Source organism: Ornithorhynchus anatinus, chromosome 2 (genome assembly GCF_004115215.2).
Source record: "Ornithorhynchus anatinus isolate Pmale09 chromosome 2, mOrnAna1.pri.v4, whole genome shotgun sequence".
Classification (NCBI taxonomy): Eukaryota; Metazoa; Chordata; class Mammalia; order Monotremata; family Ornithorhynchidae; genus Ornithorhynchus; species Ornithorhynchus anatinus.
Genome location: NC_041729.1, coordinates 19147497 through 19390479, shown reverse-complemented (window position 1 = coordinate 19390479; position 242983 = coordinate 19147497). Strand labels below are relative to the sequence as shown.

The 242983-nt window shown below is 43.5% G+C and overlaps 5 protein-coding genes and 1 long non-coding RNA gene across 20 annotated transcripts; 4 read left to right on the top strand and 2 right to left on the bottom strand.

Annotated features, from left to right (window-relative positions):
- The first annotated feature begins 25280 nt into the window (after positions 1 to 25280).
- On the top strand, positions 25281 to 33189 carry MYL2 (myosin light chain 2). Its single transcript, XM_001506105.4, has 7 exons — positions 25281 to 25373; positions 28077 to 28166; positions 29314 to 29389; positions 29690 to 29794; positions 30713 to 30791; positions 30877 to 30925; positions 32820 to 33189. The coding sequence occupies exons 1-7, from the start codon at positions 25371 to 25373 to the stop codon at positions 32916 to 32918; spliced, it is 501 nt and encodes a 166-aa protein (XP_001506155.2). The 5' UTR covers positions 25281 to 25370; the 3' UTR covers positions 32919 to 33189.
- Positions 33190 to 39349: 6160 nt separating this feature from the next.
- CCDC63 (coiled-coil domain containing 63) lies at positions 39350 to 87465 on the bottom strand. 6 transcript variants are annotated; one of them, XM_029048285.2, is made up of 15 exons: positions 87451 to 87465; positions 79892 to 80035; positions 76157 to 76321; positions 70693 to 70803; positions 63512 to 63606; positions 62294 to 62457; positions 60996 to 61185; positions 59223 to 59342; positions 56615 to 56796; positions 55407 to 55588; positions 53682 to 53899; positions 51281 to 51355; positions 48935 to 49127; positions 44671 to 44871; positions 39350 to 39552 (listed from the first exon to the last, which is right to left on the bottom strand). In XM_029048285.2, exons 5-15 carry the CDS (start codon positions 63521 to 63523, stop codon positions 39410 to 39412), a joined length of 1680 nt encoding a protein of 559 aa, XP_028904118.1. In that variant the 5' UTR covers positions 63524 to 63606; positions 70693 to 70803; positions 76157 to 76321; positions 79892 to 80035; positions 87451 to 87465; the 3' UTR covers positions 39350 to 39409. The 6 variants fall into 6 exon arrangements, with proteins under 6 accessions (XP_028904118.1, XP_028904142.1, XP_007653546.1 ...); XM_029048309.2 differs by having other exon boundaries at positions 63512 to 63603; XM_007655356.3 differs by lacking the exon at positions 87451 to 87465 and having other exon boundaries at positions 79892 to 80046.
- A 20220-nt stretch (positions 87466 to 107685) lies between these two features.
- On the top strand, positions 107686 to 109148 carry LOC114808756. The gene is made up of 3 exons (XR_003756545.2): positions 107686 to 107996; positions 108135 to 108342; positions 108950 to 109148. It is a non-coding gene; the product is annotated as an uncharacterized LOC114808756 (long non-coding RNA).
- A 4231-nt stretch (positions 109149 to 113379) lies between these two features.
- Positions 113380 to 146258, top strand: PPP1CC (protein phosphatase 1 catalytic subunit gamma). Of its 3 annotated transcripts, none has more exons than XM_007655337.4 (8): positions 113380 to 113595; positions 134891 to 135022; positions 135942 to 136172; positions 138386 to 138490; positions 139947 to 140170; positions 140413 to 140547; positions 140841 to 140901; positions 146016 to 146258. In XM_007655337.4, the coding sequence occupies exons 1-8, from the start codon at positions 113541 to 113543 to the stop codon at positions 146045 to 146047; spliced, it is 975 nt and encodes a 324-aa protein (XP_007653527.1). In that variant the 5' UTR covers positions 113380 to 113540; the 3' UTR covers positions 146048 to 146258. The 3 variants fall into 3 exon arrangements, with proteins under 3 accessions (XP_007653527.1, XP_001506012.2, XP_028912413.1); XM_001505962.6 differs by lacking the exon at positions 146016 to 146258 and adding an exon at positions 141920 to 142239 and having other exon boundaries at positions 113381 to 113595; XM_029056580.2 differs by lacking the exon at positions 146016 to 146258 and having other exon boundaries at positions 113383 to 113595; positions 140841 to 142239.
- A 13371-nt stretch (positions 146259 to 159629) lies between these two features.
- On the top strand, positions 159630 to 185631 carry HVCN1 (hydrogen voltage gated channel 1). Of its 4 annotated transcripts, none has more exons than XM_029058829.2 (7): positions 159630 to 159728; positions 162858 to 162997; positions 173895 to 174155; positions 178833 to 178937; positions 182234 to 182465; positions 184957 to 185069; positions 185161 to 185631. In XM_029058829.2, the coding sequence occupies exons 3-7, from the start codon at positions 173946 to 173948 to the stop codon at positions 185215 to 185217; spliced, it is 717 nt and encodes a 238-aa protein (XP_028914662.1). In that variant the 5' UTR covers positions 159630 to 159728; positions 162858 to 162997; positions 173895 to 173945; the 3' UTR covers positions 185218 to 185631. The 4 variants fall into 4 exon arrangements, with proteins under 4 accessions (XP_028914662.1, XP_028914663.1, XP_028914661.1 ...); XM_029058828.1 differs by lacking the exon at positions 159630 to 159728 and adding an exon at positions 161619 to 161660; XM_039910472.1 differs by lacking the exon at positions 159630 to 159728 and adding an exon at positions 162018 to 162036.
- Positions 185437 to 216537, bottom strand: TCTN1 (tectonic family member 1). 5 transcript variants are annotated; one of them, XM_029058803.2, is made up of 15 exons: positions 216132 to 216537; positions 213131 to 213251; positions 209566 to 209696; positions 206376 to 206530; positions 203455 to 203542; positions 201887 to 201996; positions 200979 to 200999; positions 198201 to 198335; positions 196405 to 196530; positions 195688 to 195773; positions 195031 to 195171; positions 191506 to 191668; positions 186926 to 187051; positions 186327 to 186471; positions 185437 to 185583 (listed from the first exon to the last, which is right to left on the bottom strand). In XM_029058803.2, the coding sequence occupies exons 1-14, from the start codon at positions 216511 to 216513 to the stop codon at positions 186328 to 186330; spliced, it is 1929 nt and encodes a 642-aa protein (XP_028914636.1). In that variant the 5' UTR covers positions 216514 to 216537; the 3' UTR covers positions 185437 to 185583; position 186327. The 5 variants fall into 5 exon arrangements, 4 of the variants coding, with proteins under 4 accessions (XP_028914636.1, XP_028914637.1, XP_016080978.1 ...); XM_029058804.2 differs by having other exon boundaries at positions 203455 to 203476; XM_016225492.3 differs by lacking the exon at positions 213131 to 213251 and having other exon boundaries at positions 216132 to 216220.
- Between the last annotated feature and the right edge of the window lie 26446 nt (positions 216538 to 242983).

Below are 242983 nucleotides of genomic sequence, written 5' to 3'. Positions count from 1 at the left end.
AGCAGGTAAATATCAGAGCTGGGGTTAGAATCCAGGTCCTCTGGCTCCCAGACCCATGTTCTTGCCACTAGGCCCTACTGCTGCTCATATTTTTATATATATTGGTCTGCTCTACTATTTAAGCACTTAGTTATCCACATATCCATTTTTCTATTCTCTTCTTGCTCTCCTCTATAAATGATTCTGTGACTGTCTCATTGTTAGGTGGTAAACTCTTTGAGGCTAGGGATTGGGTCTTCTTTTCCTACTGTACTCTCCCAAGGGTTTAGTGTACTCTCCCAAATGGTTAGTGCAGTGCAGTGCAGCACAATGTACTAAATGTTTGGGAGAATAGGTGTTTACTAAAGACTCTCGACTGACTGATTATATCTACTTCAGAGCTTAGCACTCTAAGTCGTACATAGTAAGTCCTTAATAAAAAGCAGCGTGGCTTAGTGGAAAGAGCATGGGTTTGGGAGTCAGAAGTCATGGTTTCTAATCCCGGCTCTGCCACTTGTCAGCTGGGTGACTTTGGGCAAGTCACTTTCATTTCTCTGTGCCTCAGTTACCTCACCTGTAAAATAGGGATTGAGACTGTGAACCCCATGTGGGACAACCTGAATACTTTGTATCTACCCCAGTGCTTAGAACAATGCTTGGCACCTAGTGAGTGGTTAACAAATACCATAATTATTATTGTTGTTGTTAATATTGATAATAAAAACCATAATTCCCATTTTATAAGGCATCCAAAGGAATTGGCACTAAGACTGGACTAACTCAGAAATCCTTACAATTGCAATGTTCTGGTAAAGATTTTTGAGCTAATCCAGCCTTGAGCACCTGGGCAATTGTGTTTGATTATCTGAATTTTTGTCATTAATTATTATCTGAGATAAGACCATGAGAATGTAAAAAATATCATCCCTGGGTCGGACCAGTGGTCCAGCCATGCTTCCAATATTAGCTACAGGACACTTGGAGAAAATGTGTGATGGCAGTCCTCCTTGCATCCCTACCTTTGATACTTTTCCCTCCAATAATCCATTATGAACCATTCATCTAATAATTTATCTATCTTCCCCTAGACCTACTGATATGTCCATCCTGTACAACTTTCTATACTAACAAATTCTATATGTTTATCATTTCCTAGGTATAGAAATGTTTTCTTTTGTTAGTCTTAAAATCCCTTCTTCCCTTTAAAAATCTTCAAAGGATGTCCCCTTATTCTGGGGCTGTGGGATTTGACAAAAAATCATTCTGGGTTCACCTTGCCAATCAATCATAGTAATTTATTAAGCACTAAAAGTATGGGAGGCCACACATTGAGACTGAGAAGAATAGGCTTTAGGACACAGGCTTTAGGACACAGGCTGTATACTCTGAGCATATGGATTGATTAATTAAAGTCTGGTCTAAAGGAAAAGTCCTGATTGTAAATCAGCAGCCCTGGAATTCAGTTCTAATCTTGGGTCTATCATTATAATTACTGTGGTACTGAGTAAACCCTCAATCTGTGCCAAGCCCTGAAATAGACACAAAATAATAGTCTGGACACAGTCCCTGTCCCACATGGGTGTCACAATCTGAGAGACAGGGAAAGGAGGTATTTTATCCCCATTTTTCTGATGCAAAAACTGAGAATGAGAGGCTGAATAATTTGTCCAAGGTCACACAGCAGGCCAGTGACAGAAATGGGACCAAAACTCAGGTCGCACATCTCCAAGTCCAAGGCTCCTTCCACCACTGATTATATGACATTTAACTTCCCTGTTTTTCCCTTTCTCCCTCTGTAAGATAGAGATGAAAATATCCCTACCTCTATTTCTCCCTGTCTTGGGGGGAAGTGAGGGTTATAATAATAATAATAACGTTGGTATTTGCTAAGCGCTTACTATGCGCAAAGCACTGTTCTAAGCGCTGGGGGGATACAAGGTGATCAGGTTGTCCCTCATTGGGCTCACAGTCTTCATCCCCATTTTACAGATGAGGTAACTGAGGCTCAGAGAAGGGAAATGACTTGGCCAAAGTCACACAGCTGACAACTGGCGGAGCCAGGATTCGAACCCATGACCTCTGACTCCCAAGCCCAGGCTCTTTCCACTGAGCCATGCTGAGACTCCTTGGGTGAAGGTGTTATTTAAATTTGAACATATTTATCATCATGATCTCTTCCTGATAGACAACTCTTCAAGGACAGGGACTAAATCCTGCAAACCCTGTAGCCCCCCAGGGCTAACTTGATCCATGATGATGATGCAGCTTTTGGTGTCTGACATCAAAGCTCCTTTTTTTCAAAGAAGGAGTTCAACATCAGCCTCTTCAGATGCTCCTTTTTCTGTAGGATCCATAAAGCAGGCCTCGTTGTTCCTCCTCTTGGAGGAGAGGATCACGTTCCCCAACAAGGAAGGTAGTTACGATGTACACACACATACACTCATGTATACATACACGCACACTGTACCACATTTGTTCAAACGTGTACTCCACTGTACTCTCCCAAGTGCTTAATACAGGGCTCTGCACACAGTAGGCATTCAATAAATAACACTGATTGATTGACATGAGCAGCCCCAGCTCCTCCTTGGGTCCAGATGGACACTGGGCCTAGTTTAAAACTCCTGCAGCTGGGAGCTAGGCCTGGTTGGACTAGGTCTGGCCTTGGATCTTCTCCCCTGGTAATGTTAATTAATTAATTCATTATGGTATAATAATAATAATGATGATGATGGTATTTGTTAAGCACTTACTATGCACCAAGCACTGTTCTAAGGGCTGCAGGAGATACAAGGTAATCAGGTTGTCCCAGGTGGGGCTCACAGTCTTAATCCCCATTTTATAGATGAGGTATCTGAGGCACAGAGAAGTGAAGTGATTTGCCCAAAGTCACACAGCTGACAAATGGCGGAGCTGGGATTAGAACCCATGACCTGACTCCGAAACCCATGTGCTTTCCACTAGGCCACGCTTAACTGCTTAGAAGAGTGTCCAACACTCTTCTAAATCTTGTATAGATACAGGCTAATTAGATTGGACACAGTCCCTGTTCCACATGGGGTTCACTGTCTTCATCCCCATTTTAAGATGAGGTAACTGAGTCACAGAGATGTTAAGTGACTTGCCCAAGGTCACACAGCAGACAAGCGGCAGAGCTGGCATTAGAACCCATGTCCTCTGACTCCCGTGGTGATGCTCCATGATACTGGGGCTGATTTACATCTCAAGCTAAATATTGTCCACTGAATGGATATTGGAGGCACAGAAGCATGACTCACTCAGCTGTAAGGCCTTTTTTATTTTATTTGTCAAGTGCTCACTATGTGCCAGCACTGTACTAAGCACTGGGGTAAATACAACCTCATCATGTTGGACACAATCCATGACCACATGGGGCTCACAGTCTTAATTCCCATTTTTCAGATGAGGTAACTGAGGCACGGAGAAGTGAAGTGACTTTCCCAAGGTCACTCAGCAGACAAGTGGCAGAGCTAGGACTAGAACCCAGGTCCTTCTGACTCCCAAACCCATGCTCTATTCACTGACCCTTCCTACTTCCCATCCCACTACTGTTCCAAATGAGGTCCCCATAAATTCAGTCATTTAGGATGGGCCCTTTTTCAGCAGCAGAATCCTGGGTAATTCAATGCCTTCCATTCTCCCATTCTCTTTCAGAAGCTCCATCTATCTTCCATCCCTAAAAGAGGAGAAGACAAACAAAGGAATGGCTGAGTAGGCTTCTGTGCTAGCGGGACCTTTTCATTTCAGTGGACATTCAGTGACTCAGTGGCCCACATGAGAGGGAAATTAGTATGACACTCCCGTTTGACCAACGGGGACATCTGTGCTCAGAGCAGAGAATGGGGAAGACTGGAGCCACACAGCAGGTCAGTGTTAGAGCTGGGCGTGGAGCCCAGAAAAAATTGATCCTCAGGTCTCCAGGGTAGTCAACCATGTGATGGTTATTATTTGTAATAATAATAATAGTACCAGTATTTGTTAAGGGCTTACTATGTGCCAAGCTCTGGGGTAGACATAATACAATCAAATCAGATGTGGACACTATACCACAAGGAGCTCACATTCTAAGGGAGAGGGAGAATGGGTACTGAATTGCCATTTTTTGATAATGAAATTGTGGCACAGAGAAGTTGCCAATCAATTGATAATAACTATAGTAGTATTTATTGAGTCTCTCCTATGAATCAATGCCTCACCTTGGCAGGAGAATTTGTGTACACCAATGAAGCTTAGAGCTATGTCATTGAGAGATACTTTCGCTAGGGTTACCCATAATGGAAAGGTCTAAACTGAAGCATCAGAGTTGATTCACCTGTGCTCGGCAACAGCAGCATGGGAAAGAGTAAAGATGGATGATCAAATGATCAAAATGTTGATTAAAGACCATGGCAGAGACTCAAGTTTTCACTGCGTGGAAGAAGGCAGTGGTAAACCGTTTCTGTTTATTTGCCAAGAAAACTCTATAGATACACATACCAGAACGACTACAGATATAGTGCTGGAAGATGAGTCCCTTAGGTCACAAAGCACTCAACGAGCTACTGAGGATGAGCACAGTATCGTGGGTATTTATGAAGTGGCTGGAATAAAGCCTTTGGGACCTCCGATAGCTGTTGTTGCCCTACAAGAAGTGCGTAACCGAAGCTGTAAAGATACCCTAATTATAGGAACCTGGAATGTGCAAAGTATGAACCAGGGAAAGCTGGAAATAGTCAAGAATGAAATGGACTGATTGAAAATTGACATCCTAGGAATAAGTGAACTGAAATGGACTCGTATTGGGCATTTCCAATCGAATGAGCACATCATCTACAACTCTGCTCATGCTGAAAAAAGAAGAAAAGGCATAGCGGTAATTGTGACAAAGAAAATTGCTAAGACAGTTATCGGATATAATGCTGTCAATGACCGATTGATATCTGTTAGATTCAGAGGAAAACCATTCAATATTACAGTACTTCAGGTGTACTCCCCAACAACAGATGCAGAGCAAGAAGAAATAGATAGGTTTTACGATGAAGTGCAGAGAGATTGATAAAAGCTGCAAGCAAGATGTGTGATTATCACTGGGGGTTGGAATGCAAAAGTTGGTAAAGGAATGGAGAGGAAGGTTGTTGGAAAATATGGCCTTGGAAATGGGAATCAAGCCGGGGACTGACATTGATTTCCGTGAATCAAATGACTTTCTTATTGCCATCACCTTCTTTATCCAACCTAAATGACGACTGTAGACATGGACCTCACCAGATGGACTATATATAAATCAAATAGACTATATTATTTGTAGAAAGAAATGGAGGAGTTCTATTTTGGCAGCAAAAACATGGCCTGGAGCTGATTGTGGAACAGATCATGAGCTGTTAATGTATAAACTCGGACTAAAACTTAGATCAATCATGCCTTACAGCTGCCCAAATATGACCTGATGAATATTCCCCCTGCATTTAGGGATCATGTGAAAAATAGATTTGAGGTGCTTAATCTCACAAACAAGGAACCAGAACAAATGTGGGAAATGTGGGAAATTTAAAATGTCATCACAAAAGAAAGTGACACAGTATTGCAAAAAAGTCAGGAAGCACTCTAGCCAAAATGGACATCAAATGTAACTCTAGAAGTAGCCAGTAAAAGGAAGCAAAAATCAGAGGACAAAAGAATCTAGTTAAAAAACTGAGCTGAGAATTCCAGTGTGCTCTGCCAGGAAGGACAAACAGGAATATTATAACAGCATATGTAAAGAAATGGAAGTCAATAATAAAAGTGGGCAGATTTCAGAAGATTAAGAAAATTAAGGGAACATTTCATCCTAGCATTGGCTTTATCAGAACCAAAGATGGACTGAACATAAATGATGCCAGTGGAATCAAACAGAGATGGAAGGAATACACACAGGAACTCTAATAGAAAGGTAGCAATATACAAGAAGTATTTGAAGAGGTTCCTTTTGAACTAGAGCCACTTATCATGGAAAATGAAGTTAGATCAGCTTTACACCGTCATGTCAAAAATAAGGCACCTGGCTCTGATAGGCTTCCTACTGAGGTGTTTCAGGTAGCTGGAGAGGAAATGGTTAAAGTCCTTACCAAATTATGTCAACAGGTATGGCTAACCACTCAATGGCCATCTGACTGGTAGAGATCTGTTTATATTACAATTCTGAAGAAAGGAGATATAACTAAATGCAACAATTATCATACAGTTTCCTTGATCTCACATACCAGCAAGGTATTGTTGAAAGTTATACAGCATCGAATGGAGAGCTACATGGAATGTGAATTGCCCGATGTTCAAGCAGGATTCCGGAAGGGATGAGGGATGCAAGATATTATCACTAATGTCCATTGGATAATTGAAAGGACAAGAGAATATCAAAAGGAAGTCAGCATGTGCTGTATTGATTACAGTAAGGCCTTTGACTGTGTAGATCATGAGAAACTCTGAAACAAATTAAGGAAAATGGGCATGCCGGACCATTTAATTGCATTAATATGGAACCTGTATGACAAACAGGAGGCTACAATAAGAACAGAATATGGAGTAACATGTCGGTTTCCCATTAGTAAGAGTATAAGACAAGGATATATCTAGTCACTTTATCCGTTCATCCTTTATACTGAATTCATAATGAGAGAAGCCGGATTGGATGAAGATGAAGGGAGAGTAGAGACTGGAGGAGGGAGTATAAACTAAGCTTAATTATGCTGATGATACTACTCTACGAGCAGAAAGTGAAGAAGATTTGAAGGGCTTATTATTTAAAGTTAACGAACAGAGCCAAATGATGGGACTTCATTTGAATGTCAAGAAAGCAAATATCATGACAACTGGAAGTTTTAACACGTTTGTAGTGGATGGAGAAAAGACTGAAATAGGTGACAATTCTTTTGTCTTGGGATCGATAATGAATAATAAGGAAACTAGAGTTGAAGAAAATGCCTAAGATTAATGTTATGAAGACTTGCTATGAAAAGCCTGGAAAAAGTCATGAAATGTGCTTGTAAAAATTGCCACACAAATACAAATTGTCAATCCTATGGAGTTTCCAGCGACAATGTACGGATTCGAAAACTGGACATTGAAAAAACGGTATAGAAAGAGCATGGATTCTTTTGAAATGTGTTGGAGAAGGCTTTCATGAATACCATGGACTGCCTGAAAAACAAACAAATTGATTTGGAGCAAATTAAGCCAAAGTGGTCTTTGGAAGGCCAAATGACCTGCCTTAGATTAACATATTTTGGACACATAATCAGGAGAACTGATTCTCTGGAGAAGGCATGAATGCTAGGAGAAGTCCAGGGAAAATGTGGAAGAGGCAGACCAGCAACTAGATGGGTAGAGACCATAACAATGATAACCACAGAACTGTTAGAAAGGTTACAGATTATGGTAGAAGACATGTCATTCTGGAGAAAATATATCCACAGAGTCCTGGTGAATCAGAAACGACTCAATGGCACTGGATAATAATAATTTATTGAGTACTTGCTGTGTGCAGAGCTCTGTGTTGAGCACTTGGGAAAGTACAATAGATTAATAGACACAATCCCTGCCCACAGGGAGCTTACAGTCTAGAAGGGTAAATGGACATTAAAATAAATGTCTGCTTTGACTAAGGTCATAAAGCAGGCCAGTGGCAGAGCTGGGATTAGAATCCAGGTCTCCTGATTTCCAGGCCTGTGCTTTTTCCAATAGGCCATGCTACTTCTCTGAACTGTAACCCTCATTCTGAGCTCCCTGGACCCTGAGCTAGGCTTTAGCACTCCAGGAATTTACTTAGGCTGAATGTGCTGGGAATTTTTTAAGCAGATTCCCTGGGCTTCCCTTCTGGTTTAAGTGATATTTCTCAGGTATAGCATCCTACGATTATAAGATACATCCTCTGCCACCATCCAAAACCTTGAAGGATGCCCCTCAAATTGGTCTTACAACCAGTTGGAGTTCACCTCTCTATCCCAACCTTATAGCTGAATTTAACTGCCTAACTGAACAACATTCTTCCCATCTCACCTTGGAGTAGCTATACCAAGGACGAGGAGACCAAGAACATATATTTCATTTTACATTTCTGATGGGTATGGACATTCTAATTCTAAATAGCAACTCTTTTGTAGACCTTCACCCTTAACTAGAGTTCAACAGTCCTGGTGGTTTCTAGGCTAACTTAGGCCATCCAAGGGTAGTGTAGAGCACTGCCACCATGTTTTTCTAGCTCCACACAATTTCTTCCAGTTCTTCCTGCCTGGGGTTCCTGCTGTTTCAGGAAGACATGTCCAAGAAGAAAAGTTGGAGGTGGATCCTGCCTCTTTTAATCTTCTCTCTGCTCCCAAATCCCAAATAGTGTACACAGACTCTGGAGTCAGAGGACCTGGGTTCTAATCTCAGCTCTGCCACCTGCCTATTGTGTAACTTCTTCAGGCCTTGGTTTCCTCAACTATAAAATGGGCATTTGATAGTGTTCTAATCCAGGCTCTGCCATGTTTCTGTTGTGTGACCTTGGGCAAGTCACTTAACTTCTTTTTGCCTCAGTTACCTCATCTGTAAAATGGAGATTAAGACTGTGAGCTCTATGTGGAACAAAGCCTGTGTCCAACCTGATTTGCTTTTTACACCCCAGTGCTTAGTACAATTCCTGGCACAGAGTAAGCACTTAACATACACCACAAATTTCATTATTATTATTACTGTTCTCTAGTATTTGAAATGTGAGCATGAGGAGGGACCGGGCCTGTGTCCACCCTAATTAACTTGTATTCACTCAATAGTATTTATTGAGTGCTTACTATGTGCAGAGCACTGTACTAATTGCTTGGGATGAACAAATCGGCAACAGATAGAGACAGTCCCTGCCGTTTGACGGGCTTACAGTCTAATCGGGGGAGACGGACAGACAAGAACAATGGCACTAAACAGCGTCAAGGGGAAGAACATCTCGTAAAAACAATGGCAACTAAATAGAATCAAGGCGATGTACAATTCATTAACAAAATAAATAGGGTAACGAAAATATATACAGTTGAGCGGACGAGTACAGTGCTGTGGGGATGGGAAGGGAGAGGTGGAGGAGCAGAGGGAAAAGGGGAAAATGAGGCTTTAGCTGCGGAGAGGTAAAGGGGGGATGGCAGAGGGAGTAGAGGGGGAAGAGGAGCTCAGTCTGGGAACGCCTCTTGGAGGAGGTGATTTTTAAGTAGGGTTTTGAAGAGGGAAAGAGAATCAGTTTGGCGGAGGTGAGGAGGGAGGGCGTTCCAGGACCGCGGGAGGACGTGACCCAGGGGTCGACGGCGGGATAGGCGAGACCGAGGGACGGTGAGGAGGTGGGCGGCAGAGGAGCGGAGCGTGCGGGGTGGGCGGTAGAAAGAGAGAAGGGAGGAGAGGTAGGAAGGGGCAAGGTGATGGAGAGCCTTGAAGCCTAGAGTGAGGAGTTTTTGTTTGGAGCGGAGGTCGATAGGCAACCACTGGAGTTGTTTAAGAAGGGGAGTGACATGCCCAGATCGTTTCTGCAGGAAGATGAGCCGGGCAGCGGAGTGAAGAATAGACCGGAGCGGGGCGAGAGAGGAGGAAGGGAGGTCAGAGAGAAGGCTGACACAGTAGTCTAGCCGGGATATAACGAGAGCCCGTAATAGTAAGGTAGCCGTTTGGGTGGAGAGGAAAGGGCGAATCTTGGCGATATTGTAGAGGTGAAACCGGCAGGTCTTGGTAACGGATAGGATAAGGATGACACCGAGATTGCGGGCCTGCGGGACATGAAGGATGGTCGTGCCATCCACGGTGATAGAGAAGTCTGGGAGAGGACCGGGTTTGGGAGGGAAGATGAGGAGCTCAGTCTTGCTCATGTTGAGTTTTAGGTGGCGGGCCGACATCCAGGTATCTATCCCAGGTATCTATCCCACTATTTAGTACAATGCTTGGCACATAGTGAATGCTTAATAAATACCACCATTATTATTATTATAGATGCAGGCCAGGTCTTAATGTGTGCTGGGTCTTGTTAGTGTTTAACCTGACACCTCTGGGGTTGACGGTTCAAAGTCTGGACACTTCTGGGCCTGTGTTTCATGTTGCCTATCTGAAGCTCAGCCCTGTTGTTCAGGGAGCACAACTCCCCACTTGTTACCTCTTTCATGAAAAGTTAAACACCTACTGTTTCCGGCTCTTTTGATGTTCTCCAGGTGGAAAAGTTCCCCTATGCCACACCCCATCCCAACACTTTGGGTGCCCTTGTGGTTTCCTGCTAACTGTCCCAACAGGCAGGAATTTGGAGTCTGTGGAAATTGCAAATTACTTATCCTGGGGGAGCTTGAAATTAACATATTTTTGGTTTGGAAATCAGTTCCAGTTCAAGGGAAACTTCTAAGATCACTTCAGAAATAAATTCCAACTATTACCATATATAAATTCTAGGCGAGGCATTTACACAAACAGAAATGCTAGAGGAAATGATTAGCCATTCCCAAGTTTTTCAAAAAGAGTCTTGGCTGGTCCAACACGGGCAGCCCATCAAATAAACAGAGCAGGCAGGGTAGAGCTGGCGAAAAGTGGTGCCCCTAGTCAGCTGAAACTGGGCAACAAATATGTACGTAAACCATAAGGAAGTGGAATAGTGGAAAGAAAAATTCAGTTTTTTTGCTCTTAACAGCATTTCCATAGGAAAAAGTCCACTCCTCACAAGCAGGGCTCTTTGGGCACCAGGGGACTGCACTCTTTTCTGAGCTCCCTGCCTCCCTAGGGCCATCATAGGAGAGTCTGTTCTTTCCCCATCTCCTTTGTCTTGTTCATATCTCCCCTTCTATTTAAATCCTTTCAAAGTTTTCTGGCCCCTGGCCAGAATAGCTGAAGCATTAACACCCCTCTTGCCAGGCTCTCTCTATCCCTTAGTCTCCTGTTTCTCTGTTTGAAGTGCTCCGCCTGGGGAGCCCGGGCCAAATACATTTTATCCATTTGACTTTCCCCAAAAATGAAGCACTTGGTCGGTCCTTCCATACCCTGGCTGTCTCCCTCGCTCTCAACTCTGGCAAGTCCCCTCAAGTCCAGGTGAGGATACTTGCTAACAACACTCAAGAATTCAGGACAGAGCAGAGGTCTTCATCATCTGTTTCCCCCCTCCCCTTTATTTTTATTTAAATAATCAATAGCTGTGGGAGGCAGAGGGATATAATTGAAAGAGCACTGGATTGGGAGTCAGAAGACCTGGGTTCTGGTCCAGCTCTGCCACTTACCTGCTCTGTGACCTTTGGCAAATCACTTAAACCTTCTCTGAACTTCAGCTTCCTTATCTGTAAAATGGGAATAAAATATCTATTCTCCTCCCTCTTACACTGTGATCCGTGGGTGGGATAAGTTCTCTATTTATTGCCATTGTTCTTGTCTGTCCGTCTCCCCCAATTAGACTGTAAGCCCGTCAAACGGCAGGGACTGTCTCTATCTGTTGCCGACTTGTTCATTCCAAGCGCTTAATACAGTGCTCTGCACATAGTAAGCGCTCAATAAATACTATTGAATGAATGAATGAATAAATGAATCCCATTTGATTACCTTGCTTTTACCTTAGCACTTAACACAGTGCTTGGCACATAATAACAATACTTAATCATAATTGTGGTATTTATGAAGGACTTACTATGTTCCACTAGACCACACTGCTTCTGAGTATTACCTAATTAAGGGCATATTTAAGTCATACACAAACACACACACACACACACACACACTAGTTCCCTTGTGGAAATTTGCAGTTAATCTATCAGTGGTACTTACTGAGCACTTAGTGTGTGCAGAACATTGCACTAAGCATTTGGGAGAGTACAATGCAATATGATCCCTGTCCACAAGGAGCTTACAGTTTAGAGGGGGGATACAGACATTAAAATAGTTGCTCGTACCGAAGAAAATAATTGGACATAAAGGTTTGCAGCATTAGCAGGGGACAGATTAGCTGAAAACCAGACTGTCTGGTATCAAATAATAATAAGTTGCTATTTGTTAAGTGCTTACTATATGCCAAGCATTCATTCATTCATTCATTCAATAGTATTTATTGAGCGCTTACAATGTGCAGAGCACTGTACTAAGTGCTTGGAATGTACAATTTGGCAACAGATAGAGACAATCCCTGCCCCTCGATGGGCTTACAGTCTAATCGAGCACTGTTCTAAATGCTGGGGTAGATACACCCACATGGGACTCACAGACTTCATCCCCATTATACAGATGAGGGAACTGAGGCATAGAGAAGTTAAGTGACTTGCCCAAGGTCACATAGCTGACAAGTGACAGAGCCAGGACTAGAACCCATGATCTCTGAATCCCAAACCCCGTGCTCTTTCCACTAAGCCATACTGCTTCTCAAATCCGATGCAGATACTGTACTAAGTGCTTGGGAGAGTTCAACAGAGTTGGTAGACACATTCCCTGCCCACAAGGAGCTTACAGTCTAGGCAGAGTTTACAATCCAGAGAAAATTGAGCATTATTATTATTACCACTATTATAATATCAGTTAAGGACCTATGTTTCAAGCACTGAGCTAAACACTTTGGTGGATACAAGAAAATCTGATCTGACATCAGCTGAAAAGCAGCATGGCCTAGTGGATAGAACATGAACCTGGGAGTCAGAAGGCCTGGATTCTAATCCCAGCTCTGCTACTTGTCTGCTGTGCGACCTTGGGCAAATCACTTCACTTTTCTGTACTTCAGTTCATCATCTGGAAGGGGATTATGACTGAAAGTCCCATGTGGGATATGGACTTTGTCCAACTTGATTAGCTTGTATTTACCCCAGTGCTTACTATAGTGCCTGGCCCATAGGAAGCACTTAACAAATACCATAAAAAAAATAAAAAAACACAGTCCCTGTTCCTCATGGGACTTACAGTTTAGCGGGCAGGGAATTTATGATTTCATCCTCATTTTACAGATGAGGCACAGAGAAGTTATGTGACTTGCCCAGTGCCACACAGCAGGTTGGTGGAAGAGCTGGGAATAGAACTCCCAAATCCAGTATCTTCCCACAGCATCTCTCTGATTGTAAAACAACTGCTGCTTCAAGTTCCTCTCCTTGACCTCCTCCAATCAGGCTTCTCTCCCCTCCACGCCACCGAAACCGCCCTCTCAAAAGTCACCAATGATCTCCTTCTTGCCAGATCCAACGGCCTCGACTTCATCCTAATCCTCCTTGACCTCTCAGCTGCCTTCTAAACTGTCGACCACCCTCTTCTCCTGGAAACAATATCCAACCTGGGCTTCATCGACACTGCCCTCTCCTGGTTCTCTTCTTATCTCTCTGGCTGTTCATTTTCAGTCTCCTTCATGGGCTCCTCCTCTGCCTCCCACCCCCAAACTGAATGGGGGGGTCTCTCAAGGTTCAGTTCTCGGTTTCCTTCTACTCTCCATCTACACCCACTCCTTTGGAGAACTCATTCACTCCCATGGTTTCAACTACTGCCTCTATGCAGATGATACCCAGATCTACACCACTCCCCCAATCTCTCTCCCTTTGTGCAGTCTCACATTTAATAAAAATACTTCTTGCAGTATTCATTAAACACTCTGTGCCAGGCACTGTACTAAATGCTGGGTAGATACAAGCAAATCGGATTGGGCACAATCCCTGTTTCATCTGGAGCTCACAATCTTAATCCCCATTTTACACTTAAGGTAACTGAGATAAGGGCAAGTTAAGTGACTTTCCCAGGATCACACAGCAGAAAAGTGAAGAAGCTGGGATTAGAAACCAGGTCCTTCTGAGTCCCAAGCTTGTGTTCCATCCAATAGGCCACACTGCATTTCCTCCTGCCTTCAAGACATCTCTACTTGGATGTGCCCCGATACCTCAAATTTAACATGTCCAAAACAGAACTCCTTATCTTCCCACTCAAACTCTACCCTCCCGCTGATTTTCCCCAACACCGTAGACAGCACCAACATCCTTCTGGTCCTACAAACCCACAAACATGGTGTTATTTTTGACTCCTCTCTCTCATTCAACCCAAATATTCAATCCATCACTAAATTCTGTAAATTCAACCGTCACAATCTCACTAAAATCTATCTCTTCCTCTCCATCCAAACTGCTACCATATTAAACCAAGCACTTACAAGGTATCCCATCTTGATTACCGTATCAGCCTCCTTGCTGACCTTCTGACTTCTCTCCCCACTCAAGTCCCAGCACTTAGAACAGTGCTCTGCATAGTAAGCACTTAAAACAAATACCAACATTATTACTTCACTCTGCTTCCTGGATCATTTTTCTTCAAAAACATTCAGTCCATGTTTTCTCACTCCACAAGAACCACCAGGGGTTGCCCATCTGCCTCCACATCAAACAAATATTCCTTACCATTGGCTTTAAAACACTCAATCAACCTTACCTGCTCCTATCTCACCTCACTGCTCTCCTACCCTCACACTCCGCTCCTCTGTTGCCAACCTACTCCCTGTACCTCAATCCTGTCTCTCACCACTGTCCTTCCTCTTCGTATCTGATAGACAATTACTCTCCCCACCTTCAAAGCTTTATTGAAGGCACATCTCCTCCAAGAGGCCTTCCCTGACTAAGCCCTCATTTCCTCTTTTTCTACTCCCTTCTGTGTCACCCTGATTTGCTTCCTTTGTTCACCCTTCCCTCAGCCCTAAAGATCTTATGTACGTATTCATAATTTACTTATTTGTATTCATGTCTGTTTCCCCCTCTAGACTGTAAACTCATTTTAGGCAGGGAAAGGGTCTACCAACTCTTTTGTACTCTCCCAAGTGCTTAGTAGAGTTCTCTGTAGATGGTAAGCACTCTATAAATATGATTGATTGATCGACAGATAAGAAAGCAGATGCCAACCTGATCCAAGTTGTAATCAAACAGGAGGAGAAGGCTCAGTGCCCCAAATCAGCTCCTGCCAGAGCTGTAAGACTGTAAGTTCCTTGAGGGTTTCACTGTGGAGCAGGCCAACTTAGCAAAGCCATTATATTTTCCTTTAGTCAAGAAACAATGACCCCTTATTCTGCATAGTAACCAATTCCCAAGAAAAACAGTGCAGTCTAGTGGAAAGAGCTTGGACCTGAGAGTCAGAGGAACTTTGTTCTCATCCTGGCTCTGCCACCTTTCTGCTGTGTGGCCCTGGACAAATCAACTAGTTTCTTTCTTCCTCAGTCACCTCATCTGTAAAATCTTAAGATGTAAGCCCCATGTGGACTGTGGTCTACCTGATTATCTGATATCTACCCAAGTGTTTAGAACAGTGCCTGGCACACAGTAAGCACTAAACAAAAAAGATTTTTTAAAAGGCAAGAAAAAATAGAAGGTTTGAGAGTTCTAATGAACAAGTCCTTTAGACTACTCTTCTCTCCTGGTTCCCTATAACTCCAAGTTCCTTTGTTTTCTATACCCAGGTCTACTTGTCAGTCAGTGTCAGGACCAACAATAATCACCGAGAGCCTCCAGGGTGAAGTACGCTATTCTAGTACAGTACCGTCTGCCCCCCGTCACCTGCTTCATCAGCATTCCTGGCGTCCATCAAGTCCGGTCCTGTGTCCCCTGATCTTCTTGGAAATCAGGAGGGATGGCTCAGCTCAGTCACCCCGGCCTTATTTAGAAGGAACATCTCCCTCTCCCTACCCTCCCTGTTCTGTCCCATGTACCATTGCAGGGTAAAGTGGAAGGTCACAAGTCTCCCAGGAACAAAGGAGGTCCGGCAGGAGGGTTACTTTGCTTGGGAAATAGATACTTCCTAGGGTTCAGGTACTGAGTACACCAGTAGTCTCACTTTGAATATGGATCTGAGCTCCATTCCTCAAGGAGAGACATTGAGTCCTTAGCCCTTCTGCCACTGGCCCGGGCCTTGAGGGGTGAGGTGGAGCCCCCCATTACCAACAATGACTTTACTGCTCTGCCTTGAAGTAGGAAAAAACTCCCAAATTTGGCATATTTTGCTGTCTCTGCCCCATTTGGCTCTACCAGTCACCTCAGAGTACTAGCCTAAATTCCTAGGGTTCAAATTAATCCCCCCATTCCCCATACTCCCTCCTCCCCTCCATTGCCCCCTGGGCCCAGGGAAGAAGCAGAAGTGCTGAGCCTGCTAGGATTGATTCTACTTGGCAGGATTGACTGTAGGTAGAGGGGGCTGCTTGAAAATATGCTTCAGAGAACACATTTCTGTCCTCAAGGAGCTTCCAATCTAATAGTGAGGCAAGATGGATGATTGGAGAATTAAATAGAACTTTTGGGGTCAGGGCCAGAAAGATGTTTTTGCTCTAGCTAGTCTTCTGGAAAGAAAAACCTTCAGACTCCCCTCTTTGTGCCCAGGGTTGACTTCGGACATTTGGCCACCCTGGGGTGGGGAAAGATTCATCACTGTTTCCTGTGCCATATGAAATCATTGCATTATGCCAAGTTGACACGTGGTATCCTAAAGTACATCCTTATATCACTGATTGATTTATTGGTTGATTGATGCTGTGTGTCATTGCAGGGCTTTATAATGACATCATGCAGTAACCTGGAGCACTTCTCTGTGGAGAATCCCGACCTGCCCTCCCAAAACACTGCCCCAATAGCCACTCTGTTCCCTCCTCAGGTCCCAGATCTCTGTCCATGCAGACGTCTCTTCTGACTGCAGATGCTTTTCAATTTTTAATCGCCACCACCACCACCTCACTATGGTCCCGATGTCACCTCTCTGAAGTGACAGTAGCTTTATAGCTATCCCTGGGCTTTCTACACTTTCTTTCCTCACCTAAGGAAAGTGGAAAAAAGACAAATCAAGCAGAGGCTGATGCTTATCAGGAAAAACACAGTATGCTCAACAGCAATCTGAACACATAATAATAATAATAATAATAATAATGTTGGTATTTGTTAAGCGCTTACTATGTGCCGAGCACTGTTCTAAGCGCTGGGGTAGACAAAGGGGAATCAGGTTGTCCCACGTGGGGCTCACAGTCTTAATCCCCATTTTACAGATGAGGGAACTGAGGCACAGAGAAGTTAAGTGACTTGCCCACAGTCACACAGCCGACAAGTGGCAGAGCTGGGATTCGAACTCATGAGCCCTGACTCCAAAGCCCATGCTCTTTCCACTGAGCCACGCTGCTTCTCCGTACATATGGTAACTACAAGAATGAGCTGGGAGAGAGGATTGAGTCATAGATTTGGCTGGAAGATTGAAGAACAGATGGGATTAATCAAAAAAGGCTTCTTGGAGGAGGTGGATGCTCAGTGCTATCTAAGGTAGGAGAAGAAAATAGTTTGGCCACAAGAGTCCTCTCTACCTATTCCTGTGGGGAGAAGGGTGATTTTTTCCAACTTGACTTGTCTGCATGAAGCCTGAGGATAGGGCAGAGGGTTGAGGGTATCTGGTGATTCAGCCCTCTTTATGTCCATGCTTACTTTACCTCCAAGATTAACATAGCTCATGTTAGGAAATCCTGTCACTTTTACCTTCACAATATCTTGAGAAGCCTCCCTTTCCTCTCCATCTAAATTACTACCACGCAGATCCAAGTACTCATCATTTCCCACCTTGACTACCGCATTAGCCTCCTTACTGATCAACATGCATCTCTTCTCTCCCCTTTCCAGTCCATACCTTCTTTCTACTTCCCAGATCATTTTTCTGAAAAGCAATTCAGTCCACATCTCCCCACTCCCCTAAAACCTCCTATGGTTGCCCTTTCACCTCCACATCAAACAGAAACTCTTTATCATTGACTCTAACACAATTAGCTCTCTCCTTCCTACCTTACCTCTCTGATCTCCTACTACAACCCAACTCACCCATTCCACTCCTTTAACCCCAACGTATTTTCTGTACCTCAGTTTCATCTATCCCACCCCAACCCCTTGCCTATTATTTCCCTCAGGCTTAGAACTCCTTCCCGTGTCATTTCCAACAGTCCATCACTCTTACCATCTTTAAAATACTTAGAACAGTGCTTTGCGCATAGTCAACACTTAACAAATGCCATCAGTTTTATTAAAACCCTCCTAAAATCACACCCTAAGAAGACTTTCCAGGCTAAGCTCTTTATTTACCCTATCGATCCTCCCCTCTGCAGCAACTATGCATTTGGCTGTGTCCCCTTTGAGCACTCTGATCGCATCCCAGCCCCGCAGTACTTAAATAAATATTCTTATATTCTATTTCCCCTAATCTATTTTAACTATTTCCCCTAATATTTTTTAGTTACTTACCCAATCTTCCCCTGTAGACTAATCTCCTTGTGGGAAAGGATCATATCTACCAACTCTGGTATACTGTACTTTCTCAACTGTTTAGTGCAGTGCTCTGGACACAGTAAGTGCTCAATAACTATCACACATTGGGTGATGGACTGAGGCACTCTGCCTTCAGCAACAAAATCTACTCAGTTGCTTTCCCAAACTTTCAAACCAATCAATACTTTTTATTGAGCACTCACTGTGTGAAGAATACTGAACTAAGCACTTGGAGAATACAATGCAACAGGATTAGCAGACACATTCCCTGCCCTCAACAAGTTTACAGTCTTGAGCGGGCTTCTACCTCCCGCATCCTCCAACCCATGTGTCCAGACCCCCTGTTCCTCATCAATCAATCAATCAGTGGTATTTGAGTGCTTACTGAATGCAGAGAGCTATACTAAGCATTTGGGAGAGTACAATGCAATAGACTGATCCCTCTCCTCAAATGAGCCTCATGGTTTGTCTTTGTAACCTTTGATCTTGGAGCCAACTTTCCAGCTGGGGTACCAAGAACAAGAGTCTAGGAGCCACCACCTTGCCTGTGGCAGTGGTCCTGAAAAGCCAACGTGCTAGGGGAAGAGATGTTGAAAGGCTCCTTACTCAAGTGCCTCATGTCAAATGACTAACAATCTGGGTCAGTGGCCTTTATATAGCTGCCAGATTGGAATACTTGAGAAACAAGTTCAGCTGTAACGGGCGATTTTCCTCCATAGGAAGAAGGCCTTGGAGCCTGGGGGCTCTGAAAATGGTCAGACCAGCTGAGTGGCAGCTGCAGTTCACTTCTTGGATTCAGGGAGTGGGAGGGTAAAAATTCCCACCAAACCAGGCATGCCATGAAGGCAGCTGAAATCACTGAGGGGATCTGAAGGGCATGATTAAATCCAGAGGATTCTTTGAGCTCCTTTGTCCTCCCCTTTCGGATCTCTGGGCGAGTAAGTAAGATCTAAAAATACAAAAGCAGAAAAAAGTTACCAATGAGCTGTAGAGCCCCTGAATGTCCCTCCCCCTGGGAAAGGGGGAAATTAGGTCCATGGGTTATTGGAAACCAGGGGACATGGCATCTCACTCTCTGAGAAGGAGAGGAAGCTTGGGCCGGGAATCGAATAACAATAACAACAATTGTTGCCTTTATTAAGCACTTACTATTTCCTAAGCACTGGGTTAAGCTCCAGGATAGATACTAGATAATCATATCAAACTCAGTCCCGGCCCACATCGGGTACACAGTCTAAGCAGAGAGAGAGAGAGAGATCAGGTATTTAACCCCCATTTTACAGACAAGAAAACTGAGGCACGGAGTTAAGTGATTGACCAAGGTCACACAGCCAGCAAATGGCAGAGCTGGGGTTAGAGTGCAGGACCCTTAGATTTTCAGTACTCCTTGGGACTCTAAACGAGGAGCCCAGCACTACCAATATCCAGAATGACATTGGGCCAGTCCAAGGTGATGGACTGAAGTGTCCTCATCTCTGAGCCTTATTTGCTCTTCTGTAGTATGAGATCCCAAACATGATGTAGTTCAGAGTTCCCTTCCCACCAGGAGCCCACATCCAGAGGTCACATCTCCAATAACCAAATAACAACACTCTTAAAAGCCTTTACTTCAGTGGGAACAGATTCTAGCCCAAACCAGTGCTCTTCCATTAGTGGTACATTTTTTTAATGGCATTTCTTAAGCACCTATTATGTGCCAGCCACTGTACTAGGCTCTGGGGAAGATACAAGCTTGCCAGGGTGGACACAGTTCCTGTCTCACATGGGCTCACTGTCTTATTCCCCATTTTATAGTATAGGTAACTGAGGCACATACAAGTTAAGTGTCTTGCCCAGGGTCACAAAGCAGACAGGGGCAAGAGGTCCTGATTAGAACCCACTTCCTTCTGACTCTCAGACCACTACTCTATCCCCTACACCACGGTACTGGTGATTTTCCATACTACCACAAGGCATACTCTGCCCAATCTCCTTAGTTAAACCACTGTTTACCAGGGGAAGATGGCAGTAGTGTTTTCATACTGATTGCTTTAGATAACTTTTATATCATTTTAATGAAAAAGGATCATTTATTCTTAAAGTTTGCTGTTTCACTGTGTTGTTTTGCTTCTACATTAAAGGGCTAAGGGTGTTTCCCTCATGTTCCATTTTCTTCTCAGCGTCAGTTGAGAGGAGAGGACAAGGGACTGAGATACGGTGTCAGTGGTGTCAAAAGCCCCAGGGTGGGCTGCTCATAAAGAAGTCTTGGACCTTTGACAAAAGGACCAGCTTCTAAGAAAGGTCTCTGCCCAGAGCCTCATGTCAAATCATCTTGGTTTCAGACACAAGTCACCCACAGCCAACATCTACCTTTCTCCTTGGCTCCTTTCCCCAACACCATTCCTCAGGGGTAAGTGACATTGTAGAGATAGGGGCTATCGCTTGGTGACACAGCCCAGCACCCACTGAGCTCTTTGGGCTGGCAGGAACATGACATGACATGGGCCTCTTTGCAGCGAGACCTGACCTCACCATCCTGAGCCTTAAAGGGATATTACCCACTGCCAGCCAAGAGGACCCAAACACAGAGACCTCAAAGGTTTTGGGGGAATTTTCTTAGGAAAAAATTTTGCAAGGCAGAAGTGGAAAAGTTTCTGGGTTCTTTCATTTTTTTTTTTATTGCAACTGGGTGGCCAAAATCCAGAGAGAATTTTCTCGGTCTCGAGGTATTGTCCAAGTAGAGAAATAAAAACAAAAAGCCACCAGCTGCATCAAAGTGCCTGAACTAAATTGAATCAGTGCTCACAGCTTTAGTGGTGAGGCCAAGAGGAACTCATTCTCTTATTTCACATGTGAATGGAGGGAGTGTTGGCTAATGCCTTTTGCCTCCAACCAAAAAAACCCCACAAAACAACAACCAAAAATCAACCCCAGAAAAAAGAATCACAAAATGGGATCAGAGATCCAGCGAAACCCTAGCCTAAATACTCATGGGCCTTGGACTGTGTAGAAAGAGAACATCCAGTTGGTTCAGTCAATCAATCAATTGTATTTATTGAGTACTTACTGCAAGCAGAGTACTGTACCAAGTTCTGTGAGAGTATAACACAACAGAGTTGGTGGACATGTTCCCTGCCCACAACAAGTTTTCAGTCTAGAGAGGTTCCTTTTCCTGTTCTGGTTCTTCAAGGGTTGGGGAGACGTGCCAGCTTCCAACCCACAAAAGGGAGACATTGAGGACTGGAAGGTTTTTGGAAGGAAAGTATTTCCCTCCTTTCCTCAGCCAATTAATCAATCAGTTAGTGATAGTCATTACACCTACTGAGTACAAAGCATTATACCAAGAATTGGAAGACTGTAACTGAAAGAATTCACTTGTTTCCCTGCCCTTGGGGTGCTTACACTCTAATGAAGGAACACCATTCCCTACTTAGCCAGTGTTGTTAGTGAATCATATTTAATTATGTTTGTGCAAGAATTTGAACGTTCTAGCATTGTTCGCTAAAATACAATCACAAGAAGCCATTCTGAAACCACCTCCAGGTGGGAGGATTATTTTTTTCCTTATCTGCCCACTGGCATTCTTTTTCAAATGATGGAGATTTTAAAGGGGAAATCCTGGCCACCCTGTCCTTTCTGCCTCTGTGAGAATAAGATGGATTCCTGTATTTGGTCTTCCTGGGAAACTAGGAATTGAGAAACCCTCGTCCTTGTCTCCTACTCCAGGAATTAAGGCTTTTTCCCTTAGCCTTCCCTTTACATGTTCTGAAAGAGGAGGCTGCCATGGTAACATTCAAAGGGATGGGGGGGTGGGGGGAGGGTATGCTGCTGCAGACCTGACTCAGAGGTTGACTTGACAACTGCACTTCACTGGCCAAATTTCGTACTTAGGGTGGTTACTCACAGCACTCAAAAACACTGGACATGAAGACCTTTGTGACAACACATGGTACACAGGACACACAATGTATGGCATTTTCTGGGCCTGCTCAAACCTAAATTGGGTCTCTAGGAAAGTCTTGGTACCCCCTGGCCTCTGCTCTTGGGCCTTCGCATTCCCCTCCCAGGCAGCGTAGCGTAGTGGATAGAGCACGGACCTCGGAATCAGAAGATCGTGGGTTCTAATCCCGGCTCTGCCACCTGTCTGCTGTGTGACCCTGGGCAAGTCACTTCACTTCTCTGTGCCTCAGTTACCTCATCGGTAAAATGGAGATTAAGAGTGTGAGTCCCAGGTGGAACAGGGACAGTTTCTAGCCCAATTTGCTTTTATCCACCCCAGCGCTTGGTGCAGTGTCTGGCACACAGTAAGCACTTAACAAATACCACTGTTATCATCATTATTATTATTACCTCTGACCCATACGTAGCTTCTGAGCCTTGGAAATCAGTATCAGGAGTCATGACAGAAACAGACTACAGCTATTCCAAAAAAAAACTGATATAAAAGCATCTGAAGGCATTTACATATTGGACAAGGGATAGACCAATTGCAAACTGTACTGTCCAGTCTTAAAACTGGCCACTCTAATCATGTCTGGTCTGAACAATCTTCTGATTTGATCAGTTACCAAGTAATTAGTGGGTACTTACTCAGAGGTCTTAAAGAAAATCCATGATGAGCTTATTAACCAAGGAAACTATTACTCTGATGGTATCGAAAAGCCTTAGGCAGCAAACCCACCCACTGCTATCACAAAAGCAAGGACATACCTGCAACCTGCTAAGAGTAATAGTAATGGTATTTATTGAGCACCTACTGGATGCATTGTACTTTTTCCCCTGACTTCAAAGCACTCCCCAAATCTCACCTCCTCCTACAAACCTTTCCCATTTGACCTTTAACACCACAAACTGCACAAACCCACCAGTCATATCTAGCATTTACAAATTTGTTAATACCTTTGCTTGGGGCTTATATTTATTCAACTGTACATTCAATAATTTATTTTGATTATTCCAGTTGTCAATATTTTTATATCTGCCATCACCCCCATTAAAGTGTCAGGTCCTCGGGGACAGAGAACACATAATTCTGTGTGTTGAACTTTCTCAAGTACTTAGTATAGTATATTTGAAAGAATACATTACACTACAAGAGAAGCAGTATGGCTTAGTGGAAAGAGCACACGTCTGGAAGTCAGAGGACCTGGGTCCTAATCCCAGCTCTGTCCTTTGCCTGCTGTGACCTTGGGCAAGTAGCTTAACTTCTCTGGGCCTCAGTTTCCTCATCTGTAAAATGGGGACTCAATACCCAATCCCCCTCCTACTTAAACCTTGAACCTCATGTTGGTTAAGAACTATATCTGGCGTAATTATCTTGTATCTCTATTAGTGCTTGGAACTTAACAAATGCCATTGTTATTATTGCACTTAACAAATACCACTATTACTATTATCTTGTATCTACCACAGTGCTTGGCACTTGACAAACTGTTATTATTATTACCATTATTATTATTATTATCATTGCATCCAGTGGATATGCAATAAATGCTACTACTACTAATATTAATCACTTGGGAAAATACATCATGGCTTAATGGAAAGAGCATGGGCCTGGGAGTCAGAAGGTCATGGGTTCTATTGCCGGCTCCACCGCTTGTCTGCTTTGTGACCATCACAAGTCACTTCACTTCCCTGTGACTCAGTTACCTCAACTGTAAAATGGGGATTAAGACTGTGAGCCCCATGTGGGGCAACCTGATGACCTTGTATCTAACTCAGTGCTTAGAACAGTGCTTGGCACATAGTCAGCACTTAACAAATACCATAATTATTATTATTATTATTACAAAAGAAGGAAGAGACTGGTTTCATGCCCACAAGGAGCTTACATTCTAATGAGGGAGGTAGACATAAAAAGATTTACAGAGGGAGAGTTGTCTAGAGTTAATAGAGTAATCTCCTAGAAATGGTCTCCTCCCCCCAAAGCCCAGCTTGAAGTACTTTTGGGGTCTTGAAGGATCATTTAGCCCTGAGGTTTGACCAGGAAACTCATTTATCATAACCCTTTGCCTTGTCCCTCCCCGGCTCTCAGACTGTTTGTAGGCATCAGTTGTCACAAGAGCCAAGGGAGGCTGAGGAAATTGAGGGCACGTCTGCACACTGGATGTGTCACCCACACCATAATGAATTTTTCCATCGATACAGAGATTTTCATTCAGTGTCCTCGTGAAAACCACACATCCACAGGGGAAACCCAGAGTCGATTTCGGCCAGAGCAGCTGCATATGAACATGGAGGGAATCCAGAAGAAAGGCATTTCGGGGAAAGGAACCCAAATCAAAGCGGTAGTTTCAAATGAGTCGGAAAATTGAGCCAGTATCTCCATTCAAAGTGAGAGTTTGAGGGGGAAAGCAGGTTTCAGTTTGAACAGAATTGATGGTTATTTGGGCTGGATGTGCTAGAGGGCAAAACCTTTTGGGAACAGCAGAGGCCATAAAGACTCATTTGCAGGTGTGTATTTTCTTTTGGTGAATGGTCTGTTCACACTGTGCAAGCACACACTGAATGAGGCAAAACCAATAGCCATGGTCTCAGAGCTCAGGAAGGAATGTGGCCTATGGGAAGCAGGGTGATCTAGAGGAAAAAGCATGGGCCTGGGAGTCAGAGGAGCAGGTTCTAATCCTGGTTCCACCTGACTGCCTGCTATGTGATATTGTACTCTCCCAAGCACTTAGTACAGTGCTCTGCACGCATTCAATAAATACCATTGATTGATTGATTGATTTTCAGACCCTTTTATCAGTCAGGAGGACGAGGGCTCCGTGTACAGGGAAGACTGTAGCCATTTACTGTTCTGCAGTGTTTTTGACAATAACTGACACATGTCCCTCTGCCCAAAAGTGCCCTCTCCAAGCTGCAAGAACTAGAGATTGTCAGCATCCTAATGAGAGAGGCCCCTCTGACGCAGACTGTCTCTTTAACCTTGAAAGCCTTCAGGTCTCACATGTCAGCCAGTGACAACAATCTGTTGTTATTCAAGATGAGTGACACCAGGATGGGGAGGGGAGAAAGGGGGCCTAAGGTGGGGCTTAACTTACCTATTACTGCCAAAAGTGGTCATGAGGTTATTTTTAAATTGGAGTGGGAAGTATTTATTGTTTCGGGCTGCGAAGGGCTGGGGGATTGCATTGGAAATTCTTGAAAGAAGCATTAGGACTTTGCAGATTGACCTTCCCCATGGTAAGTAGAGATCTTGTCAGATAGGAGGATAACGGTGGGGGGACAAGGGGACCACCGAGAGTAAGTTTCCTGGCTGTGCACCCCCACCCTTTAAAGCATCAGAAAGCTGGTGGAGCCAGGCTGATGCCTGGATTTTCTGCTTCCTTGGAGGAATTCCTTCACATGTCCTCTTCCTTTTCCCTTCCCATTTTTTAATGATCTTTACTCAGCGCTTACTATGTTTTAATAATGTTGGTATTTGTTAAGTGCTTACTATATGCAGAGCACTGTTCTAAGCGCTGGGGTAAACACAGGGGAATCAGGTTGTCCCACGTGGGGCTCACAGTCTTAATCCCATTTTACAGATGAGGTAACTGAGGCACAGAGAAGTTAAGTGACTTGCCCACAGTCACACAGCTGACAAGTGGCAGAGCCGGGATTTGAACCCATGACCTCTGACTCCAAGCCCATGCTCTTTCCACTGAGCCACGCTGCTTCTCATGTACCTGGAACTTTATTATGCGCTGGGGTAGATATAGGCTAATCAAGTTAGACACAGTCCATTTCCACATGGGGCTCACAGCATTAATCCCCATTTTACAGGTGAGATAATTGAGGCATAGAGAAGTTAAGTGCCCAAGGTCACACAGCAGACAAGTGATGGAGCTGGGATTAGAACCTGGATTCTTCTGACTCCCATGACCGTGCTCCCTCCACTGACATGCTGCTTCTCACAAGCTTCCCTTGATTTTTATTCCCCAGTTGTACCTCTGAGAACTAGTGATAACAACAACTGTGGTATTTATCAAGTGCTTACTATGTGCCAAGTGCCAAGCACTGTACTAAGCCCTAAAGTAGATGCAAGAAAGTCAGGTCAGTCCCTATCCCACATGAGATTCACAGTCTAAGCTGGAGGGAAAAAAGGTATTTAAACCCCATTTTACAGTTGAGGGAACTGAGACACAGAGAAGTTGAATGACTTGCACAAGGTCACACAGCAGGCAAGTGGCAGAGTCGGGTTTAGAATCCAGGTCTCCTGACTCCTAGACCCTTGCACTTTCCACTAGACCATTCTGCTTCTCTAGATATATTAGCTGTGAGGGGACAGGGAAAGGTGGTGGAGGTGGGGATTGATTTCCCCGACAACCCCCCTACCCCCCACAACCCCAACCCTGGAACCTGTGGGCATGAGGCTCTACTCTAAAGAAGTCCTTCCCTTTCCTTTTCAAAAGAGGGTGGGGACAGCCCAGTTGCAGCAGGAGGTCTACACCCCACTCTGTACCCCATTTCCCAGCACCCAATTTGTACTACTACCCCAGTTAAGCCACTGTGAGGCAAAAACTTGAGAGAAAGAGTCCAAAAACTAACCGGAAAACCCTTTTCGAAGGATCTCTGAAGACTTGATCTCTGAAGACTTCTTTAATAATTTGTGGTATCTGTTAAGCGCTTACTGTTTGTATCAAGCACTGTACTAAGTGCTGGGGTAGATACAAATAATCAGGTCCCACATGGGGCTCACAATCTAAGTGGAAGGGAGAATGGGTATTGAATCCCTATTTTGCAGATCAGGGAACTGAGGCACAGAGACGTTAAGTGACTTGCCCAAGGACATACAACAGACAAATGGTGGAGCCAGAATTGGAACCCAGGTCCTCTGATTCCCAGGCCCCTGCCCTTTCCACTAAACCACACTGCTGCTCTTTGGGAGGAGCTTTCAGCACCAGGCACACGTAGGTGTTTGGCTGCTCTGGAAATCCAGTCAATGCACCAATGAACTGCAAATAATGCTGGCTCCCAGGGAATAGCAAAAACAAAATAAAAGGAGTTGGTTTTTTTATGGGTTGTCTACTGACCTGTCTAGAAATCAATAACTCCCAGGGCTGGCAAAATGGGATTGAGCGTTTTTAAGGATCAAATTGTAATTCTTTTCTCTTGTTCAGGCAGCCGGAGGAAAGAATATTTTTTACCTTTTGAACTTGCAAATTTAAAATCTTTCTCTTCAGCTTGTGTGTTTTGTTTTCCCCAGGAGTAACGGCCACCACAATCTGTGACAGGGTGTTTGTCATAAATGTAATGAATTTGACTGCAGCAAATCCCAGGGCTGGGAGGGGGAAGAAGTTTAAGTGGCTCCAAAGGAGGAGAAATGTTTCTGTGTGGCGTTCTTTATTGGTTAAATGGAGCCCGGGGCAAAGCAGTCACCTGTGGGCTTCTGGGAGCTTCTGATCAAAGGAAGATGAGGAAATCTCTTTGGTTTTAACTCCTTAGAAATATTACTTCATCCTGAGGTACTGTTCCATTTGGGGGCCATTCCTGGGCTCTTGTTTTGGGTGGTGGTCTTGTTTGTGAATTTTTTCCAGAAGAAACGCAGCAACAGTACCTGGGCTGAGATCTGGCCTCTTCCCGACCAGGCTGAGGTGCACACAGCCAGTTCCCTGCTCTTCGGTTGTCAGGGTTTGATTTATTCATATTAGAGTTTGTCTCCCCCTTTAGACTGTGAACTCGCTATGGGCAGGGAATGTGTCTGCTAGTTCTGTTGTATTGTACTCTCCCAAGCACTTAATACAGTACTCTGCATACCATAATCACTCAATAAATATGATTGATTGATTGATTGATTGATCATCGCGAGCACTGAAAGGCTCATTTCACCAGCTATAGGTAGAAAATTCACGATTACTCCTACATCGAATCTCTGGTCACTAATCACAGGTGTCCCTTTCCCAGGCACCCAAGAAAGCAAAGAAGAGAGCGGAGGGAGCCAACTCCAATGTGTTCTCCATGTTTGAACAGACCCAAATCCAAGAATTCAAGGAGGTGAGTTTCAGGAACCAAAACTCCGGTCTTTAACACAGCAGTGGTTTCTCATCCAGGAACAGGGCAGGAATTTCTTGATTCCAGGCTGATAACCCCCTCTAGACTGTGAACTCACTGTGGGAAGGGAATGCCACTGTTCATTGTTGTATTGTACTTTCTCAAGCACTGAAAACAGTGCTCTGCACAAAGTAAGCGCTCAATAAATACGACTGAATGAATGAATGAATAACCCCTCATATGAGCCAGGAGGGGTGTCTTAATGTCTGGATCCTGGGTTTGCCTCTGTTTGAAACCAAAGTATATTCCTGGGGGGTGCGCTCACAAGAGCCATGTGTGACCCCTATCATTTCCAACTTCATGAGTCTCCAGGAGGCAAGCTAGGCATTCTGTGCCTCTCAAACCAGCAAGGATTTGTAGGATTTTCCACTGCAGATCTGTTTTCCTCTCAAAGTGAAGTCAAACTCCAGGCAGCTGCCAGGAATGCCATGAGTAAGAAACATGCTGGCCATCCTGCCAGTGCTGTTTGAACCTCTGTTCCTGGGAAGGGGGAATACTTGAGGATGAATATCATGCCTAACCCCATATTAGATAGACACTCCTCCCTGTCCCTGGACCTATTGCCCTTGGACTCAAACCCAGTTTCCAAGCTCAATTCTGAAGAGGATGAAAGCAGGATGGTGTTGGCAGGAGAGGTGGATGGCTTGAGAAAGAAATCGGAAGGAGAGGCTAAAATCCTATAAATCCTAGCAGGACTAAGAACAGGCATTTCTGCACCCATCATCCTCCCTTTTCCAAGCTCCTTCCCCACTTCTTTATCTTGATGCCCATACCCAGATCGACTATGGCAGCAGCGGCACTAGATTGGAGGGTGGGAGAGGAGGGGTTCCTTGCTCTCCTCATTCTGGGTGACTTCTCTCTGTCCTTGATAGCCCTAGTGATGGATGTGGGAAAAGCTGGCCTCACTTTCCCCAACCTTTCATTTGCCCATCCTCATCACAATGGAGGGGTCATGGGTGCTATGACTGCACACCCAGTAGGTGCATGATGATGGCAAAAACCACTTTCCATGCTCTCAGCATAGCTATGAAACCCAGAATTCCTTTCTGTTATTATCCTGTGACAAGCTTCTCTCTTCTCCCTGGGACAGGCGTTCACCATCATGGATCAGAACCGTGATGGGTTCATTGACAAGGCAGATCTGAGAGACACTTTTGCTGCCCTTGGTAAGACTCTCCTAAAGTATTCACTAAGCTCTGATTCCTGTTAGTCCCTAAACAGTGTTAAATGATACATATAAAAGACCAAAAATTATTCACATTTTTGTAGACTGCATCAAGTTTTCCCTGAAAGGAATTTGATCTTTAAAGAGACAACCCCATGCCCCCCCACCCCCCCGCCAACACACACCGAGCCTGGGAGGGAATTGTTTGGAAAACTAGAAATGCATGTGGGCATACACCTATGCCTTTAATCCCTAATTCCCTTCAAGTTATGGATCTCGGTTCCTTTGACTTCTTCCCCAGGTCGTGTGAATGTGAAAAATGAAGAAATCGATGAAATGATAAAGGAGGCTCCAGGACCAATTAACTTTACCGTATTCCTGACCATGTTTGGGGAGAAGCTCAAGGGTGAGCAGCTGCAAGACATCAGGGCTTGTGATAACTCTTTGTGTGTGGACATGTGTGGGTATGAATTAAATCAATAAATCAATCAAAGATTGATAGTGTACACAGAGCACTATACTAAGTGTTTGAATGAGTACTTAATAGAGTTGATAGACATGGTCTAGAGCATAGGTCTGGGACTCAGCAGGACCTGGGTTCTAATTCCAGTTTTGCCACTTGTCTGGAGTGTGACGTGCTTCAGTGATCTCATCTGTAAAATGAGGATTAAGACTGTGAGCCCCCTGTGGGACAGGGACTTTGTCCAACCTGGCTACCTTGAATCCATCCCAGCACTTAAAACAGTGCCTAACACATAGTAAGCACTTAACAAATACCATCATTATTATTATCTCCACCCTCATATCTTACAATCAATCTCGTGGCTTACAATTAACATGCTTAGGTACCCTGATTCTAGCATGTTATGCCTATGTCAGCAGATAGATGGTTTCAGGGAAGCAGGAGATGCCTGTCCATCTCAGCTAGGAAAGGATTCACTTACTGTACTCCAGGCCCTCTTTGAAGCAGAGGGGGCCCGGTGCCCTTAAGAGACTCCTGGGCAGCAGGAGGAGAATTTGGCCACAGGACTGTGCGGATCGCTCCAATCCAAGCTGTTCATGAGCCGAGGATCCCCAGTGTCTTACGCTCCCAGAAGGAATGCCTACTGCTTCTCAGTGGTGCTGGCTGCTCAGTAGATCAGTAACAGTATTTACGGATGCTTATTGTATGCACTGCACTGCATAAAGTGCTTTGGAAAGAGGGAGACATATTCCCTGCCCATAAGAAACTTGCAGTCTAGAGGGGGAAACAGACATTGATATAAATAAATCAACTGCCGCCAGGTTAGAACCACCAAGAGAAACTACCTGCCTTCCTTTTCAGGGGCTGATCCGGAAGAGACCATTCTCAATGCATTCAAGGTGTTTGATCCTGAAGGCAAAGGAGTGCTGAAATCAGATTAGTAAGTGCCTGCCCGTGGGGTAAGGGACCCTGTATTTTCCTCCACTTCCAATCCCCAGGGTCACTGCTGGCTCTTCTCTTTGCAGCATCCGGGAAATGCTAATGACTCAGGCAGAGCGTTTCTCCCAAGAAGAGGTAAGGCTCCATCTTCTTCCCTCTTCCCACCCACTGACCCCTGTGTCCAGGACATGCGACTCTTCAGTTGAGGAAGTAACAACTCAAACTTCTTCTTGGGTCTGCAGTCCTGACCTTTTTCTACTCCTTTGACCCAGATTGTCACCACCAAGATGCAAACTGAATGGGAGCCTCTTTCCTTTTTCCCTCCGGTTTTCTCTGGGTGGCATGAGACTAGATATTAATTGCCCAAAAAAGACTGGGCCTACAAACAACATTCTGGGATCCTACTAGTGTGATCATTAGACTGTGAGCCCGTCATTGGGCTGGGATTGTCTCTATCTGTGGCCGAATTGTACATTCCAAGTGCTTAGTACAGTGCTCTGCACATAGTAAGCGCTCAATAAATACTATCATTTTCCCCATTTTTCTTCAGGAAGACACATTTCTTCCTTCTTCTGTACTCCCCCAGTACCCTCCAATAGCTGATCATTTCCTGTCAGTTAAAAGGCCCAAAAGGGTTAATGTTTTGCAGCTCTACCTCCCAGCAATGCCTCAGTCTCTCTTACACCACCCATAGTAACCTATGGAAAAAAGTTTTCTTACTGGCATTTTTTACTAAATTTGCTTTACACCAACCCATTTTACAGATAGCCTGACACAGCTGGAAGTAGTACTAGCAAGAGCAGCCACAGTATTTATCGAGCTTCTCCTCCTGTAAAACACTGAACTAAACACTTAGGAAGTACCGAATAAAGAAGTGACACATTCCAAGCCCATTGGGAGCTTACACTCTAAGGAAGAGGAGAAGAGGAAGACAACAAAAAGTGTTAAAAGATAATCAAAGTTAATAATTGAATGCAGAGCTGAGTAAATGTGTATACAAAGCAGTGGGGCCTAGTGGAAAGAGCACAGTCCCGGAAGTCAATGGACTTTGACTCTAATCCTGGCTCTGCCAATTGCTTGCTCTGTAACCTTGGGGAAGACACTTAACTTCTCTATGCCTTTTTCCTCAACTGTAAAGTGGGGATTAAATTCTACTTCCTCCTACTTAGACTGTGAGCCCCATGTGTGACAGGGACTCTGTTCAAACTGATAAACTTGCATCTATCCCAGTGTTTAGAACTGTTCTTGGCACATAGTAAGCACTTAATAAATACAATAATTAATAATAACAATAGTAATAATATAAAGTGCACACATAAGGGTGACAGAGGGCAGGTGGTTTTGTTTGACTTGGAATTTGGGGATGTAGCTTTGATTCTGAAGGCAGCTCATGCCAGAACCAAGCCTAAAACCCAGGAAGACATGAGTGATTCCCCACTCTCTGCACAGAGCAGAAACCTTCTTTCCCTCTTCCCCCATCCCCCACCTCTCACAACCCTTTTCAGGAATAGAAGGGAGATTTAGAATGGCCTAAGACATGCCAAGATTTTCTTTAGAATGATGACTGATATTTCCAAATTATTATTAAAAATATAAGTGTTCTGCAGGTTCCCACCTCATGTACTAGAAAGGATGGAATTTATCTATTTACAGATTTACTTGCTAGATTTCCAGACACCTTTCTTCCAAAAAGCTCAGGCAATGATAAAGAGCAATACTAAGGCTTATTCAGCACTTGGCAGTGATTGATCACAAAATACATTAGAGTGGGTTATTTAATCTGGCATTTCCCAGCTTTTTCTACCCAGGAATCCTTCTGGTGACTAATTTAATTTCACAGATTCCCTTTCAATTTTCAACTTTTTCCTGTCTCCTGCCTTTCAGTAAACATTTCTTTCCCCTCATGGTGTTTCCAGGGTCTCTTTCTTTTCCCCTCTCAATTGTCAGCCTCTGCACCAGTTCCTTCTAAATAACCTCTCTTGTCCCCCCTCACCGTAGTCACCTTCTGTCTTCCTGTGATTGATTGCAGATTGATCAGATGTTTGCAGCTTTCCCTCCTGATGTCACTGGAAACCTAGACTACAAAAACCTCGTGCATATCATCACCCATGGGGAGGAGAAAGATTAGGGGCCTGGATTCCCTTTATGTGCCTAGCAGGCCTCAATTGCAGATGTCCACTCATCCTATCTCCCATTAAATGGAACTGTTAAATAAATGCCCAACCTGACTCATACCCACCATGTCTTTTCTCCAGTCCAACCCCCATCTGGCTTTCCTTTCACATCCACTCTGGCCAGCTCAGGGCATATCTGGCTTCTGTACTAACTCTGTGGTTCATTCGGCAAGAAGAAATCCAAGTGGAGGCAGCGTTGCAATAAAGGGTATTTCTCTACTTAAACTGTTGTGACTTGTTTCTATCAGAGAGCTGGGGTAGGCAGCTGGGGTATGCAAGGGGTATGCAATGCATATGGATTTGTTGAGATTGATGAGATTTGATGTTGCATAAAAGGCAGGCCATGTGGATTTAAGAAGTGGTTGTTTTAAAGGGCTACAGGGTAGTGAGAGAGAGAGAGAGAGAGAGAAGGAGGGAGGGGAAAGGGAGAGAAGAGAGGGAGGAAGAGAAGAGAGAGTGAAAGAGAAATCCCTGTAGTGGAGAATGGAGTGTAATACTGCTGCCCTCAAGTGGCAAAGATAATTTTCTTTAGGCACCAAATATTTTCAGGGTAAGGGAATAAAATTAAGACGTTTATCACGGTAAGGCACCAAATTTGATGGTTTGGACCAGTATCCTAGTTTTTCAACGACAAACTAAATATGAACATCCTATTGATTCTGGAGGGCAGCGTGATACCCCATAAGGGTCTGAAAAGAGCCCTTGCCAGAATCATACCTAAAATCCAGGAAGATCGGGCTGGTTAGAATGTAAACTTATTACAGGCAGGGTACATGACTGTTAATTCTGTTGTACAGTGCTCTGCTCATAGTGAGCCCTCAATAAATGTGATTGATTGGTTGACTGATTGGCTCTCCACTTTCCATTTGGTTTCCAGTTAATCTTGCCAGTGTAATGTTTGGTTGGACTCAGACATTAGTGTACGGTGATTTCCACTTATCTGCTCTGAGAAGAGGAACCCTTTGCCATTCTGAAACACCAACTGTTACACTCTTCTGACAGAGATCAGGGGACTGACACTGATGATGCTTTCTCCTGGAGATCACTCCAACTTTAGGAACCTGCACTGCAGCAGAGTTTGTCTCTTTCTCCTCAGCTCTCCCCTTGCTTATTTTGTAAAGAGAGGAAGAGTTTAATGGACATTTTCAGAGCAAAGCCTGGCCACCTCTTGAAGGCTTTGCTGGCTATGAAAAGGTAATATAGGAGCAACATAAGCCGTTTTGTTGAATTCTGCAGTTTTAGATTGATGTGTCAGACCCCCATGGCATCTGCACTCAGTTGACTGGAAAATTTAATGGACCGTTCAGCGGCAGAGAAACATAATTACTTCACTGACCTTCTTCCAAACTTGTGCCTGGCCCCACCCTTACCCCAGGGATGGTGCGGCTAGGCTCATTTTGTTTAACATCTTCATAAGTAGGGAAGCAGTGTGGCTCAGTAGATAGATCACATGGTTGAGAGTCAGAAGAACCAGAGTTCTAAGCCCAGCTCCATTATTTGTCTGGCTTGTGACTTTGGGCAAGTCACTTAACTTCTCTTTTTCTCAGTTTCCTCATTTGTGAAATGGGGGTTAAGACTGTGAGCCCCCTGTTGGACATGGACTGTGTCCAACCTGGTTACCTTGTATCCAACCCACCACTTAATGCTATGCCTAACACATAGTAAGTACTTAGCAAATATCATAAAAAATAATAATAATTTGGTGGGACAGTGAAATCTCAAAGTTTCCCAGTAAACTCTTGAGGGTAATAGAATGTCATGAAGATAGGGTAACCTCAGAAACCTGAGTGAGCAGTCTGAAAAACAACAGCGTGAGCAAGTGAAAGCTTTTTCATCTAGGGGAAAAATCATCCAAATTACAACTACATGAATATGGATTTGGAACAGTTATCACTTGGGAAAGAGATTTCAGAGTCATTTGTGACTGTTCTTTTAAATCCTCAGTCCAGTTCGTAGCAAATAAAAAGGCCAACCAATACTGGACATCATCAGAAAAGAGATTAAAAAAAATACACAGTTTTTCTATTTTACAGAAGTATGGTACATTGAAATGCTATTTGCCATTTTGATTTCTGCAATTTAGGAAGGAAATAATTTTTTAAAAACCTTGAATTTGTATAGGATTTTTACATAAATCGTTTCACTTACTCCTTACAATATGCTTATGAAATTGGGAGGTTTATTATTCCCATTTTACAGACAAGGAAAATGAGGCATAGAAATAATGATTATGGTGTTTGTACAGGGCAAATGACTTACCCAAGTGACCAATAGCAGAGTTGGAGTTAGAACCTAGGTCTCCTCCTTCATCAATACCAATGTCAATTGCTCCTACCAATTATTCCAGACTTTTATCTCCCCCTGAAGTCCCTGTTGCCATCACTTCCCCCCTTTCTTGCCAGTTCCTTGGCAAAATCACTTGCTCAGTTCCCTCTCACCTCCACATCTACTCTCTTAAGAGAGATCTCCCTCCTGCTTTCGGGCAGAAAATCTACCCTCTTTAATAACACCTCCAAACCCCTCCCTTTTGCCTTCTAAAAACTCTTACACTCATTCTTCTTCCCTCCCTGACCACCCCACTTAACTGCTTTCTCACCACTTTCAGCTGAAGGCAGGAGGAAATTCAATATTGCAGAAAAGGAGCAGCCAGGGCTATAGAGGTAGATTTGGGAATCATCGGGGTAGAAATGGTAGTTGAAGCTACTGGAGGAACTGAGTTCTCTGAGGGAGTGGGTTTAGACCATGTAAACCAAGAGTTCGCTCCCGTGGTTTCAAATACTTGCCTCTAGGAGGATGTTGCCCAAATCTATCTTCCTAGCCCTCACCTCTCACCTCTATGTACATATCTGTAGTTTATTTATATTGGTGTCTGTCTCCCCCTTTAGGCTGTGGGCTCACTGTGGGCAGGGAATGCATCTGTTATATTGTTATATTGTATGCTCCCAAGTGCTTAGTACACTACTCAATAAATGATTGACCGACTGAAATTTCACATTTCCTCCTGCCTCCAGATCATCTCTACAGAAGTGTCCTCCCTGCCCCTCATGCTCAGTATAAACTCATCTTCCATCCCAAATCCTCTTCTCCATCTAACTTTCCCATCATAGTTTAAAATATCACCATTCTTTCCATCTCTCAAGCCTGCAACCTGTTCATTATCTTTAATTCCTCCCTCTCCTTCAGCCCTCAGATGTATCTGTTGCTGGACAAATGCTCCAAATGCAATCCACAACATTTCTCAGATCAGTCCCTTCTCTCCATTGCAAAAGGCCAACATCCTGGCCCAGGCACTTGTCATAAACCGACTAGACTCATCATACCTATTCACTATGCCTCAATCCCATAGCCAACCTCTCATCCAGGTCCCGCCTCTGGCCCGGAACACTCTCTCTTTTCATATACAACAGACTCTCCCTACCAACTCCTCCAAAAGACCTTCCCTGACTAAGACCTCATTTCCTCTTCTCTCACTTCTTTCTGCATTTGTACCCTGGTCTGTTCCCTTTATTCATTCCTCCCTCAGTCCCACAGCACTTATGTACATCTCCATAATTTACTATTTGTCTTAATGTCTATCTCCCCTTCTAGATTGCAAATTCGTTGTGGGCAGGGAATGTGTCTGCCAACTCTGTTATATTGTTATATTGTACTCTCCCAAGCTCTTAGTACAGTACTCTGCACTCAGTAAGCACTCAATAAATATGATTGATTGATTGATTGATTAGTATATTACTACATCAGCCTCTTCACTGCTTTCCCTATTTCCAGTCTCTCCAGTCCATACTTCACTCGCGTGGCTCAGTGGAAAGAGCACGGGCTTTGGAGTCAGAGGTCATGGGTTCGAATCCCGGCTCTGCCACTTGTCAGCTGTGTGACTTTGGGCAAGTCACTTAACTTCTCGGTGCCTCAGTTACCTCATCTGTAAAATGGGGATTAAGACTGTGAGCCCCACGTGGGACGACCTGATTCCCCTGTGTCTACCCCAGCACTTAGAACAGTGCTCGGCACATAGTAAGTGCTTAACAAATACCAACATCATCATCATCACTCTGCTGCCCAGATCATTTTGCTAAATCATTCATTCTGCACACATCTCTGCATCAAGCAGAAACGTCTGTCCATCAGCTTTAAGGTATTCAATCAATTCTGCCCTTTTTACATATCCTCTCTCCTCTTCCACTACATCCCAGCTTGCGCTCTTCTCTCCTCTCAAGCTAATCTACTCACAATTATCTCCTCATCTCTACTCAGCTTGACCTCTGGCTCACGCCCTCCCTTCAGCCTGGAACTCCTTCCTTCTTAAAATCCAATTGACCACAATTCCCCCATCTTTGAAGCCCTTCTGAAATCACAGCTCCTCCAGGAGGCCTTTCCCAGGCAATGTCTTATCTTCCCACATTATATCCACCCCTCAGCTGCCGCTTAGGTACTGCTGTGCCACCTCACATATGCATATTTCTTAAGCAGTAACTCATGTACAAATTCCCTTTCCTTCTATTTTAGTGAATATCTACCTCATTCAATTGTAGACTTCTGGAGGTGGGGATCAAGTCTACTAATTCTATTGCACTCTCTCAAGCAGTTAGGACTGTGTTCTACACACTGAAGGCATTCGGTTAATACTTTGGAATGAGTGTTTGGTTGATTAATGGATAGAGCCCACTACCTTCCTACAATAAGCTGAAAAAATTAGGATTCTTTCAACCAAACAGTGCAAGATGAAAGAGTATAAATGCAGTCTACAAAAATAAAAAAGTTTGAGAATATGGTGAATCCAGATTTATTGTTCACCAAACTGTACCTCAATCTTGTCTAGCTCCCCAGTGACACCTGTCTCAAACTTCCCCTCTTGCCTGAAGCTTCCTCCCTCTTCATATCTGACAGATCACTGCTCTCCCCATCTTTAAAGCCTCACTAAAATCACATATTCTTCAAAAGACCTTCCCTGGATTACCTCTCATTTCCCTGCTCCCTTTGTTACTCACCCCACCCCCGGCCCCACAGCAAATCTTCATACTCTACTGCTTACTCTCTCAGTATTTATTTTAATGTCTGTCTTCCCTACTTGACTGTCAGCACCTTGAGGGCAGGTATCAGGTCTATCAATTCTACTGTATTGTTCTCTCCCAAGCATTTAGTATAGTGCTCTGAAACACAGTAAGCACTCAGTAAATTCCACCTATTGACTGAAATCCCACAATGACCAGTAAGAAGCTTGAATCTTCAAACTGAAGTTTGAGTTATAATAACAATTGTGATTTTTTATGGTTTTTTAACCACTTACTATGTGCCAGGCACTACTAAATGCTGGGGGTAGATACAGAATAATCAGATTAGATGTAGTTCCTATCTCAGTGGGGCTCACAATCTTAGAGGGAGGAAGAACAGATATTCAATCTCCATTTTACAGATGAGGAAACAGAGGTACAGAAAAATTAATTGACTTGTCCAAGGTCATAGCTCAGGTAAAGGTATTACTAGGATTAGAATTCAGGTCCTTTGACTCCCAGGTCTGTGAACTTTCCACTAAGGCCATCTTGCTTGCCAAAGGTGACAGGTTAAAAAAAAATGCAATCAGATTTACTGAGCACTTGCTCTGTGTAGAGAACTTAATAAAAGTTTGGGAGAGTAGAATAAACAGAATTGGCAGGCACGTTCCCTGCCCATAATGAGCTTACAGTCTAGAGGGCCCTAAAGGTAATAATTCTTCACTTAGCAGGTGTAATCATTTGATATTTTTTTCCACCAGAAACTATGCAAGCACAAAAAAATTCAATAAATCCAAGAGGAGTTTGGAAAAATTCATGGACTAGTCATCCATAATGAGTTATTAGAGAGAAAGTTAAGAATGTAAGAGGGTGTCTCTAGCTGTAGATGTCCCATCCCTAACCATTATGGTAGGCCTTATCACACAATTAATACATTGTTTCTCCCAAAATTCTGCTGGCAGCTCAATACTGGGCCAGATGGCCAATGGTTAATTCAGCAATGGCTTATTTTCTTATATTCTTATGCTTCTTCTTTCAGCCATAGCTTCTACCTAGCCCTACTTCCTTCCTGACTCAACTGCTTCCTCTGTTTTTCTCATTTCCTGTAGGCTATAAGCTCCTCTCTACACTGTAAGCTCCTGTGAGCAGGGATTATGTCTACCAATGTTCTTGCACTGTTCTTTCCCAAGAACTTAGTATGGTGCTTTGCACACAGTAAGTACTCAATAAATACTATTAATGGATTGATTGAGTCCTGGGTTACCCCCAATCTTTTGTGGGGACAGAGGATACACACATTTCAGTCCCTTCTTAACCTGACCTTTCAGTCAATCATTGAAATGACTTTGGATTGTCCATGAGTTTCTTAGGTATGAATTTTGAAGAATGAAACCTCATTATGTTAGAATACAATGTTTACTCAACCTTCTGATGGCACATATTTGATCCAGTACAGCCTATCCAATTGATGAGAATTTCTTCTTATCTTTTCCTTGTCTGAGTTCATCTGACTTCTCTAAGAAATAGTCCTTATAATGCTTGTCATTTAAATTTTCAGTCACCATATCCCGAAGAGAATCATGGTCCAAAGGTCTGTCAGCTGTTCCAAAAAGAATTAAGTTAGTATGACAAAGAGTCTAAATTCATGAAATGAACCATCTTAATAATAATAATAATTGTGGAATTTGCTAAGTGCTTTCTGTGTGCCAGGCAATGTACTAAGCACTGGGGTGGACACAAGCAAATCGGTTGGAAACAGCCCCTGTCCCATATGGGGCTTCTAGTCTTAATCTCCATTTTACAGATGAGGTAACTGAGGCTCAGATAAGTGAAGTGACTTGCCCAAGGTCACACAGCAGGTAAATGGAAGAGCAGGGATTAGAATCCAGGTCCTTCAACTGTAAAATGGGGAGTCAATACCTGCTCTCCCTCTTTCTTAGACTATGAGTCCCCTTTGAGACATGGGACTGTGCCCGACCTGATTAACTTGGATCTACCCTAGCGCTTAGAACAGAGCTACTAAGCACTTAACAAATGCCATCATTATTGGTAATGCAATCATTGTATTGTTTGGTTAGTTGAGGTCTCACATCATCAAGACTCCAAGCCACCCAACCAATCAGCAGGGAGGCTTCTCCATAAGAATGATGATGATAATGATAATGATGAAAATGAAGGTTCACTCCCTAAAACATTCCACTGAGAGTTTTACAGTTTAGAATATTTCTTAATTCCAAAGTAATATCTAAATACACATGCCTATCTTCCAGAGCCACTTGTGCAAAAAGGATTCTCTGCTTAAAAGTGACCTTAGTCGTAATCACACCAAGCTGCTTGAGCTGTAGTTATATTACATGCAGTGTAACTTTCAGAAAATTTTCTTCATCTTTCAGCTAATCTCCTGATGATAGAATTTAGCCACACTTACACTACATATCTGAGCTTTTTAACTAACATTTGATTTCTTTCCTTCCCTGCAGTATCCTCAAAGGAGATCTCCTCCCTCCTCGCAAGTGCCACCCCCTCCACCTGCGCCTCGGACCCCATTCCCTCTCACCTTATTAAAACCATCGCCCCTGCCCTCCTCCCTTCCTTAACTTCTATTTTTAACCACTCAATTGCCAATGGCTCCTTCCCCTCTGCCTTCAAACATGCCCATGTCTCCCCCATCCTAAAAAAACCCACTCTTGACCCCACTTCCCCCTCCAGTTATCGCCCTATCTCCCTACTACCCTTCCTTTCCAAAATCCTAGAACAAGTCGTCTACAATCGATGCTTAGAATTCCTTAACTCCCATTCTCTCCTAGACCCCCTCCAATCTGGCTTCCGTCCCCTCCACTCTACCGAGACTGCTCTCTCTAAGGTCACCTGTGACCTACCTCTTGCCAAATCCAATGGCTCCTACTCCATTCTAATCCTCCTTGACCTCTCTGCTGCCTTTGACACTGTCGACCATCCCCTCCTCCTCCATACCTTATCTCACCTTGGCTTCACGGACTCCGTCCTCTCCTGGTTCTCCTCTTACCTCTCTGGCCGGTCATTCTCGGTCTCCTTCGCTGGCGCCTCCTCCCCCTCCCATCCTTTAACTGTTGGAGTTCCTCAAGGGTCAGTTCTTGGCCCTCTTCTGTTCTCCATTTACACTCACTCCCTTGGTGAACTCATTCGCTCTCACGGCTTTGACTACCATCTCTACGCAGATGACACGCAGATCTACATCTCCGCCCCTGTCCTCTCCCCCTCCCTTCAGGCTCGCATCTCCTCCTGCCTCCAGGATGTCTCCACCTGGATGTTGGCCTGCCACCTAAAACTCAACATGAGCAAGACTGAGCTCCTCATCTTCCCTCCCAAACCCGGTCCTCTCCCAGACTTCCCTATCACCGTGGATGGCACGACCATCCTTCCCGTCTCTCAGGCCCGCAATCTCGGTGTCTCGTTCACCCCACACATCTGATCCGTTACCGAGACCTGCCGGTTTCACCTTTAGAATATCGCCAAGATCCACCCTTTCCTCTCCACCCAAACGGCTACCTTACTGCTACGGGCTCTCGTTATATCCCGGCTAGACTACTGTATCAGCCTTCTCTCTGACCTCCCTTCCTCTTCTCTCGCCCCGCTCCAGTCTATTCTTCACTCTGCTGCCCAGCTCATCTTCTTGAAGAAACGATCTGGGCATGTCACTCCCCTTCTTAAACAACTCCAGTGGTTGCCTATCAACCTCCACTCCAAACAAAAACTCCTCACTCTAGGCTTCAAGGCTCTACATCACCTTGCCCCTTCCTACCTCTCCTCCCTTCTCTCTTTCTACCACCCACCCCGCACGCTCCGCTCCTCCGCCGCCCACCTCCTCACCGTCCCTCGGTCTCGCCTATCCCGCCATCGACCCCTGGGCCACATCTTCCCGCGATCCTGGAACACCCTCCCTCCTCACCTCCGCCAAACTGATTCTCTTCCCCTCTTCAAAACCCTACTTAAAACTCACCCCCTCCAAGAGGCCTTCCCAGACTGAGCTCCTCTTCTCCCTCTACCACCCCCCCTTCACCTCTCCGCAGCTTAACCCTCTTTTCCCCCATTTCCCTCTGCTCCTCCCCCTCTCCCTTCCCATCCCCTCAGCACTGTACTCATCCGCTCAACTGTATATATTTTCATTACCCTATTTATTTTGTTAATGAAATGTACATCGCCTTGATTCTATTTAGTTGCCATTGTTTTTACGAGATGTTCTTCCCCTTGACTCTATTAATTACCATTGTTCTTGTCTGTCCATCTCCCCCGATTAGACTGTAAGCCCATCAAACAGCAGGGACTGTCTCTATCTGTTGCCGACTTGTTCATTCCAAGCGCTTAGTACAGTGCTCTGCACATAGTAAGCGCTCAATAAATACTATTGAATGAATGAAATATCCTTGAGTTTCATTAGATTTACATCTGACCCCACTGGTGAGGGTAAATGGTATGGATCAATATTATTTTCCTTGCTGAAAAGTCAGCCTTGAAAATAATCACTGGAGATAAGCTCCTGGTGGGTAGGCAACATATCTTGGGCTTAGTATGGCACATTGCACTCAATAGAAACTCAGTAAATGCCATTAATCCCTCCAGTATATATCTTCAGCCTGAAGATCCAGCCTCAAGAAGGTCATTATGAACTTCAGCTGGTCAGCTTTGATTTTTTTTTCTCATCCTACCTATACCCATGTCCTTTAGGCCACTGCCATCCCCTGAAAGAACAAAGGGAAGGAGAGAAGTACATGAAGGTGGCTAATGTAAAAGGGAACAAGGACCAAGAGTAGCCAAGAAAGACAAACTCTAAAGGAGGAAAAATTAAGATGGACTCCAAATATTTGCTTTCTTACTATCAAACATTTCATTTTAAATGTTCAAGAATCACCATATTCAGAAAAGTAACCTCATCAAAAATCAAAATTCAGTCATCAATTTGATCAACCGAGGTCAAACTAGAATCTGTAAGTTAAGATGTGGGTTAGAGTTAGAACCAGGTCTAAGATTTGAGCTTTTCTACAATACTTAATATTTGATGATTGGAAGAACTGATCCTTGTTGGTTTAAAGCTGTATTTTTGATGATACTTCATTAGCCCCAACTGAGGCATAAGTTTCGGTCAGGCTTGAAAAAAAAAGGCCCAAAATTAGGAGCTCCACAACTGTTTTCTACTTCATGCTCTCCTCAAATGTGACCTGCTTCTGCTTTCACCTGCCCTCACTTGTGTTTTAAGTACACTGCTGACCAGGTTTGCAAAATCGTGCTTAGATGACAGTGAGGGACATGCAGACAATAACTTCAGAATCCCTAGCCCCAGATCCCTGCATTAATAATCCAGCTGGTGTAATGAGGGGACTCAAAAAAGAATCAGAGTAGGTCATTTGCGGAAGGGAAGAGCTTAAAAATCATAAGGGGACGACTCCATTTTTGGTTTGCTGAGAGTCCTGGATAATAACAATAATAATAATAATAATGATGTTGGTATTTGTTAAGCACTTACTATGTGCAGAGCACTGTTCTAAGCGCTGGGGTAGATACAGGGTAATCAGGTTGTCCCGCGTGGGGCTCACAGTCTTAATCCCCATTTTACAGTTGAGGGAACTGAGGCCCAGAGAAGTTAAGTGACTTGCCCAAAGTCACACAGCTGACAAGCGGGATTCCACCACTGTACTCATCATCATCATCATTGCTAATTATTGAGCTCTTACTACATGTAGAGCACTGGTTTACAGTCTAGAGGGGGAGGAAATATAGATATAAACTCCAAAGCCGAGGGGGTAAAGTGGAGAGGAAGAATTTCAGTTTGGAAGCAGAGTTTGGTGGTCAAGTCCTGCAGGAGGTGGAATATTGAGGGCAGGGCTTTGAGGAGCAGGGCAGAGAGGGAGGGTAAGGAACAGAGGGAAGGGGGAAGAGAGAAGAAAACAGGCAGAGAAGGGACAGGAAAAAAGAAAAGGGTGGAAGAAGAGAGAGAAAGGTATATAAAATGAGGGGCAAGGGAGAAGGAGGAGGAAGAGGATGGAGAAGAGCAAAGGAGGAAGGTTCTTACATTCTGCCACAGTGCTGTCCCCTCCTCACCTTCTTTTTCCTCTTCCACCACCATCACTAGCCAAGCAGTAGCAGCTCAGGGCTGGCCCAGGATAAGCCAAATGAGCCGGAGTTGTTGCTGCCAGTTGGGGGCTCTGGCTGGGAAGTGGAACAGTGGTTCCACAAGCTTCATGCCACCGCAGTGGCTCCAGAGCCCAGGCCCCCACCTCATCCCCAGACTGTTGGGACTATCTGACTGGAAGGGCATCTGACTGCCCGCCTGCTCAAAAAGCTGTGTGGATGAAACTGATAGCTTTGCCCACTCAGGTTCACTCCCATAGGGGGTCTCTTTTGCTCCCATAGAGCTGGCATCCCTCTCCAAAGATTCATTCCAAAAATGAGTTGTTAGAAGCACATGTAAGGGTTTTTAAAGGCTCGAGACTGTTTCAGTTAGATTTGCCGGGGACAATTCCGTGACGAATTACAAGGGAAATTCAGGGAGTATACATCTCTAACCACAGGATGACTTTCAAGGAGAGCGATCACCATACTCTGCCTCCGAGGATACTTGGGGTCTCCTGCCAGAGACCAAATTCTGGAATGGCTGTGCCTTGGACTTTTATGCATTTTGTTTGGCTTAATGTTGCTGGTCTAAGGAACTGGTGGAGAGGAAAGAAGCAATCAAGTGACTTACAATCATCTAGCTTGTCGGTGTAAACATCACTGCTGAGAGGTGGAGGGATGACTTTAATAGCATCTATATGTTTCAGGAAAGGAGAGCCACTCAAAAAGGGATTGACAAAGGGGATCAGAGAATCCTGATCTTTGTCCTTGTCCTTCAAGCGCAGGTAGGATTCCATCAAAAGTAGCTCGTTCGTTTTCTTTTCAATGATTGCTGGGAAAACAGGACAGTAATCTTTATTATTATTAATAATAATAGTAATAATGACATTTGTTGAGTGATTACTATGTGATAGGCACTGTACTAAGTGCTAGGGTGGATATAAGCAAATCAGGTTGGACACAGTTCCTGTCCCACGTGGTACTCACATTCTCAATCCCCATTTTACAGATGAGGTAACTGAGGCCCAGAGAAGTGAAGTGACTTGCCCAAGGTCATACAGCAGACAAGTGGCAGAGCCAAGATTAGAACGCATGGACCTTCTGACTCCCAGACCCATGCTCTATCCACTACGCCATGCTGCTGAGTCCCTAAATTTTCACCAAAAGCCACTTAGTCCTGGAGGTAGGGGGAGTGACCATGAAGAAGGCTGAAGGCAGAAGAAAAATAGGGCAGAAAGACTCACTGTACCTTGTTTTCATTTCTCACCGCTGACCTCTTGTTCACACCTTCTCTCCTACCTGGAATTCTCTCACCTTTCGTATCCAGCAGATCAGTGCTCCCCCTATCCCAAAGACCTTTTTGAAATTACATCTCCTTTGGGAGTCCTTCCCTGATTAATTAATGGTATTTATTGAGCACTTACTGTGTGCAGGGCACTCTACTAAGAGCTTGGGAGAGTATAATACAACAGAATTGGTGGACCATTCCCTGCCCACAGTGAGTTTGCAGCCTAAAGTGGGAGACAGACATCCAAATAAATAAATTCCGGATATGTACATAAGTGTTGTGGGGCTGAAAGTGGGGTGAATAACAAGTGCCCAAAGGATAGAGAACCAAGTGCACTGTTAACAATAATATAATGATAGTAATAAAAATAAAGTTACTTGTTAAGTGCTTACTACGCATCAAGCACTGTTCTAAGCACTAAGTAGATACAAGTTAATCAGGTAAGTTACAGTCCCTACTCCACATGGGTCTCACAGTCTAAGTAGGAGGGAGAACAGGTATTGAATCCCCATTTTACAGTTCAGAAAACTGAGGCACAGAGAAGTTAAGTAACTTGCTCAAGGTTCCTCAGCCATTGAGTGATAGAGCCAGGATTAGAACCCAGAGTCTCTGACTCCCAGGCTTGTGCTTTTCCCACTAGGCTACACTGTTTCCCTAATCTTTCACCTCCCCCTCTCCTTAGCCCCTTTGCTGCCACTTAAGCATAATAATAATGTTGGTATTTGTTAAGTGCTTACTATGTGCAGAGCACCGTTCTAAGTGCTGGGATAGACCCAGGGTAATCAGATTGTCCCACACGAGGCTCACAGTCTTCATCCCCATTTTACAGTCGAGGTAACTGAAGCACAGAGAAGTTAATTGACTTGCCCACAGTCACACAGCTGACAAGCGGCAGAGCCGGGATTCAAACCCATGACCTCTGACTCCCAAGGCTCTGCTCTTTCCACTGAGCCACGCTGCTTCCCATAAGCATCTCTGCACCTCTTAGGCACTTGGCCTGTAGCACTTTATATTCTAGTACTTCCTTATTTTAGTGTAACATTTTAGTGTCTGCCTCCTCCACTAGACTGAAAGTTCCCTGAGGGCAGAGATCCTATCTACCAACTCTATTTTACTCTCCCAAGCACTTAGTACAGTATTCTTTACACAGGAAATGCTTTTAAAATACCACTGATTAATCAGGGAAGGTTTCTCAGAGGAGATGTGATTTCAGAAGGGTCTTGATGATAAGGGGAGCAGTGGTCTGCCAGATATGAGGGATTGATTGACTGGGATATCCTGCGGGTGTTTCACCTCAGCCTGCATAACAAATCAGTAGCTAACAATGCAACCCAGGGGTCCCAGATCCCAGCTAACAACCATGCTCAATCAATCATATTTATTGAATGCTTACGGTGTGCAGAGCACTGTTCTAAGGTATTGGGAGAGTACAACAGAGTTGGTAGACACAATCGCTGCCCACAATGAGCTTACAGTCTAGAGGAGAAGACAGACTTCAATATAACTAAATAAATTACAGATATGGACATAAGGGCTGTGGAGCTGAGAGGGGAGGTAAATAAAGGTAGTAAACTAGGGTGATGCAGAGGGAAGTGGGAAAAAAGAAAAAATAAGGGCTTAGTCTGGGAGGTCCACTCTTCAGGATCACACCTAGAGACTTCCCAGTACTCTACCAGTCTCGACTACAGGAGGAAGAGTCAAGCAGAGGCATATCCATTCCATTCCTAGCTCGGGGAGTGGCTAGTGAATGGAAGGTAATCTGCTACAAGTCAAAAGTCATCTGTAATGGGCAGCAGCGGCATGGGCGAGAATCAAGGGCAAAAATTTGAGTTTACTGCACAAGAGGCAATGGTAAACCACTGAGAAGCAGCGTGGCTCAGTGGAAAGAGTACGGGCTTTGGAGTCAGAGGTCATGGGTTCGTATCCCAGCTCTGCCACTTCTCAGCTGTGTGACTGTGGGCAAGTCACTTAATAATAATACTAATGTTGGTATTTGTTAAGCGCTTACTATGTGCCAAGCACTGTTCTAAGCGCTGGGGTAGACACAGGGGAATCAGGTTGTCCCACGTGGGGCTCACAGTCTTAATCCCCATTTTACAGACAAGGTAACTGAGGCACAGAGAAGTTAAGTGACTTGCCCAAAGTCACACACCTGGCAAGTGGCAGAGCTGGGATACGAACCCAGGACCTAATGTTAGTATTTGTTAAGTGCTTACTATGTGCCGAGCACTGTTCTAAGCACTGGGGTAGACACAGGGGAATCAGGTTGTCCCACGTGGGGCTCACAGTCTTAATCCCCATTTTACAGATGAGGTAACTGAGGCACCGAGAAGTTAAGTGACTTGCCCAAAGTCACACAGCTGACAAGTGGCCGAGCCGGGATTTGAACCCATGACCTCTGACTCCAAAGCCCATGCTCTTTCCACTGAGCCACGTGACCTCTGACTCCAAAGCCCGTGCTCTTTCCACTGAGCCATGCTGCTTCTCAGTGGTTTACCATTGCCTCCTTCTGCGCAGTAAACTCGAGTTTTTGCCCTTGATTCTCGCCCATGCCGCTGCTGTCCATTACAGATGACTTTTGACTTGTAGCAGATTACCTTCCATTCACTAGCCACTGCCCGAGCTAGGAATGGAATGGATATGCCTCTGCACTTAACTTTTCTGTGCCTCAGGTCCCTCATCTGTAAAATGAGGATGAAGACTGTGAGCCCCATGTGGGACAACCTGATTCCCCTGTGTCTACCCCAGCGCTTAGAACAGTGCTCTGTACATAGTAAGCACTTAACAAATACAAAAAAAAAACCACTTACATATTTTTACCAAGAAAACTATGGATACACTATCAGGATGATTGCAGGTGGAAGTGGGGTATTCTGGGAAAGATGTGACCATGGCGTTGCTATGGATCGAAGACTACTCAGTGGCATTAGACAAGCCTGGGAGGCCCTTTAGGAGGAGTTGTGCCTTCAGTAAGTCTTTGAAGGTGGGGAGAGTAATTGCCTAATGGATAGGAAGAGGGAGGGCCAGAGGCAGGATGTGAGCGGCAGTGGGACAGACTAGATCGAGGTACAGTGAGTAGGTTGGCTTTAGAGGAGTGAAGTGTGCCAGCTGGGTTGTAATAAGAGAGCAGTGAGGGTGAGGTAGGAGAGGGCAAAGTGACTGAGTACTTTAAAGCCAATGGTAAGGAGTTTCTGCTTATGTTGGGGTGGATGGGCAACCTCTGGAAATATGGACTGAATGTTTTTATAGAAAAATGATCCGGGCAGCAGAGTGAAGAATGGATTGGAGTGGGGAGAGACAGGAGGCGGAGAAGTCAACAAGGAGGCTGATAAAGTAATAAAGGTAGGCTAGTATAAAGGCTTGGATTAACATTGTAGCAGTTTGAATGGAGAGGAAAGGGTAGATTATAGCAATGTTGTAAAGATTGAACCAACAGGAATCAATGATAGATTGAATCTGTGGGTTGAATGAGAAAGATGAGTCAAGGATAACACTGAGACTCCAGGCTTGAGAGATGGGAAGGATGGTGGTGCTGTTTACATATTCTTACTTTTGCAGCTATTGACAATTTTTTTAAAAAAATACAAAGAAGCACATCTGTAGTTACCAAAGAAATGTGCCAAATTGTTATCTTTGACATTTCCTGTCTCTCCCAAGTGCTCCATGATATCAGTGGCATCACAGTCTATCTTTTTGAAGAGGAACTGCACCCCAACCTTGAGCTGGTCGAGGACTTTGCAAATCTTTTTGTTGGTAATCTCCAAAAGGTTGGCTTCCTCCGTGGTCTTGTCCAATTTCTCCTGCCAGAAGATATCAAAGTCCAACCCAAGAACCATCAGGATTCTGGGAGCCAACCACCCCATCCCTCCTCTTCATCAACAGGGATTCCTTCCCTTTCTCAGACTTCTGCCTACCTGTTTTAGGAACACTTCCCAGATTAACCTTTCCCTCTCCCTCTCCACCCCCCCTCCACCCAACTTCCAAAACTGGTAGAATCCTCCACTGTAGCCAGAGGCACCAAATTTCCATTATGAGCAACGAGGCCAAAATGAGGCCAGGATTTCAGGGACAGGAGGGAGTGACGATCTGGAGGGGGGGGGAGGCTACAAAGAGCTAATGTGGGAAAGTCACCATTATGGGGATTTTCACCCTGATTAGAAACTCTCCAGTCTGGTCAAGTGTATGCATCTAGCTCAGGAAACCCCACTGACCGCAGTGATTGGACACCCATGATTCTAGCTTCATCTTCTGGGATGAATTTCACAGATGGTGAGCCTTGCAAATCTTAGGTACACATGACTGTGATGTCTAAAACTGGGGTATGTATATAATTTGTATTGGCACTTGAACTTAAAAAAAACTCCTATCAGCACGTTCTATGCATTCCTCTTTTGTGAGCATTTTCTGTTTTGTCCTGTCAGGATTACAAGCTCCTCAAGAGGAGGGCCTTTTCCTGTTCTTCTCTTATAATTCCCCAAAGCACATAGTACAGTGCCCTACTCAAAGCAGGAGTTTCTTTTTTTTTTATAAAGATCATAACAGTAAAGGGGCTCCAGGAATCAAGTGGAGTAAATTCTTGAATTGTTCCTGAGTCTTTTACATGGTTTCCTGCCATTTGTGTTAAGGCACACAAAGAAATCAGTGATGAATTTTGGGTTTTGGTATTCCCTCTGAAAAGTCTCAAGAATAAAAACAGCATTTTTTGGCTGAGTTTTTACACAGGGTATTGATCTCCCTTTTTCATCATAAAAATGGGAAATCAACCTAACTGCTGGGAAGCCTAGTGATTTAGCACTAGAAAATTTGACACCATCCCCTCCTTCCCAACCTCCTCAACTGCCCTGTAACTCCAAGGTGTGTCAGGAGTATATGTTCATAATAATAACATTTATTAAGCACTGACTACATGCTGAGCATCATACTAAGCACTGGGAAAAAAATACATGGAAGGGCCTCATGGCTCAGTGGAAAGAGCAAGGGCTTGGGAGTAATAGGCCATTTGTCACCTGTGTGACCTAGGGCAAGCCACTTAACTTCTCTGTGCCTCAGTTACCTCATCTGTAAAATGGGGATTAAGACTGCGAACCCCACCTGGGACAACCTGATTACCTTGTATCTCCCCCAGCGCTTAGAACAGTGCTTGACACATAGTGAGCACTTAACAAATACCAACATTATTATTATTATTGTTATTATTAATAATTAGACCTGAAAAATCAAAGGTAAAGTTGTTCTTTTCTGGCCTGGGATATACCATACTAAATGTAAACTGGGACTGTAGAGGAGTTTGTGACTTTCAGGAGACTTATTTACACATAATTGGAAACGGGCAACTAAAGAAGGACAGAAAGTGGACCCTGGGGGTTTGGATGGGAACAGCCGGGTAAATAGCACATTTCCAATTGCACTGAAGAATGTGTGTTACTTCCCAGGAGCCTAAGTCTGAGTCTGTCTGGGCTCAGGAGTGAGATAAGGGGAAAAAGCTCAAGTGTTGGGAGGTAGAAGAAGGTGGGCTGTGGGAGGCAAAGTCTATGGACAGCAAGTGCTTTGGCGACCCCTAGTGCCACATCAGAAGCAGAACACCGCTGCCTGTGACTCAAAAACAAAATGTTGAGGAGGAAGGAAAAAATGATTTGGAGAAAAAGTGGGAGGAAGAATAAGCAACAGGATGCTACGTTCAGATTAGTGAGAAAGCTTCGGCAAAAGCCTTGCACTCACACCAATTAGTTCCCCATGGGGGAAGGTGTCAGGAACCCACAGGTGGAAAGATTACACACACACACACACACACACACACACACACGACAGGACAGGACACCAGCCCCTGGTATGGATGCCCACGTGAAGACAGAGGATGATGGAACTCAAATCTCAGCCAAGGTGAAAGCCGTCATTTTTTTGTTTCGTTTTGGTTTGGGTTTTTTTAAATTTCCCTGGGGGAAGCTGACCTTACCTCCATGTGCTTCAGAGTGCTATGACTTTCATCATCAGAGGTTTTCTGCTGGGATCTTAAGTAAAGAATTTCATCCTGGATAAAATGGAACCACACTAAGAGTGAAATTATAATCCCTTTCCTGCTAAAAATAATTACCCCATTCTAAGTTTGTACTGAGAATAATCACGAGCTTCGCTGTGGAACAGTAACATTGAAAGTATAGTTTTATTTCTGTACGTTGTGACCATCATCAAGACTGCTTCCTATCTGGATGCATGTCCATCTACTTTTTCTTCACTAATAGAGGGCTTCCAAAATTACTCCATCATAGAGAAAAATTATGCAAAAGAAATTTCCCATTTCCTTTAAACCCAGGAGGCCAAAACTGAAAACTGATACCAGTTTGGTTTTTGTTGCCCTCTAATCTTACTGTTGACTTGGGCTGGCTTTCACTCAATCAGAGAATGATAAAATGGCCTGAACTGTAGAACCATTGTGACCTAGAGAAAAGAACATGAGCCCTGAGAATTGGAGGACCTGGGTTCCAATACTGGTCCTGCTGCCTGCTTTCTGTGTGATGTGGGGCAAATCACTTAATTCTCTGTGCCTCACTTTCCTCATCTTAAAATGGGGATTCAATTTCTTTTCTCCTTCCTACTTAGAATATGAATCCTATGAGGAACAGCAACTGCATCCAACCCAATTAGCTTTTATCTACCCCAATTCTTAATATGGGACTTAGCACATAATAAGAACTTCACAATTATTATTATTTTAACTGCTTTCTTCTCCTTTAAAATTCTCAGGCAAAATGTCAGGCCCAGAGCTCCTATTTAACATTGGCTTGTACAAATGTTTTCAATCAGACTCTCTCCCCTGAAATTCATGTAAAAACCACCCTGCAAAAGGAGATCATCATTCTTATTTTAGCTGGAAAACCTGTCCTGCAATCCTAACGCTGAGTACCAGATGGCAGTCACGAGGAGGCTTAGGTCTCCTGGAGGAGAGACTGGAGGATTTGGTGGTTAGTTATTTTTACAAGCTGCTTTCATTTTCAAAGACACTTGTTCTGAGATTTTTGTTGGCCCTTGGCTTGTCTGCTGAACAACGTGTCCTCCTCGGAACATGGGATAGGAAAAAAAAATATTGGAGATGTTCATTAGGAACACTAAAGTCCCGATGGGGTGAGCCCAAACCAAATTCTGCTCATTTTCTGCTCACCGAAATCCAGCTGGTGCAACCCCTAAAAGACCCAATTTCAGCTGGGAGGCCATGGGTGGTCAGCCCAGGCAGGATTTGAACAGCAGCAGCAGCAGCAGCAGCAGTCTGAGCCACTCACCACCCCCTTCACAGCTAATCTCTGGGGGAGAGAGGCTGCCCCATTCCCAGGCCGCTGGGATCCCATTATTCCCTGCTCCAGCCCAGAAAGGACTCAGACAGCAGAGTGAGGCCTTCCCTACTTTCAGATTATTGAGGAAGTCTCTTTCGTGGCCATCACAGTACGATTTCTAGGACTATTGGCCTGAGACATGAGGAGCCTAAAACCCTGCTGCTCCTTTCCTGAATATCGTCATTCTAATGTCTTTCATATTTTTGCTCATTTTTCATTGCATTCAGTTGCCAACTCTTTTTCTCCCCCTTCTTCTGAGATGGTGAGTCCCCTGGGGGCCCGGGATCTTAACCTGCTATTTCTTTCCCGGTGCTTAATACAGTGCTTTGCACATAGTAAGCGCTTAATCAGTATTAGAGAAGCAGTGTGGCTTAGTGGAAAGTGCATGGGCTTGGGAATCATAGGACACAGATTCTAATCCTGGCTCTATCACTTTTCTGCTGTGTGACCTTGGACAAGCCACTTAGGGTCTCTATGCCTCAGTTACCTCATCTGTAAAATGGGAATTAAGACTGTGAGCCCCAAGTGGGACAATCTAGAACAGTGCTCGGCACATAGTAAGTGCTTAACAAATACCATAATTATTATTATTACATCAGCACTTGGAACAGTATTTGGCACATAGTAAGTCCTTAACAAATACCATAATTATTTATATTGTTAATACTACCATTACTGGGAAGCAGCATGGCCTAATGGAAAGGGCATGGGCCTAGGAGTCAGAGGACCTGAGTTTTATTCCTGGTTCTGTCTCTTGCCTGCTATGTAACCCTGGCAAGTCACTTAACTTCTCTGTGCCTCAGTTTCCTTATCTGTAAATTAGGGATTCATTGCCTTTTCTCCCTCCTACTTAGACTGGTAGTCCCATGTAAGTCAAGGACTACGTCCAACCCATTTGTCTTTTACCAACCCCAGTACTTAGTAGTGTGCTCGCCACACAATAAGCGCTTAACAAATGTCATAATTATTATGGTCTTCGTTAAACACGGTCCCGTCGTTCATTTACAGCCAAGCAAAAAGGAAAGAGACCTGAATGCTTTGGATCTTCTTGTGAAGCATCTCCATGTCATTATTCAGTTCCGTGACATAGCTGAACCTGGCAAAGTTCTTCTCTTCCTTTGCCAAGAAATCCTGCACCAACTCATCAAGGGTCCTGTCCCCAGCCAGTTTGAGCAGGCGCATATGTGCCACCTCGTAACACTCAAAACTCTCGATTTTGTGCTTGACCCGCTTGCTCGCCTTCAGAGCTGAAAAGGAGAGCAAAGCTGAAGTGCAATGGGCCCCAAGGAGTGCCAGTGAATCCTCCAGTCCTGAGCCTGGGGCCGTTTCCTCCAGGACAAGGACCAGAAGTCAAAATGTGAGCTGAGCTGGAAAACCAAAGGAGGAACGTGAAGGAGGAGCAGCAAGGCTTAGTGGATAGAGCACAGGCCTGAGAGTCAGAAGGACCTGGGCTGTAATCCCACCTTCGCTACTTTACTGCTGCGAGGGCAAGTCACTTAATTTCTCTCTACATCAGTTACCTCATCTGTAAAAATGGGGAGTAGGGATGTGAATCCCATGTTGGGACATGGACTAGTCCAACCTGATTTGCCCCAGTAATTAGTACAGTGCCCGGCACATAGTAAGTGCTTAGCAAATACCATTAAAAAAAAGAGGACAGGGCAGAAAAGGACCAAGGGGAGCAAGTGCTGCTAGGTGACCTGGATCCTGATAAAAGAAATGAAATGGGGCTCCCTCCCTGAGTTCAGACCACCAAACTCACAATTTTTCAGATTTATCAAATTATCAGCTGTATATAGTCCCAGATGCAGCAAAATATTACCCAAAAAAGGACTCAATCTGTTGATTCAAAATTCTCTTGCATAGAGTTTGAATGCTTCTTATTAAATGCCAAAATACCTAGAAAATTCCCAGATTCTGCTCCTTCCATTGCCAGACCCCAGTATGTAGGGATGGTCCATTCTCTACATTTAGTCAGTTTAGCAGAGGACCCTGATCCTCCCAAGGCCTGGGGATTGAGGCACTACCCCCTCTGACCTTGGAATGTTGGGGTCCTGTCTAGGAAAATTAATTGGAGAAGAGGCAAGAGAAAGGTAGTTTGGGAATGGAAGGGGTGTGAAAGAATGAAAACCCTCAAGGGAATAAGTCCAGGGGTTGAGTGGGGAACAGCGGGGACCTCCTGGAGGACAAACATGGAGCTAAAAAAAGCTAAGGTTTTAGATTCTGTATTAGAGGGCTAGTTTAATTACCACAGGGGGCAAGGAGGCCTGTAAGCTCATTGTGGGCAGGAAATGAGTCTGTTACCTTATATTGCACTGTCCCAAGGACTTAGTAGAGTGTTCTGCACACAGTAAGCACTCAATAAATAAAATTGACTGATGGGAAGGTGGGCTTTTTGCTGACTGAAGACCTGTTGGTGGGAGTCAGAGGTCCTTTCTACAAGCAGGGGAAAGGGGTTCACTTGGCCAGATATCTGACCCAAGAAGTCTTACTCCCTCAGAGGGAATTAGGGAAAAGCTTCCCAGAGGTACATGGACTTTTTTCAAGGTTCTGTTATAGAGAGTGGTAGCAGCCACCTGCATCTGGTCCCTCAACTCGCCGGCAGTGATATCAGGGGTTCCCCCAACAGGGAAACCCTGCCCCAGGGCATGAGGGGACTAGGCAGACTTGGTATTTTTCTCTCCAAATGACACTTTTGAAACTGTCAAATCAAACAGACTGGTGAAGGGAATGACCACAAATTTTCCTGCAAACCTCCTTCCATTTTGGCTTGTTCCTCGAATTCAGTGCGATCCATAAGCTTGACGGTTATGAAGTTCTTGAGCTTTACTTCACGATCAAAGATGCGCTGCAGTTCCCGGATCTCCAAGTTGTACTGGATAACGTCCTTCTGCCGTCTGTCCTTCATGGCGGCAATTCTGGCCATCGCTTCCACCCTTTGAAGAGAAATACAAGAAGCTGCCCATGATGCTTCGGTCTCATAGGTCAATCCCACTCAAGAAACTTTCCTTTCCTTGCTTCTCACTACACCCTCATTTCCCCTACTCATCCTGCCTTCTGTGTCACCTATGCACTTGGATCCATATCCCTGAAGCACTTATTATTCACCTACCCACAGCCCACCATACTTAGTACATAACCTTATACTCTTCCATTTCCCCTAGTAGTAATTTAACATCTACCTCCCCTTCTAGAATGTAAAATCCTTTTGAGCAGGGAACATGTCTATTAATTTCTTCATACTGTTCTCCCCCAAGAGTCTCATATAGTGCATGTCACAGAGTCAGCATTCAATGAATACCCTTGACTAATTGGCTCAGACTCCAACCTGTAATAAGATGCCATAGGAACAAGGCCCCAGTGGGACTTGGGTAAATTCCAAACTGAACAATCCTTATACCACACACTGGGCTAAGTGTTGGGGCTGATATGAGATAATCAGGTTGGATAAAGTCTAAAGGAGGGAAAAAAGTTATCTAAACAACATTTTATAGATGAGGAAACTGAGACACAGAGAAGACAAGTGACTTGCCCAGGGTCACACAGCAGAGAAGTGGAGGAGGAAGGATGAGATTCCAGGTTCCCCTGACTCCCAGACCCGTGTCCTTTACACTAGACCACATCCACATGGGGAGAGCATCGGGATTACATGTCACATTGTCATAAACATTTCATTAATCAGCATGTCAATCAGTCAGTTGATCGCATTTATTTAGCACTTACTATGGGCAAAGCATTGTACTAAGCACTTGGGAGAGTACAATATAACAATTCAACTGACATATTCCCTCCCCATAAGAAGCTTATAGTCAAGACAGCAATATCAATAAATAAATTACAGATATGTACATAAGTGTGGTACTGAGCATGTGCTGTGAATCCCAGCCCAGGGAGGGTACTGGGATTCTAAAGAAGAACCTTACAAAATGGTTCCAATCCTGATACCTTCTGCCACAACCTACCGCTGATCATAGGCTTGGGTGGACTGCTCAATGGCCACATTCATGATCTTCTTCTGGTGCACAACCTGTTTGTAAAGGTGCTGGTAGACAATGTCAAAAGCTTCTCTCTCAAACCTCAAGTTATCAATATCCTGCCGTAATTTGGCATTAGAGGTCAGTAATGTATCAAACTGCACAGTGACCTACAAAAAAAGAGCCAAATGAATATCTTCAAAAGGGGCCCTGGAGAGAAAAGGAGATCCCCTGGAAGAGGAATGAATAGAGAGGTACAAAATGAACGAAATGAAATCAATGTCCAGCAACAAATGTTACTTATTCTGAGCAGTGGCTCCTTGTGGACAGAGACTGGGTCTACCAACTCTATTTTATTGTTCTTTCCCAGGTGCTTAGGATGCATAGTTAAGCACTCAGTAATCAATCAATCAATCACATTTATTGAGCACCAACTGTTATATTGTACTCTCCCAAGAACTTAGTACAGTGCTCTGCACACAGTAAGCATTCAATAAATATGATTGATTGATGGAGTGCTTTCTGTGTGCAGAGCACTGCCCTAAGTGCTTGGGAGACTGCAGTATAACAGTCATTAGACACATTCCCTGCCCATAAGAAGCTTATGGTCTACACTGATAGATTGATTCAGTGAAGCAAGTTGACTGTTAGCAAGGCTGTTGTTCCTGTATATGTGCGTGTGCATTCTATGCTTTTTTTCTACTAGGAAAAGACTCAATCAATTTTCAAGTCTGAATCTGGTTGTGAAAATGTGGGGAGAGGCAGGGGTGAGATTCCTCGCTAATGTTGGTCACAAAGCTAGAGGGCTCTGAACCACTGTTTGGTTGTGGTGGGCTGGACAGAAGAGCTCTAGAAAAATATTTCTTCTCCTTCGTTCCATGGAGGCATTTATTGAGTTGTCATTATCAAATACCGTTGAGTTATTTCCAATTCACAGAGACTTTATGGACTTTTTTATCCATAGAGTGAAAAATACAGAAGTGGTTTACCATTGTCTTCTTCTGCACCGTAAAAGCTTAACTCTCTGCCATTGTCTTTGATCAACATTTTGATCATATGAACATCCACCTCTGACTTTTTCCCATGCTGCTGCTGCCTAGCACAAGTGAATCAACTTTGTCTGACGCTTAAGCTTAGACCTTTCCACTTTGGGTAACCCTAGCGAGAGAATATCTCAGTGGCACAGCTCTAAGCTTCAACGGCATTTGCAAACTCTCCTGCCACAGTAAGGTGTCGATTCATAGGAGAGATTTATTAGCACTTCCCTTTTTCAAAGAGACATGCCGTTCCTTAGCACTCCTACAGAAAAGAAGTCTTCAGTGAAGTATTAACATACTGGGTCTTCATTTGTGTCTGTGACCTCTTCCATAGAATGTTACTACTGTCTCAGTGTTCCACTGAAATTCCTTGTCCACCCCTCCACTCCCAAAGTACCTAGATGAGCTCCTCATCTTCCCTCCCAAGCCCGGTCCTCTCCCAGACTTCCCTATCACCGTGGATGGTACGACCATCCTTCCCATCTCTCAGGCCCGCAACCTCGGTGTCATCTTTGACTCATCTCTCTCTTTCACCCCACACATCCGATCCGTTACCAAGACCTGCCGGTCTCAGCTTTATAATATCGCCAAGATCCCCCCTTTCCTCTCCACCCAAACGGCTACCTTACTGCTACAGGTTCTCGTAATATCCCGGCTAGACTACTGTGTCAGCCTGCTCTCTGATCTCCCTTCCTCCTCTCTCTCCCTGCTCCAGTCTATTCTTCACTCCACTACCCGGCTCATCTTCCTGACAGAAACGTTCTGGGCATGACACTCCCCTTCTTAAACAACTCCAGTGGTTGCCTATCAACCTCCGCTCAAAACAAAAACTTCTCACTCTAGGCTTCAAGGCTCTCCATCACCTTGCCCCTTCCTACCTCTCCTCCCTTCTCTCTTTCTACTGCCCACCCCGCACGCTCCGCTCCTCTGCCACCCACCTCCTCACCGTCCCTCGGTCTCGCCTATCCTGCCATCGACCCCTGGGCCACGTCCTCCCAGGGCCCTGGAATGCCCTCCCTCCTCACCTCCGACAATCTAATTCTCTTCCCCTCTTCAAATCCCTACTTAAAGCTCACCTCCTCCAAGAGGCCTTCCCAGACTGAGCTCCCCCCTTTTCCCTCTGCTCCCTCTACCACCCCCTTTACCTCTCCGCAGCTAAACCCTCTTCTCCCCCTTTCCTTCTCCTCCTCCCCCTCTCCCATCCCACCCCCTCAGCACTGTACTCATCCGCTCAACTATATATATCTTCATCACCCTATTCATTTTGTTTAATGAGATATACATCACCCTGATTCTATTTATTTGACATTGTTTTAATGAGATGTTCTTCCCCTTGACTCTATTTATTGCCATTGTTCTTGTCTGCCTGTCTCCCGATTAGACTGTAAGCCCGTCAAAGGACAGGGACTGTTTCTATCTGTTGCCGATTTGTACATTGCAAGCGCTTAGTACAGTGCTCTGCACATAGTAAGTGCTCAATAAATACTATTGAATGAATAGTCTAGGGTTTTACACTCAGTAGTGCAAAACTAATGAAGAGTACAGAAGACTTTACTTACTTGCTGAAGACGAGTCTCCAAAATTTGAATCTGCTTTTGTATTCTCCGGGGACAGTTTGCCTTCTGTATTTTCACTAAGATCTGATTTTGTTTGAGAACTGTCTTCTCTGTTTCAAGTATCTATAAAAGAGATCTCCACATTGGAATTCACTCTGTGGGGATGACATACATCCTATTTCCCATGGTGTGAGGTGGATTGGAGGATGTGAGAGGAATTGCATTTGAAATGCCAAAAACAACCATCAAAGTAGGGAGAGAGGGAAATTTGTCTGTTGGGAATGTTACAAAAGGAGTCACTGTTTTCATTTTTGAGCTGAATTTTACAGATCCAGGGGGAACTGTAAAGAAAGTTTCAGAGGGGAGGGTGGAAAGGAGTTTTTCAGAGTTGAATGAGTTTTTCAAGGAGACTGAAACAGTAACATCTGGGTTAGGTGTGGTCTTAGGTAAATAGTTTTGGGAAATGGTTGGGGAATGTTTTCAGAGAATTAAAGAGAAAGAGCCGGTAGGGTTATTTAGCCCAATCTCATGCTCCAAATTCAGCGTCCATTCAAGTTCAAATTTAATCCCTTTGGATGGGGACCTGTTTCAAGTAAATGCAAGATGGTGGACATCAGATCCTTTCCTGGGAGGAGGGGAAAAGAATCTGCTGGAATTATTCTCGATTCACAGATCTGTAATCCATTCTCTTATCCTATCTTTTTTTCATTTTTACCCTCTGTGCTTATTTGGAAATGAATAGTAGACATCCCAAAGTAAAGTTGATGCCTGGGTCTTCGGGGGGTGAAGTACAGTTTTGGAAATGATTTATTTAAAGAAAATTTCTATTTCTGACCAGTATCTATCACCTGACACAAAATACAAGTTGTCAGAAGAACAAGAACATGTGCTCCTGATTGGCAGAATGCATCTCTGGGTTTACCAGCCTCCAGCCATTTCCCTCTACCATGCCGTCACTCTGGGGGACCACATGACAGATCCCAGAATCCCTGAGTGCTGGCCCTGGGGTAAGGGAAACAAGGCACAAGGCCTAGGATTCTCAAGCAGCTGCTGTCAATCAATCCAACTTCTACTCCCCCCGCAAATCCCAAACTACTATGGTAAAACTATAGTTTGCCAATATCCTTTTGATCTGCGTAGAAAAGGTTTCTGTACATGAATGTAATTTGAAGAAAACTTGAGACTTCTCAAGGAAATTGGTCTATGGCTTGCTCTGGGTGGACTTGGGTGGACTTGATCAATGGCTCATTTATATGCATGAAATGAGGCCTCTCCACTGATCTTGCAGCATCTTTGGCTCAGAGGGGAGAATATTATGAAGTCTGAATTTAAAGTTGTTCTCCCAGAAACCCTTTAATGCAAGTTCCACATAGAGAGAAGCTGCAGTTTCTTTGGGCACAGCAGTTTCTCTGGGATGGGAGATTAAATTTAGAGTTTTATTCCCTGTGGCTACTTTATACTGTTCAATGGGAGTCACTTTCAAAGGCTGCAGAAAGGGTAGAAATTTGTTACCTAAGAAAGTTGCAATTTTCCCATGGACTTAATGTTTTGAAAACACTCATGAGGGTTCCATGTTCAAAATCTTCTAGACTGTGAGCCCATTGTTGGGTAGGGATTGTCTCTGTTGCCGAACTGTACTTTCCAAGAGCCTAGTACAGTGCTCTGCACACAGTAAGTGCTCATTAAATACGATTGAATGAAAATGTGATGCTGTTACCGGTGAGTTTGGACACTGGGAGCCATAGGTATTCAGTCAACACTTTACTAGGACTATACCTTCTCATCCAGTTCTGCTAGTAGACTTCTCAAAGTTTTAATCAAAGAATCATACTCCTCCTTGGTTTGTAGCAAAAATTGGAGTTCGGTGCAGTTTCTGTTATCCAGCTGCAAGTTTTTTGGTGATCTCACAAGATTCAAAAGCAGTAAAATCTCATCATGCTCCTCTTTCAGAGCTTCTATTTCTTTGCTGTTGAAAAAACCATTAGGGAATGAAACCTGGCTATTGACAAGTCTAATATGTTTCCTACTTGGCGCTTCTCATCTGAGGTCGTCAAACCATTTTACATATACTAATTCCCGAGACTCCCTACTTGTATTTTGTTCATTTGGATCAAAAACCCCTGTGGAATCTCCCTCTGAATGCTGCAAGTCCCCCTTTCCATTTGGCCCGTGCTTTTTCAATGCCCTGAAGCAATCGGCAATAGGGAGATCATGAGTTACTGACATCTATGTACTCCTGGAAAACTTCATTCTAGTCATAGTTTCAGCCCCTTCTTCCATCAGTAAATCTGTTATTGAGACTACCCATAATTATCTAAATGGATTAATTTGCCATTTGCCTTCTTTCTTTTCCCTGGCCCATCCTTTAATGGCAGCCCTCAGGGCAAGTGAAAGGAACAAGGGGGAGAGCACACCCACTGGAAGGAAGAAGAGGTGCCAGGTCTGAATAACTCACGAGCTAGCAAATCAGCCCCTGGATAATCAGGAGTTTACTGAAGGTGGATTGTATCATTCTCCTCACTGTATGGATAAAGAAATTGAGGTGTCTGTGATACCAAGAAGCCAGTGAATGGTAATCAATAACATTCAGGAGTGCTTTTAATTCACCATATCTACATGCTAATCAGTGGGTTGTTTTTCAAATCCTATCTTCCTGAGAAAACAGTCTGTAATACTTTTTCTGTATTAATCAAGAAGCAATGTGGCCTACTGGAAAGGGCATGGGCCTGGGAGTCAGAAGGACCTGGTTTCTAATCCCAGCTCTGTCACTTGTCTGCTGGGTGACCTTGGGCAAATCACTTAGCTTCTCTGTGACTCAGTTACCTCATCTGCAAAATGGAGATTAAGACTGTGAGCCCCATGTGGGACATGGACTGTGTCCAACCTGAATAGCTTGATCTATCTGGGTGCTTAATTCAGTGCCTGGCACATAGTAAGTGCTTAACAAATCCCTCAAAAAGAAAAAGCACCCAGTGGCTTCCCCCGGTCTTTGGTCTCAGGCAGGCAGCCTCCTTGTGAAGAGAATCTGGATTATGGGGTTAACTCCACTGGGAGTAAATCTCAGCTCCACATACCACTGCTTGAGTATTTGCTTCTGAGTTTTGAGAGCTAGAGATTTGCGACTTTCCAGCATTTTACGGAACTGTTGCTCCAGTTTCCTTAGCTCTTCCTCTTCCATTATTTGTTTCTCTTTTTCAGTGAGTTCCATGCGGTCTTTCTGCAGACGCTTTCTCCACTGCTGGCGATCCAAAATAATTGGGTTATAGGAAGGCAAAATCAATCAACTGTATTTATTGAGCACTTACTGTGTGCAGAGAACTGTACTAAGCGCTTGAGAGAGTACAGTATAACAATGTCTGTAGACCTGTTCCCTGCCCATAACGAGCTTACAGTCCAGAGGGAAACAGAGGCAAAGGGAACACTGTCTAATGGCTTAAGGAAATCCTCATTTTGGCTCTCCATGGAATCCAAGGCCTTAATCAGCAAAGAACTCAGAGCATCTCACAGGACCACTGGATTAATAATTGCTCTTAATCGTCCAATTGTCCCTCCCATCTCCCACTTTGGTTCCCTAGGGAAGAACAGGGAAGGGGATGGAGAAGGGAAAGAGAGGGAATGGGAGGAAGCAGAAAGGAGTGGGTGGGCCTCCCACTTCCTTATGAACACAAGAGAAGCAATGTGGCTCAGTGGAAAGAGCACAGGCTTGGGAGTCAGAGGTCATGGGTTCTAATCCCGGCTCCGCCACTTGTCAGCTATGTGACTTGGGCAAGTCACTTAACTTCTCCGGGCCTCAGTTAACTCATCTGTAAAATGAGGATGAAGACTGTGAGCCCCATGAGGGACAACCTGATCACCTTGTATCCCCCCAGAGATTAGAACAGTGCTTTGCACATAGTAAATTCTTAACAAATACTGACATTATCGTTATTATTATTCTGCCTGCTACATAAGCATGCTCTTTTCTTACAACCCCAAGTTTGTTGTGGCACCTGTGGCATAGATGATACCTTTTGGGGGCCAGTCTGGCTGGGGAAATGTAACTTTTACTATCATAGTGGGGAGAGGAATGCTGCACTCTTCATTTTTGTTTTCCCCCATTAAATTCATTCATTTCATAGTATCTCCTGAGTGCTTACTGTGTGCAGAGCACTGTACTAAGCACTTGGGAGAGTACAATATAACAATAAATAGCAATAAATTCCGATCAGCACTCAAAGATTTCTAACAGTTTGTAAAATAACTGTGCCGCTTCTTCCCACCTCTTTAACAATTCCCTGGTTATCTGATTTTACCTTTGATGGCATTTTGAAGATATCTGCCTTTCCTTCTGTGTTAAGATTTTGACAAGGTCAATTTCAGTGATCTTCTCCCTCTGCAAGGCTTGCTTCTAGGTGGAGTAAGAGAAAGAATTCAGTTTGCCATTCAAGTCAGTGAAGAGCAACAGGACTGTAAGACTCATCCCTTTCCATATCCCTTTTCATTCCCTTTCCTCTGATTATGCTTGGCTTATGAGAAAATAATCACAGATGGCTCCCCAGTTGTACAGAAGAAGAACATTTTTTGCAATGTTATGGTGAAAAAAATGTTCCTCTTATCAGGTTTATTATTAGGGGCAGAGCAGATGGCTTAAGTGTTTCTCTTACCCTCTAAGTACCTACATTCCCTTAGAGAAAGAGTGAACACATGCTATCCAAAACAGGATTTACCCCTATGTGACACATACAGCCAACCACAGAAAGGGTTAAAATAAAGTTCTCTCTTCTGCCTGCTTGATTTCCTTCTGTAGGCGTTTTCCTTTATTTAAATCTGAAGCTGAAAATCACTGATCAGCATTGTTATAAAATCTGCATTTGAAATATAATCACCCTTTGCTCTTACATAATCTGAGGTGCTGAGAGGACTGTGCCCACACTAACTGGCTAATCCCACAGTGTCCATGACACCAGTGGAATTCATGCTCCTTGTACAGAGCACCTTAGGGTGGAGGGGCTGGAGGCTCAGAAAGAAGCAATGTGCTAAACTGGTGGCCGATGTGGAGGTAGAACCCAAGTGTCCTTAAACCCAGGCTAATGGTCCTTTCTTTGGATTCTTTGGTAACAGGATGATCGTATTTTTCTATTTCTGATTACTGAATGGTGTCCTCCTGATCAATCAATCGATTAAGTAATGGGATTTACTGAACGTCTATCGTGCTAAGGCCTTCACCAAGCTCTTGGGAGAGTACATCAGGAACGTAATGCCTTCCCTGCCCACAAGGAATTTACAGTCTTAGTTTTTATATATGTATTTCCTATCCTCGTCACATCAATGCTTATGTACTTTCAGCTGTATTTTAATTAGGAAGTCACTGATTTCATTGTGACATTTTTATGGTATTTGTTAAATGTTTACTCTGTGCCAAGGCACTGTACTAAGCGCTGGGGTAGATACAAGGTTGGACACAGTCCATGTCCCACAAGGGGCTCATGGCCCCCAGGTCCTGACACCCAGGCCCATGCTGTATCCACTAGCCCACACTGCTTCTCAAAGGGATAATTATTTGTTGATAGTTTACTGTCTCAAGCTCTGTTTTAAGCGCTGAGGTAGATACAGCTAATCAGGTTGGACACAGCCCCTGTCCCACATAGGGCTCATGTTCTTAATTCCCATTTTTATAGCTGAGGCACAGAGAAGTGAAATGACTTGCCCAAGGTCACAGAGCAGACACGAGGCGGGGCCAGGATTAGAACCCAGGTCCTACTGCAGTGACATATTACACTACTTCTTCTTGTATCCTTGCTCCACCTCTAGCTCCAGATATTTGTAAATGTTCTTGGTCTGTCTCCCCAATTTGATTGTAAACTCTTTGAGGGCAGAGAATTTGTGTCTCATTTCTGTTGTACTCTTTCAAACACTTTGTACAGTCTTTTATACTCAACGGGTGTTCAATAAATACCATTGATTTCATTCATTCATTAATTCAATCCTATTTATTGAGCACTTAATGTGTGCAGAGCACTGTACTAAGCACTTCGGAGAGTACAATACAACAAAAAAAGCCAGATACACTCCCTGCCCACAATGTGGGAAGCAAGCAAAAATGATTTACAAACAGTGGGAACTGGAGGAAGAACGAAGATATATGTAATGGTGCAAATATGTCAGGATGTAGCAGAATAGTTCATCCTACAATTGAAAATACATTTGTACCTAAGTGTAAAGGGTCAGAGGTGGGAGAGATTTAGAGCGGGGTACAGTCTGATCATGACCTTGGACGGGGTGAAGAATGTTAGCTGGAGAGTAAAGAGTGGAGGATGTAGGAGAGGGAAAGCTGGTGGAGAGCTCTGAAGCCAAAAGTATGGAATTTCTGCTAGACGAGGAGGGAAATGGGGAGCCGCTGGAGGTTTTTCAGGAGTGCTGTTAGGTGCGCTGGGTAAGGTTTCAAGAAGTCAAACCCGGCAGCAGGGAGGAAATTCATTTAGAAAACCGTACAGTTTGACTTAACCACTTCTCCACCCCAGAGTAATTTAAAGAGAAAGCAGAGGCACTCGGAAAAATCCCCTGTCAACTGCAGTCCTTCCTGGGAGCAGAGCTGGAGCCGGCAGAGGGAGAAGAGGGGATAAACTACAAGTCTGGGGACCCCCATATCCACCCTGGGGGATGTCCCCTCTAGGCTCGTTATGGGCTGGGAACGTGTCTGCTCATTCTGTTGTCTTCTCCCAAGGGCTTACTTAGTAAGAGCGCTGCACCTAGTAATCGCTCAGTAAATACTATCCAGTGAGCGCTTAGTAACCCTACTTAAAAATCACCTCCTCCAAGAGGCGTTCCCAGACTGAGCTCCTCTTCCCCCTCTACTCCCTCTGCCATCCCCCCTTTACCTCTCCGCAGCTAAAGCCTCATTTTCCCCTTTTCCCTCTGCTCCTCCACCTCTCCCTTCCCATCCCCACAGCACTGTACTCGTCTGCTCAACTGTATATATTTTCGTTACCCTATTTATTTTGTTAATGAATTGTACATCGCCTTGATTCTATTTAGTTGCCATTGTTTTTACGAGATGTTCTTCCCCTTGACGCTGTTTATTGCCATTGTTCTTGTCTGTCCGTCTCCCCCGATTAGACTGTAAGCCCGTCAAACGGCAGGGACTGTCTCTATCTGTTGCCGACTTGTTCATCCCAAGTGCTTAGTACAGTGCTCTGCACATAGTAAGCGCTCAATAAATACTATTGAATGAATGAATGAATGAGTAGAGTGCTTTGCACACAGCAAGGGCTCAATAGATACGATCGAATGAATGAATCGATCGATGGATTGGGAGGGACGAGAGGTGTTGGCCTCTAGTGGTCAGCAGGGGGCGCTGCGAGGTTTGAGCGGGAGCGGAGCTGCGCGGAGCTGCGCGGAGCTGCGCATTTTCCAGCATTTACCGGGAATTAGCTGGAGATCGAGCCTCCTCTTGCCGGGGATTTCGGCTGGCGACGCTCCCTTGCTGGCCGAGGCCCCGCTCCTCTCCCTGGCAGCCGGAGGGTTCTCCGGGCGGGCTGAAACAGGGCCGCCTTTATGATGCATGTGGTGCATTCTCCCGGGAAGTGGGAGGGGGGTCCCTGGACATTCCAAGAATTCCAGCCGCCCCGTCCCCTTCCCGGCTCCTCCGCTGGAGCTGCACCAGCATCCCTGCTCTCCGGCTCCCTGGCCGGTCGGGGAAGGAGGGAAGAGACGCGGAGTCTGCAAGCTCCGGGCCTTGGCTTCCCCTGCTCCTTAAACAGCTTCAATCTAGGTGGGCGACACGGGACGCCCACTCCCTTGCGACCCACCAAAACACCAGAATGGGGACCGCTTTGAAGTTAGCCTAGTCTGCTTTGATGGAGCCTGAGCAAGAACACTTTATTATTATTTTTTTAATGGTGTTTGTTAAGCACTTACTATATGCCAGGCACTGTATTAAGGCCTGGGGTAGACATAAACGAATCAGATTGGACACAGTCGATGACCTACGATGGGGCTCGCAGTCTTTTACAGTTGAGGTAACTGGGGCACAGAGAATAATAATAATAATGGTATTTCTTAAGCGCTTACTATGTGCAAAGCACTGTTCTAAGCGCTGGGGGGGGGGGATACGGGTGATCAGGTTGTCCCAAGTGGGGCTCACAGTCTTAATCCCCATTTTACAGATGAGGGAATTGAAGCACAGAGAAGTTAAGGAACTTACTCAAGGTCACGCAGTAGACAAATGGCAGAGCCGGGATTAGAATCCGTTGTGGGCATGGATAATAATGGCATTTGTTCAGTGCTTATTATGTGCCAAGTACTGTTCTAAGCACTGATGCCCATTGTGGGCAGGATTGTCTCCATCTGTTGCTGAATTGTACTTTCGAAGTGCTTAGTACAGTGCTCTGCACACAGTAAGTGCCAATAAATATGAGTGAATGAACAAGGTCCTTCCGACTCCCAGGCCCATGCTCTAGCCATTAGGCAACACTGCTTCTCTGCTTGTATCTCTGCTACTGACTGGCTGTGCTTCCCTGACTTTGCCTCTATGTCTCATTCTGCAAGTGACTCTGAAGTCCTTGTGTTGGATCAGAGGTCCTGGGTATGAAAGAGGCTGCATGAATAGTGACCAGGTTTATTTGCAGTGCCCCATCTGATACAAACACCACTCTGGTGAGCTGGCTTCATTTCAATCAATCAACCAATAAAGCTGACATATTTATTGAGTTATGACTCTGTGCAGAAGCATTACTATTATGTACTAAATGCTTAGGAAAGTATTTTCCCCTGCACTTAGAACAGTGCCTGGCACAAAGTAAGTGCCTAAAGTTTTAACTTCCTGCCCGTGTGCCCCACCCACAAGGAGCTTTCGGTCTAGAGGGGAAATTGACTGGCAAATTTGACTGGCAAATTGAGAGTGAGGGCAAGCAGAGAGAAGCAGTAAATAAAACTCTCACTGACAGATGGAGAACTTCCATTACTAGGGAAACCAAGGGGGGTGGGAGGGGGCAGAAACAGAAGAGGTAATGAAACCTTGAGAGCTCTAGAGATTTGTTCTATGCCTCATCCCTTCCCATTATCCCTTCTGTGAGTCAAAATTCTGTCTTCCCCTCTGTCTGCCTTGGGAGCAAAGTTTCCAGTAGCTCTGTTCTCACTGAAAATCAAGCAGTGGCATTTAATAATAATAATGTTGGTATTTGTTAAGCGCTTACTATGTGCCGAGCACTGTTCTAAGCGCTGGGGTAGACATAGGGGAATCAGGTTGTCCCACGTGGGGCTCACAGTCTTAATCCCCATTTTACAGATGAGGGAACTGAGGCACAGAGAAGTTAAGTGACTTGCCCACAGTCACACAGCCGACAAGTGGCAGAGCTGGGATTCGAACTCATGAGCCCTGACTCCAAAGCCCATGCTCTTTCCACTGAGCCACGCTGCTTCTCCAAAGTGCATTTACTGAGCACTTACTATGTACAGAGCACCGCACTAAGAGTAGGAGAGTCCAATACAACAGAATTAGCAGACACATTTCCTGCCCATAACAAGCTTGCAGCCTAAAGGGGGAAACAGACTTTAATATAACTAAGCAATTTATAAAATATAATTTATAGATATGTACATAAATGCTGTGGGGTTGGGAGTGGAGCAAATAATAATAATAATAATAATGCTGGTATTTGTTAAGTGCTTACTATGTGCCGAGCACTGTTCTAAGCACTGGGGTAGACACAGGGGGATCAGGTTGTCCCACGTGGGGCTCACAGTCTAAATCCCCATTTTACAGATGAGGTAACTGAGGCACCGAGAAGTTAAGTGACTTGCCCAAAGTCACACAGCTGACAAGTGGCCGAGCCGGGATTTGAACCCATGATCTCTGACTCCAAAGCCCGTGCTCTTACCACTGAGCCATGACTGAGGCCCATAATAATAATGATGATGATGATGATGGTATTTGTTAAGTGCGTACTATATGCCAAGCACTGGTAATCAGGTTGTCCCACGTGGGGCTCACACTCTTAATCCCCATTTTAAAGATGAGGGAACTGAGGCACAGAGAAGTTAAGTGACTTGCCCAAGGTCACAGAGCAGACAAGTGGGGGATCCGGGATTCGAACCCATGACCTCTGACTCCCAAGCCCAGGTTCTTGCCACTAAGCCACGCAGCTTCCCATATCAAATGTCCACAGGTCACATATCCAAGTACATAGACAGTGCAGAAGGAGAGTGAGCCAAGGAAAAGAGGGCTTAATCAGGGAAAGCTTTTTGGAAGCGGTTTGACGTTAATAATGCTTTGAAGGTTGGAGAGAATGGTGGTTGGGTGTATATGGAGTGGGTGGGAGATCCAGGCTAGGGGGAGGACATGAAGATCTGCCCAATTGGGAATCTAAGGAAAACCAGAACGAAATGACTGACTACTGGCACTGGCATTGGCTTGAAAGCCAGATTCTGTCAGTTCAAGCTGTCACAGGCCTAGGAGTTAGAGGACCTGGATTCTAATCCCTGCTCCACAACATACCTGCCATGTGACCTTGGGAACGTCACTTAACTTCTCTGTGCCTCTGTTACCTCATCTGTAAAATGGGAATTAAATACCTGTTCTCCTTGGTACTTAGACTGTGAGCCCTGTGAAGGATGGGAGCTGTTTCTGACCTGATTATTTTGTATCTTCCCCAGACCTTAGAATAGTGCTAAACACATAATAAGCACCTATCAAATACCACATTGTTATTAACAACAATAATGATAATAATCATGTGACTGACTCTAGGAAAAGACAGTAATGAGGGACCACATAGCCATATGCCCAACCAAACTCAGGGTCAGAATTCCCGGTTGATTGTAACAGACCTACACAAGAGACCTTCCCTGTAGCAGAAGGAAGACCCAGGTTTTTTTCCACAGAGAACAGTAGGGCTGACCTTTAGGACAGACTCTCCATTCCCTTTGGGATCCTAAGACTTTAATGATCTGGAAAGGCAATGATTGAGCTCTGTGCCAGCCACAAGTCAGACATGGCTGCGATTTTGTTGACTTCTCTGGAAACTGGCCAAGAAGAGGTGGCACTCAGGAAAGGCCACAACCATTGAGAGAATAATTTAGACTTTGAGCCCCATGTGAGGCAAGGATGTGCCCAACCTGATTATTTTACATCTATCCCAGGGCTTAGCTTAGTACAGTGCTTGACACAGAGTAATCACTTTAAAATTCTAATACTACAACTGATAATAACAGCAGGGCGGGCTACTTGGACGGGAAGGTGGAGTCACATGACTAGCCAGAGACTGAAAGGAGTCTGGGAGCAGTAGTATGCAATGCAGGGAGGAAGCAAGACTTGATAATCTCTAGTTTGTAATGACTAAGCAAATCAATTGAATAGCAAGCAGGAAGTCATTTGGGTGGAGCCCTGGCCCTCCCTTTGTGGTGAAGACCTCTTTTGAGTTGCTCAGAGCCCTTCACCTTTATTTGACCTCACCAGATCCCTCTAAGGATGGCAGCAGGTAAATATTGCCCCCACCTGCCCATCCATCCAATCCAGGTCAAATCACTTGCAAGAAGCAGAGTTCTCCCAAACATCAGGCCAGACATCAGGTACTTTGCCTCTATGAAACCCGCCATCTCCTGGGACCTGGAGAGAAATGAGAAACGGAGGTTGAGAGTGGGTTATCTGTAGGATTCTTTACTCTTTTTCCTGCTGAAAAAAGGAAAGCAACAAACAGGGAGCTCCCTCACAGAACCACAGAACAGAACAGCCCTTTATTTCCTGTCTCTGTTTCTGTCACACCTCTCTCCATTAGTGTCTCCATGTCACCCCCTGCCCTGGCCTGCTGGACTCCCCTCTAAGACCAATTTCCTTAGTAGAAGCTCCATGCAGAGTTGACTGACACTGAAGATTCATTAAATAATGATTCCCATGATTGTCTAATTAAAATAACTTGCACCTCTCTGGACGTGGGCTACAGAAATCTGCTCTAATGCAGAGCTAATTCATGCAATTTAATCCCTATTTATAACAATTTTAAACCTTAATTGTACTTAATCATTTTTCAGTCTTTGACACTTGAAACCTGTGAGTCACTGGGCTATGTATGGAACTGACTGATATATCTTCCCTTTAAATATCTGGGTTACATCACAGGCTGCCTCCAGGAGCATCACGGCTGGTGCCACATTCACATCGGGATTTGGTATCCCTAAAATCCTGGATCTCGTTCAGGACCGTTCTGTCCCAAAGGCGGATGTCAAACTTTAAATTGACTTTGGCCGACGACTTTGTGCCCAAGGTGCCGGGTGGGATGATGAACAGTCAAGGTCAAACCTCAGTCTCTAAGACCCCAGAGAGAGGCCAGCCTCAACCAGTCTCAGCCAGGAAGCAGTTTGCTTCTCCAGCACAGCAAGGTAGGACTGAATGACCACCACATTGATCCCAGAGCTCTTAGCTGAGTAGCATGGCCTAGTTGATAAGCACAAGCTTGGGAGTCAGAGAACCTGGACTTTAATCCTGGCTCCACTAATTGCCTGCTGTGTGACCTTGGGTAAGGCACTTAATTTCTCTGTGCTTCAGTTTCCTAAACTGCAAAAAATGGGCAATCATTACCTTCTCCCTCCTCCTTGACTGTGAGCCCTATGTGGGATAGGGATTATTTCCAATTTTGTTAACTTTAGAACAGTATTTGTCACATAGTAAGTGCTTAACAAGTACCTAAAAAAAGACAGAATGCAGTTTCAGGAGCCCTTCTGTAGCAGACTCCTGCATGGGCTGCAAATTTGAGGCCCCGCCCTCTTTGTCCCACTTTGCATTTGGTCTGTGCCTAACCATCCTGGCCCCAAATCTGGACTGCAGCATCCCAGTTAACAGGCCGACCAGAAGTGAGCTCAAACCAATAGTCAGTGGGTCTGATCTCAGGTCCAAGAGTCAATGTAGTCCAAGAGTTACAGGGTCACAGGAGTCTGAAAGGGATTACTGCATAATGGACCCCCAGGAAGTGAAGGAATGTGTCTACCAACTTTGTTGCATTGTACTCTCCCAACACCTAGTACAGTGCTCTGCACATAGTAAGCACTCAATAAATACCACTGATTGATTGATTGAGGTTGAACCACTCTTGGTTGAGGGGTGATTTGGACTCGACACCACACTCCTCCCCCAAATCAATCATATTTATTGAGTGCTTATTGTATGCAGAGCAATGTACTAATTGATTGGGAGAGTACAGTAAAACAGAGTTGGTAGACACTTTCCCTCCCCACAATGAGATTAGAGTCTAGAGGACACACAACACCAGAAGGCTGCAAGAGACTTGGAGGACTCTCAATCAAACAGTGGTATTTACTGAGCACTTACTATGTGTAAGCTTACTGCGCTCACTGTGCTAAGCACAGTGCTTACTGTGAGCAGAGCACTGTACTAAGCATTTGGGAGAGTATAATACAAGTAGAGTTGGTAGACATGATCCCTGCCCTTAAAGAGCTTGAATTCTTGTGATGGGTCAATTACAAACACAGTCACAATTACAGTTAAGGGAAGCAGCAGAGTTAAGAGGTTGTGGGTCAAAGCAGGACAGATGCAGGTTAAAAGTGAACCTGCAGAAGTGATTTTCATAAACAGTCTAGGAAGAAGGTGCAGAGGAAAATGTTGACACAAAAAAGGCCAGAGTGGATAAAGGAAGCTGGAGTTCACCTCTCCCTTCCCTAGCTCTGCCTCCTTCCCCAACCTGTGGGAAAGAGGAAATGGTGACAGGTTCTTCCCTGAGACCTTGATGGGGCTCAGCCACTAAAGTCATTGGATCCCTCTTATCTTATCACAGGGCACAGAAACTGCTGTTCTGGACACAACCACCATAAAAAAAATTAATGGCCCTGAGTTCCTCAAAGGAGATGACAAAGGTCACATAAGGAGGATAGAATGTACTGGGTGCCTCGCAGGCAGTTGAAGACTGATCTTTGCCCTTTTAGCAATTTTGATTCTTTTAATAAACTCCCTTCACTTCTCTTTGGAGGTATTTAGATCAGTTAACATGAGATGAGGGTAGGGAAGAGGAGGGAAGTCCAGTAGAGTGGAGCAGCCTTGACGGGAAATGGAATCAGAGATCCCAGATTCAACCATTTGTACTTCCATTACTGATGGTTGCTGGGGAGGAGGAACCAGCCTTTAGGAACCTAAGAATGGTGTCATGGTGCCTGGAGGTTGGTGGGAAAGGGGATGGATCGATGTTACAAGACACTCCTTTTCATTCATTCAATAGTATTTATTGAGAGCTTACTATGTGCAGAGCACTGTACTAAGCGCTTTGAATGTACAATTTGGCAACAGATAGAGACAATCTCTGCCCAATGATAGGCTCACAGTCTAATCGGGGGAGACAGATGGCAGAGCTCTCCTCTGTCCGGGCTCCTCCACCATTGAAAGATGATTTGGAGAGGAAGCTGTCGGCACCATGCTGCCTCAAGATTCTTGCATCGGGGTCAAAACAAGTCCCCCCATAAACTTCCTCTTTAGCCTCCTCACAACAGCCCTGGACTCTCAAGTTGCTTTTAAATGTAGCGTAAGGGATAAGAGTTAGAGGAGGCCCCAGATATTCCTGGAATTTTCAGGAAGCCCTTTGATTGATCAATCAATCAATCAAATCAATGGTATTTACTGACTGCTTACTGTATTGCATACTGTACTAAGTTCTAGAGAGAGTAAAATACAGTAAATAGACATGATCCCTGTTCTCAAGGAGCTTACATGTTCAGAGTCCCAATCATCCCTTTCTTGAAGGTTGGAGTCTGTGAGGGATAGGGACTGCAAAAAGACTTCCAACAACAACAAAAAATGTGCCCCCAAGCCTCCAGCACCCTGGGATGGACAACCTGACTACCTCATCTGTAGTTCTGAGTCTACTCCTCTAAGTTCCCCTCCACTCCTCTCCATCTCTACCAGGGGAGCAGTGGGAAGCAGACACTGTTGCCAGCTCCAAGGAGAGAGAGTTAGGGGTTTCTCATAGCCCAGGGGTTCTGGCCAACATGATTTCATATGATGATTTGAAGGGTAATCTCCCTCTGGTTCTTAGTGGCAGTAATCTCCCTCCACCTCAAAACACAAATCCAACCCACTCTTTACCTCAGCATGGGGAAACAACCAGATTTAGGACTGCTGGGGTTTTACTCAACAGCAAAGACTCATTTTGAAAGTTTCTGACCAAAGACCCACCTAGAACACCCTGCTGGGTGGACAGCCTCGGCAAGAGTTCTAAAAATAGCTGGCAAACGTGGGCAATGAAGACCACAGCGGCCATCAAGTCTGCTCCCGTGGTAATCGTGCTGGTCTGTGCTGCTACAGCACAGCAAGAGAGCTATGCTTCAGTCACTTTGGCCAGAAATATGTTTTTGTAAGTAAAATTCTAGTCCCAGCAGGAACACAACTGCTGGGGCACTTACAAACCACCATCACTACAATCAGTTCCTTCATGCACATTTTCAGTCCTATACTCTTCGTGACTGGATGGAGGCTTCTCCATCATCATGATAAACAAAAGTGGTGTGTCTATAAATAGGCAGCTGCCTTCATTTTGGGAGGCAGCCCCACAGCTAGAAAACTGTATCACTGTGTGGGAGGGCAATTGAAAAAAACCATTGTGTGACTAAAAGTCCTTCGCACACTAAGCACATGTAAAGAATGTTCTTTGCTGTGCTGACGAATTGAGTGTTCGAATCCCTGGGCCACATTTTCAATGCTCTCTCTTCCAATCACGATCGATCATCCCTAAGTCTCCACTAGAGGAGACCTGCCATTTTCCTGATTGCTGTGGGCAAGGCTAAGATAGCTTCTAATAATAATAATGATGGTATTTGTTAAGTGCTTTATATGTGTCAGGCACTGTACTGAGCACTGGGGTAGAAACAAGGTAATCAGTTTAGACACAGTCCACGTCCCTACTGGGGGTCACCCCAATTTACAGATGAGGTATTTGAGGCACAGAGAAGTTAAGTGACTTGCTCAAGGACACACAGCAGACAAGCAGCAGAGTTGGGATTAGAACCCAGGTCCTTCTGACTCCCAGGCCCATGCTCTATCCACTAGGCCATGCTGCTACAGTCAACTGTCAACAGTGTGGCCTAGTGGAAAGAGCAATGGCCTGGGAGTCAGAGGACCTGAGTTCTAATCCCAATTCTGCCACTTGCCAGCTGTGTGACCTTGGGCAAATCATTCAACTTCCTGGTGACTCAGTTTCCTCATCTTTAAAATGTGGGTTCAATAACTGTTCTCCTTCCTATTTTTACTGGGAACCCCATTTGGGACAGGAACTGTGTCTGAACTTATTATCTTGTAACTATGCCAGCACTTAGTAGAGTGCTTGGCTCATAGCAAGTGCTTAACAAATACTACAATTATTAATTATTATTTTTTGTCCCAACAGCCTGCTGCTATTCCGCATGCTTAAGACTGTGGGTCACTGGCCATTAGATAGCTGTTAATGACTGTAACATAGCTACACTGGGGCCCAGATCAGGGATGAATGAGCAGAAGATGGAATGCTGAAGGAATTTTGCTTTTGGTAGTGAACTGTTCATCTTTTTTAAATGGTCTGATAGCCCTTCCCATTTGCCTACTACCAACATACCATCACCACATTTTTCCAACAGGGTTAACATTTAGATATTTAATATCAAGTCAAATTGCCAGGGAGGGCCCAGATGGAGAATAAAAGCCCTATTGACTCAGAGTCCCAAGTTCTCTGTGTGCCACTTAATTGCCAATCTAGACGGGTTAAAAAAAACTCCAGCCCAGCAGAGCCAAACAACCTCAGCCTTGTGTCCCTGACAGATGAGCTTATCACGGCGTGTTACTTATTCTCCCATGAGAAAGAGCTTCAGTCTCTCAATCCTTCTGTCCCTCAGGAAATGTTTACTCCACCGAGACACCCCGAGGATCCAGTGTGAAGGTCAAATGTTGGTCAGAGTTGGGCACGTCGTTTAGAAATCTGATCCTGGCTCACCTGTAGGCACCTGAGGGATGCAGTGTCGGGCCCTCAGCCTCTCCAACAAGCAGTTGTTTTGTGGACCTTGCAGAACTGTACGGATCATCAGCAGCAGGTTAAACGCATTGGAGTAGTTGGTCCCAGAACAGGAGAGAAGGGTATGGGTTTGAGCAGGCCCTGCTGCTGCGGTAGGGTAGAAAGAGTCATCAAACAAAGAAGTGGATGTCTCCATGACTGAGTCCACTGAGACCCTTGTCAGAGTCAGGTTTCCTGGCTGACCCATCTGTGCAGCTGTCCTCAGCCTTTTCCATTACTACCACCCACTCAAAAGCTATTGACTTGCTCTCTTTCAGCCCCGGTACTCAGTCTGTTGCCAGATCCTGGTGGCTTTTCCTCCTTAACATTTCCTGGATCTGCCTTCATCTCCACCTAAAGAGCTGCTTCAGGCACTTGTCATATCCCAATTTACCTACTGTAATCTACCTCCTCACTGATCTCCCTATCTCCAGGTTCCCCTTCTCCAGTCTATACTTCCCTCTGCTGCCCAGATCAGTTTCCTTAAACATCATTATGCTCATGTCTCCCCACTCCTCCAAAACCCTCATTGGTTTCCCATTACGGAGCATTGGCTGAGAAACACTCAAATAGTTCTCTCATCCCACCTTATCCCTTTCCTTCTCCCACTCTTCCCTAATTCACCCTGCTTGCCCGTCTCAAACTAACTTACTCTCTGTACCTCATTCTCATCACTCCTGTCTCCAACTCCTGGCTCACACCCTCTTCCTGCCTGGGATTCCTTCCCCGTTTAAATTCACTAGTCTACAGCTTTAACATCTTGAAAGCGCTTCATCTTGAAAGCCCTTCTGCAATTACACTTCCTCCAGGCTTTACCCAATTTTTCCTTCTCCCCAGATCCTATACCCTCTCAACTACTTCTCTACTCCTAAACCCATAGCCACTTCTGTCCATATCAGCTTATTCAATAGTATTTATTGAGTGCTTACTATGTGCAGAGCTCTGTACTAAGTGCTTGGAATGTACAAATTGGCAACAATTTATGTACTTATGTACAACTTATGTACCCTACTAATGAAGCACTTACTCATCTGCATATCCATTTTTCCTTTCACCTCTTCTTTCTGTGAATAATTTTGTTTCAATCTCTCTGGTTGGAAGCAAGCTCCTGGAGGGCAAGGATTATGCCTTATAATTCTAGCCTTTGATACAGTGCTCTTCACCCAATAGGTGATTAATAAATACTATTGATTAATTGATTGAAGGCCTTTTTACAGCATCCTTTCCACATGTGTCTCCTGCCCTTCCCTTTCTCCAACCTCCCCTCTCTCTAAAATAATGCATTGGGAGAACACAATTCCAATAGCATCTAATTTAATAGCATCTAAATAGCAATAGGATCCAATAGCATCTAAAGAGAAGCAGCATGGCTCAGTGGAAAGAGTGTGGGCTTGGGAGTCAGAGGTCACAGGTTCTAATCCCGACTCTACCGCTAGTCAGCTGTGTGACCTTGGGCAAGTCACTTAACTTCTCTGTGCCTCAGTTACCTCATCTGTCAAGTGGGGATTAAAAAACTGTGAGCTCCACATGGGACAACCTTATTACCTTGTATCCCCCAGCGCTTAGAACAGTTTTTGCACATAGTAAGCGCTTAACAAATACCACAATTTATTTTATTTAATTTCCAGATCTGCTGTCAGACAACGTTACAGAAGGCAAAAATGCCATCACTCAGGCCTTGCAAATTAGAGCAGATGAGATTGAACCCCACTGGCTCCCCGAGGAGGTCAGAGACCTCTCTGAAAATGAAAGTTGATTTTCTTCCCCTGTAATGAGTGGCAGGAAGCAGAAGCTTTGATGCCCAGCTGCAGATTGAAATAGAGGGAAATTGAGTGACTTGAAATGTGCGCTTTTTTGATAGAAGGGAATCAACAGCGGAAGCCCTGGTGTTCTGCTGAGACATGGGAGCTGATTCAGTCTTCTGCTTCAGAACTCTGCAAGAGTGTAGCTCACAGCGGATCCCTGACGACCATGACCAGAGAGTTGTTGGAACTGCATAAAGTTTGGGCCTAACTAAGATGTAACAGAAAAGAGGAAGACTGACAGACAGGGGAGACAGTCTCCTGAAAAGACTACAAAGTCAGTCTGAGCTGAGGTCATGCATGTTTGTCTTGCAGAGATGGCTCCCCAGCTACAGTAGTCCCCTGGCAAGAAGATTTTGGTCTCATCTCTTCTCTCCTTATAAGCATCAGGGACTTCCTAGACCCCAGGAGGTCAATCTCTGAAGCCACCTTGAGGCTACTAAAGCAAGTGATACTGATGAGTTAAGAAGAGGTACTCTTCTCTAGGCCACTGCAAGAGAACTCCTTGTCCATATTCAAGATCCTGCAGAGAAAACTGTGAGAGCACTGGGGCCCAAGCCCCAGGTAGTGCCCCATTTTAAATTGAATTCATTAATGACTTTGTGACTCTGTTTGACGAGGCAGCTGATGCTTTTGCACTCTGTACAGCTTTTAAGCACTTACTATACCTCACCCCAAAGCTGTCTGCATTCTCTTGGCCAGTGCCATGATTAGCCCTGCAAAACCCCCTCTCACTTTACTCTCCAAAATTAAGCCTAATTCAGGTGATCTCAGGGAATCTGTAACTAATTTCAGTGTCTGCCCAGTAGGAGTTTATGGGTTTTCCCTCTCCTCAGGTCATTCATATGGAATGACCAAAATATTGCATGATAAGTTTGGCTCTCCCAAGGTCAAATCAGTCCATATAAGTCATAGATTGGGAGCTACCCCACTAGATATAACTTCTCCAATGAGGCCTGGAACCTAGATTTATCTTAATTTATCCAACATCTTAAACTCGGCTCAATTGCACAGCTCTCAGAGCCAGAATCTTTAGGGCAGAATCATGTTTACCAATTCTATCATATTGCTCTCTCAAGTGTTTAGTACAGTGCTTGCACACAGTAAGCACTCAATAAATACTACTGATTGACTGACTTAGAGCCTAGAGTTGGCCTAATTTATTCAACAGCTTAAACTGGACTCATTTGCACAGCTTCTCAGAGCCCAAATCCTTTAGGGCAGGGATCCTGTCTACTGATTTAATTGTTCTCTCTTAAGTGCTCAGCACAGTGTTCTGCATACGGTAAGCACTCAGTGAATACCACTGCTTGATTGGTTGGGAGAGTATGGAGAATGGGGTGGGAGGGTGCCTATTAGGGCACAAGGAGAGTACCTGGTCCCTCTTTCAAAGAACTGATGACTGAATGGCACCTTACATACAAAACCAGCTCTAGGACCACATGTGCCCAAGCCCAATTGGCCTTCCCCCTCATGTGAACTGTCATGTGTGACATCATCACATTGTACCACCTATGTAGAAAAGAGGGACAACTCTCTGGGGCCACTGGATCTGGACTTGGATTGTGCCTGAAAAACTACTGGTCCTTGGAGAATGGGCTAGGTCAGGTGCCAGGCCCAGGGAGATGAGGATGGGCAGGTGCTCCACAGAACATGGCAATGGTGGTCCCGGACAGCTGGATCGTATACACCGTCTCACTGCTCCACTCAGTGCCCTCTTAAGAGTTGGTCTCTGGATGTTTGGGGGGTACTTTGTACAGGGTACAGGTCACCTTGATGAGTTCTCTGGTTCAGAAGCCAACTTGGATGTCACAAAAGAGTATGTCAAGACTGTGCCATCATTCCTGCCATTCACCACCCAGAGGCTATTGCTTACCTTGCTTACTATCTGAAGCAAGACTGCTTTCAAAGACAACATTCGCTGAGCAGAACTTGCTGCTCCATAAACACCAAGTCAAAGGCAAGACCAGAATTTCCTGGTTCAACACCAGGTCTCCTTCACAATGGTGCATTTCTTCTGCTATAAAAAGATGAATCTAGATTTAATTACTTTGGAAGTTAGCCAGAAGACTCCAAACCCAAGGATCCCTTCACAGGAGATATCTGCAAACTCTTCACCTGTTTTTTATGAATAAGCTAACTATCCAGAAGATTTGCATTTATTATTTTTCCATTTTAAGGCATATGTTGCTTGTATATATAGCTGGCATGTGTAGCAGATGCTAAGTGCAGTTAAAATGGTTGCAATTAAAATCCCTATTCTCTCCCTCAACAAATTTGAACCGATTTAGAGTTTTACTGAATATTATCTAAGAAAAAGTCCCATGCAACATATGCCAAAGAAGCTCTGTTCTCTTCAAGTGTCTGGAACATCGTTAGGCCCATTTTAGATCCAGCTTCCTAACTGACTCACTGACTGAGGGGCATTCTTGGGTAACTTGGATGTAATTGACATGGGGAATGAATGAAAACATTTTAAAGATTTATCTTTTAATATCCCTCTTTTGACCCTTCCCCTGAAATTCAAGAGTTTCCCTCTCTCTAATTTGTGCTTTTTAAAGAAAAAGTTTATTACTTAAAAAACATTTAAGCCAAAGACCAGATCTCCTCAGCCACAAAGTAGCTGACTGCGGCTTCCATCTTCACTTTGCTTTGACCATGGAGTCCTGGTTTCTCCCCTCCCAAGGGACACTTTGGGGACAATAGCCCCTCCCTCCTTCCCCCCAGACAACTTTGGAGTGGTCCCATATGTCCAGGGTCCATTTCAACAGGCTTCTTTAAAAGTCCTAATGTACCTAAGACATTAACTCCACATTCCATCTCCCTTTCCACCTTCTTCCTCCCACTCTTGAGGGTAATATGGTCCATTTTTACAGACGAGAAGACTGACATTTGGAGGATCCCACGTACTCTGGGATCACATGAGGACCACCACTCATGACCACAGAAGATATTCAGAGACACCAAATATCAGTCAATTCCACTTTTCTGAGCCATAGAGCTCTTTTAAGATAAAAGGAGTTCCTGAATTGTGTGGGCACCAAGCTTCTGCAAAACCACCTCCAGCTTTACTCACAGCATAATTCAGAAGCCGACAGGGGCTTTAAAAAAGTCATTGATTAAAATTTCTCTATTTAATTTGTGTATTTATATTGTCTGCTGTGTGACCTTGGGCAAATCACTTCACTTCTCTTGGTCTCAGTTACCTCATCCATAAAAATGGGGATTGAGACTGTGAGCCCCACATGAGACCAGGACTATGCCCAACTCAATTTTCTTTTATCCACCCCTGAGCTTAGTACAGTGCCTTGCACATAGTAAGCACTTAACAAAAACATAATTATTAATTATTATTATACCTGTCTGAATGTAAGCTCACTGTGGGCAGGGATTGTGTCTACAACTCTGTTATACCATACTCTCCAAAATATTTAAAATAGTGCTCTGCACATAGTAAGCGCTCAATAAATATGAATGGTTGATTGATTCTGTTTTCCAGGGGAGCAGGGACAGAGCAACCTGGCAATTTTATATCACTAACCATTCTTACAGGAAAGAACCAAGTCTGGGAAATAATTGGAAAAGACTCTTTTCTAACTTATCTTCCCCTTTCTCCTCTGCTGTTTTCTTCACCAATCAAGAGAAACTCCTGTCACCCCCTTCATCCCTTTCTTCTATTCCCATTTTCATTCCTCCTTTGCCACTTTCCCTTCAGCTCGGCTCCCTGTTACCCTCCCATGAAACCCCCTCTCCATTTCAAAATCCTTCAGCAAATATAGTGTTGTTATAAGGAACAGGCTCTCTAATCCCTCAGCCTCACTGCCGCGCATAGCTCTTCCAGCTCAAATCAAGTCATATGAGAGGAAAATCGGCAAACTAACACAAGAGGAAGAGAATAGTGAATTGCTTTTCACATTTGTAAATTCCTAGGGGACAGGGACACTTGTTCGGTGCCTTGTCTACTGTGGAGCCTGAGAAAAGATTCAAAAACAGTTGGTGACTTAAACGGAGGGCTTATTCCTGAATGCAAATTCTGGGGAACAAACAGGAACAAATCTGAAAATCTAAGAATGCCCCTGAGTTCCACATCACTTGCAGAGAAGAGCAAAATAAGAGAAAATGGCCCATCATTTCAGTTTCATAATCAATTTCAATTTCCTATTCAAACAGCATGGCCTAGTAAAAACAGCACAGGTCTGGGAGTCATAAGACATGGGTTCTGTTTCTGATTCTGTCATGTACCTGCTGTGTGACCATGGGCAAGTCACTTAACTTCTTTGTGCCTCAGTTCCCCCATCTGCAAAATGGGGAGTCAATACCTGCTCTCCCTTCTAGTTGGACTGTGAGCACCATGTGGGTCCTGATTATCTTGTATCTACCCCACCACATAGCACAGTGCTTGACACATAGTGAGTGTTTAACAAATACTATTATAATTATTACTGCTACTAATAATAATCAGTGATATTTATTGAGTACTTAATGTGTACAGAGCACTGTACTAAATGCATGGGAGAGTACAGAGCAACAGAGTTGGTAGATATGATCCCTGCCCATAAGGAGTTTACAGACTAGAGGGGAAAGCAGGCTTTAAAATAAATTACAGGTCTGTACATAAGTGCTGTGGAGCTGAGGATGGGGCAGACATCAAGGGTTTAAAGGGTACAGATTCCAGTCCATAGGTAATGCAGAAGGGAGAGTAGGAGAAATGAGAGCTTAATCAGGGAAGGCCTCTTGGAAGAGAAGTGATTTAGGTAAGGCTAAATTAGGTGTGTGTATCTTTGTAGCGTCGTGGTCCCAAACTCTGAGCAACCGGGCCTCCCTGGGGAGAAGAGAGTTTTCCATTCTGACCTTGGGCCTGTCTTATATAATGCAATTTCCGTGTTGGTGTTACACAACTTCAGACCTCTTTCCTCCCAGCTGCCTGGAGAACCCGCCCCTGAGATGACGTAGAGCTGGTGGTGGCTGACTCTCTGCCTCCCTAAATAGAAAAGGTTCCTGCCTCCCTCAGGGTGCAGGAGTTTCTGAGGTTAAACAGGCTCAGAAGTGAATGATGCAGCTGCTTCCTCTGCCTTTCTTCTGTTCTGCACCTTCTCTATCAAACACCTTATCCTGGATTCTGCCCATGGTTATCTGAATCCCTGACTTGCATTGCTTCTTCTTTCCCGTTGTTCGGCATTTGGCCAGGATTTTGACATTGAGCATCCTTTGGGGGAAGCTTAGAAACGGAACAGACTCAAGAGCCCTCAAACCCGCCCCCTCTTGTGCTTTTTTCTAGAATAGGGGAACTGTTTGTTATGATTTCTGGAGCTGAGATGAAGTTCGATTCATTTGGATTTTTTTAATGGTATTTGTTAAGTGCTTACTTTGTGCCAGGCAACAAATACCATAAATATTGTTATTATTATTACTAAGCACCGTAGATACAAAGTAATCAGGTTGGACACAGCCCCTGTCCCACATGGGGCTCGCAGTCTTAATTCCCATTTTAAAGGGATTTTAAGGTAACTGAAGAATAGAGAAGTGAAGTGATTTGCCCAAGATCACACAGCAGACCAAAGGTGCAGCTGGGATTATAATTCAGGTCCTTCTGACTTCCAGGCCCATGCTCTGTCCACTAGGCAACCCTGCTTCTAAAACTTATCCGTGGATTCCAACTTATCCTTGTGGTCTCTATGAGTTACTCACCCTCATGGTCCCCTTCTCTCCTCACCATCAGCAACTATTTTTTCTCCTCCATACGAGGTCCTTGGAGGTTAGATTAGACTCTGTTTTTCTTTTCTTCTCTTTTCTCAATATCTGCTCGATGTCCTTCTGGCCTCTGTCCTCAGCATCTCCTTTCATTGCCAACCACACTTACAACACCTGCTTCTGTTCCCTTCCTCACAGGTTTCCCCCTCCCTTGATGCCATTACCATTATGAGTATCTTTTGTCTTATTTGCAAAGGGATGGGAAATATCCCCAGTGACTTGGGATCTGCAGTCCTGAAACTTAGGGGCCACCATACACACAGCTGTGGAAGGAGAGAAATAACTCATATTCCTTTCCCTTTTCAATCTCACACGAAGCCCTTGTGGCAATTAGATCTTATTATTCTGTGAAGTTCTTTGACCTCCTGGAAGCAAAAGGATGTAATTCTAAGTATTTTTATCCTCCTCCCCACAAAAGGAGTTTAGCTCCTTTTTCTCTTTTCTGGACAACCAATTCTCCCCCCCTCCAGTATTTTTCACCCTTTACCTTGGGGCTTTTACTTTTCCATCTTATTCATTCGGGGTTCAGCATTTTTTCCGGTGAGCAAATAAACAGATGCAAGACTCCCTCCAGCCCTAAACATTCCTTTTCTTAAAAACTTGATTTGTTAAGTGTGATCCTCCTTTTGTGACTCCCAGCCAAGTTGCTGAGAGAAACATTTCTGACAGGATGAAAATCTGCATTCAGGTTGCTAAGCAACCCTGATCCAGCTGCCAGCTGTGTCCTCTGACCAGCCACAGGACAGCTTCAGAGCAGCAGCTTCAGCCAGCAGGGTCTCTCACTTCTACTTTCCTCGGGACTGCAGGTTGGAACTAGAGTCCTGGAACTTGGAGAGGGTCAGAAATGGGAAGAAAAAGAGAGCTGGGGTACAAAAGTCACACCAACCCTGGGCTATTCCCCCATCACTAAGAGAGAGGTTAGTCTAGCTTGATCATCACCCCGAACCTGTGGCACTCAATTACAAAGATAAGGAGCAAGAGCAAAGATAGCCAATTCTTAATTAGGTGGTATGGATATTTAAAATCTCCGGATAAGTTTTTTTTTAAATCTCATTTTAGACAAACCCCTCAACCAGCGAGTAAAGTGGACCAGTTTGACCAGTCTGTCTCCTTTTATTTCCTTGCCACCCTCAGGTAGAAGTGCTAATCAACAGCAAATAACCAAAAGACAATAGTAGAGAGAGAGAAGAAACACAACCTGGATAGTCCACAAATAGATAATTAGTCGTGAATAACTGGAAGTTGACTAAAAGCCAGTATGGCTTTAACTAGGGCTTTGGGGTTAGAAAACAAGAATCCAGATTCCTCCTTCCTCTCCCTGGCCAAGGCAAGATTTGGACTCTCCAAAAAATAAAACTACATTTTATGTTTTTTAAATAGGAAAAAAGTTCTGGATCTGAGACCTTGTGCTTGATGGAAGTCCTGGCTTCAGCCTATGGTGTTACTTATTATATTTCCTCATGTCTTTTTTTTGCTTCCCTCTCACAACATAACATAACAACTTGAATACAGCTTCGAAACTGCTCACCTCTAATCTCTACCAGAGCCAGCTGGCTCTGCCCAGCAATCCCCAGGTTCCATCCTGCCACAGTTAGATGACATGACCATGTTTCTTTCTCATTTGCCTCTGAAGACATTGGCAGCTGCCCCTGGATCTCTCTTCCTGCTAGCTGCCAACTCCCACTCCATCGCCATCGGAAACGGCTGTAGCCGTGACGTACTCTGGAACGGCTCTTTGCGCCCAACCCACACAGAGCCTGCTTTGGTTTGAGGAGGGGACAGACAGACTCATGTGGAAAACAACATTTTCAAAAGAACAGAAGATGATGAGGCCGATGACAGAGACTCATTTGGGAATGAAGGATGAGCCTTGGACTGGAGACTTCAGGATAGAGAACTTGTGTGAAAGAATTGATTATAGAGAGAGTGGTTTGTACAATATCACCTGCACTCTTTTCCCCAACAGTTGTGTACCTGCTTGGGCAAGGAATGCGAAAAGTGAGTAGGCCAGCAGAGGTGTAACAAAGTGGCAAAATGTATGCAAGTTTTTCAACTTGCAGGATCTACTTATGATCAGAGTAACCACTCCATAGTGCTAAATCTGTATTCTAGCATTGTGGCTCAGTAAGTTTTAGCTGCTTTGGTTATGAGGATTTAAGGAATGCCCTCCTAGGTTAGAACAATGGCCCATCCAAACCAGTATCCTGTCACCATCAGTGGATCCATGGAGACACTGCGTAAATGGGGATCTCCTCAAGATTGATCTATTGTCTAGGAATATACCACTTAAAATCCCTACTTTTCCTTCTAATAATGCACCAAATACCCACAAGTCTATTTAAACTCTATTTGAGCCTTCTAACCTCTTTCATTTTTCCTGCCAGGCCTACCATATGTGAATCTATCCAAACCCATCTTTAGCACTTTCTCTCAGAAAGAGTCTTCATTCTTTATCTTCTCTTCACCTGAAATGGATGCCACATCCTTGATAGACTATGGGCTCCTTGACAGCGGGGACTGTTTGACCTCCTTTACAATTCCCCACAGTTCCCAATTTCATGCTGTGAACACAGTGAAGGCTCAATAGGTGACTGGTGACACCTAAACCATCACTCAGCACAATACTCAATCCCTGTCCAGGCCAGTTGCCTCACCGAACTTTGTTCTCTCTCCTATTCCTGGAGTTCACATCTCACGTGTTCTCACATATACGCCCTAAACATAGCACTTCACAGAAGTTCAGAAAAGTTCAATATTCTCCATCTTTTCTTTCCTTAGGACCAATTAGTCATTCACCCCCCACCCATTTTCTCATCTCAGGACCAGTCAAAATCCACATTACTGTTCATTTTACTGTATTGTATTGTATTGTATTGTATTGTAAGAATACAGTATTTTGATACTCACCCCACCTCTACAGCGGTTTACTCCCGTTTGCCTCCCCTACTTATATTCTGTTTTATTTTCTGTCTTCCTCACTAGATTGACATCTCCTTGAGGGCAGGGATCATGTCTATCTACTATACCATACTCCCCCAAGTGCTTAGTACAGTGCTCTGCACGCAGTAAGTGTTCCATAAATTCTACTGTTTAATTACTTCTGGTGAATCCAAGGCAGTGGAAGCCAGAAGGCCCCCCCGAGGCTAAAAGTTGCCTCCCCTCCCTCCCCAGAGTGCGCACGTGTCCCTACTTGTGTCTGCATGTGTGCACCCCTTCCTGATAGGCCGGGCCGTGCTTAGCCCAGAGCAGCAGCCGCAGTGAAGGTCAGAGTAGGGAGGGAGTGGGAAAGTGCAGAGGGAGGAGTTGTGGTGGGTTTCCACTAATGGTCACAGAGGACCCTGAGGTCAATGGGTGGGATTAGGACTGTTATCTTTTCTGCCCAATTGTGATTCATGAGGATTTGAAAGAAGATTTTAAATTGAGATTGAATATTTTAATTATAATTTTTCTTGAAATGCCAATCCTGTTTCTGAGTCGAATAAAATGTGTCCAGTCATAGTTGCAAAATATAAGTGGGTTAACTTGCTTGTGCTCACTAACTACGCCAAAGGATATTCAGTATAAAGTTCAGTCAGGCTACAGATTTGCCTAAGGTCAAACCCAACTGTCCTGCTGCCCAGAATTCTTTGTGCTTATTCCATCTTATGGTTAGGATGATCCCAATCATGGGGAGGAACTCAGTACCTGAATGTATCTCCTCCATTTGAAGCTAAAGCAGAGAGAAAGGAGCTTGTCACCTCTTGTTCTTCCACCTCTGTAGGGATCTGAAGGAAAAGACATGGAGCAGGACAATCAATCAGGCTACAGTGCTAGAGCCTCCTCTATATTCTGAGAACTCTAAGTTGAGTAGGACTCAACTAATACTTGGATCTTTCAAACCTTAGAGTCCCAGTGCAGGAAGCTCAGGCCATGCTGGAGTAGAGTGAAGAGAAAGAAAAGAGTGAGGAAATAGAGGTGGGGAGGAAAAGAAATGAGAAGAGAGAGCAAGAGATAGGGAGATCAGATGCTTTCCATACAATCAAAACAACTGAATCAAGACTGATCAAAGCTGCAAGGTGAGGGCCCAAGTCTCAAGCACCATTAGCATCCCTCCATCAAGTCATAGGGGCATGACCTGGACAAGGAAAAATGGCAAGAAAAAGTGACAAAGCATCAGGTGTCTGGGAAAAGGGGAAAAGTTAAGAGGGCATTTGTGCCATAACAATAATAATAAATGTAGTATTTGTTAAGTTCCTTCATTCATTCAATCATATTTACTGAGTGCTTATTGTGTGTATAGCACTGTACTAAGTGCTTGGAATGTACAATTCGGCAACAGACAGAGGCAGTCCCTGCCCAACATGGGCTCACAGTCTAAAAGGGGGAGGCAGCACAACAAAACAAGTAGTCAGGCATCAATACCATCAAAATAAATAAAATCACAGATATATACACATCAGAACCGGGATTAGAATGCAAGTCCTCTGACTCCCAGGCCCATGCTCCATTCACAGATGACGTTGCTTCTCACCAGAGGGGTAGGTAGGAACTAATATGCCACGGAAGCAAAATAAATAAGAATGGAAGGTGACGTTGATACAAGTTCTTCTATGAAACCAACAGGGCCTGCTAGCTTCTCTGTTCTCTCTCTGACAAGGACTGAATTGTCTTCCCTGTATGAATCGTAATCACCCAGGGAGAGCTGTCTCACTTCCTTCACCACTTACCAACCCGGCAGTCAAATTCCAGTGACATTATCCTTAAGTGGGAGGAAAGAAGTAGGAGGCAACAGGATCACAGCTGGATTCCTGGAGAAGCAGTGGGACTGGTAGCCCAGGCAATTAAGAAAAAAAAATCATGGGATAAATATGGAGGCCCACATGGTCATTTCTAAGGAGGCCCTTCCCTCAGGGTAATTGCTCTTCAAGTATCGATACAGTAGCTGATGACTGTACTGATTAGTCTGCAAACTGTGGCACAGCATACTTCAATTATAATTAAGTAAACAGCTTAGAAACCAGCCTTGCTAGGAACTCTTCTTAACTAGAAATAGAAAAAGTGAGATTCTTCTCCTGTAAAAACCTTTTCAAAATAAAGAATGCCTGTCTGCTATGATTACAATATTTTATGGTATTTATTAAGCGCTTACTATGTGCCACATATTGTACTAAACTCTGGGCTAAATACAAGCTTGTCAGACTACTCACCGTACATGTCCCACATGGGGCTCACAGACTTAATCCCCAAGAGAGAATCCTACTCCCAAGCCTGTGTTATATTCATTAAGCCACACTGCTTCTACATTTAAGATGTTACCCCTACACTGAAAGCTTGTTCATTCATTCAGTTGTATTTACTGAGCACTTACTGTGTGCAGAGCACTGTACTAAGCACTTGGAAAGTAAAATTCAGCAACAAAGAGAGACAATCCCTGCCCACAATGGGCTCACTGTCTAGAAGCCTGTTATAGGCAGAGATCGTGTCTACCAACTCTACTAAACTGTACTCTCCCAAGCACTTAGTACAGTGCTCTGAACACAGTAAGCACTCAATACATACCAGTGACTGATTTATTGATGTTGCTAGTGCAGCAGCATCTTTCCCACAGTAGAGAAGTAGCTCTCTTCCCCCATTCAAAGCCTGACTGAGAGCTCACCTCCTCCAGGAGGCCTTTCCAGACTGAGCCCCCCTTTTCCTCTGCTCCTCCTCCCCCACCCATTGCCTCTACTCCCTCCTTGTGCTCTATCCCCTTCCCCGCCCCACAGCACTTGTGCATATTTGTACATATTTATCATTCTATTTATTTTATTAATGATGTGTATATATATCTATAATTATATTTATCTATTTTGATGCTATCGATGACAGTGTACTTGTTTTGTTTTGTTTTGTTGTCTGTCTCCCCATTTTAGACTATGAGCCCATTGTTGAGTAGGGATTGTCTCTATCTGTTGCCCAATTGTACTTTCCAAGCACTTAATACAGTGTTCTGCACACAGTAAGCGCTCAATAACTATGATTGAATGAATGAAGTAGCTTCTGAAGGCTCTTGCCAAGGCAGAATTGTTTGAAGAGGAACTCACTGAGATGCCAAGAAAAGAGAGAAAATATATAAACAGCAATTTTATGGTACTCGCATAGCATTTCATCAATAATTATTTTATTCATTCTTCTTGTCCTTCTTAGTCATTTTTGCTTGGAGAAATCCATTCCAAACACTTCTCCAATGACATGCTGCTCTAGCATGTGTTCTCACGTCCCTCAAAGCTGACAGACCAACATCTGCTAACATCAGCTGTAGGAATGACTCCCTTGGAAAAACTGATTCCCATTCTGCATTTGGGAAAATAATGGCAAATCAAATGCTGCAAAGTGGAATCTATCCTCTCTGGTTTGCGCCATCCTGGCAAAGGATTGGCAAGGCCCAGGGCCTAAGCAGGGCAATGCTGAGAGGCTGGCAGAAATGGCAGATGCTCTAGGATAGATGCCCAAAGTAGTTCATGGACTGGGTGAGTAGCATTTTAAAATAAATGCTGGCTGAGAAGGCTGGATGGAATGGGGAAATACAGAAAGAAGTTAAGAAAATAGTCCTAACATAGTCTCAGGAATGTCTAGGCAGGTCTCTGAAATTGGGAGTATTAAATTGTAAATGTCAGTTTAGGCCCCAACTGACTCATGAGTTGAGTAACGAGTAGGAGTTTCAACAAGGTGTTTTCTCTAAGTTTCAGGAATCAGACAGGAAACAGGAAACAAAGGTGCACATAGGATAAGTCCAGAGTGTGATTAAGAAAATCAGGATCAAAACAAGGACTGAAATGGAAGAGTAGTTGCTGTCCCACCTAATGTCAATCCTCTCTGACTGGGTCAGATCCTTTCTCTAATAACCCCACTGAGTGAAAAAGACCATGTGTTTGCTCTGTATTATATTCTGGGCTTCACGTAGTCCATGCCCTGAACTGTTTGTTTGCTCTGTTTCATGCTATGTGCTGCTGAGGGGAGATGTTTCTTCCTTGACAGGACAGATTAATTGTCTGACCCCAATTATCTTCCTGTGGGCCCTCTACTTTTACAGTTCTGGACAGATAATACTGATCACCGCACTTGATCATCACCCTGTAATTAAGCAGCATATACTTGAGAAGCAGCAGGTGTCCTACAGCTAAGGAAACTGAGTGATTGCTTATCACAACAAGGATGTGCCACAGCCAGGAATGGGATCCGAGAATTTTGCCTTCCAATCTCAGGATGAGGGGAGGCCCTCTAGAAAATGTTGCTTAGGGACTATTTTAGCTGTTCAGAATCTGGGACATGGCAGCTGGACTTGGCTTGGGTCTTTGGAATTTAGTTTTGTTCCCATCTGCATCACTTATGTGCCACAGAATTCTCCAGCTACAAAATGTTATCTAATTACCTCATCTCCTGCTGGTTTGAGGGCACAGTTCTCTCTTCTCTCCAGGTGCATTTGTTGGCTAACCTGAACCTAAACAAGGAAAAGTAATCAAATGCCCAGAGAATAGTAGAAATCTAATTACCCAAATTCAAGTTTAAAAGAGAAAAATATTAGCAGATATATTTTTTTCACACAGTGCTTCGGTTCCTCTCTCTGATTCCTGTATTGCAGTTGTTTAATTCCTTAGTCTTCTAACAACTTTATTCTATTGCAGAAAACACCTAGTTACCCCCTCGACTGATATCTATAATTAGATGCAAATATACTTATCTTCACCACTGGCTGGCCAGATGAGATCACTTGGCTGCCAAGATTCAGACCCCATATTTCATCTGCCCTGAACAAGGGGAGTGACTGAAGTTTAGCAGAATATAAATTGTTTACAACTTTCTCTAACACCATACTGATAACCACTACCCTATACAACTCCCCTACTGTGTTAGTCTCCCCACTGGCCTTACCACAATGGGACTGAACAGAGGCTGGGTCTCTCTGGGAATCCTAAATGGGTGATTCCAAGGAAATAGGGAAACCAATTGGATTGGAGACCTGAATTGATCCTGTCACTCCTTCCACTAGGATTGGTTCCTCTCTGCTTCCCCTGCTAAAACCTGAACATTCTGTAAACCCAGAATAGCTTGTCATAAGCAATCACTTAATTATACTGAATGTAACACCTATAATGGAGTGAAAACTAGGAGTAAGGCCAAGAGGTACTAATTAGTTTCTTTCTTGAGTCCACCTGCTCATCAGATAAACAATCCCAGTCTGCTGGCTGATAAACATGTCAATCTCTAAGGCAGAGACCGTGTTTGCCTTCCAGTGGCTGAATACTTCCTCCACTTCCTATATCTCACTTTATTCATGGATGGTCATGGGATAAGGGTCATTGGGGTGTGTCATCCAAACGGGCAGCAAGAGAAATTCTGCAGAATAGGTATTCTAATAATGGAGAGTTGGGTGATGAAGCAACCAAACCAAGATTCATGATAGGACAAACTGTTCAAGGGAGGGTCAGAGTCCATTATGGTTAATGGTGTTGATGTTTTCTCAGACTTCCCTTCTTCACTGGTGCTCTCCATCTTGTAAGGCCATGGCCTGAAGTATCAGGGCTGAAGTATGAGAACACCTGCCCCACCCTTAATGCACATTTTTGGCCTGTTCAGTAGCCTTCCACAGAATGTTCCAAACCCATGGGAAGGGGAACCCCACTTGACAAGCATTCTTCAATCAAATAAAGTCACTAGGGCCCTGTGTCACAATTTCAAATCTCTCTCTGGCTTAAGTACAAGGAGCCTATTTCAGTGCTGACCCTCAGGACATCCCCATCGGGGCCACAGAACTCCCCCCAACTGGTTTGAGAGGTAGAGTCTTCTCAGCAGCTTGGGTCACTGACTTAACCTGACCTGGAACACTTCCCACTGTTCCAGTTTCCCCAGCTATGAAACAGTAGCCATAATACTCCTTGCCACAAAGTGCTTTGAGAGCCTCAGATGAAAGCATTTTGTAAATACCAACTCGCCAAGTAATTGCTACATCAGGGTGCTGAATTAATGGCCACACTAGTAAGACCAAGAGAACAATACCAGTGGCAAGATGGCCTTAGTTTGGCCTGGGATTTCACTGCACTCTGGCTTCTCCGGCAGGTTTAGTACTGACTCTCTCTCATCTCTCTTCCTGTTCCTTCGTATTAAAAACAAGAGGCTTATGGTGAAACTATCAGCTGCACTGACTCATTCCGTTTCATCTTTAAATTTGACATTTTCATTACCTGCCAGTTTCTTTGATAGGCTTTGTGGCTGGAGTTTGCTTGGCCCTAGCCCAGTGAAACTGCTCTTCAATTCACTTGGTCCTTTTCTCAACAAAAGTCCTGCCCCTTATTTATAGGTACAGAACCTGCCATTTGACTTCCTTACTGTGGAGCCACTGATGACAGGAATGCCTTCCATTAAGTAACCCCTAAGCGCTGGAGGGTGCCTTAGGCAAGAGCCTGTAGGTTTCCTGACACTGAACTGAGTGGTCCATCTGGAGTAGTGATTTATGGATGAAATTCCTGGAGGGGAGAATCTCAGTCTAAGTCTAAACCCCAGCCCTGGCTACGCGATTTATTATCATATACATAGCATATGGTAATACAAACTGCAGAAAATTATATAGGAAAGGAGAAAAAGTTATCCTTAAGGGTCAGAAACAGTCTTAGAGGTGGGTTTTCTAAGCAAGCTCAGGGGCACCAGAAAGTCCTCCACAGTCCACTTGGATCCCCAAGAAGAAAAGTTAATGGGATCCAGGATTTGGGGAAAGAGGAGAAAGGCTGAAGTAAGATGCTAAAAGAAGGGATAGTCTGAAGGAAAGGAACAGGGTATAGCGTGATATATGTTTACTCAGAATGTATCAGAGGGTTCAGGAGAGGGGAGAGTGGGAGACCCCAAACTAGAAAAATAGAGTGATCAGGAGTAGTCCTCATAGATGAAAGAACGTAGAGGCCACAAAGCGTTAAACAAGGGACTTAAACAGAACTGTCAGGAAGGAAGAGGTCTTGATACAGAGGTCAGAAAAAAATGTGTCTTCATCAGGAGAGGAGGTTGCTCTTGAAAAGATCCCCGAGAACAGCTCTGTTTATGACTGTAATTGAGACTGAAATTACAGGAGAGTGCAGGAACACTCCAAGAGGACCAGAAACAGGACTGAGGGGATCAGCTGCGGCAGAGGCCAGTAAATCCCAGTGAATAGAATAAGTGCTTTCCTTAAAACAAAAAAAAAAAGGAAATGCATTGTATGAAGGAGAATATTCTAACCTCTTTGTCAGGAGCCTGAGAACCCCTTGGAAACCATGAGAGATGGGGCCTGGGGCCACTCCAGAGTCAGAGAAGAACAGAGAGGGGACAGGACCTCAACATCCCAGGAGGACTGAACAGGAAGTGACCCCAGAATCCCAATCAATCAATGTTTCTTATTGAGTGTTTCTGTCTGCAGAGCACTGTACTAAATGGTTGGGAGAGTACAGTAGAGTTGGGAACATGATCCATGACCTCTAGAAACTTACAGTCTAATGGGGGAAAAAGCAAAATAAATTTCAGGAAGGGAAAGAGGCTGAGCATAAGGAAATGTACTTGAATGCTGTGGGGCTTGGCATGGGATGAGTACCAAAGTGGTTAAGGGGAAGAGACCCAAGTGCAAAGGAGACGTGGAAGGGAGGGCATATTTATTATTATTATTATTATTAAGTGCCGTCGAGTCATTTCTGATTCATAGTGACTCCATGGATATACTTTCTCCAGGACATCCTGTCCTCTGCCACAATCTGCAACCTTTCTAATGATTCTTCTATTATTGTTGTTATGGTCTCTATCCATCTAGCTGCTGGTCTGCCTCTTCCAGGTTTTTCCTGGACTTTTCCTAGCATTAGTGCCTTCTCCATAGAATTAGTCCTCCTGATTATGTGTCCAAAATATGTTAATCTAAGTTGAGTCATTTGGTCTTCCAAAGACCACTTTGGTTTAATTTGCTCCAAAATCTATTTGTTTGTTTTTCAGGCAGTCCATGGTATCTGCATAGGGTTATTTGCATAGGCTCCCCTTTTCCTCTGCTCCTCCTCCCCATCACCCCGACTCCCTCCCTCTGCTCTACCCCCTTCCCTGCCCCACAGCACTTGTATATACATGTATTTATTATTCTATTGATTTTATTGATGATGTGTTTATATCTATAACTATTTATACTGATGCCTGTTTATTTGTTTTGATGTCTGTCTACCCACTTCTAGACTGTGAGCCCATTGTTGGGTAGGGATTGTCTCTATTTGTTGCTGAATTGTACTTTCCAAGTGCCTAGTACAGTGCTCTGCAAACAGTAAACGCTCAATAAATATGAATGAATGAATGAATGAATGAATAGCATGGGAAAAAGAGAGATTAGTTTGGGACTGCTTCTCCCTTGACTGGAGAGATTATTATGGAATGGAGTAGGGAACTACAAAAGGGGATGGAGACATGGCAAGGATAAAGAATTCCTGAGAGGTGGGGGAAGAGAAAGTTAGCTGTAAACATAAAAACTCAGAAATCAAAGAGAAAGAAAACTTTGGGAACCAGAGATTCAAAGGGAACATTTTCCTGAGCCTCTCAATCCTTCCAAATAAGTCTCTTTAAAAAACTGCTCTTCCAGACAGATGAATGTAACACAGAATGGGGGTGGTTCAGGGAAATGGGCTGCCTAGTGAGAAGAACGAAGACCCTGGAGCCCAAAATCCCAGCTATCTCAACCAAGCCTTGATAACAAACTGTTCCTTTTCTTTAAACCAGTTAAGTCACCTCTGTGAGGTTCTATTGGCCTAGCCTCTGAAAGTATGTGGTAAACAAGTTCACAGGTCTCCCAGCCATGTATAGTAGATTCCCTTATGACCATGAAGTATTTGGAAGAACCAGCATGTTAGGTAAATAAATACCTGAGGTTGTTATTATGAGCCCAGATGTAGCTTTGGAAGCTGTCACACAATGTCATCTTTTCCACAAACTCTCTTGGTAAACACAGTAGGCAAACCCTCTGGCAGCTGGCAGCCAGGTAATTACAATGGAGAAATCCATATTCCTAAGCATGGAGGTTTTCCTTTTTGTGCCATCTCTTCTCTGGTAAAAAGCTCTTGAACACATTTTTCAAGAGGAAAACCTGTTCACATCAAATATTCAGGTCTATGAAACTATTTCTTCATTCACTGGCCAGGGCCCCTCACACATTCAGAGGTACCACAGTCAACGTGTTGGTTAATGTTCTCCTGCACACATGTGCTCCCCTGGATTGCCAATCAGAGTCACCACACTTGTCATCTTTCACCTGCACTGCCTGCCATCTTAGATTCTCAATGACCTTCTGTCTTAGTAAATGGACTAACTCTAATGCAAGGGAATCACCTTCTACCCAGTAACTTCTCTATAGGTGTGGGATCACTGACACCAATCTATGAAATACAAGCCCCAGTGAGAATGACAGAGGAGTATGGTGAAAATCAATTATTTCATATTCCACTGACAATCAGGAATTTGTTTGGGTTTGTTGGCACTGTTAATAGGAATTGATCAGCATAATAAATAATAATAATTGTGGTATTTGTTAAGTGCTCACTATAAACCAAGCACTTTACTAAATGCTGGGGTAGATACAAGAAAATCCCTATCCCATTTGGGGTTCACAGTCTAAGTAAGTGGGAGAACAGGTATTGAATCCTTATTTTACAGCTGAGGAAACTGAGGCCCTGAGAAGTTAGGTGACTTCCCCTGTGTCACACAGCAAGTGGTGGAGCTAGGATTAGAACCCAGGATCTCTGAGTCCTGAGCCCGTGCTTTTTCCATTGGGCTACTTTGATTTTCCTCCCTTTTAATCTTGTTTCAAAAAAAGACACTGCTAATGGGTCCATGGCAGACAACTATGTTTTTCTTAAAGGAATTTTTTCAGTAGAAAGTTCTGTTTTGGCCACGATGCCAAATTTGTATGTTCCCAAATCACCCAGTGCAGTACTCTAAACACAACAGGCATTCAGAAGATGCTGCTGCTGCAGATGAAACTGAACACCCAGCTCCCGCTCCACTGGGCCGGATGTTTAGATCTAACCCACAATAACAGAAACATACACTACTAGTCTGTAGGAAGACTGCACTAAGCACCAGTAGGAAGCATGCACTTCTAGGCTGTAACTCCTCGTGGGCAAGAAATGTGCCTGTTACACTGTTGTACTGAACTCTCCCAAATACTTCATACAGTATTCTGCACACAGAAATCACTCACTAAATATAACTGGCTACTTACTAGTCCTACCTCTGAGTCAACTGCATTAATATATTGACCTGACTGAAAGAAAACATCTAGAGCTTTGACAGCCCCACAGCTCACCCTACAGCCTGGGTGGCCTTGCAAGCAGATCTCAGAGTCCAAGCGGGCTGGTGGTGCAGTGGAGAATAAGGTGGTCCAGGTGGCAATTTCAATCAATTACATTCAATGAGAAGCAGCGTGGCTTAGTGGAAAGAGCAGGGACTTGGGAGTCAGCGGTTGTGGGTTTTAATCCCGGCTCCGCCACTTATCAGTTGTTTGACTTTGGGCAAGTCACTTCACTTCTCTGTGCCTCAGTTACCTCATCTGTAAAATGGGGATTAAGACTGAGACCCCTACGTGGGACAACCTGATTACCTCGTATCTACCCCAGGGCTTAGAACAATGTATGGCACAGAGTAAGTGCTTAAAAAGTACCATCGTTATTATTACATATCAATTATCATAACAATTATCGTTATTATTACAATCAAAAGCAAGTTACCATTTCTCATTTTGCTGAATTGAAAATGAAACTGATGTTGCTATGATTATTAAAGCAACAGGCAAGACATATTATAATTAGTCTTTCAGTCCTGTGTAGCAAGCTACAGCAAAATTTAGGAAGTCAGGCTCAGTGGTGGACATGCTTGGATTGTCTCAAAAACTTTGGATGCAGAAGTAATTCAGAATTTCAGATGAATGCCTGTTGGTGGATCCCTAGGGCTGACTGGTAACTTACAAGCTTTGGAGCAGGGGAAAAAAACTAAAAAGTAATCCTTCAGTGACTTCCTAAAGTATCATCAGAACAGATGACAAGAGGGACTGAATTCCAAAGGAGACTGATAGCCACGGGAAAGGTTGAGCCCATTATAATGTCCAGGCACTGAGTCAGGGTGCAGCATTTCCTTCTGAAGACCAAATCTAGCCCTCCGATTTGCAGCCCCCATAACCAATGCAGAATTTATCCCAGGCTCTAGGTAGCCAGATAATCAAACACAATTAGTCTTTGTACCCAAAGGATCAATCAATCAATCAATGGTGTTTACTAAGCGCTTACTGTGGGCAGACCTCTTGGAGATGGGACTTGGGAGAAATACTGTGGCCTTGTGGAGAGAGCACGGGCCTGTAAGTCAGAGCACCTTGGTTCCAATTCTGGCTCTGCCACATGGCTGCTCTGTGACCTTGGGCAAGTCACTTAACTTCCCTGAGACTCAGTTATCTCATCTGTAAAATGGGGGTTAAGACTGTGAGCCCTATGTGGGACTTGGACTCTATCCAACCTGATTAACATGTTTCTACTCCAGTGCTTAGTACAGTTCCTAGCACACCATAAGCACTTAACAAATACCATAAAAAAGGGTAAGAGAATAGTAGAGTGATCATTCCAACTCTTGAAAAATCTTGCTTTTGGCTTTAATCATCTAAAGTCTCCCTAGGAACTTAATGAGTTGTCAATACATCACTCAGATCTTGGTAGTGTAGTATTTGGAACAATAGCAAGTGTGAATACAGGGTTAAAAATGCCCAGAGGATGGGAATGGGAAGGACAGCTTGCCTTTTCTCTTGGAGATGGTCACATGATATAGAGCTGAAATTGAGAAATTAAATCGAGGAGGGCAGAGGAAATGTCTTAGGGACATGGAAAAACAAAAGCTTCAAAAAATGCTGCATCCAAAAGCTGAGAAGAGATCAGCATGATGCACTGCTATCAAACAAGGAGTGGCTCTTTGGAGGAAACATTTAAAAAGGATGACAGACAAGGAGAAAAAAGCAAAAACAGTTCCAGACTCCACAAACATTAAAATTACAACACACTGCATCATCTATGCCTTCTGTGTTGTCTATGCCCTTGGATCCGTGACCTTTGGACATTTGGTACGCAACCCACCCCCCTCAACCCCACAGCACTTATGTAAATATCGCTAAATGATATATCATCAATCAGTTGTATTTATAGAGCGCTTACTGTGCAGAACACTGAACTAAGCCTTTGGGAGAGTACAATATAATAGAGTTGGTAGACACGTTCCCTGCCCACAAGGAGTTTACGGTCTAGAGATGGAACTTACAGCTATATCCCATTCGTAGAATTTTGACCTAACCCCCAGAGACAGGTGTGTCTTAAAACACCTTAGTATCAGCTGAGCAATTGAGGACTCATTCATTCATTCAATAGTATTTATTGAGCGCTTACTAAGTGCAGAGCACTGTACTAAGCACTTGGAATGTACAAATCAGCAACAGACAGAGACAGTCCCTGCCCACTGACGGGCTTACAGTCTAATCTGGGGAGACAGACAAAAACAATACCAATAAATAGAATCAAGGGGATGTACATCTCATTAAAACAATAGCAATAAATAGAATCAAGGTGATGTACATCTCATTAACAAAATTAATAGGATAATAAAAAATATATACAAATGAGCGGACGAGCACAGTGCTGAGGGGAAGGGAGAGGGGAAGGAGCAGAGGGAAGGGGGGAAGGGGACAGCTGAGGGGAGGTGAAGGGGGGATAGAGGGGCAGCAGAGGGAGCAGAGGGAAAAGGGGAAGCTCAGTCTGGGAAGGCCTCTTGGAGGAGATGACCTCTAAGTAGGGCTTTGAAGAGGGGAAGAGGTGAGGAGGAAGGCCATTCCAGAACAGTGGGAGGATGTGGCCCAGGGGTCGACGGCGGGATAGGAGAGAAGGGGGACGGTGAGGAGGTGGGTGGCAGAGGAGCGTGCGGGGTGGACAGTAGAAAGAGAGAAGGGAGGAGAGGTAGGAGGGGGCAAGGTGATGGAGAGCCTTATAGCCTAGCGTGAGAATTGGACCCTCAGTCTACGGTTAAGGATGGCAGCAAACAGTGTCACTTCCAACTTTAGTTCCTCTGACCAGGTCACTACAGGATGATGAGATTCCCTTCCCCCAGAAATTGTGGCATCCATTTGTAGCACATGGATCGATGGGATGTTTAGTTGTGATTGCATCACTGGCTGAGGCTGTGTGGCCTAATAAAGTAGGGATCATCTAAATAGCACATTGCTTTCAAGGGATCTTTCCTCCATCAGCACTGAGGTGACAAAGGAGTGGTAACAGAGTCAAGAAATTGCTGGGAATCCGATGTTCCAAATCTGCTCAGAGGTAGCAATCTATGGACACTGCAAAGGCCCCTTGCCTGCATGTGTGCTAGTTTGATTCTTTAGCTGCTACTCTCTAGCTCCTGTCTCTCTAGTTGTGCAAAGTGCAACTGCAATTTTTTTTTATTGTTAAGGTTGTTCTTTGGGGTGATTGGTTTTTTCCCCCTTGTTTTGGCAAGCAGAAAAGCCTGCTCTGGCCACTCTTACTAAAACAATCTGAGTTTCTTCCTCAATGATCGCTTACCAAATGGGTGAGACCAAGGAGGAGTCTGCTGCTGAGATCTTCTCAGAGCTAATCTACTCCGTGACCAGAGCCTGCACCCATTCTCCCCATTCATTCATTCAATCATATTTATTGAGCACTTACTGTGTGCAGAGCACTCTACTAAGTGCTTGGAAAGTACAGTCAGCTGTTTCACAGTGTGTACCACTAAACACAGGGCACTCAGGTGAGATGGCTTAGTGCAATCTATCGCCACTACTGCAAAAACAATCCAAGCACATGTTCTGTAGGCAGGATGACAGACCTTTCCCCTCTGAACTATGGGTGTCTGAACAATGCTCACTTCAAATGCAAAGGGGCCATAAAAGGTATATTTTCAATGGGTCCTGTGTGCAAATGAGTCTCTCTCAACAACACATTCATTAATTCAGCCTCACCACCAACACATCATCTTGAAAACTAAAGGCAACTTTATGAGTCTATGGCTACAGCCATGTCCCCCACACCTTCTAAAGATCTCTAGATGGGTTGTTAAATTTGTCAGTAGGGAGGTGACCAATGTTAGAACCTGATGAAAAAGAAACTGCATCACTTTTCTTGAAAGGGTCACCCAGAAGAATCACAATTACTAAAAAAATGTGCTGCATCGCTTCACTCTGGATCCTCTCGAAGTTTTGAACTTCTAGAACTTCTAGAGGGATGGGGGACTGAAAAAGTCCAGATCAATTAATCGTATTTATTGACCACTTAACTGAGTCTTCACTTTACTAAGCATTTGGGAGACTAAATATAACAGACTTGGCAGACATGTTCCATACCCACAAGGAGCTAACAGTCTACAGGAGCTTACAGTCTAGAGGAAGAGTATCTTATGGAGCGCAAGATCACATATAACAACAACACAAACCTTTGCATGAAGTTTACACAACAACTAGCTGTGTGGTTATTGGTTACAAACCGGGAGAACAATCAGTGGTATTTTTTGAGGGCTTACTGTGTGCAGGACAATGTACTAAGTGCTTGGGAAAGTACAATACAGCAAAGTTGATAGATACGTTTCCTGCCTAAAAGGAGCTCAGAGAAACTAACGTTTTCTGCGTTCCCATCAATTATTTAAGCTAATCAATGTTTTACTAAGTATCTAGATTCCCTTTGTACAGTACTGGGTGCTTCTCAGAATACATTTTTAGGCATAATGTTTGTCCTAAAAGAACTTACTTTCTAAACTTAATCAATATAGTCACAAATGTCTATTGAAACTAACATCAGCCCTCCAAGAAAAGTGCTAACATTCCATCAAGAAAAAGTTAATGCAAACATTCCTTTTAAGGGAACAATTTTTTATAGTGATACCTGAAAATTGCTCCTATCTACACATATGAATGTGATGCAACAGGCCAGGCAAATTTCTGACTCACAGGACTTTTCTTGGGGCAGGGCAGGGGGCATAGCATGGATGTCATAAATGCTATCCAACCCGCTCTAAGGAGAGCTGAAATGGCATTCTGAAATCAGGAAGAACAGTGGAAACATTTCAAGGAAGCAGGGAAGAGCAGGCTCAGATTATGTGTTATTCAAGTGGGCTTTTGAAAGAAAGAGCAGCAGACAGACCTATCTGCCATAGGAAAAGGGCAGCTCTTTCTGAGCAGAGGCTTTGGGAGATTTTGGCTTTTGTTTTCTTCATTTCATTCTCTCTTTCTTCCACAGTATCCTCCTCTGGGTTTCTAAATTATTCTTCCTCATGCAATCTCAACTTTTATTTCTCATCACATTGCCCCCTTCTACCTCACTACTCTACTACTACAAGCCAGCCAGCCCACTTTGCTTCTCTAAAGCTAATATATTGGTAACCCTCTCACTGTATCTTGATCTCGTCTATCCCACCACCGACCTCTCACCCATTTTCTGCCTCTGGTCTGGAATGCTCTCCCTCCTCAAATCCAACAGACAATTAATCCCTGCCTCTTCAAAACCCTATTGAAAGCACATCTTTTCCAAGAGGCCTTCCCTGCTTCCCTAACTAAGCCCTCCTCATCCCCACCCCAGCCCCAAAGCACTTATATACACATCTGTAATTCAACTATTTATTTATATTAATGTCTATCTCCCCCTCTAGATAAGCTCATGGTAGGCAGGGAATGTGCCTGCTTATTGTTACAGTATAACTCTCCCAAGCGCTTAGTACAGTTCTATGGGCACAGTAGTGCTCAATAAATATAACTGAATGAATGAATCCCCTTTGAGGTCACTTTGTCTCTGATTCTCTCTCTCTCTCTCCATCTCTCTCATTCTCACCCAGGCTACTATGTTGTTGCTTTCTAATGTATTCTGGGATCAGAAATGTACCTCCTTTGGCTTGCCTTGGAACTCTTGCTCTTCCTGATGTACTCAAGAATTGTTGAACTCAATTGGGCCCTAGCTCTCTTTCTGTCATGTCCTGTATTCACAGCAGCCAATACCTTAAATTGAAAAGGTGACATGCCACTGCCAGAATTCACTCAACTGAATTATGACATAGGGTGACATAAAGTACACAAAGTTTTACCAGCTCACTAATTGCCACCAGCCCTTCTGATACTGTCCAATGTCAGAGCTATTACAAATGTAATTGTAGTGACCATCAGAGGGTCAAGTTCAATATCAATACCAAGAGTTTGATTTTCCACTTGTATTAAAATTCCTATTAGCCTTCTAATTTGTGCCCTTCCCATGTCCTCCCCTTAGCCTGGAATTCCCTCCCCCTCCATATACGCTAGATGACCATCCTCTCCACCTTCAAAGCATTATTAAGATCACATCTCTCCAAGAGACCTTCCCCGATTAAACCCTCTTTTCCTCGGCTCGCTCTCCCTTCTCTGTCATCTATGCACTTCGATCTGTGACCTTTGGAAATCTGATATTTGCTCTACTCCCACAGGACTTAGGTATAGATTATTAAATTATATATTATAGATTACTTAGTTATTCATAATAATGTCTGCTTCCCCTCTAGACTGAAAGCTCATTATGGGCAGGGAACGTGTCTGCTAATTCTCCCAATGCTTGTCATATACCAAGCACTCAATAAGTATGACTGACTGATTGATTGCTGTGAAGTATTTTGGGCTATTCCAGATGTCTGCCCAGAACAGCCCAGATGACTATCAAGGTGCTTGCTACTGAAGCCCAAGCAGCAGGGAGAACAGCAGCAGACAATGGAGGAAACCAGAGCAGAGGCTGGATGATTCAGTTCCCTTCCTCTCTGGCCCTGCCAGTACTCTTTCTCTCTCTGTGTCCCCATTTCTTTTATTTCTTCCCAGTGTCTGTCCATCTTTTTCTCTCTCATCCTATCACCATCCACCCCTTTCCTTTTTCCTGCCTTTTCAGCCCTGACCCTGAAGGGCTCACCCCTATCCTTGTCCCACCTCTTTCCTCCCACATTGAACATTTTAATATGTAGAGGGCTTTCTTGGCTGTTGACCTGAGACTCTGGGATGAAAGGTTAAGGTCTGGAGAACTGGAGGAAAATTCTATATATGTGAACTGGAAGCTCTTTATGGGCAGGGGACCACAACTACCAACTGTATATTATCGTGTACTTTCCCAAGCACTCAATTAAGTGTTCCATTGATTGATTGATTGATTGATATAATCATATGTTCAATTTTACATATTTTGCATAGACATGCATCAGCATCTAAACAATAATTACTTTGGCCTGACCTTTCTCTTTTTTATATATGACTGAACAACTCTAGCTACAAGCTTATTATGGGTAGGGGGCATGCCTGCTAATTATTATATTGTACCCTCCCAATTGCTTAGTACAGTGCTTTGCACATAGTAAGTGCTTAATAAATGATTAATTAATTGAAAACAGACCCATCCATCCACTGTAATAATAACAATAATAATATTGGTATTTGTTAAGCGCTTACTATGTGCAGAGCACTGTTCTAAGCACTGGGGTAGATACAGGTTAATCAGGTAGTCCCATGTGAGGCTCACAGTCTTAATCCCCATTTTACAAATGAGGGAACTGAGGCACAGAGAAGTGAAGTGACTGGCCCACAGTCACACAGCTGACAAGTGGCAGAGCTGGGAATCGAACCCATGACCTCTGACTCCAAAGTCCGGGCTCTTTCCACTGAGCCACACTGTAGATATGCCACCGGGGATAGAGCCAATATGTCAGCACGGATAGGACTATTTCTTTCGATCTGCTGGCAGAAGGCAGATAGCACATGCAAAAGTCCTATTTTAAGCCATGGCAGTGGCACACTCTGTCTCTATGTGAATCCTTCTGTCTTTCTGTTGTTCTCTCCCCCTCTGTAAATCTCTCTCCTCTCCCTTTCTGCCTTTGTCTTCCCATCTCCCCACCTCCTCCCCATGCTTGAGCCAGTGCCCCCGTCCCCCGCACTGGAGAAAGCTCTTCTCCTTGTCCCACTTAGAAATACAAAAAATAGTCATTTGAAATATACCCAATACAGTCTATTGTAGAATGCTGGATCTTGAATAAATACTAGGACAGAAAAAGAATACCGTTTTTCTTCTTAGACAGTCCAAACAAGAGCTATTGACCTCTTCTTATAGAGGCAGAAATCAGCTCTCAAAATCCCTTTTCCACGTAGATGCTGTCAGCACATGCCAGCACCCACAGGGGTGTGGTTTTCAATGCGGGCCACTTCCCCCTCACCCCCCCAGAGTCTGATTCCCTCATGTCCATGTGAGAGGTGCCCATAGGAGCCAATTGACCTCGGTGGAAACTCAGGCTGACCTTCTGGTATACTCTGTGAACTGTATCTCTTAATGTTTTTCATTCAATCGTATTTATTGAGCGCTTACTGTGTGCAGGGCACTGTACTAAGTGCAGAAAGTACAATTCAGCAATAAAGAAAGACGGTCCCTGATGGTTACAAATGCTAAGTTCAGGATTAAACTATCTATCCACAGTAAGTAAAGCTGAGGACACATCTGCCTTTCAAAACCAAAAGGCAAACAGTGTGCAACAAGACTCACAAATGACACTGAGTCCAAAAAGTTATCCAGAAAATGGGGAGTGAAAAAAAGGAAAATTAGTCTGCAGTGTCAAAAAAAAAGTGTGTGGAGGTTGCAGGTGGGATGACACACAGAGAACAGTTCTTTTAAAAATTCCTCAAATCTTTGAATGCTTTCAGTGAAACATGAACCCAATTGTTTCCTGACTGTGGTTTTTCTTGTATGCCCAGCCCTCCTCCCCTGCACATGAATATGCCTGTTGGCACTGGGGTGAAAGCATCCTTCAGAATTGATTGTCACTCTCCTTTACAATTGTCACTCTGCTTAAACCACAGAGACTTCTGTCTTCTCCTGAGAGGACTCCATGTCGACCCATGTAAATTAAATGAATCAATCAATGTCGGAGTGTCTTTGTGGAATCAAATCTGAGGCTTGTGGCGTGTATTGGATGAGATTAGATGACCAGCCACTCTTCAAGGGACAGCTCTTATTCTTCCCGAGAAATGCAGGGCTTCACTCCATCCCTTTGCTATCCAACTTCATTAAAGGCAAGTGCCTTCGGTCATTTTGAGATGCATTTCCTGGCATTATCCAACAGGGAGAATCTAAATCTGAGATTGCTTATCTTCAGCTATTTCTCACCGGTGCATAGGGTAGATCAGGGTATTCAGGTTAATATCTGGAAACATTACTAAGATGTTATAAAGCTTGGGGGGCTGGAAAATGGAAACTATTCAGGCATTTCAAGTTCCTAAGGCACCTTCACCTCCCCTAGGGGACATATAGAAAAGCAGCAGTGGTGGCTTAGTGGAAAGAACGTGAGGTTGGAAGTCAAAGGTCGTGAGTTCTAATCCCAGCTCCGCCACTTGTCAGTTGGGTGACTTTGGGCAAGTCACTTCACTTCTCTGTGCCTAAGTTACCTCATCTGTAAAATGGGGATGAAGACTGTGAGCCCCACATGGGACAACCTGATTACCTTGTATCTACCCCAGCACTTAGAACAGTGCTTAGCAAATAGTAAGCGCTTAACAAATGCCACTATTATTATTATATATAGCTTGTGTTCCCTCAATTGCAGTGTCGTCCCACCTTTCTCCCACCTGCACAGCTCTAGGCTCAGTAACCAACCTGAAATTCCTCAACAGGGAAGTTAGTAAGAATTAGGCAGAAGCCAGGGAGAAGTGGATGTAAAGAGGGGATGCAGTACAGAGCAAAATTTCCCCTTGAATGAAAGAGGGGAACTTGGAAAGGTGGAGTTACTCTTTGATCCCAAACTAGAAGTTCTTTTACCCCAAACTGGAAATGTTCCCTACTGCTAGAGGCTTCTTAGGGACCCTGTTTCTAAGGGTCTCTCCACCAACGCTTAATGCTTCCCTGCCATCTGAGCCCAGGGCAAAGGAACTAACTCCCGAGATCTGGCAATCTCCTTCTCTCTATTTGTTGCTGGTTCTAATATCGACTTCTCAGAAGTGGCAGAACACTAACTGCACTCTGTTGGGAAAAAGGAATCTACCTTTAGACCACTTGCCATTTGCTGGTTAGGAACTAGGCTCCAATTGTTATTCTTTCTGTTGAACGTCCTGGAAGGTGTTACCTTAGATTTTCCAACCAAATCTCTCCTCTACTGAGCAAGTAATCTCGAAGAAGAACCACCTTGCTAATCATGAGATGTTTGTAACGTGTTCATCTGGGAGAAAGCTTGACTCTTTAGGAAGCTGTTCTTGTGAATAGAGGAATTCAAGGAATATTTCTATCATATATCTCCGTTGCCTCTAGAAACTCTTTGTCCTTGTAATGTTTACCTTTTGTTCTCTTCAGGCATCACTGAGTCATGACTATGGCCTCATAATTCACAATACATATATCTTACCATTATAAAGAACCTGGGTTCCAATCCCATCTCTGCCATTTGTCTGTCCTGTGACCTGGGGCAAGTAACTTCACTTCTCCGTGTCTCAGTTTCCTCATCTGTAAAAATGGGGATTAAGATTGTGAGCCCCACATGAGACTTGGAGTGTGTCCAACCCGATTAGCTTGTATCTACCCCAGTGCTTAGTACAATGCCTGGCACATAGTAAACACTTAACAAATTCCATAAAATAAAAACCTGCCAAGCAAGAAACATTATAACCAGCAGATGCCAGAGTAAGGTTGCAGGCTTCAACAAGGGACACTAAACAAAATACTCTTATTTTAATCCTAAATACCATTACCCACCCTTTTTAGGGGTCTTATCATCAGCATATATTGAGTGTGTAGACCAATGTATTAGGTTCTTATAATCTACAATCTTACAGTCCACAGAAGACTGAATGGGCTGTTGCCCTCAGTTCTATTTGGATATCACCTTTGGTCATAATGGCAGTTCTCTGGGAACAACCTGGCAACTCTCTGTGGTCTCCTTCACCCTCTCTGTAAGAAGTGCTTCTCCATGCTGGGCATCTCTGTCCACACATCAAGGACTACTGGGAGAAATGAAAAGCAGACTCCTGCAGGAGCACTTTGTTCTCTGATGCATCTAGAGGGTAGGGAAGTTGGCCCTAGGTACAAATCAAGGGCTCCACTAAATTCATTCAAACATCTTTTGGTGCATCATTATAGAACAGCAATCTGGCTCCTGTACATCTGCCATTTTATTATTTTGGAAGATCAGGACAGAGAAGATAAGAACGAAAGCAAGTACATGTAAGTGTAATCAAGTTGTTCTCCACTGAGGGCTGGCTATATAAGGACCATTTTCCCCAGAGATGAATAGTACTTGACTATGGAGTGGTCTCAGCTCACTGCAATATTTATGTGCCTCTACTGCTCTTTCCGCTGTAGATTTGCCAGATGGATGATTGATGGATGCAGAGAGATTTGAAAAGCTTTTTCTGCACTTGTGAATCTTCTCAACCTACATGTCATCAACGCATAGCCCTGATCCTTGCCTGCTTACAGCAAACAGGACAAAGACTTGAATGGGATTCTAATGTGTTTCTAACTTGATAGTCACTATGGCTGATGACTCTATTCTACCCAGATAAAGAGAGTAAGTGAAGAAAAAGTTACTAGGCGAGGAGGAGAATGGCAAAGACACAGAGGTGTCTCACTTTACCTCGAACTCGTCTGTCTTGCCGCCGACCTCTCGCCCACATCCTGTCTCTGGCCTGGATTGCTCTCCCTTCTTATATCCGATGGGCAATTACTCTCCCGCCCCTTCAAAGCCTTATTGAAGGCACAACTCCTCCAAGTGGCCTTCCCTGACTGAGCCCTCTTTTTCTCTTCTCCCACTCCCTTCTGTGTTGCCCTGACTTGCTCCGTTTGTTCATCCCTGCTCCCAGCCCCACAGCACTAATGAACATATCTGTAATTTATTTATTCATATTAATGTCTGCCTCCCCCCCTCTAAACTGTAAGTTCACTGTGGGCAGGGAATGTGTCTGTCTATTGTTATATTGTACTCTCCCAAGTGCAAAACACACAGTAAGTGCTCAAAAAGTACGACTGAATGAATGAAATGAATGACAGTGGATTTGCTCTTGTGCTGAGCAACTCATATGTGAGAGAGTCTAATCCCCTTCACCCAAGGATCAGAAATGCCAGGCTCCTGAGTAGAGAACCCTTGCAGTGAAATTTAAAGGACCTTTTCTTTACAGGGTGGGGCTCACAGGGATTGGTGACACCCAGTGTGATGTCACTAGGGAGTGGAGCTGAAGATGAATGGTGATGGAGTTTTGCAGCTGCCTGCCATTGTTCTACCTTCCTGGAAACGTGTATAGGCCACTAGATTTTTGCCAACTATATTTGTGAAGCAGTTTCAAAGAGTTTGTAACTTTTAGAATCATATTGCTACAACTGAGGTGCCTCACTCTCCTATTATGTGTCCTCTCAAACCCTTCCACCGCTGCCAAGAAAAGCATTTCTGGTAACTGCCACCTTCCCTCCCTGCTTCCAGAACGCTCTATGTGCACGGGGCTGGGGATAAAAGCTGTTCCCACTTGCTCTCGGATCCCTCCATCGCCACCGAGAAAAGTACCCATGGTAACTATTGCCTTCCCTATTACCACTGAGGGTCCCTGCTCCCAGCGTTCTCTCTGTCTGCTAGGCTGGGGATAAAACCTGCTCCCACAGCATGAGGCTTCCAGAAAACTCCTGGAAGAATGGTGGCTGCAATATGTGCCCTGAAATTCCACTCTTCTGGCTACAACACTCTACTGATTTTGCTTTTATTTTGTGTATTTTGTCTGTGTTGTGTTTTAATGTTTCATCGTTCCTGGTGTGTCTTTTTCCAGCCCCTTCTCCCCAGTTATAGTCTTAGAATGGGAGTCCCATTGTAGGACAAGGGACCATGTCTAATTTCCACCTGTATATTCTCTCCCAGCTTAATAAACACTACTGCTACTAGCACATGATCTAACCCATGGAAAGATGATGACATAGATTGCTCAAGTCACATGTTCATTTCCATGCTCTATGAATGTCTCTGAAACGTGTTCATTTCCTGCCAAATGATGTCAACAGTGAGTTGACATTCAGCACAGTTAAGTTACTCCAGAAATGAACAACTTCACCACAACCTCTTCCCTAAAACTCCTGGAACCTCAATCGCTTACTGCATTTTAGTTGGCAATGGAACTCCTGTCTTTAACATGCAACGTGTTGCTCTGACGTATACTCGAAAATCACTTACCCCTCACTCAACCCTCTAAATTATAAGATTTATAATTTGATATTTTCTACCTTCTTTCCCCTCTCCCCCCTTATTTTTGAGAAATCAACCAACCTGGACCGGAAAGGAAAGGAAAGGAAAGGAAAGGAAAGGAAAGGAAAGGAAAGGAAAGGAAAGGAAAGGAAAGGAAAGGAAAGGAAAGGAAAGGAAAGGAAAGGAAAGGAAAGGAAAGGAAAGGAAAGGAAACAATGTCAGGTTTCAGAAAATTTATTACCACTAATTTTGATCTCGGGGGTTAGCCATCCCAAGAACCTCATAGGCTTCTAAGTGATCTTCTAAATTCCTTCCTGTCTGTTTCTTGTATTAAGGTGAAAAAAATTCAGAACATTCAAAAAGCATCTGAGAAGTTAGAAGGGCTGATCTGAAAAGCTCCTTTCCCGGATGTTTACACTCTGAACACTGGTTAGATATCACACACGATCTGTTAGAGATAAAGTGATGAATAGTTTTGTTCTCTCCTCATGAACTGAACCTGACAAGTCTGCAGCCAGTATTCTGTAGCAGCGTCCATGACTCTCTCCACTTCTGAGTTTCTCTAGGGCACCCATGGAGAGTAACTGATAGGGAACACAGATTTGCAGAACAGAAATTCAGACCTTTTACGATTTTTAGCGAAGCTGTTACGGCTGTTCCCCAATTTGGCAAGTTGAATCCCTCATCAACCCATAGTAACTCTGAAGCATCAGGGCAGGGCAAAGGCCTTGCAAAAGCACTTCTCCTTAAAGGTTGATGCTCACTGATGGAGGCTATTGCATAAAAATGTGAATCAATAAGTCACAATCCCCCTCTAAGATCTGCCCACCAACCAGCATCAGAAAGGCTGTTGTTTTTAGGAAGATTCAGCGCCTCTCACTATGAGGTAGTGTTTCAGTTGGCTGGGCCAGCTAATCAACTGTGACATGAGTAAATGAGCAACATAGAAACTTTTCTGCAAGAGAATTATACAAGGACAAGTGCAAAATTCATTGTAAAGTGTTGGAAAACACTTCTAAATTTAGAAGACTCAAACTTTTACCTTAAATTACTGTTCCTGAAATTTTGCAAATTGCATACAGGTCTAAAAAAATTACAGGAATCTTGTTATAGTACCTTAGTATCATTCTTAGAACAATGCTTGGCATATAGTAAGTGCTTAACAAATATTCATTCATTCAATAGTATTTACTGAGTGCTTACTATGTGCAGAGCACTGTACTAAGCGCTTGGAATGAACAGGTCGGCAACAGATAGAGACAGTCCCTGCCCTTTGACGGCCTTACAGTCTAATCGGGGGAGACAGACAGACAAGAACAATGGCAATAAATAGAGTCAAGGGGAAGAACATCTCGTAAAAACAATGGCAACAAATACCATCATCATTATTATTATTATCATTCTGACTCGAACTACCCACGATGACAAACCAGCTGTGAGCAAATTGAACCCTGGAATGAATTCATCAAAGGTTTGTACAAGCCCTGGTGAAAAGTAATATAGGAATATGTGTGAGGCTCTTAAAAACAAATACCAGTAACTAGATTAACTTTTTTCCCATTTCACAGATAGAGAAACAGTCACAAAAAAGGAAATCCATGCCAAAAGGGTGGTAGAAGAGTGGGGAGTTTGCAGATACACATACGCTCATATATACATGGGTATATATATATATATATGCATATATATATATATATATATATATCCCACCCCCTCCACCAATCTCAACAATGTTACTGATTGTCAAACAGAAGCGATGGGAATGGAGAAGTTATACAGGAAAGAAATTGGGCCAGAAGAGCAAAACTGACATAGTATGAATCTGCAAAAATATTAAGTAACTTATTTGCAAGAGAGAGGTGAAGCTGAAGATAGTTCTGATTTTTACTTTGGGACAGCAATCACTAGAATTTTAGACATGTTAATATGATCGCTCAGTGGCACCAACGTTTCCTTACCTAAAATTTACTTACATCTTTCATAAAATGGGTACTCTAGTGAGTACTCTGGGATCCAACTCCTATAAATAAACCTCACATCTAACAGCGTTGGAACTGGACAGGAAATTTGAAAGGTTTTGGGGGGTTTTATTTTGGTGGGTGCAGGAAAAATTATTGGGGGGGGGCGATTATTTCGAGGTTCTTTTTTATAATCACTAAATTCAGAGAGAATGAGACTTGATCGCTTTAGTTACAGCAGTGTCTCAAAGGTTTCTTTTCCCCCGGACAACTAGTGGTAACGTTCACTTCCGAGCTGAATATTTGCCACTAAGTGACATAAAGAAAAATCCAAATAAATGAGAAGTTAAATTGAACAAATTTATCCGTTGCCGTTTGCGGAAATCTACATTTTTTTTAAAGTTCCTGCAAAGAAGCTTTACTTTCTTTCAGATCAGAGGATGCAGTTTTCTTGCTCTGTCGCCAACTCCTCTACCTTTAACTTTGCTCTGGACAGAAGCAGTGTAACAAACGTCTAAGATGATTGTCTAATTTTCCACCGGGGAAATAGAAAGTACTCTCTCAAATAACAAAAGAAGAAAAGAAACCCCTCGAAACCGTGAGGAATAAAAAGGTGAGGTGAAAATAGTCTTGAGCAATACAAACCTGCTCTACCTTGTTTTTGGGTTTTTGTTCTGAGCATCTTGTTTAGACTGTGAGCCCGTTGCTGTGCAGGGATTGTCTCTGTTGCCGAATTGTACAATCCAAGCGCTTAGTACAGTGCTCTGTACATAGTAAGTGCTCAATAAATACCACTGAATGAATGAATGAATTCAGGATCACGGCCCAATTGGCTCCTGATTGAACTATTAAAGGGGTGCATCCGGATGGATAAATAATTGTAAGGGCATCTGTTAAGCGCTTACTGTGTGCCAAGCACTGTTCTAAGCGCTGGATACGAGGTGATCAGATTGTCCCACATGGGGCTCACCGTCTTAATCCCCTTTTTACAGATGAGGTCACTGAGGCCCAGAGAAGTGAAGTGACTTGCCTCAAGTCATATAGCTGACAAGTGGCAGAGGCGGGATTTGAACCCATGACTCCCCAGCCCGGGCTCTTTCCATTGAGCCCCGCTGCCCCCTTATAGCGTCTGTTGGAGTTGAAATGTCCTGAGGGGAGGCGGAAGTCTCCCGCTGGCTCCCAACGACAGTTGGACAGGCCCCACTGCGCCCCTTGGCCACCTTCTCCCACCCTTCCTCGGGACCTCTTCGCTCTGGGCGGCGGATGGGTCTCACCCGCGGGGGTGGGCGCTGCGTCTCCCGCCTCCTCCAGCGTCCTGCGGCCCAAAAGCAGTTCCGGCTGGGCCGTTGCGCTGTCTCGGCGTATTCATCCGCGGGCCGAGGTTGGCTGAGGCGTCGGCGGCCATTTTGTTCCTCTCGTGGCCTGAGAGAGAGCGGGAGAGGGAGCAGGGGGAGGGGGAGCGGGGACGGTCTCCGCCGCCGTTGTCTCCGCTTTTGAAGGGGGGAGCGTGAATTAGACTCCAGCCGGGGGGCGCCGCCGCGGCCGGGGGCGGGGGGGCGGGGGGCGGCGAGACGTGGTGGGAAGACGATGGCGGATATAGACAAGCTCAACATCGACAGCATCATCCAACGGCTGCTGGAAGGTGAGGGGTGGGGAGCCGTTATCGTTGGTGAGGGGGGCCTGATTTGACCCCGCAGTTCCTCCCGCAATTCTGGAGGGCCTCTGGCGGTTGGGAGTGAGCGGCCCCAGCCGGAGGAAGGCTCTGGGGTGGGGGGAAGATGGGGGATGAGGAGGGGCATGGCCGTGAGGGAGGGCAGCTAGATGGGGGCCATGGCGGGGGGCTGGGAGGTTCCAGTCCTGGAGAGTTGCTGCGCCGAGGATTTCTTGCCCCGGTCGATTGCAGAGACGGGGCAATGGAGGGAACCGAACCTCTCGGGTTGGCCTCCATCGCCGCCCCGTCCCCTTTCATCCCCAGTCTTCCTTCCTCTTGTTCCTCACACCCCACACACAATCCCCCTCCCCAGCCCTCTGGCCCGGCCCTGACTCATTCATTCCCGTCCCCTCGGATCGCCCTGATTATTGGGGCTTTCATTCTCCCTGCTTCTGGACTCTCGCCTCGGTTTTTGTGGAGGGAAAGGCCAAAGTTCAGTCGCCTCCACCGACGCCCTTTTCTCCCATCCCCTGGCTGGACGTTGGATGCCGTTGGAGGGGCTTGGCCAAATCTTCGGCAGGGATCTCGCTTCGTAACCTCTCCAAAGCTATTAAATGTTATGCATTTTCGTCATATAAGGTTTTTTTAATGGTGTTTGTTAAACGCTTACTTTGTGTCGGGCACTGGGGTAGACACTGGCTAATTAGGTTGAACACAGCCCCCGTCCCGCGTGGACCTCAGTCTTAATCCCCATTTTGCAGATGAGATACAGAGGGGTGAAGGGACTTGCCCAAGGTCACCCAACGGAGAGGTTGGCGGAGTCGGGATTAGAACCCAGGCCCGGGCTCTTTTCACTAGGCTTTTGTCTGCACGGAGTCCAGCCAGCTTAAGGCCTTGTTGCCTCCACGTCGAGATGCTATTACCAAGGTTAATCGCTGAAGAAGAAGGGGATACTAAAAGTTAACTTTTTTTGGTAGGACTACCTTTTGAGTTTTGTATTATTTAAAGAAGGTCATTGGAAGATGAGCCCAGTCAGTTTGTTTGCCCGGTCGAATGGCCAAGAGTGATCGGTTTATGTATCAAGAAAGGAATCGTCAAAATCGTGGAAAAGCTAAAAGACTTAAATTTTTCTCTAAACCAAGGAGTTTTGGAGGTTCCTGGTGGAGGCTTAGACCGAGATATTTCTTGCTGTAAAGAACATAACCGGCCTAATCCATCAAGGCAGAGATCTCATCCATATTATATTTGAAGATCTTAGTCAAATATGTTTTAACCCTAAATAATCTACGCTTTTATTGAGGTGATCTGAAAGGGCCTGATTTGCTGTGAAGGACCTGAAGGAGAGGAAGAATATGAACAATGGGACAGTTAATGACATTAGAATCAGCTAATGTTGGCAAGTGGTTGAAATTAGAACTTTCCTGGTCTATCGCTGTTTTCCTTTCACCAGCATAGTTTAAAATATTTCCAGTATGTTTAGGTGTGAAATGCCACCACGGGAGTTGATCCCATTATTTAGTGTGTTACAAAATATGGTATGATTTTATTTTTCCATTTTTATGAAGGCATTATACAGTTTGGGGTGTTAACACAACTACACATTCCCTTGGGTAGAAACTTTAGCCCAAATTGTTCTGTGATTAACCATTTTACCCCTTCTGAGCAGGTTTTAAAAAGCAGAAATGATTTATCCTGAGGAAGTGTTATTTTAAAGATATGGGTTTGCAGTCGCTATATTAACACGCAATAGCGACTTGATGTAAAAATAACCTGAGTTAAATACAGACCACTGATATTGTTTAGATTGAATAAATTGGGCCAATTAAATTGACTCTCCTAACACTTGTACTTCTTTCCATATGCTGTGCTTTGTTGATAGAAATGTTTTTGCAAAAATACCATGCTGTATTACAGCAGAATCATTTTAGATTCCTCAATTGACATATAAAAATATCTAGCCTCTGTGTTTTTAACTAAAAATTCAGTGAAACCATACCTTTCCAATGTTTCTGTAAGGTAATAGCAACAAACCACCACATAATGCGGGTTTAAATACATATAATGCCCACTAAATTCACAAGGAAACATATTGTTCAAGGAATATGCCGGCATTAAAGACTGAAGTTCAGCACCTACTTTTCTACCTTCTCAAAATTGTCTCCCTTAAAGTTGCAGTTAGACTTACCTAACAAAGGAAATGCTTAAGGAAATGAGAGAGAATGGAAGAATTTTCAGGCCTTTCTAAAATTTCAGTATCATGAAAAGAATCCTAACGAAAAAATTACCACGACCCCGGTAGTGTAAGCATTATGTATTTAGTGCTTATTCAGAAATCTTAAAATCAATATTTTGTATTAAATCTGAAGTTTTTTAAGGTATAAATTTACCAGCTCTCTTAAATGCAAGAGGGTGTTTTTCATTCCACGTTCTCGGGAAATTTCTAATAGATAGTTATTCTCCAGTGTTCAACCTGTGTAACACTAATAAATATGTAATTATTAGAGGAAATTTTAGTACTCCACATATAGGAACTAAGAAAAGTCTCTAGGAAACGTTCACTAAAAGCAAGCCAGAGGTATCTAAAGTTGGGGTTTTAGAAATAGTATACTTCATATTGTGTACCATCACCTGGAAGCACTTAGCAGGTGTTATCTGATATGGCCATTATAATGTTCTTTTAAAAAACAGCTGATATAGTAGCTAGCTTGTAAATGGGAGATGAAATAAAGGTACCAGCTTCTATTTGCCACTGTAATAGGTGTTGGGAGAGTTACAAGATAGTCAGATCTGACTGTCTCCGTCCCATATGGGGCTCACAGTCTAACTGGGAGGGAAAATAGGTGTTTTGTCCCCATTTTCCAGAAGAGGAAACTGACGCAAAGGGAAGTTGTGACTTACCCCAAAGCAGGCAAGTGGTGGAGCTGGGACTAGAATCCCGGTCTCCTGACTCTAGCTTTTGTGTTCTTTCCATTAGGCCATGCTGCCTCCTCAGTGCGCTAACCAAGGTCACAGAGGAAACCTAGGCTAGAACTGGGAGTAGAATCCCCTGGCTTGTAAAGCCTTGGACAAGTTTTCTAGGTCTTATGAATGTTTTTCTACCTGTTACTATTTCATTGGTTTTTTGAAATATATGAGGCTCTTATAAACTTATAAAAAGGTGTGTAACTTTTTTTTTTCATTCCAGTGAGACGGACACATCTCAAGGATAGAAACTTCATGTTTCTAGCTCTTTTATAGACTCAACACTATTTTGAGCTCGCAGGTGATTCACACATGATATTGAGGTACTTCATACATGTTTAGAGTACCTCAAACCAAAGACTACATGGAAAAGAAAATCTTTCTTAAAATGCCCCAAGTAAATAAGCAGGAGATAGGTTTAAGATCATTCTTCCTAATGAGGCATTAGAGTAGATATCACAGCATTACAGGTCATGTAATTTTAACAAGTAAGCAAGCATCAGTTGCAGAAGCTATTAGGATAAAAATACAGCACTGTTGTGATCTAAGGCCATTAATTGTACAGTTTTATTAATCTCCTCCCAAAATAGCTTAATACTTCATGTAACTGACATCCTTTCTACCCTTATGGAGGCTGGAAAAGCCCTGGGTGAGTCTTTCTAACCCCCAGCAGGTTTTCATTTCTTCCTGTCTGCAGCATCTCCGCTGGTTCTGCGCATTGCATATCCGCAACAGAAGCCAATAGTGAAACATTAGGATCGTGCGTTCATTTGGGGAAATGTAATGTACAAAAGCAGCTTGAACAGACCTCCCCTAAAATATTAAGAGACATGGAGGTCGCACAGGGAAGTGCATTCTGCTGAGTTTATGCACGCTGTCAAGAATAGATGTCAATGGGAGTGTTTACTTATTGTGAAACTGTAAACATATTTCTTTGCCATGTTCTCACAAAGAATGGTATATTCAACCTGACTAGGTAAGACTTGATTGTTTTGCATTAGGAACAATCATAATCATTATGATGCGGGTGTCTGGGAATGTAATCGAAACCTAAGGGATTTAACATTTAAATTGGGCTCTTCCAGTTCCAGTCTGAGCTGTTTGTAGTTGGGAATAGTTAAAAATGATTTCAAGTCAAGAAAAGAGGAAACTTTAGATTTTAAGAGCACATACTGAAAATATCCCCACCAATTATCAATTTTGCAGTTTTTTCTTACAGATGAATTTATTTCCTGAAAGGGTTTACATAGCAGTAATTGTTGAGTTGTTGGGGTAAGCGTGTCATCTGTCAGTGTGGGTGGGGAAAATTGTGAGCATTTCCGTACTGAAGACTTGAAAGCTAGAGAGGAAGTCTGTTGTAATTACATTTGTATTTTTCAAGGTTTTTGTGATTCATGCTTAAGACATGCAGTGCTTGTGTTTTTGCTAAAGCTTGTGGCTAAGATGATTTTGTTTGTACAGTGTATAAAAAACGCATTTTGTGGTAGTGTTCTAGCCTCTGGTGGCACTGCATAACTGGGGTATAGTGAAAGTATGCTCCCAACTAAAGAGAATAGTACTTATCTGAATACTAATAATATTTAAGTGCTTACTATGTGTCAGGCACTATGCTGAGCCCTGGGGTAGATACAAGATAATCAGGTTGGAGACCTTACCTGTTCCCATCCCATGGGGCTTGTAGTCTAGGAGAGAGTAGGATTTAATCCCCATTTTACAGATGAGGAAACTGAAAAAGAGATGTGAAGTGACTTGCCCAAGCTCACAGAACCGACAAGTGGCAGTGTGGGAATTAGAACCCAAGTCCTCTGACTTCCGGGCCTGTAGTTTTTCCACTAGACCATGCTGCCTAATGAAAAGAGCGTGGGGAGCTCTCCTGAGGTCTTGAGAAAATGGCCTCTTCTATCCTGCTGCCTCCCTCTACCCCCTCAGAATTCCCAACCCCACAGGAACAGGTTCCTCTGGCAAGAAACCTGTTAGGAGGCTAGGGGAGTAATAATGTTTTGGTTTTTGCCAAGCATTTAACTATGTGCCTAGCGCTGAAATAGATAATTAAAAAAAAAAAAACAGACACAGTCCCTGGCCCATATAGGGCTCACAGTGCAAGTAGCAGAGGGAGGTGGGAAAAACAGGTATTTATCTCCATTTTACAAGTGAAGAAACTGAAACACAGAAGTTTAGGTCACACTGCAGGCAGGTGGTGGTCTCGGGTTTAGAGCCTAATCTTCTGTTTCCCAAACCCATGCTCTTTGCACTAGGCTGTGCTGCTTCCCCAGTGATGGGGATTATTGAGTTTATCCCCCCTCGTTCCTATCCATCATGTTTCTCTCTTCAGAATCCTTGTCCCTCATAGAAGCAGGTGCCTCCTTTATCATTGGGCAAGCTGCCAAGGCTACAAAGGAGGGAGCTGCTCAAGGGAATTCCAGAGAGAACAGCACTTCTGAGGAATGCCAGGGTCGAGACCATTAGTGGTTAGCAAAAAGTGAGCTGAAAAGAGGAAAAGGCCAGGAAACAAATTAGACAGCACTTACAAGGTGGAAGAACCAATGACGAGCACAAACGAAGTATTTTAGAAGTGGAAAGAATAAGGATCAGGAATACAGGTACAGAGTAGCATTACTAAGTGCTCACTGTGGGCAGAGCAATCCTGGCTCTCAAGAGGTTCACGATCTAAGAGTTAAAAGAGTAAAAGAGAACTGGCTTCAGACTTACAATGAACAATGAAATGGTAAAATGCTAAAGCTACAGACAAGACAAGGACAGGTACAGTGAAAATATTCATTAGGGTGCTGTGGCTAGAGTAGCAGAATTTCAGGCTCAGAATCCACACCAGAAGCCACAGAAAATGCTATTGCAAGCACAGGTCTTTACAAGGTTTTGCGGCAGGCTCATGATGTTGTGCTTCTCTCTTTCCCACTAGAACGGTAGCAGGTAGGATGGATTGCAGTCTTCTCAGTTGCATGGGGGAGAACTAGTGTGGATTCCCAGGGAGGCAGTGTGGCTTTCCGTTGTGGGCGGGGGGGTGGGGACCCCGAGCACACTCAGCTACTGCTTAAAATCCCGGCTGCCTGGTGGAAGTAGAGCTCATCAGGCCCTGATTGGGACAGAGAGGTTGGAAAGTTCAGGATTATATTTTAAATCTCTCAAAACACAATGGTGAAATGAAGTAGTTGTGTTTGGAATATAGCTTACACTTCGTGATACTTTGAAAATAGGACTTTGATCACAGCCTTTCCTTAAAATTTACAAAATTAGATATTTTTGTTCACTAGGCTTTAGTGACTCTTCCAAAAGATTACAATGAAGTTTTAACTGGACAGCCAATTCCTGAATAATTTTATAAACCTACCTTGTTTATAATCATCATGTCAACCCTGACACCGGTTTGAAGATGTTTTAAGTTCCCGTCAGGATAATTTTTTTTAAATAATAGTATTTAGTAAATGCTTACTATATACTGAGCACTGTGTTACTCTTGGGTAGTTATAAGGTAATCAGTTCAAGCCTAGTCTCTGTCTCACTTGAGCTCACAATCTAAGTTGCAATCTCCACCTCCAGATCATGAATAAAAATAATTATGCCATATATTGAGCACTTACTATGCTAAGCACTGGGGTAAATACAAGGTTTTCAGATTGGACACTATTCCTGTTTTACACAGGAATCACCATCTTTTTTGTTGTATTCTTCCAACCCCTTAGTACACTGTCAGCACAAATGAGCACTTAATAAATACCACTGATTGACTGATCCCAAAAGTGTGTGTGTAGTTGTCTGTTTTGGAAGACACTACTGGTGTCAGGTGAGAAAAATCAGACCCAGAAAGGTTGTGACTTGCCCAAATAGTGGCAAAGTTGGGACTAAAACTAAATCTTCTGATGCCTAGTCCTATGCTCTTTCCATTAAGCCACCACCATCTGTCATGAAACCATGAATGAGTTACCTGAATAATCCTGTACCCTGTTTAGCGTTCTTAATTAGTTCCATGGAAATAGCGTTAACCAAAAAAGTATAGAATGAAATATAGTTTCCAGCAGGAAATGTAAAGTGCATGGCCGAAGCGATCTAAATATATTTTGTGATGAAAACACAATAAATATGATTACATGATTAAAAACAATATGTATGTACCAATAATAAAAGAGTTTTGTATTGCTTAGGCTTACAACATGACTGGTTCCTGAAACTGTTCTGTCAACGTAAGTCAGAACTAATTGTCCAATGGGAATGTTTTAAATGGAATTAGTTACTGAGACTAACCCTAGCTAACACAGTTCCCCACAATTCTGTACTCAGTTATACGTGAGGGTAGAGTTACATTAATATATTTTATATTATAAACAGCAATCAGTAACAAACCACAGAGAAAGTTAAAAATGCAGTTCTACACTTTTTTACCTTTTTTTATTTTAAGCGAAAATGGCTTCTGGGTGAATCTGAATGAGATTTGCAGGAAATTTTTTTAGGTGATTTGGAGGAACATTTGAAGGGCTTTTGGGTAGTTAGCACAGGAGTCTTCGCTGTGTTTGGAAGCTTTTGCTACCACCCCCAGCACCCTGTGTAGCCCCTGCAGTACTAGAGAAGGAAATGGCAGAAGGGCTCCCTGCATGGCTTTAGCAATTCTGAGGGATTGGGGCATGGAGTGAGTGCTAAGGGAAGGAAAAAAGAAAACCTTGGAAAAGGGAGGGGCTGGGGTTCGGTAAGCATACAAGCTTGGTGGTGTGGAGTTGGACCCAAAGTATAGAATTTAAAGGGGCTGAGGTGCTGGGCTCAATTGAAAATCAAGGATTTCTGTTAGGGTCTTTTTTTGTGTTATGAATATAGTAGTTAATTTCCAAACTATTGCCTTTCACATTCTATTCAGCAAGAGAGCACTTAATGTTAAGAGCTGGAGGTATCATAAACTGCTAAGTAGATCTTCCACTGTCTATGCAAATCTGAAATGGGTATAATCACTCTTCAAATCAGCCAAGTTCCTTCAAAGAGAGAGGACCAGAAGTGCTTAAACTATGGGAAACTTTGCAACATGAAGCTACAATTTAGGATTGCTGTACTAAATTTTTGAAACCCTTGCTCCCATTAATCTGAATGAGTTTTGAATAGAAGGTCATGTTTCTGGGGTTGAGGCAAAACTGGTGTAGACCCGTAAAATATCCCTCCATGTGCAGAAGAGTAGTCACTGGATCAGAGATAAAGGAACAAGAGAGAAAATAAACTTCTTCCTGCTGATGCTGGCTTCCCAGATGAATGCGTCTGAGAGACTGCAGGGCTGTTTGTTTCTCGCTGTATTTCTGCAAAAACGAATTTGGGGGAGCCCGCATGGAAACAGCAACAGTAGTTTCTCTTCTCCATCGCTCCATATCTTGCTAGCTTCCCCCAAATTCCTGCCCTCACCCCAGAAACTGTTGCTATTGCAGTGGTAATGGTGGTCATAACCCTGCATTTTCAGCCTGTGGTTGAAAGCTTTTGCTTTACTTTATTCCTTTGCTTCAGGCTGTACTTTGGTCTCAGCTTCATCTCTGGATCATTGAGCTGCAGCCATTGAATTTTCTAGGAAGGTGGCCTCATATGCCAAAAAGAGGCCTCATCCAGGCTCTAAGAGCTATACATACATTCCTTTATATTAATGTATGTCTCCCCCTCTAGACTATAAATTGATTGTGGGCACGGAACGTGTTTGCCAACTCTGGTGTACTCTCCTTAGTGCTTAGTACAGTGCTCTGCACATACCTCTGCACATAGCGCTCAATAAATACCACTGATGATGATGAGCTCCCACTTCACTCTCTTTTGATGTTGGAGGTGGATCTTAAGCCCCAGTACTCTTCCCCCATCCTAGTTCAGTTTTCTCTCAATTCTGCCACCTCAGACTTTGCCTACAAGAGACGAGGCAGAGTCCAGAGAAACACAGTGAAGCTATTAGGCTTCACTTCCTTACCTCTTCGTAAGAACGGAGCCATGACCAGTCTCCCACTGCGGCTCTTTCCATTCCCTATCCTAAAGCTGGGAATGGGCTCTCCAATTCCCCACCAAGCATCAGTCACTTTCTGGATATGTCCCACAAGCCCTGTGGGTATCTTTGTCTACTTTTCTGGCCTGATGTATGTGGCTGTGTGTACTACTCCAAATGCTTCACTAGTCATCTTCCTGAAGTTCCTCTAGCCCACAGTTAGGGAATGGTGCCAGGGAACAAAACTGAAAGTTTGTGGGCAGGAAATGTCACTGTTTATTGTTGTGCTGTACTCTCCCAAGTGTTTAGTACAATGCTCTGCACAAAGCCCTCAGTAAATATGATTGAATGGATGAAAAAGGGCTGTTTAAAGTTGACAGATTGGGCTTTGCTTTATCCTTTGGTATAAATATTTATACTTATGTACTTTTTAGTTAGACCTGTAAAAACTTGGTAATAGGTTTTGAACGATATCTTTGGAGTAATGTTCTTGGACTCCACTGTCTTACCCTTTTTATTAAGACTTGAAAATAGGAGGAAACATCCATTAGTCTCCTTCTACACCCCTATCCCTAAAGCTGGGGCACTTTTTGATAAGTGAATGGAAAAAGGTGTTAACTACAGCCACAGTTTTTTTTTCCCTCCACTCTTCCCCCTCCTAAAAAACTAATTAGCAACACTGGCGCAAACAGCAAAGAAGACTGTGTAGCTCTGGCTTGCCTTTACAGCTAAAAATCCTGCTGTAGGCGGTCTTGGAACCCAGACCCTGGCCTGGAAGGGAGTTTACCTCCCAGAGACACTACCAGATATATGGGGAGTAAAGCCATATGTGGTTGTCCTGGGTTTTATAATTCAGCTTTCCATTAACACTCACACCTGGAACAGGAGGAACAACAGATGGTAAAAGTCTGGAGCCATGCTAGCCCAGAGCCTCCATGCCACCAAGATTCAGGGGGCCTCCTGCTATTCAAGTTAGCCTCACCTTTCCACCAAGAACCTCAGGAACCAGGCCTACCTTTCCAACTTTTCAAATGTTGGGAAAGTTGCAGTGATTTGTAACCAAGGACTGTTTGCCTAAAATTTGAAGACTGCACTATAACTTTCTTGCAGTATGTCCTTTTTGTATGTGTTAACTTCCCCTGCTTAATCTGAAAGCCCTTTGTGGGTCTGGGATGATTTTCTTAAATAATACAGCTGGGCAAGACTAGTATTTCTCCCACCATCCCCCCAAACTGGAGTAAAAAAAAAGCTGCTGGTCCCAAGTGCTATCCAAATCTGGACTGATCTGATAGGGTTAGTTTGAGTAAGGTTAGTTTGATATGATAGACAACTAATGCGGGAATCTACTGCAGCTAAAGAGAGCTGAGCTAAAGAGAGAAGCAGCATGGCTCAGTGGAAAGAGCACGGGCTTCGGAGTCAGAGGTCATGAGTTCGAATCCCAGCTCTGCCACTTGTCAGCTGTGTGACTGTGGGCAAGTCACTTCACTTCCCTGGGCCTCAGTTACCCCATCTGTAAAATGGGGATGAAGACTGTGAGCCCCATGAGGGACAGCCTGATCACCTTGTATCCCCCCCAGCGCTTAGAACAGTGCTCTGCACATAGTAAGCGCTTAACAAATACCAACATTATTATCTAAGCCATTCTCTCTCAGTGACCCCTCAAGAAGTGCAGGCATTTAAACATATGGTGGGTTGGGGCTCCACTTTCCCAATTAGGGCTCTAAATAATGAATGGCCAGTATTCATTGGTGTGATGAATTAGATTCGGGACGGATCTGGACTAGTCAGGTTCCCAAGAGCATTCCAAGACTGTGAGCTTAAGTACTGGGCAGTGGTTCCTGGCTGTGGCTCCGCAGGCAGGGTTGGAGGAAAGAGAAAATTGTCATGGGCTCAACAAGACCTCTGACCTGTGCCCATATCATCATGATCCAGAATCCTATAGGAAGCCTAAACCAATTGTCCCTCTTCCAATACTTTGTATGCCCACTTGTGTACATTCTGGAGTCCCAGGTGCAGTGAAGGACCCTTTGACCAGTGGCCCTCCCCAACATTTAAATTTGAGTAGGTTGTCACAAACAGAGTTCAGTAAGATTGGTTTCTTAGGAATCTCCTGGTTAAGAAAATATAGAGCAGAGGGTCATCTTGAACAGGTTTCCCCAACTTCCACTCTGTAATGCATCAGGACTCTATCCCCAGTCTGCCTTATGTCAGGTATCCCAAGCAGGATATCCACTAATAGTCTTGAGCACCACACCAGCACCCTGCTTTCAATTGCTATTGTCTTCCAGCTGTGCAGACATCCTCGTCTTGATGGACAGTCCTCTGCACCTTCTGGCATATCTCCAGGAAATAGCCTGGCTCTCAGCTACCAGATAAACCTCCACACCCACTAGATCTGGCCTCTGTGTCTCCAAGTACTCTGTTTGCCTAGATCATTTTTTATGGTATTTGTTAAGCACTTACAATGTATCAGGCACTGTACTAAACGCTGAAGTAGACACAAGCTAATCAGTTTGAACACAGTCCATGTCTCATGTCAGGGTCATAGGCTTAACCTCCATTTTACAGATGAGGTAACTGAGCCACAGAGAAGTTGAGTGACTTGCCCAGGATCACATAGCAGATTAGCAGAGCCAAGTTTAGGTACTGGTAATGACTGGGACTGGGCAATGCTGTGGTGAAACTTACTGACATTTGCGTCCTCTTAGACAAAGATAGTCTCCTCCTCCAAATTCACACACTCCCCCAGTCCAGGCAGTATAAATATGTACTCCCCAGCAGAGCCCATGCCTGTACTGACCATCCAGTTATGGAAGAAGTCAGTCCATTTTAGAACACGAGGTAGGTGGTGTATTTACAGGAAAAGTGTTGTTAGTGCTGCACTAGTTCACCCATAAAAAAAGTTTGTTGTTGTTGTTTTTTATGAGGGTAGAGTTCATTGATTTACCATTGTAATGGATTCACCAATACATGGGATGGAAACTAGACCCTTTATTAAGTGGTATTTAAGCATTTACCGTGTGTTGAACGCTGAAGTAGATACAAGCTACATGGGGCTCACAGTCTTTAATTCCCATTTTGCAGATGTGGCACAGAGAAGTTGCTTTGCCCAAGATCACACAGCAGACAAGTGGCAGAGATGGGATTAGAACCCCAGATCTGTGCTCTAACCACTAGGCCATGCAGCTTCTCTCTCGAATAATAATTATGGTATTTGCTAGGCATTTACTGTGTGTCACTGCTGTGGGTCACACTACATGTGAGGGTGCTCTGTGCAATAGATCGAGAGATAGCACTCACATGTAGTTCTGCAGGGGAGGGATAAGTATCAAGCAGCATGGTGTAGTGGGTAGAGCACAGGTCTTGGAGTTAGAAGGTCATGGGCTCTAATCCCAGTTCTGCTACTTGTCTGGTGTGTGACCATGGGCAAATCACTTTACTTCTCTGTGCCTCAGTTACCTCATCTATAAAATAGGGATTGAGACTGTGAGCCCTATGTGGGACAGGGACTGTGTCCAACCCGATTTTCTTGTGTCCACACCAGTGCTTATTACCGTGCTTGGTACACAGTAAGTGCTTAACAAATAACCTTTATTATTATTACCAAGGTACTTAGAGGGTATGGAGTCAATATAGGTAATGAGCAGATCATCCCTGGACTTTATCCTTGAAAAACTTGAGTAGCTATTTGCCTAGATAGGAAGAACCCCCGCTCTATTACAGGTAAGCTACCTTTCATCCATGACCTTTTCCTCTCTCGCGCTCTCCTCCTCCTCGCCCTTTCGGAAACGTGGCTCTCTCCCGAAGACACGGTCTCCGCCGCCGCTCTCTCCAGCGGAGGCCTCTCCTTCTTCCACTCCCCCAGACTCACCGGTAAGGGAGGAGGCGTCGGCTTCCTCCTCTCGCCCCGTTGCCGCTTCCGCACTATCCCTCCTCCCCCCCCCCCTTCCCCTCCTTCGAAGCCCATATCATTCGCCTCTACTACCCCCTCCAGTTACTTGTCGCTGTCATCTACCGCCCTCCCGGTCCCACCTCCGACTTCTTCAACCACCTTGACCCCTTTCTCACCTTCCTTCTCTCCTTCTCTCTGCCCACTCTGATCCTCGGAGACTTCAACATCCATATGGATGTACCCAACGACTCCTCTGCCGCCCGCCTGCTATCCCTCCTCGACTCTGCCGATCTCCTCCTCCACCGTACCGCGCCCACTCACCGACTCGGTCACACCCCCGATCTCGTCATCTCCTACCGCTGCACTATCTCCTCCCTCACCAACTCTGAAATCCCTCTCTCTGACCATAACCTTCTCACCTGCCTCATCTCTCACACTCCCTCCCCCTGCAAATCTTCGCTACTGCCCCAGAGACCTCTGCTCTCTCGGTCCCATCCGTCTTTCCAATAGCATCTCTCCTCACCTTGCCACCCTGTCCTCTCTTCCCACTCTCGATGATCAGGCCTCCGCTCTCAACTCCACCCTCTCATCTCGACTCTCTCGCCCCCCTTTCCCTCCGCCGCTCTCGCTCCACTAACCCACAGCCCTGGATCACCTCCTCCGTCCGCCTCCTACGCTCCTATGCTCGAGCTGCTGAGCGCTGCTGGCGAAAGTCCAAGCACCAAGCCGACCTCACACACTTCAAATTTATCCTTTCCTGCCTTAACTCTGCCCTCTCCTCCGCCAGGCAAAACTTCTTCTCCTCCCTCATCGACACCCATGCCTGTCACCCCCGCCGATTGTTCCGGACCTTTAACTCTCTCCTTAGGCCCCCTGTTCCTCCCCCTCCCCCGTCTCTCACCCCCAGTGATCTGGCCACCTATTTCCTCACAAAAATCAACACAATCAGGTCTGAGCTCCCCAAAGTCACCCCCTCCGCCTCTCCCCTCCCCCCCACCAACCCCCTCCCCTACTTTCCCATCCTTCCCTGCAGTATCCTCAGAGGAGATCTCCTCCCTCCTCGCAAGTGCCACCCCCTCCACCTGCGCCTCGGACCCCATTCCCTCTCACCTTATTAAAACCATCACCCCTGCCCTCCTACCTTCCTTAACTTCTATTTTTAACCACTCAATCTCCAAGGGCTCCTTCCCCTCTGCCTTCAAACATGCCTATGTCTCCCCCATCCTAAAAAAACCCGCTCTTGACCCCACTTCCCCCTCCAGTTATCGCCCTATCTCCCTACTACCCTTCCTTTCCAAAATCCTAGAACGAGTCGTCTACAATCGATGCTTAGAATTCCTTAACTCCCATTCTCTCCTAGACCCCCTCCAATCTGGCTTCCTTCCCCTCCACTCTACCGAGACTGCTCTCTCTAAGGTCACCCATGACCTCCTTCTTGCCAAATCCAATGGCTCCTACTCCATTCTAATCCTCCTTGACCTCTCTGCTGCCTTTGACACTGTCGACCATCCCCTCCTCCATACCTTATCTCACCTTGGCTTCACGGACTCTGTCCTCTCCCGGTTCACCTCTTACCTCTCTGGCCGGTCATTCTCGGTCTCCTTCGCTGGCGCCTCCTCCCCCTCCCATCCTTTAACTGTTGGAGTTCCTCAAGGGTCAGTTCTTGGCCCTCTTCTGTTCTCCATTTACACTCACTCCCTCGGCGAACTCATTCGCTCTCACGGCTTTGACTACCATCTCTACGCAGATGACACGCAGATCTACATCTCCGCCCCTGTCCTCTCCCCCTCCCTTCAGGCTCGCGTCTCCTCCTGCCTCCGGGACGTCTCCACCTGGATGTCGGCCCGCCACCTAAAACTCAACATGAGCAAGACTGAGCTCCTCATCTTCCCTCCCAAACCCGGTCCTCTCCCAGACTTCTCTATCACTGTCGATGGCACGACCATCCTTCCCGTCTCTCGGGCCCGCAATCTCGGTGTCATCCTTGACTCGTCTCTCTCGTTCACCCCACACATCCTTTCCGTTACCAAGACCTGCCGGTTTCACCTTTAGAATATCGCCAAGATCCACCCTTTCCTCTCCACCCGAACGGCTACCTTACTGTTACAGGCTCTCGTTATATCCCGGCTAGACTACTGTGTCAGCCTTCTCTCTGACCTCCCTTCCTCTTCTCTCGCCCTGCTCCAGTCTATTCTTCACTCCGCTGCCCGGCTCATCTTCCTGCAGAAACGATCTGGGGATGTCACTCCCCTTCTTAAACAACTCCAGTGGTTGCCTATCAACCTCCGCTCCAAACATAAACTCCTCACTCTAGGCTTCGAGGCTCTCCATCACCTTGCCCCTTCCTACCTCTCCTCCCTTCTCTCTTTCTACCGCCCACCCCGCACGCTCCGCTCCTCTGCCGCCCACCTCCTCACCGTCCCTCGGTCTCGCCTATCCCACCGTCGACCCCCGGGTCACGTCCTCCCGCGGTCCCGGAACGCCCTCCCTCCTCACCTCTGCCAAACTGATTCTCTTTCCCTCTTCAAAACCCTACTTAAAACTCACCTCCTCCAAGAGGCCTTCCCAGACTGAGCTCCTCTTCTCCCTCTACTCCCTCTGCCACCCCCCCTTACCTCTCCGCAGCTAAACCCTCTTTTTCCCCTTTTCCCTCTGCTCCTCCACCTCTCCCTTTCCATCCCCACAGCACTGTACTCGTCCGCTCAACTGTATATATTTTCATTACCCTATTTATTTTGTTAATGAATTGTACATCGCCTCGATTCTATTTAGTTGCCATTGTTTTTATGAGATGTTCTTCCCCTTGACTCTATTTATTGCCATTGTTCTTGTCTGTCCATCTCCCCCGATTAGATTGTAAGCCCGTCAAACGGCAGGGACTGTCTCTATCTGTTGCCGACCTGTTCATCCCAAGCACTTAGTACAGTGCTCTGCACATAGTAAGCGCTCAATAAATACTATTGAATGAATGAATGAAAGAGGTCAAAGCCTCTCCCTCAGGCAAGCAAATGGCCTAGCTTACAATGAGTTCTGATCACCTGGACAGAGGAAGGGTTCAACTTCCAGGTCCCATGGATGCTGTTGTTAGATCCTTGACTTCTAAATAGGTAGAGATGGGTATATTAGATGTGTTAAACACGTGTCTTGTATCTCAGCAGCCAGGAAGTCTGTCACTAGGCTTGCTTAATCATAACTTAAGAACGTTGATATGTTCTAGTGTCTTGTCTGTCCTGGAATGTTTTGTCTCTCTTGGGCTTGGCATATCTCAGGGACACCATTCAAGATGTACTTGATGCTCATCTTAGCCTTTCTTATTCTATTTAGGAGTAGGTTCAGGGAGTGGCACCCCACCCTGAGTCTATTTATGAAGAGAGTAACTTTTAAGCATAGCCTATCAGTCATAAGTTCCCCTACACTCTGTTCCCTTCTGTCCCCAACCTAAGAATATTAACACTTCTTATTACTCAGCAAATCAAACATCTGTTTGAACCTCTTTGTAACAGACTTCAAATTCCTCACTGAAAATTTATATTTGAGTGATTGCTACATCCTCCCTATTGGGTTTTCTTCCCACAATAGTATTCAACTTTTATATTCACCAGAAGATTTTTGTAGCTTTCTTTTCCTAAGCCCCCAAGGAAAGCTGCCCTTCCAACCCTGGATGTGGGGAAGGGAATCCTTTACTATCTAAGTTGATAGGTGGCTCTTAGCCTGTCCCATGAAATCAGAATCCCAGAAGACAATCTACTGAAAAAATTGGATTCAGCCTCCCGGAGTTGAACTCTATCCACTCCATTGGGGTCACAAAGCCCCTGTAGTAGCTCTGAGAGAAGTATCTCTAAAAAATTTCACTTATGGTCACTTACTTGAAAATACCCTGGGTGGGGAGTCCAGGGGGTTGTTTTGGTTCGTCCATTATGTGCCTCCTGTTTCAGTAGCCTCAATCCTACCACCTACGTAAATAGGACCAGCTCTGGATTCTGATGTTTCTGTAACCATCTTTGGAGAAGCAAGAGTTGCAACCTTTGTCCTCCAAAGGTGCATAGAGATACCAAGGGAACATGCCTGCCCTCTCCCTTCTTTTAGGAATGGGGCCCTTTTTTGTGCTTACTTCAGTCAGGGTCCATTGGGAAACCCGAGAGAAGAAGGATTCTTCCCCACCCTCCTCATGGGAATGTGGGCAGGGTGGAGCTTGACCTTTCTTAGTTCAGAATACCTTCTATTTAAGTAGGTAACCCCTCAAGCTTTACAAGGATGAATTCACAGAGGTACCCAGAAGCTACTAGAATACTACACACTACTTGTTGCAGTAAATATCCCTTGCTTCATGCAGGCAGTTATTTTCTATTTATAATGGGTAGGCATGTAATATTCTATTTTGCTAATTAGTTTAAATAATTAGCCATCTGGGACTGAGTATCTTCAACTTTGTTTCAAAGACAATAACCCAAAAGTTTGAGCTGCATTCCTGGAGACAGTTTATCCAGGTTTCTGAACACATAGCTCAAGTTATTGGATATCAATAAGCCTAACAGTGTGCCAACCCTTGTGCAAAATGCTGGGTAAAATGCAAGATAGATACAGTCCCTATCCCACATGGGGTTTACAATCTAAGAGAATTGCCTTGGGTCTTTTAGGCAGTAAGGATCTGCACTATCCTGGGTTCCCAATATTCCATTTTTTATGTTTCCCCTGGGGCCAGTAGAATGTTTGTCTAATAGGATTGAGGGAGTGTCCCAATCCCTTCAGTGTTCCAGGGCTGTAGATGAGATAGCTCCCTATAGGTAACACCTCCCACCACACCCCAAGCTTCCCTAAACCATAATAGAAGTGACTGTACGAGATTCACCCTCTTTTCCCAGTTGCTTTAAGGGAATGGGAGTGAATTACCTCTACCTGAGACCTGCAATGAGTACACATTTTGTACACATACTTAACCCACGCACTATTTATCCCACCCTGTCCTGTGATTTTAAATTGTTTGATTCTCCTGAAACGTTTACTGGTATTTGTTTTATCATATTTTCTTGTTTCGGCTTCAGAATTTAAAAATAAGGGCATTTCCCTAATATAATTTGGCAGTGTTAAACGACAGAAGGAAGTTTTAAGATCCTAGACTGTTTCCATCGACTCATAGAAGCAGTCCCTGAGACCATGCTACTGCTACTGAGAAAGAGGGTGGGGGCTATGAAAACTGTAAAAAGAACATATGAATTGCTTTTTTGCCTGTGTTAGTGCAGCAGCTTGCAGCAAGACTAGAACTGGGCCAGAACTGATTCTTGTTGCAACATAGAAACACACTCACTACTCCACTGGCCATTTTGCTGCAGAATAGGGTCAGGAAGGGTGAATTGCTGGTTTACAGGCCTCTCCACCCACCTCAGTATCTAACATTGTCTTGAAAATCACCTCCTGAACTTTGCCAGCTTCACTCTGGGGAGGAGTGCACTCCATGGCACCAAGTGGTGTCACATGAAAAGTGGAATGGGTGGAGAGAAGCAAGGCTATTACCTGTCTGAAGAGCTGGGGCAACCCTTAATGATAAATATGCACATACAACTGCAACCTTTCTTCCACTTCCTAGGGCAAAGGAATTGGGCTCATCCTTATTTAAGATAACAATGAGAATCTATCACTTATGTTAGCAAGTTAAAATTATGTTGTTAGCCAGTAGTTTAGCTTTCCTGTGCTTGCTTATAACCACACAGCAGCGTGGAGGGATGTGATTCATTTAGTCATATTTATTGAGCGCTATGTGCAGAACACTGTAGTAAGCGCTTGGAAAAGTACAGTACAGCAATAAAAACAGTCCCTGCCGACAACGAGCTCACAGTCTGAATAGCAGTGTGGCCTGAGGTTTCTCCTGTTCCTGCAGCGTATTTTCCAAGTGCTTAGTACAATGCTCTGCACATAGTAATCGCTCAATAAATACAGTTGAATGAATGAATATTAGACTCTACACTGAGTCCCAGCTATTCAGGTAGTTTTGCACTTTGCAAAGTTTACTCTTTGAATAGTCCTGTACATTCTCCAGGCTCCATCCTGGGCTTGCTGGTGTCACTCACTGATCCAGAGCTGATGCTAGGGACTGGGGAGGTGGGAAGGCAGTAATTTACGGAGAGTTTGGGTGGGGATCAGCCCGTCAATCAGTATGTTGTGTTTTTGAACATATAATCAGATACTTTGGATTTTTGTCAACGGTTGTGGAGTCTTAAATTAGTAGTTTTAAGTTAAAACTACTAAATAGGTTCTCAGTTACCTGGTTGAAATAAAGCGGGAGAAGTAAGAAAGCAGATGGACTTGATTAGGAGTGTTGAGGGAGAAAATTAAGGGAGCCTGGACAGTAGATTGGGGATAAATTGAGGAGGGTGGGAAGGGGTGATGGAGCAAAGCAGAGGATTTGTGGGTCTGTGCCCTTGCATGCAGATAACTAGCTTTGTAATGTATGTCAATGTACATTGGATGGAACGAACCATTTTCATTTCCTGCCTCTTAAGAGGTATTCTGAGCTCCTAAAATATTTCCCACCTGCTTTGAGAGGTAATCCATGTTATAGTTTATTGATTAATTATATGCTGTGTTTTTGACTGCCTTTATCAGTGGGCATTTTTTTAATTGGCATTTTTTAAGCACTTTCTACATGTCAAGCACTATTATAAGCATCAAGGGAAATACAAGTTAATCAGATTGGATACAGTCCATGTCCCACATGGTGCTCACAGCATTTATTCAGCATTCACTATGTTCAAGAGCAATATAACAGTTTAAGAAAATGAAATTGTAGAAAACACTGGCCTTAAGGCACTGACAACCTTGGGTAGAAAGCAGAGCAAGATTCCTCACATGAACAACATGGAAATAAAGAAAAAGAAATATGCAAATAAGAAAATGGCCTCTCACCAAAATGATGGACATTCCCCTAGAGAATGGTGGATGAGCATTACTAAGGTCGCATCTCCAAGAGGCCTTCCCCGATTAAGCCCTCGTTTCCCCTGGCTCGGTCTCCCTTCTTTGTCATCTGTGCACCTCTATATGGGACCTTAGGACACTTGATATTTTCCCCAACCCCACAGCACTGATGTGCATATCTTTAAATTATATATAGTAAATTACGCATATTAATATCTGCTTCCCCCTTTAGACTGTTAGCTCGTTATGGGCAGGGAACCTGTCTGCTAATTCAGTTGTAGTCTCCCAAGAACCTAGTGTAGTAAGCACTCAGTAATACAATTGATTGAGCCTCTGTCTTGAGACTGCAGGGATAAGAACCTGCATAAAGTAATGGATGGTAGTGCTAGCGTGTTTGGGCAGCATCAGTTGCCCTCTAATCACTGCCAGTCACGGTCCCACTTGGGCACAGGGTACAACCAATGAGCAGATGGGGAAGGAGGCAAGTACATGTGATGTGTTCACAGGTTTACCTATGTGAAAGACCCATTTGTGGCTGAAGTAACCACAGCATTATGCCGATGCTGTGCAGTAGTGCCATGACCCATCAGACGATTGTCAAGGTAGCCACCATGGGCTTGGCTGCTTACTGAACCCAACTGTAGCACCCCTCCCATTGGTCCAGGATGTGAAATTTTCTAAATTTTATGAAATGTTCTATACTAGGAGAGTTTAGCCTACCCTCAACTACTGCAGGGTAGACCTAGTTAATAAGGTGGTTCAGAAGTGAGGGAACCCCAGGCCACACTTCACATATCTATCTGTATTGTGTCTATTATACATCTATTGTGTCTCCCTTGTCCCTAGACTGTGAGCCTCATATGGGATGGAAACTGTTTTTTTGGTTGATTGGTTGATTTTGTTTTGCTTTTTAATGGTATTTGTTAAGCGCTGTCAAAAACTCTTATGAGCACTGGGGTAGATACAAGTTAATCAAGCCAGATACAGTCCCTGTCCCATGTGGGGCTTACAGTCAGGAAGGAGAATAGGTATTGAATCCCCAATTTGCAGTTGGGGAAACTGAGGCACAGAGAATTGAAGTGATTTGCCAAGGGTCACACAACAGGCAAGTGGCAGGGTTAGGATTAGAACCCAGGTCCTCTGGCTCCCAGGCCCATGCTTTATCCCCTAGGCCATATTGCTTCTGTCTACTTGTATCTACTCCAGCACATAAGGTAGGTGCTGAACAGGTTCCATTTTAAAAATGGTAGGAACGGCTGACTGATATTAAGTGAGGGTTTTTCTCTCTAATTTAACATTTTGAAAAATCGCTGTTTAATGTATTTCTCCAAATAAATTTGAGGAATGCAACAGAATTACAACCTTAGTCCTGTGGCTTTTTAGTAGGATGTAAAATTACAGATAGTTCATGAAATCACATTCTCTGGGACATGAGGACAATGCAGGTCAGCACAGTTTCTGAACTCTGTGGTTTTTGTCTTTAATCTTTATCCAGACCATGAAAATTATATGACTAGCCTGTTAGTATTAAATAAACATTTCAGTTTGTAAATCACCTTTATGTCTTTCTTCCACAGTAAGGGGTTCAAAGCCTGGTAAAAATGTCCAGTTGCAAGAGAATGAGATACGAGGATTGTGCTTGAAGTCTCGAGAAATTTTTCTCAGCCAGCCTATCCTATTAGAGCTCGAAGCACCTCTTAAAATATGTGGTAAGTTTTGTCATACTGTACCTTTAGTTGCTAGACTGATTATTTAATTTGGATAAATGACTCAGATATGTTAATGAAGAGGTCGGTTACAAACAATCAAAAAACAAAATACTTGCATTTTATATTAATGCTACAGTCCAGTTATGCTAAAAAATAAAGAACTAAGGTTTAGTTTGCAAGCGGATGGAATGCGAATGTTAAACATTAATTCTTCAAGCCAACCAAGGATTACTTTGAAGATGACACATTTAAACCAGCTAGCACACTGGCTACAGAATCTATATATATTTTTTTATTTTACATTAAGATTACCATTGACATTAACTAGAAGAAAAATCAAAACTAGAATAAACTGTAGGGCATAGTATTCCTTTGTGCTATGTGCCAATCTAGATTCTAAGCCTAAGAAGACACTCCCATAAACTTCCATTGACATTTTGAAAACTAAAATCATTTGGAAATACTGCTGATAGACATCAAACATGGAATGATGCCATTTTATTAACTGGAAAATGTGTGGTATTGCTCTTTTCCTTCCCCCCCACCCCTCCACCCCTTGCAAAAAAAAAAATTCTAATCCATTTAGGGTTAATTTCTTCGGGTGTTAGACTGTTTGATTCATGAAAGATTAAATTAATCTTTAAGTCCAGTTGATTCCTCTTTACCAATGGAATACGCAGATTTTCTTATCAATAAATATTTGAGTATCCATCATATGTAGTACTATCTTAGTTGCTGATCATTTTTTCATTATTTCAGGCAATGAATACAGTTTTTTAGCTGTACCACATGAAATAAGCAACAAATGTTTTTTTTTTGGTTCTGTAATAGTGTCTTTCAAGTTAAAACATTTTGACTAAAAAACTGAGTGGAGAGGCTGTTAATATGACCATATTTTATGAGAGCTCTTACCTTTTAGGTGATATCCACGGACAGTACTATGATTTGCTTCGACTCTTTGAATATGGTGGTTTCCCACCTGAAAGCAACTACCTGTTCCTTGGAGATTATGTTGACCGGGGGAAACAGTCCTTGGAAACCATCTGTCTTCTTCTGGCCTACAAAATAAAATACCCAGAGAATTTTTTTCTTCTCAGAGGAAACCATGAATGTGCCAGCATTAATAGAATTTATGGATTTTATGATGAATGTAAGTAATTGAAGTGGTGTTCATTGGGGGGGGGGGGAGAAATTAATTCCCATTATAGTGACTGTCAGTTGCTAGCATTGTTACAAACTGTTTTTAAAGGTTCAGAAACTAGTTTTGGATGATTGCTATGGATGAATCTCAGTCTTTGAGTCTTTTGTGGTCTGATCAAAATAGAGTAGGCCTTGTATCATTTTTTCTTCTTTCACACTGCACTCGGTAATCAGATACTTTTCCACACAATTAAAAATTTTGATTAATAAATAAATTGTACTTAATCTGGTGAAGGAATATTTGTTTTGGTGTACATGGTTGTTTAAAAAGTGTCAGATGCTAGCTCTGTTTAAGTACACTGAAAAGGAAAGGTAAATGGATGTAAACCTATTTAAGTGAGTTTCACATACATTTATGTACACTATATATATGCTAGTTAAAACCTGATGGAACAGTTGCTTGATTTTGGAGCCTTGGTCTCGTGATTCCTCCAAAACCCTATGTATTTTCTTCCCCCTCATACAAATAAATTAGATATTTGTTAAGTAAATGGGGTAGGTACAATGCAATCAGATCAAACACAGTTCCTGACCCGTATTAGGGTTACATTCTAGACGAATGAAGAACACATACTTAATCCCTATTTTATAAATGAGGAAACTTGAGAAGTCATGTGACTTGCCCAAGGTCAGCCAGGAAATCATATTTATTGAGCACTTACTGTGTACGGAGCACTGTGTTAAGCATCTGGGAGAATACAGTACAGCAGAGTTGGTAAACATGTTCATTGTCCACGGGAAGCTTACAGACTGGAGGCAGGGATGATGGAGGCAAGAAATGGGGCTGGGATTAGACCCCAGGTCTCATGATTCCCAGACCTATATTCTTTCAATTATGCCACATTAGACTGTCTAGTCCCTCTCTCTCCTTTCCCCCACTTTCTTGTCACTCATCTCCAGGATTCACTTCCAACTCCTGTGTCTTTCCTCCACTGCTTCCTTCATGTTTTTTTACTTTCTGCTGCCTTTGTAGCAGATGCTTCTTGTTACCCCACTGCTGCTTCCCTTCTCTCCGTCCCTCCCACCCCTCTATCTTCCCGAGAATCCTTTAATACCAGATATCTTGATGGTGCTTCTTTAAACCCCTGGAGCCAGCGGTAGTATCAGATGTACTTTTCATAATTCCACTGGATTACCTTGGACCAGTGATTATCAGGGTGATGGGAGATTTTGTCTGTTTCTGCCTGTCTGAACTGTCCTGCAAATCAGTACTGGTGTTACTATTTGGATCAGAGTTCTTTTCAAATGATCATTTTTAGCACCTGAAACTAGCTGTGAATTATGGATGTTGATTTCTCCATTCTTAGTGTAAACTAAATTCACACTGGCAAAGTGTAATGTATTCCAAGGGTGAAGCATCTGTTTTGAGCAGTGGAATGAAAGTTGGGATTTCTTACCAAGATTTGCTGTGTTTAGATTGTTCATGGGTGGTGCAATATTGGGCTGTTAAAGCTGCTGTTGCGGTTTTTTTAGAGGATGGGAAAATACGTTTCAAAGGAATTGCACATCACTGTGTTCTATGGTTGCCAGTTCCATCACTGATACTTTTAAGTGCATTTTAGTTTAAAGGATAAACTTGCAGTATGGTTTGAGGTAGGGAAGCAGCATGGCTTAGTAAATAAAGCACATGTCAGGGAGCCAGAGGATCTGGGTTCTAATCCCAGCTCTGCCATGTGCATACTGTGTGACTTGGGGCAAGTCACTTAACTTCTCTGTGTCTGTTCATCTGCAAAATGGGGATTCAATACCTGTTCTCCTGCCTACTTAGACTATGAGCCCCATGTAAGACAGGGACTCTGGTCTGTTTAACTTACATCTACCCCAGCTCTTAAAACAGTGCTTGACACATAGTAAATGCTTAACAAATATCTTAGAAAAAAGTATCCAGACCGCTGTAGACATCTTGGAAATAAGATGATTTAGTTTTCCAAGTCACAAAATGCCTGGTTCTGGAAAGCGTTGCAATTTTGGTCCAGATTGGCTTTAATTGGAAGAATATGTTCGAAATCTGTTGCAAATTCTGTTCATATGAGGGTGACTTTTCTCTCTCATGGGCAGAAATTTTGATGTTAAATCTTTCCCTTGTGTGTAGAAAGTTTGACCATCAAATTTGTGTCTTTTTAAATCAAAGTTGTTTTACTCATCTTAAATTCTTCTTTCTAGGTAAAAGAAGATATAACATTAAACTATGGAAAACCTTTACCGACTGCTTTAACTGTTTGCCTATTGCAGCTATTGTGGATGAGAAAATATTCTGTTGTCACGGAGGTAAGTCTTGCTACTGAAGTTTGTGTGAGTGGCAAGTAACTCGGGTAAGCTTACATTTGTGTTAAACAGTTTTATAATGTTATGACTGACATTCTATCAAGTTAATTTTCATTCTTCAAAACCTGCATTATTCTTATGTCTTGCCCCACCTATGTTCTTCATTCTAGAGCATTTCAGTAAGTAGTAATAGTATTTGAGTGTCCACTGAGAGTGCAGTGTATTCAGCACATGGGAAGTACAAAATGGAGAAATTACTCATTCCCTGACCTCTATGGACGGGGAATCAGGTATAAAAAATATACAGATAGAGGGAGGAAAAGTAATTGAATGACATACAAAAGTGCTCAAGATGAGTTTAAATTAATGGCTAAGTGCTGGAGATTGCAGGGGGTTCAATTTGGGGTGTGGAACTAACTGGGAAAAGTTTGTTGGAGGAGGTAGGATTTTAGGAGGGCATTCAATTTGGGCAAAAGGAATTCCCAGCTGAAGGCAGGAGAGATAAGTAAGGTAGTTAAGATAGCTTAGGAAGAGAAAATAGAGTAAGCTGTAAAGTAAAAAGTGAAGAGCAGAAATGTAAGATGAGGTGAGTTTATTCTGGATAAAATGGTCATGTTTAAAGAGCCCTTTTGTTATAATTTGTAGCTTATTTAATTTTTTAAATGAAACTTTAGAGAAGCTGCATGGCCTACTGGAAAGAACATGGGCCTGGGAGTAAGAGGACCCTTCTCGACAGGTCTTTCAGAAAAGTTAATCCTTGGGTCTAAAGTTGGAAAGAATCAGACATAGACATGTCTTTTTTCAAAGGTTTGTTCATGGGTCTGAATTTGAAGCATGTGTAAGTTTACTATGCTAATAGCATAAAAATGAAATAATGTACAGTTTTCAGTTCCAGGCAGAAATGAATGCATGAATGCAGGAGTGAGGGAGGCGCCTGGCTAATCTCTGTGGGCTGTCTACATGGAACAAGATTGAGTTGGATAGGTGGAAGCAGCAGACAGAAGCCAGAAGTCAGGCTGCAGCTGGGACCAGAACCCAGGCCTGGGGTTTTAATTGATAATTATGTACATTGCTCAGCATGTGGGTTTTTATTACTGTATCTGTTTCCAACCAGCATGACTTATCATTGACTAAACAGGTTTCCCAGGCTCACCGAGAGGCTGAAAAAGATCTGATCTTCTAGGTCATGTCCTATTTATTAGGCTGTCCAGTTTTGGAAAACCTGTTTCCCATTTATTTTGCATGACATATACTGAATATAAGCAGTGATATGCTTATCGGAGTAGTGATATGCTACATATGAGAATAACTATTTTAATCATTACTCGGGTAAAATTTTAAACTTGGGTGGCTTTCATCTAACATTTAATTTCTAAATGAGAGAGTTTCTCATTGGGAACTCAGTGTGAGGAAGAAAAATATTATTGTTAAGTTTCTCAAGTATTTATTCTTTTTATAGGTTTGTCACCAGATCTTCAGTCAATGGAGCAAATTCGGCGAATTATGCGCCCTACCGATGTACCTGATCAGGGTCTTCTTTGTGATCTCTTGTGGTCTGACCCTGACAAAGATGTTTTGGGCTGGGGTGAAAATGACAGAGGAGTGTCTTTTACATTTGGAGCCGAAGTTGTTGCAAAGTTTCTTCATAAGCATGATTTGGATCTTATATGTAGAGCCCATCAGGTAACTCACCTTTGCATTTGTCATGTACTTTTAAGAGCAAGTATGAGTTTGATTATGTGCAGGGAATGTGTTTGCTAATTTAGTTGTACTCTCCCGGGTGCTTAGTATAGTTCTCTGCACATACTAAGTGCTCAATAAATACCATTGATTAGAACCATTTGAATAGTAATTGAGAAATTGTTTTTGCTGTTTTCGTACTTGTTCATATTCCCAATAAAGCCTTTTTTGTTTTTTCCCTTAAGGTGGTTGAAGATGGATATGAGTTTTTTGCAAAGAGGCAGTTAGTCACTTTGTTTTCAGCTCCAAATTATTGTGGAGAGTTTGACAATGCAGGAGCCATGATGAGCGTGGATGAAACTTTAATGTGCTCTTTTCAGGTATAGTGTGTTGAAATTCACTGGGATGTATATTCACTTTCCTAAGTATTGACACTTTTTTTACTTATCCATGTATATTGGTGTTGGTTGTCTGAAAGCAGTTAATCTAGGTTCAGACTCTATTGGAGTTTCCAAAACTGTAGGTGAGGGGATAATTAAACTCCAGTTGTAAACTGGGAGCTTGGAGTATCTTGGCCCCCGAGTCTAAATGTGTCCTTAGGGTTATGGAGGGTTCTTCAAACTGGGGGTTTATGTGTACTCTCTAAGAGGTTCTACCTGAATTATCTTTTCAGATTTTGAAACCTGCAGAGAAAAAGAAGCCAAATGCCAGCAGACCTGTAACACCACCAAGGGGTATGATCACAAAACAAGCAAAGAAATAGAGGTCAATTTGACATTGCCTAGATGGGACTTGTATAATAGTATATAACCTTCATTTTTAAAATTGTAATGTGTACTGGTCAGCTTGCTCAAAATAGATTTGTGTTTGTGGTTTATTTTTTGTTTTTGTTTTTTCATTTTTGATTTAATGGAGTACATTTGCTGGTTATAACAGCAACTGAGACTTTTTCTGCTCCCTAAAAGTGTTTTGTTTTGTTTTTTAATTCTGTATTCCATTAAAAACAACTTACTCTCTGTCCAGGTTTCAGCAATACACTCCACAGCAGTCTATCCTGACATCAGGGATGGCTGTTTAACTGTTCTTTTGATTCTGTACAATCCATGCATAGTGTAAATGCTGCTTTTTTCCCCTTTAGGTTCTAAAGACAGCACTAGTGTACTAGGAGACTAGAAGTGTGTTACTGTCATGCAATGCATACTGTTTTTTTACAAACCACTGTGAACTTTTTTTTTTACTTTAAAAACTTGTTTTAAAGGGATTGCTTTTTTTCCTCAGTGTCTTGTCATGTACAAACTAGTTTTATTGCTATCAACATTAGGAATAACCTTCAAACTTGCCAGCATCACTGGTATGGTGTATATTTAATTAAAGCACACTTCCCCTACCACATACTTTAGATGACAAAGCCATTATTTTAAATGTTTGTGACTTTCCTAAAGCCAAAGTTTCTGTTGACATCTGAATTGACGCAACCAGTGAATACAACTTGGGGTGGTTGTGTATGTATTCCTTCCTCTTGGGGATTTAAAAACAAGTTTTGACTTTGAATAGTAAGAATGCTGTACTGTTGTGCTGTTAATGACTTTAATGACTATAAGGTCAATGATGTTTTATACTGTTTCCTTATGGCCTATTCATTGAGTAATATTTTTGCAGGGTTAGGCCTAGACCTGTCCATTCAGCACCTATAAATTATAGAAACACAAGTGTTCTAAACAAGTGATGAGTTGTGCTTTCTTTGGCCTACAGGCTTTATTCTGCAATGAAATCAAGAACATGGCTTGTAAAACCAACCAAATAAAGGAATTAACTTATTTTACTGTTCCACCAATTTATACAAAGCTCAAACAATATCTATGACTTTTTTTAAAATGAAACTAAGATCTGTTAAAGAAATCTGTTTGAACAGATGACAGTGTACAGTACCATGTGGTGAAAACTAATTCAGACTTATTAAATGAAGAACTTGTTAACTCTTCTCAGTGTCAATTTTATCAGCACAATACACACAGAAAAACTGTTGATAGCATATTGAATAGATATTAAATAATAAATTGTTCTGGAAACCATGTGGTGTCATTTTGGATTTGTCTCTGACCTTCAGCTGAATCTGTTATCTAGGAAGCATATAAATGCAGAAATTTACTCCTTGGGAACAGTAACCTAAGTCATATTTTAGTTAAAATGTATCCTGTTTTATTCATTCAGGGGGATCATGTGAGTTTCTTTGAAATTAGAATGAGAAAGGCAATTCTGGCCTAGTTTCAAAAACTTAACACGAGCCCACAATTTTTCTGAGTGTTTTCCACTATGTGGCCCTCAGCTAATTTGATATTTAATATATTGGCCCAGTTAAATATCAGCAAGCATTGGAAAATAAAGATTCCCAAAGAAAAAAATCATTAGAGCTGAGGGAAGGGAGAAGAGTATTCAAAGCTCCATGAACAGATTGTCATCCATGCTGCCTAAAGGCATGCCTTGGGGTTGATATTTAAAGTCTGGATTCAACCAACCTTACAAGTACTCCTGGGGAAAGTATCGGAGGTGATCTGTGGCCATTCTGGAAGCAATAGCTGCCCCTCCACTGTTGAGCTACCTCTTGCGGCACTCCTTGAGAGGCAAAAAGCAACTGTGGAGCCAGCAGTGGGATAACAGCAGCCAAAGTTGCTAAGAGAAATCTGCTGCTCTTGCCTTCTCAGAATTTGTGGTTCATAGGTTGAGGGATCTTTTCATACAGTGCTCCCAGAAGAGGTAGGAATTCCAGGGAATCAGCAGCAGTAACAAATGAAGCTTTAATAATTGTGGAATTTAAGCACTTACTATTTGCTAAATGCTGGGGTGGATATAGTCTCTGTCCCATATGTGGCTCTTGGCCTAAGCGGGGGAAGAAGAGAACCAAGTATTTCATCCCTACAATACAGATGAGGGAATTGAGTCAGAGAGAGGTTAAGTAACATGTCCAGGGTCACCCAGCAGGCAAATGGCAGAGATGGGTTTAAAATGCAGATCCCCTGACTCCCAGTCCCAGGTTCTTTGATAGGCCGTGACTGATTCTGTTCCCCCACCTGTTTGTCAGCTGTTTTCATTGTGGCTGTACCTCTCCCTCTAATCTAGGGAATGTTCCAGTGTTGGTCTGAATTAGAGGATTACTTAAAGTGAAACATTGAGGTCACAGTGGTACAGTGTCTCAAAGGGTTGACAATTCTTCATGGAATTGGAGTCTCCTCTAACAATGTAGGGTGGGCAATTTAATCCAGATTTGTAGGTCTGGAAAAAGAATTCCTTCATGAGTTCTTGATCCTCAAGTCTTAAGGGTTAAACCTCATCTATTATTTCTCAGTGGGAGACTACCATAAATTTGGTGTCTAAAGGTCACACTGCCCACTGTGCCCACAGGAAGCAAGAGCCATGTGGTTGTACTTACCCTCCAGAATGTGACAGTGGAGCCAGTTTTGATCTGATCATGTATCATAATACCATACTTAGATAATTGTCCCAACTGCATATTATCCCCACTCCATTTTTAAGGAGGAAATAAAAGATTCTCTTTGCACCAAATGATTTTAAACAGGCATACCAGGAAAGTGCAATTGAAATAAGATCCAGTCAAATGCCCTATCATTCTCTTCCATCTCCCCTCCTTTATTTTCTTTTTTTCTCCTGCTCCCCTTATTACAAAACTTAGTTTTTATTTGATCCCTGTAATAGTCTCACTCCTGCTGTGTGCAAAAATTATGCAAAAAGTGTGAGTTTATGCAGATAAATATGGTAGTTATTTTTAAAATGCTTATATACCCACCTGAACATAAAGTATAAAGATCACATTCTACAGGGCTTGTCATATAGTAAATGCTTAACAAATACCACAATTATTATTATTATTTGAGGTGACAGTCCATTCCCAGCCCTAAAAAGTGAATTTGTTAAATGGCATGTATTGTTGGTGCATTACTTGTTAAGAATACTGTGACTACTTGGTGGTATGTAGAGGACAATGAAAATAATTAGAGGTTTGGAAAGCAGTGTCTTTTAGAAAAGGCTAAGTAATTTGGGGTTACATAGCTTTAAAAGCAAATTACTTTTCATGTGAATAAAAAGGATACTGATCATGTATTCACAATTACCATTGGAAAGAGCAGAAAAAAAATGACCTAAAATCAGATAAAGAGCAGAGGAAATTTTATTGATTGCCACAGTGGAAGGTATAGTGCCCTCAGCCTGTGTTGAAAGAATAGCACCCCAAGGCATAAAATTAACCCTGTCACTGTTAAGTAATGAACAAAATGCCAGTGGCTCCATGTAAACTAGGTGCAAAATCCTTTTGTAGTAGGTAGTTTGAAAATGAGTGGTAAATGAATAAGGTTCTTTCCCAGACTGGGTTAGGGTGTAGTTCTGTCACGAAGGTGGATGAGATTGATTTTGGTCTTATTAAGTCTTAATTGTTACCATCTTAGTTGGTAGGTTTCTCTGCTTACTGAAAGTGGAAACTTCACTGTTCAGCCGCAGACTCTCTGGATGAAGCTGGTGTGACTATTTTCGAGAAGCAGTATGGCCTAGTGGCAAGAGCACGGGGTTGGGAGTCAGAGGATGTGGGCTCTAATCCTGGCTTGGCTGCTTGGCTGCTGTGTGACCTTGGGCAAGTCCCTTAACTTTTGTGCCTCAGTTACCTCATCTGTAAAATGGGGATTAAGACTATGAGCCCCGCATGGGACAACCTGATCACCCTGTATCTACCCCAGCGGTTAGAACAGTGCTTGGCATGTAGTAAGCACTTAGCAAATACCATAATTATTATTGTTACTAATAATCCATGAAAAGTGTCTTTGGGAGGAGCCTGGGCAATGTTGAAACTTTGATCAGATCTCATCCTTCTCTTCAGTGGCTATATGAAGCATCCAAAAGGTTTGGATTTTGTAAATCTCTACTTACCATACATGTGAGGGTGTGCGTGGTGGCCTTCATACTTAAATTCATCCATGAGTTCCAGTGTCACTGAAACAGAATAATGTGGGGCCCACAGTTGTTCCTGAAAACACAAAGGCTGACCTTTGCAGTGGGGTCACATTTGTCACTTGCAGCTTTTGACACTGTTTTCATCTTTTCACTAAGTATAGAACTCATACTCCATACAGCAGAACCACGCCTTCCTTCCATGCACCATGGAAGGGTTCATGGAAGGAAGGAAGGCGTGGTTCTGCTGGTCCTTAGCAGCTGACTCCCAGCTTTGAGCTTTTGATTCCTTCCCCAATAGCCATTCCTTGTACAGCAGCTGCTTGGATAGCCTGCTCTTGTCCATTCATCTCATGTTTCCCATTCAGCACAACTGTGTTGTGATGAGAACAACTTCAATGCAAGGAAATGACTTGGTTCCAGGGCTTTTTGATCAATCTATCCGTGGTATTGATTGAACACTTATTATGTGCAGAGCACTGTTCTAAGCACTCAGGAGAGTGCACTACAACAGAGTTGTTAGGAATGAACCCTGCCCACAACAAGGTTACAGTAGAGGGGGAGACATCATATAAATTTATAATATATAATTTAAAGATAGGAAATTATGTGCTGTAGGTTGGGGGGCGGGGGGCGGCAAAAGCAATTATATTTGAACGTAGAGATGTTCCCTGCCCACAAGGAACTTAACGGTTTAGGGGGGAGACATATTAAAATAATAGATATGTATGTAAGTGCTTTGGGGCTGAGGGTGGGGTGAATAAAGGGTACAAATGAGTAGAGGCCATAAGTGAGGCTTATGGAGCTGCTCAGGGAATTATTTTCCTTTAACAAGACTTGACAATATTCTAGGATCTACACAGCAGCATTCATCTACCTTTTGTTCACTTTTCAGAATTAGAGTACAAGTCAAACTTTGATTTGTAAGGAAGACATCAAATCCAGAGATAACCTCATGATAATGTACTACGATAATGCTTCTGTTTCCTTTTACTCTACTGTAAGTATATTGCTGGAAGAGTTGATGAGAGACCATCCATTCAGCTCCTTATCTCCAAGGCTGACTACACCACCTGTGATGAAGGTTATTATGATAAATTGTGTTTTACATCAAGATTTCACTTCTGATGCTTGAAAATCGTCTCTTACTTGGAAGGGCATTCAGCTCTGTGGATTGCTGTCTTAGTTATTTCTTCTCAGCAGCTGGCACGGGAACACCACCCAGCTTCGGATTTCTTTACTGTCTGTTTCAGTCTGAAACAGCAGTACAGGCCCAGGACTTGAACGTAGTTAAACTGGCCATAAAAGACAGCAGAGTGATAATTAGCTACAACTTACAGCAGTACTACTGATTGGAGCCATCACAGGTTTAGTGCATTATTTGGTAAATTAAAGACAAGCTGATGGAAATTTTTGAGCTCATGGACTTTAAAAAAAAATAACTACAAGATCATTGTTTCTGAATCCTGTTTACTATTGACATTATTAGTAACTTTCTCTCTGATTTTTCAGTATTTCCTTCTCATATGCTACTAGTACTTGGGTCAGGAAGTTTGTTATCTCAGCCTTACCAGTATTATTAATACCATTAATTGAGAAGCAGCATGGCTTAGTGGAAAGAGTCCGGGCAGGGGAGTCAGAGGACATGAGTTCTAATCCTGTCTTTGCCACATGTCTGCTATGTGACCTTGGGCAAGTCACTTCTCTGTGCCTCAGTTATCTCATCTGTAAAATGGGGGGGTCAAGACTATGAGCCCCAAGTGGAACGAGGACTACGTCCAACCTGACTACCTCGTATCTGTCCATGCTTAGAACAGTGCTTGGGACATAGTAAACACATGATGTTTTATAGGAAGAAAAACAGCCGAATCTAAAATCACGAATGCCTTTTATTCTACTCAATACAACAGCAGCCCAGTAAAAATTCTTGTGTAGTGGATCTGGCCCACACACCAATTGTTTGGAATACAGTTTTTCAAGTGAACAGTAAACTGATCATTATGTTCTTGGACAAGTGCTGCTTGACCTTTCCAGAAAGCTAAAAGCATGTAGGCTTGTTTGCCACTGGAGGTTGAGGGATAAATACCATCTTTATCTCATACACTGCTTCTAAGAAATGTATTCTTTAGATGGTTGAAACTATGTGGAAGGTTAATGTGCCTGGGCTCTCCCTAATACAGTTGTGATCATGCTGAATCTTCTCTCGGAATGCCCACCATCTAACACTTCTAAACCACAGAAGACTCAGGTGCACTGTGGTCAGGGACAGTGTCTACCAACTCTGCTTATTGTAAAGTCCCAAGCACTTAGTACAGTGCTCTGCACACAGTTAAGCGCTCAATAATTACCATTGATGATGTTAATCATGAAGATTGGAGGCCTGGTCCTCTATGAGAGTTGCATTCTAACAAAATCTCTAGTTGGTATAATGTTCTCCCAGTCAGTGAGATTTATTGAAGGCTAACTGTGTGCTAAGCACTAGATGGAACACTTGAAAAAGTACAATGCCACATGCATGCTCAAAACAGTTTATAGCACCACACCCTGAGGCCAACAGAACATTTCCCGATTCCCAATCACATTCTAACCAAATACATATTAAAAACACACATCAATAAATAATAGGGTGTTTTATCAAGTGCTTACTCTATGCCAGGAAACGCTGGGTTGGATACAAGCAAATTGGGTTAGAGATGGTCCCTGTCCCACATGGGGCTCACAGTCCCACTCCCCATTTTACAGATGAGGTAACTGAGACTCAGAGAAGTTAAGTCACTTGCCCATGGTCACACAGTAGACAAGTAGGGGAGCCACCATGTCCTGACTCCCAAGCTCTATCCACTACACCATTCTGCTTCTCTCAGACAGCACTGAGTGTACACCAGTATGTCCTCCCTAGTTAAAATGCAGTTTTCCCTGGGTTCTACTTTGGTTGAGAACTCTGGGAAGGTCTGTTACAAAGTACATCCAGCTACAACAGAGAGTCGGTGAGTCATTCCCCACTTGCTTTTCCTCAAAGATGACAAACGAAATGAACTCGATGTTACCCAGCCAAAGGCTTTATGGTGTGGTGTGATTATGAAATTGTGCTGTGACCTAGTAAGAATAAGCAAGAAGCACCAGAAACATTATGTACCTTTAATTTCAAACTTGGGGTTAATTAATAGTGCTTATTTAGGGTGCTTAGTAACAAAATGTTCTGGAAGTTAGAAAATATATCTTACAGTTTTAAGCCCCTTGAACTTTGATTTCCTAGAACAACTGTAATCACCTTTGTTTTTCTACATTTTAAACAATTTATTTGAATCTCAATGATTCATTTTAATACTTTAATAATATTCCACTACAGGTGGCTCTGCAGCTCCCCACCCCCCCCCCCCCCAAAATAGCCACAGTTATTTAACCTCCATTTACTTAGGTTGACCAGAAAGAGGGGAATTCTAATGTGAAACTAGATTTTCTGGTCAGGTATCCCAATTTCTTCTCTAATCTAGGCTTCCCCTCCCCCCAACCTCAAATAGGAATTCTCTTGAAAACTGCATTTAACTTGACAACACCATTTTAGCTACCACCCACTAGTTCAGTGATGGATGTTGCAAACAGCTTATTAATGGATGTGTTTCTTTTTACTAGAAAGTACCACATCACAACAGGCTGTGCAAACCTTCCTTGAGTAGCATAAATTACGAGGAATTATTACATTTAACTTTGAGCTACAAGAACACACTGGATGCTTCACAGGGGAAAGTTAGACATGATCTTACCTTTGAGTTTCTCTTTCTAAATCCTAGAAACTGGCCTTTGTGATGCTGTTTTGTATGACCCTTTAAGTGTGCCCTAATTTAGGATGGACTCAAACTTTACTGGTTCTTCTGGCCTGTCCAGGTGTATGAGCCATTGCATGGATCCTGAAGTAAGCCTGAATTTCATACCTGGTCTTAGCTTCTTCCATTCTATTGGGTATGGACCAAAAAGGTTTTCTTTAGCTCCTGGTGGATCCAAGAATAATGTTTTGCACACGGTAAATTCTCAATAAATGCCACTGATTGATTGATGAAAGGGGTTGCAATTCTTTCAAAGCTTTCAAAGCAGGGGCAGCCTGGAACAGCCTGAAAGTAGAAGCAGTAATTGTATTTTTTAAGCCCTTACTATGTGCAGCACACTGTGCTAAAATATAAACAAAAATCAGGAGGTAGCTGTGGCTCATTCTTATCTCAGGTCGGATGTGTGTGTCTCCCTGAAGGAAACCAGGGAGAATTAACCAGAAGCCTTTAATTCAGTGGCAGGTGCTGTAATACACTCAGGCATATTCTCTCTTACGGTTACCTAGTGAAGGGCACTAGGGGATCCTGAATGCATTTCGTGGTGGGATGGATGGGAGCAAGAGTGTGTTCAGAGCTCGGCCTAAGCCTGACCAGTTGTGTTTTTTGACCTAGCTCGTGGACCCAGTTGGGTTCAGGACCTGTGGGCTCACTCCATCTAATGATGATCTAACACTTGATAGCATATATATCCAAAAAATGGCAGTATTCCCTGTGGGTAGGGAGGAGTCTCAGCAACTATGACTTAGCCACTGACATTTGAAGTGGGTCATATAAGCAGGGCTACTGACAGACCTCCCCACTGCCACTGCTGCCTAGGCTCTGCTGACAGGACAAGTCCTACTTATTTTCCTTGCCTCCACTCCCTGTGAGCTCCATAAATCTGGTCACTTTACTCCCAAGCCAATCAAGAGGCATCTGAAAGGAGCCAGACCCCAAAACAGTTGCCCCTTTCAACAGAAGCCCCCCATTAAAAATACAAATCAATCTCCTTTCTTGGGCTGAAAACAAAGCTAGATAGTAATGGTCTTATCTGGAGAGCAGACCATTTCCATTCATTTATTTTTTTCCCCAGTGGTCTTGTGATTCTCCTGTTGTCGGCCCAATGTCAGTGTCCTTTTTCATCTGTGTTAACTTCTAAGCACTACAAAGTGGCTAAACTACAAAAATAAATTTCTGATGCCTAGAATTTTGTTCACTTTTGCTCTTATGTTACTGAACGGTGTTTTAATATAAATCAATTTCCTCATTCCTTGGGGCTATAAACTATTGACAGGCCCTCTGGCATTCTACTGCTAAAGATCAATTATTTCATATATAAGAATATGGTACACAAGTGAGCCTTCATGAGGTGCAGTGAACTAATAATACAACAGGTTTGTCGATAGCCATCCACAAAGCTCAGCCAAAGAACTGGATGGTGATGATTCCCTGATTTCAAATCCTTTAGAAGCAATTGAGGGTGCATTAAGAGGTTCTTAATCAAGAACGTTAATCTGAAATTATTAGTTTATCCAAGGATTGTGTGTGAGCCACTTCTTACATAAACATCTATGTACTTGTTTCTATAATTATCCATATATCCCTGGATAATTAGCCTTGATAGCTCAACTCTGCTGTAAAAAAAAATAAAACATATTATTGCCAAATCTAGGGAAATTATCAGTTAGGCAGGTGAAACTTGGTTGTAGTCACTTATCACCCCAAAATATGTTCAGCAGCAACAGCATCAGATGGTATTTATGAAATACAGATATGCCTACAGCTGTGAAGCTGTAAAGTGAAACAATAAGAGATTTGGGTTGTTAAAAGCATTGCTAAGAAAATTCCATAGACTGTGAGTCCCGTGTGGAAAAGTACTTGGCACATAGTAAGCATTTAACAAATACCATTATTATTGTTATTAATAATGATGGTATTTGTTAAGCACTTTGTTCTAAGTGCTGGGGTAGATACAAGGTAATCAGGTTGTCCCATGTGGGGCTCACAGTCTTACAGATGAGATCATTTTACAGATGAGGTAACTGAGGCACAGATAAGTGAAGTGACTTGCCCAAAGTCACACAGCTGATAAGTGGCAGGGCTGGGATTAGAACCCACAACCACTGACTCCCAAGCCCAGGCTCTTTCCTCTAAGCCACGCTTAGTAATAGTAGTAAGAAGAAGAAATCATTCCCAGAACAAGCAGGAATTTAAGAAATTCCAACTCCACTTACAGTAGGACTGGAGGAAAAACGGCATCCCACCTTCTCAAGAGAACCAGCAAATCTAGAAAAGAAATGCACAATTTTCAAATCACTTGAAAACAACTCCCCATTAAATTAGAAAACAGAACTTTTTAGAAAGAACAAGTAGAAGGAAAGAGAATAGTAAAGTCCTTGCTGGGTGGCAGGGTATTAGTTTCCTGGAGTGACTTGGCTAGCACAGGGGTATCGGTTCGTGTCAATGAATTTTTCAGTATGTTACTGGAAATGGTAGTCTTTGGGAATTGATCGAATGTTCCCCACATGGGCTAGGTGGAAGGAGGAGCACCTTCTGGATTGGTGCCAAAAGTCTAATTCACCATCCTGGCCCTTTCCATTCAGCTAACAGGTGTCAATGGTATTTATTATTATTAATATTAATAATAATAATAATGGTATTTGTTAAGCACTATGTTCCATGCGTTGTTCTAAGCTCTGGGGTAGATACAGTGGGATAGCCATGTGGGGCTCACAGTCTTAATCTCCATTTTACAGATGAGTTAACTGAGGCACAGAGAAGTTAAGTGACTTGCCCAAGGTTACTCAGCAGACAAGTGACAGAGCCAGGATTAGAACCTACATCCTCTGACTCCCAGATGCCCTCTAGGGCATTTATTGAGTGCTTACTGTATGCAGAGCATTGTACTAATGTGCTTGGGAGAGTACAAGTAACATCTGAACCAGAGCAAGAAACAAATGATGCCAGGCAGATGATAAAAGACAACTCTTTCATTTATTTCATGTGTCGCATCTCGTGGAGAAAGGAACTAGTTGAAGAGGCCATGCGTATAATGGAAAGAGCACAGAGTAGGAATCGGGAGTCCTGAGTTCTAGCCCTGGTGCTGCCAGTTGCCAGTTCTGTGACCATGGGAAAGACACTTCACTCTTATGTTCCCCAGTTTCCTCGTCTGTGAAATAGAGATTCAATATCTTTTCACCCTCCTCCTCAGACTCTGAGCCCCATGTGGGAGAGGGACTGTGTCCAACCTGATTACCTTGTGTCTACCCCCAATGTGTAGCTCAGAGTTTGGCACATTAGCAGGTGCTTAATAAAAGCCATTATTCTATAAACGTTGTATTCTGCATTGAGTTTCTGTATCTCCTAGCCTTGAGCCAAACTCAGCATCAGTGCTTTGACAATTTTTAAGACGCTATCTAGGAAATGTAGTTTGAGGTCCCACAGTTATGGCTTTGCTGAATTAGTTGACTGAGTGAAAATCACGGGACTTTCTGTTCCCAAGCCTACCCTGGAGCAGGGCCTTAGACTGTGCTACCGGAAAGTGTTGGAACTGGAAGTTGGAATACAAGTGGTGCAGTTTATTAATAAAAATAATAATAATAATGTTGGTATTTGTTAAGCGCTTACTATGTGCAGAGCACCGTTCTAAGCACTGGGGTAGCTACAAACCCATCAATGGGCAGGGATTGTCTCTTATCTGTTGCCGAATCATACATTCCAAGCACTTAGTACAGTGCTCTGCACATAGTAAGCGCTCAATAAATACTATTGAATACAGGGTAATCAGGTTGTCCCACATGAGGCTCACAGTCTTCATCCCCATTTTACGATGAGGTCACTGAGGCCCAGAGAAGTTAAAAGTGACTTCCCACAGTCAGCTGACAAGTGGCAGAGCCGGGATTCAAACCCATGACCTCTGACTCCCAACCCCGGGCTCTTTCCACTGAGCCAAGCTGCTTAATGTCAAGAGGTCTTCACCAATTCACCCCTTTTTTCTCTGACTCCCTCTCCCTTCTTAGTCACTTGCATCTGTATCCTTTAAACACTTGATATTCACCTCAATCTTGGCCCCACAGCGCTTATGTATGTAACCCTGGTCTGTAAACACATTGTGGGCAAGGAACATGTCTACCAACTCTGCTGTATGGTAGTATCCCAAGCTTATGTGTCTCAGGTTATTTACAGATCACAAGCCCTTTGCTCTTTATTTGACAATTAAGAAATAGATAAGGATGAAAAAGAGGGGAGGGTCCAAGAGTTTATTCTTGTGAAAAGCGGAAAGGACCTGAAGAAGCATAGGCTTTCTCCCTTCAGGCAGTTGAATCCCTAAAATCAGTCAGTAGAGGAGGCTGTTGTTTTTTAAAGATCTCCAGAGATGGAGCCTCCACTACCTCCCTCACTACCCTGATTTAATGTTTAATTTTTCTGAAACAAAAGACAACTCCAAAACTCTGCTTTCAACAATTACCTATTTCTATTATTTCCTTCTGAATTTCCCACCCATTTCCTTACATCCAGGCTTCTGAGGAAATGAATAATCGGCATTGTCTTAAAAACTCTTAAAGGAGTCAGGTATTTGAAGACAGTAATCCATCCCATGAGCCTTCTTTTCTCCAAGGTACACAGCCCAGAGTATACGTGATTTGTTTTTGGTAGTGTCTTACTCTCCCACCGAAGAATGGTTAGAGCTTTGGAGAGTTTGAAGTGTGTAATGAGTTTGAATCCCCTGCTGGGGGGAAGCGGCGTGGCCTAGTGGGAAGAGCACAGGCCTGGGAGACAGAGGGACCTGGATTCTAATCCTGGCTCTGCCACTTGTCCTGTGTGACCTTGGGCAAGGCACTTAACTTCTTTGTGCCTCAGCTACCAAATCTGAAAAATGAGGATTGATACTGTAAGCCCTATGTGGGACAGGAATTGTGTCCAACTTGATTATCTTGTATCTGCCCCAGTGCTTAGTACGGTGCCTGGCACAGAGTAAGTGCTTAATAAATACTATTTTAAAAAAAGATTCACAGCAGCTACCAACTCCTTCAGTGGGCTTTTCCATTAGACAGGGAGCTACAGGGCAATACTGTAGTCAAGGTGTCCTGGTCTACGTCTGGGATTCAGAAAAAGTATTACCTGAGAGAAAAGCATTATTTTCTCTGAAAGAGCACTGTTGCCTGCAAAATGTCATCTGAAAAGCTCCAATATGTTTATTACTCAGAATGGGAAATTAGAATTTGGCTCTGTCCCTGACTTCACTACAGTATAGCTTTGATACCCTCCTGTGCAGGAAGAATCAAGTCATGTAGTTATCTTGATTTTCCCCTAATTTGAAGGGTGTAAGGAGCTGGGCCTTTAGAACTATGTAAATCAAAAGTGCCACAAAATATAGGGTGATTGGGTTGTGTCCCTGCCAGATCAATGGACATAACTCACCCTTCTGGGGAGAACCAGCACATTATTGGTAAAATATTTTTGAGAGTCAGGATCACAAGATGCATTATGACTGTGAAAGATCACTGGGGCTTGTTCCCTGCTTGATTCTCCCTTTCTGGTGGTGCCATGCTTTCAGGTACCGCAGAACTGATCCCAGATCATTTGTCTAAAAAAAAGTTCAGTCCATGTGTCCGAACTGAAAAACCTCCAATGGCTACCCATCCCTCTCTGCATCAAACTCCTTACCATCATCTTTAAAGTAATAAACTTTTCCCTGTCCTACTTTACCTCACAATTCTACTACTACAACCCAGCCCACACACTTGACTTCTCTAACATCAACCTATTCACTATACCTCACTCTCACCTACCTCTCCACTGACTCCTTGCCCATGTACTCCTCTGACCTGGAACTCCCTACTCCTTCATATCTGACAGACCACCAATCTCCCCAGCTTCAAAGTCACCCTGAAATCACATCTTCTCCAAGAGGTCTAACCCCTCATTTCCCCACCCTATTCTCCCTTCCCTCTGCATTTCCTATGCAGTTGGGCCTGTTCCCCTTTAGCATTTGATACTCACCCCATCCCCAGCTTCACAGGACTTAATGTATATTTCAATCCATAATACTTATTGAGCATTTACTGTGTGCACAGCACAGTACTAAGCCCTTGGGAGAGTACAATACAATAAACACATTCCCTACCCACAACAAGCTGTACTAAGCACTCAGGAAGAGTTATACAACAGAGTTGGTAGATAAGTTCCCTGCCCACAATGAGCTTACGTATCCTTATACACTGCCATTTCTTCTATCTCCAGTTTATTGGGATATCTGTCTCCCCCTCTAGATTGTAAACTCCTTGTAGGCAGGGATCATCTCTACCAACTTTATTGTACTGAACTTTCCCAAGCACTTATAGTGCTCTGCACACAGTAAGTGCTCAGTAAATATCATCGATTGATTGGTGTCCCCAAGCACTAAATGCTGACCCTGTAAGCAGTCAAATTATGATGATGATGATGATAAGAAGAGAGATAGAACAGGACAAGCTGTGGAGCACTTGTGGGTTCAGGTATTCAGTTCTTTTAAATCTGTCGTTCATGGTAATCTCTTGTTCCAAGATGGGTTTATTCCCACAGTGGAAATCCATGAGGGAAGAAGTGGGATTTATTTTTTACTCCAGTAAGAGAGAACCAGGGCTGGACAAGGAAGGAGGTATAGGAGAAGGCTGAGAGGAAAGGAAGGACTAGGCTGGTGGATATGAGGGCAGCAATTCTCTTTAGCCAAGCAAGAGATCCGGTGACATAGGCACTTCGAACCTGAGCTTGACTCCAGAGACACACGATTGACTCATTTCCTCAGAAACCAGTAACATGCCTCTTATTACTAATTCAGTGAAATTTAGAGATCAAATAAAAGTTCCCCAGAAGGGAAAGAATTTGGGAAATTCTCCACACCTCCAAGAAGGAAATGGGCAAAGTGTCTAGTCTTTTGGAGGATGTGATCCTGAGGAGGAATCTTGGCTAGTTTTCTTCCTTTGGCGTAGAGTGAAGTCTGTCTATTTAACCTGGAATGCTCTTCTTTTATTTACGCCACTTGACCACTCTGGATTTCAGACCGGATTCCCTCATCTCTAAAATGGGCATAATGGAAGGTTACTTATTTAAAACAGACAACTCTACTTGTCCCACCATTTAAGGCAATGTGGTTTGCTGTGAGGCTGATTTCCAAAGAGCAGTTCTGTTATCCGGGCAGCGTTGAGAGGAGAAGAGGAAGAGTGAGGAGTAGCTAATCAAAATGACTTTGGAACTTTACAAACATCAAATGGTTGATGATGCAAGTGACTACAGCCTGGTGCCGTCCAGGAAGAGTTTCCTTCAAAACCTGTTAGACCTCCTCCACACCACAACTCCAACAAGCAGCCAACCTGGACAAGAAAGGGACTTTGTAGCCTTGTGCAAGATGGGGGTTTAAATGCATTTATTCCACCTGTATTTCTCATTGAGCATTACGTAAGCAGCCTCCCCTCAGGGGCAGAAGAATTCATTCTTTGAACTCTCCTTCACTTTGACAAGAAAGCATAATGAAATTCAAGGACAAATAGAAGGGAAGGGCTAGTCCTAAAGTCCTAATAGCTATTACATTCTTAAGCTGTCCAGGGCCTTTGATGAGGAGATTAATAGTAGTAGTAATAGTATTTATTAAGCACTTACTGTGTGGAAGAGCACTGTACTAAGTGCTGGGAAAGTACACAGGTGTACACTAAGTACACAGGTGGGAATTAGACCTGGACCCTGTCCCTTGAGGAACTCACAATCTGTGAATTAAAGAAAGATCAATGTTAACCCAAAGAGGTAGGAAACCTGTCATTTTAATAATAATAATAATCATGGTAATAATTCTAATGGCGCTTATCAAATGCTTACTCTGCACCAAGCACTATACTGAGTGCTGGGGTAGACTCGAGATAGTCAGATCAGACACAGTCCCCATCCACATGGAGCTCACAGTTTAAATGGGAGGAGGAAATAGGAGTTTATCCCCATTTTACAGATGAGGAAACTGAGGCACAGAGAAGTTAAGTGACTTGGTGAAGGTCACTCAGCATGTGTGTGGGAGATGGGATTAGAAGCCAGGTCCTCTGACTCCCAGACCGGTGCTCTTTCCACTAGGCCATGCTGCTTCTTGTATCCTTTGTGATAACAGTAATAATAATAGTAATAATGGTATTTGTTAAGCACTTACTAGGTGCCAGCCACTGTACTGATTTCTGGGGTGGATACAAGCAAGTCAGTTTGGACACAGTCCCTGTCCCACATAGCCTACAGTCTCAATCCCCATTTTAGAGATGAGGTAACTGTGGCACAGAGAAGTGAAGTGTCTGGCCCAAGGTTACACAGCAGATAAGTGGTGAAACGGGGCTTGGAATCCATAAGCTTCTGACTCCCAGGCCTGTGCTCTATCCACTGCACCATGTTGCTTCTACAAATGGTGGTCACAGCCATAGCTAATAAAAATGATAGTTTTGGGGGAGCACCACTCAAGAAAACCCTGGAAGGAAATATCTGTAAGCAGATCTCTGGTGTGTCCCAGGGTAAAGGCTATCTCACAGCATTCTAGAGTTGGAGGAAATGCTGGGTTGTTGTTCTCTAGACTGGAAACTCATTATGGGAAAGAAAAGAGACTGCTAATTCTGTTGTACTCTCCCAATGCTTAGTACAGTGCTCTGCATATAGTAAGCACTTCAAAAATACCATTGATCAATTGTTGATATTCAAGAAGAGTATAGAGTAATGGTATTTTTAAATGTAATCAGAGTAATAGCATTTATTGACTGCCCCTTGGGTGCTGTGCTAAGCTCTTAGGAAGTACAAAACAAAGAAGTGGCACATTCCTTACCTCAAATGAATAGATGTCTAAATAACTCCTGCCTAATAATATACCTAATTAATCTAAGTAACCGACTCATATAGGTCAACTGAGATGACATCCTAAACACTTGTAAATTTTTTCTGATACCTTTCTCTAGAAGTATAAAGGGCTTCAGGGATAGTTTTCCCTCTAGCTTTATCACATCCCAGAGCAAAAGGGAAAGAAATTATTTTTCTCCTTTTTTGAAGCTGGAGAACAGGAGACCCATGGAAGTTGAGTAATAGTTGAGTAGGACCTCCGGCTCACTGAGAGAGGCAAAAGTACAATCCAGGTCTCTGCTCTCCCTAATTCCCTAATTCACTACTTCCTCATGATACAGGGGTTTGCTCTGCTGGGAACAGCAAACATAATTTAAGAGATCCCCTTCTGACAAGTGAAATGGGGAAGATTATCGAGGCAAGTGGATTATCCAGACAATCCAAAGTGGCTGCAATTCTCTTCTTGGCTAACAAGTTTAACTCAAACCCTTCTTGTAAAGGAAGAAAACTGCCCCACAGGTATCCCTAGTATTGGCCTGATATTTTCATTCATTCAATCGTATTTACTTAGCACTTACTATGTGCAGAGCACTGTACTAAGCACTTGGAATGTACAATTAGGCAACAGATAGAGAAAATCCCTGCCTAACAACAGGTTCGCAGTGGAAACAGGGGAGACAGACCACAAAACGAAACAAGCAGTCTGGCATCAAAATCATCAAGATAAATAGAATCATAGATATATACATATCATTAACAAAATAAGCAGAGTAATAAATAATATATTCAAATATGCACAAGTGCTGTGGGGAGGGGAAAGGGGAAGAGCGGAGGGAGGGAGTAGGGGGAATGGGGAGGGGAGGAGGAGCAGAGAGAAACTCACACTTGAGCCTCTGAAAGAGCAGTAAGGAGTAAAAAGAAGAGAAACGGTACACTCACTCAAGGGTGGAAGCAGCACCTCTAAACCGCAGACCAGAAATAACTTCTGGATGTACCTGCTATTCCCATTTCCCTGCCTCTCTTTCTTTTCCTCCTCCATTTTGTAGGGGATCCAAGAAGAGGGACAATGAAAAGCAACATGACTTAGAACACAAGACTGGTAGTCAGAAGACCTGAATGCTAATTCTCACTCTGCCACTTGCCTGTTGTGTAATCTTTGGGCAAGTCACTCCGCTATGCCTCAACTTCCTCTTTTCTAAAATGGGGATTCAATACCCAATCTCCTTCCTACTTGGGCTGAGAGCCCCATTTAAGACAGGGACTGTGTCTAACCTGATTATCCTGTATCTAGCTTGCACCTGAAACAGAGAAACTCCTTAACAATACCACAACTATTATTTCTAAGATGGACAGGAATAGAAAAGTCAAGATGTGATAAATCTCTGGAAAGCAATAATCATTTTAACTCAAATTATCCTCTGCACTGTCTTGGGCAAGATTAGACAAAATGTTCTACTCGTGACCAGTTGGCCCATTCTAGGTATTTTACAACCTTGGATATAGGCCTGGGGAAAATTCTAATGGAGGCCACTGACTAAGGGAGCAGCAGATCCCTTGATTTTTCAGTCTGTTGATTAGGACAATTCTTTCACAAGAAGGGAAGTGGTTAACTGTTACAGCTGGGAAGACTTCTGCATAAGGCTCAAGGAGATAAAGTTAGTAGAGTCTCCCTGTTTCTAAACTGACTAGGGTCTGTGGGGTTTTTTGTTTTGATTTTTTCTCCGCCCCCTCGTGAGCCAAACGCCTCCAGCTGTCTGCTGAGGCTACAACCTCCTATAGGCTTCCTTCTATTTCCAGAGCAGCTGCTGCCTGGTTGGTCTCTTCCCTGTCCCCTGTTTTGTTCCCCCTTCCATTTTTTCTCTGTGTTGAAAGAGGGGCAAAGAGTGGAAGGGAGTCATTTTGCACAAGGGGGTTGAATCAGCTCATAAAGGAGTAGGTTATGACAGTGAATTGCCTGCAACAGAGCTGGGGTAAGTTACCAGTGTTCTTAGCCCATCCCCAAATTCTCACTCCCTCTCTGAGTTCCAAAGCATCTGGCAAAGGGAAGCAGTGGACCCTTTTCTGGAAGTGGGGAGCCCCAGCCTGGTCAAAGGCTACCATTCAACGGTGGGGAAAAGAACCAGAAGTAGCTAGGTACCCTGGATGCCTTGGGGCCTGTCATGGGCTCCAGCTGGGCTAGGGTTGCAGGGAAATAGGTCTCAGAGCTGCTGGTGGGGAGAAGAGCCAGAGATAGTCCTGACCCCTGGGAACTCAAGCCTCCAGCTAGCCTGGGGGTGCAGGGAAGGAGGAGCAGTATAGCTTAGTGGAAACAGCTTGGGCTTGTCAGAGGTTGTGGGGCCTAATCCCAGCTCTGCCACTTGTCAGCTGTGTGACTTTGGGCAAGTCACTTCACTTTTCTGGGCTTCAGTTACCTCACCTATAAAATGGGGATTGAGACTGAGCCCCACATGGGACACACTGATTACCTTTTATCTACCCCAGTGCTTAGAACAGTGCTTGACACATAGTATGTGCTTAACAAATATCATTATTATTATTAAATACACCTCAGAGCTGCTGCTGGGGAGAGGAGTTAGAAGTAGGCTGGGCTGGGGGTGCAGCAAAAGTCTCAGTGCTGCTAGTGGTGAGGGCCTCGACTCACTCCCTTTGCTCTACTCCCCTCTCCCTGCCCCACAGCACTTGTGTATATATATGTGTATACCTAAACTTGATTTATATTGATGCCTGTTTACTTCTTTTGATGTCTGTGTCCTCCCTTCTAGCCTCTAAGCCCACTGTGGGCAGGGATTGTCTCTCTTTTGCTGAACTGTACTTTCCAAGTGCTTAGTACAGTGCTCTGCACCCAGTAAGTGCTCAATAAATATGACTGAATGAATGAGAGGAACCAGAGGTAACCTTAACACCTGGAAGCCCTAGGCTGGGGGTGCAGGGAAAGAGGTCTCAGAGCTGCTGGTGGGGAGAGGAATTAGAAGTAGGCCGGGCTGGGGTTGCAGGGAAAGAGGTTGTCCCCGCCACTGCTTTCCCTGCTTCAGTGGAGACCCCCGAACAGCAAGACCCCGGCAGCCTCGGTGCCCCCTTCCCTCCCAGGTTGGGTCAGCATTTCTGAAGCCATCCCAGCTGCCTGGCCAGGGGAGAGATAATAATAATAACTATGGCATTTAAGTGCTTAGTATGTGCCAAGCACTGTTCTAAGTGCTGGGGTAAATACAAGGTAGATTGTCCCACGTGGGGGCTCCCAGTCCCTATCTCCATTTTATAGATGAGTTATTGAGACAGAGAAGTTAATAATTATGGTATTTGTTAAGCGCTCACTATCTGCAAGGCACTGAACTAGGCGCTGGGTTAGATACAAGCAAATAGGCTTGGACACTGCCCCATCCCACGTGGTACTCACAGTCTCAATGCTGGTGAGAGAAGGGGGCGAGGAGGAGGAGAGAGGGGAGAAGGTGGAGAGGAGGGGAGAGGAGGAGAGAAGTGGGGGAGAGGAGGAGAGAAGGGGGGCAGAGAGGAGGAGAGAAGGGGGCGGAGAGGAGGAGAGAAGGGGGGAGAGGAGGAGGGAGAGGACGAGAGGAAGGGGAGGGGAGGAGGGGAAGAGGAGGAAAGAGGAGGAGGGAGGGGAGGGGGAGAGGAGGAGGAGGGTGGGAAGGAGGGGGAGAGGAGGAGGAGGAGGGTGGGAAGGAGGGGGAGAGGAGGAGGAGGGTGGGAAGGAAGGGTAAGGGGTGGGAGCGGGGCCCGGGGAAGAGAGGAGGAGGAAAAGGGGGACGAAGCAGGGGAAGAGGGGTTGGGGGGGGGGGGTTGAAGGGTGGGAGCGGGGTTCGGACAGCAGCGGCCCCTGCCGGGCGGAACTGGGATGGGCGGGTCCGGCGGCGGCTCCCGAGGCCCAGGAGGCGGTCGGCAGAGGGGTAGGCTTGTCCCGCACCGCCCCGCACCGGGGAGGGGGGGGAGGTCGGGTGTGCGTGTGTGTGTGTGTGTGCAAGGGGAGGGGGCTGCTCCGAGGGATGAGAAAGGGTGGAGGAGGGGAGGGCAAAGAGTTGCCCCTGAGGGATGAGTTTCTTTCTTCCTTAGTCCGCAGTGGGGGGCTTGGCGCCTCGCAGAGGGGGCCCGTCCGGACCCCCCCCCCAAAAAAAAGTAACAAAATTCGGCTTGGAGGGGAGGGGGCCCGCGGGGCTCCGGGGGTTGCACAAGGGGAGGGGCCGCGGGGTGGCGGTGTCCCGGGGGAGGGGCCGGGGGCGGGGCCGGGGGGGGGCCCCGAGGTCCAGCCGGGCGCGCACGACACGGGTAAGAGGTGCGGAGTCGGGACTGGGGGCCGGGGTGGTGGGGGGAGGCCCACCCGGCCTCAGTTTCTTCCTCTGCAAAATGGGGCGAGGCTTAGAAGACCGGGAGCCTCTGCCCAGCCTCCCTCTCCCGGGCGCGGCCTGGAGACCCTCGGGTTTGGGGCTCAGGGGTCGTTCCGCTCCAGCGGCCGGGCCTGGGCCTCCGCCCCGAAGACACCGTTATTGACCATCACGGGACACGCCAAACCCCTTCCTCCCTCTTCTCCTTTCCCTCCTTCCCTCCCCTCCCTCTTCTCCTTCCCTCCCCTCCCTCTTCTCCTTCCCTCCCCTCCCTCTTCTCCTTCCCTCCCCTCCCTCTTCTCCTTCCCTCCCTCCCTCTTCTCCTTCCCTCCCTCCCTCTTCTCCTTCCCTCCTTCCCTCTTCTCCTTCCCTCCCTCTCCTCCTCCGTCCCTCCCTCCCTCCCTTTCCTCCTTCCCTCTCTCTCCTCCTTCCCCTCCTTCCTCCCTCGGTTTCCTAGGACCAGCTTGAAAATCTGCCCAGAAGATCTTTATCCCCCCCGATCCTTCCTCCCTCTCCATTCTCCCCCACCCTGTGAGTCCCCACAACAAGAGTTCCAAGTCGCCCCCATCCCTCACCCCAAAGGGAAAGTCCAAACCAGCTCTCCCCATCTCTCCTTGGCTCAGAACTCCAGCCCCCAAACCTCTCCGCCCACCCCCAGAATATTTCACCAGTGCCCGGTCCCTCCCCACTTTTCCCCACACCAGAATCTAGACTCCTTCAGAAAACTGTCTTTCACATCCCGTCTTCTCTTCTTCTACCCCCAAGATGTCCACACCTCATCTGGGAAGTGCCAGATTCTATCATCTTCTCCGTTTTGAGGTTTCTAGCAGAGCCTCCGGGCTTCGAGGTCTCCGGCTGGTTATCGGAGATCTGCAGAATTTCCGGGTGTCCACACTTCTTCTTTGGTAAGACTAGGGGCCCGTTTTCCCAGTGGGCAGAAATCTCACAGGGCCTGGAGAAGATGGAACTTGCTTCTTTAATTGGACAAGGACGGGGAGGTCATGAGTTCGACTCCCGGCTCTGCCGCTTGTCAGCTGTGTGACTGTGGGCAAGTCACTTAATTTCTCTGTGCCTCAGTTACCTCATCTGTAAAATGGGGATTAACTGTGAGCCTCACGTGGGACAACCTGATTACCCTGTATCTACCCCAGCGCTTAGAACAGTGCTCTGCACATAGTAAGCGCTTAACAAATACCAACATTATTATTGAGAAGCAGCGTGGCTCAGTGGAAAGAGCACGGGCTTTGGAGTCAGGGCTCATGAGTTTGAATCCCAGCTCTGCCACTTGTCGGCTGTGTGACCGTGGGCAAGTCACTTAACTTCTCTGTGCCTCAGTTCCCTCATCTGTAAAATGGGGATTAAGACTGTGAGCCCCACGTGGGACAACCTGATTCCCCTATGTCTACCCCAGCGCTTAGAACAGTGCTCGGCACATAGTAAGCGCTGAACAAATACCAACATTATTATTATTATTATTAGTTTTCCACTTGTATAACTTCACAGTTGCCGCCCCCCACCCCTATTGCTGGAAACTGCAATATTGGGAAGTCCAGTACTGGTATATGTAATGTCCTGAGGAAGGGCAGATATTGCTGAAATAAGCCATTGAGGACTTCTAAGGATGAAGAGCTGCAAGGAGCTGCTTCCCACCCAAATTTACACCTCTAGAAACTCTCTATTGGGTAAATTGAGGCACTAAGTACACACAATTGTATCTTGGTGAGGGGCAAAGGAGGTGGGAGGAGTGGGATTGGGGTGTGGTTTAGTGGTAAAAGCACGGACTTGGAAGTCAGAGGATGTAGGTTCTAATCCCCATTCCTCCACTGGTCTGCTGTGTGATGTTGGGCAAGCCACTTCTCTGAGCCTCAGTTACCTCATTTGTAAAATGGAGATTAGGTCTGTGAGCCCCATGTGGGACAATCTGATTACCTAGTATTTATCCCAGTGCTTAGAACAGTGCTTGGCACATAGTAAGCACTTACCAAATACCATTATTATTATTGTTGTTGTTAGGGGGAGGGCCTGTAAATGCTTTTTAAATAAAAGCCAGGAGGAGAGGGATTGGATGAAGTGAGTTAGGCAGAGAGCATAAGAAATGAAGTGCTGTCAGGGGCTCAGGGCTGTTTTAGGTTTTGGTCATTTTTTTTCCCTTTCAAATTACCCCTCGGGAATGAATTTGAGATTTAGGGGCAGAACTCTGGGGTTGGAGGCTCTCAGACTTGAACAATATCCAGGGTTCATCTCTAAACTCTGAACTCAAGGAAGCTGCCTCAATAATTGACTCAAATGGCAGAACACCCACCTGTCAGTCAATCAACTGTATTTGAGTGCTTACTGTGTGCAGAACACTGTACCAAAGGCTTATGAGACTACAGTAAAACAGAGTTGGTAGACGCGTATCCGCCCACAGCAAACTTAGTCAAGAGGGGGAAGCAGACATTAATATAATTTATAATAATTTACAAGGGAAGCATAAGGTAAGGCTCCAGCCCTCAAGGAGCTTACGGTCTAGTAGCAAAGACAAAATACACTTAGTTTTGTTTTGTGTGTCTTCACAAACATATCTGGCTGGAGTGTGGAATTAGAAGACATTCATCCAACAAAGCAGACCTGTTGCGATATAGCAGAATAGTATTGGAAAAATGGTTTGTTAGTGGTAATGGATTCAGTGAAACTGATTTTTCTTAATGTGAGTTTTGGCAAGAATACTACCATCCCTTTATATGAGAACATGGTGTATATACATAACTTTAACAGATGTGTACATATATGCAGGGGAGACTAAGAGGAAGGTTTAAGGTGGGTTTTCAGTTGGGATTTTGAATCAATCATACTTATTGAGTGTTTACTGTGCGCAGAGCACTGTACTGTTTGGGACAGTTGGTAGGCACGTTTCCAGCCCATAAGAAGTTTATAGACTAGAGACGAACTTGAAGAAAGGGAATAGTCTCTTCCGGTGTGTGTGTCTTTATAATCAAAAACTAAATTCTCTCCTTCTACAGTTTAAACCCTTGTTCAAATAACCATCTAATTTTCTTTTGAAGCTTCAAAACGAGGATAAGCCCCTTAAACAAAATTCAGACTTTTTTGCATTTTGAAAAAGGGCAGTTTCAGGCCTATGGATTTAGTATATTGTTATCAGTATTTACTAAAGGCAGCACCCGCCAGCACTTACCTGAAAAATGATGGGTGCATGCTTTGTGAGGATGAAAAGAAATGATCTTTTCTTCCTGAAATGATCTCCGGGTGCAGGGTGGGGCTGGGACAAGTGGGCTGGCACTTACCCTGCTGCCCTGATGATGGGAATCTCACAGGTCCCCAGGCCGGGGGCCTTGTCTTGCCGGCCCCAAGAGCTGGAGTGGAACAGCAGGACCCTAGGCCAGCTCTGCCCCTGTCCCCAACCCAGGACCCCAACCCCTGTCCCCAGTGGCTCCCTTCACGCCCCCCACCCCTCCACCCGACCTAGAGCCAGGCCAGGCTCATTGCAGGAGTAGGAGGTGCTGCCAATGGCCAAGTGAGAACCTGGCACACTTGCCCAGCCCTTTGCCACAGTCTCGGGGCCAAGTTCTTTCCTTTGCGCAAATTACCAGAGCTCCCAGACTAGTGATGGGCACCCAAGCCTCCCACACCATGGAGTCCCCAGTTCAGATCCCCTTCAATCAGATAGGGCAGGCTCCTGCAGTCCTCACTGCAGGGAGGCTCAGTGTCAAAGGATAAGGAGATGATAAACATTGCTTCAAAATTATATTAGAACAGCCACACTGGCACTTATTATTTCACTAGGACAACATCCTGGATGGGCTCCGCTTCCCTCTTCTTACTGTGCACTGTAGTCAGCATTGGGATAGACACAAATTAATTAGGATGGATACAATCCCCATCCCACATAGGGCTCACAGTCTTATTTCCCAATTTACAGATGAGGTAACTGAGACACAGAGAAGTAAAATGACTTGTCCAAGGTCACCCAGCAGACAATTGGTGGAGCCAGGATTGGAATTCATTCATTCAGTTATATTCATTGAGCACTTACAGTGGACAAAGCACTATCTGTAGTGCTTGGGAGAGCACAGTGTAACAACAGGCACATTCCTGCTCACAACAAGCTCACAGTCTAGAGGGGGAGACAGACATTAATATAAATAAATAGATAAATTACAGATATGTACATATGTGCTGTGGGGATAGGAACCCAGAACCCAGGTCCTTCTGACTCCCCGGCCTGTGCTCTATCCACTAGGCCACAATGCTTCACTCCTTTCACGTCTGGTGCTTCATCTAGCTGTACTCTAAGGTATTCTTTATAAGTTAAGCTTTGCTTTGTATCTTCTCATGTGTATGCATGATTAGTTGTGTCCATCTGGTCTCCCCTATCAGTCCACTATAGGCAGGCACTATGTTTGGTTCTCTCTCACCACAAGATCCAGTCAACACTGCTGACACTGGCACTACCCACAAGTGGCAGGGGAACAAATTAATCCATGATGTGGCCTTTCTGCCCCGTCTCCAAATGACTCTGTCCTCTGGCCAGGGCTTGAGGCTGCCATCTATAGTCTTACTCATTGTGTCAACCCCTTTGGCTTCCCATCCCCTGCCCAGGATACCTATTTTTGGCTTCCACAGCATTACCCCATCTGACCCTCTGGTGTGGTCTGACTCTCACTTTCCAGCAGTCAACAGCTTGGTTTGCTTTTCTGGGTTCTGCGCCAGTGCTTCCCCATCTATCTTCTCTGCCCACCTTGCTTACAGCTTCCCCTCGATAGCTCCCATGGGTTAAGTCTGATTTTTGAGGTTGATGTCAACCTAACCAGTTTGCCCTGATTCTCCAATCTGTTTACTCCACCAACTCCCATTTGAGAAAAGCAGTGAGACTTAATGGGTAGAGCAAAGGCCTGGGAGTCAGAAGGACTTGGGTTCTAATCCTGGGGCTCTTCCCCTTGTCTGCTCTGTGACCTTGGGAAAGTCACTTAACTTCTCTGTGCCTCTGTCACCTCATCTGTAAAATGGGGATTAAAACTGTGAGCCCCATGTGGGACATGGACTGTGTCCAACTTGATTGGCTTCTATCTACTTCAGTGCTTAGTACAGGGCCTGGCACGTAGTAAGCACTTAACAGATTCCATAAAAAAGAAGAGCCTGAGTTTCAGCTGGGACCCCAGATCTCTTTGGCCAGTTGAAATGCCCGCAAATGGCAACCTTGTTAACCTAGGCTTAGTGTCTCCCATGCAGGCATCTTCCTCTTGGTAGCTGAGTACAAACACTGATCCTCCAACCTAATCTTCCCCACCCTGTCCAACAATGGTGTATACTGAGTACCCACTATGGGCAGAGCTGAGCCAGGTGCCAAGGAAAGGTGCAGAGGAAAGAATTATTGTGCCCTCAAGCAGTTTGTATTGTGAGTCAGGGACAAAGTCGACCTCACTAACTGGATTGGTGTTACATCAGCTACACACTGACAGCCTCCCCGGGGAGTGATTTACCTTCAGATTTATAGTGCACATCCGATCACATGTGCTAGTGACGCTCTTAGGGGTCTACATTTGACTTTCATGGACCTCAGACTTCCTCTCCCCCTTTAAAATGTTGCTGTTTAAAAGGAAAAGTCGCTACGCTTATTTAAAGACATCTCTATTTTTCGTTAAACTGTCCTCATGATGCAAGTGCTGTACCGGAAGCCTAGTCAGTCAAGGAAATTGGACCCACACTCTCCCTCTGACAACACTGTTTTCCCAAAGATCTCTTGTCGTTGAGATGAAGTTGGTGACTGCTAGAGTGTATCCTTGACTCTAAAGAAAAAAGAGAAACCATAAAGACTCAAAAGGAAGTGTCTCAGTACATCCCCAGCAAGGGAAGATGGAGGAAAAAAACCTTTGTACTTTAGAAGACCAGTAAGCAGATTCACTTCCTGAAGCCTCTGTTCTTTGGCCACATTCTCTTTTTGAGCAAAGAGGACACCGTGCTCCACATTGTCCACAGATTCTGTTCCCTCCATTTCTGGGTTGAAGTGAAATGAATTTCCAGCCTGTCCTTGGTAGTCTGTAGGCAGAGAGTTGGAGAGGCTGTGACTTGTAGCTTGTGAATAATCCAAGGACTCCTTTAGAACTGAGCATCTCAACCTCTTTTTCCCCAGTCTTTGAGCAGAGCTACTCTTGAGAGGCAAAACAAAATAGGTAGAATTTTGTTCTGACTTTTCCTGCCCCTTCTGAAGAGGAGTTCATAAGTGGAGAAGTGGTCAAGCATGTAGTAATGCCCATACTTGGATGCAAAAATCATTGAATTACGTGGGATTAGTAAAGTGAGCAGGAATGGTTATTCTTAACCAGTGGATGTCTGACACCACCATCTTATGATCACCCACACTACCTTCCACCTGATGAAAGAAAGAAAATACCCTTAGATGCCCCCCACAATAAGCACTCGGTACTATTGATTGAGGTAGAAATCCAACAGACGTTCATGGAACAAGGCTAGACTGACCAGTGTCGACCGCCTCTTAGTTCACACTGCTCTCCTGCCATTGTATTGAAGAATGGCCTCCAAATCACCAGGACAGAAGGACGTTTGCCTCTGAAGAATGGAGTTGTCTGCACTGTGTAACAGCATTACAGCTACCCTCAAAGAACATGGAGTCCCATTTAGAAGCTCTCACAGCTAATGAGCATTTCTCCGCAGTTCAGTTGGCCAGGAAGCTATCAAGACATTGGGAATGTTAGGCAAAACCACCAAGACTGATTCAAAGGAAGAGACTCAGAGTTTAAAGAACTATTTACATCCAAACAAATGTTCCTCAAAATCCCCATGCAGCACCTAATCACCCAGACAAAAGTCCCAGAGAAACCTACATTTTTGCATGGAAGTCAAACAAATGGCCATTTGGGTGGCACATGGGGGCACTCCAAAGCTGATGAGATCTTTGGCTATGCAGACTGCAGTTAACCCAAGGATTTCTACACTTCACTAAAGAAGCCGTATCAATCAGCCAACTGATCTTATTAAGCACCTACTGTGTGCAGAAAACGGTACTAAATGCTTGGAAGAGTACAGTGCATTAGTAGATGTGATCCCTGCCCCCAGGGAATTTACAGTTTAGTGTGGGAGACAGACTCTGTTCACATATCATAGCATCTCTTCAGAGTTGGTCAATTGTATTTGAGTACTTATGTGCAGAGCACTGTACTAAGTGTTTGGGAGAGTACAATTTAACTGTAACAGACATACTCCCTGCCCAACAAGCATACGATCTAGAGGGAGGAGGCTTCCAATCTGTTGCAAGAAGAAAATGCAGAGGAGATGGCAGTAACACTGTAATGTTTCCTTGAACGCACCCAAAGCAAATAAAGATGAGATCCTATGCAGTATAAAATCCTTACCAACAGGTGAAGACTGGCCATGTGTTTTAAACACTGAGGAAGTCCCGACTGCAACCAGAGGCATGAGAAGCACAAAGCAGTTGGTTATGATGACATTCCTGCTGAGGCCAGCGTGGATACTCTTTCTCGTTTACTCAAGTTTTTCCTCTACCTATGGAACACCGAAGTGATGCCCAGAAGGTTCCAGCAGTCACCATCTTTAAGAAGTAAGGTCAAAGTTCAGAATGCTGAACTTTGGGCATCTCTCTGCTCTCCTCCTTTGATAATAATTGTGCAATTAAATGCTTACTATGTGCCAAGCAGTGTACTAAGCTCTCAACAGGATAATCTCTGCTCAACATGGGACGCACAGTACAAGGAGGAGGGAGAACAGGTATTCAATCCCCATTTTACAAATGAGAAAACTGAGGCCCAGAAAAGTTGTGACCTTGCCCAAGATCACACAGAGCCAAGTGGCATAGGCTCCTCCCAAGTAGGCAGAGAGGCTCTTTTGACTGGCTCCTGAAGAATATTGTTGCTTGCATGTTCTCCTAATCATGGTGTGCCTTGATATATCAGCAGAGCACAGCAGACCTCACCTTTAAGGCTTATCAAAATCAAGAAGAGTGCAAGTAACAGCTCCGAGGCCTTTATAAAGTCTTCTAAGACTTTCCAAAATAATTTGGCACCATCAGCAGCTCTTGACTCTGACAGTTACTTGGTAGTCAGTTGGTCAGTCATTTATTGAGCGCTTTCTGTGTGCAGAGCACTGTTCTAAGCACTTGGGAGAGTACAGTACAACAATATAACAGACACAATCCACAATCCTTGCCCACATTGAGTTTACAATCTTGTCATGATGATGCAGCTTTGGATTTTAGGGTGCCATTTGGTGGTTGGAAGTGGGCTGGAGAAAACTGAAATTTGGCTTCCCTGAGAAATGAGCAAAATTCCAAGATGGCTCCCTGAAGACTTGACTATTGGTTTCAAGGCGGGGTGCCCTGTCCTCACCCACTCCCATCACCAATGGGGTAAAATGGAGCTGGGTGGTATGGCTGTAAAGCATAGTTTCCACTCCTATGTTGGAGGATGCAACAAGAGGCCTGGTCCCCGGGGTTAGAGTATGCTTCCGATTCTCTGGAGAATTCCTTCAACTCAATAGAATACAAGCATCATTAAAAGGTTCAGGGAGTTTGGCCGTTCAGGAATTGCTGCCTGTGCATGGTTGCCTCCTGGCAGCCACACCCAAGAAAGCCTGCGGTGTCTGATGAACAGCTCTACAGGGTCAGTCTGATGGCTGATGGTCTGGACTGAAGAAAACCAAGGTGATGTACCAGTCTGCACTGGGGAAGTCCAGCATGTAACCAAAGATCCTCATCAGTAGTGGGGAACTGATTGCCACCAGGGAATTCGTTTATCTTGGCAGAACACTGGTCAAAGATGTAATGAAAGACAAGGAAATTGGATCGAGAAAGCTAGAAGGTCCTTCGGGAGACTGTCGGAGTGTGGCAGCTCTGTGACATTGAGCGGAAGACCAAAGTCTTATCTCCTACCACTGATACTACATCTAGTTCCTTGAGTAGTCCCATCAGGTTCCCTATCTAATGATTATGGTATTTGTTAAGCATTTACTATGTGCCAGGCACTGTACTAAGCACTGGGGTGGATACAAACAAATCGGGTTGGACATAGTCCCTGTCCCGCATAGGGCTCACAGTCTTCATCCCCATTTTACAGATGAGGTGACAGAGGCACAGAGAGGTGAAGTGGTTTGCCCAAGGCCACACAGCAGACAATAATAATAATAATATTGGTGGTATTTGTTAAGCACTTACTATGTGCAAAGCACAGTTCTAAGTGCTGGGGGATACAAGGTGATCAGGTTGTCCCACATGGGGCTCACAGTTCTTAATCCCCATTTTACAGATGAGGTAACTGAGGCACAGAGAAGTGAAGTGACTTGCCCACAGTTACACAGCTGGCAAGTGTCACACAGCTTCCCCTTAGTCTGGGAAGGCCTCCTGGAAGATATGTGATTTTTAGGAGGAATTTGAAGGTGGGAGAATGGGGAACTGTTAGATATGAAGGAGAAGCAGAGCAGCCTAGTTGATAGAGCATGGGCCTTGGGGGTCAGAAGAACCTGGGTTCTAATTCTGGCTCTGCCACTTGTCTGCTGTGTGACCTTGAGCAAGTCACTTCTCTGTGCCTCAGCTACCTCATCTGTAAAATGTGGATGACGACTGAGAGCCCCATGTGAGACAGGGACTGTGTTCAACCAGTCACCTTGCATTTACCAGTGCTTCGAACAGTGCCTGGAACACAGTACACGCTTAACAAATGCCACGATTATTACAATTATTGAGGAGGGAGTTCCAGGCCGAGGGTAGAATATAAGTAAAGTGTCGATGGTGGGTAGACTAAATCAAGGTCAGAGAGGCGGTTGGCATTAGAGAAGTGAAGTGTGTGGGCTGGGTTGTAGTAGGAGATCAGTGTATTGGCTAGGAGGGAGAGAGCTGATTGCCTAAAAGCCAATGATGAGGAGTTTCCGTTTAATGTGGAGGTGGATAGGCAGCCATTGGAGGTTTTTAAGGTGTGGGAAGATATGGACTGAATGGTTTTTAGAAAAATGATTTGGGCAGAAGGGTGAAGTATGGACTGATGAGAGAGATAGGATGCAGGGAGGTCAGCACGGAGCCTTGTGCACGGAGTCAAGATGGGAAATGATGAAGGCTTGGGATCAGCATGGTAGCAATTTGGAGAGGGAAGTGTGGATTTTAAAGATGTTGTGAAGGTAGAACTGACAGGATATTGTGACAGATTGAATGTGTGGGTTGAATGAGAGAGATGAGTCAAGGATAATGCCAAGGATATGGGCTTGTGAGACATGGAGGATGGTGGTGCTATCCACAGTGATAGGAAAGTCAGGGGGCGGATAGGATTTTGGTGGGAAGATGAGGAGTTCTGTTTTGGACATATTAAGTTCGAGGTGTTGGCATGACATCCAAGTTCTAGAAGCTTGAGGAAATGTGAGGTGGTAGAGAAGGCGAAAGGTCGGGCCTGGAGAAAGGTATCTAAACAATTGCTGTGTAGCGTGCTGAAATGAGACAGCTGAAGAAGGAGGGTACAAAGAAAATGGTTTAAGGATTTAGTAAGGCATGGCCTCAGACAATGCGGTGTCATTGCTGAAAGCTGGGGGAAACTGAAGCAAACATCAGCTTGGTGCTCTATCAAGAAAGGATTTTGGGGGGGGGGGTTGCTTTGGGAGAGGAGGGGGTATAGTATTTAAGCACTTGCTATGTGCCAGTCTCTGTAGCAAGTGCTGGGGTAGATACAGGCTGGTCAGGTTGGATATAGTCCATATCCCACATGGGACTCAGGCTTAATCCCCATTTTACAGATGAGGTAACAGAGGCACAGAGAAGTTGTGACTTTCCCAAGGTCACACAGCAGATAAGAGGCAGAGCCAGAATTAGAACTCAGGTCCTGCTCTATCCACTAGGCCATGCAGCTTCCTTTTTTTTTTTTTTAAGCAGGAACTTAGAGGACTGTGAGACAAAAGCAAAAGTGAAATCAGTGCCAGGTGCTGTTGGTCTTATTGGGTCTATCACTCCCACATAGGACATTTCAGCCACACATACACAGAAGTAAGCTTCAGTGAAAGGCACAGTAATAATAATAATAGTGGTATTTGTTAAATGCTTACTATGTGTTAAGCTCTGGGGTAAATATACTACAATCAGATCAGATCCAGTCCTTGTCCCACATGGGGCTCATGGTTCAAGGGAAAGGAAGATCAGGCATTTAATCGCCATTTTCCAGGTGAGTAAACTGAGGCACAAAGACATTAAGTGACTTGTCCTGGGTCACGGAGTGCGAAAGTGACAGCAGAGGGACCCGAACCCAGGTCCTCATCTGCACCTCCTCACTAGCAGTTGGGTGGGCATTTTACCTCTGCACTAGCTTAATTCTTCAGAATGTGTTTCCATCGAACCGTGAAGCTTGTCTTTCCTGTGCAGAGTTAGATAATAGTAGAAGGCTCCCGGGTGATGTTTAATTATATAATCTGCCGTGTGTATCTGTGATTGGGCAGTAGCGTGCCCTAGGTTAGAGTCGAGCTAACCGCAGTGACGGGGTGGCTGAGGGCTGGGGTTTTCCGGTTGTCAGACCTGTATAAAGCCCCCTTGTCCAAAAATAAAATAGAAGAGAGAAAACGGTCCGGCTTTCAGGTTTCAGAGTCCAGCCAGGCCTCTGAGTTCCGTTGAACCCGGGGCTGCTGCTACAGCTTAGTTCTCACTGTGCCCACTCCTGAGTGTCCAGGGCAGGACTGAAGCCCTTGAGCCGGTCCCAGCCGGGCCTCACCTCTCCAGGACTCCTGGTTCTAGTGCCTCTTTGTCCCGGGACTGGGGTGGGGGGTGGGGAAGAGCTGGCTCTCTGAACTCTCTTCCCTCCTCAGACTCTCTGCAGCGTGGTTCCCTGAGCGGTGACCTCAGCCTGAACAAGAACCATGTCCCGGTACCTGAGACACTTTACTGTCGTCGGGGATGACTACCAGGCATGGGATAATGACTACAAGAAATGGGAGGATGAGGAAGAGATAGTATCCAGAGAAGGGGACGGCCCCCCACAGGCCCCAGCACCCGTGACCACGCCCCCACGGAGATTCACCGACACCAGGAACATGCTGAAGAAGCTCTTTAGTGCCCACAGGTTTCAGGTAGGTGGAGACCCAGGGGATGGAGACGAGGCAAAGAGATGCAGAGAGGCCGTTCCTCTTCTGACGCATCTCCTCCCTCTCTAGTGAGTAGGTGGTGGAAAGTGGGTACTGGGAGGGGTGGAGTTGGGAGACCCCCCCTATGCTGGGAAGTCAAGAGGTCTGAGATCCATTGCCCACTGGGTAACTTTAGGGATGACATGTTCACCCTCTCAGTCCTCAGCAAGTTTGGTTTCCACCTGTTGTGCTGAGCCAAGTTTATTCAACATCATAAATAATAATAATAATAATAATTGTGGTATTTGTTAAGTGCTTGCTATGTGCCAGGCATGGTACTAAGTGGGTACAAGCAAATCGGGTTGGACACAGTCCCTGTCCCACGTGAGGCTTGTAGTCTCAACCTCCGTTTTACAGATGAGGTAACTGAGACTCAGAGAAGTGAAGTGACTTTGCCCAAGGTCACAGAGCAGGCAAGTGGCGGAACCGGGTTTAGAACTCATGACCTTCTGACTCCCAGACGCGTCTTCTATCCACTACGCCATGCAAGCCCCCGGTGAATGTGAAATCCTCTATTCAGACTCAGGAATCCTGACGGGCATCTGCCAAGATAAATTCTCAAACAGGATTATCTGAATGTAGCCCTTCATGCCTCATACTTCCATACATAAGAATACAAACTGTCCTCTCTCCATAGTCATTGCACTACCATACCCAGTGATGGGCAGCTGACCTTGCTTGAGTTTTCTTCTACATCTTCTGAATCCCCAACTAATCAGCGAGCAGCTTGTTTCTCCTGTCACTGGGACAAGAAAGGAAATGTGGTTTTTGACTTGTTTGAAAAAGAATTATAACCCTGCAGTTTTCTGTAGCACAGTCAGCAAAGCCGGCTGGTATCACACTTCCTTTTGGGAAAGGGCAGGGAAAGGCCCTGGTCAGGCCGGGCCTTTAGGAATGGGCTGCGGGCTCCCCCTGGGTTAGGCAAGAAACTTCAGGGCAAACCTAGACCGTCACCAAGTCCAGCTCCGACCTTCCCCTAAGCCCATCTCCTCTCAGGCAGGTGAACTGGCCCCTCTTACCCTGATGTGATTTTCCTTCCTTCATTCATTCAATCATATTTATTGAGCGCTTACTGTGTGCAGAGCACTGTACTAAGCACTTGGATGTACAATTTGGCAAAAGATACAATCCCTGCCCAACAATGGGCTCACAGTCTAAAAAGGGGAGACAGACAACAAAACAAGTAGTCAGGCATCAATACCATCAAGATAAATAGAATCATAGATATATACACATCATTAATAAAATAGAGTAATAAATATATACAAATATGTACAAGTGTGGTGGGGAGGGGAAGGGGGTAGAGCAGAGGGAGGGATTAGGGACAATGGGGAGGGGATGAGGAGCAGAGGGAATGGGAGGGCTCAGGCTGGGAAGGCCTCCTAGAGGAGGTGAGCTCTCCGTAGGGCTTTGAAGAGGGGAAGAGAGTTTGGCGGATGTGAGAGGGGCATTCCAGGTCAGCGGTGGGATGTGGGCCAGGGGTCGATGGCGGGCGAGAACGTGGGACCGTGAGGAAGTTAACAGCAGAGGAGCAGAGTGTACGGGCTGGACTGTAGGAGAGAAGGGAGGTGAGGTAGGAGGGGGCTAGGTGATAGAGAGCTTTGAAACCAAGAATGAGGAGTTTTTGTTTCATGCAAAGATTGATAGGCAACCACAGGAAGTTTTTGAGGAGGGGAGTGACATGCCCAGAGCATTTCTGTAGAAAGATAATCGGGCAGCAGAATGAAGTATAGACTGGAGCTGGGAAAGACAGGAAGATGGGAGATCAGAAAGGAGGCTGATGCAGTAATCCAGTTGGGATATTGTGAGAGCTTGTACCAGCAAGTAAGCAGTTTGGAAGGAGAGGAAGGGGCGGATCTTGGCAATGTTGTGAAGGTGAGACCGGCAGATTTTGGTGACGGATTGGATGTGTGGGTTGAATGAGAGAACAGAGTCAAGATTGCGGGCCTGTGAGACGGGAAGGATGGTAGTGCCATCCACAGTGACAGGGAAGTCAGGGAGAGGATGGGGTTTGGGAGGAAAGATAAGGAGCTCAGTCTTGGACATTCCCAACTGCTGACCCTACTTCTCTGAGCCAGACTGGCTTCTGGGAATGGAGGCTGTAGTTTCCCACTTTTTTTCCTTCTGAAATCACTGTCTGCCCCAGTACCAGGGCTGGGCCCGGCAGCCGTTGAAATGCTGTTTGCCGTCACAGAGTTTCCCCATACTGGTCATCGGAACTGATGTTCCCTTCCCTCCAGGCATATCCCAGCTGGGCCAAGAACCAGCATCATGGGACAGAAATGACCTAGCTCCCAGTCTTACTCAAATCATGCCTTTTTAAGAGCTAAAGGACCAAGAGCCTCACTGGGAAACATTTTTAAAGTATAACTAGCATTTTAATGAGTGAGAAGATTAGAGCATCTTCAATGAATGCCTGTTGGATCCAGGAAGATGTTTCCTGGGAAAGGGTGATGAGCAAATGACACAAGTGGAAAATGTGCTCCTTCACCCTTCAAAGGCCAGAGAGTTTGAGAAACTAGCAGCCTGGGGCAAGGCAATCTCTGTCCTCCAAGGGATCTGACCACTTGATATCTTCCAGGAACTATCCTCCTCTTACCACAGAATCCCAGAGCAAGCAGTAGAAGTGAAAAAGGCAGCCACCTGGGGCCACCAATTTGAAGGAGCTGCTCTTTCCAGATCCTGCTCCATCCCTCCATGACATTTTCTCTCCCCACCATTTCCTATGAGTGGCAGAGCCCTGCCTGTGTCCTCTCCCATCATTATGATGTGAGCATTGAGTGAGCCTTGGCAAGCTGCCAGTTTGCAACTCTGAGTCGGGGTGGGTTTCAAGAACAGAGCTCTCTACAGTACTTCTGCTCTTCAAATCACCCCTTCCCTGGACCAAACCCAAAGACACTACCCCTCTAAGAACCCCCCAGATAAAGCACAGAATTACTAGAGTGGAAAGTTGCTCTGCTCTGTAGATTCACCTCTCTGGACCATGAAATCACAGCTTACATGAAACTGTCAAACATTTTGCCTCAGCCCTGACTGGAAGGGACTTCAAGAGGCCATCTTAGCCAGCCTCCTACCTCTAGGAACATAAGCTCCCAAACCATCCAGGATCTCTCCTTTTTTTAAACAAACGATCCACAGGAATTGCTATGCCACTGCTTTCCTTGGTAGTCTGTTCCAGTTTTTCATCACCCAGGCAATCAGAAAGGGTTTCTTTGTGTCCTAAGGACCTTCTGCAGTGAAAGGCTTTATCCACACTTCTGGTTTTTTGAAGCACTGTCAACATCTTCACCAAAAAAACCTTTGAGATCATTATTATTATTATTATATCTGTAACTTATGTATCCAATTTAATTATATTAATGTCTGTCTCCCCCTCGAAACTGTAAACTCATTGTGGGCAGGGACTATCTCTTTCAACGCTGTTATATTGTACTACCCCAAGCACGTATTACAGTGCTATGCACACAGTAAGCACTCAATAAATGACTGATTTATCATTATTATTATTGCATTAAGCACTTACTATGAATCAAGCACTGTTCTAAGCACTGGGGTAGATACAAGTTAATCAAGTTGGACACAGTCCAAGTCCCAGTAGGAAGGAGTAGAATTTAATCCTCATTTTACAATTGAGGAAAATGAGGCACAGAGAAGTTAAGTTACTTGGTCAAGGTCACACAGCAAGCAATTGGCAGAGTCAGGACTAGAACTCTGGTCCTCTGACTCCCAGGTCCTTGCTCTTTCTACCAGGCCATGCTGTTGAGATGTTGCCAAATCTGAGCTTTTCTTTTGTTTGTTTTAATGGTGTCTAAGCCCTTACTATGTGCCAGACACTGTATTAAGTGCTGGGATAGATACAAGCTAATCAGGTTGGACACAGGCCTTGTCCCACATGAGTTTCCCAGTCTTAATCCCCATTTTATAGATGAGGTAACTGAGTCACAGAGAAATTAAATGATTTGCTCAGATCACACAGCAGATAAGCAGCATGGCCTAAGTGGATAGAGCATGGACCTTGGAGTCAGAAGAATCTGGATTCTATTCCTGGCTCTGCCACTTGTTTGCTGTGTGACCTTGGGCAAATCACTTCACTTCTCTGGTCCTCAATTACCTCATCTGTAAAATGGGGATTAAGACTGTGAGCTCCAAGGGGGGCAGGGACTGTGTCCAACCCTATTTGCTTGTTTCCACCCCAACATTTAGTACCGTGCCTGGCACATAGTAAGCGCTTAACAAATACAATTATTATTATTGACAGAGTGGGATTAGAACCCAGGTCCTCTGACTCCCAGGTCCATGCCCTTTTCAGTAGGCCACACATCATTATCAACCAATATTTATTTACTTGGTGTTTACAAGAGTATGGTCAGGCCTTAAATGTGATTGGAAATTCTGTGCTGGATGCTGCATCTTTTTTTTTCCTTTGATCTGGTTATATTATTCAGCCCAGGGCCTTTCTAATTGGTACAGCTCCCAGAAGAATCCTCACCGAGGCCTGCTCCAATTCTTTCCTCTGCCAAGTCCTCTTTGCCTCCAACTAAGCTGAACAAACCCCATCCACGACACTTCCTGCTTGGTTTATTTCACTGTTCTGTGTTGACATTCTTTCTGTTGTCCCTGCAGGTCACTATTGTTTGCCTGGTCATAGTCGACGCACTTCTTGTGCTAGCTGAACTGCTGCTGGACCTGCGCATCATCCACCCAGACGAGAAACAAGTTGCCCCAAAGGTAGGATGCCATCCACTTGTGTGGGCTTTTCTTGTTTACTGGGGAGCGTCTTTCCTCCCGTTTCCTGCGGGGCCAGGACAAAAGCAGCCTTAGCTCTTCTTCTAGATGATCCACTCTTTGAACTGTGAGCCTGGCTGTGGGGGTGAGGGAAGAGTGTGCCCTGTTAATCATTTGGCAGCTCTGCTAAAAAAAACAACCTATCAAGTGCGTCTACACATACTTAACAAAGGTATTATGGCTGGGAATGTGGCAATTTATAGACAGTGTACAACAGAGATTGTTTTTCTTGAAGCTCCTACTACTTGCTCCATGGTTTACCGCAGAGGTGAGCAGGGTGGCCATCCATAGCCTCTGCTCGCTGTGTCTCACGGGAATTTGTATTTGGTTGGAATCTTGCAGGACAGCATCAAATTGCAAAAATCTTGTTATTCATGCAAAGAATTTGGAGGTTCTTTAGATTCAGGCAATTGGAAGAGTTGATTCAGTCCATCAATGGAATTTATTGAGCGCTTACTGGGCTTAAGCACTTGGGAAAGTGGAATCCAACAGAATTGCTAGTCACAATATAGCTACCCACAAGAATTGAAAATCTGCTTTCTCATTAGAAAGTCCTGGATATAAAAAATCACAAGCTGTCATAAGGATAATTAAATTGTTCATTCAGTCATATTTATTGAGCCCTTACTGTGTGCAAAGCAGTGTATTAAGTGCTTGGGGAGAGTACAATATAACAATGAACAGACATATTCCCTGCCCACAATGAGATTAAACAGAAAGCAGCATGGCCTAGTCAAAGGGGCACGGGCCTGGGAGTTAGAGAATCTAGGTACTAGTCCTGGCTCTTCCACCTGTCTGCTGTGTGGCTTTGGGCATATCACTTTGCTTCTCTGTATCTCAGTTACCTCATTTGTAAAATGGGGATTAAGATTGGGATTCCCAGGAAGAACATGTACCATATCCAACCTATTTCATATCTACTGTAGCACTTAGTGCCTGACACATAGTGTGCACTTAGCAAATACCATAAAAAAAATTAAGTACTTTGGTTAGATGGAAATAAATTAGTTGTTAACCTTAAAATATATTTTAAGGAAGCACTGTCATTCCAAACAATGATCCAAACCTTTGTTATTCTGCAATCTCTACCTGGTCTATTTGATTACAATATTAGGGTACTGAGAAATGTCAGGGCTAGTACTAGCAGTAACAGCATTTATTAAGTACTTAGTAGGTACAGAGGACTGTACTAAATCCTGGGAAATAATACATTGGTGGGAATTAAACGCCATCCCTGTCCCTTGGGGGGCTCGCAATCTGAGACTATGTGGGGAGAAGGAACTGGCAACAGACACATCAGCAATGATGAAATATTAAAACAACACAGGCATATACACAAAATCAAAACAAAATCAGTAGGATGTAACTAGAGGAGCAGAATTTCAGGTTCCTTGGGGCTCATAGCCACAGCAACCACTACAGCAGCCACCAGTCTTCCCTGGCTTCTATGGAAGCCTCACGCTTTGGGTACTTTTCTCTTTCTTGCCAGGGTGGAATCTCTTCAATGATGTGGAGGATAAAAATTGTGGTATTTAGTGCTTACTATGTGCCAGACACTGTCCTAAGCGTTGGAGTGGATACAAACAAATCGGATAGACACAGTGGCTCAGTGGAAAGAGCATGGGCTTTGAAGTCAGGGCTCATGAGTTCGAATCCCAGCTCTGCCACTTGTCGGCTGTGTGACTGTGGGCAAGTCACTTAACTTCTCTGTGCCTCAGTTCCCTCATCTGTAAAATGGGGATTAAGACTGTGAGCCCCACGTGGGACAACCTGATTCCCCTATGTCTACCCCAGCGCTTAGAACAGTGCTCGGCACATAGTAAGCGCTTAACAAATACCAACATTATTATTATTATTATTATTATTATTATTATTCACTTGGGGCTCAAAGTCTTAATACTCATTTTACAGATAAGGTAACTGAGGCACAGAGAAGCAAACTGATTGCTCAGGGATACACAGCAGACAAGTAGAGGAGGCAGGATTAGAACACAAAATCTTCTGTGCCTGACAGGCCTGTGCGCTATCCACTATGCTATCCTGCTTCCAGGAAAGCTGTTGTCAGTTCCCAAGGGGGCAGAGTAGCTGGCTCTCCTGGGTGGGGGGGGGTAGATGCCACAGGTGCTATTAATCAATCATATTTATTAAACGTTTATTGTGTGCAAAGCACTGTATTAAGTGCTTGGGAGAGTACGGTATAAAACAGAAGGTAGACACATTCCTTACCCTGATGGATTCTCCCTTGGTTCAAAACCTTATTGATGGCACATCTCCTCCAAGAAGTCTTTCCAGACCAAGCCCCATTTTTCCTTATCTCCCACTCCCTTCATCACTCTTACTCCCTTTGCTCTTCCCCCACCTCCCAGCCCCACAGCACTTATGTACATATCTGTAATTTAATTTTTTATATTGATGTCTATCTCCCCCACATTAGACTGTAAGCTCTTTGTGGGCAGGGAATGTCACCATTTATTGTTGTATTGTCCTTTCCCAAGTGCTTAGTACAGTGCTCTGCACAGAGGAAGCACTCAATAAATACGACTGAGTGAATGAATGACAAACTCATTGTCATCTTCTGTTCTACCTCTTGGAACTTTGAATGACACTCCTAGATAATAGTACTTTGGACAAGCTTGTTCCTCCATCTATAAATGGAGACTGTCATGTCTGTCCTTAAGCAACCGCATAGTGATGTTGTGAAGTTAATCCCTCGCCTTAACCTCTTTTCATATCATTGTGAAAAATTGGCATAATACCCCAGTATCGACCTCCCTGTTCCCTCACCAAGGTCAGGGTACAAACAGAAATGGGAGCTCAAACCCAAATCATCCACCTTCCCCCAATTTGCTAACCCCCTTTCTCTAGAAAGGAGCAGGTAGGGCTGCTTTTCTCCTGTGTTTCAAATTCCAAGGCCCCAAGGAGTCCTAGATTGCCTTATTCTCCAGCTCTCATGGTTCCCAAGCTTCTGAGGCAGATCCCACCAGATCCAGTGACTTTTCAGCCCCTCTTAGAGAGCTCCTCTAATCTTATTCATGCCCATAGAGCTGATTTTTAGGATGGCATGGTTAGATTTGGGATCAAATCCTTTTAAACCTAGCAGGTTTACCTTGTAAACCTAGCAGGCTTCCTACCTAGCAGGTTCTTGCATTCCTTTGATGTCCATGAAGATCTTCCTTCACACAGCCTGTATATTAGATGCCTCCCAGCTGCAGTTGCCAACCTTGTATTATCTCTTTCAGGTATTCCACTATCTGAGCATTTGCATTCTCACCTTCTTTGTGGTGGAAGTTGTATTAAAAATGTTTGTCTATCGCCTGGAATTCTTCCATCACAAGTTTGAAGTTCTGGACGCAGTTGTGGTCATCATCTCATTTATCCTTGATTTGGTGCTCCTATTTCGGGAACATGAATTTGAAGCGCTGGGGCTATTGATCCTTCTCCGACTCTGGCGGGTGGCCAGGATTATAAACGGTAAATTTTACCCTTGTGGATTAAAAAACGCAGCCAGGCCGAGAAGGGTGGGTACAAATTCATCCTGGGTGTTAGAGTTGCGCTTTCGTGGTAACTTGAAACTTGGGGTGTTTTTCCTTTCCTCAAGGAAATCCAAGGTAAAAGTGACATGGGGCGATTGTGTCTTACTATCTCTTCTGTATACTCTCTGGTTACTAGAATAACTAGAATAAGTAATAGGAAGTACAACTTCCTCATGAAACCATCACCTAATGAAATTGTATCTAGAAGACGATCACTTAAAATTAAAGTGGAGCTGTACTTTCTGAAAAGGGCTCAACAGACTGTACTGAAGCAGTGAGTTAGTTCCCTTCTACTTTTCCCAGCCTGGCCCTGCTGTCACCCACTGGTGTCACGGCCCTACCCGGTTGATTAGACAGGAGGCTCTTTTTTTTAAGAGACTCAATTTCAGAAATGGTTTAGCCCAGAGTGCATTAAGGGTAATATGTTTTTGAGGGGAATTAATGAGCAGTCTGACATGTCCTCATGGCAGATTTATCACAGTTGCTTGAGCTGACTTGATTTATGTTCATTCTGTAGTTCAGTTCACCCCATCAGGAAGCATCTCCTAAACTGGGTCTTTCAGTACAGAAGCTGGGTTCGTACCATAATAGCTGTGGTATTTGCTCACTACTTCCCCCATCTTGGCCCTGCCATTCTGGAAAGCCACAGGAAGTGTCCCAGAATCTACGCTGGCTGTCTCACTTGGGAGTGGAAGGACTGCCGGCAACCCCAGACATCAGCCGTCAACTGTGCGGTCAGTCTCCCAAGAGAATGAGGAGGCCTACAAAGCAAGCTCACCCTGTGGCCCTGCTATTTTACCTCCACAGGCCCAACCTGTAGTTATCAATCCCCATCTTTTTCAAGTTGTAAATGAGGCTAGGAACTGCAAAGCAGTAGGTACTATCTAATTCTTTATTTTTCCTATTGTTGGGCAGAGAAATGAGGTTGGCAAGTACCCATATCATTTGATCAATGCCTGGATAATTGAGACATAAATATCCATTCTGGTGTCCCAATTTCTTTAGTTTGACGTTTTGGGTCCAATTTGTCCAAATATTGGCCCACTGAGCTGGATAGGTGACAGGTCTCCACTTATTTGGGCTCTCAAAATGCCATTTATAGGGGAATGGGCATGCGATTGGTGTGAGGGTATGGAGAAGGCTCTGGAAATGAGCTGGGCTTACACCTTATTGGATAGATAGCCAGAGTTTCTTGTTTGGGAAGTTGCTGCTCTTGTATTTTTTTCAGTCAATCATATTTATTGAGCACTTACTGTGTGCAGAATGCTGTACTAAGTGCTTGGGAGAATACAATATAAGAATAAACAGACCCATTCCCTGTCTACAATGAGCTTACAGTCTAGAAGGAGCTTACAGTATTTACTGCACATGCCTAGGCTAATCACTTTATGATAATCACAATAAGTACCAGTAAATGCTAGTTGAGAGCTGAACTTAATGGAGACTGATTTTAAGTATCAAGAGGCTGGAATTTGGTTCATATTCTCTTGGCACAAGAATACACTGAAATATTCCCTTACATGGGAAACCAAGTCTAATCTGGGAGCTGTTAACTTCTTGTCATAAATGTTAGCAGTGTGCAGGGTTTACTGATCTCTCTCTAGCAATTTTAATAACTCAAAAAATGACTGCTTTGGAAAAGGCAATATTCAACTGAACTCAGTGGAGTAATAAAAAACAAATCTAGCAGAATAGCCTGGATTAGATGAACTGATCATGAAAGTAGTTGTGTTGATGGTCTCTTTAGATAGACACTACCTCTTACTTGTGAGGGGAAAAAAAGCTGGAGAAACTGTAGGTAAAAGTGAAAGATTTTGCCAAAAGAGGCAAAGCAGAAGCTCTTTGAAGAAACAGCATAATGCCAATGCCATAATTCACCTTGTAGGGAGTTGATAAATAACTGATGAGCCTGTCTGTTAAGGAATTAAGAACCTGGACAATAACCATATTTCATTCAAAAGGTTAAGAATATAATGGTTCGCTATGGAATGTACCCATCTTGACATTTCACTGTCAAAACGTTCTCAATGATTCAGCTGGGTAAGGCCATTCTCTGATGGAACAAGATCTTATTTTTAAAGGCACAAGTCACAACCTTCACAGGTAACTTATTTTGAAGAATCCATCAAACAGAATAAGCAGCACAGAATTCAGAACTGGGTCCCGAGAGTGTTCTCACAAAGTCTCTACCCAGGCATGATGGGAGAGGAAGGCCTTAAACTAAAAGCTGACCCTATTAGGTTCTTATTCCTTCATGCGATTTAGCCAGGATCTCCTAACATTGCCTCCATTTGGGAAACAACTTCCAAAGGAGCATGCGCGCTTCAGAAATTTCACAATTCTAGGTGCATTTGGAAGGTATGCAAATACAGTGACCATGTTAAAAGTATGAATTTAGCTCTTAAAATGTACTCTGCATTATTTCTTAGGGATAATTATCTCAGTAAAGACACGTTCTGAACAACAACTCTCAAGACTGAGACAAGCTAATCTGCAACTTGTCGCAAAGGTTCAACACCTTGAATTCAGTTGCAATGAGAAGGTAAGATTACCCCTTGTACCCCTACAGTTACCCCTATTAACTGTTTCTGATGTTCATACTGTAACATCCTGTCCTTTTCTAAAACAAATAGGAGCAAGAAATCGAAAGACTTAATGCACTATTAAAACAGCATGGACTTATCAACTAGCAGAATGCAAAGTAATCCTCATCTGACCTCGTGTAGAAGAAACATCCTGTCAAAGAAGTCGATCTGAGTGCTTAGGGTTAAATGCCAAGAGTAACGTGGTTTCTTATGTTTTCACACACTCCTGGTTTTGAATTTGTACAGCTGTTATTAACCCTTGAAAGTTTAAGAACGATATTTCTCATGAGATTATTTTGTATAACAAATGTTTTGTAAACGACATTTTCTGAAAAGTACAAGCTTTATTCTTGATACAATGAATCGTTTTGCAGTAGTTACGAGTATAAAACTTCATCTTTTCATATGTACATTTAACAAAGCTTTTTACATGTACCTCAAGGGACCAGAAAGCCCTTTAATGTGTAAAATCTGAAAGACAAAAAACAATAAAGCTATATATCAATTTTGGAAAGATTACTGAATTTACATTCTGTCCAGATGGCATCTCTGTACTTTTCATTTCTTTCTCTAGGCTCCCTGCAATATAGAGTGTCTACACTCTAGGGCAACTGGCTGATGGCATGTTTTTCTGCCTCCATTTGAAGCATTTTCTTAAATTACCATAAAATTAATACAGGTAATAAACCTGATAATGAGAGAGCTCAAGGAAACTAAGACTAATTTTAATATTTCCCTTATATTCTGCAGCAGAAATGCTGCTGTGTGGTTTTGTTGATAACTAGCAATTAGGTACAAAACAAAGTTGTAATGAGATATCTGAAGAAGATGCCTTTTATTAGTTTTTAAATTCTACTGCAAATATTTTTTCATTGCTTATGGCCTGAAAAGGAGAAACTGGACTGAGAACTACTACTGCTTTTAAGAGACCTTTAGCATTAAATCATCATGTGAATTAACTTGACATGTCTAAATAAGTCATATTATACTTCATTACAAACATCACCCTTTTCCCCCCCAAACTAGGTTACTGCACAACTTTCCTCCAAAAGAGGATGCAAATGGTAACAGAAGCTCAATGTTCATTATGAGTAAAACTAACTGGAATCAGTTAGGGGTGGTGAGGACTGTTGGGCCAATCCCCCTTTCATTGAAAGTCAAATATTATTTCTTCATTAACAAAGCCACTCTGCTTCCTATACACAGGAACTTACTTTAAATAAATGGGAAGAAAAAATCAAAGGGCAGCTTGGCATCAATGGTTGGCTGAGCCTTATAACCTGCCTCAGCAGGTGCAGACACATCAATGAAAATAACTGAGGAAGAAACCTGAACCATTCTTTCATTTCCTGAATAAGCCTGAAATTAAAAGTAAGAGTTATAAACATCACATAAAACATCACACTACAGTGATGGCACCGGGGTTGTGGTTTGTTCCATTTTTTGACTCCATCAATGATTTATAGTTTTGAATTACATCAAAAAATTAAAGCTCTCAGTAAAATGGAAAAAAAAACCCACCCAAAACATGTTTTATCTTTAACTGCCTTGTGCTAGCATTGTAAGGGAATCAGAATGACCATAAAGTATTTTGAGAGCCTTGAACTATGCAAAGTATATCCTTCCTCTTGGGATATATTATATAAGTAGATATACAATTCTACTTATAATTGTAGTTTAAAACTTCATCAGAGTATTTTTAAGACTGGGATTTAACCACAGTGTTCATTTTCTCAAATCATGGTAAAAATCGCATGAAATACTTTAGTTCTAGAAATGTCTTATTCCACCCCTAAAAGAAAATTAGTCATACCAGAGGAAATGAGGATAGAATTAGGCTTGCTGTAACATTCACTATTTTCGCTTGTGGGTTTACTAAGGATCCATATTTAGTCCATTTCACTTCTATTTCAAATGCCACTGGGATCTGGCATGAGTCCTAAAAAAGAGCACAATCATACCAATTAGTGTGAAGTGTTAGACCATTTCAAGACAAGTTAAGGCTAACGTTTAACATTCTATTACTATAATTTAGCCTTTAAGAAAATGTTCTGCATAAAAAAAAAGTAGAATTTAGAAGTTCAGATAAAAAAAGCAAGAACCTGTTTTTAAGTACCCTATGTACAGAAATATCCACTACCTTGAGCATCATTTAAAAAACCCATGAATTTCTTAAGAGACACAAAAGAGAACAGTGGAAATTAACCAGGAGCCCAAAACAGGGGACCTAGTTTCAACACTGGGATTCACCAACTGGCTGACCACCGGCAGTGCACTTAATCTTTGGTCTTTTGGTGGCTCCATCTTTAAAATAGGGAAAATCATTCCTCCAGTATTTTCCTCACCCTATGAAGGGAGGAAAAATAAGAGTGCTCTGAGTCCCTCACGAGAGGGTTCAGCAAATGGAAAAATTGCTGAAGATTAAATTGTTCATCATGGAATTGTGAAACTTGTCATTTTGCACAGGAAAGTCCCACACCCTCCGTTTTCCCACCCAAAATGGAATGTTTGACAGATGGTGGTCTACGGACTTGTCCTTAGGTTTGAAGATGATGCTACTGGTAAGACTGTACCAATGGGGGTGCGTTACATACTCCAGAACACATACATGCTGTGCCCATGAAAATGCAGCAGCTCCTTGCTGCTTGGGATGAGCATTAATAATAATGCTATTTATTAAGTGCCTACTGTGTGCAAAGCATTGTGCTAGGCGCTGGGGCAACTGCAAGGAAAACAGATGAGACACCAATGGTTAAGGGGGGAAAGATATGTCTTGCCATCAATGGGGCAAGCACTTGAAGAGTTAGAGCAACAGTGGTTAGAGTTTATATTGAATTATCCACACTTTCTCACCTGCTCCCCCTTCTGCCCAGTGGCACACACTGAGAGATGGTTGGCAGGGATAAAACACTGTTGTTTCTTTACCTGTTTCATAAGCCACTTTTTAATGATATTTGTTAAGCACTTATTATGGGTCAGGCACTGTTCTAAGCTGTGGGGTAGACAGAAGGTAATCAGATTGGACACAGTCCATGTGCCACATGAAACTCACAGTTTAAATCTCCATTTTACAGATGAGGTAACTGGGGCACAAAGAAGTTAAGTGACTTACCCAAGGTCACACAGCAGACAGGTGGCAGATCCAGGCTTAGAACCCAGGTCCTTCTGACTCCCAGGCCCATGCTCTATCTATGAATATGATACTTAGAATGGCTTAGTAAGGGTTGGAAAACAACCATACAAGGAACAATCTATTTCATAGCTAGGTTCCATGGTATTTAATGTCTTTAAGGGTGCACTTATTTAGTTATTGACTAAATGTTTGAATTAAACTGAGACAATATTGCTGAAATGTCTCATGGGGAACTACCGAGGATAATAGTTATGTAAATATTTTTATACCTTTTTAATATTTGTCTCTTCGTGTTTACCAACACTGTTGTACTGTAGTTTCCCAAGTGCTGAGTACAGTGCTCTGCACACAGTGAGCACTCAACAAATACCACTGGTTGATTAATAATTTTTGCAGAGAAATGAAACCTTCAGTTTGTACATTTAAGGCAGCTGACTGGGGTGTACAAATAGTCCATATTTATTTTTAAGAATGTTAATTTTCTATCCGAATATATAAAAAACTTTATTACAGTATACTCGCAAAAGGTAATAATAGTATTCTTTTTAAGAAGCTTGACTTAAACTGGATTAAGTCTCTCAGATCTCAACCCCAAGCCCTTTTATATGTAAGCACTGAGAAAAGGGGCTGGAAAAAATGACAGGCTGGTGTGGAGGAGGGAAATTCTTACCACAGTGTCTTTTTTAGGGCTTTAAAAATCCACCCCATCTGCTAGTTATCATGCTTGCCAAAATGGTGTCTGATAAGTTGAGTCCCAGTTAGATTACTCACTAAATGGGCTAGAGCTCATTAAATTAAAACTACCATTTGAAAAGCTCTGCAAAACCACCCCTGATGCAGTTGCATAACAAAGTAGTGAGTATCCTGGATGGAGATCCTGGATGATGGCTCCATTGATACATATTTGCCCAATGGTTTCTCAGAGGGAGCTAGAAAATTTACCACATACTTGAGCTTTCTATAAATGTCAAAAAGCCTCAAAGCTTCTGGGGAGAAAGGTGTAGTTTAGTGAAAAGGGCACAGGCCTGGGAGTCAGGTGCCTGATGTGTAACCTTGGGCAAATCACTTCACTTCTCTGTGCGTTGGCTATCTCATCTGTAAAATGGAGATTAAGACTGAGAGTCCTATGTGGGACAGGGACTGTATCCACCCTAATTAGCTTGTATCTACCCCAGTGCTTAGTACAGTGCCTGGCACATAGCAAGGGCTAAACATATATCATAAAAAAGTCACAATTTCTCTGTTCTTCATCTGTAAAATAGGAAACCCAAAGCTGTTCGGCCCCCCACAACCCACTTAGACCCCCATGTGTAACATCTGATAGTGCTGAATCTACCCTAATGCTGAGTACTTGACACCCAGTAAGAATTTCACAAATGCCACCTATTCTTATTATTACTGTAAAGGTTTCATCAAGATCCATTAGGTATATTAGCAATGGTTCTTTCCCATGCCCTCCAACCTGTTCTTTTCATTTTGAAGGGGAGGTAAGAATTAGATTTTTAGCCCCCAGAATTCTAAATGCCAGAAATATACTTGCCCATATCATTGATAAAACAAAGCTCAGCATAAAAACATGCTGATTACTGTGGTCTGAGCAGTCCCTAATCTCTGAAGGGAGATCCTGGAGGCTCAGCTCTAAGCAAGTGATCTTTATTCTGACACCACATTATCTCTTTTGTTATAAATACAATGAAAAGTATAAGAAGATTTAGTTGAAAGAGTGACATGGCAAAGACAGGCCTATTAAAGGAAAAGATGAGTTCTTCATTTATGGCTCCTATGATAGATGCCCACCCACATTCCTAAACCAAAGACAAAAGAAAAAAGTGAGTGGGAGAAGAATTACATACAGCAGTGGTCTACTGTGAAGTATAAGCTCCATTAAGTTCTTTAGGGGTTTTGAATAAAAAGCATTGGACGGGTAGGCAGCTGCTGTAGACTGAAGATGAGATATGTGTCACTGGTACTGTTAATTGAGAAGAAAACCTGTTCCCTTTAAGACTGTCCATGTGTCTAGATAATCTCATAAAGTATTTTCTGGTCATATGTTCCCAGAGGGAAAGAAAAACTAGTACAAGTCAGCACTAAACTATTTTTATTTTCAATCAAGCAATACTATTAACTGAGTTGCCTACTAGTGTAGAGCACTGTACTAGCACTCAATAAATGTAAATGATTAATTACACATTTGGGAAAATTCATTATAATTTTTTTCTGTTTGCTCCAGGACGGCAATGCTCTTATCTTGCCTCTATTGTAGTCTTCCTACACTTAGTTCAGTGCTTGGCACACAGTAGGTGTTCAATAAATACCAATGATGATAATGATGATGTTGGACTGGTCCCCAAATATCTATATATGCCAAGAAGGAAGGCAAGAACCGAGACCAGGACAATGCAAAGGATAAATCTGGAATATGTCCGTGACACCTCCTGGTGTCAGGTAATATGCACTGGCACAGGATAACTGTCACGAGAGCAACAGCTATGCTTGACAGATGATGACAGATTAATTTACTGGCAACTGGCTACCTAGCTCCCTGCCTCCCAAACCCAGACTATTTCCAACCAGGGTTCAGGAGAATCAGGTAATTCTCGACCCCGTTCCCTTCCTCAATCCTAGCTCGTGATCATTTCACCCTCTTTTCCTCCATGATCTTGGCCTTCTCTAATCCTGAAGCTGAAACAGAAGAAATAGGGTCAATATGAGAGGGGAGAAAGAAAAGGCAGTGGGAGAAGGAAGGGAAGATAGGAAGGAGAGAGGAGAGAAGTAGAAAAAGAAAGGGAGGAGGAGATGGAGAAGAAGGGAAAGAAGAAGATGGTACAGATCCTCCTCTTCCTCTGCTGCTTCTCTCACCTGCACAGATTTCCTAGACTGGGCCTTCTCACCTCTGGCTCCATGAGGACAAGTTATCAGTCTGCTTCACCAGGGATCAGCTCACCTAGGCAGCCTGGAGGATCCACCAGACCAGGAGATGAGTTGTGGTTCCAGAGTCCCTGCGTGCATCTCATAGGTAAGGATAGTAGCAGGCAGACCCACTGATGACGGCCCACAGACAACAGCGAGAAACTGACCACCCAGTGGCTTGTCCAAGCAGGGGTTGGGGGAGATGGGCATATAGCTCATCCTCTCCAGACCCTGAGGCTGGGCATTCCCAACATCCTCTTGGAGTTTGTGCCAAGGCAGTAACACCTTCCTATGTCAAGCTCACACCATTGATTAAAAAAAAAACACCAAGAATTTAAAAATATCTTTACCTTTCCAATTTCTGAAGGAGTGAGATGATGAATAGGCACCCAGTCCAGCACACTCTGGGTCTGAGAATTCCCAAAAGAGGCTACAAATTCTGGGAAATTTTGTCCTTTCAGTATAGTCTTCATTTTTTGCACTAATACTTGGCATTCTGCAGCTCTGGTGAGTCTTTCAGAAAAAATAAAGTGACAACTAAAGGACTATTGAACAGTCAATAATTAATAGGCTATTAAGAGGGGCCAATGGCCATTATTCTTATCCCCACAACTGTCTTTACCCAACAAAATGTAGACTATTATATATATAGTGGCAGTGGTAATTAGTCGATTTCAGCCCAGTGCATTTAGTTAGCAAGATGTATAGAAAATGATAACCTGCAGGTTTTCCCTGATATTTGGAATGCAATAGTTTTGAGTTTGGAAAAACAGAATTATTTGGAGGACATGCATATTAAATACCTACCCAAATGAATAAATCAATGGTATTTACTGAACACTGACTTTGAGCAGAGCACTGTACTAAGCACTTGGGAGAATACAACAGAGTTGTTGGGACACTTTTCCTGCACACCAAGAGCTTACACCCTGGAATTAATGTTCAGTTCTCATTTTTATTTTTATTTTACTTTTTCCCCAATAACTTATCAGGCTTTGTCAGTACAACTAAAAATGGGTGAAAAATGACAAGGAGGAAAGTGTAATATTTCTGGATTAATGTGAAAATCAGACAAAAGCAAATGATCTAAATCCCTTCCAAAGAAGCAGCATGGCCTACGGGACAGAGCAGGGCCTGGGAGTCAGAAGACCTGGGTTCTAATCTCAGTTATCACTTGCCTGCTGTGTGACGCAGGGCAAGTCACAACTTTTCTATGCCTCAGCTTCCTATTCTGTAAAATAGGAGATCCAATCCTGTCATCCCCTCTACTTAAGACTGTCAGCCCCATGTGGGACAGGGGCTGTGCCTGATCTAATAATAATAATAATAATAATGTTGGTATTTGTTAAGCGCTTACTATGTGCCAAGCACTGTTCTAAGCGCTGGGGTAGATACAAGGTCATCAGATTGTCCCACATAGGACTCACATTCTTCATCCCCATTTTACAGATGAGGTTACTGAGGCACAGATAAGTTAAGTGACTTGCCCAAGGTCACATAGCTGACAAGTGGCAGAGCCGGGATTAGAACCCACAACCTCTGACTCCCAAGCTCGTGCTCTTTCCACTAAGCCATGCTGATCTGAGTGTGTTATATGTACTCCAGTGCTTGGAACAGTGCTAGACACATAAGAGTTTAATGAATATCATTATTATTATTACTATTACATTAGCAAATGGCCCTGTCAAATGACTGGGGGAGGGGGAGCAGTGACAACAGGAGGAACCAAGGGAGCAGCAGAAGAAGTGGCCTGATGCGCACCGAAAGGAGACATGAAGGTAGTGTCAGGAGAGTGACAAGTGAGACCTCCAATCAGAGTTAATGTCTGTCTCCCCCTCTAGACTATAAACTTGTTGTGGCCATGGAATGTGTCTGTTTACTGTTATACAGTATGTGCCCAAGTGCTCTGCGTACAGTATGCGCTCAATAAACATGATTAATTGACTGGAAGTTAGGAAAGTCAGGAGGGTCAGTGACGGCCTGGGCTTCCCAAGGCTGCTGCTCTCCCCAGGTTCCCTACTACTTCCCCTTGAAGTGTCCCACAGCTGTTTCTCTCCCCTTGGGGAGCAGCAGAATACTGCATGTGCAAGCATTTCTCATAATCAACTAATATCTTTGTAAAATAGACTAGTGTGGGCCCACCTATGCTTTCCCAGATTTAGAAAGATGCAGTTTTACTACTTCTCTCTCTCTGCTCCTTTTTCCTCTCTTCCTGTAATTATCCTTACCATTTTTCTCATTTCCCCCTGCTTCTCTCCCCTCTTCCCCTATAACGCTCAATTCTTATATTAGTGTATCTTTCTCTGCCTCACTCTTTTTTACCGGGTTCCAACTTAGTTGTCCCTCTTTTTGTCCCTGTCCTCCTGACCCCATTTGTGCCTCTCTTCCCTTCTCTCCCATCTAATTTTTATCTTCCCCATTTCCATCACCCTTCGATTCCTCTCTAGGACACTACTTTTCTGATCTTCTAATTGCTTTGCAGCTTCTATCCATTTTTGTCTTTCATTCTGCTTCATACTCTCCCTCTGTGCCTCTTCTGACATTCTACCTTTGTGTTTCAGCCTTCCTCCCTCCCTTTCCCCCACCCACCCTTTCTTTCCTGCCTTCTCTTCTCTCTCATTCTCTCTCCCCATTTCCACTGCCATAAGCCAAAGGCATATATAGGGAGTGGGGCTTAGTGGTAGGATGGAAGAGGAGGCCTAGCCAAACCCTCGGGGGCAGGGCTTATGCCAAAGGGACAGCAGTAAATAGTGGTAGGGAGGAAGGCTCCATTTCTCAGGGCCTCTACTCCAGGGAATGGGGCTCACAATTGTGGAGAGAAACTCTGGTAAGCTCAGAAGTCAGACACTTTCCCACCGTTAACTGCCCTTCCACGCCACTTGTATTCTGTATTCTCTCAAACACTTAATAATGTGCCCACTGAACTGGAAACTCTCCACTAGATTCTAAACTCCTTGTCTACCAATGCTGTTGTATTCACTCAAGCACTTAGTACACGGTTCTGCACCCAGTAAGCACTCAGTAAATACCACCAATTTTTTTAACGGTATTTGTTAGGTGCTTACTGTGGGCTAGGCACTGTACTAAGTGCTGGGGTAGATACAAGACAATCAAGTTGGATACGGTCACTGTCCCACAAAGGGATAAGCAGTTTGGCATAGTGGATAGAGCCCGGGCCTGGGAGTCAGAAGGCCATAGGTTCCTGGCTCCCCCACTTGTCTGCTGTGTGACTTTGGGCACATCACTTCACTTCTCTGAGGCTCAGTTACCTAATCTGTAAAATGGGGATTGAGACTGTGAGCCCCAAATGGGACAGGGACTGTGCCCAACCCGATTTGCTTGTATCCACCCCAGTGCTTAGTTCGGTGCCTGGCACATAGTAAACGTTTAACAAATACCATCATATTATAGGGGTCACAGTTTTAATCCCCTTACAAATGAGGTAACTGAGGTGCAGAGAAGTTAAGTGACCTGCCCAAAGTTACACAGGAGACAAGTGGCAGAGCTGGGATCAGAACCCAGGTCCTCTGACTCCCAGACCTGTGTTCTTTTCACTAGGCACACTGCTTCTCTTTTGATGGATTACTGTGCATCACACTCAGTGGATGCTCAACTAATATACTGATTGACTGCACAGAGATGCACAGTGACCGCATTTCAATTTCACATATCTAGATAATCCCAGGATATTTTTGTTAAATATGGAAATTGTAAAAACCCTTTAAAATAAAGGGCCCTGTTCTTAAATAAGAAATGTGGAACTCATAATTGTTTTTAATTCTGCAATTCTGATTTCAATAGATAAAAAACAGAAATAGTTGCATTTTACTTTACAGCAAATTTAAGTATTAAATGGAAGAAAATTACTGCCTTACTTCAGTTTACAGCCAGATATCATATTGTAACCAAATAAAACTGGGGTTCGAATTCCTTCTACAGCTATACAGTCCTGATCGGCTGTGCTCTGAAGAATAGTAAGCTGCCCATATCTATTCATACTTAGAATAATGCCCGATCTATACAAAGGGTTAAGGGGAAAACATACCCAACATAAGGTGATTTTAATCTGAAATATGTGCATCAATATTTTGTTCCAGAGATGTTAATGAATATCTCATACCATTTTGATTGATAAGCCTCTGCTTAGAATAACAGAATTCAAATAGATTAAAATGCACCTGCATAGATAATAAATGATCCTGTCTTCCATAATCACTGAATTTACTCACAACCTCTGGGTGTAAACTGAAAGTTTAGAAATATAGGTAACCTACTTGTCTTCAGAAGTAATTATTTGTAACATATGTTTATATTTTTCTTATAGATCTCCTTTTAACAGAATGTTCTGAAGATTCACTCTGTACCTCTTAAAATTGTTGCCAGAACAGTAATTGGCATGAAGCCCAGAGGAAGTTTGAGTAAAAGCAAAAGTTTTATTTCTAAATGTAGCTTTCCAGATGTGTAAAGATACTGAGCAGATTACAACCCTAAATATTGAGAAAACACACTAAACTAAATTTCAAAAAGGATATCCTTTCTGAGGTTTAAATCCAGCTACTACTGGGAGCCCAACAACATAACCAGGATTTCCACTGAAAGACACTGGTTTTGCATTTTGCTGAAAGACATAAAACACATACAACAATGACATTCTCATTTTACATCTGAAATCACAGAAAAGTATATAAAAAATTTCAATAAAATCTGGATTACTAACACAAGTTTTCACAACTCAGAAGCAGTGTGGCCTAATGGAAAGAACAGGGAGTCAGAGGACCTGGGTTCCAATCCTGGCTCTGCCATACGTCTGCTGTGTGACCTTGGGCAAGTCACTCAACTTCTTTGTGACTCAGTTACTTCAACTGTAAAATGGAGGTTAAAGCTTTGAGCCCCATCTGGGACAGGGACTGTGTCCAACTTGACTAGCTTATATCTACCCCAGCACTTAGAGTGCGTGGCACAAAGTAAGTACTTAACAAATACCATAAACAACCAAGGAATGATGTATTCTTTTTTAATTAACTTTTACAGAGAAGGATTTTGTTCTAACATGAAAAATATTTAAGGAAATACTGTGATTTTGACAGATTCTATATGCCACACAATTCCTTTATCTAAGCAAGTTATGTTAGCATTCCTAATTACCTCACTGTATACACCACAGTATCTAGATTTTAAAATCTTTAAACACAAAATTTGATCGCTAGATTACATGGCATTAAATTTTGACTAACATATATCAAAGTTACCTGAATAAAATGAATTTCAAACTTTTGTTCAATTAGGACCATTGTACTTCTGATTATCCCAAGAAGGAAAGCGACACTAGCATTAGTTATTTCACCAGCACCTGAATATGTAAGAATATACTTTGCCTGAAAAAAAAAACATATAAAATATGCTTATTTTTATTATCTTCCATTTTTATAATTGTGTACCACACCTTACAAAATACATAACCAAAAGAAACTATTCTCTGCTTCTTCATTTCCTGGTGAAAAATTTATTTACCATTATCTTAACTGAATCGAAAAATTTAATCCAGATTCAACTCATCGGTAAACTAGTCCATGCCTGAACACACCCTAGCCCCAAGTTTCCTGGTTCCATCACAGAAATCCAGATTGGTTCTAGCATGGCATAACTGATCACATATTTCCAGATTGGTTCTAGCACGGCATAACTGATCTCATATTTAAAGTGACGCTATCTGTTGGAAAATTTTCAATGCTTACCACTAAATAGAAACATTTTTCTTCAGTAATGACCCATTCCACACCTTCTGAAAAATACTGAAAAATAACCTCAAAACCCTTACTTCTTGAGGTTAAAGAAAGTCTAAAGAAAGCAGGTTGCTCACTTACTTAGGAACTGACTCAGCCTTCATCTCTGCTTTTTGAAAAGTGGGAAAATGTTAATCAGTAGGCTAAGTAAAGATTGAAACAGTGCACCCACAGAAAGGGGAGAGGATACCTTTTCTGGCAAGTTTTGGACTTAGTCCCAGAAATGTAGCTTGATTCTGTCTTTAAAGGACTCAATCCTCTTGCCCCCACCTACTTACCTCATTGCTTTCCTACTACAACCCAGCCTGCACACTTCGCTCCTCTAATGCCAACCTACTCACTGTCCCTCCATCTCGTCTATCTTGCCGTCGATCTCTCGCCTATGTTCTGCTTCTGGCCTGAAACACCTTCCCTCTTCCTATTTGACAGACAATTACTTTCCTCACTTTCAAGTCCTTATTGAAGGCACATCTCCTCCAAAATGCCTTTCCTGACTAAGTCCTTATTTCCTTTTCTCCCACTCCCTTCTGCATTGCCCTGGCACTTGCATTTGGTTGCTTTATTCCTCCCTCCCTCAGTCCCACAGCACTTGTGTTCACTCATTCACTCAATCATATTTATTGAGCACTTCTTGGGTACTGAGCACTGTACCCAGCGCTTAGAACAGTGCTCTGCACATAGTAAGCGCTTAACAAATACCAACATCATTATTATTAACATCATTACTAAGCACTTGGGAAAATACAATGTAACAGTAAACATACACATTCCCTGCCCACAATAAGATTACATGCTTATCTGTAATTTATTTATTTATATTAATGTCTGTCTTCCCCTCTAGGCTGTAAACTCGTGGGAATGTGTTTACCAACTCTGTTGTATTGTACTCACCCAAATGCTTAGTAAAGTGCTCTGCAAGCAGTAAGCTCTCAATAAGTATGCCTGATTGACTGATTAATAATGTTGGTATTTGTTAAGCGCTTACTATGTGCCGAGCACTGTTCTAAGCGCTGGGGTAGACACAGGGGAATCAGGATGTCCCACGTGGGGCTCACAGTCTTCATCCCCATTTTACAGATGAGGTAACTGAGGCACAGAGAAGTTAAGTGACTTGTCCACAGTCACACAGCTGACAAGTGGCAGAGCTGGGATTCGAACTCATGACCTGTGACTCCACAGCCCGTGCTCTTTCCACTGAGCCACGCTGCTTCTCTAGATCAGACAAGAGGGGTTCTGAAGTGAAAATGAAATCATAACCTTACCTCAAGTACAACATTTGTGCACACTTCCAAAGCACCAACGCTGGTGAATTCAGGCTCTAAAAGGACACCACTGCTGAGACGAGTAAGTGTATGATTCAGAGACTGTGTAACTATGGACTGAACAGTAATTACAACCTGAAAAATGAAGTAATATAACTGGATTGTAAATATGTACTTCAAATGAACTCACCCTTAGGCCCCCAAAATCCTGTAATTGGGTAACAATTCATGAATCTCCCAGTTGGCTTTTGCTTTAGCACCTGCTCTATCCTTAGGTCAATAGAATTTACTAAGCGCTTACTGTGTGCAGAGCATTGTACTAAGTGCTTGGGAGAATACAACAATAAACTGAGACACTCCCTGCCCATAACGAGTTTACAGTCTAGAGGCCTGGCACATAGTGAACGCTTAACGAATGCCACAATTTTTAGGGCTGTGACCAACAAAGAGCCTGGAAAAGTGGCACCTCTCATCAGTGGCTCAGATGACCAAAACGTTCTACCTGGCGCAACGAGTGCGGAGGAAGCAGCAACGCAGCACGGAACGAAGCACATGAGATAGCTTTGCACCCAAAACCCATTTTACCCGCCCTGACTTCCATGGTAAGTAGGTTTTTCGGGGGTGTAAAATAATAAGCACTTGCAGGTTAGATGACATTGAAGCCTTGGCATCTTATTAAGAAATTAGATTGTGATTTAGATATAATAATAATTATGGCATTTGTTAAGCGCAATGTTCAAAGCACTATTCTAAGCCTTGGGGAGGATACAAGGTGATCAGGTTGTCCCACGTGGGGCTCACAGTCTTAATGCCCTTTTTACAGATGAGGGAAATGAGGCATAGAGAAGTGACTAGCCCAAAGGCACACAGGGGTGGAATTAGAACCCACGACCTCTGACTCCAGGCCCAGGCTCTTATATAATTTGTAATTTCTTGAAGAAAACATTAGCCAAGTCCTGGTTAATGATCCTATCTTATACCGTAAACTGGTTCAGCACCAAGACAGGAAGCTCTGTCTAGAGCAAGCTTCCCCACTCATGTGTCTGAATCATTTATTTTCCTGAGTGGGTGCACTGTCGTGGACGAGGCGCGTGTTCAGTCATTCTGCTCTCACAGCTGCTTCTCATTTTTTGTCAGTTCTTCTCCCTCGACTGACCCTAGACTTATGGCAGAGAGTGGAGCAAATGTGAATGAAAAAACGAGCAGCAATATATTTGGAAGTAATGACTGAACATTAGGATCTAAAGATTAAGATAGTCAGTCAATGGTATTTATTGAATGCTTTATTGTGTGCAGAGCACTGCACTAGCACTGGGGAAATTACAAAACAACAGAGTTAGTAGACACAAAGCCTGCCCACAAGGAGCTTCCAGTCTACAGTAATTTCAAATTTGAAAGGCAATACTTACTTCCAAAATTTTAGGGCTGCTGTAGAAAGCCATATTAAGGGCCTGTATTTCACCACATTTTCCCATATATATCCTTCTACTACATTTCACAGCTTGGTTCACTAGAAAACCTGTAAATCACTTCCAAGTTACCACAAAAAAACTCACCAAATAAAGTTAATCCATCACACAGAAAGGAGCTCCCAAAAGTTTACAAAAACAAATTAAGTCTAGCTAGATAATTTAAAATGGTGAGTGAAACAGGATGATGGAATCACCCTTCATAAACAATAGATAAATTTCAGATTGGAGAAATAGAGTATAAAAATATTTATATCAGTGCTGTGGGACAGCAGGCAAAGTAAACTCATTGTGGGCGGGTAACGTGTCTATTTATTGTTATACTGTACTCTACCAAGGGCTTAGTACAGTGCTTTGCGCACAGTAAGTGTTCAATAAATACAATTGAATGAAAGAATTAATAAAACATCTGGGTTCTTTTACTAACCACCTCTGACTGTACACCAGTTGAAAAGTTCCCATCTATACATTTTGTTCATCACTCCTCTCACTAGAAGATGATTAAAATCAGCAAACTAGAGTATTAAATGACATTCTGGGTTCCTCAAACAATAGGTGATAACCATCAACTCCAGGGAAATAGGACCCAATGAGTTGGGCATACAATGGGCACCTAAACAAGAACTACATTTTAATGATGGAAAACCAAGCGGCAGTGTTCCAAACAGGGGGAAAACAAGGTTAGATAAGTTTTTATATACAACCGGATTAGAATGGGTTTCTAATATAACGAGAGATTGATGATCCCACAAGGTAGAGAAATTGTCTTCAGACAAAAAGCAGGTGTTTAATTACTTGCTAAATATAAGAAGTCAAACAAGGCTTCCCTCTCCCAACTCCAAGGGCTTCTCTTTTTCCCAAATGAGCTCCAGCTACTGCAGAAATCAAACACAGTAAGTTATCTAAATTGAAAATTGAATGCTTAGTCAGAAATAAAGGTATATTAGTCCATTTTTCTGTCCCTTCTTAGAATACCTAAATTGAAATTTCTTAGCTTATTGCTAAATGTCCTACTCTAAATGAGCTTTGTGGATAGTGTTTTGGCTAGAAGTATTTTTACTGAATTTTATGGCCTCCTAGTGGATTTGACTGTCAGTTCCATATCTTTTTTGCTTGGCCAGGCTGCCTCCCCTCTGGTTTGAAATGGCACTCTATCTGAAACTATGTCCCATTTCATTACTAAATGTATTATTACTAAATTACTAAATTATTACTCAAATACTAAGTAATTGTTAAATGCATTATTGATAGTGCCTCAATATTGTTTACGTGTAAAATAATAACTTTCTCCTAAGATATAAAGACTTACCTTTTTTCTTGAATTAGGCACCTAGACAAATAAGACAAAAATTAAATAGAGAGACTATAAATATTCTCATTATTTTATTGGGGATTTTTCCCCCGTTAAGAAGTTACTTTCACTGAAAATACTTCAAATGAGAAAAATATGCTTACTAACTTCCAAATAGATTATTATACATTTTTCATTTAACTAAATTTACCACTATGTGGCCTATACATTTTATTTGCAAATTAATTCCTCTCAAATAGACTAAAGTGAACCTGGCTCTGGGTGCTAACCATTTGGAACATGACTGCTTATACCCATGAATGCACCTAGGCACCCGTACAATTCTATAACCTTTTGGTGATTTTTCTCTCTCAAATATCTTCCATCATATCAACCCAAACCAGATGGTGAGTCTTTCTTATTAACAATGCTTCAGATTTCAGATTCAGGAAAAATAAGCCCTTCACCTAATTCCCTTTTTTTCCATATCTAATAATTCTAATTTATTAACATTTGAAACACAATACTAGCTAATCTGGCTAAGTTTATCAAGAGAGAAATGGGAATATTGTCCTTAATTCAGTTTTTTTTCAGTAAGCTACTAAAATAATTGAGAATCTTTTTAAACTTCTGGTACCCAAATAGCCTATTAAAGGGATGGTCATATCTTTAAATCACAAAAAAGAATGTTGAAAAGTACAAAGACTGATCATTATATAAATACTACAAACTATTTCAACTAATGTCAATAAGCAACAATTTTAGCTAAGAATTTTACTAAAATTTATATTTGCCATTCTATCCTTCGTATTTGGAATAAAAACACACTACTTTTATTATTTTGGCTACGAATTACTTCTAGACAGGTCAAAATGCTAGATATAAGGAAGTTGATGAAAGAAGACCATCTGAAAGGCAATACTTACTTCCAAAATTTTAGGGCTGCTGTAGAAAGCCATATTAAGGGCCTGTATTTCACCACATTTTTCCACATTTATCCTTCTACTACATTTCACAGCTTGGTTCACTAGAAAACCTGTAAATCACTTCCAAGTTATTACAAAAAAGCTGACCAAATAAAGTTAATCAATCACACAGAAAGGGGCTACCAAAAGTTTACAAAAACAAATTAAGTCTAGCTAGAGAATTTAAAATGGTGAGTGAAACAGGATGATGGAATCACCCTTCATAAATGATAGATAAGCTTCAGTTGGGTCACAAAGACTTTGAAATAGAGAACATAAGCAAAGGAATTGACTGTAGAGAGAGCTGCAGTCTCTCTTCCTTGTCATTTGTGTTTCTGCTAGGGCACTGAGTGGGTAAGAGGGGAGGGAAACAGCACATCAGATACGCTTTTTTTTTTATGTGCAAGACCCAATTATGGCCAAAGTAATTACAACATAGTGCTCAAGCTATGCCTTCCCACCACAGACGAACAGGTAGTTGTCTTGGCAGGCACTCTGGTCTTCCCAGCCCATATCTGTCAGCTATTTTTCAGGATTCCTGCTGAGCCTGCCCACCTCATAGAATGCAGTAGGTGGTCCTTTGGTCAGAAACCTTCACCACTTTTGGATAGTCTCAGCAGGCATACCCCTATTTGCAGAACTAGGATTAAAATCCTGGTCTCTTGGTTTTTAAAATGATGCTCTGATGGTAGCGCCACAGCAATCAACCAATTGTTTTTATTGAGCACGTACTGTGTGCAGAGCACTTACTAAGCACTTCAGTGTGTACATTATTGGTATATATCTACCAATATAACAGAGTTGGTAAACTTATTCCCTGCTCAAAACGAGCTCACAGTCTAAAGGGAGAGACATATATTAATATATAATAAATTTCGGACACATATAAAGTACTAGTGGAGCTGAGGTGGGGGCAGTAAATGAAGGAAGGCAAGTCAGGATCTAGCATAAGGGAATGGGAGAAGAGGAAATGAGGGCTTATTAGTCAGGGAAGGCCTCGTGGAAGAGATTTGCTTTTGAATGCTTTGAAGGAGGGGAGAGTAACCATCTGTCGGATATGAAGAGGGAGGGATTCCAGGCCTGAAGCAGAATGTGGGCAAGGGGTAAGTGGCGAGACAGACAAGACTGAGGTACACTGAGTAGGTTGGCATTAGAGGAGCAAAGTCTGAGGGTTGGGTTGTACTAGAAGAGCAGCAAGGTGAGGTAGGAGGGGGCTAGCTGACTGAGTGATTTAAGGCTGAAGGAAAAGGGTTTCAAATAAATAACCCAGTTGAAGAAGATGTAATTTTGCTACTTTATCTATATTACTGATATGTATGTAATATATAGCTTTTTTAACAAATCAAAACTATACTTACAACTTCATGCAAAATATTGCTTCAAGTGCATCACTTAAAAATATAATTTATACTGGGGAATTTTACAGTATTTGTTCAAATTAAAGTAACTTTAATTTTGAGTAAAGTCAAAGTTCATTAAATGATCAACAAATTTATTTCAATAGGAATAAGAAAATATTCAACACCTACCTGCAGGATTCTCATCATTGCACTGTGTGGACACAAGAGGAGAAGGAAGACTTAGAAATGCATCGGCTGTCTGAAGTGGAACACCATACTGAAATCAAAAAACACAAACTACAAGTTTTAAGTTTGTTTTGAGTATCTGCTACTATTTCTAGAGAAATGAAACAGCATATTAAAATAGCCATCTTTACTTCCCTTCTTCTACCTCAAAAAAAATCTATCAAAGTTCCTCAGATCCAGACACAAAGGCCCAAAAACCTGAGTGCACAGGGGGAACCAAGCCAAAGAATAAAAGGTCAGCAAGGAAAGATTTCCCCCTGATTAGACTTACCATCAACGTGATTTCTTTGCTAGGAAAAGCCCTTAAGGTCTAAGAAAAAGGAAGAAGTAATGCAAAGTAGGAAATATATCCCTCCACTGAGTTGTATTATCATAAATGTAGCCAAAGAAGAATGCACAATAATGAAACTGTAAAGAATCTGTGAAAATAGGGAGTCATGGAGAAGTTTGGAAAGCAGACAGCAGAAGATACACATTGGAAATCGTTAGGTAAAAAGAGAGCTGGCAAGATGCCCTGTCAGTGCTATTCTCGAATTGATACTGTCAAAGGGAGGGAAGTGTCCTCCTCAGCTGCATCACAAAGCAGGAATACCCCTAGTAAGCATCATAAACCTCTGACTTACTGATCGCTCAATCTATCAATCAAAAACATTTATTGAGGACCGTGTGCAGAGTACTGAACTAAAGTGCTTGGCAAAACACAATATAGAAGAGTTTGGCAGAAACGATCCCTGCCCTAAGGAGGTTACTGTCTGCAGGGGAATTGTATAGTAAAATAAATTACAACCAGGGTAAATAGGAGAAATGAGTTGAAACTACCGATCAGGGGGCAAAACAATACCTGCGGAAGTCTCAAATAATAGCAGTGCTAATTGCTATTACAATATGAAATTATACTGATTTCTGCGTATTACAGCAGAAGAGCACGGGGCTGGAAGTCAGGAGAGATATAGGCTTCAGTCCCAGCTCTGCCACCTGCTGGCTAAGGGAGACCTCAGGTAAGTCAATCAATCAATGAATCAATAATATTTCCTGAGCGTTTACTGTGTGCAGAGCATTGTACTAAATAATAACAATAATAATAATGTTGGCATTTGTTAAGCGCTTACTATGTGCAGAGCACTGTTCTAAGCGCTGGGGTAGATACAGGGTAATCAGGTTGTCCCACATGAGGCTCACAGTTAATCCCCATTTTACAGATGAGGTAACTGAGGCACAGAGAAATTAAGTGACTTGCCCACAGTCACACAGTTAACAAGTGGCAGATATGGGATTCGAACTCATGACCTCTGACTCCCAAGCCCGGGCTCTTTCCACTGAGCCACGATCCTTCCCCACTAAACACTTGGGGAGTACAATACAGAGTTGGTAGACACGTTCCCTGTCCACAGCGAGCTTACAGTCTAGAGGGGAAACATTCCAACTTCCCCTCATACCAGCTTCCCCATCTATAAAATGGGGCTCTCCCTCACTCAGATTGCGACTGTGTCCAATCCAATAATCTTGTGCTTACTCCAGTGCTCATCACAGTATGCAGTACATAGTAAGTCTTTATTAGAGATCATAATTATTATAGATATAATTATTATAACGTGAATTCATTTGGCAAAAAAATTCTGAGATCCATAATTGTCCCTTAATACAATAATACAAATTTAGTAATAATTGCTAAGTAAAACCAATTCCTGCACTTACCCTGCTTCATTTTATGTACATTCTTACATATCTAGTCAAACCACCTCCTGATCCAATTTCATTTTCAAAATGGTATTCTTATCAGGAGAGAATGAGCCATCCTTCAGACTATTAACATCCTTCATTGCAAAGCCTAAGTCAGTTTTCTGGTCAAAATCCATGAAGCAGCATGGCCTAGTGGATACAGCCCGGGCTGGGGAATCAGAAGGACCTGGGTTCTAATCCTACTTCCACTACTTTTCTGCTGTGTGACCTTGAGCAAGTAACTTAACTTCTCTGTGCCTATCTCATTTGTAAAATGGCGATTAAGACTGTGAGCCCCATGTGGAACAAGGACTGTGTCCAACCTAATTAGCTTGGACCTACCCCAGCGCTTAGTACAGTGTCTGCCACATATTAAGTGCTTAACAAATATGATTAAAATAAAAAAATCGGGGAGGAGGTGGATTTGGCTCTGATTTCACAAACAATCAGCTCTCATTCTAAAAGTCAACAACATGGCACTCTAATTTAATAACCCATCTTTTGTGATTCTGGATTCCCTGGGACATCTTGATCAGGCTTGATCCGGCTTAGCTGGACCACCTGCTATCTGGGCCACCAGTGGTCTACAGAAACCTGATGTGACCACCCAAGGCACATATTATCTTGCTTTTGGACTTCTCCAGTACAGAATGAGGAAATACAGTTACTGAGATTTGCCTAAATTGAGCTGCTGAAGGCACACATTCTCTAATGTCGAGCCAATATTTTTTTACAACAACCCTGGAAATTTAACTTTTTAGAAGTCAAGGGGAAAGGTCATTCAAAGATAACAAATCTTCTCAGAGGAACAGTGATAAGGAGATTTGAGAAGTGTTGTCTCAAAGTTAATAGCTTTGTAATTGAGTTAGTTTGCTATTATCTCATTGAAGTAAAGAACAAGGCAAAGAGGAAATACATCTCCACCACAAGGGCCTTAAAGGCTTATATGAAAAACACGTGAAACTAAATTCACTTGCTTTCTTGTGCTTTGATAAAGCATGACTACTCTTAGCTACAAAAAAAGTTTGGAATACAAATTCCGTATTTTCAACATTACTTGGCTGGCGATGCTAAATGTACTAAGATTTTATTAATTCACAAAGTCTCTTTTTGTAACATCTTAATAAAATCAGATAATCTTTTACCTCATATTTAGCAGTGGCACTTGGACCATCTGATTTGGGAGTGAGCACTGTGTCTGATTCTGTATTCAAAGTAAAAGCACCAAACTGCTTAATCAAACTGTCAAAATTGTTCTCATCAGGAACTTCCGGGGTTATAAAGGATAAGGCAGATTTATCTGTTTCAAAGAAAAAGTATTTTAAGCTAACAAGAAACATTCACAAGAGCTACCAAAATTATGTCCACAAAATGACATTAAACATACCATTATGACTAATGTGAGAAATTAGAAAATTTAAATGTTAAATTGAATTAAATTCAACTTGCCCTCTGTGGAACTTTCCCCAGACATCTCCCAATACTCCAACCCTTGCACCCCAGTTAGTGGTTTCCCCAGATTTATCAACAATGTGACGGTGTGGAGGAAGATAAGAATTTGGCTCAAATAACCCGTAGTCGAAAAGCACAAAAGAGGCAATCAAAATCATGCGTTTGGGATGGTGATTCATTACATGGTGCAAAAGTGGTCTCCAAGTACGTTCTTAGGTGGCTTAAGGGATTTCACGGGGAGGACTAGAAACAAGAAAAACTGAAGTAATATCACATTTTTTAAGTTGATGGCATTTCACACTTAGATGGTTTTGGGATATATTTATCTATCAGGGTTAGTTGCTGTGATAAAAATAAAGATCCTGTTTTTATGCAAATACCCTTAGTAAAAATAAAAGGAAAACGGAAATAAAAGTGTAGACAATGATCAAAGCTAAAACTTATCTTCAACCATTAAACCAAAGAGGAAATGAAAGTCAAGAAATACCTTCAAATAAATAAATCTCCATACCTAAATGCACCAATTACTAAAACATTGTTTAAACTATGAATGAAATTTCAAATTACATGAAAACAATTAAGAAAACTTTATCTGCAGGTGCCTGAAGTTAAAAAGGTACAATTTATATAAATCAATAGTATTCATTGAAATTCTACTGCTGGACAGCAAGGTACTAGGTTCTTGGGAAAAGTACAACAGGGTTAAAAGACTTGATCCCTGCCTTCCAGGATCTTACAATTTAGCAGGGGGAGGCGGTTGTGAAGCAGCGTGGCTTAGTGGAAAGAGCATGGGTTTGGGAGTCAGAGGATGTGGGTTCTAATCCCGCCTCCGCCACTTATTGGCTGATTGACCTTGGGCAAGCCACTTGACTTTTCTGTGCCTCAGTTACCTCATCTGTAAAATGGGGATTAAGACTGTGAGCCCCATGTGGGACAACCTGATTACCTTGTATATACCCCAGTGCTTAGAACAGTGCTTGACACATTGTAAGTGCTTAACAAATACCATAATTATAATTATTAGAGAGTAAATTTCAGATAGGAGGAAATAAAGAATAAAAATAAGGGTATGTGGATGATGGTGTATAAATCAATATAATCAAAAGTGCTCCAGTGGTTGTGAGTGTATAAGTGCTGGGGGGAGGGAGGGAGGGAGGAGGAAACTGGGTGAAGCTAGAAAATAGGAAGACATGACAAGGGGAGAAGATCCACTAACTGGATTAATGACTGTCTCCCACTCTGGGCTGAAAGCTCTTTGTGTCCGAGAACATGTCTACCAACTCTGTTGTACTGTACTTTCCCAAGCGTTTAGCACAGAGCTCTGTAAGTAGTAAGTGCTCAGTAAATACCATTCATTGATTTTGGAGGAGGTAGGAGTTCAGAAGAACTTTGAAGATAGGGAGAGGTGAGGTCTGTCAGATATGAAGATGAAGGGATTTCCAGACAGGAGGAAGAGCATGAGATAAGGAAGGGATCAGGAGACAGAGAATAATAAAATACAGTTAGGAATTTAGCCTGAGAAGAATGAAGAATCTGAACAAGGGTATAGTGGGAGAAGAAAATGGATAAGTAAAACAGATAATAATATTGGTATTTGTTAAGCACTTACTATGTGCAGAGCACTGTTCTAAGCGCTGGGGTAGATACAGGGGAATCGGGTTGTCCCACGTGGGGCTCACAGTCTTAATCCCCATTTTACAGATGAGGGAACTGAGGCACAGAGAAGTTAAGTGACTTGCCCAAAGTCACACAGCTGACAAGTGGCAGAGCTGGGATTTGAACTCATGATCTCTGACTCCAAAGCCCGTGCTTTTTCCACTGAGCCACGCTGCTTCTCCAGAAGAGAAGAGATGGAGATGCTTCTCCAGAACAGAAGAGATGGAGTACCTTAAAGCCAGTGGTCGGAGGTTTCTGCCTGAATGGAGCGGAATGGGTAACCATTTAAGTTTTATGGGGAGTGGGGAAACATGTAGAAACGTTTAGAAAAATAATGATCTGGGCAGCAGAGTAAGGTACAGCCTGAAGAGGGGAGAGACTGGAGGCAGGGAGACGGAATGTGTCTGTTTATTGTTATAATAATAATGTTGGTATTTGTTAAGCGCTTACTACGTGCCGAGCACTGTTCTAAGCACTGGGGTAGACATAGGGGAATCAGATTGTCCCACGTGGGGCTCACAGTCTAAATCCCCATTTTACAGATGAGGGAACTGAGGCACAGAGAAGTTAAGTGACTTGCCCACGGTCACACAGCCGACAAGTGGCAGAGCTGGGATTCGAACTCCTGAGCCCTGACTCCAAAGCCCGTGCTCTTTCCACTGAGCCACGCTGCTTACTCTCCCAAGCGCTTAGTACAGCGCTGTGCACACAGTAAGCAGTAAGTAAGCAGTGGTCATGGGTTCGAATCCCAGATCTGCCACGGCAGCTGTGTGACTGTGGGCAAGTCACTTAAATTCTCTAGGCCTCAGTTATCTCATCTGTAAAATGGAGATGAAGACTGTGAGCCTCACGTGGGACAACCTGATTATCTTTTATCTACCCCAGCATTTAGAACAGTGCTCTGCATAGAGTGAGTGCTTAAAAAAGACCAACATTATTAGTAGTAGTAGTAGTAAGCGCTCACTAAATACAAGTGAATGAATGAGATCAGAGGAGGCTAAATACGACTGAATAAATGAGATCAGAGAAGAGACCGATACCCTAATCTAGTAGGGATATTATGAATGCCTACAACAAGGAAAATGTAAAAACACTGGAAATATAAAAAACAACCTAATCATCTATGAAGATTTTTTCTTAATTCTGATTGTCCTATTTTTTCCAAAAAAAGAAATTTAGAGGAAACAATTCCTAAATACTTAAAGATTTATATCATCAGATACTTACAGTTTGTAACGTGAATGCAGAAAATTGATGGATTAATCTGATCAACTAATTTAAAAATCCTTTGAGGAGGATGTGCTGTAAAATTCATTGAATATATGGCAGCTTTCTGACTACAAAACTGGCTGTCACCTCTGCAAATAAAGAATAAAAAAAGCTTTAAGGCCTATAAACACAGTCAAACTTGGCAGATTATTTAAAAGTCACATACTAACAGTTACACTGAGAGTATTTAAAAAAAGATGCTAGAAATTGGGTCCATTTAATTTATTCAGTAAGCAGTTTAGCATTTTAAACTCAATTTTCTTTCTAAAATGGGAGGAAAAGACATCAAGTATATATAACCACCAAAAGAATTCTACCAAGTACACATGGCCATGTTCTACGACACATTTATTGGAAGTTTAGCTTGAACATCTTTCTTATCTATAATTAGGGGGTAGAGAATCTGTCCAAATTCCTGATTCTTTATGACCAAGTTCTAATTGAAGTACCATGGGCATTAACACCTGGAAAAAAGGAGCAGAGCTGTCTGAAGTTATCTAATAATCTTTAATAGTAAGTAGAAGAGTATGCAGTTTGCCCAGGAGTTAACAGATGGAAGTTAGTTTGACAGATGGATATATCAAAAACTGAGTTCAAAAAGACACTGAAATACAGAGCTGATAAAAGTGAGGGACTTTTTAGAAGGAAAAGAGTATGATCCAGGGGAAAATGATTAATGGTATTAACGAGAGCTAGTCTAAGGACTCCTTCAAATGAGAGGCAGTACAGCCCAATGAAAAGAGCACGGCTTGACTTGGGTTCTAATTCCAGATCCTACGCTTACCTGCTGCATGATCTTAGGTAAGTGACTTCCCTTATGTCTCAGTTTCCTCACCTGTAAAGTAGGGGCATGTGGGGCAGGGACTATATAGTAGAAACTGTATAAGCAGTGTGTGGAAGCTCAGTGGAAAGAGCACAGGCTTGGGAGTCAGAGGTCATGGGTTCTAATTCCGGCTCTGCCGCTGGTCAGCTATGTGACTTTGGGTAAGTCACTTAACCTCTCTTTGCCTCAGTGACCTCATCTGTAAAATGGGGATGAAGACTGTGAGCCCCACGTGGGACAACCTGATTACATTGTATCTACCCCAGTGCTTAGAACAGTGCTCAGCACATAGTAAGCGCTTAACTAATACCAACATTACTAGTAGTAATAGTATTTATTGAGCACTTACTGTGTGCAGAGCACTGTTATTAGCCCTGGGAAAGAATACAGGGTCCTTGTCCCTTGGGAACTCACAATCAAATCTGCATCTGACCTGATTACTGTGTATTTACCCCAGTGCTTAGCAAATGCTTGGCACAGAGTAAGTGCTTAACAAATATTATTATTACTTAGGGTTGGGATGGCACTGGTTGTGGTAAGGGTTCTATCCAGAGCCAGTTGGAAGTTTTGACAGGGGCTTTGAGAGAGGCAACTACAGCAACACAGCCCAGGGGAGACTGGAATAAAGAGGAGTAAGCAATCTTCCCTTCCTTGTCCTTAAATTGAGAGCCCCCAGGGCCCCAGGGATTGTATCTAATTCTCTCTCCTTGTTCTTTCCCCAACATTTACTACAGTGCTTTGCATACAGTAGGCACTCCATAAATTACATTTGAATGAATAGGGAGTTGATGAGGCACCAGCCGAGGAGAGCTCAATACAGGTGCCTTCTTCCTGTTGGACCATAAAGAGTCCCTGATCCCCACATTCAGGCCCTTCCCTGACCTCTGCCATACTTTCCCAACACCACATCCCCTCTGGCCCTTTGCTTCCGCTCAGAGGGAGTAGCAGGAATGATGCTGATTGGAAAATCCTGATGAATGGCCAGTTTTTAATACCTAATATATTTGCTGAATTACTATAGTATACAATAAGACTAGAAGATATGAGAGAACTAGTGGGAATCTGGTAAGGAAAGAGATGGTAAGGGTACTGAGAAGGGTAAACCAAAGAATAATCAATCAATCAACTGTTTTTATTAAAGCGCTTACTTTATGCAGAGAACTGTATTAAGTGCTTGAGAGAGTACAATATAACAGAGTTGGTAGACACATTTCCTGTCCACAACAAGCTTACAGTCTAGAAGGCCTGATTACTTGTGGGTCATGGCCATTTTTTTTATGGAAGTCAATGTTCACAAACAATAAATTAAAATTTAATTCAATTTTCTATTAGTCTGTTTCTATTTCTCTTGTGGAAATACTACTTCTCAAAGTTCAGCTTATCAAATATCAGCTGCCATAGATTTCTGTAAGTACAATTTTAATTTAGCTCAGAGAATAATAAGTAGGTCTCATCATCCTACTTCTTGCATAAATTAACCTCCTCTGAATGCTTGCATTTTTTATGGGTGTTGAAATTTGAATTACTTTTACACAGCTCATTCAGCGCAAATTCTTCTTTCAAACTCTAATCATTTGGGAGTACTTCTTCCACAGCGTTCTCCTGCACAAATATGAAATGCCAACATTCCTGGGAATTCACACATCAGAAAAGCCAAAACAAAGCCTTCCTGATTGTCAATTTAATTATTTGTTACAAATGCCATGTCAGCAAAAATGCGTGAAATCAAATGTTCTTAACTTGTCCCTGAGAATACCTCTGATATTTACAAATGGAACTTAGATTCTATCTGTGAATTAAGCAGTGAAATTCACTCCAATCCCCCAAACACACAACCTAACTTGGTATTTCGTTGTGGGTGGCGGGGGAGAGGAATATCAATTTTCTTTGTTTTTTTGCCATTGTTCCTGCAAAGCTATCAAGCTACATGTAAGGGTACCAGAGAACACCATTTTGGATATGTCACCCTTATTATAGGAGTGACCAAAGTACAGTTCACCAGTTGCTGTGCTTCTCATGATGAAAAGCTAGGTAACTTTCATTTTGTGGTGTACTCGGGAGCGAAAATAAAACAGCGTGGGCCTGAATAAACGTTGCTGGAGTGGCTGTGTTGGTGTAAAACACCACGGTGGTCTGTGATGTGCTACTGCTCGGTGGTCTGTGATGTGCCACTGCTCCAGGCTTTTTGGTGGTTCCTGACATGGTTTGGTGACATGCCCACCCACATGGGCCTGGGCTGGAGAATAGGAGCAAGAGATGAATTGAAACTAGAGGGAATCTGGTGAGAAATGGAAGAGATGGAAGTCCTGGGAAAAGTAAGTCAAACAAAAAGAATACGAAACCCCCAGTCCCACCCTTGAACCCTGCTCTGGCTATCTCTTTCTTGCAAGAAGCACTTACCACCTTCTTCCATGCCCTCCCATCTTGCAACATCTGCTCTCCTCTGCTCACTGCCAGCCCCCTACTTGATCTGCAGCTCTCAGCCATATTATGTTTTGGGTTTGCAGCTCCTTGCTTCATGAGACTTGCCCACCCTTGGACTAGAAGAGTCAGTAGTTACACTTAAATTGGTTCAAAATTCAGGTAAGATAAGATCTGGTATTCCTGCCTGCCTAAGACAAAATTTCCAGTTTCTTTTTTTAATCAGAAATATTTCCATCTAAGCAAAAAACAATTAAGATCATACACTGATGAACCTACGTGACTACTGAAACTGAGCACTCAGAGAAGACACTGAAATCATCAGCACTGCAATCAGAATCACAGCAGCAGTTTACATCACATTGTCCCGGTAACAAATCACAAACACAGAGATCAGCAACTAGAGAAAACAAACCAGATAAAAGTAGGTATTATAATATTATATTTCAATATATATTTCACTAATACAAACCCCACTGACTTCAGAAGCCACATTTAATTTTTCTAGTGCTCATTTTTGGAAATGGTGAACTGAAAATTAGCAATACGGAATACGTAGGTAATTTATGAATGTTATGAATTAGGTTAAATTTGCCCTTTATTTAACAGATCATGCAAACTGCGCAATAATCATATGCTAAAACTTTCCATTTTCTATTACTTTTATAGGAACAATAAGGTATTAGACTGTAAGCCTGTCAAAGGGCAGGGACTGTCTCTGTTACCGATTTGTACATTCCAAGTGCTTAGTAGAGTGCTCTGCGCATAGTAAGCACTCAATAAATACTATTGAATGAATATATCATTCCATAATACTTTTTAATTGGCCATGATGATAATGAAGTCTCCTCACCTACTGTAAAGAGATGAATGCACCTTAGTCCTGAGACTTCAGGACTGAGAACCAGCACAAAAGAATTGATTATCATGCTAGTACTTCAAATGATACCTCTCGCATTCTCTTATCCCTACCAAGCATGATTCTGCTGGGGTACAGAATGCAACGAGTGAGCAGGCAGGGGTGCAGCAAATTACAAAATTCATATAAAGGGCTTTTCTTTTTTAATTTGAGGTCCCATTTACAACTAAAATGATTGCAGCATAGTGCTAATGCTGGACCATGAAACTGCAGGCTTTGGCCGTGGTAGCTGCCTCAGGCTTCACTGCCCAAGTTAACAAGCTGTAAAGAGTCCTGATGGGCCTATCCATCTTGCAAAACATACTTCGTGTTCCTTCGGTCAGATACCTTCACCACGGATAGCGCAGCCCCAGTAAGTATTTCCCTACTTGCAGAAGTGGGATTAGAACCCAGGAATACAGCTTCCCAGAGCTGTAGACTTTCCAGTGGACCAACAGCAAGATTTATTAAAAGTAATAATAACACTAATAATGTGAATAATTACAGTACTTAAGAAATTAAGCACTTACTATATACCATCATACTAGGTGCTGGAGAAAATACAAGGTAGATCAGCTACAATCCCTGACCCACATGCAGAACTAAAAAATCAAACCAAGGTTTGGGTTTAAGTTCTGTTGCAGTGAATTTAGGGCAATCCTAAATCTGATACTTTACCCAGTTCTAAACCTCACTCAGTCATAGGTGTTATAATCTTTTAAAAAAATCAGTAAAAGTAAAATAGGCACCAATTAAATCATTGAATCTGAGTTGAAATTTTAAAGCACTTTGAAAAAGATCAAGGGCAAAACAAAAGCATCACTTCATTATTCAATACATGTAACTTTTTCTCCCAAAAAATTTAATGTAGTTTTTTCATTTGAAGAAATAGAATGCTTCAATAAATTAACCTACAACTTGAAAGGCTTTGAGTTCCCATCCTAGTTTTCCCTCAAATCTAAAGTCAAGAACAAAGCTTCTTGGTTCTATAATATGGTCTCCAATGGTGGGCTTACTGCCTGCAGACTGTCTGAAAGCTTTTGTAGCACAAACGGTACTGTAAAAATGACTTTTTCATAACCAGACATCTAACCTTTGATGTTATATGAGCATTTTTTTCCAGTTGTGATGCTTAGGGTTCCTAGAATTTAATCTCAAAATAAACACTTTCCCTACACTGTTCTCATCCCTGGTTTTTCCTACCGCTTTGATGGTGTATGTTCTGGTGTACAAAACCAGACTTTTTTTTTTTTTAGTAGAAGGCTTCACCTTGCATCTTATTTAAATGGGAAAATATCTGCTCCTATGTGCTGCATTTAACGCTACTTCAGTTCTTTGGATCATTATCATTAACATTGTTAATATTACTGTTAATATAAACAGTAGGCATACTATAATAGTATAGGTATCCTGTACTAATAATGATGTCATTTTAGTGCTTACTATGTGCTGGCACTGTACTACTAGCCTAAGTATACTGTGTTAGTATACTTTAATAGTATGCTTCATAATATAGGTATAGTATAGATATACCTATATAGTATAAATAATAGTTACTCTGTTATAACCAGTGGTAACTGGTCCTTTCACAGAAACAGGCAAAAACCAAAAACTCAGATGGGGCTGGATGGGGTGTTAGGAGAAGGGGCTGGAAACTCATGCCACTGTCTCAGGATTAGTAACTACCCAGCTCACAGAACAGACAAAACACAAAAACTTAGATGGGACTGGACTGGGTGGCAGGAGAAAGGGCTGAAAACCCATGCTACTGTCTCAGGATTTTCAAGCCTTGGTACTGGCCCTTTCATAGAAATGGGCAAAATCAAAAACTTAGATGGGACTGAATGGGGTGGTAGGAGAAGGGGCTGCAAACTCATGCCACTGTCTCAGGATTTCCATGACTTGGTAACTAGCCTGTTCATAGAAATGGGCAAAAACCAAAAACTTAGATGGGACTGAACAGGGTGGTAGGAGAAGGGACTGGAAACTCATGCCACTGTCTCAGGATTTCCACACCTTGATAACTGGCCCTTTTATGGAAATGGGCAAAAACCAAAAACTTAGATAGGGCTGGAAGGGGGGTAGGAGAAGGGGCTGGAAACTCATGCCACTCTCTGAGGATTTCCAAGCCTTGGTACTGGCCCTTTCATGGAAACGAGCAAAAAACAAAAAACTTGGATGGGACTGGACAGGTTGATAGGTAAGGGGACTGGAAACTCATGCCGCTGTCTCAGGATTTCCAGAGCCTGGGTAACTGGCCCTTTCATAGAAATGGACAAACACCGAAAACGTAGATGGGGCTGGAAACTCATGCCAGTGTCTCAGGATTTCCCGAGGCCTGAGGGCCCGGCAGCCTCTTCGGCCCGACCCCCGGGTACCCACCATCGGTGACCGGGGTGGGCCGAGGCCCAGAGGCCTCCCCCGCGGGAGGCCCGGTGGAGCCGGGGGGCAAAGGCGGCGAGGGGTCCCGGGTGGTGGGGCTCGGGCCGCTGGTGCCGTCCGCGGGGGGGATGAAGCCCTCGGTCCTCGCTCCGTCGTCGTCGCGCCCGTCGCCTCCTCGTCCTTCCTCAGCGCCGGTCCTCCCCGGGGTGCGGGAGGAGGAGCTGGAGGATGAAGGAGGGAAGGTGGAGGAAGGAGGGGAAGATGGGGAGGCCCCGCTCCCGCCTGGAAAGGGCGTGGGCTGCGCCGTCTGGCCCTCGGAAGCGAGGGGGACGCCACGGCCCAGAAGACAGACCGCCGTCAGCAGGAGCCGCGGGACCGCCATGGCGGCCGCCTCATCCCGAGCGGCCCGTTTCCTTAGCAACCCGCGCCTCGGCCGCGGGGCATCATGGGAGGCCCGGGACGGGGGTCGAGGGAGGAAACATGGCTCGAGTTGAGAGGGAGATCTCCCTCCCTCAGTCCTCGTCAGGAGGGGTCGGAGAAGAGAAAAGAGGGGGGGGGGAACACTACGGTCTTCTTAAAAGCTTCTCTGCGAGCCGAGGTTTCGGGAACCAAACTCTCTTCCCCTCTTCAAAGCCCTACTGAGAGCTCACCTCCTCCAGGAGGCCTTCCCAGGCTGAGCCCTCCCTTTCCCTCTGCTCCTCCTCCCCATTCCCCCTTCTCCCGCCCTCCGCTCTTTCCCCTTCCCCTCCCCACAGTACTGTGCATATTAGTATGTTATATATTACATTGTTAATTTATGGGTATATATCCATGATTCTATTTATCTTGATGATATTAACGCCAGACTACTTTTGTTTTGTTCTGTTTTGTTCTGTTGTCTGTCTCCCTCGTTTAGACTGTGAGCCCGTTGTTGGACAGGGATTGTCTCTATCTGTTGCCGAATTGTACATTCCAAGTGCTTAGTACAGTACTCTATAAGCGCTCAATAAATACAATTGAATGAATGAATGAATCTGTTAGTATAGGACTGAACACCCTGCACCATGAACATATGATCTCCTTCTTGCCAAATTCAACAGCTCCTACTCCATCCTAATCCTCCTCCACCTCTCAGCTGCCTTTGACACTGTGGACCTTCTCATCCCCTTCTCATCGATTCGTTACCCATCCTCAGCTTCACTGACTCCATCTTCTCCTGTTTCTCTTATCCCTCTGGCTTTCATTCTCAGTCTCTTTTGTGGGCTCCTCCTCTCCCTCCCATCCCCTAACTGTAGGGTTCCCTCAAGGTTCAGTTCTTGGTCCCTTGCTATTCTCCATCTACACTCATTACGTTGCAGAACTCATTCGCTCCCACAACTTCAACTGCCATCTCTTTAGGGATAACACCCAAATCTATATCTCCTCCCCTGTTCTCTCCCCCTCCCTCCAGGCTCACATCTCCTCCTGCCTTCAGGACATCTCTACTTGGATATCCTCCCTCCACCTCAAGCTCAACATGTCCAAGACAGAGCTCCTTATCTTCCCTCCCAAACCTGTCCTCTCCCGAATTTTCCAGTCACTGTAGATGGCACAACCATCCTTCCTGTCTCACAAGCCCAAAACCTTGGTGTCATCCTTGACTCACTCTCTCATTCAACCCACATATCTAAACCATCACTAAATCCTCTCGGTCTCACCTTCACAGCATCGCCAAGATCCACCCTTTTCTCTCCATCCAAACCGCAATCATGTTAGTACAATCACTCATCCTATCCTGACTGGATTATTGCATCAGCCTCCTTTCTGACCTCTCAACCTGCCTCTCCCCATTTCAGTCCATTCCTCACTCCGTTGCCCAGATTATCTTTCTACAGAAACGTTCAGGGCATGTCATGTTACCGCCCCCCACCACCCTGAATCTTCAGTGGTTCCCTCTTGACCTCCATATCAAACAAAAACTCACTATTGGCTTCAAAGCTCTTCATCATCTTGCCCCCTCCCTTCTCTCCTTCTACATCTCAACCCATACATTCTGCTTCTCTGGTGCTACCCTTTTCACTGTGCCTCGATCTCGCCAGTCTCACCGATGACCCATGGCTCATGTCATTCATTCATTCATTCAATAGTATTTATTGAGCGCTTACTATGTGCAGAGTACTGTACTAAGCGCTTGGAATGTACAAATCGGCAACAGATAGAGATAGTCCCTGCCCTTTGACGGGCTTACAGTCTAATCGGGGGACACAGGCAGACAAGAACAATGGCAATAAATAGAGTCAAGGGGAAGAACATATAAAAACAATGGCAAATAAATAGAATCGGGGTGATGTACATCTCATTAAACAAAATAAATAGGGTGATGAAGATATATATAGTTTAGCGGACGAGTACAGTGCTGAGGGGATGGGACGGGAGGTGGGGAGGAGGAGAGGGAAAGGGGGGAGAAGAGGGTTTAGCTGTGGAGAGGTGAAGGGGGGGTAGAGGGAGCAGAGGGAAAAAGGTGGGAGCTCAGTCTGGGATGGCCTCTTGGAAGAGGTGAGCTTTAAGTAGGGATTTGAAGAGGGGAAGAGAATTAGATTGTCGGAGGTGAGGAGGGAGGGCATTCCAGGACCACAGGAGGACGTGGCCCAGGGGTCGACGGCAGGATGGGCGAGGCCGAGGGACGGTGAGGAGGTGGGCGGCAGAGGAGCGGAGCGTGCGGGGTGGGCAGTAGAAAGAGAGAAGAGAGGAGAGGTAGGAAGGGGCCAGGTGATGGAGAGCCTTGAAGCCTAGAGTGATGAGTTTTTGTTTTGAGCGGAGGTTGATAGTAAACCACTGGAGGTTTTAAGAAGGGGAGTGACATGCCCAGAACGTTTCTGCAGGAAGATGAGCCGGGCAGCAGAGTGAAGAATAGACTGGAGCGGGGCGAGAGAGGAGGAAGGGAGATCAGAGAGAAGGCTGACACAGTAGTCTAGCCGGGATATTACGAGAGCCTGTAACAGTAAGGTAGCCATTTGGGTGGAGAGGAAAGGGCGGATCTTGGCGATATTATGTCCTACCTCTGGGCTGGAATGCCCTTCCTCCATAAATACACCAAACACTTTTTCCTGCTTCAAAGCTTTACTAAAGGCACACCTCTTCCAAAAGGCCTTCTTAGACTAAGCCCAACTTTTCCTCAGCTCCCCCTCCCTTCCGCATCATCATGACTCACTCCCTTAGCTCTGCCCCCTTCCCCTGTCCCACAGGACTTAGATATATATGTCCATATCTATAATTCTATTTATTTATATTGATGCCTGTTTACTTGTATTGATGTCTGTCTCCCCCCTCTAGATTGTAAACCCATTGTAGGCAGGGATTGTCTCTCTTTATTGCTGTATTGTACTTTCCAAGTGCTTAGTACAGTGCTCTGTACACAGTAAGTGCTCAATAAACTCAATTGAATGAATAAATGAATTAGCCATGACCACCAAAGCTGTAGTCCCAATTGCTTGAAGTTTACGGATGGCTCATGGCCACCAAGGAAACTACAGGCCTGGGATTTGCCGAGAGGCATGGGCCCACTCCCCAGTCTACTTCTCTGGCCGATTTTCTTGGCCCTCCCACCAGCTGGAATGCACAAACATCTCAACCCTTTTTTTTTTAAGTGTCTCAGGATACACATTTGTGCTCATTCCCCTCTACGTACACACACACACACACACACACAGCACACACATTTCTTGAAAAACTGTAAAGCAGGAGATAAGATAACTCTGAAACTTGGGGACTATACTGCCTGAATCTGGACATCTGGATCACTTCAGAATGAAAGGTCCCAGCAGATATACCCTCAGTTCTACTGTAATGTGTTTTTAATATGCACTTTGTCTACAGCACAATTAGGGAATGTTTGCTAATGGTGTGCCCTATTACTGAAGAAACTGCACATATGTACAGGAATGTGACATCAAAATGAGTACTTCCACACTAGTTTTCCTTAACATGAGGTTTAACAAGAACACAACCTTTGCATTATAGGAGAACTGGGTAGCCAAAACGACTCTTTCCACTCTGCAGGATTAATCTAGATAGATCACAGAAAAAGTGTTCCCACATAACTCCATCCGACAATAAGAATTTACTAGAGCTTGGTCAAAAAGCCTCCTTCCCCTATAGGTCACTAGAACCATGATGGAAACAGTTGACATGTTTCACTGAGTCTAAAATTATAGTTTCTTGCCCCCAGGAGACACCCCTCCCACCTACCCCAGCTAGTTATTTTTAGTGGCTCAAACTCTGTCTCTTTAATAAGTGGAAATGTGTGTGTACAAAACATCAGTGTATGCTTTCAGTAATTTTGTTTTATGAGAGCTATAGCACAGTATTAACTTGAGGGAACTGAACTTGCAAATTCAAAAATGTATCAAAAAAAATCAAAGTACCTCATACTCTTTGGTAGTCAATCATTTTTTTATAATCACCATGATTCACAAGATTATGCCATCCTGGTATTTTCGATAAAGTTTTAGAAAGTTCAGCTTCTCCCAGAAAGCACCTATGAAATGCTGTCACTATAGCTACTGAAAAGGTAAAGATTCACATTTAGAGAGGAAGTTCCCAGGAAATTTTCTTAACTCTTCTTCAAGCTTTACGAATGGTTTATGGTATATTATCAAAATGACAGTGCAGCACCTTCCAGTGGCCCCGACGAGAAAGTACAGTTCATATAGAAAACTCAAGAAATGCTCCACAGACTTCTCATTTCGTTATCTCCAAAAGCGTGAGTAACCCCAAACTCTTACCCTTTTTCTCTTTTGTTTCCTAATGTCTCAAATTTCCTTGGCCTCTTTGAGTCACCTCTGGCTCCTATTCTTTATTTCTTCTTCCTCCTTAGCCCTAAATCCCTCTGTCACCTATGTAAATTATGGCAAATATCCAGGAGCTCTTACTACACCAACCGTAGAGAATCACTGGTGTAGGAGTATAGAAGTGAGTCAACAAGTTATTGGATAGAATGCTCATATGATCAGAAACATTTAGAAAAGTTTGTTTACAAAATTTGAACGAAGCTCTCATTCATTTAAAAAAAAAGATTAACAGAGCAAAAAGTACTTGATGAAGCACTACGGCTCCATGGTAAATATTTTAGAGCCAGAAAGGATGCCTGTATGTGTTATTTGAAGAAATGGTATCTGAGTAGGAAAAATGATATTTTAATTTCTGATGAAGAGTATTTAATTTCATGAAAATAAGGGTTTAGTTCAGGAACCTGATGAGGAAATGTGACACATTTTGTTTGATTTAAGTTAAACTCAAATGCAAAGGCATGAATTTTTGAATTTTTTAATTGATTAAAAAACAGACAGAGAATCAAGCAGGTTGCCATAGTTTTCTATTATGATATGTTTGTATTACTCAAAGAGTGCTGTTCTCAAAGATGGATGAGATCTTTGCCATTACAATTTTTTTTTGGATGTTTTCTTCTATACCCACAGATGTTGTGGGGCTAATTATATAATATTCACAAAATGTAATTTTTTAAAGGTATTTCTTCAAAAAATAGTACTATGTACCTACTGGAGTAGATACAAGATAACCATTCATTCAATCATATTTATTGAGTGCTTACTGTGTGCAGAGCACTGTACTAAGCACTTGGGAGAATACAATACAATAATAGACACATTTGGATGCAGTCCCTGACCCACATAAGGCTCAGAGTCTTAATCCCCAATTACAGATGAAGTAACTAAGACACAGAGAAATTAAGTGAATTGCTCAAGGTCACTCAGCAGACAACTGATGGAGCCAGGATTAGAACTTCTGACCCCCAGGCCCATACTCTTTTCTCTAAGCCATGCTACTTATAGTTGCATTTGAGTCTTCAGTAATTTTTCAAATGCAGTTTACATAATAATATTAATGATGATAATGATGGCATTTAAGTGCTTACTATGTGCCAAGCATTGTTCTAAGCACTGGGGTAGATACAAGGTGATCAGGTTGTCTCGTATGGGGCTCACAGGCTCAATCCCCATTTTACAGATGAGGTAAATGAGACACAGAGAGGCTAAGTGACTTGCCTAAGGTCACACAGCAGACAAGTGGTGGAAGTGGTATTAGAACCCATGACATAGAGTTACTATGGAGAATATTCTGACCCAGAAACAGGTTTAAATTGAAATAGTAAGGAATAACTTTGTGATAGAGTTGTTAAGCAAAAGATCGAGTTACAAAAAACTCAATCTCCATTTTATGTTTTTTAGGAAAAGTATCGAAATCCATTTTATGGATGGTTTATGTGAAATCCGTCTGGAGTCAGAAGCTAGAATAGGCAATGCCTTCTACTATATATTTTTTAAGGTTATGTTAGCATTTAACCTTCATTGTGAGCTTTGTTGTTTTTTTTTTTGTTAAAGTCGGCAGTTCTAGAATTTGCAGCAATTCCATCTTTCCTCTGTAGAGGGTAGGCTATGGCCATCAAACTGAAATTGCATGAAACCACTTCTCTGCAGTGAGCTTTAACTTTATTTCACAGAAACTTAGAGATGAAGGGAGTAGGCGACAGAAGGTCTGTAGTTTGGTTTCCATTTTTTTAGACTAGTGGAAGGAAATCGGATACAGTCTTTTGTGGTTCCATGAAATGATCATTCCAACATGTGTTCTGCCCAAGTCAATTTTACAGGGTACTTGTGTTTGAGGTGGGTTATCATTTCCACTTTCCATCTTAGAATTCCTGATATTTGTTAACCAGAGGCAACTACACACAGAAACAGAGGGTTGGTCAAATACCGGGACAATTCAGGTTTTCAAAAAGTTATATAGGTAATGATTGTATAACCTTTATCTTTTTTTTAATTAATCAATCAATCATTGGTATTTACTGAGCGCTTACTACATGTGTGGAAAGATAGAAGCTAATCTGTTTCGACATAGTCCAGGCCCCTCATGGGACTCACTATCTTAATCCACATTTTACAGATGCGATAACCAGAGCACAGAGAAGTGAAGTGACTTGCCCAAGGTCACACAGCAGACATGTAGCAGAGCCAGGATTACCAGGTCCTGTGACTCTCAAGCCCATGTTCTTTCCATTAGACTAAGCTGCTCCTGTAGGCAGTGCTTTATTTCTGGGAGTGGGTGTGGAGTGGTGGAGGGGAATTCTCTTTTACATTAATATTAGTACCTTCTCCATCTGATGCCACTTAAATATGTCACTGCTCGGCTGGTCAGTGGTATTCAAAGAGAGCAGGACATGCTTATGCATTGAAATGAAATAATTAACTTCTTGATGAGGAGGTGAGTATGAGAAGAGGAGGAAGAGACGGTGGGAGGGCAGCATATGTTGCCTTTTGTGATCACGATCCTCTCCTCTCAGCAGTGAATCCATCATTACCTAACTGTACAGCAGTTTATTTTTGCGGCCCATTTATTAAAAAGTGCAGTACTGTGCCAGTCTACCATTCTAGCACATTCCCCTCCCCCGAACAATAAAAGCACAGGCTTAATGTGAATGTCCACTTTCTATTTCTAGCTGAAGCACTTCAACCTAGAACATAGAACTTCTTCCTTATTGAAAAATTTAAATGGAATAATAACAATTATGGTATTTGTTAAGTGCTTACGATGTGCCAGGCACTGTTCTAAGCGCTGGGTAAGATACAAGATAATTAAATTGGACACAGTTCCTGCCCCACATGGGGCTCACAAACTTAATCCCCATTTTACAGATGAGGGAATGGAGGCACAGAGAAGTTAAGTGACTTGCCCAAAGTGGAGGCTGGATTAGAACCCATGACCGTCTAACTCCCACGCCCATGCTCTATCCACTAGATCATGCTGCTTCTGATTTCTGATTTTTGTAATAAGAAACAAGTTTTCTTTCTCTTTATTTCAGATTCTTCTAAAAGAGAAGACTATACTCTGTGATATGTCACACTAGACCATGCTGCTTCTGATTTCTGATTTTTGTAATAAGAATAAAGTTTTCTTTCTCTTTATTTCAGAATCTTCTAAAAGAGAAGACTATACTCTGTGATATGTCACAATCACCTCCTGATTCTCTGTTCTTTTTTCCTGTGTGGGCCCAGACAGATTGAGTCCTGGCATAGGATTGAAGTCAGAAAAGGAGGTTTTGTTCCCATTTTTGCGTCAGTCAAGAGACGTTTTATTTTGATTCAGAAAATGATGAATTGGAAATAGTTACACTTCCTTGTGAATTTGCTATTCACTGAATTCAACTCCAAGAAACTCTGAGGAAGGGACAGACCACCTAGAAGAAAGCTATTTGTTTCAACCCCAGACTTTGCAAACTGATTTCTGTGTTTGGGGCAACCAGGCTTTAAATAGAAAATCAAATAATTAAACTCCAATTAGAAATGAATTAAAGTAGGAATTTATGATGACACTGCTGCCCTTCTTGGTAGTTTTTTAGTCAAATATCTTAAAGACAATACCTAGTGGGAAGAGTGTGGGAATGCGGGTAAGAAACCCATTTGAGTCCTGGGGTCCATTGACCTTGGACAAGTCACAACCTCTCTGGGCCTCCGTTTCTTCGTCTGTAAAATTGGGATAAGGTACATTGCAAACCTAGTTTTGGACAAGGTATGTTTCATTATATTTACCCCAGTACTTAGCACAAAATAAATTCTTAATAAATTCATTCATTCAGTCATTCGATTGTATTTATTGAGCACTTACTCTGTGCAGAGCCCTGTACTAAGCACTTGGAAAGTACAATTCAGCAGTAAAGAGAGACAATCCCTGCCCACGCTGGACTTACAGTCTAGAATGGGGGAGACAGACATCAAAACAGTAAAGAGGCATCAGTATGATCACATAGAATTATAGATATATACACATCAAAACAAACAGGCATTAATATAAATAAATAGAATTATAGGTATGTACATATAAACACAGGTGTTGTGGGGGGGAAGGGAAGAGCAAAGGGAGCAAGTCAGGGTGATGCAGAGGGGAGGAAGAGCTGAGGAAAGAGGGGGCTTAGTCTGGGAAGCTCTCTTGGAGGAGATGAGTTTTCAGTAGGGCTTTGAAGGGGGGAAGTGTGATTGGTGGATTCCTCTTATTATTCCTAACTAATCTTCATAGAGAATTATTATCCTGATAGAGAAGTATTACCTCACTTTGGAGTGAAATAATTCACAGTGTGATTAAGTTAGTCAACTGAAGATCACATTACCAATAGAATCTAACAACTTCAGTGCCAGTGTCTTAGGCTGACAACTAGATGGTCTTCCTCTGTATAATTGATCATGGCTGTAGTTGACCTCCATTTGATCAGGAGCCATCCAACTGACCAGTAGGCTACATCATAAGGAAAAATATTTGGAAGTGATGGAAGCTGGAAAAAATGCTACCACTTCAAGAACTAGAGCCTTTTAATAATCTATCATATCGTACTATAGTGAACCTCAATATTTTTATTCTAGATAATAATAATAATAGTGGTATTTTTTAAGCGCTTAATACTATTCTACTATACTATACTAAGTGCTAGGGTAGGCACAAGATAATCAGTTTGGACAATGTCCCAATTATACATGGGGCTCACAATCTAAGTGGGAGTGAGAACTGGTATTTAATCTCCATTTTATAGATGAGGTAACTGAGAGAGAGAGGTTAAGTGACTTGTCCAAGGTCACACAGCAGACCAGTGGCAGAGCCAGGATTAAGACCTAGGTCCTCCGACTCCCAGGCTCATGTTCTTTCTACTAAGTCATACTGTTTCTCACTGGATCACACTGTTCCACATTCTAAAATGAATGAGGAAATATTTAGCAGTTATCTCTGCAGATATTAATTAATTCACCTCAAAAACCTATCTTAGAAAGTACCTGCTCAGTACTGGAAGGAATCCCAGATCAGAGCTGGAAGAGAATTCCAGAGTTCTCAGGTCACCATACTATATTTAGGCCTTAACTCTTGCCATAAACCAATTAGTGCTTTGTCCCTGCTCCAGTAGGAGAGCCAAGTGAGATTGGAGTGATCTAATATACTACTCTAGGCAGGAAAGCTTGTCAGGGAATTAATATTTGACTGGCATCTAGGAAGTTATGGTGTGACCCCTGTGCAGAGTCCATTCCTGAAGTAAGGTAACATGCATGGATGGCATTTTCACCACTTGTTCTGCAATGAAAGTCACAGGCTGACCTCCCAGGAATCTCTGAAATGCTGGGAACATAGCATCTGTATCAGAAAATAACCTCAGCATTTTTATGTCCAGCAAATAGATATTCGAAAAAGGCTTTCCCTGACTAAACCCCCCTTTCCCCTTCTCCCACTCCCTTCTGCGTAGCCCTGACTTGCTCCCTTTATTCATTCCCCTTCCCTGCCCCACAGCACTTATGGACATATCTGTAATTAATTCTTATTAATGTCTGTTCCCCCCCTCCTAGACTGCAAGCTCACTGTAGGCAGAGAATATGCCTGTTTATTCATTCAATCGAATGTATTGAGGGCTTACTGTGTACAGAGCACTGTACTAACCTCTTGGAAAGTACAATTCAGCAACAGTTTATTGTTACATTGTATTCTCCCAATTGCTTAGTACAGTGCTCTGCACACAATAAGCGTTCAATCAATACGATTGAATGATTTCAAGTTCCTGCATGGGATTGGTTGTGATCTGTGGGAAAGGGAAGAAGGGAAAAACTTGGAGGGGAAGCAGAGACAGGAGAGCCTAGTGTGTTGTTTTAATCATCTCTTCCATCTTTGCTATGGTGAATTTTTTTCAGAAACAGGTGGTTTAGATATAAATGATTAAAGGAAACCCAAGGAGATATTATCTTCCGTCTCTGAAAAAGTGAACAGAGGTGTTGAAAAAGAAATCTATTAGCAGATTACTTAATGAGCTCTTCTTTCATAGGAAACAGAAGTTACCCCTATCATTTACAAGAGAAAACAAGAAAACAATCAAATGAAGCCAAGGTTTAAAGCCTTTAGCATCTGCTGCTCAGACCAGTTTCATCAGCAAAATGGAGAAAAAATAACTTGTGACCCAGAAAAAAGTCAGATGTTCAATAGGAAACGGGATGTAAGGTGCTTATAAAATAAGTAAGTAAAGACTGTTTCTTTATAATTAAATTACTAAAAATGAGTAATTATTAAGCTAGCAATTACTTAAAACTGAAAAGCAACATGGCTTTGGTGGAAATAGTACGGGCTTGGGAGTCAGAGGTCATGGGTTCTAATTCCTGCTCCGCCACTTGTCAGCTGTGTGTCTTTGGGCAAGTCACTTAACTTCTCTGTGCCACAGATACCTCATCTGTAAAATGGGCATTAAGATGTGAGTCCCATGTGGGACAACCTGATTACCTTGTACCTACCCCAGCACTTAGAACAGTGCTTGGCACATAGTAAAACACTTAACAAATGCTATTATTATTAGTCTATTGATCATATTGATTGAGCACTTATTGGGTGCAGAGCACTGAACTAAGAGCTTGGGAGAGTACAATATAATAGAGTTGGTAGACATTCCCTGCCCATAACGAGCTCACAGTCTGGCTTGGGTACTTTGAAAGAAGACCATTTGGCACAAATAGCAGAAAAGTTGATGATAATCCATCTCCTCTTTAGGTTCCTTTCTCTGATCATGAAGAATCATCAACATTGTTAAACAGGGTTGGTGTGATCATATCCCATCTACATCCTATCTGTTTGCATCATTTAGTAGGCATACCCATCTATTTCTCAGGGTTGCCAACTTTTCTTTCGAGTGAAGGGACAGATTTGGAGTGTAAATTTAGTGGGGAAGAGCTTCAAGGGAGTATGATGTCCAAAGATGTGCTATCAAATGGAGCCTCCCTCTCTCCTGCCCCCCGACCCAGCTGGCTTCAAAGTCAGCGTGGCAGAGATGCGCCTTCCTCTGGACTAGCAGGGGCACAAAGAATCCCCATTGGGTAGGGGTGAAAGGATCCCCTGGATCAGCCCCAGAATTCCTGCTCAAATCCAGGGCCAGTTTAGAAGCACATGTCCACAGAACCTCCAGCTCATCCTCAAAGCCCTTGCAAGGCTGTGCGGCCAGGCTAGGGCGGCACAGGCTCCCGGAGTCCTCACCAGCCCCCAGACTGGGGCAAGCTAGACAACCAGAAAGACCCTGGGATGGGGAAGGGGGCTTGGGATTGAGAGGACCCCCAGGTTTGACATCAGAGTCCAGCACGGGCAAGAGGAAATCTGCACAGTTCTAAGACCAGGTCAAGGAGGTGGAACTTGCCAGTGAGAAAAAAAGTGAAACCACAATCATAACTTCACTTCTAGCCCCTATCCAGCTGTAAAGGGGCAAGGTGGGCCATCTGGGAAGTGTCTGCCTCCTTCATTAGAATATATGCTCCTGTGGGCCAGGAACATATCATTTCTGAGAAGCAGTATGGCCTAGTGGATAGAGCACAGCCTGGGAGTCAGGAGACCTGGGTACTAGTCTCAGCTCTACCACTTGTCTGCTGTGTGACCTTGGGCAAGTCATTGAATTTCCTCTGTGCCTCAGTTACCTCATCTGTAAAATGGGAATTAAGATTGTGAGTCCCATCTGGGATATGGACTGTGTCCAATTCGATTACCTACTACTCCACTGCTTAGTATAGTGCTGGGCACATAGTAAATGTTTAACGAGTGCCAATAAAAAAGTATTTGTTTTGTACTTACCAAGTGCTTAATATAATGCATTGCACCATGTGGACACTCAATAAACATTACTACTAATAAATAGTAGTCCTGGCTGCAGCTGCCTGCCCTATTCCAAAAGCTATGAGGGTGAACCTAAAGGTTTCACTCCTACAATGCAAATTTCCTCCCCCACAATTTACCTCCCATAAAGCTGTCCCCCTCCCCCCCATCTCATTTCTTGATTAGATTGCAACCAAAGGTTCCATCTAACAAAATGCAGTAGCAGTTGCTCTGGGCCTGCTAGTAATACACCATCAAACCAAAAACATTCTAAAATTCCATACCTACATTTTCTTTACAAATACGAGTCAGTAAAATACCATAAACATACCAAAATTGTTTACGTTTTCCAATAGTAGCATTTCTGCTCCTGGTGCAATTTCACAACTGAATTCAGCAGTATGTGACTGAAGAATCCCAACTGAATGTGCATGTACTACCCATGAGCACTGAGGCATGAGCAATGAGATACAGGACATGTTAATCCTATCCACAAAAAACTCCAGTGGTTGCCCATCCACCTCCTTATCAAACAAAAACTCTTCACCATTGGCTTTAAAGGACATCATCACCTTGCCCCCTCTTATTCCTTCTCAATTCTTTCCTTCTACAACCCAGCCCACACACTTTGCTCCTCTATTGCTAACATTCTCACTGTGCCTCCATCTCACCTGTCTCACCGCCGACCCCTAGCCCACATCCTGCCTCTGACCTGGTATGCCCTCCCTCCTCAAATCCAACAGAAAATTATTCTCCCCTGTTTCAAAGCCTTATTGAAGACACATCTCCTCCAAGAGGCCTACCCAAACTAAGCCCCGCTTTTCCTCATCTTCCATTTCCTTCTTCATCGCTCTGACTTGCTCCCTTTGCTCTTCCCCCTTCTCAGCCCCACAGTACTTTTGTACAGCACTTATGTACATATCTGTAATTTTATTTATTTGTATTAATGTCTGTCTTTCTCCCTCTAGACTGTAAACTCGTTGTGGGCAGGGAATGTACTGTTTATTGTTGCATTGTATTTTCCCAAGAGCTTAGTATAGTGCTCTGTACACAGTAAGTGCTCAATAAATCAGAGAAGCAAGCATGGCTTAGTGGAAAGAGCCCGGGCTTGGGAGAGGTCTTGGGTTCTAATCCCGCTTATCAGCTGTGTGACCTTGGGCAAGTCACTTAACTTCTCTGTGCCTCAGTGATCTCATCTGTATAATGAAGATGAAAATTGTGAGCCCTACATGGGACAACCTGATGACCTTGTATCTACCCCAGTGCTTAGAACAGTGCTTGGCACATAGTAAGCGCTTAACAAATGCCAACATTATTATTATATGAAATACGATTGAATGAATGAATGAAATGCAGTTGGTTGCATTCCTAAATTCAAAGGGTTCTGCCAATGGAAATCCAGTGCTTTCACTGCTTAGGAAATGGGTAGTAGGGGTGGGGTTTTAGAGGTGGGAAAAGTTGTTAGGGAGAGAATAATCTAATCAGGGTCGCCTCTCCTTCTGCCTTTTAGTTGTGGGCTGGAGGCCCCAAAACAGGGTCTTTCCCTGCTAGAGCTGCGGGAAGGTCCCAACTTGCATTATCACCCCTATCAAAACTCTGTGAGCCCCAGAGGAATCAGTATCATAGGTGACACAGTCTCATTTTGAAGTACAAGGTGATCAGGGAGTGGGGCTTCCGGGAGACAGAGTAAAAACGGCAGGAAAGAAAGACTAGCTAGAGACACACCCAAAAGCCACAGACAGAGAAACCCCCCAGACTGCAGCCAGAGATATATTCAGAGATACACCCAGAAACTGCAGCCAGAAAACCCCGGGATACACACCCTAAGATCACGTATAGCGAACCCCCAAATCCCAGCCAGTGAGCCAGGGAGCCCCTTAAGGGCCAAGAAACCGTGTCTAACTACCACCTCTGATAATTTCACAATGCTTGGTAAAGTGCTTACCTTACAGATGGGGACAGATTGGAAGCTGGAACCTACCAAAATGGTGTATCGGGTTCTGACTTGCCCCACCTCTGCTACTGCCAGTCCAGCATCTCCTGCCTCAGCACATGGCTGGCCATGTTGGCATTATCCTTGACTCCTCTCTGTCATTCAACCAACATATTCAATCTGTCACCAAATCCTGTTGGTCCCACCTTCATAACATCATTTAAATCCGCCCTTTCCTCTCCATCCAAACTGCTACCACATTAATACAATCACTCATCCTATCCCGCCTGGATTACTGCATCAGTCTTCTTGCTGACCTCCCAACCTCCTGTCTCTCCCCATTCCAGCACCAAACTAACTCTCTTCCCCTCTTCAAAGCCCTACTGAGAGCTCACCTCCTCCAGGAGGCCTTCCCAGACTGAGCCCCCCTTTCCCTCTGCTCTCCCCACCCTCTGCTCTTCTCCCTTCCCCTCCCCTCAGCACTGTGCTCATTTCTATATATTATTTATTACCCTATTTATTTTGTTAATAAAGTGTATATACCCTTGATTCTATTTATCTTGATGATGTTGTTTTGTTTTTGTTTTGTTCTGTTTTGCTTTGCTGTCTCTCCCACTTGGACTGTGAACCTGTCACTGGACAGGGATTGTCTCTATCTGTTGCCGAATTGTACATTCCAAGCACTTAGTACAGTGCTCTGCACATAGTAAGAGCTCAATAAATACTATTGAATGAATACTTCACTCTGCTGCCTGGATCATTTTCCTACAAAAACGTTCAGGACATGTCAACCCCCTCCTCAAAAAACTCAAGTGGTTGCCCATCTACCTCCATATCAAAGAAAAACTCCTCGCCATGGGCTTTAAAGCACTCCATCATCTTGCCCTCCCACCTCAGCTCACTTCTCTCCTTCTAAACCCCAGCACACATATTTCGCTCCTCTAGTGCTATCCTTCTCACTGTGCCCCAGTCTTGCCTGTCTTTCCATGTTCTGCCTGTGGCCCGGAATGCCCTTCCTCCTCACGTCTGATGGACAATTACTGTCTGAACCTTCAAAGCCTTAATGAAAGCACATTGCCTCCAAAAGGCCTTCCCAGACTAAACCCCACTTTTCCTCAGCTCCCACTTCTTTCTGCATTGCCCTAACTTACTCCTTTCGCTCTTCCCGACTCCTTGGAGATTTTTGAGGAGGGGGGTGACAGTTCCTGTAAATTTTGGGGGGGAAATTCATCTGGGCAGCAGAGTGAAGTATGGACTGGAGTGGGGAGAGACAGGAGGCTGGGAGGTCAGCAAGGAGCTGATGCAGTATTCCAGGTAGGATAGGATGAGTGATTGTATTAATGTGATAGCTGTTTGGATGGAGAGAAAAGGGCAGATTTAAATGTTGTTATGAAGGTGGAGCCAACAGAATTTAGTGATGAGATACACCCTCATTTCCTCTTCTCCCACTTCCTCTGCAACACCCTTTCACTTGGATTTGCATGCTTTATTCACCCCACCCTCAGCCCCACAGCACTTATATACATATCCGTAATTTATTTTAACATCTGTCTCCCCCTTGGTCAATCAGTCTATCATATTTATCATGGGTTCGAATCCCCGCTCAGCCACTTGTCAGCTGTGTGACTGGGCAAGTCACTTAACTTCTCGGTGCCTCAGTTACCTCATCTGTAAAATGGGGATTAAGACTGTGAGCCCCACGTGGGACAACCTGATTCCCCTGTGTCTACCCCAGCGCTTAGAACAGTGCTCGGCACTTAGTAAGCGCTTAACAAATACCAACATTATTATTATTATTTATTTAGTGCTTACTGTGTGCAGAGCACTTGGAAGAGTACAATATACAATAAATTGTACCCTAGACTAAGCTCTTTGAGGATAGGAAACATGTCTACCATTTCTGTTGTACTCTCCCAAGCAGTTAGTATTCATTAATTTAATTCAATCGAATTTACTGAACACTTACTGTGTGCAGAGCACTGTACTAAGCACTTGGGAAAGTATTGCATAGTGTAGTGGATAGAGTATGGGCCTGGGAGTCAGAAGGTCATGTGTTCAAATCCTTGCTCCTACACTTGTCTGCTGGGTGACCATGGGCCAGTCACTTTACTTCTCTGTGCCTCAGTTACTTCATCTGTAAATGGAGATTGAGACTGTGAGCCCCACATGGGACAGGCACTGTGTCCACCTAGATTTGCTTGTATCCACCCTGACGCTTAGTACAGTGCCTGGTACAAAGTAAGCACTTAACAAATACCATCATTATTAAAACAGCAATAAAGAGAGACAATCCCTGCCCACAACGAGTTCACAGTCTATTGCTCTGCACACAGTAAGTGCTCAGTAAATACTACTGGTCAATGGTGGTGGTGAAAGTATACTTTAGTATATATATACTTTCTAATGAAATTAGAAAAGAGTTGAAGAACTACTGAATTTCTGAAGAAAGAAATTCTGGAGCTGAGGAGGAGGAAAAAAATGGAAAAGATAAATTGGAGAAAACTTACTAGGAATGTTAATAATGTCTGTTCCTCGTTGGATTGAAAAAAGGTTAAAGCTTTTTCTGAACTATAAAAGGTCTAAAGCAGTTCTTAATCTTGGCACCTCTGGAATGGGCAATTCACAGCCCCAGTATCTCTGGGCTGGCAGTTCATTCATTCATTCAATTGTATTTATTGAGCACTTACCGTGTGCAGAACACTGTATTAAGCACTTGGGAGAGTACGGTACAGCATTTCTGCCCTTGTGAATAAGGGCAATACCTCCACCATTACACATTTATCATACATTATTACACTTTAAATTATAACATTACAAAATTACTTCAACCTGGTACTTCTTGATTACAAATTGTTTAGTTGTCCTTCACTTTGAAGGTGACAGTGTGCCCATGAACTTGAGTGTATCTGAGAGGGATTCTTGTATTTCTGCAGTTTGTTTATAAAAATTCATAGTGCACGTTTCCTGGCCCTGGCCCATTTTTGTGAGCCCATCTTCTAGACTGTGAGCCTGCTGTGGGCAGGGATTGTCTCTGTTGCTGAATTGTTCTTTCGAAGTGCTTAGTACAGTACTCTGTACACAGAAAGCACTCAATAAATACAATTGAATGAATTTGTTAAGAGGGGAAATAACTTCGGTATTTGTTAAGTGTTTACTATGTGCCAGGTACTATACCAAATGGTGGTGAGAGGGGATGGGGAGAGGGGAGTTGGATACAGCCCCTGTCCCACAAGAGGCTCACATTCTTAATCTCGGTTTTACAGATGAGGAAACTGAGGGCCAGATAATTGAAGTGACTTGCCCAAGGTCATACAGCAGACAAGTGGTGGAACCAGGATTAGAACATGGGTCCTTCTGACTTCCAGGCCCGAGCTCTATTCACTAGGCCATGCTGCTTGTCAAAAGGTATAGATAGCCTATATCCAGGAGGATGTGGGGTTGATTTGACTTTGTAGTAATTATTTTATTATTAATTATTATGGTATTTGTTAAACGCTTACTATGTTCTGAGCACTGTTCTAAGCGCTGGGGTAGATACAGGGTAATCAGATTGTCCCACGTGGGACTCACATTTTTTTTTTAAATCCCCATTTTTACAGATGAGGTAACTGAGGCACGGAGAAGTGACTTGCCCAAGGTCACACAGCAGACAAGTGGTGGAGCCTCTAACTCCCAAGCCCGGGCCCTTTCCACTAAGCCATGCTGCTTTACACTCTCTCCTCTGGTAGAACCCACTGTGATATTTATGAAACACTTACTATGTGCCAAGCACTATATTAAGCTCTGGGGTAGATTCAAGATAACTTGCTTCCCCACGGGGCTCACAATCGAAGTAGGAGGGGAACGGGTATTGAATCCCCATTTTTCAGATGAGTTAACTGAAGTACAGAGAAGTTAAGTGACTTGCCCAAGGTCACACAGCAGACAAGTGGCCCAGCAACATTAATTGCAAGATGATGGGTAGGGAGAATGGGTACAGTCCGTATTCACAGACCAAACAGAGTATCTGTGAGACTTCAGCAGCCTCAGACAACCCTCTGCCCTCGCCCATTTGGTAAATCATTATCTGTCAATCAATCAACACTGGTATTTATTAAGCGATTATGGGTGCAAACTACTGTATTAAGCTCTTAGGAGAGTGCAATACACTAGAGTTGTTAGTCGATTGATAAGATCTCTGCCCTCAAGGAGTTTAGTGTTGAGTACAATACTCAGATTGGTTTAGTAAGAGTTGGGTGGGGGGGGCGGCGCGCGGGTTGGGGGGGCAGGCAGGCGGTTCCACGTTCTTGTGGAAACCAAGGCAGAAGGAAAGAACAACAATATGGGCAGAGAACATGTCTACCAAATCTGTTTTACTGTATTTTCCCAAGTTCTTAGTACAGTCCTCCGCACAATGTAAGCACTCCGTAAATGTGTTTGTTTGATCGAGTGACTGACTGATAGAAAACCTCAGTCTGCCCAGCTTCAGACTGAAGCTGGAAAACAGCACGAGCATCAGAGAAGGGCATCTGTAGGCAAGGGTTGTTGCGGGGGGGAAGCCAGTGATCCAAGACTTCTACCTCTGGACAGATTTGAAGGCCTGATCCTGCAATTGCTAGACTATGAAACCACTCTCCCCCTCCTCGTTAACTTCTACTTCGGTGAGGAGATATCAATCAATCAGTGGTATTATTGAGCTTTTACTATGGGCAGAGCACTGTACTAAGCACTGTACTAAGCAAGTACAATGCAGCAGAGTTGGTTCCCTGCCCACAGTGAGCTTACAGTCTCGAGTAGGGGAAAGACTTCTCCAAAACAAAGTGCACCCAAATCCCATCTCCATGTGCAATCTTTCATCTGGCCATACAGCTTCACCTTCTAATGTCATATCAACTCTACATCCAACCAGTCTGTACATTACAAGTTGTGCCATATTTTCTGGGCGATGACTTGTCGTTGGCACAGAGTGATATTGTACTAAGAGTAAATAGAGTAAGTAAACTCTATTGCTGCCTTCAAGGATCCTACAATCTGGCAGTGGAGACAGACATTAAAATAAAGTACACTTGTCTGCTGTATGACCTTGGGCAAGAAACTTAACTTTTCTGTGCCTCAGTTACCTCACTTGTAAAATAGGAATTAAGACTGTGAGCCCCATTTGGACATGGACTATGTCCAATCTTATTAGGTTGGATCTACCTCAGCCTTTATTATGGTGTCTGTCAAATAGTAAGCCCTTAACAAATATCATAAAAAAACAGATTATAACAATGTATGTAAAAGTGCTTGTAGGGGTAGGGTAAGCGTCAAAGGGATTAGGAGGCTTGGAGTTAATAGTAATAATATTGATAATAATGCTCATAGTATTTAAGTGCTTACTATGTGTCAACCACTGTACTAAGCCTTGGGGTAGTTACGGGACAATCAGGTCTCACATGGGGCTCGCAGTCTTAGTAGGAGGGAGAACAGGCATTGTATCACCATTTTAAAGTTGCAGGAACTGAGGCACAGAGAAGTTAAGGAAGAAGCGTGGCCTAGTGGACAGAGCATGGGCATGTCTGCTGTATGACCTTGGGCAAGTCACATCACTTCTCTGGGCCTCAGTCACCCCATCTGTAAAATGGGGACTAAGACTGTGAGCCCCTTGTGTGTCCAACCTGATAGCTTGTATCTACTCCAGCACTTAGTACAGTGCCTGGCACATAGTAAGCACTTAACAAATAACATTTTTTTTTAAGTGACATGCCCAAGATCACACAGCAGGTACATGGCAGAGCTGAGATTAGAATTCAGGTCTTCTGACTCCTAAGGCCATGCTCTTTTCACTAGGCCACGCTACTTCTCCTGTTAAAAGCCTTGGTGATGGAAAAGGGCAGAAAAAATACAGTGGGAGGATGAACAATTAGTAAGGGGAGGTTTGCACTTGGATCTGTACCCTTTAGGCACTTAATAAATAGATCTGTACCCTATAAGCACTTGATATATACTCTACCTTCAATCTCAAAGGAGTTATGAACGTATTTCTATTTATTGAGCACTTACTACATGCAGAGCACTGTACTAAATGCTTGGGAGAGTACAGTAATAATAATAATAATGTTGGTATTTGTTAAGCACTTACTATGTGCAGAGCACTGTTCTAAGCACTGGGGTAGGTACAGGGTAATCAGGTTGTCCCACATGAGGCTCACATTCTTTATCCCCATTTTACAGATGAGGGAACTGAGGCCCAGAGAAGTGAAGTGACTTGCCCACAGTCACACAGCTGACGAGTGGCAGAGCAGGGATTCGAACCCATGACCTCTGGCTCCCAAGCCTGTGCTCTTTCCACTGAGCTACGCTGCTTCAGTTCGTGGACACGTTCCTCTTCCCAAGAGCTTGCAGTCTAGAGGGTCCTTGTGGGCAGGGAATATGTCCATGAATTCCTTGTATTGTACTCTCTCAAGAGCATAGTACAGTATTCTGCACACAGTAATAATAATGTTGGTATTTGTTAAGCGCTTACTATGTGCCAAGCACTGTTCTAAGTGCTGGGATAGATACAAGGTAATCAGGTTGTCCCATACAGGGCTCACAGATTTCATCCCCATTTTACAGATGAGGTAACTGAGGCACAGAGAAGTTAAGTGACTTGCCCAAAGTCACACAGCTGACAGGCAGCAGAGCCAGGGTTCGAACCCATGACCTCTGACTCCCAAGCCTGGGCTCTTACCACTAAGCCAGTAAGCACTCAGTAAATACCATTGATTTCATTCATTCAGTTTGTATTTATTGAGTGCTTTCTGTGTACAAAGCACTTTCACTGAATGCTTGGGAGAATACAATGTAACAATAAACAGGCACATTGCCTGCCCCCAGAGAGCTTCCTGGGGGAGACATGATTTTAGGATGGCTTTGAAAATGGGGAGAGTGGTAGTCTGTTGGATATGAAAGGGAAGAGAGTCCAGGTAGGACAGAGGGCATGAGCAGGAGGCTAATGGCAAGAGAGACAAGATGGAGGCACAGCAGAGAATTTGGAGTTTGAAGAGCAAAGTGTGCAAGCTGGGTTGCAGTGGGAGAAGAGCAAAGATACGTAGAAAGAAGAGAGCTGATTGAGTTCCTTAAAGCTGATGGTGATGAGTTTCTTTTAATGGAGAGATGGATGGGAAGCCATTGGAAGTTTTTGAGTAATGGAGAGGTGTGTGTAGGATAGTTTTTTGTTTTGTTTTTAGTGATATAAGCATCGGAGTGAAGCAGCATGGCCTAGTTAAAAGAGCTTGGGCCTCAGAGTCAGAGGACCCGGGTTCTAATCCTAGCTCTACCACTTGTCTGCTGGGTGACCTTGGGCAAGTTGCTTATCTTTTCTGTGCCTCAGTTACCTTATCAGTAAATGGGGATTAAACCCTCCTCCCTCTGACTTAGGGAGTTCCATGTGGGACAAAGATTGTGTCCAATTTGATTATTTTGTATCTACCCCAGTACTTAGTACAGTGCCTGGCACATAGTATGTGCTTAACAAGTACCATTAAAAAAAAAAAGTACCGACGGGCAGGAAGAGAGGTTGGAGTCAGGGAGGTCAGTGACCAGTGAGGAGTCTGATGTAGTACTCAAAATAAAGTAATACTTACAGATAGTGAAGGAGTAAGGGAAAAAATGCTAAAAATCCATACTCTGCCCCACAAAAGTTAGGACACTAAGAATGAGGGAACTATGATTCCTCTCAAGCCTCTTTTTTGAGTCAGGCCAGTGGAAGGACACATAGAAAGAGGGATGGCTTCTTGCCGTCCTTTTGCTTGGATGCAATTTGTACTCTATTTTTGAGTGAGACTCTGACTTCCATAGTACAAAATATTGACTATCAAAAGGGCTTAGGTAATGGAAGTGCCAGTTGCAGATAGTAAAAGTGTGTGAAAAGTAAAAGTTGAATTTAAGGTAATGGAGTTACTTTTCTCCATGTTACCAATCTAACAATCAGTTGATCAGTGGTATTTATCGAGTGCTTACTGTGTGCAGAGCATGTTAGCTGTGAGGCATGAGACAAGGGAACCATGCTTCACTTTTCCTGGGCTAAGAAAGTGCAGGGACATGGAAGTCAAAAATAAAAAGAACCTCGAGAAGGGCTTACTCTGCTTACTGCCCTCTGCTCTTCTAGTCTGTAAACTTATTATGGATAGGAAACATGTCTGCTAATTATGTTGCATTATAATTAATTAATTAATTAATGTTGGTATTTGTTAAGCACTTACTATGTGCAGAGCACTGTTCTAAGCGCTGGGGTAGACACAGGGGAATCAGGTTGTCCCACGTGGGGCTCACAGTCTTAATCCCCATTTTACAGATGAGGGAACTGAGGCACGGAGAAGTTAAGTGACTTGCCCACAGTCACACAGCTGACAAGTGGCAGAGCTGGGATTCGAACTCATGAGCCCTGACTCCAAAGCCCGTGCTCTTTCCACTGCGCCACGCTCCCAAGTGCTTAGAACAGTGCTGATGCACATAGTAAAAGCTCAGTAAATACCACTGACTGATTGATTGCTCCCTAATCCTAAACAAATTACTGCCAAAAGATCAAAAAGCAGAATAGTCTTTTAAATATGGGGAGGAGGTAGTTATAATAGCAAGGGTGGCTTCTTCTATGCCTTCTATTTTCCAAGGGTAACAGAACCCAAGAGCAGAGACAGTTGTCTTCAGTATCTTTATTCACAACCTGGATGAAGGTAACAAGAACATACTCAGTTAATTCAAGATATGGGGGTGGAAGATATATTGTTATCACTTTGGCAGGCAGGAATAAAATTTGAAGTGATTGAGATAAATTGGAAAAATGTCTGAGAGACAGAAATGAAATTCAATGAGTACAAGTACAAGGGGACCAAAAAGCAAACTCAAATAGATGTGTAGAGACTGGTTAGGAAAAATGCAGCAGAAGAAATTCTGGAGAGCATGGCTAATTCAAGCTGAATCTTGTCTTGTCTTATGCTGTCGAGTCGTTTCTGAGCCATAGCGACTCCATGGACACCGCCTCATTATTTAAAAAGCCAACAGAGCCCTGGGTTATACTGATAAGCCAAGGATAACATTCAAGAACAGTATATCATTTCACTATACCTTGTATATTAGTCAAACCCTTTCCAGATTATGTGTCCCCAGTGTCAGTTTCCATACTTTTAAAGAAAGAGAGTGAAAATAGAGTAAGGGTTCAGATAATAGAAAAGAAAATGAATAGAAAGATGGAAAGTTGTCTTATGAAGGAAGTTTTAAGAACTGGGCTTATGCAGTCTAGGGAAGAAAAGGCTAAAGGTGATTTAATCCTTCCCTTAAAATAAAGGAAGGGTTTTTATGAGTCTGCTGAGTAGTTCTCCTCCAAGCAAGAGGAAATGAATTTAACCTACAGTATGAGATATTTCAATTGTAGATAAGGAAAATTTTAATTGCTGGGGTGTTGGAGCTCTGGAATAGGTTACCAAGAGAGCCCGGGACAACTTTTAAGCTTGATGCCTTTCTCTCCATGGTTTCATAATATCGTATTTTCATATGATGTTGGGAACTGAAGGGGAGCCAGTTAGGGCTGCTGGTATTCCTGGAATATATAGTTTTGGGGCAAGACCATGCTCCTATGCACCTAATGAGCATACTCCAAACTGTGAACCTAGACATCTAGGCTTTTGCTGGCAGTACTACTAGAACCCTCTAAGATTTTGAATGGGTTCCCTGAGTCTTCAGCAATTGCTCCAACTGCTGTAATGGTAGTTCTGAACCTGCAAGGGAGGAAGTGGAGTCACCATTCCTGGAGATCTAAGAAAATATTGGCCAATATTTGGATGGTTGATCCAAATATACAGGTCAAAAGTAAAAAAAATTAAAAATAAAATCAAGAAGGCCATCACATCTTTTAGGATACTCAGACTACGTTGATAGCTAGTTACTAGGCCTCAGACCAAACTGAAGGTCTGTGTAATTGTAGAGTTGTCCAACTGTCTTCTTGACCGGAAACCCTATAGATACCTCATCAGAGACCTTTAGTCCCAGTAGTGTTATCTATGGTTCAGTCACAGCATCAAATGCCAAAATAGGATAAACAAATCCCTGGAATGTCAGTCTCCTAGTGTTGAGGTTATGATCACCTCAACCAAGCTTTGTTAGGTGGTACACGGAAAGAGAATGGATGACAATAGGATATCCAAATGGTTGAAACTGGGCAACCGAAAACAAAGGAAACAGATGAAATATTTTAAGGATGCCCTAAAACAAAGGCCCAGACAATACTGCATTCAACGAAAACGAGCACAACTGAGACAAACCTACATGGTGCTTTACAAACAAGAAAAAAGTAGCTCTATTCAAGCAGAAGCTTCAAAAGGATGTGACAAAAAGGCGAAAGGGGAAACAGTGCCGAGCACTTCAAACAACAAATATGACAGGATATAGTCCCATTTTGTCTCTTCAGCCACACGTACTAGACCCATAGTACCACAGGCTGTGAGTATGGAGGCCAAGTACACATGATGATGAAGCTTTTCTATCAGGAATCACCGGGTGAGCCAGAGTTCTGAGATTTCAGAATGAAGGACTTGTGCGGAAGAATTGGTTATTCTGCTAGCGGCCTTGGCAGCGCCATTCACATTCTCTCCTGCCTGTCTAAAAGGGTTCAGCCAACACAACGAAACAAGTAGGCATCAAAGGCATCAAAATAGGTAAATAGAATTATAGATATATTCATTCATTCATTCAATTGCATTTATTGAGGGCGTACTGTGTGCAGAGCACTGTACTAAGCACTTGGAAAGTACAATTCGGCAATACACAGAGACAATCCCTACCCAACAATGGGCTCACAGTCTAGGAGGGGGAGACAGACAACAAAACCAAACCAGTAGATGGGCATCACTACTATCAAATATATACACATCATTCATAAATAGAATAATAAATATGTACAAATATATACAAGTGCTGTGGGGCGGGGAAGGGGGTAGAGCAGAGGGAGGAAGTAGAGACGATGGGGTGGGGATGAGGAAACGAGGAAAAGGGACTAGATCCACCACAAGATCTACAACCATCTAACGGATCGGGGAGAAGGCATGTCGATTGATCGATATTTACTGAGCGCTTACTATGTGCTGACCACTGAACTAAGTGCTTGGAATGTACAATTCGGCAACAGATAGAGACAATCCCTGCCCAACAACGGGCTCACAGCCTAAAAGGGGGAGACAGACAACAAAACAAGAAGTCAGAAAATGGAGAAGGGAGCAGGCTCCTGACCCCCTTATAATAATGTTGGTATTTGTTAAGCGCTTACTATGTGCCGAGCACTGTTCTAAGCGCTGGGGTAGACATAGGGGAATCAGGTTGTCCCACGTGGGGCTCACAGTCTTAATCCCCATTTTACAGATGAGGGAAATGAGGCACAGAGAAGTTAAGTGACTTGCCCACAGTCACACAGCCGACAAGTGGCAGAGCTGGGATTCGAACTCATGAGCCCTGACTCCAAAGCCCGTGCTCTTTCCACTGAGCCACGCTGCTTATCATCTGTTGGGGGCGGACAGCTCGCCAGCCAAGCGAATGAACAACACGGGGTGGCCGGTTGGAGGCATCGGGGGCGACTGCTTGGAAGCCCTACTGAGAGCTCACCTCCTCCAGGAGGCCTTCCCAGACTGAGCCCTCCCTTTCCCTCTGCCCTTCCTCCCCTTCCCATTCCCTCTCCTCCCTCCCTCTGCTCTACCCCCTTCCCCTCCCCACAGCACTTGTGTATATTCGTACCTATTATTTATTCCTTTACTGTATTAATGATGTGAATAGATCTATAATTCTCTTTATCTTGATGCCTGTCTACCTGTTTTGTTTTGTTGTCTGTCTCCCCCTTTCAGACTGTGAGCCTGCTGTTGGGGGAGGGACTGTCTCTGTGGCCGAATTGGACATTCCAAGAGCTTAGTAGAGTGCTCTGCGCATAGTAAGTGGTCAATAAATACGACTGACTGACTGACTGACTGACTGACTGACTGACTGACTGACTGACTGGATGGATGGATGGATGGATAAATGAATGAAAAAGGGGTAGGTCCTCGCTCCTCGTTGGGGGAAGGGCTCGGTTGCCGTCAGGCGCAGACTACAATTCCCAGAAGGCAGCGGGGCGGGGCAGGATGACGTCTCCGCGCGCCCGGGACCGGTCACTGCATTGGGCGGCCGGCGGCGAGGGGGCGGGGCTCGCGGCCGGCTAGTGTTGGGAGGGGGTGTGGGGGTGTGTGGGGAGGGGGGAGGCGCGCGCGCGCGGAGTGGGTGGCGAAGGCCGGAACACGCTAGTGGAGTCGAAGATGGCGGCGACGGCCGCCGGAGC

Bases quoted from the DNA above. Each gene is read 5' to 3' on its own strand.
- MYL2 (XM_001506105.4), top strand. The intron at 29,795-30,712 runs GTGAGCAGCTGC...CTTCCTTTTCAG, and splicing joins GTTTGGGGAGAAGCTCAAGG to GGGCTGATCCGGAAGAGACC. The intron at 30,926-32,819 runs GTAAGGCTCCAT...GATTGATTGCAG, and splicing joins AGCGTTTCTCCCAAGAAGAG to ATTGATCAGATGTTTGCAGC.
- CCDC63 (XM_029048285.2), bottom strand. The intron at 51,356-53,681 runs GTCTCTTTCCTT...CATTTTATCCAG, and splicing joins AGAAGATCCAAAGCATTCAG to GATGAAATTCTTTACTTAAG. The intron at 39,553-44,670 runs GTAAGTCACTTG...TTTTTGGAACAG, and splicing joins CACCGACAAGCTAGATGATT to CTGACAGACCTTTGGACCAT.
- PPP1CC (XM_007655337.4), top strand. From the start codon at position 113,541: ATGGCGGATATAGACAAGCTCAACATCGACAGCATCATCCAACGGCTG. The intron at 140,548-140,840 runs GTATAGTGTGTT...TTATCTTTTCAG, and splicing joins CTTTAATGTGCTCTTTTCAG to ATTTTGAAACCTGCAGAGAA. The intron at 140,902-146,015 runs GTATGATCACAA...TTCACTTTTCAG, and splicing joins ACCTGTAACACCACCAAGGG to AATTAGAGTACAAGTCAAAC.
- HVCN1 (XM_029058829.2), top strand. From the start codon at position 173,946: ATGTCCCGGTACCTGAGACACTTTACTGTCGTCGGGGATGACTACCAG. The intron at 174,156-178,832 runs GTAGGTGGAGAC...TTGTCCCTGCAG, and splicing joins TTAGTGCCCACAGGTTTCAG to GTCACTATTGTTTGCCTGGT. The intron at 185,070-185,160 runs GTAAGATTACCC...TAAAACAAATAG, and splicing joins AATTCAGTTGCAATGAGAAG to GAGCAAGAAATCGAAAGACT.
- TCTN1 (XM_029058803.2), bottom strand. From the start codon at position 216,513: ATGGCGGTCCCGCGGCTCCTGCTGACGGCGGTCTGTCTTCTGGGCCGT. The intron at 203,543-206,375 runs GTAAAAGATTAT...TTTTGATTTCAG, and splicing joins GTGCCACTGCTAAATATGAG to TATGGTGTTCCACTTCAGAC. The intron at 187,052-191,505 runs GTAAAGATATTT...GCTCTTTTTTAG, and splicing joins CTCCTTCAGAAATTGGAAAG to GACTCATGCCAGATCCCAGT.